We start from the raw sequence: 288,358 nt of genomic DNA, 5'->3' as shown, positions 1-288,358 counted from the left end.
TGTAAATTGTTCCAGTATAAGTTTGCACTGATTTGGCTACAAAATGTTTTACATTTTGAGATTTATACATTGTATTTGAAAACTATAAAACAGTTTGTGTTTTCCTTAAAGAACATTCATAAGAGCATCATGTATTTTATTTAATAATTCATTTATTAGATTAAGAGTAATTTGAAAAGTACATTTTAAATAAAGAAAAGTCTTTTCTTGAGAAAGCTAAAGTGGACAGTTATTTTAACATACCCTCAAATTGCAAGACAATGAAGAAAATTAATCAAAACATTTACTTCCAATATGAGATTTAGTTACTCTGAATGTGACTTGATAGATAAATTCACAACTTTAAGACCTTAGGAAGACTATATGAGCTGTAAAATATCTGAAGGAATATGTACTAAAAATAATAATATAAAACTTATTATTTCCTATTAAAAGGTTTAATACTTATTTCACTTGTTTATATGTTAATAAATATTGGATTTTCTAATCATGAATAATCATTTTCTTTTGCTTCATTCATTCACCCAAAGACTTGATCATTTTGTATTTCTGTGAAACTCTGCAGGACATCCCAGTCACCAGGCGTTGTTGTTGTTGTTGCTTTTAACCGTATTGAGCAATTTGTCACTTGAGAAAGTTCTATATGATTTGTTGTGAAGAATCATTTCCCAGATGTACAGTTTTATAGAAGGGAGAAGCATTTGTTTTGTGACCATTTGTCTCAAGAGATAATTATGCAACTATTGTTCAGAGAGTCCATCTTGGATATTAGTCACTGCTTCCAGAGATAAAATGAGCACTTTGCCGAATGTTTTCAGCAGTTATTTATGGTTCTGTCTCACAAATTTCACTGAGCTGTGAGGTTATGTTAGAAGCCAAATTACAATGATAATTGAGAATTTTTCTTTATGTTAAAGTGGGTTGAATGGAGTTCTTGGAGGCCTTTTCAGTCACTGGACAGATGGGCGTTCAATAACCTGATAAATAGGTAATCTAGATGCTTTGATTGTTCATTTTTGAAGCAATCTCTCTAATAAGAAGGGAAAATGAGGGATTCATGGATTTAAATCTACCTTCTGTTTGAGAGTAGATCCTGAATGACTCAATTGTACTCTTTAATCAAGTTTTAAAATGGAGCAAATATTAAATTTGCCCCATTTTAAGAATCTGTATCAGGAGCAAATCCATTCTGTCATATGAACTAGAGTTAAAGCAAAGGCTGTGTTAGAAATAGCTGTGGCCATACATTGAACATTTTATTTGTGACTTTGCTGCAGAGCTGCTGCGATTTTAGCAACACTTGCAGTCTTTTTTTTTTTGCATAATTTTCAGATCATAATTTCATGTCTTGAAGATTCTTCAAGTCTCCTTTTATTTGTTTTACTGATTTGAGAATAAATTGTTACTATGACCAGGTTCCACAAGCATTTCCATCATGGAAACTATGAATTATGAGAACAGTTTACTGTGTGGTGTTTTGTGGTATTAATATTCTATAGTGTTTCATTTTATGCATTTACAAATTTAATATATCTTCAGATTTCATCAGAGCATGACATCAAGAAAGTACTTTGTTCAAATGGTAATAAATGATGTGAAACACATTAAAAAGATTGCATGTCATAGTATGATGTAATGTTCTTATGACTTCATAGTATTTATCCTTAATAAGACTGCTGTAAAGTGGCCATGACAGCAGAAAAACCACACTTCTCTGTATGTCTTTGAAGAACCCTGCCACAGTGGTTACTGAACAAATCCTCAGGAACCCTTAAATTAATAGATGTGTGGGGATCCGGCCTATTAGTATTGGAACTAACCTGCCAACTTTAACTCACTGCCCACGCATGCAGAAAAATCTCACAAAAACTTAAAATTTCTCTTTTTTCTATCCCTCAAATTGCTACTGAGCTCTAAATATTTGCTTGGTTTAGCAAAAAGTATGCCGTTCAGCAGTTCGTACTGAAGTTTATTTGACAAAAGTTGTTCTTTTTGTGGTTATATTGGAAAACTACAGACTGATTGCTGAATTGTTGAACTAAGCAATATTTTGACAAGGAGGGCCATTGGTTTGCATTTTGCAGGTGTTTTTTAGCAACATGCTTTCTTGTTTTTTCACCAGTTTTGACTGCAGTGGTTATCCAGCAGTTTGTATTCATCCAAGCGAGAGCAGAGTGTTACAGGAAATGAAACAGTTGTACATAAATTCATTCCCTGCATTCGGAATTGGAGCCCATCTGCACCTGACAGCTGGACCCAAAGGTTAAGAAGGCCTGGTTGGGTGGGCAGTAATTAGAGAGCCAGAGCATCATGGTTAAACAAGTCAATTTGTCTCTAGAGGCAGAGCCAAGAAAATGATAGTTTCATTTTAAAGTTGATTTTAAATGATTCAAATAATGTCTCGCTTGTCCCCTGGTTCGCTGCTTTGAATTTAGTTATTCTCAGATTTCAGATGTATGATTCAAATAGTTCAAATTGACTTGAATTGCTTTTTTTCTTTATTTATTTTGTGGAGTTGTGAGCAGTTTGCTGTTAACATCACATTGGTGTCTGCAATGTGATGAGTTTAGATTTTATTCAAGTAACGAGACAAGAAGAGAAAAATGGGGGAGGTAACACTAACTCAGGGTGACTGGTGTCATTTTGTGAGTTCCAGTGAAACCTCTGCTGACAGATATGTGATCTGGAGTGAGCAGAAACCAAACTATTCAATTTCTAACAGTTTTTATTGTTTTTTTCTGGAAGTCAACTGGTTTGTGATCAGCTACAAATCCTCTCAGTTTTGTTCATGGCAAAAACTGGATCTTTGATCATTCCTAATTGCAGTGTTTGAATCTGGTGTGACTAGCTGTGCTCCGGTCTGGCTTGCCACAGATCAAACTGTAATTTTCTCCAAATATCCAGCTGTCCAGCTTACAGATGTGACTACAAAGCAGCCTGGAGCTGCCATCCACAGCTGTGAGCAGAAGTTTAAAAAAGATGTGGTTCATCTGTCAACACATGGTTTCCAGCCAGAAGGGGAGCTCAGGACGGTCCCCTGGAGTCTGGATTTCACAGCCTCAAATTTTTTTCTTCTTTCTTTTTGCTTTTGTTGTACGTTGTTATTACAATATTACTTAATTTGATGTTTGATTTGGGGCATTCTGCATTCGTTTTATTTTGTTTCTGTGCTATGGTTTACTTGTCAATATGGTATTCTAAAGCCTTGATTGTATTATTGATTTCCCTCTTTTATTATAAGATATTTTAATGCATGCTTTTTGTCACTTCACAAAGTAATATAAGTATTACCATTTTACCAACCTGAAACTGTGTGTTCTTCGTTTAATGATCTAAAAGAAATAGATTGTTTGAGCTGATATTGTGTCTGAAAGCAGGCTTAGAGGTCCAGACACTGAATTTCTGAGAGCCAACACAAATAGATGGCTGCGCTTAAAAGAGTGACACTCAATCTTGCATTTCCCAAATGCCAAACACAACTGTGGGCACTAATTAGAGGCTAAGAAGAATCATGGAGGGGTGGGAAGGCATTGTAATATGAGGAGAGGTGCTGGGTGATGATGAGTTTTAGTCGCTGTGCTAAATGGGCCCAAAGCCTGAGGGGGTTAAGGGTCTTCAGTTCAGTTTTGGTGTGTCTGCCTTTCACACTTCCATGCATTTGCTTTCATTAACAGCCTGCAGCTGGCTTCGGAAAATCTTATCACAATTTGTAATCACTTCTCGGATAACGCTTTGAGGATATGTTTCATAGTCATTATGGAAGTTAGACCCATCACTGACTCAAGGACTTACAGCAGTTTTACTTAACTGTTAGTAAACATAGTTTATTTTTGAATAAGAATTTACTGAACGCTGCTTTGGATTTTGATTGATATCCAGCAGCTGTAGTCTTAGATTGATTACTCATAAATATGAACTTAATCTGTTTTTTTTTTTATCTCAGATGGATTATAAACTCATGTCAGTGTAATACTCTGAGGTTTACACAGATCTTCTTTTTATTTAATCTTTTTTATAGTGTGTTATTTTAGAACATTAACATGTGTTTTAAGCTTATCAGAAATAACTTCATTTATTCAGATTTTTTTACACAATGACTAATAAATAAAATAATTTAAATATTCTTTTGCATGTCATATCTTTTTATTCCCATAAAATGCACGTTGCACATAAAATACAATTGCTCATATGTTCAAGCTTGTGAAAAGTGTGTGTGGTGTGCATGATGACATATACACAGTCTTGCATCTGCAGACACACACTCAGCATCCAGGGGTATCAGGTTGGGCCATCTGATCTGATCTGCAGATGTTTTCTTTTGCCTCTGCAGCAGGTGCGAACAGATGTCTCCCCTTCTCTTGGCCGGTTTTGACCCCATAACTGCCCCCCACTCAGATGACCTTTCTGTGCAGTAGCTCTGCTGGAAATGATCCATCCTGCAAAACTGTTTCAGGACAGATTATGAACCCCTCTCCCGCCCACTTCTTATTACTCCTCAGGAGTTACTGGTCTGGTCTCTGTTAAAGAACATCATGCAAACAGCAGAATTACAGTTGTACATTGCAGAGGATTAATAAAATATTGTTTTTTGTTGGCACAGCAAAAACTATGGGATTTAGTCCTTACAAATTTGGTATTTATACATTTGCATATAACACTCCCACACGCACACAGATACACACACACTACTTCTTTCACGGGTCATAATTGCTCATCTCTGGATGACATAGCTTGAGATTTAGGAAGTTTAAAAAAAAAGTGACAGAAACAGGAGACTGTTAAACCCCCAAACTATTAGGATAAGGTTTTGGAAATCTGTACTTAATGGATACTCACGAGTCTCAGTAAATCATTGTTACTCGATTTATCTTCCACAGTCTGAGTAACACACTGTTCTCCCCTTCAATAAACCAGAGTTTCTCATTTTTATGTGATTCTTTTATTTAACTCATATCTGCTTAAATGTCTGAAATATTAAGTTAGGAAAAATAATCAAACAACTTTTTTTGTTACATAGAATGTTTTTGTTTTTTGATAGTACTTTGTATTTTAGTGACTTTTTTCTGGTTTAATATGACCACTAATTATTAATATCCTTGCATATTAGTGAACTGATTCATATAGTTTTTTTAGTTATTTATTATTGTCAGACTGTCTATCAAACAAAATACATTTTTATATGCAGAACATCAAATAAAACAAACATACTACAATATATATGGACACAATGTGCTGTCATTCACTGAGCACATTTTTGGTCATTTGATTATTTTTGATTATTATATTTATTTGACAACATTTGCAGACATTTTGAGAGTCAAGCATGTTACACTCTTCCTTCAGTTAAATACTCAGGGCCCTATGCCAGACAGATAAATTAGCTACAGGAAGGGTCCCATGCAGCCAAATTATTTTTTAATGGTATAAGATTCCCATGGTGTGTTTCAGTCTCCCTTTCACTTGACCCACTGTAAACCCCAAAGCAATAAATACCCCAAGCATGGTTTGGAATTTACAGCACCTGCAGTATCCACTGCGTGGCCTTAATAAGCTGCAGATGCTGGATTGATTACATCAAGGCTGAAATAAACACTCGTAAAAGAAGAAAATTCTTTGTTCACCATCTGACCAAAGGGGCTTTCAGCAGCAGGTCCGCTCATGGCCTTCCCTTCATTTTCATCAAAGAGTAGCAGCGCTAAAATTAAAAGCAATTTGGATTTGGTGTCACACTGACATGGCTGTCAATTACCACACAGGAAATAGCTGTCTTTAGCAGTTAGTTACGATCCGCGTAGCTGCAGGATGAAAACACTGCACAGAGATGGACAAATCTTTAGCTCGTCATGTGTGAAAATAATACTTGAACTAACTTACCACTAATATAAACCTCAAGACCAATATAAACTGATTTGGGAAGTTTTTCACTTATTAGTGTAACCTCATACTTTAAGAATGTGGAATCACATTTTACTGCTTTTTCAGGTTGAGGAAAGCAAAAGTTATGTTTGCTTTATTGTTCTATTCAATATGCCACATAATTAAAGCCTGCTGTGGAAGGCAAAGCGGCGATAGTATTTTTGCTAGTATGTGTGTATTTGCTTATCTGCAGCTTTAGAAAAATAGAACATAAATAGAACATTATCATCGGAGGTGCTTCTACAACACACACACAAATACTGTTCTTTTTTACTAGTAATTCTCATTTTTTTAATGTTTGTACATAAATAATGTCTTGCAAGATACTTAAATTACTTCCTTTGCATTGAAAGGGACTGCATATGGTTTGGTTGTATTTTTGGTGTAATGACAGCAATGGTTCTTATTCTGATTGGGTTATGCATTAACGTCATTCACAAGGTTTGACCAAAACCTATTTCTTATTAGCATTGGAAGATTTTATGCCAGCGTTTTAAACTAAAAGGTGTCTAGCAGTAACTCTAAAGCTTTGCATCAACACAGTAACGCATCACCATTATTAAGTATTTGAATATAGTATCATGGAATATGAATTTTATTTGCCTAATTTAAGTCATGTTTGATCTTTTTCATTGTCCTGTTGACTTGTTTATAAACAGTCTGGGCAAAGAGCTTGTTATCAGTTAATCTTTGCTTCAAGCTAGTATCTAAAGCTTAAATGTTTCATTTAACAAAGCATGCAAGCATGTCATTGTGTTTTGGTGCATACTGTTTGTGTGTATCCACAGCCTTTATAATTGTTGGGCAATAAACATGTTTGTCGCCACTAATATTAGCAGTGATTCAGGGTGCACTAATGCAACAGTGTGCACATATCTGTGGTTCTCAGCGTGCACATTCCAGTTTTGTTTTGGCAGGGGAAAGGTTAATGTTTAACAGCACGGTTGGTTCAGCCACTAACGTGTGAACAAAGCACAATGACTGCACTGTATAGGCTCGTATTTATTCAGAGTCACTTCCTCCCTTAATAGTTGGCTCTACTTTCCTCACACGGGGAAAAAAGTAGGTCAAGGAAAAGTCATGTTTGAGGTAATTCACTCGAGGGGACTGCGCCTCTGATCATTAGATGACACTGGTTAACCCTAAGAGTGAGGTCATATTCAAGTTACACCCAGAATCTAGCCTGAGTGCTCGCGTGTCTGAGCATTTTACAGTGGACTGAGGATAAATCAAAGGCTGGGGGTGGGGGGGCTATCAGTGTGAAGCTTGAGAAGAAAGAAGCGCGAAAGGCAGAAACATAAAATCAAAAGTCTTCCCTTTAATCAGTGTTGGTTTTTTGCAGATCTGAAGGAGGTCACTCCTAAGGACTTTCTGCTCTGATGCAACTGAACAAAAGATCCTCAGTCAAGAATGTCTTGAGTAGCACATTCTTGAGCTTCATGCACAGTGAGCTGAACCAAAGATGAATGAAAACATATCGTTCCCAGAGCTTCTGCAGTTAAGATGACTGTCAGGATTATGCATCATATTAGCAGACTATAGATTTAGTATGGAGGAGTCCATAAAGATATCTAAAATACTTTTGATCCAAACTTAATGCTTTACGTCAAGGGTAGGCAACCCTGGTCCTTGAGAGCCACCATCCTGCATATTTTACTTGTTTCTCTGCTCCAACACACCTGATTTGAATCAGTGTGTCATTAACAGGCTTCTGCAGAACATGAAGAGGTAATTTAACCCCTGAATCAGGTGTGTTGGAGCAGGAAACAAGGAAAACATGCAGGACTTTGACTTTGTCACTTTGTCACAAATTTAGAATATTAAGCAACATACGTTTTACGCAATACAACAAAAATGACATTCTGATGAAAAAGTACATTTCTGACAACTTTTGTAATACCATTCTGCAACATGCATTAAAACCTCAGATATACATTCTCACATTATTCAGGGTACACTTTATGAGTGTTTTTTTAGCGTCAGCAGTAATGGGGATATAATTAAAAACATGTCATTGTGATGGAGTGCCAAGTTTTAATTATATGAAAGCTATGGGCTTGTTTCCTCCTCAACCAAGCAAAGAATATAAAGGCAGTCAATCAAATCAACTATGTTGTAACTTCTTGCACTGNGGGGGGGACATATCAAAAAGATATTGACAGCAAAATTAAAACAAAATAAGTTGATTACTTTGTATAGTATCATGCTTTTATTAAACCTTTTGTAGAAACAATTTGTTTAATGCAAAGTTCAGTTTTTGTATTTTTGTTTTCCGGCCTAAAGGAGAGCATAATTTATTCTGCAAAGACAGTAGCCTGCTTTTTGGTGAGGTTGTTTTCACTTGAGGCCAAACTCTTTGCATGGTTATGAAAGAGTCTTTTCATCAAGGAGTCATGCCTGGGCTTTGTTTTTCTTTGCATCTGGCTTACCGTCATTCAGTCTGTTCCCACCTGGCTCGACACCAAGCCAAAATGAAAACATCAAAGTATAAATCTAATGAGAAGAAATTATTCTTTTTTTGCCATGTCTTTTTTTTTAATTAAACTTTTTTTTTCTTTTTTTACCAAAAAAAGTAGAAATTTGTAACATTTTAGTAAAATCCAGTTTGTTAGTTAATCACTTTTCTAATAATAAAAACTAAACTAAAATAAAGTAAACTTACAGATTATATATAAGAAATACCTGACAATGTAAAATAGGAAATGCAAAGTAAAGTTTGCCTTATATTTGACTGTAATTACCCCTATTGATTCCTTCACTTAACACTGATTGTTCTTCAGCAACTATAACAAGCTGCAGCAGGCCCTCCAGGCTTTAGATTTACTGAGCATGAATTAAGGTTTTGAGAGTTGCATGAATTGCAGTCTTATAAACATTAGTAAATGTTTATCTTTTTTCACAATTCAGATGTGCTTGGACAAGTACGTAATGAATGTGTATAAAAAATGTTAGTGCACTTATGAATGTGACTCGTTTTAACCTTTCAACAGGTAGCAACATCTGCTCCAATTAGTCCACAAGCAAGCTAATCAAACTGGTCAGCATATGTTGACATTTAAATGTAATTTTAGAAGTGATATTACATTCGTGGTTGTCCACAACGACATGAACTGTTCTTCCTGATGACAAAATATTCTCTAGTTGTCTTTGGAGCAATTTTGTTCTTTTATCTTGTTAAAAGTAAGGCCTTCTCTTTCTTGGGTTTTTCTTCCTTAACTGTTTCTCCTCCTCTTATTGCTTTTGCTCACTGCTTAAACAAATTAAATGTGTTTTACCAGACAGCCAATTAGAGAGCAGCAAAACCGGGGCCTTATCGCAGGTTTCTTTTTTTAAACAAAAAGTTCAGACTGAGTCTCAAAAGACCGAGTCAGAGGTTGCTCTTCGTTATGCCAACTGAATTTCTCTACATTGTGTTCCTTTCTTGCCCAAGACAAAGATTAGGGAGACAACTGGATTTTACAGGAGCAAGGAAACCTATATGTAACGTTTTTAAAAGACTTTTATCTGCAGCCATCATTTAAAAATCTCACATTCCCAGGTGTAGCACACATTCTGACTGAATAAATGAAGCCAAAGATTTCCCAGGTTTCTAATCATTCAAACCTTCTGTCACTTACTCATATCTTATTCACATCCTTCCTGGTGGTAGCTAAGATGTAAGAGAAAGAAGTGAAAGAAATGAAGGGACTTGTTAGTGAAAATAATTTAGGAAGCAGTGCCTGAGCAGAAAATACAAAACCTTTTTTAGGAGGTTCCAAACAGACATATAAGTGAACAGAAAGCCATTTGATGATGAGATGTGTTAGAGCTCAGACTGTGTTGAGGATGGCTCTCAGCTACTACCGCAGAAAGTTTTAGCTCAGTATCTGTAAATTTGACCAATTTCTGTGTAGGCTAAAGTTGATTTGAAGTGGCAGCTGTAGCAGCCATCTTGAATTTGACTTTTATTGACTTCAAAGGTAAATCAGTTGTACATGGACATCCAGTAATTACTTTCTGCAAGTTTCATTAAAATCACAACAAATAAACACACACATGCAAATATATTATTGCCCTTTTGCCCTAATTACAACTACAATCAGACAGCAGCTAAAAATGTTTTAAAAGATATATTTTAAGTAAACAGAACAGAAAGAACAACTTGTACAAATTGAAGAACATCAGCATGTCCAATTTTGTCAAACTTTGTCTCTGAGATAGTGAACATTGTTTCAAAAGTTTTTTTTAAATTTGTGAATGACATTGATAATCACATATGAGCTGTTTGTGAATGAAAAGCTTGAGGAGAAAGCCAGTAAAGTGTAGCAACTTTGTGAATGTAGGAAAGAACAAGCAGAAGTTGGTTTTATTTACCTTTCTGTTGCTCTTGGAACCATCGAAGTGCTGTTTTTTGACATTGCACAGAGTGAGCACATGGCACAAATCTAACCCGCCTGTGTTTTTCTTTCTGTTGCAAGTGGCAACCTTAAATCAAATTCATGTCAAAATAAAAATAAAGCAGACTTCTAATTTGTTCAAGGCATAAATTTGTATATTTTTGCTCTGCGGAAAGTGTTACACATCCATTTAAAATATTCTGAAACGTCTAAGAGCACAGTCCCTGGATCTGTGCTCATTAAACCCCTTCTGGCTCCTCATTCAGGTAAATGCACTGGATTGATTCATTCAACAAAAGTATTCTCATAAAAGGTACAAAAATAGATGCAGCTTATCTGAATTGTAAACAGTGCAGGAATGTAACAAATGCATCACATGAACTCTTAAAAATCAAAACTTCAAGTTGTTGAGGTTCAACAAGCTTTTTATGCAAAGTTATACACTGGGGACTATTTTGTGTACAGTTTGTAAAATATAAAGCAAAATCCTTTAGTATTGGTGTTTAAAAGCATCTAATTCAGCGCAAGAACAGGCTTTGTTTTTGACAAATCACTGAAGTTGTTTCAACTAACTACCAAAAACTAGTTGGCTTGTGTAAACAATAATAAAAAAAAACTGTTTTTCACCAATATAATAAATAAAAGCGAACAGGTTAATGACATTTACTACATACCTTTTTAGTGCTTTTCATCAATTATTCAAACTCACTCCTATGTAAAGGGTTACAGGGTGACACTGGCTGTGAAGCAGGGGTCGCTGTGGACTTGTTGTCAATCTATCAGCAGGACTAAGGCAGAAGAGACAGACAACCATACTCAATTGAGTTCACAACTAATTTGGAATTGCTAATTAATCTACCATGCATGCCCTTTGGACAGTGGGAGGCTTTAGGAGAGGTGTGTGTGTGTGTCTGTAATGGATGAAATGATCATATTATTTTTACCAGTTGTCTTCCACTCATTGCTTCAGGTTGTTATCAATGTTAAGGCTCAGGTGGGAGAATTCTGGCAATTGTTTATCTGAAGGTTACAAGGTCTCCTGAAGCCCTGCAGGAGATGAGTGACAAGCTTCTTCTCCGTGATTAAAACCCCACAGCTACTGGTCCGAGTGACGGCTTTGATAGGTTTATGAGAGATGCTTGGTGAAACCCAAAAGAGTGTAATGTCATTAATCTGCTTGGCAGCTAATGTTTTTTGATTTACAGAGAAACCGTCACAACACACTTTCAAAGACAAAACCACATGGAAGCCAAGAGGAAGAGAATAATGCCATTTTTTATTTCATATGTGTGTTTTGTGTTAAGATTTAATGTACTTCCTGTTCAGTCTGTTACTTCTGTTGGACCATCCATCCCACCAGTCTGTATTGCTATATATCCAGACCTTTTACTCAGTTGAATCAAGGTTTGATGGTATAAATAAACACTTTGGTTAGCCATCTGAGTGGGAGTCAAATGTTCTTTCTTAAATTAAACTGTGTAATGAAATAAAAAGATAAGATAGTTAAGGCATGCCTGCTAATATTGGACTCCTGGTCAACATTTTATACAAATACTTGCCCAACTATGATTAATATACTCTTCCCCAAATGACGGCCCTAACTTCTTTTCTAATTCAAGCTCTCATCAATCAAGTACGATGGATAGCAGAGGTTTATTTTAAATCATTGATAAAACTATCATTCAACACAAAATAAATAAAACTTTTTTTGTCTGTTTCAGGAGTGCAAGATTCCACTCAGGAAAAAGTCTTAACAGTGTCTGGAGACGGGATGCTCCACAGTCCAGACTTCCCACACACTTATCCAAGGAATATTGTGTTAGTCTGGAGGCTTGTGGCAACCAGTAACATGAGGATCCAGCTGAGGTTTGATGAGAGGTTTGGTCTTGAGGACTCTGAAGACGGGATATGCAAGTAAGTCAACACATAAAACTGTGTTCTTTGATTTGACATGCAAGTGACAGATTTTGTTTCATATCTGTACATATATCTACACACTTTGATATGTAAAAATATCTTAACACATTTTTGTTTACTTACCTTAATTTCTGAAATGTCCCGAAATAATTTTCTTAGACCTAACCTAAGAGAAAACTTTGTTTTTGTAAATTAGCAGTATGTAAGTCATTCCTAACTATTTCCTTCTACTTGCTTGGCCAGTTTCCATCAGATAGGGACTTTCCTATCAGCATGACATATACATGTTGGTCTGAGGTAAAATTATGTCCTCTCTGGACACAGTCCTTTCAAGATGTAAAGTCACAGAGTGGCCATTTGTGAAATTGCCTTTGGCCTGGCACCTCATGAATATTGAAAACCTAACTGCAGAATGATTTGTTTCACCCAGGACTCCTCAGTGGCGTTGTTCAGTCCAGCATATTTTACAAGATGTAGTCTATATTTTAGCTGATAACTGGACGGTCTAAAGGACGCACCACACCCTGTAAATGGCTGAACATAAACCCTAACACACACCTAAGTGCAGTATATCATCATCTTCATTGGGAAGCCCACTGTCTGTTACTGATGGGCTTTGCCTTTTTTGTCATGCAATTTAAACCAAGATCCCAATTCCCCAACCATCGATTTACTCTGTGTGCATTATGCTCAGTACTTTGATGTCAATATATCACAACTGAATGGTTGGCATATTGGAGGCCAGTGAGGGGAAGGTGGAGAAGACTACGGGGAGGGCAACCTCACTTCTAATTCCTAGAGAGCCCCCTAATGGAGAACAAACTGAATTGCTCTTTTCCTGAGAGCTCACAATTGATGTTCAACATGTCAGCAGCAGATTAACTTTTATCTTGCAATTGAACATATTAGGAGGCAGAAACAAAATGTGGCTTTGAATAAGTATGACCTGCATACACTGATGATTATTGGAAACTGAATGAGGTGTTTCTGATTCTGGTTCTGGTCTGGATCCAGAATCTTGTTAAAGATGTGCTGCTACTATAATTGTCTAAAGTGCTGTAATGTCCTGCTGTCCCGGGTTCGTGCCTGCAATCCGTATTTTTCATTGTTTGCTCTGTGTTTATTGTAAGACGAAAAACAGTTTGTGAGGACAGGTAATGTGAGACCCCACCTCCCCATCCTCCCACCCCCCCAAGCACACCTGTCGAGTGTCGGGTGCTTTCTGACGAATGAGGTGAGCGCTGCTGTCAAAATCTTGTGAGGGAAAGTTGCACTGTGGGGCATGGTGCAGATAGACAACTTTTGTGCTGTTCCGTCTTTACAAGACTCCACTTGTCAGAGACCTGAAAGAGAGGAGTGTATGAGACAATAACAACATCCTTTTACAGGGTCAAAAAAGTCAGAACACATTTACCGCTCCAACCCCTGACTAAAGCCCAACAGATTTTGGTCAGATCCCAAGATCCAAACTCTTGGCAGGATTGGCAGACAGATGAATGCAACATGCAATCACAAGACCGTCTTTGTGCCTCTTTTTTTCCTATCTTAAACACTCTCCATTTCTAACCCAGACACACAGACTCACATACTTAAGCCCCTGGCCAGTTCTGCTACTTCATCTTTTATGTGCGTTTAAAAATTTATTCACAATTTTTTTTCCCCTCAGACTTCTATTTTACTAGTGTCAATACATAAAAAAAGAAAAAACAAAAATGTAAACCAGTGCTGTTGATACCCTGCTTTTACCTACATGTCTCTTCACGACTCAAATAAACAAGACTGTGATGTCCAATCTGCTGATCCGCAGCAATGACAGGGGCTCAAACAAACAACAGAGGGAGATGTGTTCAGGTCTGGTTGCAACCCCGGAGCAAGAAGTCTCTGCTAAGATGAGAGAGAAGCTGTATAGTCGAGATGCTCATCTGCTATTCTGTTTGTCTGTGGCAAGATGAAAAGCATTCTTACCAAATCCACTGGAGGAGAGGCATATTGAAGAGGGATTGCTCTTGCTGCTGGTTGGCATGGCAGCAGAGTCGTGCTTGGCAGCTCCCCGACACGACTGTTTTCAAAAGGCATTTATGCCCTCTGTCTTCAGTCTGAAAAGCAATGGCTAAAAAAATTGTTTGTTCTGCTAATCTGCATCGTCTCCGTGGCAGACATTGGATCTATTAATAATGCACAAGGTGAAAACTATGCAGGAGAAAATTTCTGTGGATATTAAACACAGTTTATTTTGTAGTGTGAGCTTAAAGCGCTTTTCTCAGGCAGCCCTATGATATTAAAGATCCCTCTGCTGTTCAGATGAGAACAGCAGAGGTTTACTGTATCTGTTCATGAAGTTTTGTATGTGTTTCAGAGCATTAGTTAATTTGAGAATCCACTGTTTAATATGGTGATTCTGAGCACATGGTGATCTGTAATGATCAGGGCATTCTGCATTATTGATAAGCCATCTGTCAATGCTCTGGAGTTGTCTGAGTGAGAAGTTTTAGAGAAAAGCTTGTCTTTTATAGTCTTATTTTGTTTGTGTTATGTAAATTTCCAAATCTATGAAAAAAAGTGAATACATTTATTGACTCTCGCCTACCCTGAGTTTATTTAACTTCAAAGAAAATCAATTTTTAGCTTGCTTATGTCCCTCCATGTTGTTTTATAGAAACCAACTTGAATTGAATCTGTCAAGCTTGTGAAAAGATGTAAACAATGTCCTTGAAATACAAATATCCGAATTGGCAGCAGTGAATGAAAGGTTAGCATGCCTGTTGACGCAAATTGCAAAGTGATTAATACCAGACTGTGAAGAGTTGGTGAAACAAGGCTGTACTGAATGAAGTGCAGTCTAGGCAGGTATAAATAATAAAGGCTGAACTCCTGCACTGATCGTCTTAAATGCTGAGGTTGGTCAGTGTTAGCACTGGCACACCAAAGTAGTGTGGAGCGTGACCTCCACTCTTCATAATATTTAATGGTTTTAAGTTTTGGCAGGTTGGCCTGGAAAAAGAAAATGCTGTGTGATTACAGGGCTACAAAGTTAAGAATGTAACAAATGAAATGACGATTCTAGTTATAGTTTCTTTGAACTTGGAACTATTTTAACTCAATCTTGCTTATCTGAGTTATTTAAAAATGCATAGAGAAGCATAGCTGCCAGTTCAAATGTGAAAAAACAACAATTCTTACAAAAATAAAAGTAGATACTACTGCACAAGTCCTTTGAAAACAACCTATTATAGCTTAGTAAAAGTGTTTTTTCAAATTTAAAAAAATCAAACAAAAAAAAGAACTAGCATTAGTAAATCAACTCAATGAAAGTCTATAATTAATGGCCATAAACTGCTTATGCTGCACTGTCCATTAAATGTTTATCCTTAATATTCTGACATTCTCCAATTTGTTTTATGAATTTCACATAATTATAATTATTGTATTTTACTATCTAACAAAGCACAGCAACTTAAAAGGAAATATTGAATATGTTCTATTAGTAATTCTGTCATGAGAAAGTCAGGGATGACTTAAAACTGGTTTTCATAAACTGCAATTATAAAAGTTTAAATATACTATATTACAAAGTAATCCAAGCCTTTTTGTTTTTAGCAACAACACAATAATTTAATGAAATTTAATTACCTAACAGGATAAATGTCTACTTCTCTGTCTTGATTGCACCAGGTATGACTTTGTGGAAATAGAAGATCCGACTGAGAAGACGCTCCTGGGTCGCTGGTGTGGGTCACAGTCAGCGCCAGCAAATCACAAATCTGAAGGCAGTCAGATCATCATTCGCTTCATTTCCGATGAGTATTTCCCCTCAGAGCCGGGATTCTGCATCCACTACTCCCTTCTGCCTGTGGTACGTAATAGTTAGAAGCAGAAAGATGTGCATTGTCATTTTTTAACACTTAAATGTCACAACAGTTCTTCATTTTTATATCCAGTCAGAATGACAATAGGCAGAGCTACTCTTTATTCTGAAAATAATTTATGTGTGTCTTAATTTGCATTAATCTCCTTTTAAGTATTCCAGATGTGACATCTGGCACTTATGCCATATTTTTTTTACAGTTGTAAAGAGTTTTAAACTAAGTTAATCGTATGCTGAGTAAGGATGGCATTATGCAGTTTTGGTAAAACTTTAAAAAACATTATGAGTAATCTCATGAAATGTGTAGCACACACAGTATGTGTTGAGTATGATGCTCAGCTACTATTACACAAACCTTTAGCTGCAATCTACAAAACGACCGAGTTATAGTCATTTATGTATTGGCTGTGGTGGCCATCTTGAATTGAGTTGACTCCAAATGTTAATTATTTTGATGTATGGCCAATGACTACTTTTCAAGAGTTTTACTAAAATCTGTCCAGTGGTTCATGAGATATTTTGCTAACAAATAGACAATGTTGACTCATTTTGAGCCAAAGTTTTAGGCTAAGATGTGGTACAATGTGTAGTGCTCAAAGTGTGTGTTGGGGATGAATGTCAGCCATTTTCACTCTAAATTTTTGCTCAATGTCTGTAACATAGACTAAATTATAGCCATGCTTGTGTTGGCTAATTTTGCTTAGCTGTGGTGGCCATCTTGAATTGGGTTGACTCCAAAAGTTAATCTGATGTAGATGTTCATCCTCTAATTACTTTCTAAGAGTTTTATTGCACTCCGTCGAAGGGTTTATGAGCTATTTTACTAATGCTATAGATAAATTAACACACACATACACACACACACACACACAGGAAAAAATACTATTGCCCTTTCACTATTGTTAGTAGGCAATAAAAAAAGAAAACTCTGTTTTGCCAAGCTTTAAGTGACAATCATTCCATTTAAGTTCTAGCTGCCAAACTTTAAAAGCAACTCAGTGAGATTTTCCTTCCAAAATGAGCACCATTCTTTTGATTTTAAAATAATTATACAACTTTTTCTAAGTAAGGAACATCGTTCAAATGTTCTGTTTTGATTGTGAAACACCTTCAGTTTACAGGACACCCTTACTAATGACAGATGAGGTTACATGGATTACACATTCTATTCTTGAGGTTCTGTTTAAAAGTAAGTATTTTTCTTCCTTGTTTTTGTTAGACTGATATAAATTCATAGCACACAACAGAACAAAAGATGTTCATTTTAGATGCTTTTATCTTCTGTGCTGTTCTTTTTTTATGAGTAGAGTATGTTTTTATTCTTCAATCTTGAACAATCAGACTTAGATTTTCGATGTAATGGATTATTTGACCTCTGAAGCTCAGCTGCAGCTCTACATCCTGTCAGATTACACCGACACCCGAGGTGTTGCAATGGCACTGATTGTTGCTTGAGGCTGAAGTAAAGAAAATCAGTAATTCCACATTCCCAGAGTGAACTTTTGACCTTGGGGGAAGTTTTTTTTTTTTTTCTGAGCCCTGAACTGAAAGCACTGTCATACCTACCCATGTTATTTTACCCCATTTACGACCAAAAAAAGCAGAAGTCTTTTGAACAAGAGACTATAGGCAATAACCCTTCATACAAAAATTTAAACACCTTCAAATGGCAAAGAAATAAAAGAATAGAACATTTACAAACAGCAAGGAAAAGGGTGTTGCAGCACTAAGTATAGATCTGTTTAATAAAGAAAAATAAATAGTTCAGTTTTAATTGTTTATTATGTTATATTTTAATGTTAATACACAATTCAAAATATTTGCTTTACAAAGATGTAGTAAAGTATTGACAATCTTAAGGGTTAACACACTTATTATGATATACTTTTGCAATTAATGTGTAAGAGGTAAAAACACATGAACCATGTTGTTACATTTAGAAGAAGGCAAAAACTGTAGATTCAAAATCAAAATTACAACAATAAACATTTGATACAGGTTAATGAACAGCAATTTTTAGAAGAAAATTGTGTAAATAGATAAAAAAAATCTACAATAATCTTTTTGTTTTTTGTTTTTGTGGTTATCATACACTGCTGAAAGGTGAAGGCAGACAATAATATTTTTGTTTGTGGCTGTGCATATGTGCGTGTGTGTCTCTAAACCACTCAAAAAGTGATGTCCTCTAAGGAGGGGGTGTGGACATGAGTATTTGTGTGTGTGTGTTACCAAAATATCTCATGAACCATGGGACAAACTATAATGAAACTTACAGAAAGTAAACATTGGATGTACATCGAGAGATTCCCTTTTTTTTAATCTGGTTTCTTTCTATCGAACTATAGAGGTTTTTTTGTTTGTTTGTTCTTTTTTTTTCAACAGCACAAAAGCAATGTTTATCTCTTTCTGATCTTCATCTTCAGATTTGGTTCCACCTATTATATATTGTGAACAGTCTAATTTAGAAAAAAAAGTAAGAACAATTTAATGGACTTGATTGCCCTGTTGGTCTTGTCTTTGTTTGCTTTATTTGCATTCAACATCTTCTTTCACTTTCTTGCTTTTTCTTCTTTTCTTGATTTGTGGACCACACACACTGATACATGCACCATCTTTTTGTCCCTGCTTTTACACCAACAAAAGCCCAGAGATAAACTAAAGAGACAACGGACATGTTTTAACCTGTCATGTCTTAATTCTGTTAACTTGCTTTAAGTACACGACTCATTAATACTCATGAATCCCCATTTCCTGCAGTGACTTTCAGCATTTGAGGTTGCTGATAGTCCATTCTATTCATTCTGCAAAGATTTTTGTGTTTCAAAAGGTTTGTGTTCCTTTTAGGCTTGTTAACAACGCATTCTTCTACAACTTTAAAAACCCAGAACAAGATTAATGTTTCAAAAAAACTGATAAAGAGTTCATGGACAATATCAAACGTCATGATGTGTATCAATGCTGCCTTATACAGAAAATACAAGTCCTTATAACTTTTATATAAATTGCTTATTCTCACAGCCAATAATAGTCAGTGAATGCAAAAAACTGCATGTCCCACCTGCCAAACACAAGCACACTTTTTTGTTGAGAATTTGAAGATAGTTTTGTGATCTAATCTGTGGCTTGTATCTCATCAGATTTTTTTAAATCTATTTTGTTTGTTTGTTTTCTGTTTTATCGGGACTAAAGTAAATGGCAGCCCATTGAGATATTGACTTAAATTACATTGTCACACACTGATGATCTCTTCTCTTGGTTTTATATTGTTATTGTAAGCATAATAACATGAAAAAATAATATTTTTACATTTCTTTTATTTTTTTTTCTGTTTACTCTATTTACAAACATGAAATGCAAATTCATCCCCAACCGTATAGATAAGTAATTTGGGAAAACGAAAGATTACATTTTTCTTGAACATTTAACCCCGACTAGGTGCAGAAACCATCAGGGGAAAAGCTGAGGGCTTTGCACGTTCACTTTGTTTTCCCTTTGAACCTCCCTCTGACAGAGAAGGAGCTCTGAACAGCAGTACTCTGTTTCCTCTGCGGTCAACCAGCAGCTACTGGAACCTCATGCCATGCAGGGGCCAGCACTTTAGTTTATATTTAAACAAGCAATGATTCCTTCTTTACCACTTCCATGGAATGAAAGAGGAGAAAAAATAAGAGACAGTCTGTAATTCACAGGAAGAGATTTTAGGGGGAAAAAGTGAAATGGCCGAAGCAAAGAGGTTGTTAAAACACAGAAGAGAAGGAGCCTGTTGAATAGGGCATGATGGGTGTTGAGTGGTGGGCGTTTTGGCTTAAAGGAGCAAACAAAACATACATCATTGTCTCTGTGTGATCCTTTGGCCTCAAAGCTCACTCTGCTAGCTTGTTTATTTTAATAGATTGAAGTGATTTTACACAGTGGGAATAAAACTCACGAGTATTCGTCTAAGAAGCATCACAAACAGAACGAATCTACTTGACTGTGACAAAGAGACTTGAAAATGTAATTTAAACAAATGCAACAATTGTTGGAATCATTAAAAAAGTCTGCTTTTTGTGGCCTCAATTACAGTTAATTATGTAGAGTGAGGGAAAAAACACGCAACCCAAACCTTGTTGCTTACTCAAAGTCCTCTTGTGCAAGGAAGTGGTTTGAAACTGCAAGCAAAAGAGTCAGATATATTGTTTTCCAGAGCTCTCCCAGGATGCTATTTCAGAATTGTCATCTCAACAGAGTTAGCTGAACCTGTCATTTCAGTTACCAGGAATAAGACTCTGTGGTTGTGCGTGACAAGAACAAAAACAGCATGAAAACAAGCAAGTTCTTGATGGCCAGGGATTGAAGACAGTTGTGACACCGCATTGTTGTTTTGTTTTATCTTTATAATGAAATACGATCAACTTTTTACAAATCAAAGCCTGATCTCAAATCATACAAAAGTTTTCTAAAGGAAAGAAATGTAACTACATCACTTAATTTATATTACCCATTACAGTTAATCAAACTGGCATCAGTTAAGTTAAATCCTAAGTTAAAGATTGAGCATCACTTTTTAAGTTGCATAAAAACATTTTAAGCTAATAAATCACTAGGTTGACACTGTTGGAGACTAGTTGACGACTCAAAAATGTGAGTTGCCAACTTCACCCACATCAAACCCACCTCAGGCTTGGCTGCCAACCTCCACATTTGTGATTTATTCTGATGGAGTACTCTTTTAAAATGAAAATAGGCAGATTTAGACCAGTTTTTCAAATAACTATTATTTATCATCATCATAAGAAGTAGTTTATAGTTTTAGTTTTATTTTCCCCTCATTTTTAAGATGCAAGAGATTTCTGTAGTTTGAATCTCAGCAGGATACTTTCTGTATGAGGATGCTTGCTGTGCTTGCATGGTGTTTTTCTAAGTAATATATTTTACTTCCATGGTCCAAAAAATGTTTGATTAAAAAGGGATTGACTTTATAGGTGAGTATGGGGATAGATAGGTGTTCATCTTGGTTCCGTCTCTATTGGCTGTGTAATTTCCCTCCCTGCGTCCCAAAACTTAAACACTAGAATTAGATAAATTACACTTAAAATTTAATTTTGATGTGTACTTTAAAACAAAAAATGATCATTTTAAATTGTAAAGATATTTATTCCAGTTCTGCAGCAATGTGTCGTTTGTCAAAACTGTCACAACTTTCGATTATCTTGTCAGAGTCATAATTTTGTAAATATGAACAGATACTTTTGCTAACTATTCTGTAATTTCCTTGCTTTTGTGCTGTCAGATATGTAGAAATAAAACCCTACATCTTTAACAACCTAGACTGACCCGGTGGCTCATTGGATCCACCTACATCTGTTATCAACACATTAAATCAAATCAGCATAATGTTTTTGACTTTGCTCCAAGCCATTGTTGAATGTCAGTCTATTCCCCCACTTTCATTCTAGCTGTTTCTTTGGAACTCCTGTGGACTTTTTTTTGTTTTAGTTAACCTTTCCATTGTTCACATGTAACCCCCAATCAGTGCTTTGTTTCCCTTGTTGAATTTATGGCGGTTAATTTATGTTCTGTCTTTCCAGAATTCTCAAATGAGTTTTCTCAATTTCTTAAATCTGTAGAATCCCTAAGTATCTCCATATGAAGCTGAGCAAGCAAAGTGCTGGTAATAGGAGCTGTGTGTGTGTGGGAGGGGTGTGTGTGTGTTCACATTCACAAGCTGTTAATAGATTTTAGTCCACACTGTTACCAACTGTTAACAATGACCCAATAAGAATGAAACCAGCTTCTGAAAGTGTTTTCTGTGGTGCCACATGACAAGTTATTTCATTAATAACATTCCTTTTCAGACTTTTAGACATTATCACAGTCAGTGCCAAAAGCCCCAAAAGTATTTTAAGTAGTTATAAAAGCAATATAAGTCAAATGTGTAGCATGTTTTCTTCTATGTCACTTTAGAAGAATATCATGCAAAAAAGTTAGTTTTGAGTATTTTAGTATCTTATTAATGTTTTCTGTCTTATATATTTCCTACATTATCTGATAAACTTACCTTTGTGCCAAGCCTCGCTTAAAGAGTATCAGTTTTAACATCTGCTTCCCAAACTGATGGTAAGCAATTTAAACCAATAACAGAAATCTACAATATTTCTTTGAATTCCTTCATAATTCACTTATAAACCATCAAAGGAAAAAAAAAAAACACAGGTTCTTGGATTCAATTTCAAACTTTCTCCTTTTCCTAAAGCTCAAAAACCCATCTGCTTGCAACCTGTTTTGAATCCTTCACAAGCTTTTTTTCTTCCTTTCTGTGTCACATTGTTGCCTTCTACCTGCCAGTCACAAAAGATTAGAGAAGCCGGCAAGTTGACATGTTGGACAAACGCAACATCACAAGAATGAAAGGTTTAACAGATTCGCCTCTTCTGTTATGGAGGACCAACAACCCAGTTATCAATCTTCTGTGTGACTGCATGCTGTCGCCTGGAGGGAAGAGAGCTCAAAAACAAATAATAATGTCACCAAGCAGACTTCCAGAACCTTTTCGGATGCAAAGTGGGCTGAGGAGGTGACAGAGATGTAATGACATTCGACAACTCAATAAAATTCAGTCATTAATTCCCACTGACCTCCGAGCTTTAGAGCACAGAGAATTTTAAATATTTTCAGCACTCTGTGCAGTCCATGCACTGTGACTGCTAGGTTTTTTTTTCTGAATATCCCAATTAGATGCAAAGTTCATCATTATATCAAAATTTCCTCAGCATTTACCATAAATATTAGACTAAAGTATGCCCATGTTTGGTCTTCTACTAAGTCAATATAAGGAAGCTAATGTAGAAAATATGTGTGATCCTCAGAGGCTGTGGTTTATGTTTATACACACGTTAAAGTTTCTGTTTAAGTCAGATCAGGCCCAACCAAGTTTTGCATTTAATGGGCCGAACCCAATTTGAGCACAGTATTTTATCATGGCATGACACAAGAATGAGAATCTCCCATTTTTTAAACTCTATCTATTACTCACAATGAAAAATAAGACTGTCACTGCTGACAAATTTTGCTACTTTTGTGCAAGGAGCAGAAGGAGCTAAAGTATGTTTGCAGACCCTTAACTACATCAAAAAGTGGCAGAAAATAAAGTATCTCAAAGGAGTTGATCCAATTAGAGGTTATTAATGTGGAAAATACTAATCAGTTTGGCTATAACAGACTTATTGATGGTATATAACAGGATTTAAATGATCCATTACCTATAAACATTTTTGGAGGGGTTGTAAATTCAGCAAGATTGGACACCTTTAAAAACACAACTTGACATGGAAATAGATTTTTCTGCTGTAATTTGATCATTTATTATATAAAAGTTTCAGTTTAATCGCTTCTCTCTTCTGATTTTTTATTTCCCCCTGCAGAGTAAATCAGAGCCAGAAGTCCCTGCAGTTCTCCCATCATCCCTGCAGGGTATTGAGGAGTTGTCAGAAGCTGTGGCAGATCTGAGCACGGTGGAGGAGGTCATGAAGTACCTGGAACCAGAGCGATGGCAACTGGATATGGAGGAGTTGTACAAACCCACATGGCATGCGCTTGGGAAATCATTCATCCACAATAAGAAAGCAAGAGGTGAGAGGCTTCTAAACTCTACATTAAACCTAAGCAAAACGATCATTTATGATCTAACATAAGAGTCAGGTTGTGTTACGTTATACTGTATATATAATAGTTATATTTATGCCTTGAAACTGGGAGACAAAAATATATTTAAAGTGATTTTTATGAATTAGTTTTTTTTTGTTGTTGTTGTTGTTTTTGTCTTTGAGTAGGTGCTGATCTCAATCTGCTGAGGGAAGACACTCGACTGTACAGCTGCACACCACGCAACTACTCTGTTTCCTTACGAGAAGAGCTGAAAAGGACAGATGTCATCTTCTGGCCCAGCTGCCTCCTTGTGAAGCGTTGCGGTGGGAACTGTGCCTGCTGTTCTCACCGCTGCTACGACTGCCAGTGTATTCCTGCCAGGGTTACAAAGAAATACCACGAGGTATTCATTAATTTTGTTACAAAGTTTGCACATTGACAACTGCTATGTTAAAGGGGTTTTATTATTTAAACAAATATCCACATTCATTGTGTGCTTGAGCATGCATTTGGCCATCAGAAATTATTGTGAATTCAAATGCTATTAAATAAATGGCACTTAAACAGGGCTCCTTTCAATTTGAAATAATCTCATTTAGAAAGCTCTTCAGATTTGCAGAGGAAGTCACATCTCCAGAATCCAGCCATCTAACGTCATTCAAATTATCACTTGAACATGGACAGTCACCACTGGCATATATTATAACTATATATTATATTATAACTGCATTTTTTAATTTGCATGTGAATCTAGCTTTCACAACAGAGCATCTTAAACAGTTTAAAGCTTGGAACTCCACACTCTCAGGTTTTGAATTGAAAAAAAGCTCCCAGGATTAGAAGCAAAATGTCTTCAGCTACAGAACAGGAGCCCAGTTGTTTTGTTTTTAAAAATTTGAATGTGCCATGTCTTGGAGGACTGAGAATCTGCTCCTTCTTAACAGGTTCTACTGTTGAAACATCGGAGTGGTGGGCGAGGCCTGCTAAAGTCCATGACTGACGTGCCCTTGGAGCACCATGAAGAGTGTTCGTGTGTGTGTAAAGATGACCGGGACTGACCTCAGACAAGCCTAATAGCTGCCAATGAAAACAGGACTTTGGAAATGAACCCATGCTGCTGTTCTGTATCTCATCCACTTCCTCTGGGAGCTAACAAGATTTTCCTTTATACTGTTGTCCTTTCACTAATTGGATGAAGCAGAACAGACTGGAATCTAATAAATCTTCTGAATGGATGTGGTCACTGTGGAATACCAATAGTGTGTTCTGAGTGCATTTTCAAGTGACAAAAAAATCACTGGAGCAGATGTAGACTATTACCTTTGAGCTCTATATTTTCCAGCTTCTCCAAGATAACATATAGGCGTTTTTTTGCCTCCTCTGCCTGAAGATGGTTTTAAAGTTCAGTTGGTGTGGGCTGATATTGTCAAATAAAATGGGAGCTTCTTTTTTCAAGTAGTTTTTTTTATGTCTAAAAGTGAGCTGGCTCCAGCTCCTTCACTTCCTCAGCTTCTCTATTATTACCATCAAGGCAAAGAAAGGTGCTGTTTATTAGCAGTTTTCCTTTGCTTTCTTCTTCTTTTGCTAAGGATGTAATCAGTGGCAAAATGCAGCTGCGTTAGGCTGCATTCTGTGTAAATATTTCATTTTCACTTCTCTTTTATACTGTTGTGCCTTTTTTTAAAAAGAAAAACAAAGATTCTCAAGGAGAAGAAGTTGTACATGATGAATCAGTTGGATAATTCTTTTGCAAAAAGTCTCCATCTTAGCAATATCCAATCTGTTTGTTTCAGGAATGCCTGGTGTCGAGCTATTTTTTTTTAGAATGATTGTTCATAATAAATATTTATTTGTTTTACCAAAGGGAACTTCGATCCGATGTACTTTGTTTGCTACACATTTGTCGCTGTACAATGGTCTTGCATTTTTCTTTGTTTGCTAATTTTACATTGATATTTCATCATGGATGTTTTTGATTTTTTTTGTACACCATAGTTATTTATCTCTACTTTTGGAACAACTGTTTGTGTATTTTGTAGTATTGAATGCCAAAATTAAAAAATTTCATTTTCTACCTTCGTGCATCCATAACCTTTGTGTTTTGTTTATTCTACGGTAGCAAAATGAATAGGTCTCTGCAAATAGATGGTTTTGCTCAGCGGACATTTTGTGCACTGTTGAAATTTGATTATACAACAGAGTGTGCAACTGACATTATGTAGACACCGATAAATTTGCTGTTTCCCTTACAGCGTAGTGAAACAATGCCTTATTTCTCTTGAAAGGGGATTTGTAACTAACTAATGAATAACATCATGCCTTTAGTTTGTGATAAACAAAAGAAATTGCGAAAATATTTTTTGCTGTTTTTTTATTTTACAAACAAATGATAAATTTTTTCGTACCCTTAAAGAGACTATTCAGCCTTGCATTATAATCATGTGTCAAATGCATTTGATTGTAGATAATAATGAAAGCCATTTAAAGCACATAAGTGGTCATTTTTGCTACTATATCATTATGACTGTTAAAGTGACTTTATAAGCATCCCCTAAACACCTCGCATCAATCACTACTCCTTTAAAATTTATCATTTCTCCCCATTCCACACTGAGCAGAGTTATTTTTTCTCCCTTTGGCCATCAGGTCGCTCAGGAGGAGGCTCTCATTTGTCCATCTCACACTGCTGTTCTGGCCAATTATTTTGATCTAATGTCCGTCCTGGCAGGCATCTGAGGTGAGGCCAGATGCTACTGCATAAGCCCACCGGCTCCCAAGGTGGTTTTTATAACATTAAACAGGCTGCCTCCCTTGGCAGGTGCAGTGTTACTTTGCAAAGAAAACCTGAATGAATTGGCACAAGATGTGACATATCCTGGGCAGTTGGTTTGGCTTTTGACATGTTTTTGGACCTGCGTGAGTGTGTGTGTGGGGGGGATGTTTACAACCACAATCCAACACTTCCAGCTTTTATGCACATGCTCCTCCTCTTATTGTCTTTTCTGTGGAGCCAAATCAGCCTCAGGATACGTTGCAGATTCATATCACGCTCTGCTAAACCTGCTCGCCAAAACAAAAATAAAAAAAATACCAAGAACTTTAATGTCACAATGCACACAAAATAGATACTAAATCAGCTCTTAATAGAGCTATGAAAAGCTTAATGTGAGAAGTCTCAGAGAAGCCCTTGGACTTGTGCTGACAAAATGCTGCGGCACATTCTTTCTGCCTCCTCCACAAATGAGTCATTTTAAAACACAGCGCACTCAACTCCAGCATCGCTGCTCTCAAATACCTCATTGCTTCTCCCTCTTTAACCACAAACACGAAAAAGAAACGAGTCCTCTGATTCCTACATCCTTTAGGTTAATTGTTAATATCCTTAATTATTAGCCTTAGTGTTGTTTTGAAAACTACACTGCTGCCTTGCACATCCTAAATGTGATGTTTGATATTTTCTCAACAACTCAAGAAAACTCCTCAGGTTTTCCACATTGAAGTAAATATATTCAGACATTTATTTATTTAAATATATATTTTTGATACACAAAATTAATTATTTTTGTAACGATATAAACAGATCAATAATGTTACTAATTGGTTTTTACACTAAGTGATCGAGATAGAGTTTACTTCCTTATTAAACTGCTGTTTGTTTGCATTTAATCATTCAGATTCTGCCTTGAAATAAGAAGAATTGTGTAATTCTTGTGGTTTTGCAGCAACAGGAACAATGTAAAATAATTTTATCTGTCTGTTCTGCAGAGTTTATAAACTCCAAGCCCTGTCTCAAATCTCAACCATCAGCTGATTGTAGCAATGACAGCTGCCTTGCAGTTCTAACTAATGTCTGTCATTTTTCATCTCTGCTGGCAGAGTTATGAATTACCCTGTCACAAAGTTTAATTTAACTCACCAAATTCATAAAGGTTTATTAAATTTTTCTTTCATATATTCCTTGAAATATTTTTTTTGGCTGAACTCTCAAAATGTCATCAAGTCAAGAACAATAAAACAGAAACATTAAAACATTTCTTAAAAAATATTCTATAATATTTCCTCTTTAGTTCCATTACTGTGATCACAAAAAATGTTGAAAAAGCTCTTGGGTTTGTGACCATTTATTTCCTGCAACTCTATTTGACTTTAAGATGCAGCCTGGGAGTCTGATGTCATTTATAACTAAGCTGGATGTTTGAGGAGCAACTGATGAGAAAAATAAGGCAGCCCCATCCTTAATAGGTTCAGGGTATAGGCTACAAACGGAAAGTCCAAATTGACGGGTGTGCTTTACATTTTGATAATTATAGGCTTTATTAGTAGCGGTTTTCAGAGCGCTGACTGTTTCTGGAAACGTGAGGTCTTTAATGTTAGTGTAGAATTAATCACAGGTTGGGAAGTCATTTATAAAGCTGCAAAACAGAAACAAACTATGTGTTAAATATACTGTAGTCAAGCCGTTTGACAGATGTCTTCGTTTTAGGCTTTGATCTCTCTCATTACACCCAACATTTAACCATTCTACCGTACCACACTAAGATGAAAAGTTTAGACGTATATCATGAACTTTATCATACACTATGCTGAGATCAGAAACAAAAGCTTAAAACCACATATGTAAACATGAAAACACTAAAATAAGTTTTCTAAACGCTAAAAGTCCCCAGGTTTTACAGTCTATGACTCAGCCAAAAGGTTACTTGCTCTTCCTTCCTTGTAAACTGTTTAGCATCTACTAAATGCGTCACTTTAACCTGAACCAACCCTGGGTCAGTGTGTGAGGCTCATGTCGCCTCACATCGCCTGCAATTCACACAAACGGCATGGCGACCACATTTGATACACTAGGACTGATGAGATATGACAAGCATCTCTGATTCTATTACTCATAAACACTCAACTCAGTTAACAGCAATCAGTGAATGTTATTCACTATCTGTGTGTTTTGCTAACCCCAAAGGTGAACTGTGAAGGTCTCTAAAGGCAGCTTTTCAAATGTATTTATTTGTTTGACTTTGATGCGTTACTCTAATATTCAGAAAAGTAAAAAAAAAATAAAAGAATAGCTATTTTTATGACAATGTTTTGTCATTATAGTGTTCTGTAGCCCCTATGGAACCAAAATATTGTTGTTTGTTTGTTTTTAGTCCTTTTTTATATACATTAGAGTGGACATATTTTGGCTAGTGAGTGATTTCACCCCTATAGGTGACAGATGTGTGCTTCATTTTGTCTAGAAAAGGGGAGAAGAAAAAAAAACACAATAATGTCATTGACATCTGTGGGTACTTACGTTCTGGCCCCCAGGAGACTTATTTGTTTGTTATTGTTTTTGATTTTTTGATTGTAAGAACTTAGTGTGCCTGTGCACTGTTCTGTGAAATTAGCCAAACAAATGTGTCAAAATCAAGTAATTGATGGCAATTATGTATTAGATGATAATATGTTACCACAATAGTGCTAATGGATGGACCTTTCAGGGACTGTGAGAGAAATTCAGTGTTAGGTTGACATCCCTGAACTTTCTTTGTTTTTGTTTTGTTTCTTTTGTTTTTCAACACCTAATTATTTTAAGTGAAATACCAAAATTCTTAACTTGCAATTTTCCCCCCAAAATCAGATGTCAATGATCAAATTTGTCCTATCCGTTCAGGAAAATTAACATGACAAGCTTTGACATTATTGTCTAGTTACAAAATACATCAGTTTTAGTTTTACTGCCTCAAACAGATAGAGTGAGACTTCAGTGCACCTGTTTCAGGTTTGAAATTCACACTGGGGCTGAAAGTTTATTCAGAATGTTCTTGTTCACTGCATAAATGAAAGGAAACATTCAAGTCTTATGAGTAAATATCCAAGCCTATGGCTGGAAACATCTATTAAATGCTGCCATATTCTTACCTTTCCAACAAAGGATTGTATAAAATGTAAAAAGCCAGTGAATGAAAGTGGGAGAGATGGGGAAAACAAATCCAGATTTCCATGATTAAAGTTCTGCCACTTTTTTGACATTTATTTTTGTTCAAATGAGAATTTTAAGTTGATGTTAAACGTTGTACTCTGTACATCACAGCTCCCATGCCAACGGACACCTTGTGCACGACTTAGAGATTACTCACACTGAAAAATAAGCAGTTTGGGTTGCCTGAGGGAATGAGATGGACTTGGCATGAGATAGTTGCAACTGCTCCCTAGAAAAACACTGCTGTCTGTCTCCTGAAGATCACACTGACAAGACAGAAAGTTACTGAGATTTGTGCACATGCATGTGTCCGTCTGAAGAAGATAAATTACAGCTCCTTTATATAGTTTTTAAAAGAAGTTTGATGCTTCTAATACGGTATTCAATTGCTTTTTTTGCCCTTTTCTGAAACGTTGAGACAGTAAGGTCTGGTATATAAGTCATCAACAAATACTATAACTGGACATTTTGAACATCATTCGGTAAAATCTTTGACAAAAGAGTCAGTTGTGAAGCTTAATGCCAACCTGTGACCCATAAAGAGTATTCCCAAAGAAAGGTTAAAAAGCAGAGATTAAAGTTTACATTTTGGAATAGCCAATTCCAAGTCCTGATCTGTCTCCAATCTAAATGTTGTGGAAGAACCTGAGTCTTTCTTCTGTGAGTAAACAACCACAGCGCTTATCTTTCACAAGTGTTTTGCTTTCAGAACAATGAAGATGATGGCAGAGATATGAAAAAAACATAACAGGTCCATAAACTTTTAAAGAACATTTTATTAAAAGGAATCCTGGAACAGACCTACAGTGTGTTTTTAAAAAGTTCACAGTTTAAAGTTTGCTTTGCAGCTTTGACCACCACTGATTTTTGTTTTTTCTTCATCTTTTCAGAAGTCTGCTGGACTCGCTCCAACACCTCACTTTGAGTCACATGTACAAACGGGCTGACTCCAAAGATTCAGGCATCCTGTTTTCTCTTTTTCAACACAGTTTGACCACATGTGAGGCACAACACAGGGCCCAGTCAGGAGGCCACTAAATGTCTCATTCATGTCGAGGCGCTGCCGAGACGGTTCTTAAAAATCTGCTCGACTGATGTAGCCACTAGGAAAAAAAAATACAACGACCAGGTTCAGTTTACTCACGGGTAACGAAGGTTGACAAATTTAGGAAAGCAGCCTCCGCTGATGGCATGGGGCCATTTCTTTCCAGTCACTCAGCTTCTGGAAAACCTCAATGCAACATCACTCAAAATTAATGCAAGTTTCATTACAGGAGAACCAACAACATCAATATATAAAGCAAAGCTTTGCTAAAAATCACTCAAGCACACAACTTCAGCTTTTACAGACAGCTGTTAAAGACCATGGTTGCTACAATAAAGCATTCAGTCACAGAATTTTGAATCAATCATTCATTCTCAGTTTTCCTCTTTTTCTTTAAAGTACATATATTTCAAACAAGTCCTGAATGAAGCTAAAAGAAACATTCCCCTCACATAACTTTACAAACATGGAATATCAAGTCATCCTAAAAATATTTCAAAGCGTTTGTGTTTGGCAACACGAAGGTAAGTTGTTGTCTCTGCTGCCCATTTAAGTCTTCTTTGTTTTGGATCTCCTCTGAGTCATTCTTCTTGATTGCTCATCTTTTGTTGGCAATATTTTATTAGACCAATGCTCAGGTTGGCTGTCAGAGGAAATACACGACCCATCAGAGCATTTTTTGGACAAAGCAGTTCTTGGAAATTACATGTTGTAAAATACATTTTTTAGAAGTTTGCAAAAAGTGTGGCTTATAAGGTAACTAACCTTGCATTGTTCTTTCATTGTGTCATAACATGGTTTATCTCCAAGACTTTGAGATAATTTTACAGGCAAATTTGTTAAGGAATTATTTAACCTCATTTACACCACAACAATGCTGGGAATCTATGACACAATATAGTGAAATTTGATGAACAAACAAAAATGTTTCATAAAGATTTTGAGCAAATTTATCCCTGAAATAGGATCAGATAAGAAAATACTGTTAACTTGTTCATTATTTTCATGAAATGCAATGATTTAGGTAACTGCTATCTGTAACCACCCTCTGATATAAGATGTTGAACATCTAATCTTATCTATGGCCAACTTATTGAACAGTTATCTGGCTAATTTACTTTGAAAGGAAGACCCTATGCCATTAAATGAAGTTAAACAAGAGTTATATGTTTTAGCATTTTGTAAAGATGTCTAAATCTGTTTCTCCAGAAGCTATTATAAACTATGAAATTAAACTAAAACTAAAATGGAAAATTTTATTTCTCAATTAATGCAGCATTTTTTTTGTAAAAACTGCATCATGTTTTTGTGTCAATATTGCTGCAAAGCTGATGTAGTTATTTTTCAGAAGTCTAATTTTGTGGAAAAAGCTAACACTATATTTGAGCATTATTTATGTTGTAAATTTAATGCAGGTCAGTCTCTTGTGTCTCCTGAAAACATTTGTCATTACCTGTTTTGTTAGTATTTTATCTCAGAGTAATAAAACACCCAATTATCTAAAAATGGTTTTGGTTTTCCAACTCCTTTTACTCACCGGGCATTTAGTGCTTCACATGCTTTACTTTTTTTTATACACTGTATCGACTTTTTAAATAAAACTGCCTTTGAAGTCTGTCTTAGATAAGATCAAACAGTATCAAATTGTTACAGAATATTTAAACAGAAAATGTATTTAAAAAAATCATCTACTCTTCTGTCTGAAAAGGCATCAAAGCCTTGTGACTCCCCCAAGTATTGGCTCAAACTGCTCTAAACTGTTCAGCAGGACCCTTGTTGTAAGACAGAAGGTTCTGTGTCTCCTACAGGTAGAGTGTTTGAAAACATGACTTCTCACTGGTATTAAAGTATTTCTATGCCTATTTAGCCACATTAGTGTTTGATAGTTATGTCAATTGCAAAACAGACATCAGGTAAAATGTCTGAGGAAAGCAAAGTGGAGGAAGCTGCATCTGATCATCTGCAGCAGAAACAGGTAAGGATGACAGTCAGTGAAAAGGACAAAACACACACACACACAAGCAAGTAAAACAGCTTTTATAACAGCTCACAACAATGACAGTTTATATCTGTATTTTGCAAGATAAATTGCATTTTTTCTGTTTCACGTAAATGAGCTGTTCGTCAGAATGATGCTGAGATGGAAAAGGTGTCATTTGTTAAGGCTGTGTTTAGGCCTGCAGAATTGTATCATTTAAAAAGCTGGTACTAACTTGTTAGCACATTTACAAGTCTTTGTTCAACCGGCAGACTGTACTTTGCACAAAAGCACATAGAGTTGACGGGGCATACAGACTATTTTCATTTGAAAGCACTCTGTGCCAAGAAACAGCAGCTTAAATGAGGCTGTTTTTATTGGCTCCTTAGTGTTTGGCTCATGCTGACTTTGACTCAAGCAGGCATAGCCTGTGGTGTTAAATAGCACGTGAGGTCTGGACTTTTAACGTTAGTGGTTAATGAGTTGGTTTGTAATTATTTTAGCCACAATACAATTATTTACTCTATGGTATACTCTGTCTAACTGATAAAAGCTTCACCCCAGATGTGTTAGATCTTTACAACATCTAATGATGCTGTACTTCTCACAGATGAACCCTAGTAACGAATGCCCTCAATACAATTGTGGCAAATGTAGTTTAGGTTTTCATTCAAGAATGACTTATCAAACAAATTTAGTCTTTCTAAGTGTCTGCATTTATTGAAGAACTTACTTTTGAATGCTACAAGTCAAGTCCTTCTCTGTGTGTTAAAAATCTAAAAAAAAATGTGAAGTTGCTAGAAGATATTAAACCTTTGCTTAGAAATTATAAGTATTGTCACAGACTGTAGTAACATCAATGTTTATCAGTGAGTGGATGCTGCCATTGTGCATACAGAGCACTCTCAGGCTGTCTGATTGTGTAAAACAAACTTTTTTGTTATTGTTTTACATGTCTCATCCACATAAAATTTTATTTTGGTGGGAAAAACACTATTTTCCAATCATTACAAAATTAAAATTTTGAAAACTCCATTTTTAGTGTGTTCTTGTTGACAAACAGAAATTTGGAAGAAATAACCACCCCGACTTGTCAGGATTTGGGTTTTGTTTAAGTTATTCTTTAAGTTTCTTTTGTATTGGGTTTATTGTTTATTTTGTTTTTTGTGTTGTTTAGTCTTGTCTTTAGTTTTTGCTCCTTGTGTTTTTTGTATTCCTGTCATGATTCACTTCTCCTCAGTTTATCACTTGTTTACCTGCCACGCCCATCTTCACCTGAGCCAAGTTTGTAATCACTCACCTGTGCCCACTTCCCCTAATTACCCTCTGTCTTTAAAACCCGGTCATCTCCTCCACTTACTCTCTGGTCTGTTGTCGCTTCATGCGCTGTCTGGTTTCTCCTCATGTGTTGCCTCTAGTATTTGCTACAGTTTGGGTTTTGTTATGTTTTGTCTTTGCTGCCACGTCAGCTTTTGTTTTTGGTTTTCTTTTATTTATAATAAATTAGTTTTTCCTGAAGCTCAGTCGTGAGTTTGCCTCACTTTCTACCCCACCTGACAGGACTATGCACATGTCCACTATTCCCTGCTAGAAACCACAAAATAAATAAATAAATGGACAGGAAAACAAGAGTGTGGATGCTGAATAACCACTTATACAATAAAATGGCTGAAGCAACATGTTTAAAACTTCTAGGACTCAGTCCAGACATTTTCCATTTATCGCTCCACAGTGATGGAGCTACTAATTGCTGTCATCAATTTCAGAACTTCAAGAACCTTAAAAACTTGTCTCTTTAAAAAAAAAAAAGAACAAGAAACCACAAACATGTTAAACTCTTATTGGTCTAACCTGTCCTCACTTTCTATTCCATGCAATCTGAAATTGAAATAAACTTAGCCTTCATATTATTGCCAGAATAATCTGACTGTAAACAATCTTAGATTGTGGTGAAACATTACAAGGATGTTAGGCTCGTGAGTTAAAGTTTAAATTAACTCTGTGGGAAGAAGCAGGCAGATGACGGTGGTCTGTCGTTGTTGGCACAGGCTAAATGTTTCCACTGGTGATACCAACTGGTCACAGGTTGTGCCAGGACGGAGATGGATCAAGGAGTTGGGCTGTGGTGTTCCCACATGTCTGATCACAGAAGGTGGACTCTGCAGGGAAATCTGGGAAAATCCAGAAGTGGGAAAGAAGTTTGATTTGCAGAACTTTGACTCACCAGAAATGCAAACCTCTGCGGTACGTTTTCACTCAGATCAAAGGGCCAAGCCCCTGATCCAAGCATGCAAACACAGTGAAACATCTGCAGCACAATCCTTGATATTTCCCTGGAGGATTTTCCAAATGGACATATTAAAACAAACTCTTTCCTGCTGATGGTCACACCCCTGACCACTGGAGCTTTGACCACTTTGTGTCCACATCTGTGCTAGTATGAAAAGAAAATAACTAAAACAGAAAAAAGAAAAAGAAAATTCTATTTAGGTTTTTCTGGAAAACATTATTTCTGATTTTACTTTGTAATGGCACAATGTCTTCCTTTTCCAGTCATCATTTTAAACTCTTGATGATATTCTTTAGATGTTTTTATGTTTTTTGTTGTAGTCTTAAACATAAAAGCAGATTCTAAAAATATTGGGAAGATGCATATGCAAGTGTCAGATTTTATTATATAATAATATGATTGTTTTGTGCTTTGAACATCTCACTTAGTCATACTCACAAAGAAAAGTGCTATAAAACTTCTAACTTTTAAATAAAACAAACCCTTAAAAAAGCCCATTGTGCACAATGAGCACAGTAACCCAGACACATATGATGATCATGAGTCTTGTCTAAATGCATTGCTATCAAAAATAAGGGCTGTTTTGTCATTGATAAGGCATTTCTGCAAATTACTGGAGGGATTGGTGCATCAGCCTGCTTGTTTGTTCAAAGCACCACTCTGGCTTTGTGGGAGATTGTGTTGCTATGGTAATAAGCATCCTGGCAAGTACACAAGGGAGACAGCCTCTAAAAGCAGAGTCACTGTATGTGAAGATCACCCACAGGCAGAGCATAAATGAGACAGAAAAGCCGCCTGTGGGTGTAGTGGTTGAAAAGGGATCATACTGCCATCATATATTGCAGGATTTACTGGAGAATTTATGGTACTCTATCTGAGATGAGGGAAAAAAAAAATCTCTCACTCACACATAAAAATGTGAGAGAGCTACCAGTTCATGATTGGTTTGTGAAGTCTTCTGCTTTACAGAACTTTAGGGTAAAACGAGAATTAAAAACCCTTCTGAAAATAAATAAATTATTAAATGCAATTTAAAAAACAACATGTTGTGTCACAGTTAGTGTTATATATGTAAAGCTCTTTAATGAGCAACACAACATGAGAGTGGTCATTGAAAAATGACAAATCTAACCAGCAAATGATGCATTTTTATACAGTTTCAAGAGATTTCAGGAGGCATGAATTAATCTACAGGAAGGGAAGATGGGTAAGGTGCCAAATAAGTGTGAAATAACCATGAATTACTTTGAATAAAAGCACATTTCTGTGACAGATGTCAGCTCTACATTTGCATGATTTTGCATTCATTTCGTATCTAAACAGTAATGCAAATCTTAAATGTGAGAATCCTGCATCTTTCAAGCTTCCTTAAAAGCTTTGTGGAAGAAAATGAAATGAAATTCCACAGCTACAGTGACATTTGAGTGCGAGTTTAGCAGAGAAAAATTAAAGAAGAGTGGGTTTATATTTTTGAGCTTGCAGCTCCAGAGACTTTATAAACGGTTACCAGGCAACTGCACTGAGAGGTGCTGGCACTGAAATCTCCTCAACAAAAACTTCCTGCACAGCAGGTTTCAACATCCAAACACAAACGGGCATTTTGTTTAAACTGCTGAGCACATGGTGTTAGTTAGACAATTAGAAAACATACAAACAAAAAATGTTGTCCTATGGGTCAAAGGTAGGTGCAACATATATTCTAGAGTGGTTTTAATAGAAGTATGTCACAAAATGTGACATTTACATTCAGTGTTTTTTTTAAATAATGTGTCAAAGCAGTGCTTCAGTGGAAAATGAACATGACTCAAAGGAATGAACGCTTGAAATAAAACCTATTGGTATTGTGTGATGTGGTTGGCAAGCCTTGAGGACATCCATACTCTGGTCAACAGTCACATCGAAAACTACACAGGAAGACCGGGCAGTGAGAAACTCTGACTCTGGGGTAGCAAACAACTACCCATTATTTCATTTGCAACAGCATGATGCAGTGACATTAAAGAAAACTATTGTTGTATATATTTGTATAGGCTGTATCAAATCACTGAACAATTTAATGTATCTATTTTTTACCACAACAAACAACATACTGACTTTAAATGAATCATATATCAAACTAAGGGATGAATATTGTCACCATCTCCTACAGTCTGATGCTGTGTGTTCAAAAACACAAAACACCTGCAGTTCTTTATTCTGGTTTAGAAATGCCATCCCAAACATAATTTCTCTCTAATACAGTGAAATGCCATTCTTGCAGTTTTGAGGCGTGACTCTAAACCATTGGGACCCAGAGCTCAATTATTTTCGATTTTTCTTGTTTTCTCAGTACTTTCTCTGCCTGCTGTGTGTTTGTACAAGAGTGACATACTGCATGTGTCAGTACAACTGCAATTTAATGCAAAATGAGCACAAAATACCCATATACAGACACAGATACACTTGTTGGTCCCCTTCTCACACGTCGGTAGAAACATAACTATAATGCATATATATATATATATATATATATATATAAATACCAATGAGGCAGAAAAGCAGACATTCAAGATGACAAACATGGTTTCCATCAAAATGCAAATATTAGTAAAAGGATATTCAGCAAAGATAAAAAATTAAAAATAATAAAAAATAAATTAATTAAAAAATTTAAATAACTGGTAACTAAATAACTTTACCCACTACAAGTTCTGGGAAATGCCTTTTCTTTGTCATGTTGTCATGTTGCACGTCTGCTTTGAATATCGATTTCTTAGGTCACAGAATGTTATCCGTGTCAAAGTTTGTATGACAGTTTATCGCAAATTAATTTTGTCCTTGTGTCTGACTTCTAGTTTGTTTTCATAATTTATCAAGGTGCTTTTGATATGAGGCCATAAATCAGATATAATAACCCTATGCTTCAGTTTTATTTCCCCTGCATTAGGCTCTGACATTATGCTCTGTTATGCCTGAGGGTGATTGTTGAGACCTGAAAAATCTGCCCATTAAAATGCCTGAATATGTTTCAGACCTTGTTAAAGTCTGGTCAGGAGATAAATTTCACCCACCCCAACTTTCTGTCTGTTTGCTCTTTTGCTCTTTTATTACAATGCTTAGCAAGAGGTTTCAGTGTGAAAGGGGTTGGCTAGTTTAAAGGTGCAGAAGATACTACTTTGAGATACTTCCTCTGAGTGTAAACCTGTCCTGTTCTATTTGTTTCTATCACTCCAGTCCATTTTCCCGCTTTTTCTGTCCTTTCTCTTTCAAATAACCAAGTCAACAAGTTGTCTAAAAACTAGATCAAAGTCTGACCTAATACATTTTCCTGTCTTTTACTTGTGGAGTTTCACCTTTTAGCAAATTAATTTGATTTTATTTTTTTGCAAAAAGTAAAATAGATTGGATCTATATGCTTCACTGTATGTCTTTGTCCCTGCATACCAAGGTCACTGTGTGTCCAAATTTCAGCTCAACACTATAAATAGTCGTCATCATGATGTAACAGTCTGGAGTGTTGCTTTTCTTTTAGTCAAGGTGAAAAAAGCAACAATGCAATTAAGAGAACAAAGCTGCCATTAAAGGCTTTATTACTCATCACACACCAATTTGTAAAATGGATATTTTAGGATCATTACTCCTTGTGGAGTAATTTACTGTCCTGTCATAATTGAGTTGTTGGAAAACAAGCCCAGAGAAGTTGTTTATGCAGTTTAAGGAAGCTAAATTAAGACTTTAGGACACTTGTAAGTTTAAGTAACACACTGGCAGATTTTATTATTAGTATGCACATTTGTGATTTCTCACTTTTAAAGACTGTACAAACACAACAATTCTAGATTTAGTAAAATCATGGAAGGGGAGGTACAATATGGCTAAATTTAAGGTACAATGGGGGCAAAGAAGCAAATGGCTATTGAAGGAAGACTAAGATGAAGTTCCTACAGTCATGCTGGGAGAGCACCTGTGTTAAATGGAGGCCATTACAGAGTTGTTACAAGGATAGTTCCACAGATTGGAGACCACGAGTGGCCAATTACACAATTAGAGCAACTTTTTTTCTCTCCGTATTGTCCCTCTGCCACTCCTTAGTACAGAATTCTCAAGCCTGAGAAAGTAAAATGGCTCTGCTGTAGACCCAACTGAAAACAGAGGCAAAACCATACGGGTTAAAGGATAAAGAGTTTGTCATTTGTCTTTGTCAGCACACCACAGGACTTGTTTACACTCCAAGCCCAAGTCATTACGGCAGGCTCGGGAGAATAATTAGGCCTGGATGCATCTGGACTACAGCATAAATTTAAGACTGGTCATTTTTCTATTTTGTGCTGGTTTTTAATAGGACTAAATCTTTAACTTGTGTTGCAATGTGCTTACAGTATTTTTACATACGAGGATGGAAACTGTGTGACCAAAATAGGAGTCTAAGGACTGGATACACAGAGTGTGACTTCAGCAATTGAAACAAGTCCATGCAAGTCACTGAAGTAAAACAATGAACAATACCTTCATTAAACATACCTTGAAATTTTACAATTTATCTGTGGTTCTGCATTGATGCCTCCAGCAATCGATGAGGGAAAGTAGTCCATTCGCTTTCTGGAAGAAAGGTGCATGTTTTTTTTTCATAGGAGGAAAATGTTATTTTGAAAGAAGTCCCCAAGGCTCAGTTTTAGGTCCTGATTTATTCTTCATTTTTATTATTAACATTGGGTTATATTTGTCTATAGCTAAAGTGCACCTTTGTGTAGAGTCAGCGCTACTGTTGAGGAGCTTCAATCTGCCTTTCAGCAGCTGCAGGCTTTTAAAGAGCATTTTGAGCATTTAGTAAACAAGTTGAAGGCTAGATTGGGCTTTTATTATTGAAAATGAGGTTGTTTTAATTTATCAACTTAGGTTTCATAACAAATTCATTTGTCAATACAGATCATTTTGTACTTTATAGTCTGGTTTCCTGGCCCTCTTTGAGCCTAGGGAGACAACAGCATTGGTATACTTTTTATGTACAAAGCTATGGAGAGTAAGCTTCTCTCTTATTTGTGTATATATTTCTTTATTACTTCCAAAGACTCAAGTTAGCGCCTTTTTAGAGTTCCCAGGATTTTTTCCGAACTTGATAGTACAGCCTTCTCTTATTTTGCACCTTTGTCACAAAATAATCTTCATACCAAACTTCATCACAGGTAATGCCTTAACCTAAGCAACCAATCCGTTGTGGAATCAACAAGCTTTTCAGAAGTAGAAAAGCAGGTCATGTCTTATTGCATGCTCAATGCTGGACTGCTGTTGACTGACTGATTATAATCAGAATACCCTGCATGACAACACAAGATACAGAACGAAGCTTACAAACAAATGACGACAACAATTTGATGATTACATTTTAGTCAAAGTCAAGCATTTGGGAATTGTAGACTATAAACTCCCACTCCAGTCTAAAAGAAAGCAAATCCAACCCACTGACACTTCTTTCTCTGCATTCTGAAGGAGGTGCATCAAAGAACAATAGTAGATGAACCTTGTTTTCTCTGTCTTCCCTTCAGGGCTTTGCCATATTCAGCGATAAATAATAGAAATGAAGCGTAGCCCGAGGCTGCTAAGAACTCAGCAGTTCCCCAAAAGTCAAGCTTTCAGATCAAAGGACTGGCTGTGGAGATCTATGCAACAAGCAAAATAAGGATCATGCACTATGAATAGGTGCATGAGTGGGTGTGTGATTCTCTCAGAGCTGTATAAATGAGAAATACATGAAATCATATTCTAATGACATATGATATGTGTACCTGTTGCACTAACTGGGTCCTGACTGAATATATTGTGTTGTTGTATTTATTCTGTAATCATATTTCAACTAAATGAGAAAACAGGCTGGTAATGAGTCCAGTTGTGTGTGTGTGTGTGTGTGTGTGTGTGTGTGTGTGTGTGTGTGTGTGTATCAAAGAGTGTGGGTATGTGTTTGTTATAGAATTAGCATATCTACAATCAACTCTTGTCATCATTTACTTTTATAAATGCAAGTAAATTATGTTAAGAACTAAGTGTAAGGATGAATTTCATAACTACAATGACTAACCATGAACTTAACACAAATATTTAATTAATAATTGCAACTTTGTTGTTTGCATGGAGAATATTGCTAGGGAGAGGGATGACTGGGTCTCCTTCCTGAATCTGCAGAAGGATGGATGGATGGATGGATGGATGGATGGGTGAGTTCTTGCACAAACAAAAGACAAAAGATGACAGAATAACCTTCTCCTTCCATTTCTCATATATTTAGTGAGTTGGTTCTCTTTCAGGTTTTTTTGCAGGTTTTAATATTTATTAAGTCTATTATTGTTAAAATGTCTTGGCAGCATGTGGAGCTGAAGGATGGACACTGAGAAACAACTGACATGCCAAGTTAGATTTACAGTTTAATACAATGTTTTTCAAAGGATAATTTTCTTTTTTTGTTGTTAAAATTGTTCCGATGCTGATTCAAATATGAAATTAAGTCAAGGAAACTCAAATAACAGTATTTCTAAACTTAGTGTTTTATTACTTTCTGCTGTCTTGATGATAAACTGATATAACCTGTGTGACTTACATAAGTAACATGTAATGTTGGAAAACATCTCTTAATAAATACAATCGCCCTCAGAATGTTGTTGAATTTTTTTATTAAATTTGTTTTGTTGCCGTTTTGTGGATCAGAAATCCTTACAGAACCGAACCCTACATTATGTCTTGCCTAAGGACACTTCAGCAGAGAAACATTTTTTTTTGCTTTGAACTCTGATCAAAGGCTAATCTTATAAACTCACAGATCAACTTGCTCACTGAAAGCATTTTGCTTCTGTTACTGCAAGCACCATCATTTACATCTAATTAAACTTGCTGTTATTGAATTAGTTTTAACAGTCAGCCATGGATTACATAGAGCAAACAGAGATTACAATAATTATTTCAGCTAACTGTGACAGCAGCAGTGTTGGTTGATATCACAGAGCCGGACATCTTGATTTATACTAATACATTTCTGTTCTACCAGCTCCCCAGTGACTAATGCTGCCAAATTCCAGTGGTGGGGATGAGGGGTGTGCTTTTGTCCATTCACTACCCTATGAGAGCTTTACTGATTAAAAAGGAAATACTGCCACCTGGAGGAAACCTTTGTCACCAACAACTTTCAGTTTTATTTTTTTTTTAGTAATATTTTTTTTTTTCTTTCCTTGCAGCCATTTTGTTCTGAATGAAAGAAAGTATTATTAAATTGCCATCAGGGAGCCCATTTCTCAGCTTTTTATCTGCTCTTAACAATCTTCAGGGTGTTCATACGTCCTCTGCTATCTTTTTGCACTTTGACACTCAGACGTGCAGATTAGTCTTTTTGTTTTCCAGTGTTTACAGTGACTCACTTCTCACTAATCCATTTAGCTTCATAGGACAAAAAGACCCCTCTAAAACTGAAGCAATTTGTCCAACATTTTGTTTTCAACCTCTAAACAAACTTGAAACACATTACAAGCAAAAATGTTCAAAAGATTTGTTTCATTTATTAAGGTTTGTGTGCGTGTGCACTCAGACTGAACTGGTGGAGCAGAAAGTACTAAATTACTGACTTTGCTCTGAAACTGATTATTATTCTTCAGAAATCTGTTTGTACATAATCAGGGTTTAAAAGTAAACACAGACAAGTGTGAAATGAGAACGTTAAAAAGCAGCAGGATTAGTTTTTCCATGTTTCATGTTTGTTCTGTTATTGCCCGCTGCCAAGGCGAGAGGAAATGTTGTTTTTGCCTGTGTGTGTTTGTGTGTGTATGTGTTGGCCTGTTCTGTTACCAGATTTGAATAAAACACTCAGAAAGTAATAAATGGATGTACATCTATAACTGATTAACCCCATACAGGATGGCTGCCACAGCTAAGCAACCTTAGCAAACACAAAAGTGACCATAACTAGATAATTTCACAGATATTAAGCTAAAATATGTTATGGTAGTAGCTCAGAGTCCTCCACAACACATAACTTGAGCCCTACATATTGACATCTTTTTGCTTAAAAGTTGAGCATTAACTTTTGGCATCAACTCTGACTGACTTTTAGTAAAACATTTCCTGAACCACTGGATAGATTTGAATGAATTTCAGAAAGTAATCATTGGGTGTACTTTTACAACTCATTAATGTTTAGAGCCAACCCAATTCAAGATAAATGTCACAGCTAATCAACATTAGTCAACACAAAAATACTATAACTCTGTCATTTTTAGACGTTTTGACCAAATTTTTGTGTGGTTGTAGCAGAGAGTTGGTCTTTACACATTTTCTGAGCATGACATCTAATGATATTGACTACAACTCTTCTCAGTATAAGACGATCTTAGTCTAAAAGTCTGGCATGAAAGACAGTATGCATTTCTTCAAGGAATGTTATGCGTTTAATTTTGTTTTTCAGTCTGCTGACTCAATACTTTACATCCTCCAGTCATCAGGTTTGTCTCCAGCTTCCACATCTGGTTTGTGCTGAAACCTGAAATGACAGTCTGAGAAAACAGTTTATTCCCAAAAGTGTCACTCTTAACTATTTGTTTCTACAGAATAAAAATTATAGAACAATAGATCAATTTAGGACAAATGGCAGAGATAATATTATCTGGGTCAATTTTGTAAGTATTACAAAATAGTAGTTATTCATTGTCTCTGGTATCTTTTTTTAATCCTAATTTTTGTTGTTTAAGGGACAAACACACACTCATAAAACTTGAAAATCGAACTTGGATGAATAAATGCTCACAACGAACAAAGCTTCAGGCAGTGTGAAGCTCTGTGTTTATTTCATGTGATACAAGATTAAGGATGTTCAAAGCCACAAACTGGAACAAGAAGGACTTTCTTTCAGAGATGCCACAAATCTGTAAGTGTGCGCCCTCATAATGGTCCATTTGATGAGAAAGTCTTTTCATGTGTTTACTGTCTGCAGCCTTTCATTCACAGCCAGTGCAAATAGTGATGTAACAATGATAAAGATTCTCTGAGGATGACGACACAATGGAATCATTATATCACAGGCACTAACTTTGTAGGTCAAACATGTACTAGATAAGTTTCGTGATGAATGGAATATTTTAAGTATAACTGTATTTATATTGTTGTTTAACTTTCTATCTCTGTTACTTTCTGTGCATTAAACATGTTTCTATATTCTTTGATATGCACAGAGTCAACATTTGATCTACAAAGATTTATCAAGAAATACTCAGATTACTGGTTAAGTGATGTGTGACTGAGAGGTGTCAGATATATTAAGAAGTCAAAAAGTTATCATTCATGGGGGAAAAGAAAACACTCACAAACAGTCAATAATGATGCTTCATTTTATAAACCTACAGTATTCACATTTTAGGGGCTGCAAAGGAAATGCTTTGAAACTGAATTTTTAGCAGTCATCACATCCTGCCGAGCTGGTGAAGACAGACAGTCGAATGTGACCCTGGTGATGAAATCCCAGTTGCATAGCAACACATCTCCATCTGCAGTTAAGCTTCTCTCCTCTGCAGAAACAACTGTCATTTCTGCTTCACATGCAGTTTGTTGTAATTAAAAATTTCCATAGAAAGGCAGTAACACCTTTGAAGAATATGGATCTTTTTTTCTCTGCATACCTAAAAGACTGTCATCGTTATATAGATCTGTACAGTAAGTGGCTTTGACACATAAAAGTATAGATTTTTAAATTTTGTTATGTTTTTATGGAAAATAAAAACATGTCTGTGGCAGCCACATATGTGCAAAGTAATATTTACTTCTTTCACTGCTAACTTTGGTCAACCAAATATGCCATATAAAAAGATAATTACATTTTTCTACCAAAATCTTTTGGTTTGTAAGTACAGAAAATACATTAGCGTCAGTGCTAAACTAATTATTTATGCACTGTGGATCAATACATCAAGTCTCATTAAATGTTCTCTAAATTTTCCTTCAGAATTTTAGAACAAATACCCTTTAATGGGTTAAAGCTGTTGGGTCATAGGTTGGGTTGGTTTGACCAAATACTGGTCACCCAGTGGTTTGGTCAGACATGAGCCGTGTCAGTTGTTCACAGTTCAGCTGTAAAATGTTAAACCTGGTTAAATTTGTTAACAACTAAAACAGCATTAGGTAATGCTAACTAGCTGACACTAATAATTCCATCTAGCTGGCACCAGCCCAAGTTATCTAATAAGGCAGATTTTGGGTTGTTCCCTTTAAATAAACTTGGATATGACTCCAAATCCTACAGAGAGACACTAACTGCAAGTCTACAGTTTTATTCAACAGTTCAAGGACTCATTAGCACAATTAGAAAACTATTAGCAGAATGAGAAGATTTTTGCAAGTCTCAAGACACTTTACAACAAACCATTAAAAGTCTTACATGGTTTAATTAAATGTGTGGATTTGAGTTTCGGATCTATAGATGCACACATAAAGGAGCACACCTGTGTTTACATCAACAATCCTCTGCAAAAAACACAAAGAAATGAAAGCCAAACTTGTGTCTTGTGACTTGAGTCTCAAAGCATCCACATTAGGCCTGTAAGACAATTACCCACACTTTCATTAGAGTTAATTAAGTTACTTAATTCAGCTTGTGAAAGAGTTATAAAGTTCAGCTATTTGCTGCAATAAATTTATTACTTTCAGGTTTTGAAACAACTAAGACTCAAGATTTATTCGGATATGATAACAACAACAAAAATAATTAATCTGGTGAATAATTGTTTTCATAATCAAGTCACATTGGCTTCACTAGTTAGTTTCAAATATAATTTTAGAGACTAACTAAAAAATGAACAAATCTAATCATTTAAATGACATTAAATACATGTCAAAAAATAACATCAAGGACTCTGCTCATTGTGTTGTGACACAAAGAAAAACATGTGAATCTCAATTATTTATTGTAAGAAATAATGCCAGCTTTTGAATCCTTAAACAAGCGTTTCAGTAAGTAAGCACACTGAATTAAGCTAATAATGACTATCCAAGGTAAAACGTATTGGACAAAATTAAATCAACATTTTGATAGTTTATTGTAATGCCCAAATAGGCTTGTGCATATAAACATTATTAAAACATAAGTTTTGTTAGAGACTTAAAATTGGATGCAGAGATTATCTATGTATTTATGTTATGTTTGTACAAAACAAAACAAAAAACAATGTTGCTCCAGATGGTCATAAGTTTATTGGCCTGCCTGAATGATCATCCAGTGTGTTTTATTGTACTTCTGTAGCTGCAGGCTCTCTCTTGTTTGCTCTCTGAGTCTGTCTCTCAGTTTCATCGAGAGCTCTCCCTCTGCGGATGTTCAAGGCTGGAGTTTAATATTTCTAGAACTTAGTCAAAGCAGATGTTACTGTCATGATCTTACAGAAAAAAAAGAATACCATTGCAAAGTGAATATTTACAAAAGGTTAATACACAAAGCAAACCCAGTGTGGCAGGGGAGGGGATGACTTATATTGCAAAATAGGGTAAATATAACATGAAAAAATGTTTTCTTTCACTGTTCATGACTGTCTGTATAACAGAGGTAACACAATACATATCCAATATGAAAGAAGTAAAACTTGGGTTGTTGTGTTGCACTCAGACAATTTATATTAAGTAAAGGAGATAATAGAGAGGGATACTGTGAAATAAATAATATTTGTACTGCAGAGTTAACAGCAGTCTGTGTTTAATTTAGGTTTTTGACATGCAGCAGAAAAATATCTATCTATCTATCTATCTATCTATCTATCTATCTATCTATCTATCTATCTATCTATCTATCTATCTATCTATCTATCTATCTATCTATCTATCTATCTATCTATCTATCTATCTATCTATCTATCTATCTATCTATCTATCTATCTATCTATCTATCTATCGTACATGATGGGTTTCAGCTTCTTCAACAGTACAATAGCGCCCTCAAGTGAAAACTAAATGGAATCACTATTTCATTATGCATGATTTTAGCACACAGCAAGCAGACAAAATTGGCACACTGCTGCCTTAACAAAAAGCAGAACAAAGCAGGAGTTTGTATGAAAGAAATAGATTTTTTTTGTTGTTTTTTTCTGAGACAACTAACATTTAAATTGTGCTCAAAGAATGGCTCAAGCAGCATTTCATTAGGCTGTGGAGAATAAAATGGTATAAAATTAAAAAATATATATATTTGTTTATTTTTCTTACAAATTTTAAAATAAAGCTAACTAATTATGTGTAAAAATACCGATAACCACTGATAATATTCTGTGTATGATTTGATCTCTTTTAACTCGAATAAATAGGTTACTGTACCTTTAAGAAACCGCATCAGGATGGCGCCTTCAAACCATACCGCGCATGCGCGGACGTTAAATCATTTTATGGCGGGCAGTGAAGTTGTCAGAAGAAACCGTTTTAGGAACAGCACCGATCTAAACTCTGATTTCCAACATGGTCGAAGGTCCAGGCTGTACTTTGAACGGAGAGAAAATCCGCTCGAAAGTCAAGACGGGACAGAAAGTGAGAGAGGTCAGGGGTAGTTTAACTGTAAGTAAACTGAAATAAAAAAAAAATGAGTAGGTCAGTAGTAGTAAACTGATACTCAGTCACAGATTTGTTTTATTTACCCCACAAAGACTAATATAGCTTGTGTTTCTTCGTAGAGAAACAGCTCCGAGGCAAACAATGTCTTTGTCAGTTTTCTCGGTTGTCAGTACTCTGGTGTCGAAACTCTTGGCAAGGAGCTCTTCGTGTACTTCGGTTCAAGGGCTTTGAGGTAAACTGCACTCTGAAATACTTTTATGAGAACTCACTACGTTTTTATACCTTTTTATTTGTCCGTGTAAGTTTGTTTATGTAATTTCTGTCGACTGTGAAGTTCTAATCACTGTAAAATCAAACATAAGAAGGTAATACTGTATCAAATGGTGCTGTTTGGAAGAATTTACTCCAGTAGTTTTCCAGATATGTTGATATGCAGTTCTGAAATGCAGGTACGCACTCAATGTAAACAAAGCCATTTATCCTAGGGTAGGTTCTGGAGATTGATAAAACACCTGGGATGAGAAGCAAAACGTCTTCAACTACAGAATAAAAGTCCAGTTGTTTTTATTTTTAACATTTATTTGGAAAGTCTGCATACTTTATTCAACGAATCTGATCGTAAATACACACCGACACATCAAAATTGTCAGATTTCTTGATCCCAGATGGCTTTTTTTTTTTAACATCACAACTGTTGACCTATTTTCAGACCCTTCAGCTGTTTTTTAGATGGAGCCATACTTTTAATTTCCTTCTGTGCATCTCTGATGCTGTGCTGAATGACACTAAAGAGAATCTGAATATACAACAAATTTGAATCATTTCTTTTGATTAAGATAATTAATTGCATGACGAAGTTACATTTTGACCCAATATTGACAATTTAGATGTTTGTGCTTGGAAGGCGGAATTGATTACACATAAGATCAGCAGCTGTGCTCCTAGTCGAGCGAACTAAAAGTACAATTTGTGGGAATTACATTTTTTATTCTCTTACATTATATGCTCGAAGAGTAAGAAAAACTTATTTTAAAGTTCGCAGCACCTCCAGCTGCAACCTCCTCTGGCCTTTTCATGTTGTTATTTTGTTGTTGCTCATTGTGAGACTCGAGGATTCATGTATTTTCCTTTAAGCTTCCCCTGTATATCGTTATTGGAAAAAAGATCTTTTCAGGTCACTCCACTGCATTCACTAAGGTCAAGATTCTGACATGGCAAGTTCAATATATATGTTTTTGTTATTTTTATTTATTTAATCACTTTGTTTAACCTGTGTTGTCTTGGTCATTATCTTTTTGCAAATACTAAGTCACTCACTCTTGCTGTGATATACTCCTTTAACCAAAAAAAAAAAAGATTGCAAGATTTGAAAACCCCGGGGAAGCAAGGCAGCCCAAACCACAACGCTTCTTCCTTATGCTTCACATTTGTGATGAGGTTTGTTTGTGCAACGCCCTTTGTTTTCATTCCAGCACTTTGTAGATCCTGCCCCCCTCTCCCCCAAGGAACAAAAAAAAAGGTTATCTGATTATTTTGATTCTGTTGTTTTCTAATAAAAGGCTCATGTACAACAATTTTAGCAAAAAATACAGACTTCTGCAGGTTTTGTGCTGTTCCCTTTGGGTACATTATACACATCTTCCAGGATTTTTTTGCAGTACTGTTGATCTTTGCCATAAATCCACTCTCAGAGAGTAGCAATAGTCCTGAATTTCCTTCATTTAAAAATAGCCCCCCCACCACCTCATACAGCGATGACAGCTGATGTCTTCAGGGAAGCTGTTGTAGCATCTTCTAGCATCAAACGTCTCTAAAAAACTTTCTCTAAGGTCCAGTGAAAGTTGTTATGATTCATATAAACCAATCTTTCTTCTGAAGAGCGGTTTTTGTGCAGTTTTATTTTTAGAGAGGGAGCACCACTGCAACCAATTTTTCCAATCTTATTTCTTTATCCTGAAAACCTAACTTTAAATTGCATATGGAGAAGTCATAAGCTCAAGGGTTGATGCTTTTTCAGCTTGTGCTGTCAGTTAGTTACTCGGTGTGTTCGAGGGGAACATTGTGTTTGTTTGTATGTGTTACCGGTAAAATATCAGACCACTTTTAATATGTAATCTCTGCAGAAATTCTGGTGATTTTAAAGCTTTCGCAAACTTTTCCTCACAACTTCACTCTTGACGGTTTCTGCATTCATTCTTAGTCATTAAATGCGGCGACCTTGTAAAAATACTTTGAGAGCTGAAGTTATTAGGAGCAGCTTTTATGAAAGTGAAGTATGGTAAAAATGTTTGCCATGGCTGTGACTTTAAAAACATGTTTTCTGAAACCGTTTAATTAAAAAATAATTGTAGATTTGTTTGTCTGTGGGCTGAGTATTTGTTATCTTATGCTTTCAGAGTGTTATTAATTCGACGATTCAGTTTTATTTAAATGTTTTTTGTTCTTGATGATTCTTAGAAGCTGTGATATTGATGAAATTACTTACTGGAATTCTGTATCAGTCATTGTGGATTGTTTTATTTATTTATTTTTGTTCACTTGCTTGTGAAAAATGAGTGTATTGTCGATTCTAATGCACAAATGCAGCATGAGGCTACAAAAGCAAGAAGTGTTGCCATCCATCCATCCATCCATCCATCCATCCATCCATCCATCCATCCATCCATCCATCCATCCATTCTTTTTTTATTTCTAAACCTTTCCTTATATAGGACTAAAGAAGTTAAAGGTACTCACTGCAGTGTCATGAAGACCTGTCAAAACAAATTCATAAAGTAAGAAATAAAATCTGCACATTTTTTTTTCTCATATCAATGGTGAATGTGTCCTTAAATAAATAAAAATTAAGCAGGATTTGTGAACAGCTGCAACTACCACGTGTTAGTTTACCTACAGAAAAGGCTGAAGTGACTGAAAAAAGGTCAACAATGGTGACGTCCATGGGAGAGCCATTTGGGACAGAGAAATCTGACAGTTTTGATGTATTGGTACATATTTACGTTGCAGATAAAATGGCTCGTAGAGTGTGGACCCACATTTCAGATTTGCAAATCAGTATATTTGAAATAACTACTGGAGCAAACTCTTCCAAACTGCACCATTTGATGTAGTTCAGCAGAACCTTTTTTGGTTTGATTTCACAGTTTTCAATGAGAACCTTTTAAAGTGATTTAGGGGCTGCGATAGATCGGTGGCCTGTGCCTAGGTCCTGCACTCTTGAGACCGCAGGTTCGAGCCCAGGTTGCATCAGTAATGACATCCGGTGTAAAACAGTTGCCAAATCTTTTATGCGAGTTCGCTCACTGTGGCAACCCCTGCAGAAGACACCAGCCAAAAGAAAAACAACAACCTCTGAAGGAATCTAAATGAATGTTTTTTTTGCAAACCTTTCAAGTATTAAATAAATGTAGAAATACTGTTTTTAAATGGAAATGATGCCTTTTTTTCTGTCTTTTTCACACACAACTTTCAGAGTCCACTTCGGTATGAATGGATCGATGCGGATAAATCCCACTCAGAGGAAGGTTAAAACGGGCTCTGCAGCAGCACTAGAAATACACCTTACCAACGACATTGTGGCCTTCTTTGACAGCACTGTAGAAATAAGGTAATGGGGACAACAGCATAGGCAAGATAGATTGAGGTGACAGGAGTTCACCTTGGGGTATGAGTCTGATTCAGTGAGTGTGTCCTATATTAGGCTTTGTCTGAAGACAGTGGCCATTGTTGCATGAAAAATGCTGTCTTTTTTTGCTCAACATTTGTTCTGATCATGGGCTGTTGTGTCCTGGCGTAACGCTTGGTAGCCAGACAAACATTTATTTCTGCTGTCTAAAATCTTCACCTATGTTGTCCCATGCCATGATAAAGAAACTGAAACAATTTTGAAATTTATAAGCTCAGCAGAGCTCCATTTGACCTGGTGCAAATATCAGTGGTCTTGTTGTTTTTGAAATTCTCCCAGTATTAGAAGGCTGTATTCTTGCAGGTTGACAGAGGACTGCGAGCAGAAGGTCAGGGCCGCAGAGAGTCTGGATATGTGCTCTTCCAGGTTCAGCCTTTCCCGCTCTGAGGACGCAGTGAGGAGCCAGAGTAGCAGGATGCTCTGTGACGTTCTCCTAGACCAAGTCGTCATGCCGGGAGTCGGCAACATCATTAAAAACGAAGCCCTGTTTGACTCGGGCCTCCACCCAGCCGTGAAGGTATAGAAAAGATGATGGATTGTGCTCAGCAGAGGAATAAAAAATGAGGGTAAAAATGCAAGACAACACTCACAGGAAAAAAAAAAAGTTGAAGCTTGCTGAGCGACGCATTGAAATGAGGAAGGTGAAAAAGAAATAAGACAAACAAGTGCATTGCGGCACATATTTCCCTTCCCTTATGTGCAGTTTGAAAATGAGAACGATCTCATGAATGCATATCGGTCTTAATGGAGACTCAAAGAGCTTTCCATCCGATTTGTAGGTCATATTTACCTTTTTATCCATTAAATGTAAAACATCCAAAAATTAACAAAGCTCCAAGGGAATATGTCTCTATATAAAACTATTAATTTAGCCCTAACTTAAAGATACGTTCGCAGAGTGAATACTTCTATTATTCAACTATTACTTGAGGCTTTATTCTGCCAGGCTGTCTGGCCTCTTAAAGTGTATTAGCACACTGAAGCAAAACATTAATCTAGGACTTTTGGCTTTTTCTTCTTTTGGGACACTGAATGTTTATGAGCTTCCCCTCCATTTGCAGGCTTCTATGTGTCACGAAATAGCAGAAAATTCACTTTTTTTACACCGACTGATCCAGAATAAACTCTTTGTTGCCTTAGCTGTGAGTCCTGGGAATATACAGTATGTGATATTTATTCTTTCCATCTTTTTAAGCCCAGCGTCTTCAATCATGTCTGCCGTTTTTCAAGTGTATATGCGTGTGGTATTGATTTGCAGATTCTGAATTGATTTTCGTCTGTTATTCAAAATGAGAGGCCATACTGAAAAGGGGTTTATTTACTGTCTGGCTTTTAAAGAATAACTAAATGCAGCTTAATTTCCAGGTGCAGCAGCTGACAGAGGAGCATATTCGCCATTTGGTGAAGATGACTAGAGATTTCACTCTCCTGTTTTATAAGGTTAGTCGTCTTTATTTTAATAAAAAATCTAAAATTGGTTCAAAAGGGCTCAAGGTGGAGTTATTACATTTAAAAAAAAAAAGAAAAAGCTGTACCATAAATGGAGCTCAAACGTTAAAACACTAACAGAGTTCATAAATACCACATTCCTCTCCATACAGAGCAGTGAAGTAAGGAAGAGTGGTTCTGTTTTTCTTTTGTTCTGTTTTCTTTATCTTCTTCGTTGTTCCTCCATTCTCATTTCCAATAGTGTCGCAAAACTGGCTCTCCTCTTTACAAACATTACAAAGTCTACAAGCGTCCCCAGTGTGGCCAGTGCTCTCGTGTCATCACCGTCTGTCGTCTTGGAGACAACGGCAGGATGACTTACTTCTGTGAGCGCTGTCAAAACGGAGATCCCTCCAGAGTTGACATCAGGTAGAAACCCTTGTAGACCGTTGGCACTTTGATGGAAAAAAGGATTGTTTTGCATTCCTGTAAAAGCTGCTTCCTTGAGGTTTTGGTGTATTGTTCTAAAATCTGATACATAACGTGATTTAAGATTTTTTAACTTTGATTAGTTATATCTTGCTTTTTCTCACCAATGTAAACACACGTAGGCAAATTAAATTTACTGCTGTGATATTTAAGGTAATATTCAGCTTTAATATTTGTTTTATTGTGTAAAATGTTTCAAAATAAAATAAAAGCCCAAATCTTCTTGTAATAATACAATTTGGAAGTTATTTTAATTTTTTATTAAAACATGGTTGCAGCTAAAGTCTTTTTTTTTTAATCTGTCAAAATGTTCCAGCAAAATGTAAAAACCCACATCTTTTAGTAATTCTCCTCTACGATAAATAAATAAAATGCCCCCCCCCAAAAAACCCTATATGCTGAAGCTAGGTTTCATGCCTTTTCTGCAGAAGTTGTTCAGATCTTCTGATGATATGCTGAAATTCACAGAGGCCATCTTTGCAGGCAGATGGGCTTGGCAGGGAGTGGGAAGTGTTATGGGGTGAGAATTAATGCGCATATATGGCTGTGTTTGCCAGTTAGGGTGCAGGCTCATCGCCTCCTGGGCTGTGTTTGAGCAAAGCTTTGTGAGGGGTTAGAATCTAAAGCCCTTACAATGCGTTACACAGCTGATAAGGCAATCTGTGAGAAGGTTCCCGAAAGCCGCTGCTTCTTCCCTTCTCTGTAACTGTTGGCACTGCAGATTTGCCTTTTTGTCAAACATACCCCAGCCTCATGTCAGAGCACTAACATTTATGCTTGGAGCTATTATATTAAGCATTTTTTTCCTTCCGTAATTCTAACCATTGTTTAAACTGCAAAGCGTTTGTCTATTTTAATGTCGTCTGGGTTTGTGTTGTGGATATCTGTCAATAATAGTTACTGAATCCCTTTTATATATATATCTACTCACAAGATATTTCTGTCATTTGTTCTAAAAATAAATATACATTTAGTTATTGCTATGTTTTTAAATGCACAGTAATTTAAGTTTTTTATTGAAGCTAAACAACAAAAATTGGGCAACTACTGTAAACCTTTTTGCAGTAAACAATAATGTCACATGTTACGTATGTATAGATAATATATATATATATATATATATATATATATTGGATACAGTATTCATCCAAATGCTTGTCATAGAAAAGCAATTGCAGGAAAATGGCTTCACAAGTTCTTTTCATCATCATTATTACCATTCCCACCCACTCATTACAAATACAAGTTTCCCTTTATGACTTCCTACTATTTACTCAAAAAGCTGCTGTTTTATTGAACCCATTATAGCCATATGCTCATTTTCTCTAATCATTAAACAAAAGGAAAATACTCCCAGTATGTTAGACAATAATAAGCAAAGTCTCATTTTTAATTTGATCTCCTAAATCAAACACTAACCAAAGCTGGTTTTTATTTTCTTCCAAAGCAGCATGCCTGTGGCCCATTTCAGTACAACTTATTCTAAGTTACACGAAACTTTTAAAAAATATATATATACAAAATCCTTTCAAAAACAATGGTCAGTTATTTTACAGCATCAGCAGAATATTAACCTTAAAAACACAAAGTTTACAGCAGCTTATGTCTCATGTGTTGTAGTTTAAAGTTGCTGTTTATCAGGTGTTAAATTCTGTCCAACGATAGTGATACGGTCTTCTTCCTAGGAAGGGGTCTTTCTTTTAGTCTTTTAAAGTCACAAACAAATGAACAGCCACTGTCCTCAGACAGACCTAGAAAACCCTTCAGAAAGCCTGAGGACCAACTGCTGAGGACCACTGATGTGAATAACAATAAAGTCTGCCATCAAATTCTCGAGTAATGAGGCGAGTTTCTGGTGTTTTCACAGCACTGTTGTCTATTGGTAATCAATTGACATGGTAATGAAAGTAAAAGCTATCAGCTGTTGAAATACCCATATTTGTTGACTACAGTTAACTAATTGGTCCAGCTTCTCTGTGTAAAACTAATGCTGTGTGATGGAACAATACTGCTCTTAATTAACTCACTTCTATTAGTCGGGTTTTTGTAAATGTTGGTTTTAATTATTGACTGTCTTGGATTTTTTGTGTTTGAATGCAATTAGGTGGACATTATTAATTAATTAATGAACGTTTACACAAAAACGTTTCAATGAATAATTCATCAAAAAGCGTCAAACAAGTCAAACCCAAACTATTTGAATAAACAGTAACTTTCTGCTAAATGTCATTTATTTCAAAAGTTTCTGTTGAGCTGTTTCTGTCATCCCAAGTTTCAGGCTCACTTTTTTCCCCTGTTGTTTCTTGTGTTCAGTAAGCTGCCACTTAGAAACAGTTTGATCGGTTGGACCTATAATGAGAGAAGCAGCGATGATGTGGCTAAGAAGGAGGAAGAGGACTGGGCTTGTCAACTCTGCACGCTCATCAACCAGCCAGCGGCGAAATGCTGCGATGCCTGCCTCACGCCAAAACCTGAAGGTGAGTGACAATCTCTGTCTCTTCTAGTCGCTAGTTTTAATAGGGTGACAGAACATCTATGTTAACAAGAAATCAAATAATAGTAGCCGTTCTTTTGCCATATCGCCGAATAATAGCATGTGCAATTTGACATTAATGCTTCAGTGCTTTCGAGCAGCGCAGCAAACATCAAATGACACTGGAGTCAGCTGGGTGGACATCTCTGTGATGAGAGTGTTCGTATGTTGCAGAACAAGTAATGACCATGTCTGTCAGCTGGTCATTTTTCTCTGACTGTCTTGAGACACTTTGCAGCAGCAGCAAACTTTTCTTTGGAAAACGTGCCCTGCAGCGAGCAAACCACAGCTGAATGCCTCAACTCATATTGACACATTTCACTGCTGCTCTTCAGGAAGAACTGAACAAGCGTCAGTCCAGATATTTTATAGTTCTTGCCTTTTTTTTTTTTACTTTTTAAACTTTGAAATAAAGTCATTTTTATTCAGTCCCATCACAAGTCCTGTTTGGTCCAGTCTTCCAACACAATAAACTAATGTTAGGAGAGGACGCAGACTTTACTTGTGATCTTTAAGGGTTTGCTCTCAGCTGATAAAATAATAGGAAACCTGAGTAACAAGTACAATACTCATACTGAAATCCCTTCATTTGAACAAAGATGAGTAAAAACTGGTAATGATACTAGATTCATTTTATAGATTCCTCTAAAATAAATAACACACTTAACGCCCCACATAAAGCTGACTGAGCACCGTCTTGCATCCTCATACAGCCCTGATTTACATATATGCTGTTTTATATTTCATATTCTCCCACTGTGCATCTCCACAGAAACAGCTGGGGGTGAGGGCCTTTCTCAAGGGCATATGTGTGAAGGTTTTTGAGGAACTGGAGTGCTAGTTATCCTCAGCTTCTTGTTTATGACTCTGAACTCGGTCTATTTACTAAAAAGACATACTTAAATATGTGTTGTGTTCATTTCTGCACCTTCAGCATTAAAGGTTGTCTGGCATTTTATGTGAGCACAGAGCACAACAGCATGCTGCTTTCTGGTAAATTTTATGACAAAGCTAACCACTTAAAGCTAACAACAACCTGCATTTTGTGAGAGCAGCCAGTGCATCAGAATGAGCTGCAGCTGCTGAACATAAATTGAGTTTCTCACTCTGGCTCCATCTCCACAGCCCACAAAGACGACATTAGCAATGAAGCATCACCCTTCACTGCTGATTTAATTAAATATCCCTGTAATGCCTTCAAGAAACCACAAGAGGAGCTCAAAGTCAACTGGAGGTCTGCATTTGGGACTTCCACCCTTGTTTTCTCTGACATGAGTAAGAAGCCAAAGCCTGTAAACTCTCCACTCTCCCAAGCCGGCAGTCATTTGAATTCCTTGGCGGCAGAACGAGGTTTATATAAAAACAGCTTCTGCCAAGGGACAACAAGCCCCAATTACGCCTCTGGTGGCTGGCAGAGGCAAAGTGCCGAGCTCTCCAAAAGGGAATCGCTGGCCTCCTACAGTCACCCATCTAAGAAAATGAGAATTGATCACAGCCCCTTTCCCAGTAACAAAGCTCAAAATGGAGCCCCCAACTCAGGGTGAGTGAATCTCTTAGTTGGCTATTCATGAACAAGTTTATAATAAGAAAAGTTTTTTGCAAGTTCAGGGAGAAGTGTGTGGGTTTAAAAAAAAAGAAAAGTCTGACTGTGGAATTTTAATGCAACATTGTTAAGAAAGTTCTGATAAACAGCCACAGAAGGACATGTTACATACAATTATTACCAACAAACATCATTACACATGCCTGAAAGGAGGTCACTTGTTTCCTAATGACAGCTATTCTTGTTATACTTACAGCAGTGACGGTTTCTCCTCTTCTGTCAGTATGTGCACAAAGCAGACGCCATGTGCTGCAGCCTCCGTCTCCTCCAGTCCCACTGCCCCTTGTTGTGCATCCCATTGTCGTCCAGCTGTCCTCAGAGTGGTCCACAAGGAGGGGGAGAACAAGGGCCGGCTATTCTACACCTGCTCTCTACCCAGAGAGACCAAGTGTAACTTCTTTGAGGTGACAGTGAAAACTAACTTATTTTTGTGGAACTGGGTTTATATTTTTAGTTTGAACTTATTCACAATATAAAAAAAACAACTAAAATTGAGTTGATATTTTTTCTCTCCCTCTCTCTGGTTGCAGTGGGCTGATTTGCGTTTCCCTTTTTGTCACCACGGTAAACGCTGTTTAATGAGGACGGTTCTGAAGCTGGGTCCAAACAATGGACGGACTTTCTACACCTGCAGCCTTCAGAAGGGTAAACAGTGTGACTTCTTCCAGTGGGCAGAGAGCAGATCAGGGGTCTCCATCCTTCCAGGGTGTTAATGCACATCAGCCGTACGTTACATCTAAATCACATCCCATTTTCCACTTCTTTTTTTCCTTTTAAATATACTATACAAGAGTTGGATCAGTCAAAGTGAATATATGTATTTGTACAAATTAGATTTTTAAATCATGGTCTACCACTGGTTTTTAATAAAGGTTTATTGTCTCAAATCAGCAGAAATCAGTGACCAATTTTTAAAATTGTTTCATTGACTCAATCACCAGAATTAAAGTGCATTACAGAAAATTTTAATTCATAAACAACAAAAGATGGTTTAAAAAAAAAATCAAACAGTTTAAAAGCAACCTACAGATTTGAGGACTGGTGTGTCTGATTCAGAGTTTGACACCATGAAGTGAAACTCTGTGAGGCCGGGGGCTTTGTTACACGCTGCACCTGGGAGAAGCAAACAAACAGGATCATTATTAAACAAATCCATGTATGCTTTATGTTCTGTTTTTATGCATTATATAAAATGAATGCATCTGTGGTTTATCCTAATTAGGTCATTATTACATTTTAATCTTGCTGTTTTATTTACATTCTAATCTTTTTTTTTTCTTGGAGCAGAGTAGGTGGTTATATATGCATCAAAAATAATGTTTATAAGGTAAATGTAGATATCAGAGAAAGTGCATGTTAGTATCTGAAGGTGAAACAAGCTAAGAGCTGAGTAAAAGGGAAGAGCCAAAGGGTGTGCCTCTTTATCTGCCAGAAGGATTACAAAATTTATCACTGTTGCCATGAGAACAAAATTTCTAGGCTGAAACAGATTTTGTTTGAGCTCTTCTGTGGAAAAAATGGATGAAAAACTCCAAAACAGAAGACAGTTTGATGCATCTTAGGAAAGGCTGAGGTCTAGTAACCTTTAGACAAAACACAAATCAATGTAATTAATGCCTGGCCTTTGTTTAAAAAAAGGTCAGGCATTAATTATATTAACACTAAGTTTCAAAGAAAAGAGAATTCTGAAGGGAAATTCATACACTCATCAGCCATAACATTATGTACATGAAGATGTTCTGTGGGATGCCTGCATTGTGACCATCACAAAGATGTAAAACATCAAATTAAATTCTAATATAATACACACACACACCTTTTTGTGCACACATTGTATCCGTTTAGGCTTCATTTACACAGAATTGTCTTCTTTTCAGAAGCCCACTAACACCTGAACATTATTAGGTGAATATTAATTCTTTTTTTTTTCTCCCCCGTTTTCTTTTTTCTGAATCCCAGTGGATTTGCATAATTACCTTTGGAAAGAAGACAATGGCAGTCTGTATTTGTGAACCCACACACTCACCATAATGGCCTGTTATGTTAGCACAGATTATGGCTCCAAAGAAGTCGGAGTAATGCCTCTTGATTCTGGAAATAGCCGACTTGCAGGCTGCTGAGGGATCAGCCCCGGCCCTCATCAGCTCCACGGCCAAGTAACTGTTGGCAAGATGACACGGAGGAGACGTAAGGCAAACTAACAAGGGCTGTCAAGGCCACCAACCAGGATCATGATAATGATGCTTTTAGAATAATAATGATGAAAAAATATAGCGGAATAGACTGGGAGGGTGGGGGGTGGGGGGGGGAATTGCTATAATTTTACCAATGCTTTCAAATGAGTTGCATCACCAGCAACATTACCCCCATTAGCCTGGGGTCAACTGCAGAAACAGTAAATGATGCATTTCAAATCTACGACTAAATAAGATCACTAAATGTTTAGATTTCATTTGGAAAATGTACAGGAATCTTAAAACAAATAGCCTCTTGTCCAGTTTTGTTTTTTATTTAATTTTTTTGTGATTTGCCGTCTCTGGGATGCAGCGTACATGAATCTAGTTCCCCTGTGAATACTTTGGAACCAAAATTAACCCCGTTGCACGCCGATTGCCAGCAAGTCGTCAGTTTTTGTAACATTCTCCGTTTGGCAGAGTGCCTTTTATATAATATTTTAATAAAGTTGAAAACGAGAGAGAAAATGCTTTTTTAAAAAATGTGGATGCTGGTTTGCAGTAAGCTTTCTAACCACACCAATAAAAACCTTCTGACTTGTGGGAGAAATGTGGGCACGAATAAACACAATTCAGTCCACTAATAGCAAGGTCCTTTTGAATACAAGCTGCAGCAGTTCCAGGAAACGAGTTAAAAAACTATAACTGAAATAGACAGCCCTCAGATGTGGTTGGTGTGTGTGCTTTCTAAACTAGCCTAGATAAATAAAGCTTTCAGATGAGCAAAAACATTTTCATGGCCTTAAAAAAAAAAAACAAGCACTGCTTAAATGATATTTTGCTTCTTTGGTGCAATGTGCAGATGACAGTTTTAGGGCAATGTAGCCATGTCTCCTTTTTTTTCTAATACTATTTATGCACATGGAGCTCAATGCTGACATTAGAAGTTAGCTGTTTAAAATCTACACATGTCACAAATGTCAATTTATTCTCAACATTTTTATTATCAAAAAACAAAACAAAACACAGCAGTCTTTTTTTTTTTCACAAGATAGTTGGTAAATAGCATCAGGTTAGAGAATGTGGAGGAGTTTGGATTTTGTCAACCTGTGAAATTGGTTCAGTTGGGTGTATATTTGACTGGCAGGAACTGATTTTGTTATACAGAAAAACTTCAACTTTTAAAAGAAACAAACAAAAGTTTGTGTGGATAGAATGTGGATGTACTCTAAGAAATAAAGTGTTTATTGCAGTGAGAGTTGTTTTTAAGTGAATTCTTATTTCGCTTCTTTGTGAACGATTTTTTACCTTTACTTAATGCATACTGTTCCATGTTTTTATGCAACCCTCCAGTGACACAGAAAGGAAATTTAAAATTCATTAGGAAATACGGTCAAAGCACCTTGGTAGGAAGCGCATCATGATGTCTCCATCTCCAGTCGCTGCAGCAGCACCAGCTGAGCTGTCTGCATAGGCCCCTGCACCGATAATAGGAGAGTCCCCGACACGGCTGCAGATGGAAACACACCAAATACAGTACAGAACATTTAAAGACACGATCATCTTTATAAGAACTCACTACTTCTGTGTCTAAACTGTAATTACCAGAACAACATTTCTTTAGTTTGTGTTTTTAGTTCAACAAAGAAGCAGAAAATTGAAATGTAAAAGAAAAATATCATAATTATTCCTAAGTTGCAGCACAAAGAAACTCTTGCAATCCCGCTTAGCACCCCAATTTATCATGTCTGCAGATTTTCACAGCCTGAAGGCGAAGGCAGAGCGGGAATGGTTTTGCCTGTGCCTGTGTGCGTTCATTTGTCTGTACCGTTAGCAAAATATTTCACGAGCCACTGAATAGATTTTAATAAAGAAAAAAAGTGTCAGAACATCTACAACCCATTGAATTTTGTAGCCGACTAGATTCAAAATGGCCACAACAGCAAAGCAACTTTAGCAAACAATAAAAGTTGAAGGTCTAACCCTTTCCTCAAACGCTTTTCATTTGATGTTTCTAACGGCTGAGAGGAAAAAAACAAACTATTGTAGATTTTTTTTGAGTTTTGATTAACGACCTCCAGTTTTAGATGTTTTTTTCTACATGATGCTTAAAGTTGTGACAAGTTTCATTAGTCCGTGTAATAATATTTAACCTTTAGGGCAATCTGTTGATATAAATTAAATATAATTACCATCAATGTCTTCATTAGTGTACAAAAAGGTGGAAATTATCTTTAACTGAGCAATTTCTTTCCAGAGAGCCTTTTATGTTACCATCCTCACATCTACCACTCCTTTCATGTCGCTACAGCAGAGCAGATGGACAAGTTAAACGTTGGCTTCAGAAGGAGGTCTGGATTTTTTTATTTCTTTTTTGTTTCGTAGAGAGTTTGAAAGAAATGGTGCAAGGTTTCGTGATATTGTCACGTTTTTAGTTCGTGCAGTCAGACATGGCTGCGTTCTATAAATCGGGCCTTTAACTGGTAAATGATAAAAAGAAAACATTTACATAAATTGCATATCTAATAAATGAAAACATGGAGCCTGCAGCTTTCATAAATCATTCAAAATGATGTAATCATGCAAAGTGTTTGCATCTTTAGTTCACCATGAACAGATGTAGAAAACTGCAGACTGGAACATGACATTAAACCTTTGGGGGATGATGTTTGCAGCTGAAATGCTCAGATTACTTGCATTATCACCACTGTAGCCTCGTCTCTGGCACAATGACCTTTTCAGTGCCCTGAACCTTGAGATGTTTTTAAGTCACTGAAATGTACTGCTGATGAGTAACCTTGAACATCTCTCCTTTTTCTGATGTTGTGTTCACTTTTTTTTTTTTTTTTTGGTTTTATTCGATGAAATGTTTTAGTTAGACAGGATAACCTACATGATCGTTTTATTATAATAATATATATACTGGAACATGACATCACTTTCTTGAGTTAATGGTTGTTGATTTTTCCCTTTCTTTGTTGCTATGACTAGTTTTTACCTTTGATCAGAACACACTACATCGTACTTATTGAGCACATTTGGAAGACGTTTAAAGAAAACCAATTTCTTATTTAAACTAAGATTTTTTTTTATTTTATTTATTTTTACCTCCACCAAGGAGGACATGTTTTCAGTAGTGTCCGTTTGTTTGTTTATTAGCATAATTAGTTAAAACTAATAAAAAGATTTTGATGCAATTTGCAGGAAATGTTAGGGTTGTCAAAAAAGAAGAAGAAATAAAAAAAGTGATTAAAATTTGGCGCTGATTCGGCTTACGATCCAGAACCTACAACTTTTTAATGACCCTCTGGTCTTGATGGAGGTTTGTGTTCTCCGAGCGCTTCTGGTTTTTCTTTTTAACTTTTTTTCTGTTAAAATTTGAATGTCCTGAAGAAGACTTTTTGAATCGCTGTGTCTTAATCAGTCAGTGAAACGTGTTCACACACAGATACAAAGACTGGCTGGAACACTATCCATTTTAAATTAATGTCACAAGAAAATTTCAGGTTTGGAGAAAATGGAGGAAATGCAAAGACTGCTGCTTGGCTCTGCTCTGTTCTTAAAACTCATCTCTTCACTTTGACATTCAACACTGTGGTTGAAATGTAGATATTAGTTTATTTCAAACGTTTTTATGCATTATTGCAGTACTTTCATTAGTCATGTTCTATGTTTTTGATCCATCTTTTATTTTATATCATCCGACTTCTGTTACTGCTTTTATTTGGTATGTTTGTTATTCTTGTACTGCACAGCACTTGGGTCTGTGGTTGTTTTAAAGTGCTTTATAAATAAAGCTGGACGGGACTGAAAGGGTAAAGAAAATAGATGGATGGATGGATAATCTACTCACCCTGGAACTTTGTGATTTAGTCCATTGGTTGATGTACCAGCAGCAACATGACCGTTTTGATCAAGAGCAATCATCCCTGGTAGGAAGGGGAAAAAATTAAAATATAAAAACAGCTAATTAAGGACTTTTCAGGGTCTCGGATATTTTAATTAAAACTTTGGTTAGAAACCAAAATAAGTATCATTCTCAGATATTTTGAGATGACACAAGATGCTTAAATGAAGCAAGCTGACTGGACCTACCTATGGTGTCATGGGAGTGGATATTAACGTGCCGTGGCCCCTCGTTCTGCTCTTGTTCTGCCTCTGGCCTGTAGGGTCCACAGGATTTTGAAGAATCTGGACTGACGTTCTGTTGACAGGTGATAAGGGGGCATCACTGTTTGCATTAAGTTGTCATCTTGGGACTTAATTAACTTAATAAAACACAAGCAAACATTCTGATCTGTAAGCAGTTTTATTCCAGGGATTTAATGAAATTGAAGCCTCAGCGCTTTTGTCAGCACATGTTTTGGTAGCTAATATAAAAAGATGGATGTCTTCTTTAGCTGTCAAAGAACATATAGTGTTGCACAGGTAACTCCGCATCTCTACATCCATTCTAAGTGGTTTTGAGCCGTGTGTCAGACAGCACAAGATGTGATACTCAGTGAGTTTGCACACCGGCTTGGCCTGCAGAGGAATGGGAGAAGTTTATTCGACCAATTCAATGTGAAATTCTGCTGAAAAGACTCATTTTTTCATTAAATGGATTGGTGCAACATGTGAGTTGTGGAATGTTCCCTTTTATCAAGACAAAATTGTTGCAGCATTCTTTTTAGTAACGAGTAATACCCATACAAATCTTCAGTAACCTTTAAAAACTAAATAAGTATTATTTTTTTAAAACACAACTTGCCTACCATGAAATAAAAGTGTAATAATGACATCACTGTTACACATTGTGATTTTTTTTACTTTATCATACCTAAATATGTCTCAGACTTGTTTCTGATATTTTAATTGGATACACAGATCACAGTTTACAACAACGCTTGATGTTAACAGTGTTTAGTGGAAATAAAGGGAGGATGGGGGGGATTTGGTCCCCGATTCTTAAGGGAGAGATTTTTCCACTCAGTTTTTAAGTTTTGTTTATCTGCAGATCGTACAACCTTGTCAGCTGACTACATTTGTGCTGCACTGACAATAGCAGATGTCAGTGTATCAGAACAGTCACCCAGGTTGAGTTTTTAAATAAACAGCTACTGGAACACAGTATCCCGGAGGCTTTAGTAACCAAGAAAGAAAATTAAATTAAATTCTTCGGCATGCAAGCATATTTAGCTTTAAAACTTTCTGATTCTAATTAACAGTATTCTACATGCACATCCAGACACTTCGGTATCATGTTCCAATAAGGGTACCTTTATACATTACCAATAAAACTTAATGCAGTTCTTAATTAGGCTTATTACACCATTAAGGACAAAACTGACTTGCTTTTTGAGCCAGCATTTGTCTGTCCCCTCTATTCCCTGTTTCCCTGTAGTCATCATAATTTAGATTTTAAATAAACTTTTGTCAGTAAATTATCTACATCTAAGCACTGGGCATTTATAGATAAAGTTTATTTTAGCAGTTAAAGTTAAAAAAGTAACATTTACCAGAATGAATTGAAATACAGCACTTGATCTTGCCAAATAGTGACCCTGCTTCAATGTACAGTGTTTTTTAACTTATATTAATGATTTACAAACTCATTTATAAAGCATTATTAAATCTTTTATAAAAAGGTACCTTTATTGTGAAGTTGTACCAAAGTTCTCTGCAGTGGAGGCAGTTCTAATAATAGTTTAAGAAACTTTACAGTGATAAGTTTGAATGGTGGAAATCTGATCAATGGAACACCATCGAATCTATGGATATATAACAATTCACTTATTCCGGAGATGTTGTGACATTGTTTTGGAAGCGAAGAGGAAGCTTTTGAAGAAAGCAACAGCTCAGTGCTGTAGGGCATCACCTTTATAACAAAAGCTGACTTATTTTTTTGAAGTACTTTCGTATTCCCGTCAATTTTCCCTTTTGAAATCAGTCTTTTAGAAGCAGTACGCCTGTGGCAGACACAAGTGAGGAAAAACAGCGTCTGATATGCGCACACATGCACTTACCTTCCGATAATTAGGTTGGCAGTTGCCCTTCAGCCACTGTGAGAAAATATTCAAAGATTTGTCGGTAGTCAGGTCTTCTGCTACAAAGCCCATGTTTTCAGCAAACAGAGAGGCTATGAACAGAGAAGCAACACTTTCAGGTCAAGTTGCACATTCTAGACCACTTTGACCTTGGTTTTAAGACAAAAAGGGTCACAAACAAAGGAAGAGACTGGAGGCAATTTAATTGTATTTAGGCTGTTAGGCTTCGGTTGTAAAATAGCTGCTGCTCTGAGGGGTTCTCATCATTCCGCTACCTGAAGAACAACACACATGTTGTTCTTGGAATTTCTCAACAAATGAACCAAATCAAGAAATTTCCAAGATTTCTTGGAAATTTCCTATTTTCAAAACCTGGAGGAATTCAGTGCTTCAGTTCTGGCCTTCAGTTTCTGTTCTTTCTTTTCTTTTGAAATGAAGCTCTGGTAATTGTTTTGTTTTTGTCCATTTTTTTTATATTTTTTTTAGGAGAGCACTTGAGTAGTATGCAATCTTTCTCTTAATGCTCTGGGGATGATCTGACCAGTGCGTCTTTCTCCAACCGCTAATGTTTGTCATTTCGGGATTAAAGTTAATGCTGTTTCTAAAAGGTTTTGGCCGAGATGCAATAAGTGCCTGATTAAGATCATTAATGCAAATTCAAGTATCCCTCAGACACATTTTTAGCCTTTTCTTTTAAACTATACAATCAAACTAAAAAAAAAAAAAAAGAGTTGGATTTATGAATTTAATTTGTGTGTACCGTTCAGTTACCACACCATCTCGATTTTATTCTTAGTCTTAAGAGGACAACATTCCACACATACCTGACTCTCCCACAAGCATTGTGTGCTCAGTGTGCTCCATCACGGCTCTGGCAACTCCGATAGCATTTTTGATTCTTCTCAAGTCAGCGACTGCGCCCACCTCCATCGTATTACTACACAGAGAAGAAACAAATAGTGTCCTGCGAGTAATCCGACTCCACTAGAAAGCAGCTTTTGGGAGGACTTCAAATCACACCAACATGTGTGAAGTTGTTGCGATGAACTAGAATATACAGAATGTTTACCAGGAAGAGCTTTTGTTTCAAGGGTTTGTGCAGAGTTAAATTAGCTTCTTTTGGATAAAATAACAAAAAATAAACATTTTTTACAGAGCTATTTATCGCCTGCCACTGAAAGCCAGAACCATATGATAATGTTTTTGCCTGTGTTTGTGTGTTCATGTGACTTACCAGAATATTTCATGAACCACTGGATGAATTTTAATGAAACTTGCAGAAAGTAATCATTGGCTGCACATCTACATCTGATTACCTTTTGGGGTCAAGACAATTCAAGATGGCTGCCACAGACTTAAAAAATAAATAAATAACACTCACAAAAATAGCTATTGCTTAGACAATATTACAGATATTGAACTGGAGTGTGGTCGTCAGCTCACCTTAAAATCTGGCTATAATTCAGTCAGTTATATGAGATTTACTGTTGTGACTGAAAGGTGGTCAAAACACAAACTTTACTTTTAGTGCTATTTATTGTGTAGCATTTTTCCTGCAAACTTTAGAAGTAATTGTTGTAGTCAATCCTGTTTGTCTGTTAGTAAAATATCTTATGAACAGCTGGACAGATTTGAGTAATCATTGCTTGTGCATCTACAACTAATTCCCTTTGGAGTAAATCCAATTCATGATGAATACTGCAGCTGATCAAAATTATCTAATACGAACATGGCTATAACTCTGTAAACCTCACAGATATTGACCTGAAATTGAAGCGGTAGTAATTGAGAGCCACTCACAACACGTACTCTGAGTGAGACGTCTCATGATATGACGAGATTGTGAACAGTTGTTTTCACAGTTCGACCAAAACAGCTGCAACTCTGTCATTTCTCAACATAAGATGATGTTAGTGTAAAACACTGGCATGACAGGCGGCAGGCAATATGCATTCCTTTAAATATTATTGCTTTACTGCTCTACTAAATCATTGTACAGATACAGTATGTTTGGATTTCCAGAGTAGAATCTTCAGTGATAATGAACTGGGGATGTATAACTCTCCCTTTCCTTCGATGTATCATCACTCAAAAAAAAAGGGACAATTTTCAAGCTAAATGAAAGGAGCATTCCATTAAAAAAGTAAACAGCTTTTTGCTTTTCTTTTGTTGTGAGCTGACATTTACTTCCCATTATAACTTCTGAGACTGTAAATGTTAGTATTTAAGGACCTAATAATTGGAAAGCTTTCAGATCATAATGAGACTCTTAATTAGCACTTCCCTGCAGAAGGCTTGAAGGAAAGGTCAGCCAGTTAAGTGTGTAAATGTTAAAGATACATGGATAGAAGCAGCACAAATTGTAGTTTAAAAAAAAAAAAGGAAAAAGTGTAACGATATGTTGACAGCTGCAGGTAAATAATTAGCATTTAAATCATCAATCAAATGTAGGTTCTAATTTTTAACGATCTTCACAGCATCTCCTCTGTTCATTTAAAGATATCACATGCTCAGATCAAATCGTGCTAAAGCATAACATCTGAAAAATAAAACAGCGCTGGGCTTCAGCTGTCTTTCACTGGTGCTTATGATGCTACATAAAAACAAAGCTATTAAATTCCAATAATGTAAAATAATTATCCATGATGTTTATTGCTCAATTAGATTGGATTACAAATATCTTTAGCATGTCATTTTCTTTCATTTTAGACCAACAGCACAGTGCAGGACCATGATTTACCCGTTCATGATCATGGCATCCAGTGTGGTCTCTCCAGACTCATCAGGGCTGCCGCCAAAACCGACAGTGCCATCACACTGTTCCTCTTCGCAGCGGGCACAGCCTTTCTCCACTGCGTCCAACACTGAGCCCCCGGAACGAAGAACACTCCATGCTACACAGAAAATGAGCCTTTTAGCATGTAGGGGCACTCTGTTTCAGCAAATCTTTATTTGACTAAAAACTGTTGGAACTGATGAAGACAGTTTGACTCGAGATGCCTCAGAAACATAAGAGATAATTACATTTAAATCTAAACTTAGAGATGGGGATTGTAATATTTGTTTAATATTTAAGGGAAAATAACTGAATTAATAAAATCTGTTTGCTGCATTTACAAATACAGGTTAATATGTTATTTTTTCATTTGACGTGCAAAGATGACCAGTGCAATGGTGTCCTAATAAACAAGGGGCTGACAAGCATTTGGTCACTAATCCTTCATGTACCCATGAGGGATCAAAATACCCACTGATGGCTGAGCCACTGGCTTCCCACTAAATGCTCAGACTATTCCACAGTGTTCAGTGTTATTTTCCTTTCTATTAAACTCGGCATTCAATATTTTTTTCCATTTATAATATTCAGCAGAATGGAAGCAGAGATTAGCCAGCTGCTTCTATAAACCCCTAATGGAAAAGATTTACATGGGTAGATCAACAGTCGAGGCTCAGACTCCAACTTTAAATATCTCCCAACAAAACATATCTCAGTACTTCTTTTATTTCTATGGCAGGAAAAAAAATGAAAAGATTTGACAGACATCTGTTAAATAAAAGGCATCCATCTACCCAAGAGGGAGATTCTTAGGTGAACTTTAATCACCTACACGTCTGAGTTGATGCTTAAGATGTTTTGAATACCGCTTCTATCATTTTTCGTGTTGAGCTGTGCACCCGCTGGAAATCGACTTGACGGATAAGTCACAAGTGACGCTGAAATATTTTCAGTTTCAATTTGAACATGTCCAATGTATCACCCTGAAGGAAATCAAACAGAGTGAGGGCAGACCTGCCAGTGGCAGCTATGAAGCCGAGTGGGTTCAGCCCATTTCATATCCCCATCTGAAACTCTGATGGTCTTTCAGACGGATAAGCTCTAGTTGAGTCACAAGTATACTAGAAAAATAAAAATGAAAATAAATACAAGATTTAATGGACTGAGAAGAGAAACCTGAAAATGTTGGGGCTTGAACTTTACCACCAAACAACCTGATACACACTCGAAAATTGGTCAAAGAGATTAGTTTTTATTAGGTTAATTAGCAACAGGTCAGTAAGAGGACTCAGAAGTAAAGCTTGGCAAAGGTTTACTACTCAGCAAAAAACTGACTAAAAATACTTTAACAGTTTTAGAATAATGTTTCTCGACGAAAAATTGAAAAACGAAAAAAGAAAAAAAAAACGAAAAAAAGAACGAATATTCCATTCTTTCCATTTTATAATATCATCAAAAGATTTTAAGAATCTGGAGAAATCTCTGACAGAAAAAAAGACAGACGACTGCTGAACAGCTAAAATCTTGCATTAAAATGAGACAACATTCCAGCAACTGGTGTCCTCAGGTCCTGGTTGTTGTGAAAAAAGATGGGAGGCTTCACAGTGGTAAAACTGGCACTGCCCATCTTTTTTAAGATGTGCTCAAACTAACTTATATTTTCAGAAAAAAATTTACAATTTCCTAATTTAAACATTTGATATGTTTGCAATGCTCCCTGGGTTTATGAGATCAGCAGATCATTGCATTGTGTTTTTTGTTGTGGTTGGTGGTGTTTCTTTGTTGGTTTGTTTTTTTACATATTACTCAACATACCAACATTTTAGGGATTGTGGTTGGTCAAAATGAATATCATATTTTAACTCACTTGATCTACAGGACGTGAGAAAAATAACATAAAATTTGAAGTATTACTTTTTAGGATGATGACTAGTAGTAAACAAATAACACAATAATGTCCAACAGAATAAGATAAAATGCTAACTTCTGCTGGTTGCAGAATCAATTTTTGTTAAACAATTTAATTATTTTACTACATTATTGCTTAGATGATTTTTAGGCATAATTCTTGTCAAAAACGTAGATGCTATTCAAAATCTGTTTTTGTTTCTCTTCTGATTTTACGTGAATGCTTCAATGCTTCAATCACCAGAGCAGTATCTGACTGCTAAATAATTCTTTTTAAACCGTAAGAGGCAGTCTGCAGAACTTCCTGGAGCACACAGACAAGAAAACATCTTGTTTTTGGTGCTCAGAACAATCAAAACAAACAGAAACGTTCCTGTTGCGGAAGTGAGTATGAACGACTGAGGGTCATGTGACTACCGGTCACGTGACTGAGAACAGAACCGACCGAGTATTTTTATAAATAGTAAAATATAAATAAATACAAGTTAAAACAAAGGCCTACCTGCGGCGGCTGCACCTTTAAACGGCCAGGTATTCACAACAACAGGTAATGGTGCTTGTCTAAGTAAACACGACGGTAAAGACACGATTATTAAGAGCGATAAAAACATTTTGTTCTGTGGATTAAAGGACGCTATTTCATATTAATTAGTGCGGACGGCAAAAAACAAAAGGTTTGTTCAGAGAAGTCGCTTTAAAGCTGAATTACTCTTGAGTTTACCGAGTTATTGCATCTTAACTTCCTCGCTAGGTCCCGTGCTGGGTGGGTGGGTCCGGTATTAAAGGGACAGTTCGTGAAAAATACAGAAAGCTGTAGCGATTGTATCTAATTAGTCACCAACTTAATTAAGTTAGCTAACAGATAGCATATGACAAAAAAAATAAAAAGATTTTGTTAATGTTTCTAAAAAAAGGGGAATTTGTTGCAAATTATTTTTTTCAACGTCACTTACCATGTTAAAACTAAGCTGGCATAGCATGTAAAAAAATCCTGCTTTTCTTTTCTTAAGAATATAATCTAAAGAGAAGCACTTAGGGAGTGCAAACCACCTCCAAGGCCATACTGTTATTAAGTAATAGTGCGATCTGGATCACCATTAAAAAATTATTTATTTATTTGAGATCCTCCACATTTCCTGAAAATGTCCCCCAAATCTGTTCATTAGTTTTTATTTAATCTTGCTAACAGACAAACAAACACAAACAAAAACAACTTCCTTGGCGGTAGTAACAAATGGGTCATCTGTTGGAACATATACAAGGTTTTAACAAAGGAGTCACCTGTGATCTTGCCCTTTGACCCGGTGACTTTAAAATCAATAGGTATCATCCTGGATCCACAAGGTGTCCAGCTGTGCAGTTTGACCATCCTCCGTTACATGGTTGCAGAGTTAGAGCACAGGATCACCTGTGACCTTGACCTTTGACCGGATCACCACTGAAATTTAATCATTTCTTCCTTGCACCATGTTTGATATTTCCTGATAGGTCAAAATTTTAGTTAACTTTCCTGTTTTTTTTATCACCCATTCTGCAGTTGCCTGGAGTCAGAATGACTTACATTTTCTGAAACAAATCATCCGTATTTTATCCCATATTATGCATTTTGTTATTATTTATCAGATATCATTAGCTTACTATAATTAGGCCCACAAATCGAAATTCACTTTGTAATTTATTTGTGGTCATCAGTGTATATGTTTTGAATAAATAATGTGACTATTATAGTTCCAGTCACAGTTATTGTAGTTCTATAGGGACACACTGACGTTAAGCATGCAGATCTGATTATCCTTTAGGTAGAACAATTTACTTATTTTTCTCTCAGCCTGGCTCAGTGTTTGTGACACTAATTAAGGACAAGGCTTGGTCAAGACTAGCTTTCATTTCTTTTCCAGGATTACTGACTTCTACTTTAGTGAAATAACACCCTGGTCTATGTCACTGTGGGGAATTTTAAACCTTCTAAAATAGAAATATTTAACAAGCCAACATGTCTAATGCTACTATTTGTAGCATTTAGCTGCAGTCAGGCTTGTGCCTGCTATTATACTAACTTATTAGACTAAGGAGATCCAGTTTTTCATACAGGTATGCATATAGGGTGGATTTGTGAAAAGCTTTAGTGGTTGGACTCATTATTTACAGCAGGATGCTCAAACCTGACCACTTAAAGTGAGGAAGCAGAAACCTGCCTGTGCTTCTGGCCGCTTGGGATCTTGGTGACTCCTCTCAAGAGTGTAATTTGCTTTGGAGACGGCAGGAAACCAAAGTAAGTATTTGCTGCATGTGCTTTTGTAGATGTTGGATGGACTGTTTGTTCTTGGCAAATGTCAAGTAGCTGACTAAGCTGCCCTTGTTGTTTGCTGCTGCACAGACCATTTTAGGCTTTTTCTGCTGTTTGTTGCTTTAATCTCCTTTGGTTTGTTAGTGTTATGAATGTGTTGCATTCTTCATGGCTTTTTAATATATCTGTTTATAGCATGTATAGTGTCCGTTGTCTTTTGTCACCTGTGTTAAGCTGCTGTATCGATCAACCAGGGCATACTCATTTTAAAGCATTTAAAAATATTCTGTTAGTTCTTTTAACTGTTTTTTGTCAGATAGGCTACTTTCATTATGACCTAATGCATTATATAAGAACAAAAGAAAATATACAAGTGTAAAATAATATTCACACATTCTGATAATTCCTTGATATTTTGTTATTGCTTGTTTAGGCACTTTGTCATAAATGAAAAAAAAACATACAGATGTTATACAAAGCAAGTCAGAGTATTAGTTTTATGTGCTTTAATGTTTCAAATGGGATGTAAACAAATGGGATGTAAACAGCTTGCCCCTTATTTTGTTTATTTTATTGATACTTAAAGTTAGGGTTATTGCTTTTATTGCTCCTTTGAAATCGTCTGCAAGTGAGATTCTACAGGCAGAGCCTTTGTTGCAGGAGAGTAAGATAGCTCTTTTTTTATTTAAAGTCAACAAAGTCTCATTGTTGCATACTTTGTTTTTCAAAGTTTACAACATAAAATTATTTTGCAGGCTGCTCTTTAGATGTATGTGTTGTAACAGAACAGATTCAGAACAGACCACAACACTGGCATGTCAGTAGTTACACGTATTTATAATACCCTCAGCTGTATCACAAGCAAATGGTACGATCTTTGTGAATTTTGTCTGAATTGTCCTGCAGTGAGCCATAACACTACATTAATAAAAATAGTTACGCAGCTGCTTGATGTGTCTGATTTCAGTAGCATTTTGCAGGTTGCATTGCAAATTAAATTACAACATACTAACATCCACCTCCCTCCTCATCATTTGACTTTGACAAGCATGTATAGGGGGAAAACTGCAATAAAAATAGTGGTGCATCATGCTGCTGACAAGATACGGTATGAACAGTTTATTTTCTAAAGAAACATTTTCATTTTCAAGCATTAGATCACGTAACTGCTACAAACTAAAAAGTAGAGAGCAACTCAGTGAAAAAAAGCTAAAACCTAAACATAGTGTTTGGATTGTTTGACATCTTGCTTACTTCCTATTGTGACAGAGATTGAATTTCATATCTGTTGAATTGAGTGATGTGAGAACCACCTGGAAGGAAGACCATCTCAGCAGCACTTCATCGGTTGGACATTAATGGTTGAGTGACCAAATGGAAGGTTCTCAGTGGGCATATGTCAACTGTGGAATTGCCAAACTATCTGTAAAAGCCAGAAAAAAGGGCTGAAAAATACTCGCTCTATGCTTGCTGTTTGTCTTCTGTGGAGCACAAAGACTGAAGTCTTAAGTAATGCAAAAGTAATGTGGTCTGAGGTCAAAATTGATCCGGCTCCAAAATGACAGTCACATAAGAGTAACCTGGGCTTGTAGGGTCAGTGTTTATAGTTGCTTCGGTCAGGTAAGCATCCTGCAACATTATGTGCCTAAAATCAGATCATCTTACAGCCTGAATGTTCTAAATAACAAGCTTTTTTATTTAGCCAGAGAGTGTGCATTTAACTCTCTTCTTTCATGAATCCTCTCCTCTCTAAAAAATAAAAAAAAATTCTTGCAACACTGTGAAGGTAATTTAGTTTTTTTTTTTCATCTTCTTTTTTTTTTCTGTCCATTAGTTTTAATACAGAGACGTCTGTGCCATCTGAGAAGCTCCATAAAATACAGGTGGTTGGCTCCACAACTCCCTGGATTATTGAGTACCTGACAGACAGATCACAGTTTGTAGGACTGAAGAATTGTGGGTTTGAACAGGTGGTCAGAGCAGCTGCAGACCAGGGCATCGAAATTTTACCATTTCTTTTTTTTTTTTTTCCTTTAAACCTACGACTTTCAGTATAACTTAGAGTCGTTTCATCAGCAGAAATTTTAAGGTTATGCTACTCTGGAGGCTGAGAACTGGGAACTGGTGGAATACTGGTGTTATGGTGCAGTCGCCTCATTTTAAATGTGAACAGGACTTAAGAGATGTTTTTTTTTCAAGGTGTAAAACATAAACTTCACATTTTGCATTTTGAATGTGTAGAAATAAGCCAAATGCTGTTTTTAGTCTGGAAGAAGGTGACCTGAATAACATAAAGTTCTACAAATGCATTAGTAAGTCTGTTTATAATATAAGGGCTTGGCAGGCTCAAAAAGGAAGCTTAGGTTTTTCAGTGCTTGCAGCATGATGTTGCATATCTTCTCCCAATCTGTGTTAAAGAGTGCAATTTTCTTTCCAACAATTTGTTGGAGCAGCAACATCACAGCCTGTGACTCAGTGAAACTGAAATGTGTTAAGGACTGCTATTGAATCCTTTGAGCTGATTGTGGAAAGAAGAAATGTTCACAAGCTTCTAAACATAATAGATGAGACTAGATGGCGTCTACACAACATGCTGATTAAACAATGAGTCTGTGGTCTGAGGCTCCCTCAGTTTCACTACAATAGGGGCTGATGCAAAAGGTCAATCCTCTCTGCAGGAACATTTTACCATGGCTCTCAATCTGCTTCTTTAAGAAGTAATGCAGAAACTTTCTACCATTTATTTGCTTCAAGTACTTGTTTGTTTGTTTTTTCACTTTTTCTTTGGGAATATACAATAATTTTACATTTCAAATAAATCATTTTCCTATGAGATCAATAAAGAATTATTCAATGCTGACTGTGTTCTTGGTAAAAAAGTTTGCCATTACCTCAAAAATAGTTTAGATATGCTGAACTGCACTTGTAGGTGCTGCATTACTTTCAACAAAATCCTTGCCTAAATTTGTATTTACAGTAGAACTAAGAGTAGTGGTTAAGTCTGATTAGGCCACTTGAGATGACCAATTAAAGCACAATCTCACTGAGCTTATTAGGAAAGGAAAAGATTTTTAATTTTTGTTTTAGCAGGGAAATGTTAATTGAACATAAGTACTGCACATATTTCTCTGCAATCTCTAACTTTATTTGGTAACTATAACTTTCAGTGGTGTTTGTCATGCTTTTTTCTGTTGTATTGGCCAAAATGCTGGCAGGTGAGCTTCACAGAGGTGTAGTAGTTGTCTCAGTTGTCTTTGCATAGTTTAGCTCTCTCCCACAGCACCTAATCATGCATGTTAGGATAATTTGTGATTCCACATTGTTAGTACATGTGTGAGTGTGTGAATGCATGGGTATTTATCTTGGCTCTGTGCTGAACTGACAGCCTGTCCCAGGGTGTACCCCGCCTCTTGCCTGTTAACTCCTGGGGAAGCTTTCAGTCCCCCAACATGTCACCCCCTTGCCCCTGTGACCCTGAACATGACAGAGTGGCTACAGAAAATGGATGGATGGATGCTGGCTTGCATATATGGCAACAACAAAGTAGCATATAAAACGTGAACTAGTATTTAGTTAGGAATGTTTAAGTTGTTCCTCTGTTTAGTCTACATAGTGCCTAAATGAAATGAGTCAATTTAGTATTTCTATGAAGGAGTGCAAGAAAAAAAAGGTGACACATTTTGTGAAATTGTTGTTTTTCTTCTGTTTTTAATACCATGTATAAAATAGATTTCATGATGTTCAGTGATATCTGGTGCCAACTGCAAGATCCCTAGCCTAACAAAGAATGCAGATTGGTAATACTCTAGGTTTTTCAGTCAGTCACTGAACAATAATTTCTTTTGATAACAATTTTGACATGAAATTACTAGATGTGCTATCTTGAATCACTTGGGCACATAAGTCTGTCCCAAGCTTCCATCAGCTCTTTCCTCGTCTGTTTACAACCTAGTAGGAGGCAACTGATTGTGACAAAGTAAAGAAAATGGACTGAGGTGAATAATTTGGCATACTCTCCAAATGATACCATATGGTTCTACCTTGACATTACATACCCCATGCTGGGATTTTCTTTCAAGTTCCAAGAATAACATATCCTGGCAGAGAAGGCAAAGTGTCCCTCAAATCAAAAAAAAAAAAAAAACTGAGAGAATTGGATCCTCTGATTTTGTACCAACAGGAACAAAGTATGAGCCATGGCAAGGAAACTAACAATATAGTCTAACCTTGAGACGTGGATGCCAACAGCATGCCCCCTCTTACATTATTCATATAAAAAAATACAATTTTTTTAACTAATATTTTATTCATTGGTTTTCTTTTAACAATGAAAAGCCTCAGTGTGATTTGACAAGTATCTGATGGAGAAAAAATGGATGAGAGAAAAAGAGAGTATTATTACTTTCACCTGTGTTATTGATCCAAATTAAAGAACAGCACATAAAAGAACCTCTGGTTAATAATAACTTCATCAATCACAATGTCCTTTCAAGTTGTTTCCTGAAATCATTCATAACAGTCTCAAAGGGCAGAATCATTGTTATTGTAGGTGACTGCAGTGGTATCTGAAAAAATGCAAGCGTATAGTCAGACCATGTGTAATCCCTGACGGACAGTATCTGCTGTCTAACTGACAACTCCTGACAAATGTTGATGTATTATACACTATGTTTTCAATTTAAGAAAACAGATATTTTGGTATTAGAAGCTAACATTCTTTTTTTTTTACATTATTATGCAGCATAAATATTGTTTAATTTAGAGAAAAAAAATCCCAACGTGTTGTGCAAAATTATTACCTCATAATTGAAAAAATAATCTTGTGTCTCTATTCTGGTGGACAAAACAAGGAGACACTCTAAACCCCCAAATTAAACCTTTGAAATTGCTTTACCGCATTTTTGTGGAGCAGTGGGACTATATCTCTTTAGGCCTTCCTTAAGTCCACAGTAAATTTGTGGACCTAGAGACAACATTTTATAAATGTACTTATTTAGGAACAACATCTATTTTCTCAGTTAAATCATAAATGTTGAAAATTATTTCATCCTTTTTAGAGACAAAACCAAATTAAAAAACGTCAAATATACGGATCTAATATCATCTTAAAAGCACATCAGTTCAATTGCTATTTTTTTTAAAGTTCTTTGGTTTCCAAAGCAGATGGTTCGAAGGTTCGTCCAGAGACCTGCCTTTGTAACCCTGGTGCCAATGAAGAAGTTCTGATGGTATTGATAGGTCTATTAAAAAACATCTTGGCTTTCAAATACAATTAATGGGGTAAAATGCCAGCTAGCTAAGCTGCGATACCAGCTGTCGAACCCGAGAACAAGTGAAAAATCACATGGTTGGCATAGGAACGACTATTCCTTGGAACAGATCTGTCTTCAGAGAAAACACAACTTAAGTGTGTCAACCAACATCAATGGATGGAGTACTCCCACCTGAAAAGTTTTGCTCCGTTTTTCATGAAGTTACAAAAGAAGGCAACTAATCGTTCCAACGTTGCCTTTTTCAAGTTTATCCAAGAAATCCCAATTTCCTAGCAAAATACTATTTTTTTCCCTTATCAAGCTTATTCACCAAGTACATCATTCACTCGTCATGCGTTGAATGTTTTTGTATTTTTTTATTATCAGCTTTGTAATGTTTGCAAATGATAAAACCTTATCCAGATGAAACAAATTAACTTTGTCTCGTAACAGTTTTAATTATGGTTGATAAAAGATAAAAGAAAAACCCTCTCCCTTGCCCTCTACGGTGATGTCTCTGTTTTGTTATAGAGGGCATAAATGCTCAAATCCTGTAGGTCAGCTTATCCTTTTAGAGGTAAAAGTTACTGCAAATCAATACTTATTTGCTCTGAGTGATTTCCTTTATCTCTGATGAAACATTTCTGCCCTAATGGGAGTAATCTGTTCCAAGATGACAACTGTATGCTATAGCCGACACAGTTACAAGACCACACCTGGATTAAACTCTTGTGAGACATTTTAGACCAACGAGTGAGACAATGCTCTCCACCATTATCCTCAAAGAACCTCTTAGAAGAATGATCTTTTTTTTTCAGCAGAGCTCTAAAAACTTGTTGAATTGAACTTGCATAAAATTGGTTGTGGGGTCAGCATGTGACCCAATAACTAGTAGAGTTTTGGAAACTCACTAGCAGATTGAAAATGCAACCACTGTTAAAATTCCATAAAACAAATCTGCTCCTTGATGCTGGTTATTCCTTTTAATTTTCTCCATCTTTATATGGACTTCTAAGCACTCCATAGATCTAATTCTGATATTTTCAGTTTGGTCTAATGCTCAAACCTTTATTAAAAGACAGCAAATAATAAATTACATAAAGGAAAATGAACTGCCAGTGTTTTTATATGCTCATTATAAGTCAGAAACTCCTCACAAATGTTGACAGGAAAGGAAAAAAAATGGCCCATTGCTCTTGTTAAACTCAGCAGCCAAGCCTGGCTTTTTTATTATTCACATGTTGTCAGGAAGCTTTAAGATGAATCACACAAACGCCTGCATTGCATTTTATTAAATGTGTATTCTCTCCTGTCAATGCACTACCCTATGGAGAAATTAACATACTGTGCACATATGTTAAGAGAAGCCAATGTCATTCAATAACAACAGCTCATTTTCACCAGTCAATTGCATAAACCCTTTTTTTTTTACCTTCTAGTCATGTCAGCTCTTGAGATCATGTTACCAAATCTGCATAGTCAGTCAGGCATCTACAGAGGCTTCGGAGGCTTAGATACAGCTGTATTATTTGTGATTGAATATGTGGGTCTCCTGCAACTTGGATTTGAGCCCATTTGGTGTTAGCTGTTTCATTTAGTTGAAATTTGCTGAACAGACTGTCAGACATGCAGGATTTGAGATAAATCCATGCATGCACTTCTAACAACACAGACTTTTAAGTAGCGGGAGAATGGTGGCCAGCTAGATGTCATGTATACTGCGCTGCTCCCCCTTAGGGAGGACAAAGGCAAGTTTTATGCCACACAGTGTGGGTCGTGTAATGGTTTGCTGTCATGAGTTGTGGGTGGATGAATGCTTGGAAAAAAACTTACATTACCACCGCGCGGCTCATTTCGTCCTGTAGGTTTACGTCAGGAAACAAGAAGTAGTTTATGCAGTAAGGTGAGGCATAAATAACTGCTTTCAAAAAGGTTTTAAGATAATTATATGTTAAAATACTTGAATAAATTATTAACATAACTGTTGTTTTTGTTAGCTTCATGTCTTCCAACTGCAAGTCATCTTTTATATCTCACACCTATTTAAAAACAAATTTCCATCTTCCTAATATTGTTAACATTTCTCTCATAACTTATGAAAAAACTCCAGTCTCATCCTTAGACAGTATATTTGTTTTAACAGTCTACTCTCCTGTATATCTAATACATTAAAATGTTCTCTCTTTTGTATGCTGTACAGTAGTTTTATGATTAATGGTTCTGCAAGTTGTTGCATCCTGGCTATAACAAGAAGAGAGCAGTAAAAAAAAAACAGTGATATTTTTATTTATTTTCTGTTTTCCTTAACTGAGATTTACGCATTAGGAGTCATTTTCAATAGAGTTAATTAAAGACACACACCAGTGGAAAAACAATTGAGCTTAGGACTAAAAAGAAAAAAAAAGTGCCTCTCAAAGTATGGTAACAGACTCCTTAATTCTATTACACAGACTTTTGTGCAGTTCTTTCGGCTTATTGAAATCACACTTCACTTCTCTTTTTGCTGTCACAAGTGATAAATTTAAACATGCAGGTAAAGGTTTTAGATGCACTTCACATACTGCGGGTCCATTAAGGTCACTCAGCTGAGAGGGGAAAATGCTGTTTAGACAAAGGGAAGCAATGGAGCAGTCTTCAAAAGTATCTTTAGTGAGCCAGCTAAGTCAATCACAATGTAATTGTGCCTGTGTTCCAGAGGATGGGGCTGAAGCATTAACCACACAGCGCCATTGTTCAATTCATGTTTATGACAGACTAATAAAACCGCAGGCTTGCACTCGCATGGCAAGGCTAAAGATAACTTGAAATCAGATTTCCAAGTAAGTAAGGCCTTCTTGACAGCCTGCTGAGGTGCCTGAGTTGTCTGAACGACAGGAAATAAGCTATAAAAACATCTAAAAAAGACAATGGTTGTGGGGCTATTCCCCTGAAAGTGAAGTGTTGTCACATAGAAAACTCTGGGATTTTTCGAGTGCACTGGATACAACTACTGCATAAACTTGATCCCTGAACATCTTCAAAAGATGTTTTACGGGGGGGATGGAAATGTATTTAGTTGAAAAATGTTTTGGTAGATATATCACTAAACCACAGGTATTACTCAGGAGATTGAAATTCGTCTTCACGCATAAAAGAGCAAGAAGAGACACTTTTTCCAGCACTGGCAGGGCCACGTCTGACTTTTCTTCTCCTCTATTCCCAGCTGCCTGAAATGTTCTGATAAGACGCACAAGTGTCTGAGAAGGAGTAACCTTAGCATGCTGAGGGATTCAAATTGTTTGATGGAGTTACTGATTACCTGTTTTTTTTAACTCCCTGGTGTGGCGTTGCTATGGGACAACTAGCTCTTGAAGAGGGGATAGTGGTGCTGTTAGACAATTTCTGTCAATCCACCGTGTAAAGGGAAGAAGTCCAACAGACCATTAGGAGCAGCCAGAGCTGTGCTGACAGCTTAAACCAAGCCATTTATAACAGCCAGAATCCAGAGAGCACGCTTAAACATTTTTTATTAGGGTAAATTTACAGATTTTTACAGATTTTAGATTTTTATTCATAAATTGGCAGCTAAAAATGTGACCAATAATCCACATCGGTTATACAACATTGCATTTAAAAAAAAAAATTTAAAAAATTATAGTGTATTAAAACCATGGGATGGCATACATTTTCCCAACCTACCAACATGTTGTGTAGTTGGATTTGACCTGAAATTCATTTTTATTCCACCTTCAATTTTTAAACAGATCAAGACAAACAAACAAATGACAATAAAAAGGAAAAACTGAAACATTAAAATATTATATTGACGAGTGTTGTGACTTCAGGGTGACACCAACTGCACTGTTCTCTATTTGCTCAGAATATTAGACAGAAAGTGAGAAACATTTTCGCAGGAGATGGAAACGTAAGACTTTCAGTGTGTAATCTTCTGGAGTTGAAGTGAAATGTGCTTGTACATCCACCAGACAGATAATGGTGTTATTTTCCATTATGATATTCTGACAGCTAACTGTTAGATGTTTGTAGTCTTTTACGTGATCCATTTCTTTTGGTGGAGAAACTCAATCTGAGCTTAATATCCATTATTTGCTTTTTGTTGGACAACTTTAGGGTCAGGGGCCTTTTTCAGTGAATTTTATCGATGTTGTTCTACACTTAAGAGGAAACACTTGGAGGCCCCCGTGTCACTGGATCACACAGGGAATACAGTCTCCCGTCACCTTATTAATTAGCCTTTGCAGCTTAAGGCCAGCCTGCTAACCCATTTAATGAGTAAATAATTGCTTTTTAGGTCTTATGTCATGCAGCCTTTTAGAAATGTGCGAAGCTACAGTATCTCAAAATTACTCTCGTACCCTCAGAGTGTGAAAACAAATTTGGAGCAGGGAAGAATTTGTCCTAAAGATCCTTCTTTGGGCTTCAAATCTTTTAGGATTTGTTCCAAAATAAGATAAATTCTACTTTGATTCCTTAAGGATTTTAAGAAATGTCTTAAGACTTTTTGACAAGGGATTGTTATCAAATAATTGGAAAAGTATATCCCATGTGAAAATCTTTGTGTAACATGTACAAATAGATAAATTACAGTACTCTCAAAGTTGCTGACTTTTGTTTTTACCTTTTTTGCAAACTATAATGTCTATCCTTTATTGCTTTGTCTTACCTTAGACCACTTCTCTGTGTCCTCTGTTGTGTTTTGTTGAGACATTCTTCTTTTAGATCCAAATCAATACCTTGTCTTGGCCTCTTAGGCAGTTGTTGACTTGTGACGAGTACGCAACAAATCAATGAAGATTTTGTATGAAATTGAAAGCTTTGTTCATATTTGTGACAATATTTATTTTGTTTGTGTTGCTGTAGTTAATTAAGTCATGAAATGACCAAATAAAAACACAACCGTGTTCTTAAAACAGACAGAATTGATCACTGAGCTCCTATTAGGAGCCGTTGGAGTGGCGTTATTTTAGTTTTAGAGGCAGACTGTTCCTTTGAGAGGTACATTTTATTTTCCTTTTGTTTAAAACGCATAAATGAACAGCTATTTCATTTTTATATTATTCAGAATACGCAATTATAAGGCTGATAAAATTTTCTTAGCTACTCAACAGTACAGTGCAGTAATGCATATCAACAACCTTTTAAGTTGTTCACAATTATCAAGTGTAAAATGCACCAGCCATTCAGCAGAAAAAAAAGTTTATCTAATTTACTGATTTGCCTAAGTTTCTGCTCCTCAGTTCACTTTACATTACTTCGTTTCTGTTAAATGGACGAAAAAACTTGGCATCAATCTGTTTGAGTCACCTTTTCCCTGAATACACTGACAGTGTGTGGGCTTGTAAACAACCTACTTAGAGAAAATTATACTAGAAAATGTGTTAATTAGCCAGGACAGTGCTTGCATGGGAAGTGTAAAACTATCTAATCTTTGTCCTCTATGCCTTAATGCTTGTCTCTGATACTTTAGGGTTCATTTTCTGAGGTTTAAGGAATCATTACTTTGCCATTCTTGCCTGACTACTGATGCTTGTGCGCAGACTGCATGGCCCTTTAGGTAAATGGATTCAGGAATTCAAAAACGATGCAAACAGTAAGATGATTAAAGTTCATGTGCACATCACAAAGAAATGTGCAACCATTTCAGCAGCAGTTTTAGTTTCTGTGTATAATTTTGAGGGGACTTGAAATGTATAAAATTAGAAACCAAGTTCTGGAGAAAAATCTATTTTTAGTGATGCTATACAAGCACACCGTTTATAGACGTACATGCGTCATAATTATTTAGATCATAAAAAAGGTGTAAACAAAACATTTTTATATGATGTCTTACAAGATAATTGTAGTTACTTTGACCCTTGTGAAACTTATATACAACTGTATTAATTGCTTAATAAGTAACTGTTTTCACAGTATGTATGTGGACAGTCATGAACAATTGAAAATGTTTTTTTTTTCTCTTTTTCCTGTTGATGCTTAACAGAAATGACAACAGCTTCTTTTGAACTGGCTGGTTATGAAGCAATTTGTCAAAACTGTTGACAACTTTGACCAGAAAATCCGCAACAGAGAATTGCAAGTGTCAATCCAGCCTTTGTAATGTAGACAGGCAGCAATAAGAAAAGAAGTGGTGCTAAAGGCTGTATTTCTGACCTCTCCTGAAGGACTAGTAACATAGTGGATGAGAAATTGTTTTGTTGTAAGTTAAAATAAATGTATTTTTTGTGAAGTAGTCTTGAAAAAAAGTCTGTTCACCTTTTATTTGATAAACAAAAGCAATCTAGTAAATCTAAAATGATTTAGATGTTTGTCTAAACAAGGTTTTTACATTATAACATTGCTGTCTGATTTTACTAAGTTATGTGCTTCAAGTTTATTTATTATTTATTAGAAAATTTTACATCTAGGCTTTAAATGGTTGTTGTTGCTTTGGCCAGAGTCAAGTGAGGATAGTTTGAATTTGTGTAAATGTGTTTGTATTGTCAGTAATTCGTGATTGACTGACAGCAATACAAAACAACCAGAAATCTCAAACTAGGAGTCAAGCAATACATGTAGCAAAACTTTTTGTTTTACTCTGTATTTTTTACTTTATGTTTGTTTTAAATCATATAACACAATATCATTTCTGGGATTGTATTTCATATTTTTTATCTGCACTGTTAATTTATTTGTTTGTTTGTTTTAGAATAATATTTGGGATGGTTAGCTTCAGAGGTGAGTAGATGAGTCCAAATGGTATTCTGTTATATTGTGCATGTAGGAATTTATTATTTTTTTCTAACTGGTTTGCACTGTCTAATTCAGAATAAAGATACAGTGACTAACTCAATATTGGTAAACTGTAGTAAAGTTTTACGAAATTATTTCAAGAGTTTATAGATGATCAGATAGATAATCTTCTTTGGTCAGAGCCAAAGAGTAAATCTTTAGTATCAGAACTGAGCAGAGAATCAGGTTTTTTTTTGTGTTTTTGACCTGTTTTGTGGCTACCAGGAACAAGCTGTGAGTGTTGATAATTTTCAGGCTTGTGGAATTAAGTAAATGTTTTTTTTTTTTTTTTTGCAACCCTTCTTTAAATTGTGTTGCTCCTCTGTTTCTCATTTCAACATTGTAGATTGTTGAAATGAGCTATTTTTTTAAAAATACAATTTAGGATTTCTCCTGTGGAAGTGGACGCTTCCATTTACCAGTTAGAGTTTGTGGCACAATGTATAAAATTCTGCAAAGTTGCTGATCTCAACCATAATTAGTACTTGTTTCATGTGGAATTAGTCATCTGCTTCCAACTGTTGGCAAGAAAACAAATAGACTTTATTTACCAAATTGAAGAAAATGAAACTACCTTATGCTAGGATGGTTTTGTAAAGAGTCCCTATAGGAAAACCTAAGCTTTTCTTAAGTACTGGACCAATTACCATACATATATATTTTTTCAGAACTGCAGTAAACCAGACATAGTCTCAAAAAAACAATAGATCTTCATAGGCAATAAACACAAAACACTTACCAGAGCTGCCAACCAGGAATGAGGTTTAATCAAACATCATTAAACTACACTCACTGGTTACTTTATTAGGTACACTTGTTTATTTGCTTGTTAATACAAATAACTAATTGGCCAATCACAGGCGCCAACTCAGTGCCTTTGGGTATGTAGACATGGTGACGACAACTTGCTTGAAGTTCAAACCGGGCATCAGAAAGGGGAAGAAAGAGGATTTAAGTGACTTTGAATGTGAGGTGGTTGTTGGTACCAGATGGGCTGGTCTGAGTATTTCAGAAACTGCTGATCTACTGGGATTTTCATGCACAACCATCCCTAAGGTTTAAAGAGAACGTTCCAAAAAAAAGAAAAAATATCCCCAGTGAGTGGCAGTTGGGTGGATAAAAAAGCCTTGTTAAGGTCAGAGGAGAATGAACAGACTGGTTTGAGATGACAGAGAAACAACAGTAGCTCAAAAAAACACATGTTACAAACAAAGGTATGCAAAATACAATCTCTGAACACACAACATGTCCAACCTTGAAGCAAATGGGCTTCAGCAGCAGAAGACCACATCGGGTGTCACTCCGGTCAGCTAAGACCAGGAAACTGAGGTGACAGTTCACACGTACTGACCTAAATTGGACAATAAGAGATTATAAAAACATTGCCTGCTCTGATGAGTCACCGAAAGTCATTTTGTTTATTCTGCAGAGATAATGAAGTGGCTCAATAGTCTAGAAGTCATTTTGTACTTGTGGAGTGTTTAAATACATTTGGGACATAAAATTAAAAAGAATTTAGAGTAAAGAAATTTAATCAGTCTCAAAATATTTTCAGCAGTGACCATTATTGCTGCTGCTTCCTGGGAAACAACCACTTCAGTTGTTTTTAATTGGAACAAATGTAGAAGGGATTATTTTGATGATTGAGACAAATAACCAGCCTGAGCAAGACAATTGAATTGTTTTTCTGGCAATAGGGTTTTCAGTCAGGGTTGGACAGCGTATGCTCATTTGCTTAGTAAAGATTTGTTTTAGCCATGCTGATTTCCAAATTCAATTTCTTGCCAAGCCAAAGAAAAAAGGTCCTCCGGAGGGCTGAGAGTATTGTACTCCCCGTTTTAATCACTGTTTTCTTTCAGGTTGCAGCGAGAGTTATCGATTTGGATTCAAATGAAGCTGTTGTGACTGTGAGAGGTCCATTTGTGGAAACTTGCTGGTGTGTGTCTCTCCAGTTAATGAGGAAGCATAATAAAGGATGTTAACTTACATCATTCCCTTCTCATCAAAATCATCACCAGCAGCACTTTGATTGGCACCCATCACCAAATCAATGGCATTGACTTACATTTATGCCTCGCCATCTGTTTTATCGTCATGCATTATGAATGATTTGGAAGAAGCCATGGTAACGATAAAGCTGTGACAGTTTCACAGCATGTTTCTCAACGGAGGCTGTGTCATTTCCAGTTCTCCACACTGAGGAAATAATGCACGATGTCATGTGGAGGAGAAAAGTTGAAAACCTCACGGATGTTTATGCCTCCCTGTATGTTTACCTCCCACACAAAGCAGAAGTGCTCTTTCATCAGCCTGACAAACAGAATCTCTCTGGTCAAATCAAATTGAACTCAGTTACACAAATTAACTACAAATTAACTATTAGGTAGGTGGTATGTCTATAGGTATAAGACAAGGTGTGATGTACAAATCAGGGTGATATGGTATACTAATGAAACAGCTGAGATAGTCCCATTAGGGGCTAGCCCTTAGATCTTTAATTAGGGCAAGAGAAGACAGGAACATGTAATCAATCTTCTCACCTCTGGGTTTTTTGCAGTGGGAATAGGCAATAATGTATATTCCCAAGTGGCAGCATTTTTCTGAATCAATATTCTGTTTGACAGAGCAGTGTTTGAAGGAAACATGCTGAAACTTACAGTGAATAATTTTGAGAACTGGTGTTAGATGTTGATCAGATTTGCTTCTATTGCACACGTTTTGAAAACACACTGAAGTTGATACAAAACCTATTGCTTCTAAGGCCATACAGCAAAGGTTTTGGTATATAGTTGCAATTAATGAGTGCAAAGGTTTGAAGCTTCAATTTATGCCATGAGACATTTGGGATAACTTTAATTTATGGCATACAGAGAGCGCTGGTGCTCTGACACGAGCAGCAGGGGGTCTTTGAAAGCAGGCGGCATTTTGCTGTGGAAGAGCTTTGAACATCTTTCCCTAAAGCAGGACAGGAATCAAAAGCATTGAGTAATGTGCACAACAGTGTTCCATATTCCAAATTGTCTAAGACGCTTTAATATTCAAAGCACATCCCTGCTGCTTATATGTGCTTGTCTTACATAGCAACAAGCATCGTGCTTATGGTGTTCCTAACTGTACAATGCAAGCTCACTTTTAGGTAATTTCAAACACGTGCCTCTATAATTGTAATCGCTTAGTTTTGCATGAATTTGGCGTTGAAGCTAAAGTTTGCTGGTAAACTGAAGTGAGTTGCTGTTTCTAGCTCAGTGCTATGTGACCCTCCTCTACCCCCTGCAGAGCAACAAACATGTTGTTCTCGTCAGATGCTTGCAGCAGCTAATTAGAGTAAGACTGGAGAGCTATTATCATTGCTACAGGTAGTTTAACGGGGACAAAAAAGTTGTCTGCTTTCAGTCAACATCCTGGCAATATGTCTACTTCTGAAGAGTTTTACAAATATTCTGTAAATCAGGGATGTGCGAGTCAAAGTGTCTGTGACAGAGCAGGCTTATGAGTGCATCGTAAACTGAAAAAGATCAAGCATGTGATGCAGAGCTTCAGCTATCGGTGTCTGTGCTAATGAGAACTCCCATGGTAAGAGCAACTTCTCAGAGGAAGAGCATTTGGTTTCCACATGTAAACACTTGCCTGACTCAAGAACCACAGACTATATCTACAGTAATTGTATGGAAACAAGATGTCAGATAGCAGTGTACATACACCCACACTGCTAGAGAGCAAAATAGACAATTCTGACACCACAAGGATTTCAGTGGCTGGTATTGATGGAGGCAAGTGCTGATCGAAGGGCTAGACACCATTCATTCAGATGGTAATTACATAAACTTGACACTGAACTTGTGTTACATTATCTCATGATCTATTGTAACGATGGACAAAATGATTTCAGATGGTGTCAGCTACAATTATCTTCCTGGTTGTAAATAGGGAGAAACAAATTGAATAGCTGTGTAAATGAAACGGGTAGCAAACCCTATGGTCTGTGAAATTCCAAATGTCCCCTTGTGTGATGCAGCTGGTAACTGTTTTTATCTCGATGAGCCTGAGGAGTTAAATGAATTTCATTAGGACTTTTTCACTTCTGCAAGAGCTGAATACGACTGAACGTTATGTCCTTTACACATTCCCCAGTCATAAAATCAGTGCATCTGAAGCCAAAAACAAACACACACAAAAAGACGCTATATTAAAGTCTCTCTCACCCTTTGGCTCATTTTAGTTCTGTATGGATGGCTTGCAAATATGTTAGGATAAAATGAGGACAGAACAACACCTCAAATTTCTTGGGCTTGGCACTGTGCCTGGCAGCAACAGTCTTTAGTGGTTTTTTGGCTTTTCTTTTGATCTGTATTGTTTAGAAAACACATTTATCATCTGGCGCCTAACATGATGAAGCTAATTGTCTACAAATAAACTTAAGTGTTACTATTTCTGATACTGTTGTAGCCTTAAATACTGTTTGGCAAATGTCCAAGCTGCTCTCATAATGACTTTTGCAGTGTCAAGCCGATTAAAAACAGACTCAAAAATATGTACAAAATACAGACATCCCTGTTATACACTATGAACTAAACAATAAATCCTAATGTTGTTCCCAAAAACAGCAAAGGTGCTAATTGTAAATGAGGGAAAGTCTTCATTATTCTAACTGATAAAAATTGAAAGTTCAATGTAAAAATTATAGTTGTAGTCCATCTTTTGAAAAAAAGAAAAAACGTTTGCCTAAAAGAATGTCATACATTTTCTTTTTAAACAGTCTAAGCCTGGTAGCACATAGAACAAGGTGTAATGGCTTCGCTGAGGAATGCAACTTTTCTTTTATTCCATTTTTATTTTATTTAATTGTATTTATTTATTTTTTATCTGCTGTCACAGAAGGAGATATGAAGTCAGGGATCCTTGAGGAAACAAAGAAACTTTAAAGCAACTTAATGCGCTGGCATCCACCTCTTGGCTAAAGTTTTTTGTATTGACAGAAATAAGCAAAACTTTTCTTGACTTTACAAGGAAGTTGTATTCCTAAATGAAGCAGTTGTTCCTCTTTGAAAAGAAAGAAAAAAAAATCTATCATTATCTAAGTTTGACATTAAAACATATCGGATATACATCGCAACCCCTTAAGGATCTATGGGGGTTTAAGTATTTTTATCTGAATGCAGTTCTCCTGGGGAAAAAGGCTGCTGAACACCCACACAGCCTCTCTGACAGCCTTTAAAGTAAGCAACAGTGCAAAAGCCAGGATGTGCTGCTTGCGTTTGTTATTGTAACTTATCTACTATGATGGTCTTACAGCAAATGGATATTCCTTGCACAAACACGGTCCATAACGTCAAGTGCTGATGGTGCTAATGCAAACAAAAACTGCTGAAAAGTGACCCTGCCTGTACCCTTGTCACTAACTCTGGGTAACAAGTGAATGAAAATTGGTTTTACCTGAGTCAGGTAATCATTACTAAATGAATTTACTCTTGGACCAAGGGTATAAGTGGGATAAATATATATGTCTGAGATGAATACAAATCTCACTTATGTAATGAAAGGCACACTAGTTATTGATTTTGGAGGTAGCACTCAGCATGTCTTTCAACGCGGTCCTGTTGTACATTAGAATGATGAGTTTTCCTTATGGCAGGTGTTTACATGAGACTGCCAACAGTTATAGCTACAGTGAGTTTTATGTTTTGTTATTTTTCTTCAAGCCTGCAGGTCCCTCCGTCCAGTGCTACAATGTAAATTGTTTCTGCTTCATGCATGCATAATGAGCACGAATGTGAACGTTCCGGCCATATTGATTTTTTTTTTTTTTTTCCAATCCGTGTTCTTGTGCGCTGTCATTATTGTAGTAGACACGCATCACCTTTATCTTCACCATCATTTCCATTTCTATCGTCTGCATTCTAATCATCATTATAATCGTAAATAACATAATTATTACTGTTGTGACTGCATGGACGCTGCATTCATTACCATTGTGATACACCAATAAAGTGGCAGTGATTCATTTCTCCATGGCTATGTCTGCGTTCATTACGCTTCAATAACAGATGGACCCTGTTAGCTGCACACGTCTGACAACTGCTGAAGTGTCGGCTTTAGCACACAGAGCAGCTGGGAGGACATGGCCCGTGTTTCAGAGCCGGTCCATGCTCTTCAATAATTCAACCCGTCCAGCTGTCTCCTATCAGGCCCAAAGCTCCACGGCCTCTAAGCTCACATCAGAGCTATACAACAACGCCAGCTATAAGTGGGGCCTTGCATCAGTTTGTTTACCTAAAAAGCAAAGCTACACAAACTCTCAGTCAGAGAATAACCTTGGTTATTTATTTAAGCAAAACTTTTCCTACCAGTTATTTTAATTTTTTTGAAGAACTGAAGATATTAGAAATTTTTCATGCATTTTTACTCAAGGCTGGCTTTTTTTTTTCTCTTTTTTTGTTAAAAAAATAGCATAACAATATCTTTAATTATTGACTGGTGCCCTGAGGGTAAGCAGTTAAAGACCCTTAAATTTATTTTTTCTCCTATAGGCTTCCTAGAAAAGGAGAATGGATCTATGGTTGCGGCATCCTGGTGAGATGAAAGTCTAATTATCTCTCAAGAAAACGAGTGGAAAAGCTTTTTAATTAGGGCCCAACCAAATCTGTGCACCGAGAATTTGTACATTGTGATGGATGGTGTGTGTATCTCCTTAGTGACTGCAGATGGAATAATAATCTGACGAAGGCAAGTGGACTGTGTAAAACAGGGTGGCCACTGAATCAGAAACCCCAAGGAGAAGAGTGTTCAATGGAGGAGGTGGCATTGCTCCAGAGTATAAAGGTAAAAGAGTTATGTGAGGCCCAATCACATGATTTATGAGTCAGATAACAGTGGAGAAGTAGGGGTAAGAGCTGGAAAGAAAGAAGCTTTTTTAAAAGAGATAAGTAACTAAGACGGAGATGTAAGAAAAAAGGGGGGAATTAGACAAAAATAGGGAGCAGCAGAGCCCTGAGCATCAGTCATGATTGGTCCCGTTCCCAGAGCAGATCCGATTGGTTAGCCTTCTCCACACTCCCCTCTCCTTGGCTCTTACCTTCCCTCTCATCTCAGCAGGGGGTCCCACAGTCGCCAAGCCCCTTAATGCTCCCCTCCACTCTTCTGCTGCGTGGCTGGCATGCAGAATGCATAATCACTATATAATCATAATCAATGTCTGTGCATGTGTGGGAGGAGTACAATAGCAGAACAGTTTTTGTTTTGTTTTGCACCCCTTTTTTTCAGTTCAAAAGGAAACAAGTGGCATACTGTATATAAAATGTACCTTTGCAACAACAGCCTTGCATGTAAATTTACCAGGAAAAAGAAAGCACACAATAACGTGATTACGTCTCTGCTAACTCGATTATTGCCTTGAAAGAGTGGATGTGAGCTGCAGCTACATTAGGTTTTCCTGAGAGTCTGAATGCTTTAGGAGCAAAATCCCCCTTTTATGTATTTTAGGTTGCATCTCAAAAGGAGGCATTATTCAGCCTTTGAAAAGTAAACATGCAGGTTTGGTGTTGAATCAAGCTTCCTATTGATTTGATGCCACTCGTCTGTGAGGCTCAAATATTCTTTTAATTTTCTCATTCATGTCACTCATTTCTGTATGGCTGTCTGTTTGCAAAATTTGTCATGAATCACTGGATAAATTTTAATAAAACTCGCAGAAACTAATAATTGGGTGTACATCTAAAACTGACTCACTTCTGTAGTGAACTCAGTTTAAGGTGGCTGCCACAGCCAACTGACCTGTAAAAACACTAAAATAAATACAACTCACTCAATTTTACTAATATTGACCTACAATTTGGTGTGATATGAGCTGAGACTGATCCCCAAAATATGTTCTGACTGCTAACAGATTTCACAAGGTCTTTGCTTAAAAAAATGTCTTTAACTATTTGGAGACAACCCTGTCTATCTGTTAGCAAAATATCTCATGAATCACTGGACAAATTTGAATAAAACTTTCAAAAAGTAATCATTAAATGTATCTCTGCAACTGATAATCCTTTGGAGCCAATCTAAATCAAGATGATGGATATTACCATTTTAGTGTTGCACCTGATGGCCTGGTTTGGTCATTAAACTGTTTAAATGAGGTTTTTTTAAGAAATGCTCCAGTCAGGAAAACAAGTATGTAATGACAGAGAGCTGACAGAATGCAATCCTACCTATTGAAATTATTATTTCATGATAACAGGTTTTACTTTCTCCAATTTTTTGCTAATTTCTTTCATTTCTATCTAATAAACAATGTGTAGCCCTTATGTTTCTCTAAAAAATGATCCAAAAGACTTTGTGTTTCTAAGGATGTCAGGAATCTATGAAGAAACAGTTCTGTAAATTTAATCACTATCAACCTAAAACAAACAAAAGAGAAAAACTGACTTTGAAGGAAACCTTCAGTAACTACAGGAAGCTGTTTCTTCCATAGGCTTTTCTATATTCTAAGCACAACGCATTCATTCTGCTCTTTAATTCCCGGGTGAGGACACAGTGACCCACAAAGGCTGTAAAACTCCTCTGAACTCTTGTGAAGATGGATTAGTGGGATTCAGTCTGTCACGATTTCTTTTGATGAGGAGTAACCAACAGTCTCAGGTTCTGTTGACTAGAAAAGAGACTCTCTTATTCTGGCTCAAATTGTTGTCAGTACAACATGGCAATGATATAGTGGTTACTTTACTTTGTGGGCTTCCAAGACTAACAAACAATAATGTTTGTCTTTTCAAGCATTTCTTATCTTAGATGTCCTCAGTGTGTCCCAGAACAAAAGGCGTTTGACCTCTGCTTGAATGTGTTTTACTTCAGAAGTGGCGCAGTAGCTTGGACACTTTGATCATTTTTAGCTTCTGAACCTCAGATAAGTACCAAACATGTCTATGGATAATTGCAATTTTGATGATAGTCCATTGTATCATACATAGTGTTCAGACAATCTTCCAGTGTTGCTGTTCTCCCAGTTTTTAATGCAAACTGCACAAATATACTAGATTTAAGATTTTTGCCATCTGCAGTTAAATCCCTGGTATTTTGGATAAACTTTTAGGACTGTACATAAGTATTTCTATTTACAGCAACATTTTTTAATGCTGTGAAACTTTCAGGGTTTTTTATTGTAGATTTTCCTAAGTTGCATATTTGCTGAGCATGCACAACACACTGTGTGATAACCTTAGGCTGTATGACTGGGAGTGAGCCCTTTACCTTAAATGATTGTGATTGTGATCATTAGCTGGGAAGAATGCACAATTATGACACACTGGCTGACCAATCACATGGTTCACTGCTGTTCAACAATGAAATTCTGTTAACAGTGTGGTCAGGAAGTTTTTTTTATTCATCTACCCCTAAGAACTTGGAGACTGGTGTCTGTTATCTGGCCAAGACATTCCTCTCAGATGCCTCTCCATATTTGGACAGCAGTTTGGATTAAGCCTTTGTCCCAGGCTTGTGCTCATGGGTGGAAAGAGAGATATAGTGGTCTGGTCTGGCGATTGCTTCCAACACCTGCACAATCAGGGGAGCAGGGTTGCATTAGTGGGAGGGCAGCTTGTACAAGACGGTGGCAACCCAACGTCTGGGGCTAAGGCCAGTCATCGCTAATGGACGTTCGTCAGAAAACCTGCACTTCAGTAATTTTCAAAGCCTTTCTCTTTTCAAGATGAGTAGTTGAGCACTCATCCATCACTGTGAAGAATACTCCATGACACTGCTGACCTTCATGGATTGTGAATTGCCTCTTGATTTTCCGTTTAGTGGCTGCTTTCTGTTTTCCAACAACCTGGATGGAAGTGAAATAGTTTTTTTCTTATTGTTTTGGTTTAGAAAACACAACAGCTATGGCAATAAAATAATTTTTTTAAAAGTTTAAGTTTGACTGAGCACACGTGTGGCACAAAAATGAGAGTTGCTAGTAATAGTGACAGCTCATTGGATATGAGAAGCACTACATAGAACGGTATATATCTTGAACTTCTGGTTGCCTGGCAACTAAATAAGAGAAAGGTTGTTGTAAATAAAAATAGGCAAGCGAAAATATAGGTCTTTACCTCAACCAGCAAGGGAGGAGCTGATTAAAAGGACTGTAAATATTACTCAGAAAATAACTTTGCACCTCAGGAGTTTTATCCCTGCAGATCATTTTATCACCGCCCAGGTGAAGACAAATACATTGACAGAAAGATCAGCTAATTAAAACTTGAAGTAATAAGCTTAATTAATGACATCATTGGCATAACAGGTCATGTTCAGCCCCATTACCATAACTGCTCATGGTTAATGTATCATGGTGATTATTTCACTGCTTAATGAAGCTCATGTGCATTTTGCTTCCACTGGACTGTCGGATCCAAAGTCACCACTGATGGGAAAATAAACTCTAACTGGTTGTCTAAAAATTATGCAGAGAATATTTTATTTTTTGAAGTGAAGAGACATGCAGCCTCATTTTAAAATAGAATACACAAGAATACACACCCTCAAACAAGCATCACTTTTCCCAAACATTTGACTACGGTTGTTTATCTTGTCAAATTAACTACCTTTCAGCTAAAATACATGTGTCACTTTTTACTGTTGAGAAATATTAATAAAACATCTAAAATAAACATTAACACTGAAGCCAACTGTCTTATATGTTGCACATTATGCATTCAAAGCAGCTCTAACCTGTGGGGGCACGGTGCCTGTGGCATTTGGCATAGTTGCTTTGGCATTTGCTTCTTTGGGTCCTGTGGGATGTTGGATTGGGTTTGTTTCAGGCAACCTGTGGACGCTCAATTTACGTGGGATGTGGGAAATTTGCAGGTTGTTCTAATGCCAGGGCCTCTTTGTCATGTTTCTCAAGCTATTGTTGAGTGGCAGGGTGCATAGTCCTGCTGAGGGGAAGCCGCTGCAGTTAGTGGGGTACAATTGACATGAATGCCAGGATTTCAGGTCTCCCAGCAGAAAAGTGTTCCTGGTCAATTCTAATTAGAGTGAATGCTTTCATGCAATATTTAATTTTTCAGCTACTCAAATTATTTTTTAAATCCAAAATCGACTGCAAAGGGATTATACTTTTGAGGGTTCCACTTTCAATTTGTCAAATTAAATACAAATCCATTGTTATTCCTGACCCATGTTTCTTTGTAGTGTAATGATTTTGTACATGCACTATAAACTGCAAATTTTAGATTTCTCCTATAGAAGACATAAACATGTTTTTCCTCATAAATATGCTAGTTATAGCCAGCTCAGGCTGCTGCCAGGTTGTAAAGCTAAAGAAGTATTTCTCATGAGGTATTATTATTTACATAGAATTTTAAATCTGTATTTTCAATGTTTTCGCTGGAGAACTGAAGTATCTGTAACACAGAATAATAAAATATTTTATTTACCTTTTTTTTTTCAAATGACGAAGCATAAAATCATAATAAGCTAAATATACCTTACATCAAACCCTAGAAAACAGAAAACCTTTTTGAGATTATGGTAATTTATATTCAAACTTTGCCTAAAACAGATTATAACAGTATCATAGTGGTGAGTTTAAGAATATTTTCTTCATAAATTAATTGAGAAAATTAATTTTCCTCTTATCAACCTCTTCCTTGCTTACACAAATACATACACAAATAATAATAAAAAACCTAAGTAAAACCAGACCAGAAAATCTACAGTAAGTTTAGTTGCAAAAGTGCTACATGAAGTCAAACAGTTCAGTGTTTCACTACCAAGCGCGCCTCGTCTTTGGTATTAGGCTTGTTGGCCCCAAAAAGTCAGCCATTTCGCGACCTACTTCTCTCTCCCATAAAGGAAGGGTGACATTCTGCTCCGTCATTGCGCCACCACTCATAGCTCAGCAGGCCTCCTGACAAATTAACCCACGCCCCGAGAGTCACTCAGCCTTGTCACTGCCATGAATTTATCATGAGAAATGTCAGTCAGTTGAACAACAAACTCAGCAGCATAGTTGATGTGTTTCTTTTCTTTGCTTTCTTTTTTTTTTAATTTGCCCTAGTAGAATAAAAGCCTTTTATTGCTAATGTCATTGCAAACAACCTCAAATCATCTCTGCATGATCACAAGTCTGAGCACAGAAAAAACAACTACAGCACAGAAAAATGGACCATTAGTTTCCATTTAAAATAAACCTAATCAACTAGTTTTTGTTTAAAATTAACATAATCAGTGAAATATCTAAAGGATCTACATCAACTGAAGAGTTGTGTTTAGATATAGTACTGCAACAATGGGAATTTGGTTCAAATCTGAATATTTTGTTCTGTTTTATTCTAGAAGCTAGCTATATTTGCCATTTGTTCCATGGTATTTTCTTGTTGAAACAAAACACTAAAGCCAAAAACACATCAGGAACTTTATATTAGAGGTCTTTAGATAACTGAAGGCATTTTAAATGATTCTGAAAATCACAATAATGAGCATTAGCTTTAATAACCTGCTGTTTCAGCTAAGGTCTCAATGCATTATGGCTTATTTCCATCAGTGTAGTGTACAGCTGCTGTACAAAACTTTTACTGAACCACTTGATGAGTTTCTACAGCACTATCTATTGGATGAAAAATTAACATTAACATTTTGAACATCAGCACAAAATGGCTGACAATACGGGGCACTATGTAGTGAATGAGTGGACATTTTGAACACAGCCTTTGTTGAGAGTAAATCGTTTTTTTTCTGGTTATAAAACTCAAACAAAGAAATAAAATCAGCTAAATGCTTCAAACGTATGAAAAGTTCAGTTGATTTACAAGTGCCCTGGCACAGTTTGAGTACATTAATTACCCAGCACTTTTCATCCAACTTTTAAACTTTTACCTTGAAAACTTTGACCTTTAAGTAAAGTTATCCAAAATTAATAATGGACAGTGTAAAAGTCCTGATTATGGTGGCTTAACATACGAAGTAAGAGGACTTAGTGTAATAATGAATACATTTTGCAAGACCCTCCCTCTCTGCTGTGCTTGAACTGTCTCTACTTCCTGCAAATGAGGCTGCCAAGCAAGCTGATTGTCTGCCTCGGGTATTACTCTGGGCATTAAGACTGCTTCAGCAAAAATGAGAAAAAAAAATATTCAAGTTGTCAAGATGGGCTGTAAAGAAAACAATAAGGAACTTTATCTTTTTTTTCATATGATGTGTGTTAAGAGCAGTGGAGCATTACTGTTACTCAGATTCTTAAAAAAAAAGCATATACTAATTAATGTACAGACTACAAATATGAAGAAAGAAAAAAGAAATTTAAATATGTACCATACCTATTCATTTTAAAAATAAATTATAATAGTAAAATGTTGAGTGCAAAATATTTTGTTTTTTACCATTGACTGTATTGTAAATGGAAAACAATAGTTAAATTAACATTAGTACACATTTTTATAACAAGTTAAAACTGAAAACAGTAAAGCCCTTCCCGTACTTGGTTACCGGTCTTCCGTCCCCTCTACTGTATTAGCAGCAGATAGTGATGCTGACTTGAGATTAATTTGCATGCGAACAAGGCAAATTTGTTTATCCTGACAAGGAGAATTCTCCCAGGACTGATCAGACTGAGCTCGATCTGCAACGGTCCCAGTAGGATTAGATTGTTGCTGCAAACACACAACTGTGGAATGATTGACATTTTTTCGCCTGGCCACGTTTCCTCTTATTTGGCCACCTCTAATCTGATCAATTCCTGTTTTCCTTTATAGTTCAGTCAGTCACACGGTTCTGTAGATCTGAGAAAGGTCTCATTTTGAGGTATTTTTAAAAGGGTTTGACCAAAACAATTGTTTGTACCTAATTTTGGAGCAGAAGTTGGGACAGAAATCCGTGTTGTTTTTCAGTGCAAATTCATGACAATCAGTTTACATTGTTAAGTTAATTGAATGAGCTTCTAGGTGTTTGATTATCACCCAATATTAAACGCAATAGAGTGATAATGTTTTTACCCGTGTGTGTGTGTGTGTGTGTGTATGTTTATTTGTTAGAAAAATATCGAATGAATCGTTGAGTGGACTTTAGTGAAACTCTCAGAAAGTAATCAATGGATGCACATCTACAACTCATTGTCCTTTGGAGTCACCATATTTCAAGATGGCCGCCACAGCCAATTATCCTTAGCCAAAAGAAAAATGGCTTCAATACAGTCAAGTTTACAGATCTTGAGTTAAAAATAGGTGTGGTAGTAGCTGAGCATCTTTCCCAACTTTTATTCTGAGTGCTACATAATGCAGGACATCTTTGCTTAAAACTTTGTCATTAATGACTGAAGTCAACTCTATCTGTCTGTTAGCAAAATATCTCAAAAACCACTTCTTAGATTTGACCAAAACTCTCAGGAAGTAATTATTGGATTCAAGATGGTTGCCACAGCTAATCAGCCAACACAAAAGTGGCTGCAACCCAGTAAATCTACAGATAATTAACAAAAGTCTGATGTGGTAGTAGCTGAGAGTCATCCTTAACACATACTGCGAGGGTTAAAACATCTCAGAAGATCTTGCAATATTGCATCAGGTAAGATGCAATATTTTACAAGGTCTGACCAAAACAGCTAAAACTTCTCATCACAAGATGATCAAACTCAAGCGGGCGATATGCATTCCTTCAAGGAATGCTAGGCCTTTAATTTGTTCCTTAAATGGACCTAACTAAGTGTTAACCTGTCTACAGAATCTGCTTACCAATGTATTATGATGGAGTTGCAGCTACCTCTATATTTGAACGCATTGTTTTTATGTTATTTTGAAGACATCTTATTATCATATTGTCATCAGAGTTCAGCCCAAATGCACTAAGCATGACAAACTAATTATAACAATGTGACATGCTCCAAAGGAGATGATATTAATCCTTTGAACCCAGATTAAGAACATTATTGCAGCAATGAGGGCAATGTATATGTCACTTTATTAGTCACCATCATGACACAATGAAAATAGCTTAGGAATTTGGAATTCGATCAGGTTTTAGTTGTTCTGGATACTGTTCTGTCAAAATCCTTTTACTGTTGATGAATAACGACTCAATGCAGAATACTGAAAGGCTGCTGATTTATTGGTGACGCTCACATTTTCTGGCTGGAACTATGTTTACAATAGCTTTGATTAAAAAAGAACAAAACAGAAGAAGATCAGGACCCTTATTTAGACGGCTCACCTCCTCTGTTCAAAACCTCCATATCTTTGGAGGCACCTGCAGACCCCCTGCTTTGCTCAACTTTCTGCTCCCCCACGTGTCCATATTGATTCATAAGAGACGCTTGAGAAATTGATGGTTCTATTCAAACACCGGCTTGGGCCAGAAAATATAACAACATGTTTGATTTTCCACTGCATATAAGAACATTAGATTTGCTTCAGGGTAACAGAAGGGAGGAAGGATCAGCATTATAAGCACGAATGTCTGCACACGTGTGTCTAAAATTGCAAACATTCATTTGTGGACTGTAATGAGGTAAATGTAGAAGAAATCAAAGAGTTCAGTCTGTAAATGTGTACAGAATTGTTGTTGACATAACTACATCAGTTAATATTCACAGCGGTTAGGTCTGCTGTGGGTCTTGTTATCTTGTTATCCCTTAAGGCATGAATTATGTCTTCTATCAAATATTTGATCGTAGGCAACCTTAAAGATGGTTCTTTTTTTAACCTGTTTTCAGGAGGAGAAATGAGGGAGAGATGATCGTCCAATCACCGCAGCGCCTGAGATTGAACAAAGTATCATTGCCATGGGAGATCAATTTCAGCTCAATTATATCCACTCCCTGCTGCTTTTGCCCTCTGTAGTGCTCAGCCAAGCTGCTGGGAAAGTTCTTCTCATCTTGGAAAGATGTTGAGATAATTATTATTTTTTTGCGTAAAAGTGAACTTAAGTTCCCATTTCTCGATTATTTTTATTGGGAATGTTGATTCGTCAGCTGAACTAAAGTGGCTCCTGGGATGACCACTTTTTTTTTTTTTTTCCTTTCAGACTTGTCAATTACTTAGATTTGATCTCGAGACATTTGTATTGGCAGTTCAGCTCAGGTTTTGCAGATACAAATCAATAGCATGCATCTTATGTGTTGAAGTGAGTGCTTCAGCCTTCGGAAAACATGTTACGTATACACAGCAGCCCCTCATGCCTCCAGATAAAATATTGGGATAATGTAGCAAAACGGTAGGCTTTTACAGCAGTTAGAATGTTATTTTCAGGCGTTTTACAAATTTACACCTCTAAGGCGTAAATTCAGATAAAAAGCCTAACATTTGTTGAAGTAATGCATATCACCTGCTAGGTTTCATGCCAAAGTTTTAAACTAAAATCATCTTAAATTGAGAAATGAGGGTGTTGTAGTGGTTTTGGTCAAACCTTAAAATTCAATTTAATTAACACTGCAAGCAATAAAACGAGATGTCATGCATAAATAAGTCATAACCATTTTATGAAAAAAGCATTCTGCACAATCTTGTCTGGTATGGCAGTATCTTACATTATCTCACAGGATCTGCTTGTGCTTGGGTATTTTTTATGAATGCCTGTGAGCTACTACCACACCAAGTTTTAGCTCAATATTTGTAGAATTCACTTTTGTGTAGGCTGAGGTTGATTAGCTGTGGCAGCAATCTTAAGTTGGTTTGACTCCAGATGGTAATAAGGTATAGATGCAGAGCCAGTAATTACTTTCTGAGGTTCTCATTGAAGCCCGTCGAGTGGTTTTTGAGATATTTTGCTAACAGAAAAACAGGGTCCAATAATTAATGCTTAGGTTGATGTTATGCAATGTAGCCATTGTTATGTTTGCTGAGGTTGCTTTGCAGTGGCTGCCATCTTGAATTGGGTAACTCCAAATATTAATCAGCTGTAGGTGTACATTCAGTAATAACTTTCTGCAAGATTCATTATAATCCATCCAGTGATTCACAAGATTTTGTTAACTCTAAGAACAAACAAACACACACACACACACACTGTCAATACGATTATCACTTCACCTTTGCATTCATCAGGAGGTGATCACAACAAAGATAATGATAAATCTTTGAAAATAAAAAATAAAAACATATAGTGAAAACTTGTAGACTCTATGGATTTGAGGAGTTGAAGGGAAACGCCCTGCAAGCTCTGAAGCTTCTCTCTGCAAAGACGAGTCCTTGTTCGATTCTGCAGCCTAATGAGACATTCCACTTGAACTCCACTGCAAGAACAAAACAGATGCGCTAAAAGAAAAGGTTTTTTTTGGATCACTGTGAGCAGGCAAAGGTTGTTGGAGCTGACAACTTAGCTCCTGCATTCTGAGGACCGGCATGACATCTGTAAATGAGTGGTGTGAATTTTCTGCACATAATGCGGCGCAAACCACTCAGCAACTTTTTTCACAAGAAAAACAACAAGTCTTTTTGCCTGGCAAACCTGCCAAACATCCCTTATTGCAGCAGCTCTCTTGCCAGGGATGTTATTTTCTCCCTGTCTTGTGTAAAAGTGAATAAAATCAACAATAAATTTTCAATTTAAAGTTGTTCAAAGGGCAATTAAATACAACACCTCACTTTTTCTAGAATCTGCAGAGTTGCATCATATTTAGTCATCTTACCATAATGTATTAAGACATTATCAGGGTATGGTTAAAGGCAAGTTCAACACAGCTGTGCCTTTTATGTTTGCTGGCTCAACAAAACCTTAAACTTGTCATAGATAACAGCTTTTATGACAGTGGCTATGATCTGTTCTTATTAAAGGTACTTATTACAATGTTATGAAGACGAGTAAAAAACAAAATCCACATAGTTTCCTTTTTCTCATATAGATGGTTAATGTGTCCTTAAATAAAAATTTGTAAGCAAAATCTGTGATTGGCTGCCAACTACAACGGGCATTTGTTTACCTACAGAAACAGCTAAAGTGACTGAAAACAAGACAAAAATGGTGATGTCCAAGGAAGACACATTTGGGGTGGAGAAGTCTAACAATTTTAAAGTGCTGGTGCATATTTTCTCTCAGATTTGTCAAGTAAAATATGTAGATATCCTTCCAGCATCTTCAGCCTGGTGCCAGATTTCAGAATTCCCTATAAATATATCTGGAGAACAACTCTTTCAAATTGCATCATCGGATGGAGTTCAGGATAATCTTTTTATGTTTGATTTTGCAGTGAGTACCTTTAACCCTCCTGAAGCCCTCAAAACAGAGAGCGAGACGAAGAGAGGGAGAGAGAAAACATTTCTTTTCAGGCTCTGTGGTACATTAGAAGTAGTATTTTACCAACATTTGATACCTTTTGCACTTAAAAACTGATCTCCCTACTTGATTTTTAAGAGTCCTATTTCAAATAAATAGAGATGTTTGAGAAACATAAACAATATTACAGGAAAAGCATAATTGCCACAGATTGCTGCTGGAAATTGGGCAAACAATAACATTTATAGATGCCTCCGGTTTATGTCTTGGCAGAAAGTTCTTCAACTCCCAGCTCTGTATTTAAGATTACTTTGTTCAGACACTTGTCTATAAGAACGTGCAAATTACTTCAACAACCAAATTAACTTCAAGTTTTATTCTTAAGTTTAAATATTCTGATTAAAAGAAAAAACTAAATATTTAAATCACTGTTAAGTCCAGTTTGACCAGTTTTATGGACTCCACACAAAATGTAGACAAGTTATAAAAACAGATCACCTAATCTTCAGAATCACCTGAGTTCATAGCTCCTATGGTAACATGACCCACAACCCAGAGATGTTTATTCTTACTGTCAAGCTTTTTGGTTGGTGCAAAGTAGCGAATATGTTCACAAGCCTAGTTCATGAGCATATTAAGTTTTATCAGTGTATTTATCATATACAGTACATTCTGCAGTAGCCAGGTGACAGTATAAATGATTAGCAGCATAGTGTTTCCAACTCCCATCAAAAATAATCATAGAGGTTTGTGCGAACGCTGTTTTATAAACTTTTACACCATCATCAGTTTTGCACAATTCTAAGATTATTTGGAAGCACAAATAGCAGCAGCAGCTAGCTGAGGTAATGCCCCTGTAGGAATATCATGATAATATTTCTGCAGCAGCTTAAAGATTTTTAAAAGCGTTTGAATGAACCACTACGAGGCTGCAGTTGTTTTAGGACAGTGGCATCCATTTTGGTCTTACCTGCAGGTGGTTTTGTCTTGTAGTTGTGATTCATTTGAAATGTGACAGAGGCTCTAAATAAACACTCTCCCTTTTTGATGTTGAATTGGGAAAAAGACTTTGGAACAACTGTCTGTCTCGACAATGTGGCGAATTCGCCCACAGGTGAGCTCACACTGCAGAAATGTCAAATTATTAACAATTTTACAATAAATTATGTGCGTTCCATTATAAAATGCAGTAACACATTACAAGACAAGCCATTAAATCAAAAAAACTATTGGCTCTACTTTGTAGAAACCAGGGTTAATTCTAACTGGACTGACAAAAAAACAGTAAGAGGTGCGACAAGACTAAAGTGGATTACTGCTGATTTAAAACATTTCCAATATCAAAAATATGATAGTGGCTCATGAAAATGCAATTTTATAAACCTTTACAGGATAATTATTCTGGCAGAAGTAGGATATGATATGTTGCTACAAAGTGTGGGGTACAAACATAAATGAATTATTTCTTCTTTCAGTCATACTGCCTGCAGCCATTTATATCTTAGTTCTTTGTTTGTCAAAAATAAGTGGAAATAAAGATAATAATGTTTTTGTTTAAAACACAAATACTGAAATACAAACCAAAAACTTTTTTTTTTTCATTGGGGCATTTTAGAAATTCATATAAACCGCAGCAGTGCTCACTGTAGGTTTCACTACCTATCGTAGTCAAATTTAGGTGGGAAAATGTGAAAGTGTGAAAACCGTCCGTGGCAAACACATTCTCCATTTAAAATACATTTTTTGGTTATCTTTGGCAATTAAAATGCCAGCATTTAAAAAAATGTCTGAATCGTGTTCACTGTTTTTAACAGTTACATTTTTTTGATTTTGTCAGTTATTTGATAATCTGGTGCTTATTTAATAATAATCAGACTTTTAAATTAGTTCCAACAAGAGACACAGATTTTACTTCTGCCTGACAACTTATAAATGTAGAAGCCAAAGGGTTTGTAGGTGCTGCTTAAACCTAGTATGAGTCTCACATACAGTAGGTGCTCTTTTAATGTTTCAGGTACACACACCTTTCTTATTTCCAACAGGATTTCCTGCTTTAAGTTAAAAAAAAAGGCTATATGATTGTAAAAACACAAACAATAAAATCAAAGGCACAAAAAAATCTGAAAGCCTTTATTTTACCTGGCAAAAATGTTAAAATATTTGTCCAAACTGGTTGCAACCAAACCCGGTTTTTTGTCATATAAATGCTGTTTTAGTCTGAATTTTTCTAACTGAGATATTTTTTTTCTCTGCACTTTATAGAGACAATTTATTCTGACACTCTAAACATAAACTGCTCCGGAGCAGGTTATGAGTTCACCAAATGTTACCATGGTGATCCTGCAGGGTTCAAACAGAGCCACCCTTGTGACACTGAAAAAAAAAACTCTTTCAGCTCAACATAGCAGACTAATACATTAATCTCACTTCACAGTGCACCCCTCAGCACTGAAATATTACCCTATTTAGTGCTGAACCTGTTTATACGTAGAGATCTTCTTCACTTGTTGTGTCTTACCCAGAAATACAAATGTCAGCTATGGAATAAATATGATAAAGATGCAGCTACTCTCTTCTTCTTGTCATCACAATGTGCCCATATAATTATGCACAAGCCATGAGGAAACAGTTAAATGAGGAAGTTGTTCATATCTCTCAGTTAGCTCAATTAATCTCAGATTAAGTCAAGCATTTCAGTAACCACATTATTCTGCTACATTTACATGAAATATTTATTACTGCTATTTTATTTTTAAACACTGCAGTCTGTAAAGACAAAAAAAGAGCCACGCGTTAGTGGTGCTCAGTTTCTCTAACGGCCTGCCTCTCGCTGCCCTGGAAATGCGTTTGGATGAAAGCACAACCCCACTGTTATGGACAGACTGACATACTGCCTGCTTCGAAGAGGTGGTGAGAAGTAGCAAAGGTCTGAACAGACTAGACATTACATTTTGAAAGATTCTTAGACCTTGGTTACCCCTTCCGTGAATGGAGCTGTTATTTTTGTCAAGGTGTGCTTACGCATGTCTGCAGTAGCGTGCTGCTCACACGGGGAGGAGAGGAAATTAATCTTGAATGGCTGCGTCTGTAATTGAATCGCAGCGCTCGCTCACACTGCTATTGTTCACCAATAATGACATATAATTGTCAAAGAGGAACTACGTCACTAATGAATGGAGGGGGGAAAAAGGAGACGAGAGATGCGATAATGATGAATCTTGATGTGAGCCAGGAAACCGAAAGTTCTCTTTTCCCCCTCTGGTTCAGAAATGGTGCCAGGGCTGAACTGTAATGGCCTCCTGTTTGCCTGTCACCGGCAGCGAGGAAGGGGGGGAGCTGAATGAGTGGATTTAGATTGCATTTCCCATCTCCTTCATTGTTATTTTTGGTCAAATAACACATTGCTCTTCCACTCACAAGCAGGAGCAGAAAGCAGTTGGTTTGTAATCAATCCTTTCGGAAGGGGGGCTGAGGAGGAGGGGATGCTCGTTTTGTGCCTGCCGCTGTGCACAAAATGGAATAAATGTGACATTAGGGGCGCGGGTATCATTACCTTGATGAATTACGGAAGGTATAACGATTATGGAAATTGTCATCGACTGATCATTCATCTCAATTTATTGCAGCTCAGTGCCGGTGTGGCCCAGCAGACAGAAATGTTATCATGTCAATAGTTCTAAGAGCTGTTATCAATGCTTGCTTTGCTCTCAATGGCCGAACACTGTCGGTCTGTTGTACACCATCCATCGCAATCCAGAGCTTAACAGAGGACCCCTTTGATAATTCGTAAGGTGAAAAGAGAAGCTAATTGAAAAATTGACCCGTCACATTCCTGGAGTGGTCATGGACCTGGAAGAAGACATGAAGCTTAATGGAGGGGCTCGGGTTGGTTTCAACTTGCAAAGGAGTTCAATTTTACAATCCCTCTTCCCCTCTCATGCTTTCATTGCTGAATTCAAGCTTCTCTAATATCTCACAGAGGAAATGTAATTATGTCTAAAACTAATTTGTGAAGTAATAAAACTATCAGCATAAAAGAGCCCAGTGCTTTTTTACAACGAAAGCGGGATTTCAGATTACAGCTTCATGTTTTGCAGCCAACAATATAAACTGTTCAACCTACAGCGTGTGAAAAAAAAAAAAAAAAAAATCTATCACTAAATTACAATGTCAGTATCAAACTACAAATTATGCACACAACATTAACAGCACAGTTATTTTGATTATGTCTTTGATGACAAAGTAGTTGTAACCACTGTGCCAGAGAACACTGAATCGTGTCCCGAAGAGAACTGCAGAAAGATATTGCTCTGTGCTCAGCGTCAACAATATCGGCCCACCTCAGGGAGGTTGTTAGTGCTCTGCATGTTTGCATGCATTATCATAACACACCTACAATAAAAGGAGAGAGGCATTTAAAGTCTTTTACTCACATGACACATCACATCCCCCTTATTGAGAATATGTATGAATATGATTAAACCCTTGACATTCATAATTTGCAGTGCAGTGGTGAAATTGGTAAGCCTCTGAGACAATAAATCCTAGTTATGTCAAATGTGCTCATTAGACTTCAATTTATGAAAATTGTGCAGGATATGAAGATTTGCAAAGGTCCAGACTCAATGAAAGCTTGTGATGGAGCCCCTCTGGAGACTTTTCTAATCGCTGCAGCAGGAATATCACCACGTAATGGAGGACATATCTCTTCATTAGCCCGGTGTCGGAGTACAGTAACATTCACTCAGGCTTTGATATACGCTGTGCTGTTTTCGAGCAGTGGCACTTTTAGCACACAAAAGTTGCCTATATTTTAACCAGGTCCTCTCGGAGAAAATGTTATTGCTTACTGCATGAATGAAATAACTGGTTTCGGAGAACATAATGGTACTCTTAGCTAACATTAGAGCAGAATCAATCTTACTTGGGCAGCAAATGGAATCTTGAACTGCAGTTTGTGTTCAGGTGAAACAGGATTTTATAACAGCCTGTGCCTCGGATTTGAATACAAAATGCCTAAACAGTGACTTGTGTCCGCTGATGAGACGCAAACGGTTCCAAAGCTTTCCAGGTGGTTACCGTGTAAGGCAGAGTCAAGATGTCTGCAACTGATTATTAGCCCATGACTGAAAGAATTCAGCAGAGAAGCTGTTTAATCTGACCTAGTTAAAATTATGTTTTTCTCCTTTTTTTCTTTCAACATGGATGCTGATAGCTTATAACTATTATAGTTATTTCCATCTTTTAGCAAAATGTCTCATCAACTGGATGGGTTTGATGAAACTTGCTATGCAACTCTACAACTGAATATGTTTTACCCTGATTCAAGATGGCTGCCACAACTAATTGACCGTAAAAAACAAACAAACTCAGACAATTTTACAGTTATTCTGCAGTATTTGGTGTGGTAGTAGCTGAGACTGATTCCCAGCACATGTTCTGAGGACTAACAGATTGCACTACAGCTTTGTTTAAAATTTTGCCAAAAACTATTTTCAGTCAATCAGTAAAACTCTTAAATATTTATTTATTTTCCACATCTTATACCTGCGGTGGCAGTGATAATGTCTGTCAGTGTTTTGGCTAAAAACTATGCATCTGCTTTTTAGCAACCATCTGTCCTTTTTTTTTATATCTGACACAGTGATGGACTTCCAAAGCAAAAAGAAATATTTTTTTTTTTTCCTTCACAGCAGTGATCACAGGCTGCTAACAAACTCTCACAGCACTAAGTAGATCATATGCAAGGCTTAGGATGTAAAGTTATGAAAAAAAGAGAGAAAGTAAGAAAAAGTTATGACGTTAAAGTAATAAACTGGTTGAAACTTGGTGTCTTATGTAAGAAAAAGAACCCAAGTTATATGAGCAGCTTTCATATTTTTACTATTTATATTTTTACCTTTTTAAAATCAAAGGTTACGTTAGTAATTTTTTTTTCACAAATTAAATAGCTGCTCAACTAAAAGTTTAACAAACTGTAATAAAATTTTTATCTTTATATAAGATGTTCTCCCTAAAGGTTTTTAAGTTGTCAGGTCACATGATTTCACCAGAAGTTATTGAAGATAGTAAATCAGAACTGGATTGTGTTAAAAAAAAAAAAAAAGTAATTTGTAAAGCTGGTGCAGAATTCATTTTTAACAGACAGATGAAAATCCAGAAAGCAATCATGAGAAGAGACCTTGAGCTGAAAAACCGAACCTCAGTTTTCACCTCCTCCTCTTTAAGCCACTTGTTTTCACACAGTCCTTAACGTAAGATGACAGAACGCAAAGACAACGTAAACACCTCAATGAAATCCCAGTTTTCAGCCAATTACCATCACAAACCTTACACACTCTTTTCTTTTCTTTTTTTAGTCAGATGGGAAACAAACCAGATGTGTTTTTTGTGGTTCTATGCTTTCATACTTACCACCAATTAAAAAGTGATCCCTGGTTCCACAAGATTTTGTTCCTAACGTGTTCTGGGAAGGAAGATGTTCTACAGTTCTCCATACGAGACCTGAGACCGAGGTGCAGTTCTATGCAGCAGGTACTTAGAGAGCAGCTGTGAGGGATTTTTGTGTTTAAAAGCAAGGGTGTGGATAACTCTTTGAATTGGTTGCATTAGGCGCAGACTCTGGGGAGAAGCAAACACTTTAAAGAACCTAAAAGCAGCATTACTCAAGGAGTACACTTCAAGTTAGTTTTTTTTTTTTTTTTTTTTAATGGTGGTCGAGACATTAGTGCAGAATCCAATCATGAGAATCTGATTAAAAAAGAAAGAAAAAAATCTGTTGAGAATGGGCTTGAAAGAAATTATTGAAGACAGAGACTCAGACTTACCATAATGATCTTTAATATAATTAAAGAGAATTTAAAAGGAGCTAATGGTTTCTTTTTTTCCACTGTATACACAGATGTGACAATTTATAGAGGAATAAATTTGTGGAGTCTTTTAAATTATCGAAAAGATTAACTGCAATAGTTGTAATTTAGAACACAGAAAATTAGTTTACTAAAAGAGCAAAAGCACAACCTTCAATAGATGTACTTTTTAACTGTGGTATAATATTTTTTTGTAGTAAATGTATTTTTTCTTGTTCACAACTAATTTATCACTGATAAGTCCAAAAATTCGACTGTTTTTCTAAAATTTATGTGCTAAATATGTTTTTTTATTATTTAAAAACCCCCCACAAAAGTTAGTTTAACAGTGCGCAAAAAATGAATCCTGATATTTTTTGTATTTTTTAATTTAAGAAGTACAACACATTCAAGCATTTAGATTACTTCTCCTTCTTCAGCTTTCCTGACAATCAATGTATTTGTTTACAGTCTTGTTACCGACTTGGACTCAACCACAATAAATTGGACTTGTTGACACAGTTTTATGTGGAAAGGGAGAGTGAAGTACTTACCTGCAGTTAAGGAACATGTAGCACAGTGGATCCACTAAAACCACTGACAGGTTGACATTGTTTTTATTGAAAGTGAAGTAGCACATGTGGCAAGCAAAATCCAGCGTGTGATTACTACTACATCCCCACTGTGGAACGTGTAGAGGCTTTACAGGCATTAAACTGGGTTGGTTCTATTTGGATAGTTGTTCAGGGTTTATGCTGCAAATATGTGCTGAAATTTGAAAACTGTGTGTTTAAAAAAACAAACGACAACAACAAATAATTGTGAACGTTATGAATTAAATAATCTTTTAAAATTAAATGAATAAATAGCTGGCAGAGTGTCTTCTGACAGCGCAGGATTTTTGTTTGTTTCTTTCTTTCTTTCTTTCTTTGTGTGAAAGAAAATAAAAAGAACTTAGAAAGTGGAAAGGTTTATGTTTTCTATAAATCAGTTCTCAGTATTCAGCTGTAGCTGTTCGCTGTTGAAACATACCAGTCCACATATTTTATTTTATTAATACCTACACTCAGCCTGTAGGATTTGTTTCTGACTGTACATGAAACCCGCAGTTCATCAACATTTCATGTCTGCATGTAAACATTTGTGCGATACTGAGTCTGACACAACTTGTTTTTTTACGTCTACGATCAGACAGAACAGGAGTGTGAGCCACGTCAGTCCTGCTTTCAGTAATTTCCTTCAAGGCTTTCTGCTTCTTTCCTTTTTTTCTCTGTTATTCTACTTTGTTAAGATTTCTTCTTCAGTACAGTGTCGTGGCCAGATGCACAAACGTTGGAATTTTGTAAAAACATGGATTTACTTTTAAGTAATTTGGGTGTAATTCTTTCTTAGCTGCATCTCAATAATAACTCACAAATAATAGGTTATAACACAGATATAATAACAACAACAATAATAATAATAATAATAATAATAATAATAATAATAATAATAATTCACCAAGAATAATATTAATAAGAATGTTGGATTATATGTGATTTACCCATTTTCGAATGTCTTCTGGAACGACTGCATGCTGCTGATGAGTAACCTGTGTTTTCAACATGCCCTTTTCATCCTAATTCCACAGACATGACATTCTACCTTGGAAAAATGATCGAAATAAACAAACCTTCTTTGCTATTTTCTGCCTTCTGTAATCCTTCAGAAAAAGATGGAAAAAAAAAGTTTTTTCTCTTTTTTCTAATTAATTTATTTTTTTCTCTCTTTCTTTTTTGCTTAAGCTTTTCAGATGAAGTGAATGTGGTTCACGGTGTTCACTGCTCGCTCTGATTCGCTGCAGGTTTCCCCTCCTTTCATGCTGTCTATCCATCTTTAAAATTTGGAATGACACTGAGCCCGTTCAGTATTTCAAAGGCTGTTTCACTTTACTGTAAGCAGATTTTGTTTTTAAACTAATTATTTCTTCTTTTTTTCAAACTCCAGTTCTGTCAGCTTTAAAATGAAGATGTAAATTTTCTTTTAACACCTATTCTAAAAAAAACAAGACACCGGTTCACTTTTTAAAATAGATTTTTAATGTACAAACACTTATTTATTTATTTTGGTTATACAGGATTCTGAGACCTTCATATTTGCCGCAGTGTGCACTACAAATACACATTTGCTTGAGGGAATTCCTAGAAATTAGAAACCAAAAGCCCAAATCTGTCTTTTTATATTTTGCCATTATTTTTTATTTACCTTTAAATTGTTTTTTTGATTGCTTTCCCGGGCTTTGTGCCTCCCTTTTTTGACTTTGTGGTGTTGCAGCAACCAACTCCAATCAATAGACAGGTTCAGAAAACAACCTGAGAATAAAATCAAGGCACCTCAGCTTGTTTCAAAATGTCCTCTGAGATTTGAAACCTTGGCAGTGAGGCATCTGCCTCTGTCCTTCTTTACTGTCCTCTTAAAAAATCCAGGCAAAAGGCAACAATTCTGTTTTTATTGAAGTATTAGCATGTTTTTAAATGTTTATATTGCCTGACATAGATTTGTTTTGGTGCATAAAATATTTTATTTTTGTTCTTGTTTCCCCCAAAGTACACAAGAATAAAAAAAAAAAGTTCTTCCCTAAAATCCTCACTGTATAACCAAGGGTGAAAGCTGTTTTGTCCTTTTGGAAAGGATTCATTTCCACATGAAAAGAGAAGTTCTCTTCAATCCCTTTAAACATGTCCGTTTAGTTCGCTGAACACAATACGACACTAACAAAAGGTAATAGCCTTTACGGTGCAAATATAATGCTCCGCACACATATAGAGAGCACATCTATTGTTACTTTTGCTTTTTTACCAGACTTTGGACAAGACGAGGCACAGTTTTGAACACATCAGACTCGCTGTCTGACCCCTCTGGGACAAATTCCTGCATACACAAGACAAGTAACAGAGTGTGTGCATAATTTGTCAATGTTGCTTTTTTGTAATGTCCACAGGTCTCTCTGTCCCCACGGTGTGGCCCATCTGTTTTCTCTGCTGATTCCGTACATATGTAAAACATATGGAGCCGAGGAGAGATATACGGGTTTATTCTTTAATATATGCTATGCTCCTGGGCTTCAGTGTTGAAGTTTCTGGTTCATGTTTTGTGTATTCAGGCTCACACCCTGAGAGTTTCAAGTAACCTGGGAAGCAAATAATAGGGTCCTATGTTCCTAGAATGTTCTGACATTTAATTTTAGTGGTGAATGCTGACTTTAATCTATAAGTCTACCAGAGGCACCGTACTCCAGGACGCATTAATCGAGCACTGTGTGTTCATACTGATAAACCTGCATTCTGTTTGGAAGCAATCAATCTTTAACATGTCTGTGGGTCATTTTGTTTGGTGTAAAGCACTTGTTTTTTTATTGCATCTCATTTAACTTGTTCTAAAGTCTTGCAATGCTCCTTTCATGTTTAAAGCATACTGTGTTTAAGTCTTTGAGTTTGGATGTTAGAAGAGTCTAGCTTCCAATAGAGGGCACAGTTGACTGCACGGACATGCACCGCATGTGACTGGGAGAATCTAAAGCTTCGCTGAAGGTCTCACAGGGGATAAAAGGGAACACTATATGAAGAATAGGAATCAAACTGATGTAAAATAACATTTTTGCGAAGCAGAATGACCTCTTCAGCTTGGTACAACACAATGAAGCCTTGTTAATGTATCATTAAGGCTCTGGTGTGCTGAATGTAAAAGAAACTTCTTGTAGATGAAATGTGGAAATATGTTGCTTAGTAACTAACTCACTAAGTCTCTTTAAGAGATTTTCAAGACATACCCCTAAAAGATTACTAAGAAGGGAAGTAGTTTGTCTTGAAGTAAAGAAAAAATGAGGGACTGGTGTCTGCAGCCGCACTCTTATGAGAAATCCTCTCCTTTTAATGTTCTTTCTTTCCTCTCTTTCATTGCATGCCCTTGACTGAAGACTGAATGGCAGTGTTGGAGATGGATTGTTGGGGCAGTTGGCTTTTATGCAGATATTGCCATTTGATGGAGGCAAGTTTTTTTGATGTGCTCCGGGTGTAACAGAGGAATCAAGCATCGAAGGGTAGGGCTGATTTTGCTTGGAGAGAAGCTGTCCTCAGTGATAACTTCATCTCTGCATGTGGCCAAACGTGGGGTAAATTCAGGAAGGGGATTTAAAGAAAAAAATGCTCAGTCAGAGCTGCAGTAGTTGGCCCCCTATCGAGCCGTGGTGCCTGCAAACCATAGTTTGAAGGTCTGTGATCTGCCAATGTATTGTTAGTTTTTTTCTCTCTTCTCTGTCCCTCAGAACCAAAACGACTCAGCCTCAAAAATGCCTTTCTAGTGGGATTAGCAGATTGTTGCTTTTGTAATTAATGGAAACTCTGCTTTCTGTGGTATATCCTCTAAATGCTATCATTTGAAGCCTATCAGATAGAGTCTCATATGTTTCCGTAAAAGCCAATTCAAAGCCTAAATGTGGCTCTGCTATAAGGCCAGGGCAGAGAATGGCTGGGAGGCACGTGTACTTATCTCTGTAGACTGGAGCTCATCAAGATGAAATTTTCACACTTACAAAGTTCAGAAAAACTTCAAGTCTGTCTATGTTATCATCAACCAAAGCCCTATTAAGGCATGCCCAAAGCATGCATATTCTATTGAATGTCAATGGGAGAGAACGTGGGACAAAATGTTCAGATGAGAATAACAATTTTTTGGCACTTTTGGTTGATGGAGCTCAAATTGCTCTTTTTTTTTTCTTTATTTGGCATATCCCCTCTCCAGCTGATCAATGCAGCTACAGATGGTGGATGGACTGAAACAATATGAATCAAGCTTTACTCAAAAGCAACATTTCAATTTGAACAGTGAGGCGCTCAAGCTTTCTTGTTTATCTAACAGTTTAATTAACAGCTTGAGTAACCTTTAGCTGCCAGTCTTTGCTGCTGAGAAATAACACATTTATTTACATCAATCTGCCTTCCCCCTTTGTCAGGCTGAAGGAAAGAAACTGGAGGTTTGTGAGTTAGCCAATTAAATGGCAGAATGTCCACAGGTAAGCTTAATGAACTGATTTTCTCAACAAAGGAGGAGAGAGGAGGAGGAGGGCTGAAGGAAAACAAGACGGGTGGCCTGAGAGGAAGCTGGTCTACATCTGCTGCTTCATATTTTATTTACCAAAGTTTTCTACCTTTAAAGGTACTCATTGCAAAGTCATGAGGAACAGACAAAAAAATCATAAAGTAATAAATTTAATCCAATATCCAATCTAATATTATATTATTTTATATTTTCTGTTCAAGGTTCTGTGTCTATACTTGGCCAGTTTTGAGCTGCAACTGTTGGGAGAGAAGTTGGTTAGAAAAATCCCTCAAAACTGCTGGAAAATTGAGAGAAAATTTGTGAATTTTTTGTTGCAGTCTTACTGAGCTCTGAGGGTTTGCAACCAAGTGACCATCGATCTGTGTGGCCTCATTTTGAGCTGCCAGTTTTTGAAAATCAAGGCTGATTTTTGTTTGCACAGCTTGGGAAACTGTATTCTTGATAGTGCAAATTATTTCATTGTCCTGCTCCACCCACAATGGCTCTCTTGTTTTCATTTTGGCAGCTGCCACCACATTTATCAGGCTGCTGTAGCTCTGTGGTCAGTGCAGTGGTCTTGTAATCCTGAGGCTGCAGGTTTGAGCCCAGGTTGCGTCGGGAAGGACGTCCGGCGTAAAACAATTGCCAAATCTTTGATGCGAGTTTGCTCGCTGTGGCGACTCCTGAAGAAGGGAGCAGCCAAAAGAAAAACAACAACAGCTGCCGCCACATTTATAAATGAATCTACTGGAGTAAACTTTTTAAATGAAAACAGACAGATTTAGACCAGTTTCTCAATAATTATTATTTCTCATCAGTGTGGTTTTTAGAGCTGTATGTTTGCCTCAGATGTTTCCTGTCAGAGAAGAGCTCCCATGCAGGTGTCAAAATACAGCTCTAGGACTCTTGAGATGAGCTGAAGATGCCAAATTTAGATGGGTTCAAGACGGGTTGAAGACATACAAGGACTTTGTGACTATTTTGAGAGAAAAGTTGCAACACATATTTTTGAAGATGTTAAAAAGACACAGCGGCAGACTCACACAAGGAAGTTAAGAAAGTTCTAAGTGTCAGGAACGGTGGAGATGACGGAGGCGAACCCAGAATGCAGACTCATTTTAAAGAAAGAAAAACTAATTTATTAAACTAAGAAAACGAACAAAAACAAAAAGCTGACGTGACAGCAAACAGATAAGAACTAAATAAAAATACATGAATGGAACAGAACTCAGAAAACCAGGAACACGGAGGGAAGCAAACAAGAGAGACAAACATCAAACAAACCTTAGACAATGGACCAGCGAGGTATGGGAAGAGTGACCGGGTTTTTAAGACTGCGGATAACGAGGTGATTGGGAACAGGTGGAATGATTACTTATTCGGGACAGGTGAAGATGGGCGTGGCTAACAGACAAATGAATGACTGGGGAAGAGTGGAAATGAGAACACAAACACAAGGAGGACAGAACCAAGAAGAAAACAAAAACCAGATAACTACAAATAGAAAACAAAACCAAAACCAGAGAACTAAAATAAAAACAACCCAGAAAAAGCCAAATCACCACACTAAGACATTCAGAAGACTCCCTCGTGAATACTGAGGGAGCCCAGTGAGATACCAGCTTAATGTAGGTCAGTGGTGTGACTCAGGCTTCCACTTGATTTTCTGCAGATTCAGTTTTTGTTTACATTAAGTGTAGACCCGCATTTCATAACTGGATATTAATATATCTGGAAAACTACCGGAGTAAACTCTTTAAAACTGCATCGTTTGATGTGGTTCAGGATAACCTTTTTCATGTTTAGTTTCATATTTTGCAAAGAGTACCTTTAACTCCGAACTGGAACGCTTCTAATTGGCGGCATCAAACGGATGTTGTAAATTCCTGCAGGTCCTTTGAGTTTTCCCATTAATGAGTTGTTTACAGGTGCCGCTGTTTGCGCGTTGCTTACAGGCTGGAGGTCAAAGTTGGGCCTCGTCTGTGTTCACGGCCTACAGCGGTGCTGATAGGCAGAGAGAGGAGGCTGAGGACGGGATGCGCAGCGCACCAGCTGACAGGCGCATATCGGACAAAAGCGCAGCGGAGCGGGGAGCGAGCAGCCGCATCCTAAACCGAGGGAGGATTTTCTTTTTCTCCTGGCTTTCTCTTTTTTTCCACCCCGTTTTTGTTCTGAACATCCTGCACAGCTGCTTGGCGACAGGAAACACATAGCCTATCTGTGTTATCTCCTGAGGGGGGGGAACAGATGCATTGTTGGAAGTATACTGGCTGAGCTGATTCGCCGGGAGGACTGGGAAGATTTCGGAGCAGAGACACGTTTTCTCACGGAGCTGGCAGCTGAAGCTGTGTCTGCTGCTGCTGCTGCTGCTGAACGCAACCTCCAAGAAGAGCGAGTCGCTCCGAGACGTGCAGATCCGGTCCCAGCGTCCAGCCAGACCGAGAGGGCTTCCTGAAAGCAACACAAGAAAGAGAGAAGGTGTCCGAGAAGAATTAAGTCGTTGCCAGATTCTACACGCGCTGATTGTGAGCGGCAGCGTTCGGCGCGCGCGCAGCTGCCGGAGAGTTGGAGCAAAGCGCACCGCTGGAAGTTTAGGAGCCTCGGACAGACTCGCTCCTCACAGGTCAGTGAGCCCGAAGGTTTAGTTTTTTTTATTTGTCTTGTTCCAACCATGGAAGTGAAAGAAATATACGCAGAACAAATAATCCGCTGACCTCTGTTCAGTGTCTGATTTGCTCTTCAGCAAATTTTCCGAATCCGGAGACGCAACCTGCTGGGCTCCCTGCCCCAGTTTTCCATCTCTGCTTTCATAATCACGAAATGAATACTTTAATTCATACCTTGTTGATTTTTAATAGCAGTGGAATACTACCGTTTTAATGAGCACAAGATATTTCCGATCAGTCTTTTTGGGGAACCGCGTCGCAACATAAAGTTTAATTATAGAAGACACCGAGTTTGTAAAAGTGTCCAGAAGCTGCTTTACATTCATGAGTTTAAAGATTTAGCATCACGATTACAAGAAGGGGAAAAATAACAGGCAAGAAAAATGCATTACAGGCTATTTTTGCTTCTGCTTTCGAGCTATATTAAACTAATAATTTCTCAGTAAGGATAGCAATAACACCAACCTTCTCCCCAGCCTGTACCACCCCCCCTCTTTGTTTTCTAACCAGGGGCTGACACAGCTGAATGCTCCAAAAAGTGAACTTATCTGCGCATAAAATGCTATTAGAAAACCTAAAAGCCTTTCGTTTAGTGTAAATTAGCAGAATAAATAAGCTGCTCGGTCTAATAATTCAGCTGTTGATGAAGTTGCAGATGCACTAAGCTGGACTTGGTTTCTGCTTAAAGAAGTGCTGGGGAGCTTCTATTGACTTTGGGAAAGACCACTTCACTAGAGCATCTTCTGACATGTGGAAGAATGACATATAACACTTCAGATTCTCTGCAACAAAGAGTCACAGCTGCTGTTTTATTTAAAACGGAGTTTAAATCAAACAAAACCCTTCAGACACCAGTTGGGTTCGTTTTTCCCTCTCGCGGCTCTAAAGAGTGTATGGTGACTTGTCATGAGCTGGAGAGAAATGTTGATCTGATTTCACAGTGACACGGATCAGGCTAAACGTAGTCTGCGAAACACATGCATCCGAGTCCACACGATAGCCCAGGAGGACAAGTAGATCTGTTCAGCTAAATTGATTTATGGCTTTTGTCCCCAGTGCGATTGAGGAACTGCAGCAGTTGAGGCCATTTTCTGTTTTATGTTCCATGTCTGACAAGGACTGGAACAGTAAAGTAATGCAGATCGTCACCACTTCAGGCCTCTGTGATGAGTTATGACCGCTGAAAGGCTCATTGTGCCCCCGACCTGCCTGTAAATCACAGCACGTACCTCTGTTCGAATGAAAAAATAAGTTTATAAAGAAGTGGCAATGAAGAGAAACAACAAGAGACAACAGTCTGTATATATATATATATATATATATATATATATATATATATATATAATTTTTTTTGTGGCAGCTTGTAAATCTATAACGGTCACATTTTCTTTTTGAAGGCGCTCATCATATTTGAAATAGGCTTTACTGTAAAAGACATAACAATATATTTGACTCATTTCTCCCAGCGTCCTGATAAATGATGTGTTGTGGTGACACTTTTTTCAGAAACACACCTGGATTCAGAACGATGCTGGTGACTATTAGGCTGTCGACATATTTAGCACAGCTGCACAGAGAAAACTCGCTGTGGTTGACTATTAATAGACTGTGCCATAGTGTGGCAGGTGGTTATACATCTAGCACTGAGACATTTAGGCTTTCTGCTGTGACCCCTTGTTGAGGCTTTAATCTAATGCCTCAGCTTTTAACGCCGCCTCTCTTTTAGTCAACTCATCGAAGCAGGTGACTGCATTCTCCAGTGCAGAGTTTAGGAAGTTCTCCGCGTGATTTTTTTTTCCTTCAAACCATGCTTGGAGCTTAAAACTATCTAATTAATTCAGAAATATCAGACGAACTGTGTACACAACACCGCTGCTCCATTTTCATATCCTTAAGTAATTTTCCTTTTCATTATTCCTGTGGAGAATTTAATATTCTGTGTGATGAGAACTGCCTCCTTTAGGGATAACTTGAATCCTGCCCTAAACACTTTTATAGATTGTAAAACGGCAATCAAATGCCTCCCTTCCTGAGATCTGAATGGTGCGGAGGATGAGTCGATGCATGCGCCAGTAAAATCTCACCTTTGTGCTTCTTTATGCTGACAGTGGCCCCAGAGATGACCTGGGGGATTAAAACATTTGATATGCCAAGCAGCGTGGCCGAGTCGCCTGTTTCAACACATCCAGGCAAACATGTGAAGGTTAATGCAGCCTGACAAACTACCAACAGTTCCCTGGGCTTGACGGATCGGTTCCATGTCATATTTACTTTACATAATTGCTGCCCTCTAATCTGTTACTATTAACACACAGCCTGCCTTAGCTATTGTCTGCTGTACTCTCTTTCACCTGTTTTCTCTCTCGGTGCAGTTTTCCCTTTCCTCCCACGAGAGTAGCGCAACATCATGATAAATTGTGGACGTGGAAGTAAAGCATGCCGTGGTGCCGTCTTTTAGGTCTATTGAAATTTAAAATAACCAAGTTTTGCAACTTCAGTGAACTGACAGACTCATATTTTTTGCTTTTATGACGTCGAGTCTGAGAATTACTTGTGTTTTGCACGCTGATGGCTCACCTGCAGCAGTCTGTCCCGTTAAAAGAAAAAGATGAAAAAAAAAAAGAAAACAGAAAACAAAAGTTGAGTTTGGGATTTGTGCAAGTTGCCAAATTATTGCTGAAAGTCACCCTCGGATTTGGAAGGGAGAAGATTGCATGCTCTTGAAATGTGCTTAGAGAAGGGATATTTAGTGACAGCACTTGATGCATTACCATGGTCCTTAACTACATTGTATGCTGCACGGGCAGAGAAAAATACAGCATAAAAAACATGGCATATGCTTTATGCAGAAGTCCCTTATATATATATATAGCAGATTTGTTTCTTACCCGATTCATAAATATGTTGATAAATTCAGTATATAAGAGCTGGAGGCAGCTAAGAATATAAATGGAGATTTTGGTTAACATAGAGATGAATTTTCCATCTTGACAATCTAAAGTATGATATTATACACAAGAAACTAAAATTTGATTGGAAAGAAGAGACAAGTGTTCTCAAGGAAATGGCCAATGTACCTGTCGTATGGCAGTTAAGGACTGACTGCATGATCTATTGCATTGTGCATAACATGATCTAATTCTGCATCTCATTGTGCACATATGAGCAAATGTGCTGGTGATGATGCTGTGCGTAGGTGTCAACAGACAAAACAACCAAGGTGGTAATTGTTTGTGATGATCTGGGAGCCGTTCTATCGCTGTGCCTGAATTACTTAAAATCAAGAAAAGCAGATATCCAACTGGACAGTTTTTTTTTTTTTTTTGCTTTTTTTGTGTGTGTGATTTTGAGCTCTCAGGCTAAAGCAGGCTGAGATGAAAGCCACCTGCGATTAGCCACAGGATTCGGTCCTGCTGGTCCAACTTTGGATGCAGCACCACCTCACAACGTTGTAACCTACAGATTACCATTTATGGCTCAGCGAGCTCCAGTGGACTTTCTGGGTCAAGACCAAGTAGCAAGATTGGGCAGTGGGTTTGATTTTTGCAACAGTAAAACTCTCCCTGCATGTTCCAGGCTGAGCCTAGTGAGGAGAGCCAAAAAGAAATGTGCTTAGTTGTGTCATAGGGAGAATAAAATAGAAATGCATTGTGCTCTCAGCTTGTGAAAATTGCCCCGAGCGGTGTGTAGGTTCAGCTTTTGTGAAAATCCGGCAGGAATTATATATGATTTGAGGAACTGTTGCATATTTAAAAGATGTCAGAGGTCGTTGTTTTCTGGCTAATGCTGAAATCTTTACACTTTTTTATAGTTTTAATTTAAATTATCTTTCTGCTCTTCACAGTTATTCAGAATATTTAACCCATATTTTGCAGTGTTTTTTTTTTTTACATTTTCACAAAGCAATATCAATCTCAAAGGAGGATTCTCAGAAAAGCTTCAACCTTCTGAGGGCCTCAGATTTGGTCTTTTGTGGCCCCTAGACAGCCCAGTGGGAAGCTGGGTTGTAGCTATGCTTGTCAATGAAGCCGCTTGATGGCCTCAATAATTCAAACGACACGGCCTCTGTGATGCCGAAAGCCTCCGGTCTGAAGGGTGACGAAGAGCGATGATGAGGACGACACAGAGGCGCTAGTTTATGTGTGAAAGCCAGTCAGCAACAGATTCTCTGCTGATTTCTTGTCAGGAGGGCAAAGAGAAAGAAAATATGGAATATCAGACTACTGAAGAGTGTAAAACTGGTGCCTCGCAGTCAGTGTAATAGTATACAGGTCAGCAATCTTTGACTTCCAGTGACTCTTGGTGTGTATTCGGGAGTCTGTCTCCAGCCAATCACTGCATACCAGATTCTCCAAGTTTCACCCCTGGAAGCGGAAAATGCATTGTGATGTGATGAATTTTCAGATTGATGTTTCTTTTATAAGGCTTGCAGTGTTTCAATATTCTGATAGTGTACCATCATGACCTACATACTCCTTAAAATGCTGACAACTAAGGAATAAAACCATCTAGATTCTGTTTGCTATTGTTTATGCGGCACAATTGCCTATAGAGAAAATTCCCTCACTATCATAGTTGTTGTTCTGTGTGTGTATAATGTGTACTACTTCTAATTTAATGCCAGTCAAGAGAGTATAATGATTTATTTTTTCACATTTATGTAAATATGTATTTTTAACAATACACAAGCATCTTTGTTTGGTCAGATGTGTTAGTTTCCTCTAGTTGCAGCAGTGCTGGAGGATTGCATTCTCATTGCAGTATTCACCACTAAAGCTTGCCATCTTGGTCTGTTGTCTGCGGCTATTATGATTACTGTGTATATTCCATCTGCCCCTGCACATTCTAAAAGAAGGAGGGTTAGTTTGTGGTACAATCATGCGAGATGCATTTGAATGACACCCAGTGTCAGCACTTTAGAATACCTCTCCCCATTTGAGTTTTTATCTGCTCGCAGGGTTTGTATGCCCCCAGCATTTCAAATGTAGCTCGAGTCATGATTTTCAACTAGTGTGAGTGCTTAATAGGATCCTGCAGCAGATGTCCAGATTAGACTAAAGCTCGACTGATATTTGATAGAGAATTTTGCAATTAAAAATGCACTGTTTATCTGAATAAATAATATTCTTTGAATGATTCATTTTTTCCCGTCTTCAAATCATTCCAACCTATTTTCCTTTGTTTACCAGATATATTGTGTACTGAAATTGTTTCATTCTTGCGTTCTCCCTCTGTGGCGCTGAGATTGCTCTTTCCCTTCATTACAATGAAGCTGCCGTACTCCTACAATTTAATTTATTCCCCTTAACAATGGGTCGATCATCGGTTTGTCTGTAAATTGCCACAGGTCTGTGCAGCTGAATTTGTTTTACACAGGATGGAGTCATTTTGTTCTGAGTAAGCATTACATGACAATTTGTTGACGTTGTCTTGCAAGATTCTCAATAAAGTCAATGCACGTGAACTGCATTACTTCCTCAGATCCCCCATGTAAAACAACATTGCAGTTTCAGAGAATCAAACTGTGCCCCACTGAATTAAGACTGTCTGGTGTAACTGGTTGTGTGATATGGAAGAGAGCCCCCCTTCTTGATAAAAGCTGGGTTCAATACCTGTAGCCTTGGATACAGATAAATGCTGTCACCTGTTTTTATGAATTCACTGAATAACCTGCTATTACCATTTCAGATTCAGGCAGATACTGCAGAAGAAACATTAAAAATGCCCGTTTTTTTCAGATTCCACTTGTCCACACATAGCAATTTCATTTCAAAAACTGAATTTGGCTGTGCTTGCAATTTTTTCCTCCCACTAAAAGATTCAATGAATGCACAACTCACATCAGTCACTGGTGAAGAGTTATTTGGGGGATTTGTAAACATCCCTGCTCAGCTTATTGTGCTGTTTATTATGCTATCTCGGGACTGGCACATGCCATTTTTTTATTATTTAATTCATACACACACAAAAAAACAACAACAGAGACATAAAGTGGTTAGGATTTGATGTTGACCGCTATGATTTAGCAGAGAGAAACAGCAAAATGAGGAAAACAAAACACTTCGAGTTCAGCTCAGCTTTGTTGATTTGTTTTTCAGAATCACTGTGGTTTTGTTTCTTTCAAATGTGCAGCAGCTATGAGGGATGAAGCTTCAAGCCCCATAGGCATAGAATAATCTGAAGTGACTGTATCAGAGATTTGCATCACTTTACTCCAGTTGTGAATATTCTGCATCTTACACCAAGATAAGAGATCCAGCACAGGGCAGAATTTCATCACTTTTCACGAGTGGAGTTAGAACATCCCTCTCAAAATCTGCAAAAAGATTTTTATTTCATGACTTTTTAGTTTGCTCTTTCTCATTTAATATCTTACATTCTGCATGGGATATTCAAGTGGTCATGACTATACCAGCGACATGTGCAGTAGCTTTATGAAGAGTTAGGACTATTTGATCAGACTGATTCAAATTCATTTTGGGGGTCTCAGTTTGGAGACAATACTTGCACAATACTTCCACACTTCCAGTTGCAGCACTGAAGCTGAATAAAGACTGAAAACAATGTGGTTCAGATGGCATCCAGGATTCACAGTGTCTGGGAATCATCCTGCAGACAAACACTTCTCTGTCTCCAGAATCACGGGTGTCAGGGGGAAACAGGCAGCATCTGATGGAACACTGCCTTGGTTCTCCCTCTTTCCTTCTCCAAGCGCCGAGAGGCACAAAAAAAGGGGGACTGAAGATAAACTGAAAGAGAAGCGAGAAAGTGAGAGAGAGAGAGAGAGAGAGAGAGAGGAGCGTCAAGGAGGAAAGGGAGAGAGACTCGACAAGATGAATTATGCAAAGCTGTCAGAGGCGGCTATTGTTGGAGGTGCTGGCTGTGTTAAAGCGAGCCGGCCCTGATCTCCGCAAGCTCCATCAACCACTCTCACCACTCCCCGTGGCTGAGAGCTGTCTGATCTGTGCTCCGGCAAATAGCCAACAACACGATGTGGGGGGTGGGGGGCACTGGCCAGGGCCACTCGGTGACAGGTGAATTGTCTTGGAGGGACACGCTGGTACCAACAAGTACGCTCTTTATTACCGTTATTTACAGAGGTCACCTGCAGGAAGATCTGAGCTGATATGTAAAGCTGCCCTGTGGAAATACAATTACCGAGCAAAAACCGGGTGAATACTTGCAATTTCAGCAGTCTGGTCAGCAGTGGCTACTCTGGTTTTGCAAAATGCTTTGTATGCTAAAGTAAGAACTGTGTGCCTGCTCAATTTCTGTATGTATATTTTTTTCTTAACTTACTGTTGCATAGAATTTATCAGCCACAATGCGTCATCTTTATAGAGATTGTATTTTCTTATTCTATTATTAAATCCTCAAGCACACTGTGTTCCTGTCCTCCAACAGGCATATGTTTATTCAATAAGAGCCCTAAAAACGATTTTCCAATCTGCAGTTTATATATATATATAATTTTCTGAGCAGCTTTTTTATTTTCCAGTTCTTTTTTCACATTTTTGTCAGTAGTTTGAAGTGGACAGAGCTTACTTGGAAAAATTAATGACTCTTTCTATGCACTAATCAGAATTCAAATACTGTGTGTAAAAATTAAGCCAGTAGTGGGTTTGATTGGAAAAAAAAAAAATAAATAAATAGACAGACACTAAAATATCCACTGAAATCACTGTTGGACCAAACGACAGTTAAAATGTGGTAAGAAATGAATAAAGAAAGAAACAACTTCTGTATAAGGTTTATTGTTGTGATGCTTCAGGCACAGCACCGCCCTTCTTCAGACTACTAAACTGGCTACTTTTTTGTTTGATACCATCAATCAAACTGGATCAAACCACATGACACAGTCCCGATAGAACGGGAAAAAAAATAAACCTCTACTTACATTGTATGGTTAGATATATCTTCTTTATTTGACTGTTGCCTTTGTGGTCTTGGAAGCATTTCCACAAGGATGTAGACTGTACAGTTTTGTCAAGATTGAACAATTAAATAAAACTTATAAATGCAGTAATTGCTGACACTGAACAAGCTAGAACTAGAGAATGAGTAGGATTTGTCCATAAGGAATCCCAAACACCCTACACTTCCTAATTTTCTGTCAATTCACTAATTGCTTAATTAATTGTTTCAGCACTAATGAGCTGACTAATGGATTTAGTGCTGCTTACAAAGTTGCCCTGTGTTTTCAACATCCTTGCTTATATCATCAAAAAAAACACATCTTTGAGGTGCATAATATACAGATGTCATGTGCTATTTTAGTTTATTTTGTATAAACTAACACACTGGCTCCAAGAAAACATAAAATGGATGCTCTCTTTTGGTCAGCCTTTCCAAATCCTGGGCTGGAAGCATAAAAAATACTTTGATGAATAAGATACTGACTGTCAGACATGAAACAAGTAAATCTTAGACCCTTGAAACCTCTCCAACTGCCACGAAGAGCCAAACGACTTGGAAACATTTCTTCACACCATATCATACAGATGGTTTATGGTTTATGCTTCAAAGAAGTGCAGAGGTTTCGGACAGCGCTGGGCATCAGGGGGACAGTACTCAACCGGCATGGGAGTTGTTGAGACATGTGTGAAGCCGCATTGCATAGGTCATGAATCGTCTTCTTCCCTGCCTCACTGGCTCAGAAGAGGACCGCTGGGTGACACTAATTTTGGATTGTCGGCTGCAATGCTGAGTGGTCACGGGTGACCGATTGTCCTGATTCGGCTGCATGATCAAAAGAAAAAGAAAATCTAGAAGTGAGCAGAAACAGAAAAGGGCTCACCAAATCTCATGGTTAATTCCAGCAATTTTGTTCAGAACTAAGCAGGCACATCTTTACTTGCTTTTGCCCCTTTTGACAGATTGGTGTACTCGTTGTAGATTTTGCATAATGAAGGAATTTCAGGCTGGCCTTTACTCTGCTGAGTGTAGTCTAGCTTATGTCTTACTGTAGATTAAACCCCTGAAAGATAAAGCCTGCAGAAGAGCCTTTGCAACTTTTTGTACATAATTTAGACCGCAATGAATGTTTCTCATGTATCTTGCAGTACAGTGCCTATGTAAGCAAGACACTTGGATGAACTGAGAAAAGATGGCATCCTCAGAGTTCTACAAGGATGTTTATACAGGGACATGCTTGGTCACTCAAGGGCTTATAGCTGATTAGGACGCAAATCTAAATCCTGCTATAGTGCAGACTGCAGCTTAGTGGGTGAGACTTGTAGCATTATGCGTTTCTCAGACGGTGAATCTCTTTACAAGTCTATAAAGAAGAGGAGGATCGTAATCAGGGATGCTTCTGGGCGTGTCCGTTTGCACTCATCCTCTGCATTAATCTGCCAGTCTGGACGGGTGTGTACAATTTTCTAAAAGTGATGAGATGTGATTGAGATGGCTTGTGGCATCGAAAAACAAGCCTGTGTGGGGTGCAGTGCTGAGAGTTGAGAGTCAGGGTTACAAGAGAGTGTGTCACTGATTGCATCTAAGCCCTTCAGGGAAACAGAATCATATCAAGCAACTTTGAGAGGTGGGGGGGTAAGTTTAATAGGTGTGGAAGAGCTTACAATTTTCATTATCCCTGCATCCTGTACTGCACCGGTGACTGCTTCAGGTTCTGGAGTCTCTGGGGTTGGTGCTATCTTGCAGTGTGACGGTACACTATCCCGGCTTCATTGAAATGTTTTGATGCTTGATGTGAAACAAAGTAGATCTCATTTGGGAAAAAGAAGGAGTCTGATACTCCAGTCTTACAGCTCAGCCAAGAGAGAAATGAAATTTTGGTGCGTTGTGTGTGAGTGTGTGTCAGGAGGCAGTGGAAAATGGTTGGTAATAAACACTTCTGACACACCACGGCTCCCCTCCACATTTCACTCTAGATTTTTTTTTTTTTTTTGGAGGGAAGAATTGGTCACATTCTTATCCTCCTGGTCCCCATCTTACAGTGCAATGAGAAAGTCAGCTTTGAATTTTTAACAGATAGTGCTTTTAAACACTGATACATCTGATGCTTGTGTGCATGCAGTCGAAAAATGATTATGCCTAAGGCCAGGGTGATCACGCAGAAACAAATTCTTGATCTCAACGTGTGTTTCACCAGTCAAATAAAGGCCTTATTAAATTTTTGAAACAAATGTAAATGCATTAGCACATTCAACTATTTCCCCCTGAATTTCTGTATAAGATGCAGTACAAGGTTAACTTGTTACTATTGTACAGAGTTCATAAAAAACATCACTGACCATTAGCAGTAAATATTCATTTATAGTTAACTAAGCTATATTTTCTGATGTTATTGATTTAAAAAAATATTACTAATAATGATATACATTTTACTGTAGCAATATACAAATTAACTTCCCATTACTGCTTTTGTGTTGAATTTTGAAAAAAAAAATACAGTTTAAGTTGCTGCTCACTTTTCAGTTTGTCTGAGTTCACAAGGAATAATTTCCATTGCAACCGCATAAACAGTTCCTGTAGAAACTGCCTCTCCCCACTCCTGTGGATTATTACGTGTAACAGAGGCAGTTTTCTAGAAACACATTTATGTTATGACTTTTCAGTGTCTTGACTACCTCAAAACTTCTATTTACCTCCATTATGACGGTGCGGAGGCAGAAATCTCAGACAGATAACCGAAAACCACAACGGTGTGCATATATATTTAACACTATAAGTAAAAAGATTTAATAATTTAGAAAAACCACCTCTATATTTTTTTCACTTAACTGTCACAGCCTGGAAAACCGAAAGTGTATATATAGTGGCCTATTAATTTTTAATAGGTGTTTGTCGTCACCCTTGTTGACATTTCTCCTGTGTATTTAAACTGACTCCACTCAAATATCCTTAAAATGGTTATAATGAAAGTATTTCTCATGTGATTTAATATGTGAATGTTAATTTTGAACAATCATCTCTTGAAAATTGATCAGCTGAAGCACTTTTGTTATAAAAAATGTCTTTGATGTAAAAAAATGTAGTTCTTTGAAAGATGGCTTTTAAAATTAACATAGTTTAAAGATTAAAACAGGCACCGTGGGGAAGTCAAGTCTCTTCTGTAAGACTTCACGGGTGAAGTTCCAGAGGTGTTCTGGGGCAATGAGAGGAAGATAAGTGTGTGCTTTTGAAGATGGAGCTGATGGATTAGTGTTATCTGAGCTCCTTGCTTCCTTTCCTTGTCTCTTTTTTTTTTCCAGGTGGAGTGGTTGAACGGCTGAATGGACTGAAGAAGTGACCGATCGAGGTTCAGAAGTGGGGGAGGAGGGATTTGGAGAGGAAATCAGTCACAGGACGAGAATCACAGCCCAGAGAGGAGGAAGGGGGGCTGGAAAAGAGTGAAATAATCCAGTGGTGAGCACCTCAGTAGAGTGTCGGTGGTGAAGGGGAGGGAGTTGGATACCCAGCATGCAGGCAGCATGGAAAGGGTGAGGGAGCAGCGGCCTTTCTGCTCGCTGTCCAAGAGCCAGAGAGAGCGGGAGCGAGACTGTGAGAGAGACCAGGATCGGGAGCGCCGTTACACCGCCTCCTCTACTGACCGGGACGAGGGAGCCTGCCGAGTCCCCACTCAAAAATCGTACAGTTCCAGTGAGACCCTGCAGGCCTTCGACCATGACCCCTCCCGGATGTTGTTCGGAGGCAGAGTCAAGGAGATGGTGCACAAGGAGGCAGCAGAGTACACCAGGCCAGGTTAGCAGCACATTATTCCTGTGAAACTTTCTAACATTTTTACATGCATCTGCAAAATCTGTGAAAAATATTCTCCTGCCAATGATTAAAAAACGTTTCAGTTTGAGTTTATTGAAGGTGATGGTGGCCACAAAAACTATCCTGTATGTAGTCTTAGTTCCCTCAGTCTGAACAGGAAACGGTGGCAATAAATTCAGGATTTTTGTCTTTTAGACTTTAGAAAATACCACTAATAACAAAATCCTCATATTTAAGTTTATTGCTGTTCCTTACCAGTGTGAGGCTTAATTAGTAGCATGAATATGGGATGCAGGGATTTTGTTGTTTGTGTACAAAAAAACGAACCTTCTCACAATTTTATTCGCTTTATCTGTGTATGCTTGATGAAAAAAACAAAAAGACAAAAAAAAAAAAAAGAAACACACCACCAGTATGCAAGGCAGTGGTAAACACAATTATAGAATGTCACAAAGGCACAATCAAGTGTTATTATTTTCCTAAACTTTTAAAGAAAAGTAATTTAGGGTGTGATACAGTGGGCTATTTTGACCCAATAAAATATTTCTATCCTGCTGGAATAAGTTAAAAACTAAAAAAGAAATGCTCAATAAGTAACTCTCTTCTTTAATTGGCTGTTAGAAGCTGCTTTAAATTCCGTAATTAAAAAGTTTGAGCAGTTTACTCTATTTTATGGCGCTCCTTGGGCTCATAAGATTGCAATCAGAAAATCCATCCATTACTCTCGAACATTTTCTCACTGCTAATTGGTGTCCATTTTAAAATTAATGGGATCATGATGAAGTTGTGGGATGAAAGCTGGTTTTCTCAATTTCTTGTTTTAAAATGCAGACATTTAGTGTTAACGAGTGTTTCCTGCATCATCATGGTAAATGTCAGATTTAATGCTGCTGGTGGGAAAAGGCCATTTGTGTGTCACCTAAATACGTTATTTGCTCTGTGTACACGTGTTTATAATTGTGTGTGTGTGTGTGTGTGTGTGTGAAGGAAATTTCTACAGCTATTTTTTATACTTTATATTAATGCAATATAAGTAATAAATTGTTACAAAATCAGAAGAATTATAATTTTACATTTAAACATTTCAAAAGTTGCTCAAATTAATAATAATTAAATAAATATTTTGTGTATTCAGTCTTGTTTTGGTGTGTGTGTGATCAGAATGTCCATAAACCTTCAGATCTTCATTTTGGCTTTCTTAATTAGTAGATATGGAGAAATTGTAAAATTAACCTCATCATCTGTCATGATTGTGCCAGAACTAGAAATAATAATAATAATTAGAACAAATAGATTTTCAATTAAATATACAGGAATGAAAAAGTACACTCTCATTAATTCAGTGTGATGTGTTTTTATTTACTGACATTATGTCCTGTGGAAGAAAGAAAAAAAAAACATACAGTGTTTTTGAAGGTATGACAGGTTATTATTTCATTTTGGTGAAAAGTTAAAACCCAAATAACTGAATGAAGAACAAAACAATGTATCCTAGAGTTAAATTGTTTTCTGAAATGTTCACACCTGAAATAATTATTAGGAAAAATAATTGCAGATAAATATTACATTTTTGTTATTATAAGATTTTTAAAAATCTTTCTTTTTTTTAACAAAATGTCTAGATATGAGGTAAAAAAAATGCTGTTGAGCAGACTGGTAAGTAATTATCTTGGGAGGATGCTGATTTATAAATTGTACCCTCCCTTGTTCCTTCTCTCCTTGATTTGATTTTGAAGTGGTCGTGCTCTTGGTTATTAACCACGTTGTTGCTTGGTTTGTTAACTTTACAACTTGCTGTCATTTACAGGACAGACATTTTCATTGAGGCAACTGGGGATTTGTGAGCCACCGGCTCGCAGAGGCTTGGCTCTCTGCCCTGAGACTGGCCTGTCCCACCCCCTCAGCAGCTACTCCAGGGGGCCGACCGTCACAGAAAACCATGAACCTGTATCACCGGAACGTACCATGGCTCTTTGGGGAACGGGGGCAAAATCTGGTCAGAATTCATGCCTCTCCAGTCGCTCTAACTCAGCGCTCACACTCACTGACACAGAAATGGACAATAAATCGGACACTGAGATGGGTGAGTAGGGCACACTTTTCCCATTTTTATTTCTAAATCCTTATTTGTTTGCAGCTCATGCCCCCTTTTGCTTTTCAAAAAGGGGAGAAATCACTAGGTAGAGAAAGCAGCGGTAGGCTGGATTATGGTTGGTGCTGAAGACGCGGCCCTGATTGGTGGAAGAAAGTGGAAGTGGTGGGGCTGCTATCTGGAGAGACATTTGCAGCTGTCTTTGTTTGGATCAAAGGCGTGATTCTGTGCCGCATTCAGAAAAGAATTTGGCCTTCAGATTGAGTAGTTGCTAGTCACCTGGTCCTTCTCCACGGGAAGCCGAGGAGTTTGATAAAGTTTCCCCATGGGCTATTGTATAATCAAAGATAGCTTTGTGTGCCTCAGCCTGAGATTTTGCTTTGAAATTCTGCAGTGGTTGACTGGACATACATAATGGCTGATTAAATGGGCACAATGGTTTGAAGTGCAAATTTGATCATGTTGAAAACCTGAGATGGAGGATTGGGGCTCCTCTGTTTGAGAGGACAAATCTTTAGTGCATTAAATAGTGGCAGTGTTGATAGATTGACTAAACGGGTACCTGTTTTGCACATTTTGATGTTGTCATGCTATGTTTTTAATTGTTACTTCCAGCATTTTGACACTTTTTAGTTTGGAAAGACCTTTTTTTTCCCTGTCTCTCCCTTGCTCAAAGTTGGTGTGTCATTGCATATTATGGTGTAAAGCTTTGAAATTAGTTTTTGGGAGCTGGTGCTTCTAAAAGCGCTCGTGACTTCATACAGCATTTGTCATTATTATAACGTGAGCCATCACCATTACAACACATGCAATGTAAAGCTCTAATTATTTTAAAAAATCAATGGTATCAAAGAATGGCAGGCAGTTTAAATAATTAGAGTTGATTACACTTCGCTGGCAAGAACATTAAAGAGAGGGTAAAAAGGAAAATGTCTTGTACCCTTGCTATCAATTTTTACACCGAAAACATTGGCTACAGTCTGACATTTGAGACAAGTCATTTTCTTAATAGCAGCATTCATCATGGTGAACTTGTCTCCTGGGGGGCGAGCTGAGTTACTCTTGTACCTTTTCAAAATGCCATCAGAATTCAAATTTATGTATTTTTTCCTTTATCTGGCCTTTACTTTGCTCCAAATACACGCTGTACATATGAGTGACTAAAGGCTCAGCCCTCAGACCCGTGTTAACATCCCCATCACCTCCTTAGTGCGTGACTCAAGTCATATTTGTTGTTTTATATGCCAAGAATTAAACTACATCACCAGACGTTGCTCTATTCTGCAGGAAAACACAGTTTTACTTCAATAGATTTTCTCCTGAGCTTTGATTTCTTCTGCCCTGCACCACTTACTCTGTGTGACCCCTCACACACTCATACACACACCACAGTGTGCCTCCAAGGCATTTTGTTTCTTTAAGAAACGCCTCAAAAAGCTGCTGCTGATTGGCTCCAGTTTGTACAGCCTCCTACTGAGACTTAAGCTCACTCACAAGGCAAAATAGAATTTAGGTTTTAGTTAATTAAAGAAAAAAAATCAGCTGCCTTTTCTCATGCTTTTTCTCATTTTTTTTGTAAAAACTCAACTTCTTTTGGTGTATTGAATTCGCTTCTCTGTAGTTTTAACTGCATCTAACATTTCATTTAGGATTTTAATTTTTTGTAAATCTATTTTTGGGGCTAAAATTTAATTTTTAATTATCTAAATTATGAACCAGAGTAAAGAAAAAAAAACAGTGCCTCTGTTCCACCTCTATAGATCTTAGTATTTCTTTTTTTTTTCCTTTGGCAGGAGGTATTGCACTTTTGACTTTCACTATTTAATGAAGCAGCTAAGAGAAATGACCCATCCAAAGGTTTCTATCAACTCAATATGCATGCGGAAGCTCCGACAAGGGGCCGTTCAGCCCCACTTATTCATAAATGAACTCAATATTTCATTCTAATTTGCTCTGTTCTACAGAGTGTACGACACAGACAAGTACCAAAGCCTGAGCACATTCAGAGAGCGCGGCGTGCGCAGATGTTCACCTCTGAGAGATGGCTCCGCCCTTTTAAAGGTGAACACACGGTGGTCAGGAGGGGTCATTTCGACAGTGTGAGGAGCTAAACGACCCATTTGGGACTGAACGTGAAGGGACTTCTGTTGTGAAAAGATGCCCATGCATTTTTTTGTATTTGTTTTTATTTTTTTATTTTTTTGCAGATGCAAGAGGCATTAAATGAAATATTTAATTAAATGAATTAAATTAAATTAAATTAAATTAAATTAAATTTTATTTTATTTTTGCAGAAATAACTACCAGTTAAATAGCTGTGAGTTGAGATTCTACCGTTCTGGTGAGATAATGAGCGATTTTAGAGAAAATATTGTTTTTTTAATAAGGCCAGTTCACAGATTTTTTTTTATTTTTTTAAAATACATTAAAATACTAATTTTGTGTTTAATTAGGTTTTCTTTTTTTGTCTTGAGTTATTGCTTCATTAAAAATATACATCACAGCAAATGACTTTAAATTCCTAAAAAAAACCAATTTCAATTTATTAAACTCAATGATATGTTTTTTATGTGGTTTACAACACCTAAATTAATCTCAAAATAGGAATTTATACTGAAGGTGGACTGATATGAGTTTTTTAATGGCCGATGCTGATTTTTATAAAAGACAGCAGCTGATGGCTGATGTACAATGTCAGTTTTTTTTTTTTTTTTGCTTAATTTGTATTTTTCATTTAACAGAAAATAACAATAATTGCTCAACTCCAGTGGATGTCTAATCATATTTTTTTGTTTTTATGGATTCTTGTGTTTGGTTTTATCTTTTTATTACTATTTATGGTTTTGTGTGAAGCACTTTAGCCAACAGCAGTTGCTTTTGGATGTGCTATATAAATAAATTTGATTTGATTTGGTTGAAGCAAGATCCTGCTGCATCTTCATTTTCCTATTTTGTAACTGATTAAGTATGCACAGACATGACCGATTGTTGATTTTTAAGAAGTGGCCAATATCGGCCAATAAAATTAGTCATCTGAATATTCAGTTTAGCTCTACTTTATATCACTTTATAGTTTATTTGTTCATTGTAGAACAACAAAATAAACAGTTTATTTATTGTAAATTAGTGGCTCATCAATCTATCTATCTATCTATCTATCTATCTATCTATCTATCTATCTATCTATCTATCTATCTATCTATCTATCTATCTATCTATCTATCTATCTATCTATCTATCTATCTATCTATCTATCTATCTATCTATCTATCTATCTATCTATCTATCTATCTATCTATCTGTTGTAGGATGAAAAGGGAAACTACTAGTTAAGATTTGTTTTGTTTGTTCTGCTGCCCATGCAGGATCTTTAATCATTATAGGCATATAATTAAAATCAATATTTTGTTATTTTGTTCAGTCTTTTTAGTGTTTACATGCTTAAAGTGATGTACTCCCACGCAAACTAGATTTTTTTTGTCACTCACTCTTCTAATATAGAAAACTTTTCTTATATAAGGTTGTGTTTGAATTTGTAGAAAAAAAAAACAACTTTTTTCTCTGAACTGTAATAAATGCCCGTTGACTGTTAGAAGCAGGAAAATTTATCATCTAAAGCCTCATTTTCACAGCAAAAGTGTTATATAAAAAGCATAAATTATATAAAAACAACATAACTGACTTATGTAACATAACAGATATTCACTTGAAGTCACACCAATTACGGGGATCATTATTGCTTTAAATTGAAGTATTCTTTAAAGCTGCTGTTTGAACACTAATTACTGTGGGATATACCTTCACTGAGTTGGGTTCAATGGGTGACCATGATATTTACTAAAGTATTATTTGTGACTGATTTTAAATGGTACAGTATTATGAACCAGGTGTATTTTAATGAATTGGATTATGAGTCACTTGGTGTCCTTCAGTTTTTTAGATCTGCACATGCATTTGGTTTTCACTCAGATGTGTGGAATTTGCAGAAATATCATGAAAGATTGAAAACACATCATTAAACGAACCATGCATTTTTATTGTTTCTCTCTGAATGTAATTTTCTACTAAGAATGAAAACATGGAATGCTTTTCTTTAAAGCCATTATGAGTGAAACTGATTAAATTCAAGATTTAATACCTCCGAATGTGTGTGCACTAATCTTTAGTGCTCAAAGCGGTGCTCTGTTGCCAGTTCTACTAACACGTCCTGAGGAAAATAAATTTTGAATAAGGACAGATATGTCCTGATTTCAAAAGTTGAACAAATTGCTTTTTGACAAAACAAAAAGCCTTTCCTCTCTCACGGTAAGGACACTAACTGCTAAAGTGCATCTTTTATGTTCAAAATGGAATCTTTGTCAATCTTGCTTTAATATAAATATTTATGTTTGTTGGTGTTGGCTCAAAGTATTGCCTCAGAATAAAAGTCAACACAACCAAGGAGACTGATTTATTTTTTTCACTCCGGTGTTGACCGTGCTGGATTCAGAATCAATATTATACCCTTCATAAAACATGAATGACTTCATGCAGCAAAAACATAGCATGGCCCAGTTGAGTTGTATTCCTAATAGAGCGTGAAAAAGCTCGCCGTTACTTGTTAGGAAGTGCAGGTACAGAGCTGCAGCATCTTATGACAGCTCTCCTAGTCTTTATAAAACGTTTCATGTGAGGTTTATTGTTCAGTGGGAGGGGTCTGTCGCCTGCTGATTCCCAGTTTGATAAAGGGGGGGCTTCCGCTGCGACGCCTCCCGACCTCAGTTTAAAGAGGCGTTATCTGCTCTGGCCTGCACGTTCCATCCAAAGTCATTGAGGAGAATATTGTGTCACACTGATGATTTTATGGAGAATGACCAGTGATGATGTGACCGTGCCATTGTGCGTCTTTTTCCATGTTCTTTTCAAGGACTGTTTATGAGGGGATGTAGCAGAAAAGAATTTCAATTTGTTCAAGTCACAGGTCTGTGCTGTGGTCATACACATTTTACATTGTGTACAGCAGATTTATTGTGTGCAAAGTGCCGGTAAAAGGTTAATTAAATCAGTAGAAGAGTCACGGCAAAGTGTGCTGTAGCACAGCAAGCACCAAAGATTTTTTCGTGCGACTTTAAAAGCATACGAGACACCCCTGTAACATGCTTCTCTGTGTTTGTGCATGTATTAATGCTCACTCACGATGCGCCTCTCCCCCTCCGTCTCATGCACTCACATGTGTGAACACACACCTGCATATTTCACTTTGTTTTTTTCACATTATGTCTCTCTAAGATTAGAAAATCAACCAGTCGTGCGGACACATGCATGCCGTAGGGGGGAAGTCACACTGACGGAGGTGACACACCATCTGTCAAACTCCTGTCTCAGATCTGCGCCTTGTATTGTGACAGTGGAATCAGCCTATTGATCGAAGCATGAAGAAATCCTTCCTCACCGCTTTCATAATTCAACACGACACAAGCGGAACTCAAAAGAATAAATAATTCTTGCTGGTCCGAACTGTTTTGTGATTTGTTGATTGGAGTGATGAGGGTGTGTCTGAGCTTCATCTTGCCTCGTGAAAAGTGAAGGCACACTTTGATTCTTGTCACTTACTGTCATCACTTCTCTTCTCGTTGGTGTTGTCAACACTTCATGTGCTCAGGGCAACGGGGCATGGGTTTCGGCGATGAGTTATCATAGCAGTTGTTGAAGGCTTCTAATTTAGAAAGACTTGAGGGAGTCACTGCCCTCTTTCTCCTCAGAGCAAATCTCCATGACATTCAAACTTTTTTTGAAGCAAATAACAAGTTGACGGCTAATTGTAGAATTTGTTCTACATCTGGTGTTAACGCTTTGATACATCCTATATGTCATTCTTGACTTGGTGTATTTATTTGTGCATAGACACGTTCTTGCTATCACATTAATCCAACAGCAGCACAGGATGGAAAAACTTCTCCACACACCACAGCTACCCCCTACAGAGTAGATGATCTGATTAGACTTTGGAGTGTCTGGCTGTATAAATTTGCATATTAATAAGGAAAAGCTGATTTTCTTGAAGCTACTACGTCCCTTTACTACTTCAAAGATAGATTTTCAAATAGCATCCATGTGAAAGCAGATTTTTTTTTATTTTTTATCATTATTAGAAGTAATTGCTAATTAATGTATTATTCATTTGCTTGTAATACCCAGTTCCTATTATGTGAAACTGATAATAGTTCAACAGTAAGGAGCGGCAGATTTAGAATATTGATATCAGCATGGTAAATAAAATGCATATGTAGCTCAGTGAAATATCACAAATGGTATTTTTTTAGAATAATTTTGATTATCGGATTAATAGCACTTTTCAGCAACAAGGCACTTCAAAGTGCTCAGCAGTAGTATACATGTGTCATTTCTAAAATATATAATAACAACAGAAAAAAGAAGCAAAAAATATGCCCAAGATTATGCTTTTGAATGTTTTTTTGTCCAAACAACAGCTTTAAACACAGATTTTGGATCAGAATTTTATAAAATTGCAGCAAAAATGAGATTCACTGATAAGAAACTGGTGTGCCCTCTGAGTTTTCCTCATTACGTGTATCAGAATTGTCATGTATAATGCATATCTGCTCACAGTTTGATGCAGGTCATTCTGTGTTGCTCTTAAACTGATATGGCCCTCCAGTTATGACAAAACTGGTGGTCTTACGCTTTCTTGCTGATAAGCTTGTTTAAAAGACATTTTCCCACAATCTTAAGGCAAACAGGTTCTGTCGCTTGGACCTGTCTCATCTCTGGGATGTTCTGCTTGACATTTCTTTTGTAATAAAGTGTTAAAAATTAACAAGCTGGCTCTTCCTCCCTCTTTCTTATCTTTTTTTGCCATGACTGTTTGGTGGCAGCGGTAGGATTCCTTGTGTGGTCCTTGCACCTGAGCTGAGGTAAAAGTTTAGGGCCACAGCAGACAAAAGATTCCCTTACAAAAAAGGGTTGAGAGGGTTTCAGCAGAGAGAGGAGTGGAGCCACAGCTGGAATCCTAAACTTTAAAGGAAAAGAGCTGTAAGGTGAGATGCTTGGGTTTGTGTTTTGTCAAGCAGTTGTTGGCCTACATATTTCCTGGCACATGCGGGTTAGACGGACACGTCAGGATGTGGTCCACCTTGGTTTTGGAACTGGGACTGAAGTGATTTTTTTAATTGGTTCAACTGTTTCCCACTTCGTACCTGGCATATCTTTGGAGTATGACCAAGACTTTGGATTAATTTCTGGTTGTTTGACTGTCTCCTGGTCTACAGCTGTTGCACACAGAAGGATTTGTGGGTTAAAGAGTGCTGTAGAAGGTAGCAAGAGTTTTGAACAGGCAAAAAATAGTTATTAACAAGTTATTTAATAAGTTATTGAAGTTGCTGCTAAACGTTATGTACACCCAGCAACTGTTACTGATGGGTGTAACAGTTTTCTTTTTTTAATAACAAAAATCCCCACTAACAATATTTCATTTTCAGTTTTGTTGCTTAAAATTTTCTGTGGAGTGTGTGAAAAATATCTGTTTTTCCTTTCGCAAATGCATTGTCACGGAAGGCAAAGCTGTTTTTACAACCTAAAACGATATTCACTCTGACTAGAGTCTGGTTTCTGCCACTCCGTTGTTGAGTAACAACGTTTGCCCCATCTTAAGTTTTGTGGAGCATCACATACGATGCCGTCTCACCCCATAGGTGTCTCAGATTAATCACATGCTGGTGGGAGTCTGCAGCACTTGTTATTACGATTAGGAATTACTCAACACTTGTCAATTATGAGACCACTATTTACCGTCCTCAAGAGAAAACGACTCATTTCATTTCATCACGCAACCTAATTGAGTGATTGTATTACAATGCAACACGGAAACAGACAATAAGTCGTTTTTATAGTCTATGAATATTAATGTATGAAACAGGAATAATCATGTTGATCCATTAGTTTTTTTTTTTTATAATTACATGGAAATCTGATGTCTTTTTGACAAGCTTTTTTTCTCAAAACCAGCAATGCACCTTAGTTTCTCTAAGAAAAGTCTCTCACTGAGAAACATGTGTCGCTGAGTGATTGCACTGTGATTAATTGAGAGAGGATAGTTTCATTTTTCCATTTATTGCAGGTAATGTAAAACCTGAGCGTAAAGAGATAGGAGACTGATAACCTTGAAAAAAGAGACAAACGTTGAGGTTGGTGAAGATATACTATCTAAGGCTGTTTCATATGGGCTAAAATAGTTTTTCCATCCTCTCTGGATCGACAATGGGTCTTCAGATATTGTCTTCAAACTAGACCATCCTATCAGATTTATTTGGTTTCATGGCTTTCTTTTTTTCCATTTTAATTCTCTCTTGGGACTCATGGATATTTGTTACATCTCTTGGCTTGGATTTGACCCCTGTGTTCAGCAGTTTTGAATGTTAGCAATAAAAAAATTAATAATTGAGATGATACTTTTGCTGCTGTAGCACCCAAATGTGAAATGCCTCTGCTTTGCAAGACACTGAGGCTAATTGCATAGTATCATCAGTCATGGAGCAGTATTTTTAATAGTTATAGATTGCAGTATTAAACAAAATTCTCGAGATCATTAAAAAGGAAAGTGAAACGTCCTTCATTTAAAATAGTTTAAGTAACCAAGTATAATACCGATAAGATATGTGTAAAAATGTTTTGTGTAACTGTATTATGCTGCTCTAATTTCCTTTTTGTCATATGTAATTAAAGACACATCTTTATTGCAATTATAACTACGTACTTTCATCTGTAGAGTCTTTTATACACATGAATGAAAGTTTCATTTAGGGGTTTCACTTTAATCAGGATTTCAGGGAGTTTACGTCATCTGAGTATTTCATCTTCACAAATACCACAAAGAAAGGGGCTTTAAATCTCACTTTACTGTTTTATGCTACTGTATTAAAAGGTTTAATAATGTTTGCCTTATTTGATCATGTTTAAATGGACTCTTTTACACAGTGTGTGGTCTGTGTTTTTCCCTGTACAAAAAAGAATGTTGAATATAAAGTATCAAGGGATTTTCACTGGGTAAATGGGAAGTATATTCTCCGATTTTCCTGTTTCAGGTGAGTTCACAAAGACTTGCCTTAATTTGCTGCAGTGTATCCACAAACAGTTCGTAGCCCGGTTTTATCCTTTGTACAAAATCTTTGAAGCCTCAAAGAAAGACCTGTACACACTAATAATAAGACAAAGAAATATCTCAAGGACAGGATCACAGGTGTCTTTGTGTAATAAAACTTTTACACACTTACTTTTCATAAAACACTGTTTTTGTGCATATACAAATGTTTTAGGTACAAAATAAAAGAAAATACTAACAAAGGGAACAATTTTCAAAACAATCAAATAAGTGATAAATAAAAAATAAATGAAATTGTGTAAATTCCTTGAGATAAAAACTCCAAAATTATTAATACAACGAAGGTTTAAAATGAACTGTAAACAGAAAAAAACACTAATAATCAGTTTTAAAAAGTAAGACTGTAAAAAAAAAATACATACACATAATTTGGGGCGAAATTATACAACAGCACACAGTGTTACAGAATATGATGCCGCATTTTTTTCTTTGCTTGTGTTAAAGCTGTTCAGACTAAATTATGTCACAAACTAAAGCAGGTGAGTCCTTAAATGTAAGTCAGCAAGTAAAGTTTTAAAAAACAAAAGTATTTTATTTTATTTTATTGTTAATTTTATTGTCATATATCAGATTAAAATCTGAATAGTTCTCCTTTTTCCTCATTTTCATGTTGTGTTTTATTTTTCTTGAATTCTTTTTTATATGCATCCTATTCAACTCAAACAATGTTTGGTTTGTATGATCCTGTCAAGAATAATCCCTTTAAAGTATTAGATAAGAAAACAACATAAAAAGGAAAAATGCAAATATCACTGTATATGTTTTGAAGCCTTTTCTTTAAAAAAGTTAACTTGAGTTACTGAACAACGTTTTACTACAGGGAGCACTGCGTCAGTTTGATTTTTATGTTGTTTTAAAAACCTTAGACAGTGTGTGCTTCTGTGGTGTAGACAGATAGATAGAGAGGCATAAAAAAGGCTATAAAATCTGGTCTAGACCTTTTATTGCTGATAAGGGACATCTGTGGCTTAAGCATATTAAGATGTGTTTGATTGGAACTGTGTCTTTTTCTTATTTAAGCTTGAGCCTTTATTTAAGTAATCTTTTTGGTACGTTGCCCATCCAGAGATAGAAACAGAACCACTCAAAGTATTAGGAGGCTATCAGTGAAACCGTCCTGTTGACTGATCTGGGATATAAGCTGGAGGAGAGGGGGGATCACTTGTTGATGTTCACAGCTCCCTCTGCACATGATTCATTTTTTTGTCACTCCTTTTAAGCTCTCCAAGATGACAAAATCAGCCTAAAATAATCTCAGTCATTGATATTTGCATGAAATCTTGGCAGGTCTGCTTACTGGAGTAAAAGCATCAGATTACTTCTTAGCTATTCATGTGATAGCTTCAGAATGCATATGATCCTGATGTCATCCCTTCCTAAATTTCTAAGTGTGTCATCTGTGCTTAAAATAGCTTGTACGGCAGAATAAAACAGATCTGTATTCCCTCAGTAGGGCATTTTGATTGAGCAGGACTTCTCCTCCAAAGGACATTCTAATGGCAATATGGAAAGACTTCAAGGGCTTATTGGAAATAAGGTGATGGAGCAATTGAGAGGAACACACACATTCTAACACCTACACACTCTTACTTTCCTTAAGGGAGAAAGGTCAGCATCTAGAGGAGGAAATGGTGAGCTATTGTTATGATTGATCACACGGCAAGGTCCAGGGAGGACGCAGTGTCACTTTCATTGTCAGACTCATTATACCACAGAAGAAGATTCCCTACCCCTGCTGCCATGTCCTTTTTTCATGGCAGCAATGTGAAGAAACCCTTCCAGGTTGTGCAGACATAAGATGAGCACGTCAAAGTAGAAAGTCAGGTAAAATATGCTGAATCTACACAATACTTTCACTCTATACTTTAGTGTGGAAAAAATGCATGATTCTGCAATGAGAAAACTAAAACAGCAAATGCATCTGGAATGAGCAGTGCAGACAATCTCACTTGGAATATTAGCAATAGTAACTGTCAATTTACACCATCGACAATGTGGAAAACTGCCAAATCAATTAAAAGAAAGGCAAATTGAAGTGTGGTAGCCAAAGGCAGCTTGCAATAGGTTTGGAAGGATATGCTGGTCCTGATTAAAAATGAATGGTATCAGAATGCATAAAGCTTTCTGGCCAAGCGCCCAGAGCCAAGCATCCTGAATCTGTGGTCACTTCAGTGGCAGAGGAAAGGCATTAGGTATCCAAGATATGAGGGGATGCTCAAGTAACAGACTGTTCTCAGTTCAATTCATCTAATCACCAATGCAAACCTAAGCACTTTGCAGATATGGATTTGAGGCCAACGATTGATATTGTATACCATGTAAACTGATTCATGCTCAAAGACAGAAAACATATTCTCTTGTAGATGTGTCTTTTCCCCATATTATGCCTCGACTATTCAAGCCAGGCCTTTTATCTCAGCAGAACTGAATTTAACCCAACATCAACATGCAGAACATGAAACAGAATCCTTAATTCAGTCAACAAATCTTTTTTTTTCCCCCTCTCAATAGGCTCCTCTCATTGTTACAGTCTTGATCCTTAAATAGGTATGACTTTTATTTGCATAGTAAAATTACAGATTAAGCTGATTTTTTTTCTTTTTTTTGTGCTTTGCTTATCTTGATTTACATTTGCTGTGTGATTTGGATTTACCAGCCCAGCTGCATTGTAGACTTGTTTCCTCCTTCCTTAGATACAATACAAAGTCCTTGTTGTTGGGGTTTTATTTGGTTTTATTTGCTTTCATTATCTAGAGGAATAACAAAACACTCATTTGGGAAATTTAATACATATTTCAGGGTCATAAGAAGGGGATCAGCAGTTGTATCCTAACTTCTAGATGCTCCTTCTTTTGGACTGTTTTGCCTCTGGGGTATTGATCATGCCTAAAGGCTTCCAAGAGAGGTGAAGCCGTCTCTGCCAAGAGTAGAGGTCACTCAGATAAATTGGCCAGGTTGGCTTTTAGCAGCTCCAGGGTCAAAGCCCATTCATCTTATTAGACCGACGTATCCTTTTAGAGGTCTCAGAAGAAGGATTAGACAAAAGAACAGCAACCGGGCATTAGATGACAGACCATTTGGCAAATAGGTTAGAGCAGTTTCCACCTATTGTCTTTTTCTGCATTACCCAAAGGAGCTGTCTACTGCAGAGTTTTGCATGGCAGCTCTAAAGGTTAGAAAGAGACTTTCAGTATAGATGGGAACAGTCAATTTGAAGAATGCTTTTACAAAGGGAATATAACAAAAAATATTGCAACATATGTCAATCCTGACTGGTTTTTATTGTGCTTTCATTCCCTCGTGTCTTTTTTTAAACTCGAGAAGCACATCTTTTTCAAGCGAAGTCAACCTTGTTAGACTGCTTCTTTTTATAATTTTCTCTGCATTTGTCACTTTTAAACTTCACATTTATTGCCCTCAAGGCAAAATCTGTCACACTTATAAACATAAAATAACACATAATAGGTATTTAAACAATGTTACTAAATATAACACCATGATAGGTTAATATCTGCAAGCAAGCAAACAAGATATAGTTTACATCAGTGACAACATAGGAAATTAAAAGCCAAGGATTCTTAAAGGAATTCATATCGCCCACTGCCATTCATATCAGAGTTTTAGCCTAAAATCATCTCATGCTGGGAACAGACAGATTTTTGACCATTTTGGTCAAACCTTGTGAAAGATATTATGCATAATATCAGGATGAATGTCAGCTACCACTACACCAAATTTAGCCCAGTATCTGTAAAACTGACTGAGTTATAGCCATTTTTGTGTTGGCTAAGATCAGATTAGCTGTGGTAGCCTCTTGAATTGTGTTGACTCCAAAAGTTGATTAGTTTTAGATGTACAGCTAATGATTATTTTCTGAGAATTTCACTAAAATTTGTCCAGTGATTTATGAGGTAAATCGCTTAGAGACTGACAGCATTGGCTCTAACAGGTTTTAAGCAAATATGTTGTTTAATGTGTAGAGCTCAGAGTATGTGTTGTGAATGACTCTCGGCTACTATCTGACCAAATTTTAACTCAATATTTGTAAAGTTGAGTGAGATGCACCCATTTTTGTGTTGGCTAATTTTGATTAGCTGTAGAGGCCATCTTGAGTTGGCATGACTCCTAAAGTTATTCAGTCATCCAGTCATTACTTTCTGAGAATTTGATTAAAACAGATGGACCTACTGGGCAAACTTGAGCTTGTTGTCTACAGCTTACTTGTATTTCTGTATCTGGGTGCTAAATCTAGCATTTGTTACAACTCAGAAGTGCCAATTCGCCAAGTTGCTCATCCAGATTTATTGCAAATTAGTCTGCTAAATAAGTTAATTTATTTTTACTTTTTGAGGTCGAGCCTTTAAATACTTGTGATTAATTGGACGAAGAATGTTCTATCATCATTATCTATTCAATAAAAAATATCTCATCACATGCAGTAACTTTGGATTATGCCAGAAGTGTCACTCATTAATTTTAAACGGGACAAAGTTGTCAAAACAAACATATTGACACCACACTGAGTTGTTTATGTGACACTGTACATTGATCCACCACCAATATGGTCTTCTAAAACACTCTCATCTCAGTCGTTTCAATCCTCGGTGCAACATAGCCACAACTGAACATCTAGTATATTTTAAACATTGTTGAAGAAACTCAAATGTGGTGTCAAGATGACACACACACAGCACTCCAATAATTGGATGTCCACCCCACCCCCCTCTTCCCTCTCTGCTCCACACCATTGTTGAGGGAAAATGTGTTGGTTCTAATTTAAACCCAGCTTGTGACTCTCTTCTCTACACCTACCAAAACTACTAAATTACAGTGACATTTTTTACTATAATGGTGTTTCTCTGCTATTTGCTTTTCTCTTAGCCTTTTTGTGAAGATCTCACAGTGAAGGGTAATTTCAAATGAATCGTGAAGTGGTGATGATTAAAGTAATTTTTAGCATCAGATTGGACAACACATTCTGAATCTTAGAGTGCCATGGCTTCAGAGTCTGATCAAGAGTCCTGAAAAGTTGCACTTTAATGATCCAAGCCACCTGGTTACAGCCCACATCTGACTCTCTTTTTTTATTGAACAGCTTTTTATTTGTCTTTTAGGCAGCCTTTCTTTCTAGGGCTGCTTGTTTTCACATCACTTGAAGATGCACTGAGGGACAGTCAGACTTCAAGATGGGTGCCTTGGAGTCTGCTCTTGAAAGAAGTATGGGGTTGACATTTGGGACTTCATTAAAAAAGCTTGAGAGGGAATTTTTCTTCCACCCTCTACCGCATGACACAATATATTTACCATGGCAAAATAATATTACTCACAAATAATCCACTGCTCCAGTCTCCCTCATGCAGAAGCCATTTTGCATCTTGGATAAAGTGGGGGCTGTGTGAATGATGACTCGCATGGTAACATATTAAATCATCATGCCATTCTGTTCGGGTCTATCACATTTCCACGGAACACGACATACACTGTCATTTAGGTTTTAAGTGCTGTTGTGTGGTTAGATTACATGGAAAGCTGCTTTGATAATTGCTTTGAGGATCGGGGCATCTGTGGTAGGGATTGAATAAAATAATATGCTCCAGCTCATACAGGACATATTTTGTTTTCTATATTAATTATTCTTAAAGAATGGTTTATTTTACTTGGTATACGCCAGTTTTACAGCATATGCACAATGCACTAGACGTGTTGCATTATTCCCATTTGCTGATCAAAAGAAATATTTTTGTCCAAACCATTGAAAAGTGATAGTAGTGCATCTGTTTGTGCTTTTTTACAGCAGCATTGACTCAGCTCTTGTGCTTTGTTTGGCCCATCCTCACAGCCTCAGAGCCAAAACCAAATGAAAGCACAATATTAGCTAGAAAATTGAACATTATGCTAATATGTCCTGGGCGACATCTTCAGTTGTGTGTGTGGGTGAAGAGCTTTTAGATAATCTAACAGTACTTTACTCTCCATGAACAACATTCATTTCACCACTGGCTGAATACCAGGGTGGGCTATATTCTCTCCATCATTTAGTTTGTAGATGTTAGTGTTACATGAACGAGGTGCAGGCTGACAACTAAATGAATAATGTGTCTGGTAGAGGGGAAACTCAGTCAGGGGAAGCCCATTCCCAGGACTCTCCATTAATATCACAGTCCAGTCTTTCAGGGGATACTGCTGACATTTTGCTCCCTGTGTAATAGAGACCTAACCTTTAAGCACTGTATGGAAGAAGTCATTTTTTATAATCCACTGTCCATTGTTGAGAATTACCCAACTACTGCCTTTTATGCATCTGTCCTCATTTCCATCTGATTAGTTTATATTTTATGTCCTTTTTTTGGAGCAGGCCACAGTTGTCATTTGTTCTCAAGATTACAAATGAATGGAATTTCTACTGAAACTGCAGTTTTGTTACGCTTTTGTTGAAACACACACGCACAAAGAAGCGGGAGCTAAATTTAATCTAATTCAGACTGACTTAGAGTGTGAGCTGGGCCATAGATGATGACTTAGATGGATGATCAGAAGGCTGATTCTGTTGTGTCCAAGTCTGTCTTAATTCCCTAAATCCAACACAAGTGGTAACCCAACAAGAAAAATGTGCAAGTCCCTTGTGTCCTTCTTAAAGCTGAGCGAGCTAAAAGAAAGTCATTGTTTCAGCAGCCGGTAATGATGATTAGCCACAATCTGGGGGATCGACTGCACATCGGTCAAATGTGTCGACATCCTCAAACGGAGCGATGGCCCACTGTCCAAGTCGTGCATACTGAGTAGATTGATTGTGTTTCCTGCAGAGATTGAGGTAAAGCTTTGATGTGTGCGTTGAAATAATGTGGAACACCTCTAAGATGTGGAGCTGGAGCTGTTGAACATCATCTGAAAACAATCGAAGTGCAATTTTCCTTTTTTTTTTGTATAAATTTTCTGGACAATATTCAGGACTTTAAAACTCTGTTTCATCTTTGATGACGGGTCTTTTTTATATCACATAATTCATTTAGGGGTTGTTGGCCCATTTCACTCTGAGAAAAGAGCACATTTCCATAACAACTCAATCTTTGTCTCATTCTTACCTACATAAAACAAAATAAAGGCAAATCATGGGTACGCATAGGACCAGTCACTGATTTAAAATAATAAACAAAAATGTAGCAATTTTTATCCTTAAAGTTGAAACTTAATACTGGTTAGCAGCTGGTGGGGATATTTTGTCAGGGCATTTTTTACAGGGGGCTACATGTGATCATAATGTGGTAATTGGATAGCTCATTTATTTCACTTAGTTCTAACTGGAGGTCTCCATGCTGACAGTAATTCTGCATTGAAAGCTACCTTTGACATGACAAATGATTCTAAGAAGGGTTTCAGGTTTTGCCCTTTATTTAAGTGTGTGTAAATACCCCATTATTTCATAAAAAAACTTTCATTTTAGTAATGGAATAATCCTGTGCATAATTTGTGTAATTAAAGCCATAGCTAAGAGATTCCAATAAGCTGCAGCACCCACTGGCACCATGCTTGGAAATATTCTCCTCATTTGTTCTGACTTTACTGGAAATGGCCTTTATTATAGAAACAATGATAGAATCCAGTAAATCAGGGAAAAGTATAGGGTGTAGTGTTGCCATCAATAATTGATTGGAAACAAGTCGGCACTGATGGAACCTGAGGCCTTTCCTTTGTGGAGGTCTTAGTGCCGTAGCGATGCATGTGAATAATGCATGGCCCCAGATAGACTCCAGCTCCCTCTCTTGCCTTTTTCCACTCACTGGCTTCCTAGCTTGCAGGCTGGTGCGGCACTTTTCCCCAGCAGTGATTGGCTGTGCCTTGAGGGCAGTGGAGGAGATGGGAAATCACCTGCCCCATTTAGCCATGCTGTGCTAGCAGCCTTAGCACCCTACGGTTCAGACCTTTGTGTCTGCTGTTGGCACTCAACATTAGCACCTCTGGTTAACTTTAGTTGGGGGTGCAGCGGCACGGAGCTGTCATTTGGATACCTATTATTGTCCCTGGCTTTTTTTAAAGGTAAATCTACTGCACAGTGACACTCCCAAGGTTCTTTTTCCTATTTTTTTCTTTTCTTTTTTCTGCGACAGAGCAGGCATTGTGATTGGCAGTAATGCAGTGTCGGAGTTCTTCCACACTCACAGTTGTTGCCTCTGCTTCTTCTTCAATGTCCCTCAACCCAATCCCCCAGCCAACCTACTCACCATCCCCCTTTTCACTGTCTTTTTACATTTTTTTTCCCCTTCATGCTAGTCTCTTTCACACACTGGCGTATGGTGCTGGTGTGGGAAGCATCCGCCACGTTCACAATGATTCAGCCTTGAGAACTGAGAAGGTTCTCAGCGTCCTCTCACCCAGGGGTCTCGGTGGGGAGCCTGCTGAAGCTGGGCACCCAGTCCAGCCCCCTATGGAGTGAGAGAGCAGCCACAGCACCACATAATCCATATTCTAAAGGCCAGCTGGCCTTAAACTATGGTGCATAAGCTGCAAAGACACCTTCCACCCCCGCCCACTGCCCACTCCCCAGTAACTCAGTATCTCAGACAGCTTTGACTTGTCAAAATTGAAACTAGAGTGAATAGCCGCCATTTAGTAACAGCTCTTTAGCAGAAATAGGAATCTATTTTTCCTTTAGCCTCAGGTTTAAGCATATTATGTGAAGAAAATCCTGTCCTGTTTCCCATATTGTTTACTCGGGTGAAACTCACCGCAGCATCTTTGCCAATGTGGACAGCATTTTTTCTCTTTTTTTTCTGACCCCTTTGTTTGCACATGCTGCTTTATTGAAAACGTGCTACTTGACTGTAGGTGCTTTAATATCAAGAGGGGAATTGTGGGGTAAACTCACTTTGACAGATTTTGGCTAAAGGCAAACATGACTATCAAAATGCAGGTATTTCAAAAGGTTGATATTCACTTGTTGAACAAACTAAACTCAAATTCGTCATCCCTGCAGTTACCTCAGTTACTGTTTTCCACATCAAGCTGTTTGCCTGGATGCATTCTGCACATCATACTCCCATTGTGTCTTGTTGTAAAAAAAAAACATAACATGACAAAATATGCACAAATACCATATTGTATTTAAGTTTCATTGCAATTTATCATTGAAAATGCAGTGTTAAAACATGATTAATGAACATTTGTCCTGCAATAGAAAACTGTGAATAAGGTATTAACTTTCCCACTTGACTGTGCCTAGTTTTAGTCTACCACTACACTGAGGCACACCCTGTGGGATTATAAAGAGGCCGTTCGTTTTTCCCAGAGGAGTGGAAATTGACATTATCTCCAGGGTGTTCTAAAGTGACTAATGTAGAAGTGGCTTCATCTTAAAATAGCCTGTCCTACACACAGTCTCAATACTTTATCTTCAGGATATAAGATGATATAATAATTTGGATCATTCCCTCTGAATTTCACTCAAACGACACAGAACTGGGGCAGTCCTTTACTGCAAGTGTGGCAGTCCAAACTCCAAACACTTTTTCCAACTTGAGCCTACAAGCGTGACCAAGCTCTTTGAGTCAACATGTGACTGCAGCTGGAAAATGTCAAAGATGCTTCCTCTTGTTTTCAACCCCAGAGGCATCACGTTTGATGTCCACCTTCAAAGAAGTCTTATCAGTCTTTTGCTGTTGTATTTGTTGGCCATTAACAAAGGGAGATTATTACACACTGCTGTGTCCATGCAATAATTTATCAAACTGAAATGCTCAATTGATCTTTCTATAGGATTTGATGCATTGCTCCACTGCATAACTTTTTAAACTCCTATCAAAGGAAGCAGTTTACCGAGTGGAGAAATTTGGTGAAGTCAACATTTGTTTATAGAAACAGATAATGTGATAATATATTAAACAGTTGGAGTGGGTCCTTCAGTACCAAAATTCATGGCTCAGTACTTTTTGGGCTTTCATTTAGGTTCAACTTTTCATTTTTTTTGCTTTCTTGAAATATCCAAATGTATTTTATCATTTCTTTATTGTACACAAGTGCTGTCTCATTGGCCATTATTCACCCATGCACATGAATCAAAGCAGAACAAATCAAAACAAAACAAACAAACAAAGAAAAACAATCATTTGGTCAGACTGACCAAAAGCATTCTCATTCTGACAGTAATTCTGCACTTTGATCTTTTGCTAAAGCTATTTTATGTTAAATGATTAAATTCATAAAACAATGATAAACATTTCTGTAGCAGCAGTTATTACTTCAGCATAGTTTGAATCTTAAGGGAGAGGCTGCACAAATACAACTGGAAGAAAAAGATGCCACAGATCTGTTTGTACAGCTTAGCACTAATCAATAAATTCAGTTAATGATTTCTATGAATACATTTTTACTCATTGAAAGACAACTGAATGAGGTGTTTGAAACGTTAAAAGTATTGAGTTACTTTTTTTAAGGAATTATTTTGTAGTTTCTCTGGCATTAAAGCGTAATAAGTAGGGTTCTTGGCCGCTCTAATTTCCATTCAGCAACATTGTCTTTTGGAGTTGCTCTGGCAGATGGGAGCCTATGCGTTCATAAATTGGACACAGTATGCAGAACACGGATTTTCATTTTTCTTCTGGGTGTGATGTAGTATGCATTTACTTGTAAGGATTTTTTTGTAGCCTTAAATATCTATTCACATCTGCGAGAACAATGGCCGAAGCTTTGGGTGAGTCGTTGACAACTGTGGCTTGTATCTTGTCATAAAAAAACTGGCTAAAATGGCAGCAAGATTAAACTTAGAAACACCATTTTATTAACACAATTTTATTCAACATCTGTGTTATCAAGAATGGAGTATGATAACATGTTGGCTATTTTGTTATTTATTTCACATTCTCCATGTCTGAATTTTTTATCCAGGGACTGCTTGAATATCATAAGGCGTTGGGCTTGCACTCTAGTTTTTTTGGTCCCTTATACCACAATAACAAAGGTGACGCTTTTTTGAATAAGTGTTGAAGGTTTACAATGAACTGGCCATGCACAACTGTTGATAGTTACGTGCACCTACCTTGTAGTGGCAAAGCTTCCCCATTTACATTTTTCAATTTGTGTAAGGGAAACTTAGAGTTAAGTTTGGTTCTGCAGTCAAAAGGTCTGCGTTGTATAAATGTATTAATATTAAATAAATTCCCTGCTGAGGGGCATAAAGGTTGATTATGTTCTATTATTATTATTATTATTGCATAGTTTTGTATAAAGACAGAAAGAAGACATTACAGTACATCGATGCTCTCTTGTTTTAATTAAGGATCGTCGCAGGTTAAGCCCATAGATTTTCACTCAGTGGAGGCAAAGTAATGGCTTCACTCTTAACCAATTCATTGTGTCTCAGCTGAGCACCAAAAAAACTGTGAATGTCTCATTTGGCTGTATTACACTCCTATTAGCTGGACAGGAAGGTTTTATAAAATGTAAGTTCCATATTACAGATATTAAAAAGTAATCTCTTATATATGAATGCATTAAAATAAAGGGGAAAAAACCACATCAAGCTTAGTCTGCTGCATGCGTTATAATTTTATGTCATATCAAAGAAAATCTCATTATCACTTAATTCTTATAGGACATCAGATGATGTACATTAATTAACTATGTACTTGCAGTGGGTGTCTTTTTAGTCCTACAAATTACCACTGGTCTTAGAGGTCATATTGCTTTATGTTTCAGTGGAGGTAACAAGACATTCCTTGCTAGCATATCTGCAGACCCAATCAACGTAGATGTTCAACCAATTATTGATCCAAATGTACTGTAATTACACAGCCAATTCTGTGGACTTTAAACATGAACGTCTTGTCACATTGATCATTTTGAACGCTGCTTTATCTGTGACTCTGGCAGGGCTTTTCAGTCTTTTAAGAAATAACCTTGATGATGGCACGAAGGCTGTTTTATTGTTGCCGTGAGACCAAACATGGCCTTTTAAAATTGGCATTGAGAAGAAAAATGGGGTCTAATGAAAGACATTTTCTAGCTGCAATATGGGAAACACAAAAATATGAAGCTTTACATGCCCAGAATCTACAAATTTCTTATTAATGCAATCTAGCTTTGGGAAAGTGTAGAAAACGTGTTGTTATCTTGATGAAGCTGGGCCATATAAAGTTGCTCTGTTGTTTTTATTTCTCTCCTTACTCATATTTAAAATGGATTTGTAGGTTAAATTTTTGTCATAGTAGAAAAACAACTATTCCAGCTTTAACTTGTCTTTGTTAGTGTATAAAAGCAAACAACTGAGAAACATTCTGGTTCGTAGCTCTTTTTGGGACCTTCAGATAAAAAATCAGCACAGTTGTCTTTAATCATTTATAGAGGCCATGCAATATTGTTTGCAGTGTGCAGCGCTTGAAGAGAGTTGAAGGCAGTACAGGAAAAGTAAAATAAAAAATTTCTAATAGAGAAGTTCATCTTGCACATTTTCTCTTATACATCAAAAACGGCAATCTGTGATTGCAAAAGGAAGTCTGTCTGGAGGACTGAGTAAATACAACTTCATTTTGGATCAATCATTGCTTTGTCCATTGTCTATAGACAGAAGATTACAGGCATTCCAGATGTACCTGGGTGATATTATTGAATTTAAAAATGTGATTTTTTTTTTAAATTGTGGAATAAAATAAAATAAAATTCTTTCAAAGCACTTTTTTGGGTTTCAAGGGTTTTTGGTTCATCTGATAGACAGACAAAAGGCAAAACAAAACTGCTACACCATCTTTTAAACTAAAACTGTAAGCTTCTCAATAATCAGCACAACCTGGTCCTTGAATATGATGTTTTTCTCCACAGCTGAAAACAAGAAAATTAAAAATAAAAAGATAAAATTCCTTAAAAGAAAAAGGTGGAAAAGTTGGTCTGTCACTAAAAGGTAACTGTAGCTAATGTTTATTGGAGCAGGTTCAATTTAAATGGTGCACTGTGTCTGTCACCAGGCTTTTCATCATGTTAATATATTCTGGGTTTGTTTTCTTTTGCTTGCAGTTTGACTGGTGCAGGGTTTGTTACATCATTATTTTGTTTTTCTTTTCTCCACTTTTTAAGAATCAGGGTTTTTTTCTTGCTTATTCCACTTAACCAACCCTTCATAATTGTATAGTAAGTGGAATAATTTATTTTTCAGCTCTAACTTGTTTAAAAAGTGTTGCACATTTTAACAGAAACCCTGGGATTTTTGACAAAATGCCAATCTACCCCCATGTTGCAAATTTGTAGCAATCTGTCCCTTGATGCCCAGCAACAATCTCAACAAATCACACAACAAATCAAGATACAAAAAAGGTATTTAACAAAGCTATATCACTTCATTTATAGTTTAAAGAAAGCTATTTTCTATTTTTCAATCTGGAGCTTCAGTTTGTCAGAGTCCTTTCTATCAAAACTTTTAAGATCAAAAGTAAACAAGTCAGCCAATAAGAATGGGTCAAAACTAGAATGGAATCACTTCAACTCTTTCCCTCCTGTTGAGAAACTGTGGCAGTAATGAATTATTTTTGGTGACCTCATTTTTCTGTCATACAAACTCATCTCTGCTTAGATCATAGCATAATAACAATTTTGACTGATGTGTTTGCTTCACATATGTTTGTAGCAGTATTTTTACAACTATGCATGTTTTTGTATGCCTAAGAGATTATTTAAATATCACAAAATAAGCCAGACAAAGCATGTTTTCTACATGTCTGCAAAACAAGGATGGATAAATGGTGTCAAAGTGAAGAGCCATAAAAAAGTGTCACTTTAAGGTCTGCATGTAGCTATGTGCACACTCCCTCATGAATGTACATCAGCACTTCATGTCAGAACCCTTCACTTAGCCCCATAATAGTTTCTTTGGATGCTTTCCCACATTTTGTGTTTTACAGGAGGCATCCCACCTCTCCCTCCCATTCTGTTCTTCTCTCCGTCGCTGCTGCTTTTTTTTTTTCTTCTTTTTTCGAGGGGTAAACACACGCAAACCTCCTCAGCCTATCATCTGTGACCGCCGCTACAGCCAGACAGCGTAACATGATCCATGATAGAGTGGTGCAAATCGCCCGGCGCTCTTGTCTACCATCTAACAGAAGGAGGGGGAGAAGCCCATGAGATAGGTTGAGTTTGAAAAAAAAAAAAGGAAAGAAGAAAGAGAAGGAGGAGGTGGTAGAGAGCTGAGGGAGAGTGCGGCAGCGGTGGCTGGCAACTAGAACGATGCTGGTGTGACTTTCCGGTCCACTAGGTTTTAACCCTTTTGACATCGCTTGAGTGCCGTCCATGTGTCAGAGTGATAGTGTTCTCGTGCAGCGTGCAGCGTGCAGCTCGTGCAGCAGCAGTAGAAAGAGGAGGAGACCCAGAGCATCTCTAAAGGCAATGCAAAGCAGCACCGTAGCCTGAGAAGTGGATGCAGAAAAGCTTCAGTGGGGAACAGCTACAGACATTTTTTAAGGTAACACATCAAGTTCTTTCAAAAACCTTTTATGATACATGTTAAATGAATGTATCCAGATTCTTATGTAGTTTACTGTTTAGTATATATTACCTCCAAGTTCATCTTTTGGACATCTGTGCTGATAAAGCTGGAGTTGAAGATGAACCGCATGTGTCAAAAACTTGGATGTGGGGAAAAAAAAAATGTTTAATGCATTACCAAGCTGTGCAACAGCAGCTCCTCTCTTAGCCTGGGCCTTATTGTTACAGCAAGAATCTACTGTCTATTGTATACCCCTCAATACCCTTGTGAATCCTCTTTTGAGGGGGCGGTGTGTTGTGTTCAGGAAGGCACTGCAGCCTAACACGTGTAAGGCAGTAATACGGCACCATGCACATGGCTTGAAATCTTGTGGACAAACTAAGATATAGCATGATGGGATAGGTGAGGGCAGATTTTGGATTTAAACAAGTTACTTTATTGTCACTTAGAATAGTATTTTCTTTTTTCCATTTTTTTTCAGGATTTTTTTTTTGGTGGGGGGTGAATTTCCCAACTTTTTCACAAAAATGCATGCACAAACTAAACCTTTCTTGGTATTTATTTATGAAAAAATATATTTGAATATAATATTACATGTTGTATAACATTAGTATAAGCTTTTCTAAGTACTTAAAATGTTATCTTTACACTTCATTTCTGCTTATTATCTAAAATGAAACAGCTACTTAATTTAGAATTCCCCTCACATGCAATATTAAAAAATATTGAAGAAGTATTATGGGTAATGTATGCTAACAGTCCACCTTAGGTGTTGCCTTTCTGATGTTGACTTGTCTTTGAGTAATCATTTCGGGTTGACGTCATGGCCTGGGAGACAGAGATGAATTGAAGTGCTTAGCAGACCAATAGCTACACAGACAAAGAGTAATTGGGGTGTACTGAGTGGTGGCCAACGTAAGCAGAGCAGATGCATCAACAAAGGAATAAGTCTGGCCGCTCCAAAGGGTCATACAGTTGCAGTCCCACATACATTCACTGGCAAGTGGAAAATCCTTGCAGGTAAATGCGGCGAGGCTTTTCTCTACAGGCAATGCATCTTAGAGGAGGTAATGCAACAACTTAATCTACAGCTATGAGGTGAGTTGGGGAGCAAAGCTTTTTTTAACACATTTTAACATCTATTGATTTTATGTAAAGTAAAGACTTGATGTCTGTTTTCCATTTTCTCCTTTTTTGATTGTTAATATACTTCAGTTGTCGTTCAGTTAGGTTGTTTTTAATGTGTTGGGAGTAGATGAATGGGTGGGGATGGTGCTGAGAAAGTGGGCATATTGTGATTCAGCCATCTTCATATATGTCAGTGGTAATTACATTGAAAAAGTAGCTTTCTGTCCCAGGAGAGGGAGGCAAGTCCGTGCATGCTGCATCGTGTATACACTAGAGGAAAAGTAAAGCTTTAATGGCATCGTTCGACACATGTGCAATCAGAATATGAATGATAACTTTAGTATCATAAATCACAGCTGGCTTGTGGACCATCAATACTTTGCTCAGGCTTGCTTTTGATTCATGAGTTTTCTCAGAGCATGACAGCCGCTGGAGTCTTCCATTAATATTGAGGCTTGTGTATTTTTTATTTTAATTTTCTTATCTAATTGTTTCACCAGGCAGCTCCGCCGGTCTCATTTTGCTCTTAGTCTTATTGGCAGATACACGTTAGGACCTCAGGGCAAGTGAGAGCCTTGGTCAACAAAAGCTTTTGTACATTAAGGCGCAGTTTCTGGATAACCCGTTCCATAATTTATGTAATGACGGGATGAACTGTTGTTTAATTTATGCAATATCTGGACGAGGACAGTGCTCTCTGGCAGAGTTCAGTCTCTCCGTGTGGACCTCTGACTTTCTGTTTGGCTCAGCTGAAGTCTGCTGAAGAATCACATCAGCAGTTTTGAATCCTAAAGGAAGGCTAAGAAAAATATTCAGAAATACTCAGCATTCATCTTCAATACCTCAAATTCACTTCTTTTTTACCATTAAATAGTGATGATGTTATTTAAAATTAAATGTGACAGAAATAATGCAAAAAATATGATTAAAAACATACTAAAATATTATTCACTGTGTTTGCTTTGTAAACCCTGTCGCTAAAAAAGAAATTAATATAAAAGTAGAATATGGCATACAGGATGCACGCTATCCTGTCTAAATATATACATTTTGATTAAGCTACCAGACACACAATTACATGATAGATTGAATTTCAGAAATATGCTTTCACCTGATTTCTCTGGAGGTAAAGCTGACATTACTTTTTGCCTAAATTATCTTCACATCCAACTCCAAAGTAATCTCACAGAGGTTTTTGAAAAGCTAAGGAGTGTGAAATTTGTCCAGAGTGATCTGGGAGAGAAAGTGATCCCTTGTTTTCAATTAGAACGCTGTCAAGTGATGTGGGTCAAAAGTCAGCATCCTGAAAGCCTCTTACTGTGTCTAATTAAAAAAAGTTCATTACAAACTCAAAAAATAAAAAAAATTACAGTGAGAAACTTATTGATTTTTACAATTAGTTTTTAAATTACGGCAAAAAAACTTCAGACTTGAACTTGTTCACTTTTTTAACAATGGATTTTTTTTTTACAAGTTATGAAGTATTTTTATAAAACAATGGTGAAATGTAGTACAATCTTAAAAGTTGGGTTTTCTAAACATTTTTCTGTTCCAGCTAAAATTGTAAGTTAATTTCAGAAATAGTTATAGTAAATAAATCAAAAGTCATGACAATATCCCACTACTTTTGTAGTACGCATTTAGTGGTCATTATAATGTATAGAGCAGAAATAGAGAATACCTGATTCCATACCTTAACTTAAATTTAAATTATAAGATTTAAAAACATATATATTTTATATTTGTTATACCAGGTACAGCTCATCTACTACAAATAATAGTTTACACTACACTGATTATTTTCTAAATTTGTAATGTTTACCTTTTAGTCAGTGTAACAATCCATAAAAAATATACTGTTTATATTTTTAGGATTATTGTTTACAAATGCCGAATGACTAAAATGTAACCAGGTTAAATTTAAACTCCATTCCCCTGTGATTGTTTAAAAAAAAACATTGTCGGCAGCTTCTTTCCAGAAAATGATGCGTGAATACTTGAATAAGTAAGTGCTTACCTAAGGAATTACAAACTTTGAGGAAAAAAAACCCCAAAACAACAAAATTAATTCATAAATTAAGTATACATAACAGAAACTGCCGTGATATTAGAATGATAAAAAATACTTTCATTAATTCTCATTTTTCTGAAAGTGTAAGTATACATCACAACTCTAACTATAAACCTTCAGAAAAATCTCATATGTGAATTTAACAGATATGTGAATTTAATAAATATTTTATGTAAAAGGAACAAGAGCTTCTGCATTTGAATCTTTATATTATCGTTGTTGGTTTTAGCGCTTTACGTTGTAGGATTTGACACTTAAATTTAGTATATTCACTATATTTTGTAATAAATGTTTGCTCCGGTTTCATATACACAGTGGGAGGGCAACATTATATGAAAAAATAGACTTCTTTTTAAAGCACAGAATAATTCATGTTTGAGATGTGGAGCTGAATTTCTGACCAACTATGTCTGTGCTTATGAATTGTTAACGACTCATAGAGGCGTATGTGGACGTCTTGTTGTAGTGACCAGAATTCGTAAGATAATGACCATCCTTACCCCATGTAATGTCAATAGAAAAAGAAAAAAAAAAAAGACTGGAGGCCTTGTTTCTCAGTTGTGTACTGCAGACATTTACAGGCATCATTATCCAAACGGTGATGCCAGTGGGTGGTTATAAGAGCTTGAGGTGAAATAAGCCATTTAGCTGCTTTATGATAGCCTCCCCAGACCTCGCTGTTTTCACATCCAGGGTCAGAGCTTAGCCGCCGTCTAATCTCCCTTAGTCTCACAGCTGTCATTAGTTTCCCTCCTGATCAAGCAAAGCTGCTGCAATTGGCAAAGTTTGATGTATTTTAGAAGACAGTAAATAACCATAATGCCTGTTTAGATTACTGAGTGTTTGCAAATTTCCTTTATGTCGGATTTTATTGACTTTTTACTGTAATATCTGATAAGCATGATGCAGAGTTGACATTATTGTGATGTAATTGTGAAGGTTTAGAAAACAAAACAAAACAAAAAAATTCAAGACATAAAAACAAAGATTTTATTGAGCTACTGCCTGACGAATAGGGCTTGAGAAGGATATAAAAGCTCAAAGCATTGTGGGACTTTATTACTGTAGTGTTGGAGTTGGACCCTGCTCTTCTGTTTATACTTCAGTTTGCTGTGTTATTAACTGCTGTGACCGTTTTTATGACCGCCATTGAAATCATATACACAGTGAAATATTTTTTATGCTTTCAAATATGAAAGCAGGATAATGGAATTAAGGTGGCTGAATTACAAAATAAATAAAAAATAAAAAGTGTTATGTAGCATGAAGATTTGCTCTACAGCAAGGGATTACTTTGCCAATATTCAACATAGGGGTTTCAATGTGCCAAAAATATCACATAACACTGTTTTTTACAGTGAAATCACAATTTTTACATTTATTTTTACTATTGATTTTTTATTATTTTGCAAGTTAAAAACCAGTGCAACCAAACTATTTTCTATATAAAAACGTAGGAAACATAGATGTAATTAGAACATGTATGTGATCAGCTTCTTCTATTTATAAGAGTTTCATTTATGTTGATATTTAAGATGAAGACTGAAAATTTAGTTTAATCACAAGCACTGAGAATAATTTTTAAATTTAGCCATTATGCCCTCTAATTTGGAGAAACCCCAAACAAGTTCTATATAATGGTGATGGAGTTATATTTTAGAGACAAACTCCTCTGTTTAAAAATCAAAATCCTTTGTTTTGGTTTCCTTTTCCAGTTTAGATAAGAAATCCTCTGCACTGACTGTAGTTTGTTATGATTGATTGGTCGCCATTTCTCAAGGGCGGGCGTTAAGCAAACTAACTAATAGTTTGATTTGGCTGAGGAAAACACTGCATCACCACAAAGCATAGAGCAACAATAGACAGAATGTGTCAGATCCTACGGTCTTTCTGCTTTGGCCAATCGTCAACACATTCTAATCCTTCACCATCTAATATCATCTACTCACCCTCCTCAAATTCAACAACACATCACTGTGTGTAGCACAATTCCTTAGATAAATTGCAAATAGCAGCTAACAGCATCAAAAACAGTTTGTTTGACTGAAAACGTAATCAAAGAAAGCTATTTTGCAAGAAAATAACCAAAGCAAAATACAGATTTTGCACCAAACTAATGATGGACTAAAATGGCCAGCAAGCAATTTCAACAGTTTTAGCCGCTCTGATATGTAAGTATTCACACCAGATATGAGACAAAAATGGAAAGTTACGTTCAGCAGCTTGTCAAAATCATTTGACCGTTTTATTCTAACATAAATGAACATCATTTCCCTCCTGGACTTTTGTCAAGGTAGCACTAATTTGCTTCTTTTTGTTGCTTCTTTTGATATGAAATCTTCTAATTGATCTTCACCTGCTACATTTGTGTTATTTTTTCCTGTTTTTCTGATAATGTTAAGTCCTTTTCCTGCTCCCTGTGGCCAAATTGGCTGTAGATGTGTTTGTTTTGTTTGTGTGCTCGACAAGCATATCATACGGTATGTCAGCCTCTACCCACAATGCAGTGCATTCTGACATTGTTTCCTATTCTGTAAAGTGTGTTTCCCGTAAGATTAAGCAAATTGTAAAATAGTGAGAACGCTGTTTACAACATGGTAGTGCTGATTTGTATTGTCTGTTGCATTGATTTTTAAGGAAGCCTCAAGTTACAGTAGATGCATTAAACAAGAGCAATCCTTTTTTAGAATAATAAAATACGTACAATACATTTGTGCATTTCCCTTAAAAGTGGGTCTCAGGCAGGCATTTGGCACATGAAGCCAGTTAACTGCACGTTTTTGTGACATCTGTGTGCAGAAGGACTTGTCAGAATCCCCGAGCCCCTCCTTTTACCCACCTTCACTTGTTCCATAATCAGTGGCAGTGGATGGGGAAAAAAGGCAGTCGCTTTATACTCCTAAATAAAAGGCCACTTAGGCAGATAATTCTCCTGAGACTTATCAGCTCTGTTTTTTTTTCTTTCTGCTTCCAGATGAAGAAATTTGTAGAACAGGGCAAACATTCCTTTTAATTAATGAAACCTTTCATATATCTCACCTCTTCCCCGCCTCTTGTTACTCTTTTTACCCATTTCTTCTGCCCCCTTTTTTTCTCCTTTCAGTGTTTTCTGTTTCTTATCATCCATCATAGAGAGCCCATAGGTGCCCTTCACATTACTGTACCTTTTAGGTTAGCTCTTGATGCCTTTTGAAATTGCTGGCTTATCCACACTTTGATGTTGCCTTCAAATGGATACTAAGCAAAACTTTGAAGTCGCGACCTAGAAGTGGCCAAGAATGTTGAATACCTGAAAAAACTCAGCACTTAACCAATTTTTTTTTGTTTGCAAACAGTCCGTGCTACACATTCATTTATGTGCAGTATAATTTGAGCAGCATCTGGAAGGGGAATCAGGATTATTTGTTTTTAAAAGTGAGGGGAAGAGATCGAGCGCTCTGTCTGTCTTTGTTCTATTTCTGGGAATGGCTGCAAGAGGATTACTGCAAGTGGCAGAGTATTCATTATTTAGATGGAAGTAGCGGAGTTGGGGAAGGGCTGGTTTCATAAACCACTTGACGATGACATGTGTGCTGCTATACTAGGAGCAAAAAAAAAGTTTCACCTCCAAAATTTATCCCACCAGCAAAGGCACTTGTAGCAACTCTGTGGCAGAGACTGCTGAGACACCAAACACTAACTTAAACTGATGGAGCAAACTCAGATTGATGGAGTTAATGGATGAAATCGTTATGAGTTCTCCCGCATTGCTCTCTATATAGGCTTTGAAAGTCATGAAGTCATCTTGCTGTTTCATGGTGCATGAAAGATGTGGTATTATAGTTTTTAAATACAGCATCTTTCAAGCTTGTTATTACACTGAAAATGACTGACTTGGATATCTGCATTGAGAAATCTTTGTTAAGCCTGGCTGATTGTGAAATAATGGCAGTTTTGTCTCTATGCCTGGCTTGATATACCTTCAAAAAAATGACGAAAAATATCAGCAGCGACATTTTAAAATAGCCTAAGAAAAAAAAAAGTGAATTTAAAATGAGAAAGCTGTGACAGATAATGTTTTTCAAAGCAAAAGCTGCCAGTGTTGGTGGTGGGTCACCAGTGAGACATTTTCTCCTGGCTTAAATAGTCGCATGTTTATCCTGACAGTTTTGATACTGGTCACAGAGAGGGTCCCACCACTGTGATTAATGCACTGTCATACCACCATGGTGGAGGATGTCTCTCGGCAGTCTCCATCTCTTTTTCCTGTACTCCTCCCTGATATTTCACTAATGTGACTCGACAATAAAGAGATTGATAGTGATCATTATGCTGCTCTCAAAGAGTAATGTCACTTCCCAGCATGATCCAGCCAGCTTCTAATTCAATGACTGCTGTGGGGGTCGCATTTGAGCAGTGGTGGTGCATATTGTTACTGTACATACAAGTGGCTACTTCTGCTAACGGGAAGTCAGGACCAGGGACATTTTTAAATCACCTTCCCCTGTTATTAAAAAACTCTTGAAGCCCTGTATGTATCCTGTGCTAAATAAAACCCCTAAGATGGCTCTTCCTGAGTAACTTGACACTGCAAGTCTTCTCACTCTAAACAAGTAAACTCAGACTCTTACCGTAACACTTTGCAGGCTTTATCACCAATTTCCCTGTTCTCCATCTACAAATGAAACTGGGAGGGTCATTCATTTGCTTTCCTTACCCTCAGTCTTTACAGTGAGGTTGATTTGTTTATCTGCATGTGTTTTTGCCCCTGGCCCCAATCTCCTACACAAGAAAAAAAAAAGGTTTAGCATTTAAATTGGTTGATCCGCTGCACATTTGCTAAACCTGTTTTTAAAGCATTACATTGATGAAAAGCAGACGGTAATCCCAGAGGGTGTGCGGCCTTATCTGACTAAACACCTGACAATGAGATTCTATTGTCACTCTTGGAACAAAAAGACTCTCCATGAGCATGTTTTGTATTTATTGACCACTGCAGTTTAGTTCAACTGTAGTCGCAGGTCGGCTTGCTGCAGGTATGAATCAGAGCATGACGCTGTGAGAACACAAAGTCTGTTGTTTATGACTGTTGGCATTGGTGCTGAAAGAAACACCAAAGTCTGTCTAATGCCATGCTGCTCTGGAAGTTGTCTTTCCTACCAAATGTGTTTTACTGTAACTCCTGGGTGTCAGTGTCCATACCTGAGTGAGGAGACTTTGTTAGCTTTCGAGCTTTCAGAGGTAATCCCAGAATCTCTTGTATGCATTTCTGCTCTGCTTATATTCACACTATCTGATCCTCCAGTGCCGCACTTCCCATTTTATATTTAGCCAGACAAGACATTTAGTCAATATTGTTGCCTATGAATATGTAGAAGGGAGGTGGCCTTCACCTGAATGTGGCAGATGTGATTTCTAACTAAATCATAGGGATTACATTATTGACAGTGCCTTGAATAAACATCAGGACCAGGTCAAAATCTATTGTCTTCCATTATTTGCACAGAATCTGCAGCATGTTGAGAAATATAAAAAAGGAGAGCTTATGTTACATGTATGAACAACATATTCTGATATTAATTATTATGAATCAGTGTTATACGTTTGACTAGAAAAAAAATCTACCACCAGAAAAAAAATATTGTCTTATACTTTAAAAAATATATTCTAATCATTTAAAAAGTAATGAGAATATGAAAAACATTTTTTGAAAACATTTTTTTTTATTTTAAAGATGTCAGGTCCACCACAGTTCACACCAGAATACCATTCATGTGGACCTTGAGATATTTATTCCTCTATTGCACTAAATGCAGGCAATAAGGTTTTGTGAGATAAATCATGTAAGTAACCTATTTGTATGAGATGAGATTGAATATGGTTACATTACTTTAGGAAATGATGTGAAATGTTCCTAATAGATTCATACAAAATATATCAACAACAATTCAAGACACAAATTCCCTGATAAAAAAATATGTTGCACTAACTTCTTTCCTTTCTGTAAAAAGTTATTGCAATGATGGACATCATTTTCTTTGATAAAAAGAGGACTTTCTTTAAACCTTGGCCCTACAATTTTGGTAACATTTAAAAATCTTATATATATATATATATATATATATATATATATATATATATATATATATATATATATATATATACATGTAGAGAGAGAGAGAGAGAGGACAGAAGGAGTTAGCTAGATAGACCAGGTTACAAAGGTCCACTACAGAGGACAAAGTTGAACTAAGGGTAGTTAGGAGGATAAGAGATAATGGAGAAAAATGGGTTGTGTCCACATTATCAGACTGGCTGTGTTTACTTGCTGAATAATTTTATTGTCTCTGCATCTTAGCACTAACAAACTACCGCATTCCTCTTCAACACCTAGATATTATTTAGACAGATTGTGTTTGAGTAAGTGTTTCCTCCCATTATCCAGCTCTAGATTTTGCTACAGAATTTTCTCAGAGCACGAAGAATAAAAAGAAAATATAAGAAGACATTCAAATAATGGCAGCTGATTGTGCTTTGTGGCTAAAATGAGATAGTGGGACTGCACACATTTATGTCCACCCTGGGTATTCTGCTATATTAATTCACCTTTGTTCAGTTCAGTCTGGTCAATAATAATCCCAAGCAGGAAACTTAACCAGCTGCTGCCTTTTATAAACTGACAGTTTACGGTTTTGCAAAGCCATATGCTGCTGCTGCTGCCTTTTCTCTCAGATATCACTTCTCAGTTTCCATTGTCAGTCTCGTCTTGGCTTTTATGATCCTAATTCTGATGGATGTATTCCAGTGTGAAATGACTCATCCGGCTGTGAACGCGGAGCATCCTTTGCCTCCAACTGATGCCATTTGGTGAGAAGGAGGGAAAGCATGGAGGCCATCAGAGGAGACAGGAGAAAGCTTGAGTGTTGACGACGCACCTCCCTTATCTAATTGGTGCAAAGCAAACATGATTAAGCCCAATCTGAAGGACGATCAGTGTCTTCCACCACAGAGACATGTCACGTTCTGCTGCATGCACAGCTGAAAGGCCGATCGGCACGGTCTTATGACAGCATCAAGCTGCTGTCTCAACAACAAAAAAAAACACATTCTAGAAACAAAATAGCTTTTCTTTTTCATTAAGACTTTTTCCAAAAAGGTCTCAGACTTAACTGCTAAATAGGTTGTTTGACTTTAAGCTGTCATATTAGGGATTCTTGGTGGTTTTCTACTAACATTTGTACAATCTTTTAACTGGCAGAAATATCAGTAAATGTCAAGTCAATCTACACTGACTACAATTATTTTAAATGTTAACTTTATTCACAGTGTCATGTTTTTTTATTAATTAAAAATAAAACAAAAGAATGATAATTATATCTAAAGATTTGTGTTTACACATTTTCCCAATTTCTAGCAATGAATTCATCGTGTAGGTTTGAGACAACCTTCAGTTCTTAAAAGGATTGTTGTTTTGCTTTGTTTTTCCTTGTGTTGCTTATTAATTTGCAGCCCACACATTATCCCCATGTGTTGTCACATCAACATACCTAAATGTGTTAGAAAGGGCACCAAGTGAATTCCATGACAACTGTAGCTGGTTTTAAACCATCAATTTTTATTTTATTTTTTATTTTTTTCCATTTTCACTTGTGGCTAAAAATACCCCCCAAAACAACAAAAAAACCAAAACAAACATCAAACAAAAAAACTTTCTCTTTTTTCACTCATTATTATAGCACTTGTTTGTGCATTTTGTTTACCTACATGTTACATACACATATGTATGTATGTATATACAGTATATTGCATATAGTCATTGCAAAAGTTTTAAAACTTAAAAATCTTGTTTTTCTTGGTTCTTTATAATATGTTAATCTTTTATTGTGAAAGACTTTTACAATAGACAGCATCTCAGAGACAATTAATTTATATAGTGCTACAAAAAACTGTTAATTTATGGCTTTGCTTGTGTTGTTTTATTAAAAGAATCCAGGTGCATCCAAAACAAAATACCCTTTTTATTCCTTTTCCACGATGAAGTATCATTTTACAGATAATCCTGCAAAACTGATGAATACCATTTCATCAAGCACAATGTCTGATATTCAGTCTTGATTTAAAAGCTCGAGGTGAGCAATAATTAAGCTCTCCCGCATTGAACATTTCCTCCCTTTCAGTTGAGTCATGACAAATTCACAAAATGTTCCAAGCAGCACGGAACCAAATTTGATGCGGTTCAGATGTAGAGGCGTGAGAGAGGTGCTAATTGATGCCTGCTGTGGCACGAAAAGCAAATTGTATAGTTTACAAGTACAACCACCAAACTGAAGACATGCACAACCCTGTGGAGTCATATGAAGAGTGTGAATGAAGAATGTGCTCAGAGAATCTTAATGGATGCTGTCAACACATCTCTGCTACCTGCTCCACGCAATTTTATTCCCCTCGCCATGTTAACAATATTTGTGCCCACTCAGGCTCATACACGAACACCGTCTCACTTGTGTGGACTTCTCTAAATATACCTGACATGTCACATTTAACTCTAAGAAAATATTTTAAGACTTTATGTGCCAATTCAGTTCTTTTTTTAGATTAAGTTTCCTTTTCAAGTTGGAAAGTTCATTAAATAAAATTGATTGCATTTCCAGCCATTAACTCAAATGGCATTTTTTGTTGCCTATGCTTTAGCTTCAGCACAAGTGCGCTTTGCATATTAAAGAGATTTTGTTTATATTTTTGTCTGAATGTACAATATATGAGCATATTATAATTCTGTGACATGCAGAGTGGAAAGATTTAGCTGCCGCAAAAACTGAACTTTTGACCGTTTTGAAAAGGATTTCTAATATATAAGGCAGTGAACTGTTGGAAAGAGTTATCTGTCTGCCGCGTGTTTGAAGGATGAAGCTTCTCTCTCTGGTCTGTTTCATTTTCATAAATTTTCAGGATATTTATCACATGCTTTTAAAAACAGAGCAGTTTTATGATGCTTGCTCTCAGCAAGATGTAAATAGGCTGAGAGATGAACAGCCAAACCTCACACGTGTCTGTTGTTCTCTTTCTATGCAGCCGTTTTGGGCAAAGACATATTTTTCTGCGACACAATAATATGAAAATGGATGTGAAACTGGACCTTGAGAGAGAAGAAGGAAAGGTTGTTCACAGAATGTAACTGGCATAACACTAAAACAAATTTCAAGGTACTGACTTAGCGTGCCGCTTGTAGCTTTGTATAAGTTGTCTTCCTCCCGTGTTAGGGGCAGCAGTTTCACTCAGTGACCAACTAGTATAATGAATGTGTCTGGTCTCATTTCACATCATGACAGTTCTGGACTGAAAAGTCACCCCTGGTACAGTCAAAATGTGTTGCTTTATTTTCTGCCTGTAATTAGTTTCATGTTGCAGTCACAACTAGGATGTCCAAATGCCAACTAAACTAAGACAAAGTTTGTTCTTATGTGTGTTAACATAAAATACGTTATCAATACTTTAAATAAAAATACTGTTTAACTGAACATGCACAGTTTTTTTTAATATGCAGGCTACAGATTAGGCCTTAAGCTTTGTATAAATTTAGAAAATATATTTTGTTAGAGTACAACTTTTCCTACATCTACCAGAAGTCTGGTTGTGCTCCTTTTTCTCCCCCATTATTTGAGTCTGTAAAATATATATTCTAGGTTAATGCCACATTGTGCAGCAAAGTGTGGTAAAGGCTTATTATTTATTACAGCTGCTGCTACCCTAACTGTCTGTCATTTATGAATTCAGCAGTAATGCACTGGTTATAGCTTTTTTATTTTTTTAGTGGTAATTTTTATGAGTTTCACTAATATATACAATTGGGATGTTTTTGGTTACCTCAGATTTGTCTCATTAAGCATATCAGAAAAGACAATGAACTGATCTTCAAATACACAGGTGACTTTAAACTCAGGCGCCCATCATGTGAACTTTCTTTGCGAGCGCTAGATATTCCTCATATCTTCAAAAAGTATTTGTCCTGTATTGTAGATTTGCGAAAAATAGAGACACTCAAAATGAGAGACATCTTAAATTGTAGGACAAAGAACAAAGGATAAAAATGCTATTCAGTCCCTCACAAAGGAACAACTGATCACCACTGTCCAAGCAGAGACTACATGTAACCAACAATTATCATTTGATATGATTTGGTTACACTTTCAGAACTGAAGCTGTAGATCATCATCAAGGTACTTTTCATAAGTGGTCTAGCCAACCAGGTGTTATAGCTGAATAATGGTCATTCAGTCACTTAACTGTTTTTTTATTTTTTGTCAGGATCAGTTGAATGAATTGACCGACATCAAGGAAACTGGGCCAAAACTTTTTATTAATAAAGCCAAATGCATGTTAGCAAAACATCTCAAGAACACATAAATCATGAAAAACAGTCCTAGACCTCGTGAAAATTGCCGTTAAAACCAGTTTAGTTAAGTTCTCAAAAATGTATTAACCCCTTCATCACTAGCGACCCCTGTACCGGGGGCAGAAGCACTTCTGCCAACAACCTAGGGACTAAGGGATTAATTTGAATAAATGAATAAAACATGCATCATTGTCCTTTTAGTTGAGAGTTATTACAAGTTCTTGAACACCCGAGGTGACTATCATCAGCAAATCAACTTTTTAAAATAGTTTTGCTGTTTATACTATTATCAGACCATGACATGATGTTACCTTCAAGGCCTTCTCATAGATCATCTTTATCATTTTTCCTTGGTGCCAAATAATTTTTAAACAAGATATACTGTTGCTCTTTAAAGCCAGCTATTTGTTATAGCATTGTGACACTTAATGAATATAAAGTGGCGCTAAACTAGGCTGCAAATATGTATGTTGAGTGTAGAAGGATGGGTGGAGGCTGTGGTTAGACGGCAGTTGATAAATTGTTGTTATCTGACTTGCTGTTATGGAAAACACAGCAAACATATGGAAGGAGGATTGGGTAAATCCGTTAGTGACCACATGTTTGATGTCTGGTGTGTCTGAGGATTTTTTTGGCTGAGAGTGTTGGCATGAAAAACAATGAGAAACCTCAGTAGAGCTCCACTTACGCAGCAGAACGTTCTTTGATGCACATCAGCAATCAGCTTACATATTTATGTATTTATGTGCTTTTACATTGTATGGTGAACAAAAATGAGCTCCAGGAAATGTGTTCTTTGAATAACCCCAGATTATAGTCAACTATAATCTAGTTTGTACATTTCTTGCCATCTAGTTCTTCAACAAACTTGGACATAATTTAGGCCACCTTCAAATGCAATCATTTTTATAGACTTTAATTTTTTGAATGTGTTCCTGCAAAAGCAGTCTCTGGAGAAAAAGCACAGGAGGTATATATGAGTTGGATGCCTCCTTGACAACACCTTGGAGGTAAAAATCAATGTCTGCCAAACAAAGTGAAATGTTAGGCTGCAGCCAATACATGACAGATGATGCTTAGGGTGGTATTTTCTAAGGAGAATGAAGACTGGAACGCAGGCAGCCTTGTCTGTTCCTGTCAAGTAAAGCAGCATTTTGAAGGACAGTACATCTGACTTCACTGACCACTTTTATTGTTGATTAGCTGGATGTAAGAGTGTTTGAGAGCCACTCTGAAATGAAGGGGTGACAAGGTTAAAAATTAAGAACAATTGCATGGCAGATTAAACTTTAAAGACCAGTTTTACTAATGAATTGTGATGCCAGGGCACTCAAGAGACTTCACTTACAACTGTACTTGGACAAAAGCACAGTCATCTTCATTAAAGTGGATTGGTTGTCATATCAGAACAGTGCCTCTGTTTCATGGAAGAAGTAAAATTCTGTGATAAGTCACAAATTTCACAGCTCAACTGCTTAGGATTTTATTGGCCATGTCTAAAAAAATTTTTGCACTTTCCATCTCAGTGACCATACAGTTTTAGTCAGATTCCAATTTCCTCAGGGTGGAGCTCGGGCTATGCTGCTAAATAGTAACAGTGGAAGCAGCATAACTGTAGCACATTAGTCAGAAAGCACTGTGTTGCCACCTCATGCATGATCAGTCTTCAAGGCTCCAGCAGTGACCTCACCACACAGCCGTGGGCCATATCATGTTGCTGATTGAGCATGCACCAAGCCTCGGAGGGTACGCAGGTTACATCTTCATCTCGCCAAGAGGAGCAGAGGGTGTTCTGTCGGAAAACTCCAAAACATCACTAGTGCTCGAAGGCTTTTCTCAGTGGGTTTTAGAGTGTGTCTGAATGTGCGAGAGTACTAAGTGTAACATGTACTTGCACACATAAAGTTCATCTCTCATCCCCATTGAGGATATTGACATCTTCAGCACGACCCTCCCCACCACTCTAATGCACAAGTTGGTAAGCAGTATGAGGAAAAAACCAATGATTTGTCCCATTATTATTCTTGTCCTGTGTTCTGCTCTGTGGCCAAGAGTAATGCAACAGTGGGATATCAATTCATAGCCTTGGCCCCAGGAAAGCTCTTTGGAAAGCAGAGGGATTTTCAGCCTGTGTGCAATAGCTCAAGCTCTGGAGGTAGACACTGCAAGAAATGTTGATTTAAAGAATTATAGCTGAAAATGTTGGAAGGAGTCAGATATGAAGAGAGATTCAAAGGCTCAGCTTGTATTGTTTGTCCATTGAACTTTATTATATAAAGACTTGGATGAAAGCACATTGATATTTAAAACTTGGACTAAAGGATTAATGGGTACAGCAGAAACAAGCACCAGATATCATTACTTTTATCAACGTTTGTTTTTCCGATTTTACTTTTTTTTTTTTTTTTTTTTTTTTTTTGGGGGGGGGGTACTATTTATTTGACCACATATGACATTTTTGTATTGCATGGTGTTTAAAATCAAGATAATACTGCTCAATGATTTTTTTCCTATTTTACAATTACAATAAAAATAACTTTATAATTATCTGGAAAAATATACACAAATTTGTAATTATAGTTTGTTATGAAAGGCTACCCCATAAATTAAAAAATTAGTCCATAATTTCTGATATTAGACTGCTGATTGTTGATCTCTAATTTGCAAAAAAAAAAAAATGTCCAAATGAATGATACCATTTTCTTTATTCCAGATAAAACAGATTCAACATAACTTCAACTTAAAACTGATATTTTGCATTTTCTGTTTCTCCTTTCAAAAAAATAGTGTCAATAATATATATCTATATATAATAGATACTAGCATTAATAAATCATTTATAATGCTGGTTTAAGTTATAACTCAATAAAACCTCATCAGTTTCTAGAGAATTTTACATTCTGTTTGGTTCATTGAATGTTTTGTGAAAGATAAATGCAGTGTAAAGCATCTGTTCCTCAAATTTTCCCACAATGGAGATGAAAATTAGTCCTTTCTGCAACTGGAGTGAATGCAATTGAAAACAATATGCCAACAATTAATCAGGAAAAGATATGCGTTACCATTTTTAGATGGATAGAGCTTTCTTTGTCTGGTACCCTACAAACTGAGCGATTTACACAGGAAATGCAATTACAGCAACCACTGGAAAAGACTGCCACTACAACCACAAGTGTCTTTTTTCTTTCTTGAAACCATTCTCTCAAGTGATTGGGGAAGCGAGCTGTAAATGAATGGGGTGGCACATGAATAGTTCTCAGAATACTCGTCACATTTCTGTGACCCCCCTCTCCCTCCAGATGATGTAGAGAGCATGTTTTTTTTGTGCAATTACTGATGCAGGTATGTATTTGCTGTGGTCACAGAAGTGACTCCGATTTGTACGGAAACTAGAAGGTTGTTGTTTTTGACCTTCTGAGGTGCAGTGCAGTTGAAAATAAATTGCAAAGCCTTTAAATGTTTAAAAGCTTCTCTGCGGTGGCCAGGACCACCGTAACTAAGGTTTCATGTTGGCTCCATAAACCATTCACTATCACTCCTACTGAAGCAGGTCAAGCATCCCGAGTCATTCAGATTGGGAGTGAATGGGTACTTCCAGTTAAAACATGCTACAGATTCTCAGCAAAGTACTGAGAAGAGACACATTTGTATGATTGTATGTCTCAGTCTCTGTTTTTTTTTTTTTTTTTGTTTGATGCATTGCAGCTCACTCTCATCTTAATCTTGCTCCAAGATCAAAAAGGATGATGCAGAAGAATATTGATTTTCATTGTGAGAGGAAGTGGCAAGTTGCTGCTGATGTGGTTATTAAAACAGCATATTAAATAAGTAAACAAACTGCCAGGCTAAGAATTTGTTGCCTATGTGACTAATGCAATGGGGACTGCAAGGTGGGATTGCTAATTTATGTGATATATTTGAGACTATAATGATAGGTTCATCAGTTTCTTAATGCACTGAGAAATAGCAATGATGCTAATGTTATATGCCCTCAAAGCTGGTTTAATCTGTATTTTTATTTTAACAAGTCGAATAACTTCTGTGAATATGTTTACTTGTGGTAATACAAAAAGGAAAAACTCACAAAGAATTCACAAAGAAGTAATTATGTCTAAGTATTTTCATTTGTGTGTAACTCATTGACATCCGTCATTTTCGCTGCCAGCTCCCTGATTTACCAGGTTTAATTAAATTGTGCCTTTGTGTGCATTTTAATTATGATGTTATGTTGTCATCAAAATTTTAAAAAAGGAGTCATGGTTACTCAGTCATTATTACATAAAATAAAAATAAATGTTTGTCATTGGGATGCATTTTCATCATTTTTTCTTTTCCTGAACTCTTGTAAAAAGTGAATAATATACTTGTGCTGTGGCTCATAAATACAGGTTTGTCAGGAATTATGTATATACTTTTATTTGTCAAGAAAACATTGTTTCTCATATTGTACACTGATGCAACAACTCTCTTTCCATGGATAATTTATGTGAGCAAGCACATAAGCCTATCAGCACCTCTTGTAGTAACATAATTAGAGTTCAACAGTGATGGCTGCAGGTTGCAGGGCTGCTGCTGGGAGGGTGTGTAAGAATTGATGTTTTAACATAAAAAACAGAATTGCAAAATGAAACCTAGATTTTGTTTGGAAGTCAGGAGCATTACATCTATTGAGAATATATATATATTTAATTCAGTTCAGTTTATTTATATAGAGCCAATTTAGAACAAAAGTGATCTCAGGACACTACACAAAAACAAACAAACAAATAAAAAACAAATCCAAATCATAATTCCAATTCAGATCCAGATTCAAATACAGTTACAGTCAATTCAATTCCTATTATGATAGAATTTATTACATTATGGAATGTCAGTTAGTAAAGGTTATCTATCTAAGGAAGCCTGCAAATTGCATCAAATCTATACTTTGTCCCAATCTCCCATCCTGAGCAGCATATATAGGCGACAGTGGAAAGGAACAACTCATTTTTACCAGGAAGAAACTCAAGCTCATCATGTTTCAACCAGCTGAGATTTGAGAGGACAAGGAAGAGACACAGACAAACACAGAAGGATTGGCCCAGGTGTAATTTCTATGGGAAGGCAAACAAAAGCACAGTTTAACCCCTACATCACTAGCGGCCCCTGGTGCAGGGGCCGCTAGTGATGTTGCCAACAAGATCAATCCAGGGACTAAGGGGTTAATGGCAGCATTGCACATATAAACATGGAGAGTAGAGAGAGTAAAGACAGCAGCAGAGTGAGGAAATACGGTCAGTTTGTTCTCAAGCAGTCCAAGTCTATAGCATAGCAGCTCAACAAAGGGATAGCTCAAGAAACCTAAGCCAACCCTAACCATAGGATTTATCAAGAAGAAAAATCTTAAGCCTTTTGTTAAAATCTTACTGTATCAGCCTCACAGACAAAATCTGAAAGCTGGTTCCATAACAGAGGAACCTAAAAACTGTAAGATCTGTCTCCCATTCTAATTTTAAAAACACTAGGAACCACAACTATACTTGCAGTTTGAGATTGAAAATATGGAACAACAAGACCTTTAATATAAGATGAAGCTTGGTTGTTGAGAGTTTTGTATGCTAGAAGCAATTTTAGAAAGCAAAAAGTGGCACGCTACCGTGTTCTGTTTTTTCTATAAAAAAAATAAAAATAATATGTTTATTTTAGCGCTTTAATCTGCCTGTGCCAAAGTTAGAAACAGTAGCATTTTATCAAGGTGCGAGCAGGATCTCTTGATAAACAAAGAAGCCAAATCTGTCCACATATGAATAAATAGAACTAAGTGTTTTGTCAGCAGACTAATTGTCAACGCAGCTTTTGAGAAGGAGTGTAATTGCTATGTAATCTTAGAGCTGACAGAAAGAACTGCTAAGCAGTCATCATCTGTATGTTGATCTGCCATCTGTAGCAATGTCTAGGGGGAGAAGACAGTGGGGGGGTGGACAAATAGTGATGGAAAGCTGCTTATATTTACAGTGCATCTTCAAATGGTTCAGCTATCCAGATTTACTTACAAACCATGCATTTTTAATTCATAGCACCCTGCATTTTATGCCAGTGAAACCCTATATGACTCAGAAGGACCCGAAAAATCCCTGGGTAAAAGGAACGTCTTTTTCATACATTCTTATATAATGCAATAATTATGTAATATTTGAAATATATGTTACATCCTAGTTCCCCTTCTCTGAAATGGCTTAAAAGAAGTGTCTGTCTTTGATCAGATCGAAAGTCAGAAGAAGAGTGGGCAGGGCTGTGAGAGCAGTGAGGATTTTTCTCTATAAGCAGAAAGTATCATCAAATTCAAACAGTTTCTTCTTTTTCTTTTTTTTTTCCTCAACACCCCAGGTCCCTGAAAGTTCTTACTCTCCTTCCTGAATGAAATCACCAAACTCACCTAGGGCAAGGTTTTTTTGATGGCCCCAAATTCCACTGGGTGCAGCCTCCCTCCAGCTCCGGGGCTTCTCAGTGTGAAGCTGCTGTCTCTTTCTACTAAATATTACAGTTAGTGCCTTCAACAAGGCACCACGTCTGGGCAGAGGTGAAATTAAATCGTGTCATTTTTAAGAATGAACTTAATTTTTTGACATATATAATTATCCTAACTGTTCCAAGTGTCATGTTTTATCATGATGTTCATCCACTATTCTTTTCTAATTAAATCTAACAAGGATTTTATAAGAGGTCCCATGTTGTGAACACAATATTTTCTAAAATTTGTGCTCATTAGAGTGAAGGTGCTGAATGATTTTTAGGATTTTTTTAAGGTGTCATTCTCCATATTGTAAATACCATGATCTGTAATTGAAAAGCTGTGGCATCTCTAAGTTCTGTGATCTGTTTTGATTGAATTCTTGTGATGCACACACACGGCAATTTTCCTATTGGTGAAGGGCGAGCCAGTCAAAGCAAATGCCCTTTCAATTCCATTAGCAGTTGCATCAGTCTCTTAATGGAGAGAAAATGGCACAAGACCTTTTGCAGTACTTACACAATGAATATGAAAAGACTTTCACTGAGCTTGCCAAGCTTTAGTGAGTGCAAAACGGCTTTTAATTGTGTCCTGACTCCGTGTTGGAACATTCTGCGCAGTATTCAAGGCTTGTCAATTTCGTAATCGAAAAAAGATATTTTTCAAAGGAATGAACATCACAGAAACCTAATTTTCCATGAATATACTTATAAAAAATGGTACCAAATGTTTAGTCAGCTTGCAGACAGTTATAACCTGTTAAACAGTGACTCAGATTGCACTAAATTTAATGAATGAACAAACTTTTTTATTGAATACATCAGGAAAAAAAATATCAAATTTTGCTTTTTTTGGTTGATTTTTCTTGACAATCAATTAACAACTGAAACTAAGTGATTGTTTTTCTTATAAACACTGTGTAATGAATCAGTCTTTAGATCTCAAACATCTGAAATCAGAGTATTAAAACAAATTAAAACAGAAGATCATTTCTGGGAGCTGTTTTGACAGATTTGATAGGTTGTGTAAGCATCATTAAGATGGGAATGAGTCTGTCATTCCAGCGCTGGCATGCAGTATTAATCACAAAGGTCCTTTTTAAAGCATGTTGTTGATGGAGATGATGACAAGCTGACGTTGAGGAATTATGCAGAGGAGGCATCCGTCTTGATCTGATTTCAAAGCAAAGCTCGATAAACCACACAGCTGTTTCATCTGCCTTCCAAGTTTGCACATTAAAGGCCAGCTTAATTCTCTCTGTCTTGATGGAAGACAATGCCAGAATTTCTTAAAGCCTCATTTTTTCTCTTCCTTTTAAAAAAGGACAGACAAACATAATGTATGCTTGTAAATCAAAATGGCAAAAAGCCCATATTTATCATGGTTTGCCTCCGTGGCTTTCAGGCGTGCAGCTCTTGCAGTGGAGTACACAGAGAATGAGCACTGCTAGTGCCACATTTTCCCTTTGAGTTACCTGGAATCACATTGAGATTCTCACTTATAGGTTTTCATCATAGTGAGACCCTGTGCTGAGTATAAAACTGTTTGTCAGAAATTGGATTCAAACCTACACCTCAAATTGGAGACCAGCAACCATGGCGCTTGACATCACTCAGACATGCTGACACCTACAGTGTGCAGGGAAATTGAGTACATGAAAGAAATACTCTGTGTTACGACCTATACTTAAAAAAAAAAGTGTCCACCATACATTCGGAGCTTTAGGAAAAGGTCTGAATTGAAAATATGAGGAATGCAAGCATAGAACAGAAATGCAATTAAAATATTGTCTGTGATATTAAAATGCAAACTTGTGGTGTATCCTTTGAAAAGAAGCATTAAACCACTTGATCTTAACCAAACAAATATTAGGTGAATAATAAGGACTTTAGTCAGAAAAAAAGACATGTTTTGCATAGTAATTCATTCAAAGTCTATGAAAAGTTTTTCATATTTAAATATTTAAAAGTTTAGAACTAGGTGCTTAGTTATACTTAAAAAGGATTAAGTGCTAATATACATAAAGAGGCTGTTGTTTTTTTAGCAAAACTTGTACTTTTTATCTTAGTTCTTTAAGCTTTTTCACTCAATGTGGTAAATTTAGATTAGTCTGTGTGTTTGTATTGGGTTTAAACTAAATCAATTCCCAGGTTTTCACATTTGCAAATGTCAGACAGTTGGTTTTTCAGTTGGATCATTCTAGGTTACAGACACATCAATGAAGAGCAGCATAGCAGCCAGTTTGTGAAGCTGTGCGTAGAGCAGGTTTAATTCACTTCATAAGTTTATTTTGCCTTACTTTCTCGTGCGATTATGCACTCAAATTTACTGCATGTCAAATCCCGCTCTTTTGAAGATTTTGCATTATTGTGTGTTCAGAATATTCTACTAAGCCTCTGTCCTCACCAACAAAACAGCTCACTCCTTGTCGCAGTTCAAGAAATTTAACATTTTAGTCCATCAGAATCTTTCATTCACACTCTATTCCCATCAAACATAATGCACCTGCAACACAAACGCCATCTTTTTATGGCTCTGAAGTCAGCCTATGCTGCATTTTCAAAGCTCTCAGGGCAGCAGCAAACTAAACGAGGGCAATCAAGATGTTGAGATCAATATGTAAACGCTAAGATGAATGGATACAGTTTTGTTCAATATCTGTCATGTATCTTTATTTGTAATGCCTTACTGGAAGGTGAGATGCTTTCAGGGACTTCTTTATTTGGTAGTGAGAATATAACAAAGAAGAAAACTAAACAGCAAATTTATTCATTTTGTAAGAGAAGAACTAAAACAGTTTCAATAAGAGACAGCACTTATTTTATTCAAAACTAAAACTCTTTCTGTCTGCCAACATTCACTTACTTTTCTTTACAACCCCAATTATGAAAAACTTGAGATGCTGTGTAAAATGTAAATAAAAACAGTGCCATGGTTTTATATGGGTTCAGGCAAATATGAGTTTTCTTTGTTTTTACAATGAAACAAAAAAAAATCAAATGTTTAAACCAAGACATTGTACCAATTTCTTAAAAAAAATAAAGGTAATGTTGAATTTTAGGGCAGCAACAAATCTTAAAAAAGCGGGAAAAGGGGAAACAAAAGTGGTACAAATAGGAAATAGCTGAAAGAGCATTTCACATGAAATATGTTAATTAGCATCAGATCAGTAAAATGCAAAGAGGAAACCATATGCGAACACCATCCAGAAATATGACAGTCTTCTCAGGGCCAAAGCTCATTTAGGCAAAGTGAAAAAACTGGTCTTTGGTCAGACAAATGAAAATATAATTATTTTTTTGGAAACCATGGATTCCATGTCCTCTCTATTAAAAAAGGAGAGGAACCACTCAGCCTGTCATCTACACACAGTTCAAAAGCCTGCTTCTCTTATAGTACGGGGGTTCATTAGTGTATTAGTACCATCAATGCAAAGCAGTATATACAGGTTTTAGAACAACATTTGCTCCCATCTAACAAAAATCCAGCAAAGAAGACCCAAGAGTGTTGAACAGCTCCTAGACATTTACAGACTTTAAAAGAAGAAGTACTGCTTCACAGTGGTAAACATGGAACTGTCCCAGTTGTTTTTAGATGTGTTGCTGGCATAACATTTAAAACAACCTTATTTTGTCCAAAACACATTTTTTACATGTTTACTATGTTCCATTGTAAATAAAATATGGGTTTAGGAGATTTCTAACTCATTGGCATCTATTTGTATTTACATTTTACACAGCATCTCAACTTTCTCGGAATTGGGGTTGTATTTCTTGACAAATCTGACTCTTTACTTCTCTTTTCCTTTCAGTGACATCTTGCGTTTAAACGAGTGCAGGGTAATTATGTGAAAAATGTTAGAGTTGGAAAGTGAAGCTAACCCCATGGGAGCTGCAGGCTCATACAGTGACATGAGGCCTGGAGGTGAAGTAAAACCAGCCAATGTTGGGAGATAACTCACATTTCCATCAGCCTACTAAGCACATTCCTAATAGGGCTCACAGTCTCGCTCAGGAGATGAGTGGATGTCTTGTATTCGTTATCACAAAGTCACGGCACTCTTATATTTTTTAAATGCCAGCACTGCAACTGATCTCTGGTAATTCATGCTTAATTTAGATATCAGAACCAGCTTTGAAAATGGTGGTGTGGGGTGCTGTAGGGATCATGTTTGATTGGGTTTGATAAAACTCTAATCACAGTCTGCGAAAAAAGGGAGGAAAAATAACAACCTTCATTTGCTTCTGATGATTTTGCTTTTATGGACTTTATGGCCACATGCTGTTGCTGTGTAATTGCAGTCAGGAAGTAATTAATCCTTGATTGGCCTGCTGCACAAAAGTGCTGCAGATTCTAATTACTCCTGATTCTTTCTATTAACAATTTACCTGTCCATCCGTCTGTGTACAAAAGAAAGAAGTCTGCTAAAAATTATATAAAAAGTATTCCATAAGCAGCTTCATTAAAAAGGTCAGTTCCCCTGTAAATTACTTATACACAGCAGCTTTATTCTTACTAATTATTCTCATTACAGTAGTCAATATAGTATATTTTTGATGTATTCTTATAGTGAACACAATAAGGAAGTCCTCAGTTGCACTAATAGGCTGCATGTACAGTAGCCTGAAGGTTTTCCCCGCAAAGCAGTGGAAATGATTGCCTTGCTCTAAATAGCATTTATGTTTCCTTCTAGCTGTGTGGAACCAAACGGTTCATTTGCCTGCATTGAACAGCTCGTTTTATGCACAGAAGGGCATGCTGAAAAGTGGAAGCACGCACACACACAAGGACACGAACTGCATGGTCATTAAAGGACCCCCTCTTCAAAACAATGGCTTGTGTCCTTTCAGGGAGTTGTTCTGTAGCAAAGAGCAGAATTTGATCTTCTCATGCACGCTTGCAAAAGCAAAGGGTAAATCATGCACTGACCTCCAGAGTAGATATGTACAATAAATCTAAACTCCTTTAGGCTTTTTTTAAAATTCATGCTGTCAATGCAAAAACAACAGAAGCTCCTAAAAGACACAGCTCCTGGCTTTCTCAATATTCTCTGAGCCTCTATAAGGCGAGAAAGATGATACCCATTTGGAGCTTATTGGAGCAAATCAGAATTGTCAGCACTGTGGGTTTTTACCTTTTAAACAGGGAAGATGGATAGATAATCACCACATGCCATTCTGGGGGCCAATTACACAGCTTTGTGTGAAATTGGAAAACCTGTTCTTTCAGAGCCCTAATGGATGTTCTGGTCATTAGTTATTTGAGAGTCTTCTCTGGCTGTAATCAAACGTGAAACATTGCGTTAAGCGCCCATAAAGGAACAGCTGCCTCTCTAAGTGACCTTCTGTCTATGAGAACCCAACTGTCAGCCGTGTGGTGTTTTGTGACAATTATTATGTGTAACTTCATAAAAAACAGCTCTTTTCGCAGTGGTTGCATCTCATTTTTATGTCTTGCTCTTGCTTGTATTTACTTTTCTTGGTCGGTTAAGTGGCTGTAAGCCTTTCATAACTTGCATACAAGGCAGATGAATATCTTTACCATCTGCTGATTCTTCAAAGTCATGTTTCTCAACTTCTTGTAAAATTTTAGCCAATTCCAATAAAACATTGTTTTACTTTAAATTTGGCCACCAATGAGAGTACAATACCAATCTGTTGTCTGACTCTCCTTTTCTTTTCTTTTTTTTGTGTTTTTGCTTCAGGTGACCATCTGTCTAGTCAACAGGCCCCACCTCCCCTCCCACCAGCCCCGCCCCCACACAAGCAGCACCCGTCCATCACCTCGCTGAGCCGCAGCTCGCTGGCCAATCAAAGGAGCCCGAGTCCACCCCCCACAGCCGGCCTGGCGGCTGACTTGCAGAGTACGGCGGAATGCGTCCAGCTGCAGGACAGCTGGGTGCTGGGCAGCAATGTGGCCCTGGAGAGCAGGTGAGCGACCCATGTAGACCTACAGCAGAGCAGGAAAGTCTGAGTCCAGGTGTCATAATCACTGACTCAGAAAGCAAAATAAAATCAAATAAATGCAATTAGGCAAGTTTCACTGTATTATTGCTTGCCACCGAAGACAAAAGGCAATAATGTTTTTGCCAGTTTCTGTCATATGTGCATGTAGGTGTTCATTTGTTTGTACTGTTAGCAAAATATCTCTACAAACAATTGATGGATTTTAATGGAACTCTCAGGAGGTAATCATTGCATAAACATGTACAGCTGATTTACTTTTGGAGTCAGACCCATCCAAGATGGCTGCCACAGTTAAGCAACCTTTGTAAGCACAAAAATGGTTAAAATTCAGCCAGTTTCACAGATTTTGAGCTAAAATTTGCTGTGTTTGTAGTTAAGAAGGATTGCTAACATATACTCTGAGCAATAACTAATTGAACACAATATGCTTTTAAAATGTTGCCAATAATTCTTTAAGTAAACCATGTCTGTCTGTTAGCAAAATATCTCATAAACCACTGGAAAGTTCTTCGTGAAACTCTCAGAAAGTAATCATTGGATGTACATCTACAACTGATTAACATTTGGAGTCAACCCCATAAATCATTTTTTTTTATAAAGTTTAACCAAAACAGCTAGGATTTTGTCCATTCTCAGCATAAGATTATTCTAGTTTAAAAGTTTGGCATAAAAGACAGCTGGCAACGTGCATTTTTTTTCAAGGAAATTCTAGACCTTTAATTTTTTTATTTTAGTTGTCTCAGTTAATGCTCCAAACCCTTCCCTTTCATGCCTTATACGTTTTTAATTAAAACCTTTGGGAAAAAGTAATATGTATAACTTTGTTTTACCACTTAACTTTGATTTTACTTTTTGCTTTATGTTATATGGCTTAAATCCGGTTCTCTGTTTCATCAATCCACTGGCGTGGTTCACGTGTTCGTTAGAAATGAAATAATAGCCCAAATTCCGAAAACTCACAGCCATGATTCATGAGCGAGCTGGAATTTGCTTTTGTGAGCACAAAAACAAACTAAAAAAGACCCACTAATTATCTCTGGCTGGTGATGTTATTAGTCTTTTCGTGTTACTCTTCTGAACATGAGTGGGTAATAAAAAGGATAATTAACTCAAGGATTTAGAATATTTAAGGATTATTTTAGACCAGTTTTAACCTCCTTTCACCCATCAAGTAACCTGTGACACACTCAACCTACTTCCGAATGTAATACCACTCAGCTGAAGAGGTAAACTATTGGCAACTGTGATCATGTTTCATGGAACCAAGCTTGCCTCCCACTGTGCGATTTCTGGTTGTCGTAAACGACCGGCACATGTCACACTGTGCGAGCTTGAGATTGGAAAATCTTGATAGTAGCCTGTGTCACACTGCATGAAGCAAGATTTGATCGTTGCTGGACTACATGACTTTTTGCTGACAGAGAATCGAGTGCAAAGTACAAAGATCCAACAGAGATAACATTTCAATACATATCATAACATTAAAAAGAAATGAAGTGTTGGCGCCGATGCTCTAATTATTATATTCAGGCACTAAATAGTGAGGAGGATGAGAAAACAGACAGCTGACGATGCTTTTCATGCCTCGGAAAAAGACACTGGTTGCAGCAGCAGTGATGCTGCAGGACTTTCTCAGAAAATTTCTGACACTGATTGGTATTTGTCATTTGGTCATAAAACTGCTGAATCAGCTGTCAGTGAACCCATCGCACGTATTGACCACAGACCACCAATTCAATCTCACAAACAAAGAGTTTCTTATGATTTTTCTCACAACAAAAATTTTGTCTAAGATGGCCGATATTTGCACAGTGTGACACCAGCTTTAGATCAGGCTGATTCTTCTTTAGTCAACTATAAATTTAAATTTATGCAAAGAAAGAACACCCAACTTTGCTTTAATGTTAATAACATAAACTCAGAAATTCAAAATAATTTAAAAAAAGCCTTATTGTCAGGATTTGGTCATCTTTGGTTTGGTTTCTTGTATTACGGGTTTTGTTTCTTCTGTTCCCTGTGTTTAGTTTATTCCCCGGTGTTAATGGTTTGTTTTGTCGTTCTGCTCCCTGTGTTCCTTGTGCATCACTCACTCTCCCTCAGTAGTTCTATCAGTCTGCTTCAACCACCCACACCTGTTCTGTGTTTCTAATCAGTCACCTGTTTCCACGCCCTCGTTATCCTCAGCCTTTAACACCTGGCCATTCTCCTCATTTACTCGCTGGTTCGTTGTCACGTCCACGTGCTGTCTGGGTTTCCTCGTGTCTCACCCTCGTGTTTTTGCAATCCTTGTTTTTGTAAGTTTTTGTTATTTAGTTTTAGTTGCTGCCACATCAGCCTTTTGTTTTGTTTCTTTTTGTAAATAAATTAGTTTTTCGTTGGGTTTCTCCTTGTCTGCCTGCATTTTGGGTTCAACCAACTCTCCCTAATGTGACGCTTGTAGTAAATAGTGTATTACTCAGATATAAAGACATTGTAGTAGAACTCAATAAGTTTATACTTACCCGATCTTAATTTCGAACATAACGTTGGATTGTTCTATTGTAAATAGTGTGTATTTACACTTTTTTTTTTTGTTTGTTTTGGGGTTTTTTTTGTTTCTACCTTGTTCAAACTAAACTAAAATTTTAAGTCAGAAATATTTTATGTGATGTCCGTCACTGACAACCTAATATTTCAGCTGAAAACTTCTTTCAACATCAAATTGATTTTCTAGCCTTTTTTCCTGCAGTGTAGTTCAGTAAGCCTGTTTTAAAAATCTGTCTATACTGTAGTTTTCTTAGTTTTTATCTTTATAAGATTTATTCACAATGGAACATCATAAGCACATCAAATGTTGAAACTTCAAAAATTGTTCTATTTTTGGGGAAAAGAATAAGATATATTTTAATTTGATGGCAGCAACACATCTTAAAAAGGTTGGGACAGAGGCAACAAAAGGCTGTAAAAGTAAGTAGTAACAATAAGAACAGCAACTGGAAAAGGCTTGATCAAGTGCATTTCACACATCTGGAAATGCAGAACAGTATATATGGGTTTTAGAACAACATATTTTACATCCAGCAAAAAACTGATTCAAATTCATGATTGTAGAACTAGATTCCTCCATCAGGCAAAGGGAAGCTGTTTGCGTACTCCATGAGAAGTCACAAAATCGACTCTCAGTCAGTCACATTGTTGAATGACAAAATTTGAGTTATTTTGTTCTCACAGCAGCTTTGTTTGCTTCTCAACAAACGCCTGGACGAACTGTCCAGCACTTTGCGGTAAGTATTATGTGATTGGTTAGAAGTTGCTGTGGGCGTGTTTATGCTTTAATGAAGTCATTTTGGCTACTGCTTTGCTGAGAAACAGCTGGCTGAGGCTGTTAGAAAATACAGCTGTCTTTACAACTGTTTTAGCAAAACGTATAAACCTATGAACTTAAAAAGTCACAGACGGCTCTTTGTGGCTGTGACTGTCTCAGTCGGTTTAATAAACACGTCTGATCAGGGGAAGGGAAGCAGAATTCTGTATAAAGACGGGAGAGTTGAAAATCCGATGGGAAGAAACCAGTTTTAACGCTGTAGTTTTAATGTGTAACGTTTTAATGCCATTGCACCATCAATGGGTCTCCTCAACTCCCAGAGGAGGCTTCATAGTGGTAAACATGGCTGTCACCCTCCACGGGCGGCACTACATTCAAAGGAGGTGAGGCAACCAACAGGATTTGGTGAAGTATTCTTTATTGGGGCTGCAGTTCACCAACTCACCGACACCCATCTCCTACTGCCAAGCACAGCAGCTGGCTTTAGCTCCTGGCCTCCTCCACCCACACCAGGTGAAGGGGTGACAAAACAACAACAAATTATTTACAACTCAACACAAAATAAAGGGTACAAATAAATATTTACATACATGCAACCTAAAACAACTAATCCTAAATTCAATCAAGAACTTAAATCAAACTTAACATAAATCAAACTTAACATAACTTTAGAGCATTATCCTTCCTGCTCAAATGGTATGCTCCACCCTTCCCCAGGAGACACACCAGGAAGGTAAACCCCAATTAACACAACTCAAACTGAAATAAAGAAATGAAACAAAAAATATCTATTCTATAAATTAATGGGGATGGAGCCCCTGGTCTCCATCACATTTCCTCCCCCCTTCACCCAGGACAACAGTTGTTCAATCCTCATACATTCTAGACAGACAGTCAGCAACAAGGTTAGACTTCCCTGACCGATATTGCACTGTAAAATCAAAAGGCTGCAATGACAGATACCATCTTGCGATACGCATATTAGAGTCTTTCATTTGGTGCAACCATTTCAGCGCCCTATGATCTGTTTCAAGGGTAAAATGGCGCCCCAACAAATAGTACCGTAGTGATTCCACAGCCCACTTAACTGCGAGGCATTCTTTTTCAACTGTGGAATACCTGGTCTCTCTGTCCTGAAGTTTCCTGCTGAGAAAAACAATAGGATGTCTCTCACCATCAATGTCCTGCATCAACACTCCACCAAGGCCTACTCCAGAGGCATCAGTTTGCAGTATAAACGGGACATCAAAGTCTGGACTGTAGAGAACAGAGTCACTGGAGATTGCAGACTTCAGGTCCTTAAAAGCTTTATCACATTTCTCAGTCCACTTGACTTTATTTGACGCAGAGACTTTTGTTAAATCTGTAAGAACAGCAGCCCTCTCTGCAAAATGGGGAATGAACTTACTGTACCACCCCACTAAGCCAACAAAAGCACGGACCTTCCTTTTAGTTGTAGGAACTGGGTACGTGTGAATAGCTTCTACTTTCCCTACTTGAGGTCTAACTTGTCCATGTCCCACTACATAACCTAGGTACTCTACCTGCCTCTGAGCCAACTTACACTTGTGAGGGTTAATTGTGAGCCCCGCAGAACTGATGAGCTGTAAAACATGCTGCAGATGATTAACATGCTCCTCCCACGTCTGGCTGAAAATCACCACATCATCCAGGTATGCTGCAGCAAAGTCAGATGCCTCCATCAGCACCTGGTCCATGAGGCGCTGAAACGTCGCTGGTGCCCCCTGTAGGCCAAAGGGCATCACCTTGAACTGGAAAACCCCAAAAGGTGTTTTAAAAGCAGTCAACTCTTTCGCCTCTGATGCCAGGGCCAGTTGCCAGTAGCCCTTGCTGAGGTCAAGTGTGGTAATAAAATTACACCTCCCCACTCTCTCCAAAAGTTCATCAATGCGAGGCATTGGATAGGGGTCAAACTTAGAGACACTATTGAGGTATCTAAAATCAATACAAAATCTTAAAGTGCCATCCTTTTTTGGTACTAGCACTACTGGACTGCACCATTCACTCACAGAGGGCTCAATGATCCCCAGCTCCAACATGAACTGCATCTCATTCTTGAGTTGTGGGACAAGACGTTCTGGAACCCTGTAGAACTTCCTGCGAGGCGCAGCGTCATCTCTGAGGTGAACCTTGTGCTGTATCAGGCTTGTGAACCCAGGTTTTTCCTGAAACAGCTCTGGATCCAAAAGGGGCTTTATGTCCTGCTGCTGGGAATGCTGGAGATGAGAGAGAGAAATTGAAACCGGTACAGAGCTACAGGCTGGAAAAAATAGCTCATCTTCCTCTTCATCATCCACCACACGCACAAAGAGGTGGGGCAAAACAGTCTCTGCATGCTCCTCACTCTGCAATGGATCCTGTTGAGATGACTGCGAAGCAGATGACATAGCAAACTGTGGTGGTGACCTGTGGTATTGTTTCAGAAGATTAACATGGAAGGTTTGATGTTTCTTCTTCCTTTCAGGCATATACAGTTCATAACTAAGCTTCCCGACACGTCGTGTGACCTCATACGGGCCCTGCCATTTAGCAAGAAGCTTATTGTCACTAGTGGGGAGCAACAACAACACTTGCTGTCCAGGATGTAAGCTCCTCTCCCTGGCATTTTTATCATACCAGGTTTTCTGTTTAGTTTGAGCTGCCTTCATGTGTTGATGTGCCAACACAGCCATTTGCTCCAGTTTCTCTCTCATTTTTATCACATAGGACACCACATGCTCACCCGATGGACTTTGGCTCTCCCATTGTTCTTTAAGAAGATCCAACGGTCCCCTCACCTGTCGCCCATACAGCAACTCGAATGGAGAGAATCCAGTTGATGCTTGTGGAACCTCTCTATATGCAAAAAGCATATAGGGCAGCCACTTGTCCCAGTCTGTGCCAGTCTCTGAAACAAACTTCCGCAGCATGTTCTTCAGCGTTTGGTTAAAACGTTCAACCAGTCCATCTGACTGGGGGTGGTATGGGGTGGTGTTTATACCCTTTATACCTAACAACTGATAAACCTGCTTTAAGAGTTTTGACCGAAAATTAGTCCCACAGTCTGTAAGGATTTCTTTAGGGATGCCTACACGTGAAAACAGATGCAGCAAACAGTTAGCCACTTGTTTAGCTTTCACTGATCTTAAAGGAAAAGCCTCGGGGTATCTAGTAGCGTAATCACAGATAACCAGAATGTAACGGTTACCGGAGGAGCTTTTCTCCAGAGGACCCACAACATCCATTCCTATCCTTTCAAATGGTGTCTCTATGATAGGTAATGGCTGTAGATGAGCTCTAGATACACCTCTGTTGGTCGTCAACTGACATGTGTGACAGGAAGAGCAAAATTGTTGCACTTGTGTGTACATGCCTGGCCACACAAACCGACTGGCTATTCTATGAAGGGATTTCTGGAACCCAAGGTGCCCAGCCCAAGGAACTGAATGACCGAGTTCCATCACTTTTCCCCTCAGCTGCTGTGGCAAAGCAATGGCTTCTGATTCACCTTTGACCTGATAAAGGACACCATTCCGCACCACATAAGTTGCATCTTCCAAGACACTTACTTTTCCCTGCTTCTTTCCCTCAACTTCAGTAACCTTATCAAACCATGGTTTTAATGTTGGGTCTGACCTCTGATAGGCAGAAATATCTGAAGGAATATCAAAGTCAAATAAATGGCAGGGTTTCATCTTTTCATCCACCTCCATTCTGACTGTACCTAAAAACTTGTCCTTTCTCCTTTCAGCTCTGGATTTAGATGGTTTTACTGGGCCCACCTCCAGTTCCACATCATAGAATGGTAATTCTTGAAGTGGGTTCTGTGCTTTCTGAGCTCTAGTAGTGACCAAGCTCCAGATTGGAGAAGAAAGTTCTACTTCTGTGCTTGACACTAAATCAGTTAATGTGGGAACATCCAAGCCTAAAACGACAGCATAGGGTAGCCTTGGTGCTAATGCTACAGGTAATAAAAATGTTTGTCCTCCTATAGTTAAATAAATCTCAGCTACAGGATACTCCATTTCGTCACCATGGATGCAACTTATTTTTGTCTTAGTATCACTCCACTGCTCTCTTGGCACCAAGCTAGAAAGAACTACAGATTTGAAACTTCCTGTGTCTAATAAAGCTGTTTCACGTTGACCATTTACTAGCACAGGGACTGTGTGAGCCAGTTCTTGGGCGGGGGAGGGGGAAGGTGGTCTGGGAACTGAACATAGAAGAGAGGGCTTACTCCGTGTAGTGGCAGGACATGTGTACTGTGTATGACCTATCCTGTTACACTGAAAACACCTTACATCTTGCTTTGAGGAGGAGTAATTCTTAGCAGGATTGGGTTTAGCCACAGAATATGACTTAGTAGCTGAAAAACTCCTAGTCTGACCTATAGCACCACCCCTTTCACCCCCATCAGACTTACTTCTTCCTGCAGGAAAGTTGTCACGCCCAAAGTTGGTTCTTCTGGCTCCCGTCCTTGCTGACAAAAAGACTTCTGCCAAACTTGCAGCCTCATCTGCAGACTTTGGGGCTCGTTCTCTAATCCACACCTCCAAGTCCGGATTCACCATCCTGAGGAACTGCTCCATGATCATCAGTTCTGAAATGTCCTTCACTGTTGACTTCTCTGGTTTGACCCACTTATAGAACATGTCCTTGAGTCGAACATAAAGTTCTTTTGGTGTCTCACCCTGATGAATGTCCAGGGATCGAAACCTCCTTCTGTAGGTGTCGGCAGTTATCTCATATTTGGTCAATATGGCATCTTTCACCTTGTCATAAATGTGAGAATGTGCAATGTCCATCAGCACATAAGCACTACGTGCTTTCCCAGTAAGTAGTGGAACCAGTCGGACCGCCCACTCTTCTTTAGGCCACTGACATACCTTAGCCATCCTTTCAAAAGTTGTTAAGAAGTGCTCCACATCATCATCAGAAGTCAGTGGAAGCAGCTTTGGCTCCCTCTGTACAGCTGGTAGTTGGTAGGACATCTGACTTTGTTCATCATCATCTCCTTGATCATCATAAGTCTGAGGATCTTCCTCCATGTTGTCACCATCATGCTGTCGTTCCTCTTTCAGTTCCTCCACATGAGCCTGGAGTTGTCGAAACTGATGTTGTAAATTCTTCCATCTCACTTCTTGGCGTGCTGATTCCTTCTCAATCTGCTGGTCTCTGGCAGTTTGAGATTGCCTCAATGATTGGACAAGGCTTGCCAGCTGATCCAATTTGTCATCAGTGCTAGCACCAGAAGCAGCCTCAGCTCCACTCATAGTTGTAGTACTGTCTTGAGTCTCAGCCTCATTATTTCTTTTTCCACCTCTGGTCATCATTGCCTCATTGTTCCTCCAAAATCCCACTTCTGACACCACTTGTCACCCTCCACGGGCGGCACTGCATTCAAAGGAGGTGAGGCAACCAACAGGATTTGGTGAAGTATTCTTTATTGGGGCTGCAGTTCACCAACTCACCGACACCCATCTCTTACTGCCAAGCACAGCAGCTGGCTTTAGCTCCTGGCCTCCTCCACCCACACCAGGTGAAGGGGTGACAAAACAACAACAAATTATTTACAACTCAACACAAAATAAAGGGTACAAATAAATATTTACATACATGCAACCTAAAACAACTAATCCTAAATTCAATCAAGAACTTAAATCAAACTTAACATAAATCAAACTTAACATAACTTTAGAGCATTATCCTTCCTGCTCAAATGGTATGCTCCACCCTTCCCCAGGAGACACACCAGGAAGGTAAACCCCAATTAACACAACTCAAACTGAAATAAAGAAATGAAACAAAAAATATCTATTCTATAAATTAATGGGGATGGAGCCCCTGGTCTCCATCACAATGGCCCTGTCCCAACTTTTTGGAGATATGTTGCTTTCATAAAATTCAAAATTAAAATTTTTTGTCCAAAACAATTTTACAATTTCTCACTTTCAACGTCTTACATGTGTACTATGCTCAATTGTGGTACAAATGCAGGTTTTTCAAATCATTGCTTCCTGTTTTTATTTACTTTTTACACAACATCCTAACATTTTTGGAATTGGGGTTGTACTTATAGTTATTTTGTTTTCAATTAATACAAATTTCATTAAAATTATGTAAACTTCTGGCAGCTGGTTTTTGGAAAACCTGGGGAGTTCAACAAAAGCAACACCAATTCTTTAAAGCTGATGATTTTATTCATGTTTTAGTGTCACTCCTCCAAATAGGAGGGGGCAATAGAATTATAGTTTACTATGAGATTTTAAAAAATTTCGGACGGCTTATTTTTAAGCCAGTTTTAAGTACCAGCTCTCACCAAGTTAAACTATTAGACCACAAATTGGGCATGACATGTTATAGTTCCTGCTGAGTTTGATTAATGGGTGCGGCGTTCACTGATTTTTCTGCTTTTTGTAATCACCTACACTTAAGGACTGATTACCAGACATAAGACCAGCTCACAGTGAGAAGGAGAGTTCATGATTAGAGTGAAGTATGGGGATACCGGTGAGCTTGCCAGCTAAAATCAAAGAGGCTATAGCTTAACAAGAAACTAGGTAAGCGGATTTTGTGTTGTATCAAAATTTGCTGTGCAAGGTTCTACTTAAGAAAATCTGCTGTTGTTTCTCCTGAAACCTTGGTTTTTATCTTTCTTAATCAGCAAGCTGAAAATATCTTGGCTAATGAAGTGCGGTACATTGCACTCTGACTCAGAAATGTCCTCAGGTAGATGTCTGTATTCTAGCCTGATATTTCCCTGGCAAGGTGTACCCTCTCCGAGGCTTAGATGATTACAAACTTTGAATTTAGTCTCTTAACAGCATGGAGTAGCAACCTCTTATGATCTGACGAAATCAGCTGGGATCTGTGGTGACAGTTTCACCATCCCAGGAAGATGCTGTGATTGAATACTAACCGTGCAATGACCTTGAGCTGTCTTGGCTATATCGACAAAACAATATGTACACACCTATCATCAACCGAGGCATAAATCACTGTCACCACAGTGGACTCTAAATCAAGTGCTTGTCAGTGGGTGGGAACCGAGGGCTGCTGAGAACCAATGGGGCCAAAAGGGAAGACCCAATTCAAAACATAATTACAGATGTCAAGAAAACCACCGGGTTGGGAAATGTAAACAGAAGCTCAAGAATGTACTCATTAGGCTGCCCTCAGGGGGGTTTGGGGGCAGCAAAGTCCCAGCACAGCATATATATGTGGGTTGTAGATAGCTTCAGCTACCGTAGGGATGTGAATCTCATTTGGGTCCTCGAGAGTGGCATGGACTTTATTTCTCATGCAGCCTCGTAGATGTGGTCATGTGTGCTCATAGTAAATTATTCCGTACATGAAGTTTGATTAAAAAATGTGTCAAGAATCAATCACAATGTTATGATCTTGCCTAATATATTTCCTCTGATATGACGACCCCTTTGAAAATAAAACACTCATCTGACAGCTTAAACTACTTTAACAGCAATTAGCAGTAATGAAATATGTGTGTATAACCTCCTGGAGAAGTGTTGGTCTTCAAAGCACAAGTGTGCTAATTTAACTCAAACCAGCTAGCTTTCAGTGTTCTTTTGAATGAGTGAAGTGCTGCACTCGGAAACTACTGATGATTATTTTATAGTGATTGAGTAACGTCACTAATCCATCTGTGATCATGCTGTCAAAGCTGTTTCAAAGCAGAGTTTGATTTTGGCTCATTTTCACCAGCACTTTCTGAAGGCAACATTAGATGGATAAAGTTGCTTCCTCAAGGCTCTGAATAAGTCAAATGAAACCAGCATCAGTTGCAGATTTTTCTCATTTTTAATGTGGACTTCACATTATCCCATGAAATTATTCTACTAAAGTTTTGGTTCTGCTCTATGTAGGATGAGGTCAATTGGCTGGCAACAGAACTGTGATTCCGCTTGCCAACCGTTGGGATTCTCAAGTCTCTAGGAGAGATTCAGATGTGGGAAGTCTGGAGCACTTTTAATAAACCCTGCAGGTCTCTACTACTAACCACTTGGCTTTACTGAAATAGTTTCTTAGAGATATTTTCAATTAGATGTATTCCATTGAATTTCATTGTATAATGAAGTGCCTTGTTCCTTTCTCAAGAGACCAATGCACATATGGGGCAATTATTCTTGAGCAGTATTTAATCCTTTGTTTAAAAATATATTATACCAGTGAAATTTAAATTTGTATTTTCCATGCCTTCTTGGCTTGTAAAGCTTTAAGCTCTGAAGTGTGCGGGCTTCTGTGAATAAAGTTAGGTGTGTATCTCGTTTCACATTTGAATGTCCTTTGGAGCCCACTTCAAAATGTTCTCCTCTTATATTCAATGAGAGTGGAATACAGCAGTCGTTATGATATTTCAGAATCAGTTTTTGAAGGCCTTCCTTCCTGCATATTGCTGTGTTATAAATGTACTGTCAATCCTCGTTGGATTCGTGTGTCAAGGGAGTCCTTCGGTGAAATGAAATTATGTCTCAGCTCAAAAATCATCACGCGCCACAGTGTCCCACAGACAGTTCATTTTCCTGATGGAAAATGTGCTAGAATTGTTCTCGAGGGTGAGAAAGAATGGGAGCGGTAATTCAAGTACATGGGATTTGCTCTGTGTCTGTGCGTATGTGTGGACACATTTGTGTGGCGCGCACATGTAAATCATGAGTCAGTCACGCTCCACATCAGAGGGGGGGAAATTGAACTTATTTTTTCTTTTTTCGAGCTTGGCCATCCACTGTGTCATGATTGCACCAGGACTGATTAGTCATGTGTGAGATACCAGCCAGTAGGCCCTTTGGAACTGAGAGGAGCTTGCACTGTTTGCTGGTTACCGGCCAAAGTGGATGGAAGTGTAGACAAAGTAGTAAGCCTCAAGATGTATTTTTTTTTCCTGTTTTTTCTTTTTTTGTTTGCCTTTTTATTTACTTTGCAAACATCTCTAGTGCCAAGCAAACATTTCAGAGTTCTGTGATTTTTTGCTTTTATTTTAGTCAACTTAATAAACTGTTACGGCTGCTGGCAACACAGTGCACGTCATTTCCAGACATTTTTAACAGCAAATGGAAAAGGTCATACTGAATATTTAAAAGCCAGTGAATGGTAATTTCAGTAGTTATTTATCTAAAACAGTCATTATGAATCATAGATTTACCCACATTATGGTAGGACACAGTCATATTACACTGATAGTCCAAGTGTCCCTGCCTTGTCTCTTTGTTGGAAATTGAAGCCAGCAGGAGCTGTTTTATTGAAACTGCCATGTTGTATTTTGGGAACCAGCATCTGTGCACAATGGAAGTCCTGTCTATTCCTCTGCACACAATCATGGTGATACATGAGCTTTCTTTTAAGCATGAAATACTTAATTACAGCTAAATGTGTTACTTAACTTGAACATAAAGCAGCAAGTTATAAATTACAGGAATCAACAAGAGTTAATTCTTGAAAAACATCTGAGGTGTGTGTGTGTGTTTTTTAACATGGGTAATGTCCTGTTAGTTTACGAGAGGGTGGGACTTGTACTAAAATCAGCTGTGTTCTGGTCAATGGTCTACCTATTTATAGTTTTGGTAGAACCCCACACTTGTCAAAAATAGTGGTCAACCAATATGGACTTGTTTCTATGTCCAATGACAAGCTTTTGTAATCAGGGCAGCCACGGGTCAATATACAACACCGTTTTGTTTTAATTATTTTTATTCAGTATTTATATTCCATTACAAAAAATGTAACAATAACTGCTTAACTTGAATAAAATTATATTTAACAAAAAGAACTTTAGAAAAACTTGTACTCTTAAATAAATAAATAAAGTTAGCTGGTTGTAGCTGCTGCTGCATTTTCATTTTCATTTTTTTTGGTAATATTTATGTACAGGCATGGCTGATTGTGATTTTTTTCAAATATCAGCCAATATCAGCCAGTTAAACTCAGTCAGCCAATTAATTGGTCTTTCTCTAGTGTCAGACACCTAAGACATTTTGTAATATGTGCATAAAAGCTAAGCTCATGTTCTCTCAACCATAATCAAACTTGTTAAATATGATAAACCCCATGTGCAAATAATGTGAACACTCTGCTGAAGCGGCTCGAGATGGCACCATGCTGATTTCCTCAGGCTGGATGACACTGAAATACATTAAGGCAGTGCAGATTTAGCTGCACAATGATAGCACCTGCTAGCAGACCCCCTGTCAGCAGGGCAGGTGGTGCTTTGATGGGGAGACCTCAACAACAGCGAGTGTGAAAACAAGTCACTGCAATGTCAAATCACATCTGTGGTCATTTTTTTTTTTTTTTTGGGCCATGGTCAAAGCAGCCTGATTATTTCTGCTCTCACCTTGAATAGCTAAAGCTAACACAGAATGGTGGCTAACAGGCAGATTACAAATTTTCAGGCTTTCCATTCACATTGTTTCTTGTGTGCTCCCTCTCACCCTTACAGCTGGAGCTTAGCCATGGACACATCCACCCACTCACTGTTTAGTCTTTTGTCCTCTTTGAGCATGTTTTTAAATGTCATCATGATGACAAGCAATGTTGTGAGAGCAGAGGAGACCGGGCTTGCTGCTGCCTTTGTGTTACACGCTCCTCAATGGGACAGACAGGCGTGCACACCAACACGCTGCGATTTCACCGACAAACAGCCATTCATTCTCAGTCTCACACTCTCCTGATTGTCTCTTTTCCTGCTCCCCCTCTCTCTCTCCCTGCACTCACAACACACCACTGGCTGGATTAGCATAGTAATGTGCCTTGTTGCATCACACTGACTGGAATCAATTACAGCCGGTCATCCAGTGTCTACAGCAGAAGACGTTTACACCGGTCTGCTGTTTGTTAATCATGTCCAACAGCAGTTTATCTTCATGCCCCTTCAGTCTGCTTTTCAGATGAAGAAGAAAAATTAAGTGAGTTACATAAAAAAACACCAAAATCTTTTAAGCCCAGTACATGTCTGATGTGGAAATTCATCTCAGATGCTGGTACATAAAGATTAAGACACATTTTGATTTCAATCTTTTTTCTTACACAAAAAAAGAATTGTTTTGAGTTTTATAGCCCTCTGCTGAAAGTCAAAGGACAGTGCTTTTGCTTGTGTTTGTGTCTGTCTGTTAGCAAAATATCTCATGAACCACAAGATAAAAAAAAATGGCTACACATCTACTTCTGATTACCTTTTGGAACCAATCCAACTCAAGATGGTCGCCACAACTAACACGACAAACAATATCACAAAAATGGCTGTAATTCAGGCAATTTTAAAGATAATGTCATAAAATTTCATGTGGTAGTAGCTGGGAGTTATTTAAAACACATACTCTAAGCATGACATCTTGCAGTTTTGTGTAAAATTAACGTGGGCAATATGCATTCCTTGATGGAGGCCTTTCATTTTAATTCTATTTTTATTTCCCTTAATTTGCTCAACAGTGTAATACCCACTCCACTACCAGAGTTGTATGTGTAACACCACTGTATTGCAATACACACTTGCTTGTAGTGCTTTAGGTTTAGATGCCTTTGAATTGAAGGCCATGAGAAAATAATATATTCATAGCATTGCTTAAAAAAAGAGTCCACACAGATTTTACTGCATTTATTTACAGGCAACAGTGTTTCCAGATAATCTCCCCAGCCTGCAGTAGGTATTCACCTCCCTCAGATAGAGTACAGAACTCTTCTAGCAAACACAAGCACAGGCGTCCACATCCCTTTCTGTCTATCTCATCAGATTGCATCTACTTACACTTAACTCCCCAGACAGCAGGGTCTGTTTGCCTGTGTGTCTGACTACACGTCTGCCGCCTCCAACATCGAGCAAGTTTTGACCTCAATTCATAACCAACTTCACTTTACTGAGCCTGCTGGTACAAGCTACAGTACAGATTGTTCTAGACTGAGTAATCTGAACTTTTCCAGGTTACAGATGCCTGGTGCATTGTCATTCCAGCAGTGTGGCATCGTAACCTTTAAACGGAATCCCTGTCTGATCGTGACGGCACGTGTCAGTCGGGGCATCGAGGAGCTAGACGATCCAAATCTGACATTTGTTCTTTTAGTCGAGGATTGATCAGAGCAGGTTGTGCCTCAGAGATATCCTCACCGGAGACCAAGAGCCCCTGAAATATCAGCAGAAGCACAAAAATGTGAGCAATGTCTTGTGTGTCACATCCATAAAAAAACTATAAACAAATCTTTTCAGTCAGATAGCAAACACATTTCAAGACAAAAGAACATAAAGTGTGGTGATGATGAAAACAGAACACTTTGTGTGTTCACAGCTTCCAGAAATTCCCACCTCTAATTATTAAAAATTAGTGCATAGATTTTACAGTCCTTATAACTTCTTTGCTTTGTATTTTCTGCTCAGTTTGCCAGTTTTTAAGCTCTTTAGTGAAGAAACACAGTCTTTACAAACCTTACATAGCTACTTCACAGATGCTGCACAAATAATTGATGAACAAACACTGGTTTATCAGTTTATCGGTGTATTTGAATTAGTGGTTACCGTGGCAACTTCTCCTTTAGGGATCCACAGAACGCTTCAAGAACAACAAAAAATAAATAAATAAATAAAAAATAAAGCACCACAGCCCTTTACTCACTATAGTGGAGCAAAACATTATGTGGAAATTTTAAAAATACAGAAAGTACAAGATGGAAGTGCAGTGAAGAAAGTCTGGGAAATGAACTCTTCCTCGATCTCATGTTTCATAAAAAAGGTGCTGATGTAAATGAAGTTTAAGTTTTTGCGCCTGGATTTTATAAATTATATATGTTTGTTTTGATGTTTTTCATGTTTTTTTAAACACATTGACCTTTTGCACAGTGTGAAGGACACTTTTAAGTCACTTAGTCCAAAATGTTCCAGCTGAATGGACATGACTGTGGTAGAGCAGAGCCAAGCACCCTTAGGTGTAATGCTGTGTGCAGGGGTGCATGTGAAGTATTCATGTGGAGCAGCATCCCCTGAATAATAAAACAACTCCATACAATTAATTCCATTTTATTTGACTTTTAGCTTTAAAAAATCTAGCTATTTTATCTGTTTTTGGTTTATTGTCTTTATGAAATGTGTAGATTGTGTTTTACACTCATAAACTCACTTAAGCATTTGGTTAACTGCCTTAGCCACCTGTGTGATGAATTTAGGCGTTTTGTTTGAAGTTATTGGTTTTGAAATTTAAAAACAAATACTTAAAATGGTCTGTGAAATCATAAATGTTTGCGTTCATTTTTAAATATAATCAAATTTTTAGTAAAATTTCCCAAAGTGATGACATAATACATGTGTGGACTGGAGTACATTCTACAGTCCATGGTCAATCTGTTCAATTTGCCTGGCTGTCCCTATAAGCCGGGAGGCATATGGGTATTAATCTCTAAGTAGTGGCAAGTGTGGCAACAAGACTTAATTCATTTACTTAAGAGCTTTGCACGAGGGGTTTAAAAGTTAATAAGACGATCACTCCGTAGTGCATTTGATTAAGCCCTGTTAATTACCCCAGGTATAATGGACTATTAGCAAAGGCCCAGTTGTAAAAGGGCAAAAGTGAGATGATTGTTTTTACGAGGTACTTTTTGTTAACCTTTTCCAATGTCAGGATAATACTGGAAATTGGAATATAACTGAGTTCCTCCTACAGTGTGCTGCATGTGGGAGTTGTACTGGTGTGATATGTGTTTAATTTTAGAGAGATTTTTTTAGGATTTCAAAATTAATCTTGAATGATTTAGGCTATTAGGGACTGCTTGGGGACATTGACAGCAAAATGACTACTGTGCTTTTAAATAAGCTGTGTAAAAGCAAAAAATGTAGGACTTCTAACTTTGGACTAAAGAATATAGTCAGTGCAATGTGCAATAGCCTGACACCTCCCTTTGTTTTGTTTGTTTTTCTACAGGCACTTTCTTTTTAAAACTGGAACAGGAACAACCCCTTTCTTTGGCGCTGCAGCTCCCGGTTACACCATGGCAACAGGGACCGTTTACTCCACACCTGCACGCCCTTTGCCCAGAAACAGCCTGTCCAGGGGGGCTTTCAAGTTCAAAAAGTCACCCAAGCATTGTTCCTGGAAATGCACCGCCCTGATTGCTGTGGCCATAGCAGTGGTGCTCTCCATCATTCTCTGCTACTGCATAGGTAAGGCTCAAAGCAGATTATAGCAGTTTAAACATCTGGCAGATTTTTGAAGTCTTATTGGACTGCATGCATGGGGAAGTTTCTCGATAATTACTTGTATTCAAGTGTCAAACAGCTATTGAAACAGCTTTAAAAGGAGAAGATGTGAAGCTTAACCTATATCACCCAAAACTGCACAGATCTTTCTTTCAGCCTCAGTCATGGATACACATCAGTGCTCTTTTTCTTTATCCATCATCTCAGTTTCATTGCATTTTAGTTTCCACACCTCTCCATTTGTAAGGTTGTCTCATCAATTCATACACACTCTTTCTAACAGTTTTTCACTGTCAGATGGCAACTTTATGGTCTCACTGAGCTGCAACTGTTGGGAGACTAGCGGGTAAAAAAAATCCCTTAAAGTTATATATATAAATATATATATATATAAAAACAACAAAAATAAACAAAAAAAAAACAGGAAAATAGTAACACAAGTATTTTGCCACACACTGAATGGTGAGCCTTTAATCTTTGGTATTTGATGATAAGGTGGTGCATGTTCACCTGTCACCTGACTTTATAAAAGTAGTAGTTTTTGCTACAAACTTGCTTTCAAATTTAAGGCGAAAATATTATCTGCTTCGACATTGGACAGTTTTTTCCCGTCGAACGGAACAAATGATTGACAAGCTGCTGGGTGTGAATAGAAATGGCGTTTCCACATTCGCTGCCTGTTCCTTTCTGCAGCGATTGCAGATGTCCTGATATAATTCAGTAGTAGAGTCTATCTGACCAAGCCTTCAGTCAGATATGCAGACAAGGCGTCAGTACAGTTTCCAGAGAAGACATCGTCATCTCTTTCCCTTTGACAGGAAGCTGTGCATCATCCCCACTCTCGTGATCCCCAGTTCACAGAACGACGGCTCATTTATGTCTACTTGGGGTTTTGTTAAAAATACAGACTCAGAAGTTCAAATGGCAGTGTAAGAGTTGAACAAGCTTGGGAGTTGAGTTTTTTTTTTTTTTTTAAGGAGCAGTTTCAAGGACTTCAAATGTAAAGAAGACTTTGGTCCACTCACTCTTTGTTGTGCAGGAACTAAAACTTATTCTGTGAAACAGGAACTGCTTTTATCTCGGTCAGTGGGATAAGAAACTCACCCTCCACTCCTCATCCATTGGGCATTATTTCATACAAGAAGGCTTTGAATGTTTTTTTTCTTTTTTCTGTTTTTATAGCATATGTCAAAGCTGACTTCTTGCTAACCTTTGGAATCTTGACCACAGCAATAAACCTGTTACAGATTTATCTTTCTTCATGCCCTCCCCTGTCAGCCGAGCCCTTAATCCTTACACTGTGCCTTTCTGCCTGAGCGGATATATGAGTATTCACCCAGCTTGGAGGCAGAGGAAATGTGACACAGTTGTATAAAGAGAAATATGGCAATGTTGGGGAGATCCTATAACCAGTGTTTTATTGCTGGACAGAGAGAGAAGTGCTCTCTTGGAGAAGAGGTCATAAATGTGCTACATCAGTATCAATATTCATAATCCCTTCATTGACTTAACTGTTTGGTTACTTGTTGTGGTTCAGGATTTTATGTCGTAAATTAATAGGAGTGTAAACATATATAGGTTACCTTTGCTCTTCTGTCTGGAAGAATCAGTTGCTGTTTTTGTTTGTTTTCTACAATCTTATAACCGATGGGCTCAGTTTACTTGAGAAAAAAAAAAGTCATGTATTATTCTGTTTTAACAAACACCATTTACCAGATTGGATTGATTCAAAACTTTTTTTTGTCTCATCAATCATAAAGTTATTTTATTTTAGACCTGTTATTTTGTTTTGGGTTTTGTATTTATGGGCTAGCTCCAGACAGTAATGATGGAGCTTCTGCTTATTTGGAGAATTTTGTGTGTGTATGTGTGTGTGTGTGTGTGTGTGTGTGTTTGTTCAAGTGTGTTAAATAGATGCAGCCCTCTGACACTTGCCTCAGGTGACTGAGATGGTTTCCACAACTTCTCCTCTCTTTTATCCACTGCCAACTCTCCTGCCAGGTGCCATAACTTATATAGTGACAATGTGCACTCATAATTTAATACTCTTCCACTGTCAACTCACAGTCCCATTAGTAGAAAGATAAGCTTAAAGGCAAATATATGCACTACTGTGGCTGTTATTTGATACAATTAAAATTATTAGGGTTAGCAGCAAGTTTCCATTTTATTAATTTGACCAAAAAAAAAGTCTTTGGTAGGAGAGCAGTCACAAATTTAGAGTCTGGCTAATTGACCTCAACAGCTCCTGCAGTTTCAATGAGCCACATCTGCTGATGTTGGTCTTACCTGTTCCAGCTCTGCAAACTGAACCAACTGGAAAAAATTCAAAGATAGTTTTCAGTCCAGCTTTTTTCTTCAAACTATCGAGCGTTATTATACCGAAAGACAGTACCAGAAGCCAGAAATTGAAGCCACAAAGAACACCCCTTCATGTAAATTAATGGGACATTTTCCTGATTAAAAATTAAAAAATGCACTCCAGATATTTTTTTTGTGTAAATCTTACCTATTTGCTGGATCAAATATGGATTTTTTTCAAAACATTTAGTTTCACTTAGTTATTTGAATCTTTAAATAAGTGTCACATTAGACTGTGATGGCAGTGTGACAGCCTGTGAATATGTTGGGAGTGTGTGTAGGCAGGACTTTTGTATCAATGGTAACACATGGCGCACCAAAAAAAGATGGACATTTTGTCTTCAATTCAGAACTTTAGGAAATGGTGGGGCCACTTTGTCCATTTTATTAATGTAAAAGCTTTAGACTGAGAGTAAAACCATGTTGTTAATGTGTTTTTTTTTTTGTTTGTTTGTTTTGTTTTTTTGGAAAATCTCAAAATTCAGCTGCATATGTAAACTTATTTACAGTAAATGCTAGAAAAAATTGTGTAAAAGATAAAATTTAATAAATCTGTTTATTTAAAACATTTTTCTTTGGATGTCAAGCAAATCTTTGGAGCATAATAATATCTCTAACAGGTTTTTTTTTTCATCTCTTGCTTTGTAAAAGTACATTTTAAACACTAATATTTTTTAGTTATGTCATTGAAATGATGCCTCATATGGTGATATTAACATAGTTCAAGCTTCCTTTCTGAACCATAGTATAACCAGAGCAGAATGGATAGTGCAGGTGTGTCCACTTGTGAGGGGAGCTGAATTAGCCAAGTGACTGCTTTGTATACTAATTGAATACCAGATACACCCAGAGACTAACACAAAGCGACACAGAGCTTGCTTCACTGGCCTCACGGCTATAAAACAAACCCTTTGTTGGTCAGTCTTGTGGTGGGGATGTTTATCCGTGTTAGATTGATGGAAACTTTGTCCTACAGAGAGGGAGCATCTCCACTCAGAGCTACACAGTTTATTTCTGGGAATTCCCTAGAGGCATTTGTGGGCAGCTAGTTTCCAATGTAAAACAATATTTATCCCAGTAATTTTAGGACTGTTGATGTCTCAGTTGCTGTTGACAGTCTTTTGCTCTAGATGGAACACTTTGTTTTCCCTTAAATAGGCTTGTTATTATTAATATGTTTTTTCCTCATGAGTACGTATTAGAAATACTAATGCTTTACACCACTTTAGGAATTTTTTTTATCATATATAAAAGAGGGGAGTGAGAGAGAGAGAGAGAGAAACTTTCATCTGTGACACACTCAGCACAGTGTTTCTCTTGTGGCAACGCAACCAGTAAACATGTGGCCAAGAGATGGAAAACTTGCTGAGAGCAGCCTGGAGGATTTTCTTGGGGCCATGTTGCATTTTATGGTGCAAAAGTGTTTGTGCTTCTGTACACAAGAGACTGTGTGCATGTCAGAGCTCAAATAGGCATGTAGTGAACTCACAAATTCAGTGTTGATGTTCCACGGGGCAACTTTTGACATCAGTGATTAGAGACCTGCTTTTCCAGCCATCCTACTCAGGAAGGAAAATTGCTCCTGGCCCATAAATATTAATTGAACTGGTCTAGGCTGTAGAAATAACTTATGTAAATTTATAAATTGAGGGCTATTCACCTCAAAGCAATTTGTTGATGAGGTAAGTGGGGAATCAGACTCTGGTGCACTGAGAGCAGTGAAGAGGGGACGGCTCTCTGTGGTTTTGTGGTGCTTCTGATACACAAGAGACCACACAGTTTCCTCTCAGGTGGAAGGCTGGCGATACAAGAAGACAGATGTGTAGACACAGAAAGCCTCTGCACTTATTATGTTCAATTGATTTAAGGGCTACAATTGGAAATCAACTCAGAAAAGAGCTTTTAGACAAGGAGACTTGTACCAAGCTTTATTTACTGTTTTGCCTTTCTGAAAGTTAAATGTTGACAAGTCTATTTTTAGCCATGCTGGCTGACTGACCTCAGAGATAGCCGTGTCAAGCTGGCTGTACAATGGCGGGTGCCTGTTTTAACACATACAGCCAAATTTCAATTCACCTAAAGGTTAAGCAAGGTTGTTAAATGTAATTAGTATTTGAGACAAGATTCAGCTGCAAGGCAACAACTCTTTGTGAGTGCACTCTGTGTCGTTCATCATCTCCCTTGATAGAGCAAAGAGATTTTATGCTGGCATCAAACAGGCTCAACTTCCCAAATGCATTTTTTCTTCCTTCTTGTTATTTGCTCGAAAAAAAGATTGTGCTACATTTTCTTCTTTAAGAAACACCATAACCTGATTTTATTTAGTGCTGTCAATCATTTTTTACAAGAGTAGGTGTATTTTTTCTTCTTTCCAGGTAGAGGTTTTTACTTTGAGTAAATGCTTCATGTCCTCACTTGAGCCTTGTCATTTCAGATCCAGCTCAATGGTCTTGCCTTAGCAAAAACATTTCTATTCAAGAACTGAAAATGGGAAAAATTGTGTATTTGTGTTTGTGTATTTGGTCACGAGATTCTTTGTCAATTGTTTTAAACTGAAGATCTTATCTGTTAGGGTATTATGTCACCGGACTGCAGCCATTGGAGACTCATATAAATCACAGAGGTTTGCAAACCTTGATTTTTGAACATATTCAAAACATTTGTGTGACAAAATCTTTCTCAAAATAGTCACAGAGTTGTCACAGGTTTAGTTCGGCACCTGCATGAGGACTCTCTTATGACAGAAAACATTTGAAGCTGCAGCCCTGAATGTCCAGGTCTAAAGTCCACTCCTGAGATGAATTATAAATATATATATATGTAAAAAAAAAGGTCCAAATCTGCCCATCTTCAAAATTGTACTTCACTAGATTAAATCATAAGTGTGGGGGCAGCTGCCAAGGTGGGTACAAAGCAAGCTGAGGTGGGTCTGATGTGGGCAAGAAAATAATATGCACAGATACAGTTTTGCAAGCCATGCACACAAAAAATAGGCGGTGACTGACAAAAACTGGCCACCCAAAACAAAGATACATGGCTTACTGGTTGCTTGGTTGCAAACAGCTGGAATTCCTTGAGACTGCATCAGAATATTTGCTTATCTTCTCACAAAGTCCCCAGCTAGTGACCAACAGTCTCAGGCTAGTAAGATCCAATCCTAGTCCTGGAGGGCCACTCTCCTGGATGATTTAGATGTTTCTTTGCTTCGATACACCTGATTTGAATGACTGAGTGACTAACAGGCTTTTGCAGAACTTGAAGACCTGCTGAAGAGCAGGGAAACAGCTAAAACATGCAGGACAGAGGCCCTCCAGGAACAGGATAGGACACCACTGCCTTAGGGTTTCCACTACTGACAAGTCTTTGGATTGGATTTAATATAAGGAAGAAGACTCAGGAAATGATACATGATGGTTCAAAAGTTAAAAACCTGTTTTTCACTCAATTTTTTTTTTTTTTTAGTCTTTGTACCTGATCATGGCAATGTGTTGTGCGGTGGGCTTTAAATAACATGGAATGTTGACAAGTGGAAGAAAACTTTGCCTAAAAATATAATTACATCAAATTAACAGCATTTAATTGTTCTTTTTTTATATTTTTATGTTTATTTATTTTTTTTAAGAATAAAAAAAAAATGATCTACCTAAGACTTCACAGGACAACATGAGCTTCAGTTGATCATCACGTCACATTTTTAGCTACTATCACCTTCTTAGTGCTAAAAACCTATTTAACAGCTGGCAGACTGTTGTCTTTGTTTTTTCCACTGATTTAAGTAAATAAATGGAAACAAATTGTGCCTTTGTGAAGAGCTGTTTGTAAAAATGTGCCCTAAGATCCAATTTAAAATTGCTTCTTTGCTAAGTTGCTTTGTTAAGACACAATTCTGGTTCATCCCTTGAGTTTTGAAGCCTGTTTTATGTCTGAATAATTCATAAGTCTGAGATAAGTGGCTTAACAAACAAAAATCATTCCACTGAAAAAGAGTCAGGTACAAGAACTAAAAATGACTAGTAAAAAAGCTGCCAAAAACAAACCAAAAAACTGAAAGAATATATGGAATATTAAAAAAAAATTGATTGAAAGAAACTTTGTATTTTTTGAAAGCAAAATATAAGGAAATGAGGGATGGCTCCAGACTATTGTTCAGTATTGTAAATAGCAATATGAACTCTGTTTAGGCTGACAAAGAAAGAAAGGTCTGGATATCACCAGCTGTGAAGAGCTATAATTACTCTAGGCATCACTGTATCATTAAAAGAAAAAAAAATCTGTATTCATGGGTTGGATTACAATCAACTTTATGACTGGATCCTTCATAGTTCTGATGATTTTTGTCCTCAGAGACACATACATATACACAAAGACAATCACACAATGTTACACCCTGTAATGAATGTGGTCAATCTGATGTTTTTCTTTTCAGTCTTGTTTAAACTATTGATGAAACGACCAGAAATCGTTTCTTCTGGCTCGTTTGCTTATTTAGCAGCAAAAGTGGATTCTGAAACCGAGCAGGATTTTGACTGAGCAGGCCGGATACCACAATATTTCCACTCATATGTTAAATCTGGATTATCTGACTGAAATCCAAAGCTTTGCCACACCTGTTCATTTGATCTACGAAGGACGAGTGTTGTGAGGATCCTTACTCAACCGATGCCAAGTATTTCCATCAGGAGGCTTTTTACAAAGCAGACACGCTCCCTGTTTCTTAACAAAGTATCATTGACACACTGTTCATACGAGTTTCCCATCTCTCTTTTGGTCTCCTACACACTTGATATTCTCTCTGGCCCCACATCCACCTCTCAAGTTATTTGCTGCAGTCGATATCCATCTTCCCAGCGAGCGATGGGTGTTGGAGAAAAGTTCCTCCCGCAGATCAAATGGTCGGAAATCAAGATGCTTCCTCAGCATGTTCCCTGGCTGGTGACTTTGAAGGAGATAAGCCCTCTCGCTGCGCTCACAGAAACGCCTCAGTTTCTCAAAACAACAAGAGCACAGTTTGATTGCATCCAATTCTGTAACAATAAAGCAGGTTGTCTGAATGAAAGCCAGACACGTTTTAGTTATGTAAGAGAACTAGAGGAGTTTTCAGCACCTAACCTTCTCACTTCCACCTCCTGCTGTGAGTGCCTTTCTCAATACACTGCCTTCCACTTTCTTAAAAGTCTCTTACTTTATATCTCCTTTCCTATCTCACTCTTTAACGTACACGTAACACTATGTCTTATGTATTAGACTCGTGGAGTTTAAGACTTTTCCAGTGTATCTCGTCTTTTTGTCTGAAGTGGAAGCTTTGTGTCAAAATAGAAACTCAGCCTGCTGCTCTCTTTGATGCAGTAGCTGACACTTTGGAACCTTAATGAACAGCACTCCCCGAGGAAACATGCCACAGTATTGATTGAAATGACTTTGTCTGGCCTGTGTTGCTGCAAAGTTCACACAAAAGCCACCCATGGCACCACAGCCACTAAAAACAAAATAAAGAGGAAAGTGTTCAGAGTTAAACAGTTGTTGCTGCTCACGCTGGATCCATCCGCTGTGCACTCCCACAGGTCCTTTGTGCTTAAGTGGCTTGATTGTTCTTTTAAAACTATTTGCTTGTTTGTTTATCATTTTTCCACAAACCCACACAGTTCTTTTTTTGTGTGTGTGCGTGTGTGTGTGTGTTTTTCAGCAATGCACCTTTTCGGCCTCAATTGGCAGCTCCAAGAACTGGAAAACCAGCCGACTTTTGAAAATGGAGGAGTTGGGAGAACGGGGCCAACTCAGACGAGCATAGTGACAGCTCTGGCTGCTGATGGTGAGAAAAAAAGATTGACATCTAATGAACAATTATTACTGTTAATGAAATTATTATATTTTTGTCTCTTTGTTGTTGTTGGCTTGCCAAAATAGTCTTGCACGTTATGGATGTATTTCTTGTTTTATAGGTTTATAGGTATTTGAGAAATAAAAGTATTGGCTCACTCTCTTGATGCACTTGTATAAGAACAAGAATATGTAGTATTTTGTGAGACAGATTGCTGGGATCAGTTCTTATATTACTCCCCTACCTGTGACCTCAGCCCCCACCTTTTTTTCATTCTGTCATTTTTGATCACTTTGAGCTTATTTCTTTTATTCTATTTTAGACAAAGTGGCATTATGCACCACCTGTCCAGTGTGTGCCCCACTGGACATAACCACCTTCTTATCTTTTAAAAGAGGTGTTTGATACTGGTAGACCTTGTGTCTTATCTATCATTAACACCTGTCTTTGGACTGGGACTTTTCAGGCTTATTTAGACGTGACACAGAGTAGCCTAACATAAAAAAAGAAAAGGAAAAGAAAAACTTTGATTGTACTGTTCAAATTTTGGGCTGAGTTTTATCCTGTTTTCTTTCTTCAGATTTTTATACAAAGTAGTTTTTACTGTCTAGGACATGAAATATGTTACTGACATATTTCATTCTGGTTTAAAAGTTCATCACAGGAAGATATCAGCACTTGTGAATGTGATTATTAGTTCTTATAATTTACAGACTCTTAATTCTCCAGTTTTAATGCTTTTAGATAGCTATACCACATTAATTATGGTGCAGTATGGCTCTTTGGTCTCCTGAATAGTGGTCATTAAAGAAACTGCTCTTGAATATTTTAAGTCATATTTTACAGAAAGAAACGCATCTGTCTGTCTGTCTGGGTGGTTTTTCAACTCCCTCATCAGTATTAGAAACTCCCTTCTTGTGTTGAGTCCCCCAGGGATTTACTCTTGGTCTGGTTCTTTAAAAAAAAAAAACATTTCTGCTTTATCTCAGTTTCGTTAGTATCAAACTACATTTTTAATTTCACTCCCATAATTCTCAGATGTATCTCCTTTTTCAGAAGAAATTCACAACAACATTAAAGGCTTTGCAAGACTTTTTTTGAGATGATTTAAAATTGTGAATTGCTTTTTTTGTTCAACTTTGCACACTCCCATGAAGCTTGAAATGGTATTTTAAAGACAACCCAACCTTAATTTTTGCCTTAATGATGATCTATGCCCTTTGCTTTTGGACACACTTTTAAACCTGATGAACAGATAAATGCTGTTTCCAGCATCAGGTTCTTCCAGCCCAGAACTTTTTTAAAGGTTAAGCCCTTTGTCTTTTTCTCTGACATCCAGAAAGTAATTCTTGTCCTTATTTTATCCAGGCCTGACTGTTATAGTTGGGTATCAGCCAGTTACAGCCAGCCTACAAACTGTCCAGAATAATCACAAAGTGGGTTATCACATCGTCCACAAAATCAGCCTCGTTTCACTGCCTGACAATACAAAAATGTAAAAAAGAGCATTTTGGAGGGTAATTCTGCCCTATCTAATAGACAGTTTACAGTATCAGATATTAATGAAAAGCAAAGTCATAAATATGCTGGACCAGGGCCGTGTAGAGATCTTCAAAAGGGCAGATGCTATAAATTTTTAAAAGGCTATATAGGGTAACGTTATAAAACATGATACACCAATATAATTACCAACATGACCAGTTGAATTTAAACAACCTATATGTTTAAACTGACTGTAAACATCCATTTTCCACACTTGTTTTTATGTCTCCTGTGACTGATGACTTCCCATATTCTCTGCCTGAAGTTTGCTATCCTTAAGTTGATCCAATCAACAATAATTAACATCTGTACCTTTACAATAAGACTATAAAAAACAATGATATTATAAAAAAAACACACCTTGTGTTTATTATGATTGTGCCTTTTAAATGAATACGTCTGCAATCTGAACAACTGGTCCGTGTGTTATTCTGACTCATTGCCTTGTTCACCCATCTGTTGCCTTCTGCAGCCATGTGGAGCTCCATTTGTTTTAGCTTGACTTTCCTCCCTTTGTGGGCATTTTTGCTCTGCCGCATAAAAAATCCTTCAGCATCAGATAGTCTTTTCATTAGAAACATAATTACATGAATAGTCAATCCAGAGAGTGTATACATGTTTACAGGCTGAAGTTCTTTACATAAAACAAAATCAAATAGAATTTTTTTATAAAGAACATTTGAAATGAACTTCTATTGCACAAAGTGATTTACAAAAAGTAAGACATAAAACAGTAGCGATATAAAAGTAATAAATATGAAGAAAAAGGCCAGCAAATGGCCCAGTCAAGTGGAGTTAAACAAATGATTTCCAACTAAACTTTCACTATTCGAAAATACATTTTATAAACTGCAAGCAAAGTTGTTTATAACAAAAGAAAGTTACAAAGAAATACAGAAATGAGGCAAATGTAAAAAAAAAAAACTGCTTTTATCCTACTTTTTGTTTTTAGCAGCACAGGTGTGATCAAATGCTGACAGATAAGAGCTGCTTCAGAAGTGCAAATGAACAAAAACACAAATGAGAATACTTTATCTTGCAAAGAACATCAAACTAAACACAAAGAATGTATCTGAAATCTCCACTCACAAAGTTTTTTAAGTCAAACAAAGGATGGTATTGTTGTTACAGATTTTCAGTTTGTTTACAAAATCTAACTTATCACAAACAAGAAAAAACTCCTAACTTTTTTTTTCTCTTTAAAAATGCAAATCGTAATTTTTAATCTAATGCAATGAGTTTTTCTACATATTTCGGACAATGACAACACATTTAAGGGAACACAGATAATTGTTGTATGCAGTCTAAAAAGAACATGTTCAGATCTAAAAGAAACATAAACACATAAATTGAAACCTGCCTTAATGGGTTTGGGGATTTTTAAAGCACCAAGGTGCAAATGAATTTAATCAAGGAAAGTTTCAAATGACAATTAGGAGGAACAAATTGCAACAGCAAACCATTTGGCCTCCACATTCAGCTCATTGCTGAGCAATGAGAATTTATTGAGATCTCTCACCTTTTGGAAATCAATTGACTGACTTCAAACAGCTTTGTTGTCCCTAATAATAATTTTGGTCCATTGTGTATTAATCAACAAGCAAGCAGGCCATCTCAGCTCACCTTTACAGCAAAAGCCACCAAATCAACATCTAAGCACAGTGCAGTATTTAAAATGCACGACCACGAAAGCATTAATTGAGTTGAATAGGCCAGGCAAAAGCTCAATTGTTTAAACTCGGCTAGATTTAAATCCTCATAAGTACTGCTAATTAAGATAGCACGAGGCAGGTTTTGGACTGTTTAAAGGCAATCAATAGCCAGCTATTATTCTCCCCAGAGGTAAACTTGGCTTCCAAGCCTCACTTTGACTGAAGCGGAAGTGACAGGCAATGGCCTCATTACACACCCAACACTAAGGCATGCAAATAAAGGAGGTCTGGCACAAACAGATATACTCACAGCTACAGTACATGTGTCTGCACTCTGCAATGCTTCTTTAGAGGAGGGAGCAAAGCAAACCACGAGTTATTAGTTTTGCTCAGTATCTTCTATATGCATTCCTTCCTCAGCCGAGGACTTTGTAGATTTTTCTTTTTAACAATAATTTTTTTTTTTCAAGTAATGGCGCATTGAACAACGCAATTGTTCATGTGACCACGAACTATATAACTCCCGAGAAAATCATGGGACTATAAGGACACGGTTGAAGGACATCATTCAGCAAATTGTTTTGATTTGCAGTTATTGCTCTGGCAAAGTAGCTGTAAGTGTCTGACAGATTCCATTTGCACCTTATCTGATATAAAGCCTCACTCTATGAGTCACAAGGACCAGAAAGAAGATGGAAGATTTGGCCTGTTAGAGTCTATTCAAAACACAATTATATTTCTTGTCATTTTTATTTATTTTTTTTATTTATTTATTTTTTTTCCGGGTAAGCAGGACATAGAAAAACTGCTTTTAATCTCATGCTTGGTCACAGCTCATTTGGAAAAGATATGATACTTTAATGTTAATGTCCCACCCTAATTAAGAGATTACTGTGTAGGGCAACAGAAACAATGTGGCATTTATAGATAGCCTAAAATAATAATAATAATAATAATAATAAAGATATAATAACAATAACTGTGCATGAACAAGGTTTAACTGATGTACTGGATCTCATCATGTCCGCCGAACTCTGATGTTATTTTTATGCTGTAATTCCTCTCTCATAAATGGTCCGTGTGTGTTTCTGTTTTCTAGGGAAAACTGGAATCTTTCAACATGAGAACAACTCTGTTGATACCGGGCAGGTCGACATCGGGAAGAGGGTGGCTCAGAGTGTCCCACCGGGGGTGTTCTGGCGTTCTCAGCTGAACATGGACCAACCACACTTTCTTAAGTTCAACATCTCAGTACAGAGAAGTGCACTGATAGGAGTCTACGGACGAAAGGGTCTCGCACCTTCTCACACCCAGGTAATCAAAAGCATGTTTTTGGTGTGTGTGTGTGTGTGTGTGTGTGTGTGTATATATATATATATATATATATATATATATATATATATATAAAGAAACAAAATCTACACAACTTTTTTTTTCTCATATTGATGGGTATTGTGTTCTTAAAATAAAAATTTGTAAGCAAAATGTGTGACTGGTTGCCAACTACCGTGTTATTTAACTATGGTAACAGCTGAAGTGTCAAATTAAAACAAATCAACAATCGTGATATTAAGTCGTTTGGGATTAAGGAATCTGACAATCCCGATGTATTGATCTATATTTATGCTCAGAATTGTTGAGTAAAGTTGTTGTTTTCTTTCACCCGGTGACTTTTGCGGGGGTTGCCACACCCAGCACAAAAGATTTTGCAATAGCTGTACGCCAGTTGCCCTTCCTGACATAATCTGAGCTCAAACCTGCAGCCTCAGGATTAAGAGACCATGGTAAAGAACACCAAGCTACTGCAGTCCCCACAATTTTTTTAGGTATGCAGATAAAATTGCTTTGTTTACATTGAGTGTGTACCTGCATTTCTGAATTGCATATCATTATATCTGGAAAACTACTGGAGTAAACTCTTAAACTGCACCATTGGATATAATTCAGGAGAACCTTTTTATGTTTAATCTCATAGTTTGCAATGATTATCTTTAATATCAACACATTTAAAATAACGCTTAGAAGTAAAAGAGATTTTTTAACATTTTTTATTTTGTTGTTATATTATTTTATAATAAACAATGTCATTCATTCACCTTATTGGAAAAAAATCTATAATTATCTATATTTTAATTTGATATTCTGATCTAATGAATTTATTTACTGTTTCTGGGATGTTGATCAGCTTTCAATCTGTGAATTAGAACTTATCTTAGAGTTGTTCTCCATTTTGAGTTGGCAAGTGAGTAGACAGGTTTCACTTCCACTAAAATATCTGTTATTTGTAAACTGAAGTGTTTCCAAAATGTCCGACATATCCTTTGAATGACATTTTTGAGCATCTAAATGTCTGATGTGTGCCGATGGTGATGAAAGCACTCAGACAATAGTTATTTTCCACCACACTTGACGGAAAAGCTCTTAGCTTCACCCTTTCGACAATCTCCCTCAAGTGTAGACTGTGAGGGTGACATGACACTCAAATGGAGGAAGGTCCAATTTAATAGTAGGTGAACTGGTTTGCACTTCCAAGGTAAATAAAGAAATAAATTCAGCAACGCTTAAAAATGGTAACCCAACAAAATCAAAGACCAAAGCGTACTAATTACCAAGACACTACTTATATGTCTCAACCCATTGCTATTCAGGCACTCATGCTTGTCAATGCTGGACATTGTGTCCATTGTGCCAACTTCTAAATTACATTCTGCTCAGGTACTGGGGGAACAAATCAATGCATTTACTTAACTGAGCATGAAAGACCCCAATGAGAGATATTGACTGTTCATCGTATTCACTGCTTGGAAGACAAGACAGCATTTAAGTGCAACAACCTTTCCACTTTTGTCAAATATAGACTTCCTCCATTTTCTATTGAGTGTCTGTCTGTGATGATACAAACCAGACAAGTTCGAAGAAACAAACTTTTTTCTTCTTCTTCTTCTTTAGAGTTTGTACTCAGTTGAACAACTTAAGTTCTTTCAATTCAAATGCTAAGAAATTTGCAGTTTTTTTTGTTTTCCTTCTTGATCCACGGGGCATTTTTCCACGCTTGGTCTCTTGACTGTTATTCACCTGCATTGTTGGATTGAGATGAGTTGAGGGGCTTTCACAGCACCTAATCAAGATGTATGCACTTGGCCAGGGGGGTTAGAGCTTGTGGGATGAACTGTTTATTACTTCCCCCTCAAGTCAACAATACAAAGAAGTCTACTTCCACCAGGTTAATATCTCTACCCAACCCCCACTGCTCTACACAAAGAGTTTAAATCAGAATGTTGACTTCTCCTGCCTCTCGATTATTGTTCCTTCCTGTTGTTTGCAAGTGAACTGAACAGTTGCTTGATCACATTCCCATTTGTTAGAAATTCTGTTTTTATATTTGTCTTTCAGTCATTTTAAAGAACATTGTGTATTCATTAGGTTTGATACTGCACATATTTACGAAACAACAACACCAGTTACTTCACATTATTGATTTGTTTTAAAGATTTTTACATGTATTTTCATTTTCGATGAAATATTTGATTGCCTATGATTTTAAAAAAATTAAATTCAATCAGTATTTTATTGATGCTACAGTAGCAGCAATCCTGCCTGAGAAAAAGAGTTTAAGGTTTATGCAAATTGATCAAACTAATTTGTAAATGTATTTCTTTTTATCTCCTTTCCTCTAGTATCTAAGTGTTATGCAGCCCTTGTATAGAAATGTGTCAGAAATGGTTGTTACTCAAAACCAATGGCTCATCAAAGCTCTACATAAACAGTCCCATAGCTGGATTTGAATTGCAGCTCTTTTAAAAACCAGCTACAGAGCCGATCTGTATGCATCACACTCCGAAGCAGCCCACAGACTCGTTTTTCCAGCCCCCGGTCTTCACTACAGCCTCAGTTCATCTGTGTAGCTAACAACTGCTTTAGCCTGGGGATCTGCTGTCTTCATCTGCTGTGCTACTTTGCAGCCTGCAGCCTGTTTTGGGATTGTTTGTACTGTATGCATTGCACTGTTTTCTGCTGCGCTTCTGAGCTCCAGTCAAAATGGGGTTCAGGTGCTGGGCAGGTGCAATGAAAGTAGATGCACCTCTTTACTCATTGGTAGGAATAACTCGTTCCTCCTTGTTTACCCTGTAAATCAATGTTTGTTTGAAAATACAAAAATAGAGATACTATCAAGCTGAATCCCCAATATAACAGGGAAAAAAAAATCCCCCAAAAAAGCATTTATTGGTATTTTATTACGTGTTTTGTGCTGCATTGGTCAATATGTCTCTTTAGAATTCTGCATATGATGAAAAAGAATTAGGTGAAAACTTGCAGCATATTAAACACGAGAGTTTTCTGACAGGCTGCCACTCAAATGTGCAGCGAAACACTAATTTGCTCTGATAAAATGAAATGAAATGCTGCAGAAATGTTTATGTTGTGTAGATGACCCAGCAGTGAACCAATCCGAATTTCGAGCCATCTACACACTACATTATCAAAGTTAATTTAACAGACTGTAATAAACACTTTATGGATTGCAAAGTCCCATCAGAGTTCACAGTGTAGCTTTTGCATTTGCCTCAGAGCCATATCAGTTCTATCAGTACACAAACACCTCTCCAGACAACATCTATCAACTCTGAATGCCTGACATAGAAAAATCAACGTTTATAATATTTGAATATTTGCTATGTATACACAATCCACTTCTGTTTGTGTCTTGCATTAAAACTTTGCGTTGTTCCTCTCAGACTGGAACTCAGAAGCTGCATACAAAGTATGCAACAAAAACAAAAGTACTCTTTCAGCCCCCCTGCTTGTTTACTGTTTGAATTGACTAAACTGACATTAAAAAAAACACAACCACTTGCATCTGTTGAAATCTCATCTCTGTGTCTTTTTGCAGTATGACTTTGTTGAGCTACTGGATGGCAGCCGGCTTATTGCCAAGGAGCACTGGGCCCTGAGTGAGTCAGACACAAGAACCCGGCTAGATCACCCGGTCACCGTCCACCAAGCAGGATTCATCCAGTACCTGGACTCAGGGGTGTGGCACTTTGCATTTTATAATGACGGGCGAAGCGTGGAAGTTGTCTCCTACAACACCATCATCCAGGGTATGAGGACACACATCTGCTGGGCTGGCTAATGAGTGTGATTGGAAGGGTGTGTAATGACATGTTTGGAAGACTTTAATTTCCTGAAACAGCTGTGCCAGCATGAACATTGAGAGTGTTTGAAAATTTGTCTGCCACACAAACAAGCAGAGTTTTTCCAAACTTTGAGCAAGGCAGAAGGTAGCCCAATGTTTACGTTTCAGTGTAGTGGATTATTGTGCTTAGTACTATAACGCAAGACCATACACACCATTGATTCTTTCCTCCTAACAACCTCTTCAGTGTTCTGAAGTCTGTGAAATTTCCTTGCGGGTTTTGAGCTAGGAAAAACACTAAGGTTGAGTTAACGTTTTTCTTTTTCTATACATTGGGGAGTTCCATTGATCCAGGCCGACAAATATGAAGGTATCGATGTGTGAGGTCAAAATTGCTTGGGTCTGACAGTGGCTCAATGAACATCCAATACAAGCTAAAGTAATAACATAAAAGTTGGCCCTCTTAACGCCGATCAAAATGAGGGCCCCGGTCTTTTGGGGGTGCGATTTATGAGCGTTGGTCTGTTGAAAGAACACAAGATCTGTCTGTAGGATATGTCAGATTAACTTCCACTCAGAGAGGATTTCAGCTGTAAACACTCAGGAGATTGCATGGCTTGTGTGGGCATGATCAGTCATTCAAGAGGTTGGGGTGGTGTTGAAGCAGCGGAGGAGACAGGAGGGAAGGGAAATGTCTCAAAAACATGGAATTATTTGGTCTAATTTAAAATGCCTTTTGTGGCTTTTACTTAACAGGGCTTAGATGGGAACAGTCAGCATGCAGTACACTGTTATGGAGGCTTAGACCTTAGTGGAACATGGACAAACAGCTGTAAATGTATGCTACGCCTCAAACATGCACTGCAGATAAGAAGCACACGTTCTGAATCTGTGGTGCAGAAATAAAAGTTGGCTTCATTGTTTTGCTCTTTTTTTTTACTGTTCAGTTCTTTAATGTTACTAGGAAATCTCAGATTTTTTTAACCTGACAGTTCATGGAATTATTAATAGATGCAAACCTTTGCACTCACAGAGTCTGTGACAGAATGTACACTCAACTGCTACGGGAATGGAGAGTGCGTGGCAGGATCGTGCCACTGTTTCCCTGGATTCATAGGACCTTACTGCTCCAGAGGTAATTATTCGGCTTTAATAATTATCTTAAAAGCTCAGTTTAGTCCTTGTAAGGCTTATCAGTTCAGTATGCCATTAACAGAAAATTGACATGATAAGTGCTATATGGATTTTTTTTTTTTTTTCATTATTCATCCTTCAGAATACATGAAAATTTTCAATGTCATGTCATTAATAAATTTTGAGATGACAGAAAAATAATGAATTAAACATTTTTGTAAATCTAAAGCTTTTGGACTAAAATGCCTTTTCTTTTCTGGGTTTGTGAGGTCAGGGATTTTGCCGGCTGATTCAGACCGAGGATGATTGCTTCAAAAAGATAACCAAAATGACTCAAATTACCTCATTGTTAAACCATGTAGTGACATCTAAATATTTTGCAGTTTACATTTGATATACCAAGTTAGTTTTGCTGCATCCGTAGATACACGGTTTGACCAAGCTCACTTCGCTACAAACTTGCCATCACTGGAAAAGAAAAAGAAGAAGAAAAAAGGAAAGGGAAAAAAAAATGTGAGGGATTCACATCACATGTTAGATTTTTTTTCCCTTAATGTGTGGCCCTTGGATTGCTTTAACTTTAAGTCAGCATGGCTCTCTGAAAACAAAATGATGCCCACCCCTGGCTTACACAGTATGTAACCTTGTTAGTAGCAAGAATTCTGAGCCGAAAGAGCAGAGTTTTCTTTGAGACAATCTATAAACAGTCTCACTGTTATATATCTTTTAGCTTCAGGGCATGAGGCTTTCCTGGTTGCCACAGGGCAAAAGGCAGAGTACACACTGGACAGAATGCCAGTCCATCACAGAGCAATAAAGGAAATTTAGATGCTAGAAAATGTATTAGGATTTTGTAAAATTCTTCTCCCTTTAGGCAGAAATAGGCTGGCTGTTTCCAACGTCATGATAATCAGAGCTAACAAGATGCTTGCCTGTTTGACATTTAAAGTACTGATAAAAGCGTGGTTTGTCATTTCCTCTAACTGCAGATGTGATTTTTTTAAACACTATTTTAGTGAATAAATTGTATCGTCTATAATATAAAACTGTTAGTGTGATATAACGTCTTCTAAATTTTGAAATAAGCATTTTTTATTTTTCCCCTTTTGCTAAAAGGTTGTGTAGTTGGGCAGTGTTCTCAAACCTTTTGAGCATTATGGACTGGTTTCATACAACTTTCTGATGGACTAGTGGGAAAAAAAGGTTCTCCAGTGAAGTTTTTTTGTAATTGTATTTTTACTCAAACTGTAGGTTTGTTAGTATGTGGGGAAAAAAAGCAAAACAAAACTGCAACAGGACAGGACAGTGCAGGAAAAAAATGTAATTTTCATAATAAAACACCCTGCAGACCAGTGTCTATAAAAAATAATTGTATCGATTATCAAAGCAAGGGTTTTTTCTATTTCTGTGCTATCCGTAGACTGGTAGTAGGACTTGAGGACCTTTGTAGTTGAGTGTTTACAGATTAACTGCAGAGTTACACCTTAAACAGTGTATAAGCAGCAACTTTGCCACTTTTGATCAATTAATTGGCCTGTCAAAGCAGAGTTGGGTCTCTTAAAAGATAGGAGATAAAATTAATTTTTTGTCAACAAATGGAAAACAATAATTTAACTAAGCACAGCGTGAGAACACACTAAAAAAAAGCACTAAATTGAGCAGAGTTAAACCTGTGAACATGTATAGGAGCATAATTTGGGTTGTTCGTACCTGTTTTTTCTCTGCAGCTGCCTGTCCCGTGCTGTGCAGTGGTAACGGCCAGTACACCAGGGGGCGCTGCCAGTGCTTTAGCGGCTGGAAGGGCACCGAGTGTGATGTTCCTGCCTCGCAGTGCATCGATCCTCAATGTGGGGGACACGGACTCTGTGTGGCGGGAAATTGTGTGTGCAACACCGGCCACAAAGGAGTCAACTGTGATCAAGGTAATCCAGAAAGAAAAACTCTTCCCCCTGGATTCAAAGCAGATTCATGCAACAAATTTCTCTGCAATGCTCTGGGGAAATCGACTCATTCTCTTAGTGAAACAATTGGTGTTTTCGACTCCACCGAGCGGATAATGCTTTGGATGCTGTTATTGATATTGTGTGTATAAATTAACTCCCTCTTAGTGTTTAGACTACATGAGGGTACAAGCCCGAACAGATTGTGCATTGCCCATCGATGCATTCACCTACTGGAGGGCTCCGCAGATGACGACACCTGTAAAAATCAATCAGTCCATGGCATCTGTTCCCCCGTTCGCTAAGAAAGGGCAGCTTCCTCTCACTTGTCAACCTCCCCTCCCACCTCCACCCACTTCACTCCATTGCATTTAACTTTATCGATCCCCACGCAGATAAAAGGCAATTATCAGCTCAGATTTACATGTGGGAGTTGTTGACCTTACATGCAAAAGCTGTTGGGTTCACTTAATGAATATGTTGTGGTTTTCTTTGGAGGGAAGAAACATGGAAAAGAAACATATAAAGGTGACGTTGCATTTGTATTTTTTAGCATGCATGAAAGCACTCTTGTTTGATTTAAATTGTTATGATTAAAAAATTATCTGTGACAAGCAAATTTAGAAATGCACACAAAAAAAATCAACCCTATTAAAGTGAGAAAATGTTGTATATTCTCACTTGTTTGTGGAGGGTTGATTATATACTACATAATTGCCAATTATTAACCCAGATCAACAAGTTGATCTGCAAATTGTTAATAGTAATTGATCATATCAGTCTAGACACTAATTGTGCTTTGTTTCACAGTGCCTATAATAGAGCCTAATTATGCTGTCTCTATGTTGAACATACCCTATAATATAACATAAAGGAGCTTTTTGAACATAGGGTGGAAAATTACTATTGGCAACCACCAAACCCTGCAAAAAAATTTCAGCTGTGGCTCCCCAGCTATCATCCGGCACTCAAGCGTTTCCACTCTTAAAAATGACTTTTTGGCTGGTAGGAAATTCAAAGTGGCCAGGGTAAATAAGTAGGTTTGAATCTAGAAGTGGTAAAGTGACACAGCTGTCATCCTGGTTTTGTGTCTTCAGTGGACTGTGTGGACCCGACGTGCTCCGGTCACGGAGCCTGTCATCATGGTGAGTGCCACTGTAACCCGGGCTGGGGAGGGATCAGCTGTGAGATTCTGAAGAGCACTTGTCCAGAGCAATGCTCCAGTCACGGCACATTCAACACCGATACGGGAACCTGCATCTGCGAGGCCAAGTGGACAGGGGCCGACTGCTCTATAGGTCAGAAAGCACTTCCTTTCTTCTCTATCTATCACTTAAAGTTAATATATGTAATATATGTGTTGGCACATGACTAAAGGTTGCACCAAATAGTTTTTTTTTATCTTGATTAATCTGCAATTACTTTTTAAAGTTTTCTAGGTGAAATACACAAAGTGAAATGCTTTCTTGAAATTCAAGCTGAGATCTTTAAAATAACTTATTTCATGTTTCAATACAAAATAATAAGTTAATTTAAAGAAATTGCAATTGAAAAACTTAAGAACTCCAGCTGATAATGTTTGACCTTCTAATTTGAAAAAATGATAAATTTTTGATTCCAAATGAGTTGCTAAGTACTTTTTATGGTGAGTGACTCAATTGTTCATCAAGGATTTTAGCTGTAAAAAAGAATTAAGAGTTTTAATTAAATTTGACATTTCTGGTGTTTTACTGTTTTTGATGTAATCACTGGATCACAGTGTGTTTCAGATTTTACACACAACAGAATTAAAAGAAACATTAGGCTTCACAGTCTTTTTTTAATGATAGATCTATGATGTTTGTGCTGCACCAACACATTTTCTGCAATCAGTACAGTTAGAACTACAGTAAAATCTTTTTTTAAACTGTTTTTTGTGGGTTACGTTTCAGTCCCACTAACAAGTAATTGGCACCACATTTCTCCGTATTTATTCCAAATAAACTCCCCCCTTGCTGCGCCAGACTCCAGGTCTCCAAAACAGCAGATGTATACGCCTTTCCTAACAGGCTGTAAGTTTCAGTAACACATCTCTGTTGCAGCACATTACGTCTACACGTGGGTGTCTTATTAAAAAAGTTCAGAAATAATTCTTGGGAACCTAAGTTTTTTGTAAAATTATGACAGAAATAAAAGCAATATGTGTATTTTTATATGTTTACCAAAACGTGAAAAAAACAAAAAGAAAATCCTACTTTTACTTATCCATCATCGCCAGCATTAATATATAATTTAGCATAGTGAACAGTTTATTTTCTGAAATTAATGTGTGAAAATTTAGAAAGAAACCTCTGCATCAATCAACTTCTTCTCATAAGTAAGCAACAAAATTATTCATTTGCGATGTCCCAATAATTTATAGTCTGAGTCTCCTCTCGAGATGATGAATGAGAGCCTAAACTGAAGTTTTACAGAGTTGCATTACTGTCATGGCTGTATTTTGTGAGCGTAACTGTAGTTTTTCCTCTCTTTTTTTTCATATCGCATTGAGAGAGGTTTTACTTATTTATTCCCAATAAAAGATAAACAACACTACATGATGACAAATTTACAGGAGTGAGGATTTGTTTTACAACGCATTTGGAACAATGCAATAAGAGCTTTTTATTCAGACAAGAGCAACACTATTAAATGTCTCCTAACGCACAGAAATGCCTCAGTGTGTTACGTGTTCCACAAATAGAAGTAAGAAAGTCATCTGAGCCGGCCACAGAAAACAAATCCACTACAAAAGGCTTTCTTGGGTTTGAGGAGACAAATGTAGACATCTGATAGCCACAAGTCACTCGTGCTTGGAGAGTTTGTAGAACAAACAGAAGGACTTGACTTGACTTGACTCTTGGGTCTTGACTGCAAGTCATTTTGTGTCTTTATGTTCTTCACCACAGCACGATTGCATGAAAATTTAAATCACTTTACGTAAAGTCACTCATTGTAAAGTCATGAAGGCTAGACAAGAAAAAGTCATGAAATGAGAAACAAAATCAACACAATATTTTTCTCATATTGATGGTTAATGTGTCTTTAAATTAAAAATGTGTCATCAGAATTGGTGAACAGATGCCAGCTACCATTTGTTCACTTACAGACACAGATTACGTGACTGAAAATAGGTAAAATGTCAAACCTTCCCCATATTTCTTTACCTACACAAACCACAATCAGCCAATGTAGGTCAATCACGTGACTCAAGTTTTTTGCTGGATTCAGCTGAGTCCTTTATGTCCATCAAGTGTGAGTTGCACTCATTATATCTGGAAAACTATTAGAGTAAACCTTTTTTTTTTTTCAAACTGCACCAATTGATAATTTAGGATAATAGTTTTTTATGTTTCATTTCATAGTTTGAAATGAGTACCTTTAAATTCGCTCACACTATTAAGCAACACCTTAACTTTTGTGACATCTGCTAAATTTAAAGGTTTTCTTTTAGTTGGAACCTAAATGAAAAAGCAGAATTACAAACGATTTAATATGTTTTGAACTAATTAAATCATACTGTGCGTGTGATCACACTCTCAAAGTTGAGTAATCAACACTCACATCACGTGCTCATTTTAATCCCAACATATGCTGACAACAAAGCTTTGACTGTGGTGTGTTTTTTTAATAACTTAGCATATGTTCTTTTTGTGTGTCTGAACTTATAGATAGATTTGTTTAAAAATATTTTCTGAAAGTGCCAGTGTATTATATAGCAGCTTCACGTTTTGTAGAGGGGGAGAAAAAAAAGACAATTTTGTTGCTCCCATCTGCTCGCTGCAGAGCCTCTTCATTTGTTACCATCTTTGTATTCGATGGGTTTGTCTTTCGACACAGGTAGGTGTCTTGTTAGTTCAAAGGCTGGCCCCTCCCAGCTGCTATCTGTGTCTGAGATTCAGGTGATTTATGTGCTGTTCCCCCTCTCAGAGTTGACTTCCTCTCTGCGTGTTGTCCCCCTAAGAGGAAATCATACTGAGTCAAACAATTAAAACCCGAAGTTTCAGAATTTTTTTTTATCTCTCAGCATAAAAGACTCTCAAAGATATTTTCTTTGCGGAACTTCATCTGAAAATCAAAGTGTAATTGCGTCTGGATGGTACGTTTGAGATGATAGGTGCCTTTGCAGACCTTTTGAAGCAGCATGTCGCCAGTTTGGTTGGTGCCCAAGAAACAAAGAATAATTGTGTTAGTGAGCAGTGTTTTTATCTGCTTTGTGTCTCACTTCACTTCTGTTTTTTAAAAGAAGTAATTTGCTATTCTTTTATAGCTTTCAGATTTTCAGCCATCCTCTTACTCGGCAGGACGTCTCAGGATTTGTCAATAGCTGAACTGACAAGCCCGGCCTTGGTGCGGTCCAAAAGTTAGTGAGTTTACCCATCTGGATGGGTGGAGGATTCCTCCGTAATTAATGCTGTGGTTCTTCTTCAATTAAATAAACTTTAATTAACAAGCTGTAGCATGGATCGACCGCCCACAACCCCCTATCCAGCTTGAGTCAGGGGCATGTTAAAGGCAGATAAACACTTTTGCACTAATGAAAAATTGATTGCATAGATTCTATGAGAAGGAGGTATTCCTTTGGAATTAAATGACTCCCCTCCAGAGGCACGCTTAATATTCTACAGTGTCTGCTCAGCTTAATCAGAACCATCCAAGGTCCCTCAATCGAAGAAAAACTCCATTCAGAGAGCTGGAACAGACAGACAGTCAAAAGAGCCTCAGTAAAGGGGATGAGTGAGGGCAAAGCAGTAGGGGTAGATTGGCTTAAAAAAAGAGAAAAATTTAAAAACAAAATGAGTGGATATTTTATTCATGACTTGTTGCATTTTGAGCTGAAAAACGATGCATGTTAATTTGTGGAGACGCTCCGGCTGATGTTTGCAAGACTGATTCAGATTTAAAATTTTTTGCAAAGGTCTGACCTGTCCATCAGGATTTCAGACAAGTACAGTTTTTCTGTAAGAAGTTATTGAAAACATAATTAATCTTTTGCTAACTTCAGGCTGAATAAAAACATGGCTATGGGTTTATGATAGATTTTTTAAATAATATTATTATTATTACATTTTTTTCCAAAACAACACCAGGTTGCCAGGCTCTTTGTCAGTGGAAAAATAAACATAAAAAAGTTTGAAAATACTTGACAAAGATAATTTAAAAAAAAAATTAAATAAATGAAATTCAATTCAGTTTATTTGAATTGACGTCAACTCAAAGGAACTATATTACATTACATCTGTTTAAACCACTTTATAGTTATTTAATTGTGCCGTCCTTCTCTATAAGCCCTCGATTTCAAATAAATTGCATCATCATTTTTAGTAAACAAAATTACTTACTGTTTCATTTCATGGAATACATTTTTTCTATTGTAGCTATTTGCTTGGCAAAATACAGCTTGATTTTAGTAACTATTAAAATAATAAATCTTTTTTCATATTTTCCCTCATTCCTGCATATTATAGGTCTCATAAAGTTAGCTGGATTTTTTTTATGTCACCTGTTTAAGTTGTAGTAGGTGCAATAAAGTAAAACTATAGTCTTTACTGAGCATTAAGTGAGCAGCATATATCTCTGTAGAAAATTTGTTTCTTTGCTTCTTATTCCTCTTGGAGAACATGCTACAGATATTATAAATAGCTAAGTTTAATCCTTCCTGATCAAAAATCTACACACCGAAAACAATCTTTTGCTACGGTGACTTAGCTGTTTAATGAGGTCTGTCTGAGCTACGACTGTTGGGATAAGTTGATGAAAAAAATCCCTCAAAACTGCGAAGGATTGTGTGAATTTTCAGCTGCCGTCTTTCTGAACTCTGAGTGTTTATGACCAAGTATCTAGTGAGCTGTGTGGCTGTGTTTTGCACTACACAACTTATTTTTGTGTTTGTGGTTTGCAAAGCTGTATTCAAGGCCGTGCATGTTATTTTGTTGCCCACTTCCGTCCACTTTGGTTCACTTTGATCCCACCTCGGCAGCTGCCGCCGAACTGCTGGAGTAGAATACACTTTTGAAATAAAGATAGGCAGATTTGGACTAGTTTTTCAATAATTATTATTTATCATGAGTGTGGCTTTTAGACCAGGACATTTGCCTCGGATGTTTTCTGTCAAAACGGAGCTACTGTGCAGTTGTCAAATTACAGCTCTAGCGTTCTTGAGATGAGTTGCATACATCTGTGACAAAATTTAGATGGTTCGGAAGTGCCTGCAACGGTTTTATAACTATTACAAAAAAAATGTTTTTGCAAAAATTTTTATGTTCGAAACTCAAGCGACAGCGCTGCATACCTCTGCTACTCACAGTGAATTTGAGAAATCCACAAAAGTCATATGACATTCTGGAGACATTGGGGAGACTCCCTCATGAATGCTGTTCATCAACTGAGCCCACTGGTACCACCTTAGCTATGGTGCATTCATGGCCTGGAAAAGAAAAAAAAATCTAAATTTTCAGTGTGGCATCTGCTGGTCATCGGTTAAACTAAAAACTGTCAGATTCTGCTCACCTGCTGAGCAGCCTGTGCATCCCGAAATATCTCCTTCCCCTAAAGACAATAGCAAGTTTTCTAAAAGTTACAAACTTCTTCTGCAGCATGGGTACATATTGATATTTTCTACACCATTTTAAATTTTGAGGCCATTTTTAAACTACTTTTCTCTACAAGGAGTCTGTCACAACAAAAAAGCCCTGTTGAAAAGATTTGATGATAGCTCGTTTCCTGCAAATCAACATTCCTTTGTCTCCCACAAGAGCAGAAGCAGCTTGTTGAGCATTATCTTTAACATGAGAGAGAATGAGTGCTCACCAATTTTGGATTCAATTATTTGAATTTTCTTAAGAGAGCGCAGATCCACAACAGCTGCTCTTCTGTTTGCAGTGCTCCGTAGTTTAAGAAAACATGTTCATCCTGCATCTCTGAGTCGAGACAAAAGAACCTGCTTAAATCCGCAACCCTCGCCTCAGTCTGTTAAGACACTCGGGCAAATGGGGTTCCATAATACATTTGAGTGGTTCTTTTGGAAGCTTTTAGACATACAGTAATTGCAGTGTTTTATTCTTACAAGCTTTTTGAGTGATGACAAGTGTTGTTTCATTTTTACGCTACTGCATAAATAAATATCTGAATCTATAAAATGATAACACTGATTGCAGCACAAACACAAAGACAATAAAGAGTAGTTGTTTGGGGACGCGTTGGTAGTTTTTTACTTTATTTTACTCTAGACAAATCCTTAATTTATGTTGTAAACACTGTTGTTATTTCAGATGGAAGGTGGGCGTTGCAGGAATTGAAGCAGCTTGCTGATGAAATAATTTAGGCTCTCTAAAATTTGTTGTTAAATAAATTTTACTTTCAATTCATGTGATCCGAGTCAGAACACATCCCTCTTCCATTATGAAAACATTGTAAGTTTCTTTTTAATGTTATGTTTGACATTTTATCCAATTTCATTTAATTCTAGATGCTTTTCAGTTGTTTTCAATTTGCTTGATGCCCTTTTTGTTGCTGAAGTGAACAAAACAATTTACAAATTAAAATGTCAAACCCTGAAAATTAGAAGGACTTTAGTTTTGTCTGAACCATTAAAGTTAATGACATTTATAGTCATTAGAGGAATAATTACGCCCTTTTTTCTGCATCTAAATACCTATTGTGTAAATTGATTGGACATTGCATCTGATTCAGGTTTTAATACAGTAATATGACATGAGTAAGCTATGTTTTGCACTCCAGGCTTATTTAGAAAAAAAAAAAAAAGAAAAGAAAATGAAACAAGTTCATCGGATCCTAACTGCATAAAGAAGCAGTAAAAATCTGACATTTCCTGTGTAAAATATTACATCATTTGCTTAACTTTAACACATAGCTGTGATTTTGAGTCGTTTTAAATTCTACCAGACTGCTGTTGTTGCAATACAAAGTCAGAGTTTCTTATCGGGCATTTGATAGGAATAGGGTTGAAAACAAGTTTTGTTTACCGTTAAACTTATTGACCCACTTTAACAGCGGGAGCAAACACTTCTCAGCAAACATCAGAGCATTTTTTTTTCTAGCAGATGCATCTATACAGAATGCAAAAATACATCAGTGCCAAAGGGGAGAGTTTTTTTTTTTTTCCTTTCACACAACAGAAGCTACATGTCTCAACGGCTCTCTGTTTTGCAACAGAGGTGTGTGTGGTGGACTGCGGTCCCCATGGCTCCTGTATCGGCGGTGTGTGTCACTGCGAGGAAGGCTGGACGGGACCAGAATGTGAGCAGAGGGACTGTCACCCACGCTGCATCGACCACGGAGTCTGCCGGGAGGGCAAGTGTGACTGCCACCAGGGCTGGACGGGTGAACACTGCACCATTGGTGAGCCACGGTGACACATGCAGCTCTCCACACCCACACATGTTTTCCAGAGAAACCCAAACCACAGAGGAAATTCAATTATTGGCAAGGAAAAAAGGGCAATGTTGGAGTGTGAATGTCAGTATTCTCTGAAAGGTTTTCAGTCATTAGATCATGTTATACTTCTGTTGCTGCCTACACTCTTTTAACAACTTTGGCAAACTAGTCATGAGTAGCTGTTAGTGATATTTTTAGTCCGCAGAGCAAAACTTCTGTTTCTTGCAATCCAGTTTCCACTGAACCGAACTGTGCGGCCAGGATGTGGACAGCCACGCTCGCTGACTGAAAATAAATGACAACATTCACTCAAGTAATTGGGCTAAACTTATTTTAAACTCAAATTAGGGGTGGCTGATCGGACGATACTAGATGGTGAAGGATTAGAATATGTTGACGGTCTGCCAAAGCAGAGAGGTAGAAGGGATCATGTGATCGTTTAGTTGGGCACATTCTATCTAAGAGAGCTGAGGGGAAAATCAGTAGTAAAAATCAATGTGAAACTTTAATTGTGTCTTCAAAAAGTTGCGATGTATTTTTGCCATAATTTATTATTTTCATTTTTTACAGACAGTGCCAAATACTTTATATTTTGTTCCACTTTGATTGCTGTTTACTGCTAAACATTATGTGATCAGTTTATGAAGTTTGTTGCTGTGTAGGATTATCCTACACAATGTTATCATTCCAAATTAGCATGAAACAACACCTGCTATTCTTGTTTTTTTATGTTTACCTTACAAAGACTTCTACTTCAGGTGGTTTGAGTGCATTCTACTCTTCTGCCTAACACATGCTGATTTTTATTAAATTCATATTAGCTTTCAGGTTCTTTAATTTCTAAAGGCAAACAGTTGTTGTTCCTTGTGGAAATATAATCTTCTGTTCTATTTGTCCTCTACCTGCACCGTGTAACTGAATGAAAGAAATGGATCCGAATTTAAAGTAGTTTTGAATTTTATTGGGATAAAAGGAGAAAAAAAAACTATTTATGTCAATAAGTTGTAGATCTTATTTCTTTACCTTTCTATAAGTGAAAACAAAGAAGAAATGTATCATTTTGTTAGTCATCGGTTGGCCTTTTTTTTTGTAAACATGATTCTTTCAAAAGGCCGCACATGAACTTAGTAATTTAAATAAATCATAAATATATTTCACCTTTTACACTACTCAGGTGAGACTTCTTGTATTCGGGAGTCAAGGGCAGGTACTGAGGGAGCCAAAAAGCCACCAGTTGGCCTCTTTGGATTATCATTTTTTTCTGAAATAGCAGTGCTTCACCTGGCATTAATGAGGATAATGAGTTCTGAGATGCCACTTCTTATTGACCTTTAACTCAAACTTCCTCTGCATCTTCCCCTCTGTCAAAGTTCCCGTAGTTAAACCTTGACACTCCGCGTCAAACACCATTCCCGCAAGTGTCATTTCCTGCCTCTCGACGAAGACACATTCATTCCCGGTGAAACAAAGATCCGACCCTCCAAACTCTTGAACCCCAATTATGTATTTACAAGTTCTCTCATAAGCAATCCCCTGTCTGCAGCACATCTCTGAGGTAAGGGGAGTTTGCAGTGAGGCAGTTGTGGAGGAGGTCACATTCCTGATCTTATTAATCTCTCCCTCCTCGGGGGCCGCCTGCGCGTCATCCATTTTCTCTTTCTTTTCTCCTGTTCAAGGCTCCCGTCAGGAAAGTAACTCCATGCTTTAGACGCAGAGGCTATGAATAGGTGGTGCGTTACCTTTTCTTTAAGGAACTGGGAGCTTATTTTGTCTTTCAAACCCTGAATAACTGCCATTTGCACAAAGCGCCTTTTAATCACATTACATGGTCAGCGCCTGAATGGAGCACTTTCTTGGTCATTCTTTTCCACGAGCATCTAGATCCTGTTTTATATGCAAGGCTTACCCTATTGTCACTGCTTTCTCAGCACTGCAGTCTGCTGCTAAGGTGTTTTTGATTTGTCTTAGCATAAAATCGCTGAAGTAGAGATGATGAAAAAAAAAAAAAATGAATGAATGAAATATACAAAAGCACAGTATTTTGATTCATATTAGAAGCTGAGCCTGTACACATGCTGACAAGCAGACAGTGGAATGTTTTGATGCATACCCAGATGAAACTGACTCACAGGGTCCAAAAACAAAGAGTGTTACAAATCTCAAATATGAAAAAAAAAAAAAAAAAACCCAGTGTGGTCTTTTTTTTTTATCTCCTGTGCATCGGCTTCTCTTGTTTTTGGCAAAACAAAGGCAGATGGAGAGTGTTAACAATGAATATTTTACCAAGCACAAGTTGCTGAATTGATTTATGTTGCTTCTATAGACAGAAACATGTTCACCATCCAAGGCCGTTTAACAGAAGAAAAATGTGATCTTAACCATGAAGACATCTATATTCCTGATTAATGACTCACTGTGTTAATTAAAATTAAACTCTAAGGTTTTCTAATACTGTCTTTTTCCTTTTGCTGCAGTGAAACTGTAAAGAAGCTCCTTTGCCATCTTCTCTCAAATAGATTTTCAGCTTATTTCTTTCTATAAACATTTCTTTGCCTAACTCCTTCTTATATCCATTCTCCTCTTTATTCTATGTCTGCATGCCTGTCTGCCTACCTCTCTGTTTCTTTCCGACTTCCTCTTGGCTTACATGTGTAGCCTTGGATTCCAGAGTATCAGGTAAAAAGACACTTTTCACTTTGCATGAAAGTTGTATTCTTCATGAAAATGTTGTTGTTGTTGTTTTTTAATTCCACTTAACACCTCAATTTTTTTTATTAAAAATGTGGACCCATTAAAAAAAAAAAGTTAAACGTCCCAATTTTTCAATATATATTAGTCATATGTTTTCACTCAAGCTTAGTATTAACTCTTCAGCTCAATCATCGTAAATACTGTGATTTTCACACACAGTCGAGAGGTTGAAATTAAAGACAAAGCTGACACGTGGTGATTGCAAAAGTGATATTCAAGAAAATAACCTGCAGAGCTTCTTCTCTAAATATTTCATCCACGTTTGCAGGCAGCTGCGTGCCTGACATCGTTTCCACTTTTTGCAAGTGACTCTAAGTAAATGTGTTTGCCAGTCTTAGCACACTGCCACCACAGAGATAAGTAATTTTCTTTTCCAAATGTTTCCCTTTCCTCGGTTGTGTAATAGGAGCAGTCAAGATAGGATATAAAGGTAAATTGAACCACTACCCCCACAAGGGAGATTGTCATGAACAATCCCTCCCTGCTCTCTGTTTCTCCTAGCACGGCGTATATACACCTGTTTTATGTCCGAGTCGATCATAATGTTTCTGCTGTGATCCTGCTCCCCCCTCCCCCCCAATATGTCCCCTCCATCTCCTGTCCGTCTGAACAAGTCTCACGCCAGACTCCACGGTCCCTTCTCCACCCCCTCCCCCCACTGTCCCTGTGTTTGCCAGATTAAACGCCCAGAACTGGTGTGGTTTAGTCATGTTTCGGCTCCCTGTCTTCACCCTCCATTATAGAAGGAATGCGATCTGGCAGCAAGTGCACTGTTTTCTGTAAATGTGGAGACTCTTGACCCCCTCTTCTTCTTCTCCAACTTCCTCCTATTTACATATACACTTCCTTTTCTCCTTTGATGTTGCAGTTACTTCACATGAGTGTTTCCAACATCTGCAATGGGCAGTTCCTGCACTAATTATTTGCAGGCGAAAGTAGTGAACCTCCCACTGAAGGATGTTCGGCCTCTCAAATGTGATTTGTGTGACTTTGAACAAAAGAAAACTCTTAAATTTCTAACTTAAGTACAGAATTATAATGTGAATTTGTTTCCAATTACAATCTTTCTCTAGATTCATGCAAAAACCTCCATTGAAGTTTTAATTTTAACCCTAAAAAGCACAAAATATAACTGCATTTGCATTATCTTTGAGTGTTTTAATAACAAGTCAGCACACATGCATTTCATTTTTCATAATAGTTGCACCAAGAACTCATGTGAAACGACTGTAACCCCTCACAGTCTCCCCCCATCCCCAGGTGTATCATACTGTATGTTCACTCACTCTTGTCTTCTATCATATTTACCCCTCCTCTGCCTTTTTTCACTCTATTTGCCTCTTTTGCTCCTGTCTTCTCTCCTTCCTTCTCCTTCTGATCTCCTCGCTGTTGTTCGCTCGGTTGTTTTTGACCCGTGTGTGGTGTTTTGACAGACGGCTGCCCCGGGCTTTGCAACAACAATGGAAGGTGCGTCCTGGATCAGAATGTCTGGCACTGCATCTGCCAGTCAGGATGGAGAGGGCTCGGTTGCGACGTCGCGACCGAAACACTCTGCTCTGACGGCAAGGATAACGAGGGAGGTAGGAAGGAGTAAACGCCTTGTACAAATTGTCTTTTAGCCTCAGAAAAAAAAAAATAAAAAAAGCTTGTCTGGAACTCCTATTGCACCAGACAGGAAATTGCTTTTGATGTGGCCCCTTGGTGACACTGCAAACAAACAAAACAAATCAATCATACATAAAACATCAGTGGAAGAAATATGCAAATGTAGCAGCAGAGCAGATTGTTAAGCACCATGCTTTGAAATATACAGTAGTAGATCAATTAGAAAGACAGGCTGGGATCTAATGGACTGCTCTTATGCCTTATCAAACCAGAACTTTTAAAGTTCATGAGAGGTACTTTGAAAGATTTACATTGCATTGCTCTTTTTTAATGCACTTAAGTTCATGTAAGAAGTCATCTGTGTCTAACCAAGCTCAACGCAGGTTGGAGGTGCTTAGTTTTTCTTTGTGAAACCCTACGTATCTAGGTCAGCCAAACTTTCCCTACCTGTCTTGACTGTCTCCTCACTGTTTTCCAGATGGGCTCACTGACTGCATGGACCCAGACTGCTGCTCTCAAATCTCCTGCCAGGGTCAGACCTACTGTCGTGGCTCAGCTGACCCCGCTTCAGTTGCCAGCCAAAGCCAGAGTGCAGCTGCCCAGCCCTCATCCAAGAGTTTTTATGACCGGGTCAGCTTTTTGATCGGTCCCAGTGGCAGTCATGTGATACCCGGGGATAACCCTTTCAACAGCAGGTAAGCAACTGAATACATTACTGACAGCTCCTTAATTATCTGGATCATGTTAGCTGTTTGCTGTCTAATTACCAGTTGAAGCAGGCACCTGTATTTGTGCAGCTGAATTGTCATGAGTGTCACATGTATTTGTCTTTGGACTCAAGACGACAAGTTTGTTTACAGCTGCCAAAACATTTCTTTACAGTGACAAGTCTATCAAGTGACAGAGTTTGGTCAGTGTTAAAACCTACCCACGAGCATATACAGTACAGTGGTTACACCAAGTTTACAAGAATAAAATTATTATAAAATTATTCATTGCACCTGTATATATATATATATATATATATATATTTATGTACATGGGTGTGTGTGTGTGTGTGTGTGGGGGGGGGGGGTGTATATATAGCATTTGTACATCTAAGAGTTGGAACACTTCAAAAGAAATATCTTATATTACTGAGAACGACTTATACTTACTTCAAACTATTCTTTTAACGAAAAAACATCAAACAGGACTGACTTTATTTTCTGGGTTATCTTTACATAAATAATGTATTAAGAGTTTGTGTGGTTATTATGAGATATAGACACAGCTTTCATTTTGAAACAAAGTTTTTTGTTTTGTTCAAAACTCACAAATTCATTGTTTTATTTATTTTTATTTTAAGTTTTAATAACTTGTTTGAATTTTTTTGTTGCTTTATTTTGTGTGTTTTATTTTTATGTGTTTTGGGGTTTCTTTATTGAATCGTTTTAAATTTAAAACAACCGCTGGATGGTTTGCCACGAATGTGTTCCCCTCAAGATGGATTGTAACGTTGTTCCTGTTGCCTGAACAAATGTTAAAAGTTAACAACATTCCTGTCACCTCTTCTTTTGTTCTTTTTAACCCATACTTTGCAAATGATGCATGTTTTTCTAGTTACATTAACCACATTAGTTGCCAGTGAAGTTTCAAATGTTCTTGGTGCATTTTCATGAAGACCAAACAAACCAACAAACAAAATCTGCACAATATTTTTTCTCATCTTGATGGTTAGTGTCCTTAAATCAAAAATGTGTTAGCAAAATTTCCTTACTACTATGTGTGTTTGTTCACCTCCAAAAACAACCAAAGTGATTGAAAATTGTTCAACTTACCAATCATTATTGTTTACCTACACAGAGTATGGTCAACCTAATGCAGGTCAGTCACAATCGGCACCATTTTGATTTAGTTCTGAATAACCTTTTTATTAATGTCATACTTTGCCTTGAGAACTTCAAAAGTGTTTGAAATGCATTGTGAATGTTTTTACATCTGAATTTATATCAACTAAATCTTTATTGTTATTAAAAGATAAACAAAACTGAAAACAGAGCACCTTTGTTTGTAAGTACAGATTTTTATTGTTGTGGCAAATATTTAGTGTTTAATTGACATTGACATACCCGAGGCAAAGAAATTGATTTAGAAAGGAAAAAAAAAAAAGTTGTGGACAATGAATAGACGACTGAGTCACATCGATGTGCAAATAAAAGAAACGGTTAACGTTTTTCAATTAAAAAAGAAGAAGAAAAAACCTTAGTGTACCATCACATTTGTTCAGAAGTTTTTTGGGAGGATTGATGGAGAGAAAATGATTACCAACTGTGTGCAGAAGTCTTTGGGATTATTTCATCCAACAGTTTAAAGTAATCCTTATGTAAATACTGTGCTTTACTGGAAATATAGAAAGAGACAATTCCCCTTAGCCGGGTTCTGGGTAATCCTCATCCTCATTGTCTTCAGCTTACTGTCGATTTCATGTCTGGCTGTGGCATTAGCTCCATTGCTCAAAAATTTCATTCGCTTTTTTATCTTCTTTGAAAGTTAGTTTGTTTTAGTCAAAAAACAGAATTTTAGTTGCTCTTCTTACATATATGCCACTAACTTTGGCAAAATTAATTACCTTTTTTCTGTTTTTTTTTTTATCTGAACAGCACAAATACTTTCTGCATGCATGAATACTTTTGTTAAAAGACTCACCCTAAAAAGTAGCAGTGGTGGAGTTTGTTTGAAGGCTCATTTTTTAACATTCATTTTTGGTTACAGGGTAAATAATTTATTGGCAGCTTTTGCAAAATATACTTTATAAAGAATTCTATGAATCACTGCAGCAATGCCGATAAAGAAGACTTTTTCACAGCAGTGGTGACTGTTATACCTCGTCGCAGAGTGCCTGATGTGAAACAGAACAGAAATTGGAAATACTTAGAGGTCATTCCTCTCTTTCTTTCTTTCTTTCTTTTTTTTTTTCAAGAAGCCATTGTGTGAGCCAAGAGAAAGAGAGCGGGTTTCAGTGTGCGGTCTGGTTTCAGAACTCGGCGGTAAACTTGTCTCTTGCATAGCACAGAGAATAAAACATGTGTTGTGGTGTAGTGCCACCCCCCTTCCTCTCCCAGCCTGCTCCTCCACAATAGCTCCCCAGCCGTATCACATGTCCCCACACAAGTCTCCCACTGGGTTTTCAGATGGTGTTTTTCTACAGCCAGTGCGGGACAATGACAGATAAGAACGCATGTATTATATGATTCATTTCTGGAGTTTCAGCAGGTGGTGTTAGTTTGCGTTTGTTTTTGGGCTTCAGTTCTTGTATCATCCGTCTGCCTCTCAAAAGATTAATAGAGACACAGGGAATAAAGAGTGAGCCTCTGCTGGAGCTCTTAAGTGGCCTTGTTTTTTGAGCCAGTAAATAAACGATGGGAGACGGTTGTGCAAGGCACGGAGCGGCAGAGAAATAAAAGAGCAGCTCAAGCTGTTGATCATCCCTGTCTTATATATGTAATGACCTGGAGATAAAGTGGCAAAATGAGCACTTTTTGCCCACCAATGATAAATGCTGTGGGAACGCCTTTAAAATTCCACCCCGTGGTTCTGAAGTGGCGAATTAGTAAATGTTGATGGAGAAATATGGTATTATCTGCCTCCCTCTTACCTTCAAACACGGGACTGACTTAACAAATGACTTCCCACCAATGAATTTAGGAATGAGAATTGGTGTTAGACAAGTTCTACCTGAAGGCCCTGCAGTCACATTGAATAATGGTTGAGGATATCAGGGTCTTAAATCATGCATGAATCTTCTGCGTCTGTGATTTATAAAGCCAAAGTGCCGACAAAAGCATTGTTTTTTCAGGTGAAAGAAGGGAAGGGGAAGCTGAAGCTAGAGAGCCTTTCGACCAGAAGCAAATCCATTTACCAGCAGGAAAAATATGAGTGGGCATTCTGAATGAATAATGCTCTCCCATACGCAAGACTAACTACCACAGTGGTGTCCCAAAGTGAAGTATTTAACCCCCCCTATCTGCTCAAGTGGTATTAATGTTTGGCCAGCAGTAGGGGGTGAGTTATACAATGCAGCCACAGGGTGTGGATGTTTGCAAAAATCGAAATAGTCAAAAAAGAGAATATGCTTTTAAAAAAATATTTCTACTTCTTTTTTTATTAATAAGGAGCTATTTTCATCAAACCTTCCTAATTTAATATTCCACAGTTTATCATTTTGTACTTTCTGATTGTAAAATCTATTTTTTTCTTCCCATCTATACTTCTCACAACTTCACCTTGCTAAACCTTCTCAATGATTCTTTTTTTGTGTGTGCTGTAGTATTGCCTTTCCTCTTACAAACCCTTGTCTTTTTTTTGCAACAGTTTGCCTCCAGCATTGCATTTTGTTGTTCTGAATTGCTATAAAGTGTCTCTTGACACACCAGCCGCCAAGCATTTCAACTTCTTACATCAAGAGGACATGTGTAACAAAGCTGAAGAGTTGTTCTAACACTATTCTTGTCAATATCTTTCATTACAAGTATTACCATTGATATTTATCAGGCTTCCTAGCCTAAAACTTTGGTATGACACTGACAAAAGGCTCTCTTAGGGAGCAAAAATTCTTCCCTGTATTATCACACATGGATTGTGCCTCCTTGAGATACAATTCAAGTAGGAATAAATAATTCAACAGGGTGAAAGTGATAACAACACTTTGACAATCTCACACTTATTTGTCTTATTTAATAGCCTTTTATGCTAGGTGTGTTCTTCACATTTCAATGGCCAGTTTGTCTTTCCGTAGCAGGCTGAAATTTTATCTTTTAATCTTACAATTTGTACATTAAAGTTGATGTTGTGTTTAACCTTTCAAAATGCAGTGTGCTCTTTGGAATTCACTCTTACTTAGTACATTGTAAAAAAAATGACAGAAAGGAATAAAAAAAAAACTTGTTTCCTGAGCGCACGCAGTTCTAAGCCACTCGTAACTCTTTGTTTTTGGTGTGGTCTTTGTTTTGTTTACTTAATGACATCACCACAAAACATATTTCATTTGTTTCTTTGTCTCACCTTAAATAAATAATTAGAAACTGTTTTGCATACTTAATAAAACTGTCACCTAAGATGTTAAATCAAAGCACATGAAGCTTTTATTAAAAGAAACTTATGCTCTTATACAGGTGCATCTTGTCAAAATAAACTTTTTCTTTTTTTTCTAAAGGGCATATATGTAAAGAAATATATGCCTGTGTTTTCTTGGATTATAAATACTGCAAAAGACGAGCAAGATGCTGCAAAATGTTAACTGAAGCCCTCCTCCGGGTGAATTATGGGTTTTTAAAAGCAGTAAACAGACTCAGAGAGAGGCTTTGTGAGGTGGCATTTTCATGAGCAACGACTGACATGTGTGTGTGTTCCTGATGGTCAGTAAATCATCCCCACTTCCTCGTGCCGCTGGCAAAGACATGACAGTTGTTAGTAGTGCTGATGCAGTCGCTGTTGTTGACGCTGACTGGCACTGTTTGTTTACTCAGCCCTTACTCTTGTTTGTTTGTCCTACACAGCCTGGCATCAGTCATTCGGGGTCAGGTCCTAACGGGAGACGGGACGCCGCTGATTGGAGTCAACGTGTCTTTCCTCCACTACCCGCAGTACGGCTACACCATCACTCGGCAAGATGGCATGTAAGGGCTCCCCGTGCACATGTTTATCAGTAGGTGCAATATTTGAGAAAACACAGTCTCTCAGTGTCCTGAGGTTTGACCTGTGGCCAATTTAAACAGTGTCTTTGTGACATGTGGACATTTTGAGGGGGAAAAAAAATGTCCAGCACTGTAAGAATTGTCCTGGCAGTTGTCCAAAATCTACTCAAAACAAATTGAAACAGCAGCACATTGTGCCCTAAAACAATTCTTCATGCAAATGCCACAGTGGAGGGGGCCATTTTGAGACCAAGCTGTTTAAAATGCATTGAATCAGCAAGGGCAGAATCAATCTGCCCGCGGAGTAGTAAAACATGGGATTACTGTCTGACCTTCTCCTGCTATTACCACAGATAGGTCCTTAATAATGGAAGTGCAAACACATACAAGAAAAACGTATGTCACATATCTTACTGGGATGCTCAGGGTGGAGCTTTATTTTCCCGACGGTAGTCAAAATTATGAACCAGGCCTGTGGTTCAAATTCAGCAGATAAAGGTCATGTTTATATGTTGCCGGTGAGGAATAAAAGGCTATTGAGTGGCAGAGAATTGTACAGCTGTTGTTATGAATCACAATCCTTGGGTCCCCATATAGCTGAGGATTAGCTGATTTCTTCAGATATTCCGCCCTGTAACTCTCTGACAAGGAGCGTGATAAATGGTAGGGGATAATCACACTTGGTTAGCCAACAGATCCGCTCAGTGTGTTAAGAAGGGGGGGGGTGCAGCATCAAAGCCTGGCCTCTTGCAGCTGTGAGCTCCCCACTGCCCAAAAGAGGAGAGAGCTTGAGAAGGAAGCTGTTTTAGGTCAGCTGCACAGCTTGGCTGTTGGCGCGCGTGTATGTGTGTCATTCTGGGTGTCGGTGCGTGCACGAGAGACGTGCGTAAGCATCCAAATCTGCGAGTGTGTCTTTGTACACGGGAATGCATGCAATGTCACCACACAGATGTTGCACCCCCTGGGTAGCGAAGCTCACCGAATATATAGAGCAGTACTTCAAAGACTCGCCCTTCATTTCCAAACCAGTAACTTTTCCCTGAGTAATGTCGTGCTAATTAACACCAGTTCACCAGAGGAAACTCCCCAGACTCACGCCTCCAAACCAAATTCAGCCATAAAGTTTCTGCCAGCATCATGCTTGGTTGAACAAAAGTCATAAATTAGATTCGGTGAATGATAATGACACATACTGACTGAATTACTGGCGCTGGTTTGATACGGAAAAGTTTTACCTGCTTTAATGGTCTTGAAAAAATAAACTAAGTAAAAACTGAACATCTAAACATTATTTTCATCAGTAATAAGTTCAGTGAAAGACAAAACTATATTTATTTTTCACTTGTTTTTTTTCCCGTTTAACAGTGCTGCAGGTGTCAACACATCACTTTATATCTTTGCTAGATTTATCTGATACCTTCCAAATACTTTTTTGATCAAAATTTTATGCTGAACAGACTGTAAGGGTCTGTTAAAATGCAGCATTTAGTTAAAGATCAAAGCATTTTTTTTAACTTTTATTTTTACTTTTTTGTTTTAGTTTTTGATATTTTAAACAAAAAGCAGTTTGTAGTCGAGGTCAAATTTTAGGATTTGTTTAAATAAATATTAACCTTTTTTTTCCCCTCTAATATTTGCTCTTTTTATTTACAGTAAATGTTAAAATAGCCCAGTATTTCACCAAAAATTGAATATGAGAAAAACACTCTGACATCTGAAATCAAGCTTGTGTGTCATTTCTTGTTTGTTTGTATGTTTGTTTGTTCTTTTTCTTTCCAAATTGTTATTCCGGAGCTCTTCAGTTGTCTGATGTACAAGAACATAAAACTGATTTTTTTTATGCCTCTTCTTGGCACTTTAAATTAGTAAGGGACCGTTTTTTTCTGTTTTTTTCCACCACTGATAAAATATTGTCAAAAAAGGGATGAAGACATCCTGGAATGGGGCTAAACTAAACAAGAAGGTTTATCTCATCTCTTAATTTTTTTGTTTATGTTTTTCCCTTCTTTTGCAGAAAGCTACAATTTCCTAGTTCTTTATAATGAAATGAAATTTAAAAAAAGGGTTTTTTTTTTGTGGTTTAACAACAAATTTATAAATTAGCTTTTTTACAATGTAATAGTGTTGATTTTCGAGTAAGTTAAGGAACTTTGCCTAAGTTGTAGTCTTAAAAATTTAGTTCTCGAACTTTGACAAATATGTGCAAACATAACACAAAAAATGCTAATAAAATGCTGTAAAAAAAAAAGGGTCATCCTGTAAGCCTCAAAAGCAAAGTTTAAAATGATAAACTGAAAAATGGGCATTTTCTATGGTTTTACAATAAAAGGACTTATAAAATAACTTATACAACAACTGTGTTACATGGTGTAATTTGAGCCAGATGTGGATTTGTCTACACATAGTAATTAACACATAGTTAAATAGTGCAGTAAAACAAAGTTGATCATATTTTATGTATTTCAAACAGTAAAAAAGGTTTTGAGATACTTATTTTTGATACTGAATGGACACTTTATCATTTGTATTATTATTGTGTTAAGGTTTGACCTCTTGGCGAATGGTGGCGCCTCTCTGACGCTGAGTTATGAGCGAGCCCCGTTCCCCACGTTGCACCGCACCGTTTGGCTGCCCTGGAATGTTTTCCATGTGATGGACACAGTGGTGATGAAGCGGGAAGAGAACGACATCCCCAGCTGTTACCTCACCGGTCTGGTCAGGCCCAACCCCCTCATCCTGGCCTCGCCACTCTCCACATTGTACAAAACCTCCCCAGAAGACAGTCCCATCATCCCCGAGACTCAGGTGAGACGATGCGGCAGAGGTGACTCAAAGGCATGATATTAAAGGGTTTTTATAGCCAATTCTGAAATTCACCTCATATCTGATTGTTTGGAATGACTGCTATAAATTGACCCAAGTTTGATCCCAATATTTCAGGCTGTAGTGTTGAAAATAATTATGTTGTTATCTTCATTCCACCATGGCTTGTCTTGCTTATTTTCAACAGAGTCAGATTGGCCTTTCAGCCTGCCTTTGGGCCTTTATTGAATTGAAGCATCTCCCCAAATACAAAGCAATAAATTTTGTCACAGCAGCAGCGATAAATAAATTCTCTGGTTACATGCCTATGGATTTTGATTTGCAGCCAGTTCAGTAAAATCACAGTTGAAAATCACTAACTGCAAAATGTGACTGCAGTCTTTGCTTTTTTAAGTCTAAACAAAATATATCTGTGTTACATTTCAGCTGAGAAAAGCAAATCTGTATGTTTCTGTATAATTGCAGCTTCAGGTGCAAACTGAGACTCCCTTTAAAAAACAGTAAAACTTATCAGTTTTTAGTGGTATGCTATTCAATACTTTTTCTCACTAATAATAAAGAATTCACTGATGCCTGTAGGCTAAGCCAAATGTGCAAACACACCAGTGTAGTTTAGTGTGTTTGCAGATTGCTCAGTAACTTTATATACTGTAATTAGGGTCATTCTCTAAGTTAAATACACACTCATGCTGCTCCTTTTAGCTGTTTTTTATGTCTACACTTCACACTGGGTTTGGCACCAGTCTGACTGCTAATTAAAATCACAGGTACTTCACGAACAAGTGGCCATACCAGGCAGTGACCTCAACCTGGTCTACCTGAGCTCCAGGGCAGCTGGCTACAAGCCCATCCTCAAGGTGCTGCTGACCCAGGATCGTCTCCCCTTTGGCCTGATGAAGGTGCACCTGATGGTGGCCGTCATGGGCCGTCAGTTCCAGAAGTCTTTCCCTGCCTTCCCTGGCCTCTCCTACACCTTCATCTGGGATAAAACAGACGCCTACAATCAGAAGGTCTTTGGCCTGGCAGAAGCTGTGGGTGAGTCCCCCGCTGTGAAGCTGCCCACTAAAGATGTTGTGCAAGCACGGGTTCACTGTCAGACGCCTTCAGGCACTGAACCCTGGTTGAACTTTCAGAGATTGATTTTACTTGTTTTTCAATTGAAGATTATTTAGCTGGGGACTGCTTTTGTTACCATGAGCAATAAAGATGTAGCAGTTGGTGTGAAATCCTGAAATCCCCCAGTGCTGCATTTCTGAAGGCCGTTGCTTTTTTTGCTGACTTGTTTGTTTTGCATGTATGATATTTCAGCAGCTGTGCAAGAATGAAAATATTGCCTATGAGGCAGTGCCTGAAAAAATAAAATAAAGTAAAAAAAAATGCATACAAGGAGTCAAAAGACATTTGTTTTTTTTCTACAAAAGAAAAGTGCATTATTGTTTGACCAAATGATACCTGCCAGAATAATTTGATTTTAATGATAATTAAGGCTTCAGGATACTGCATTGCTGCCTGCTTCATTACAGAAGTACAGGCTGTAACATTTGTATCTTAAAAGCTTGCTGACAAAGTTGTAAAACTCTGAAAAGAACTGGTGGATATTGTTAGGAAGGATAAACACTGAAGCACAATCAAAAAGGATTCATTTGCGGCTCATGGCTTTAACCATATCGCAGCGTTTATAACGTTTACTTTAATGGGCTTCATCTGAGCCTTTATTGTTTACATAATTCACCCTACTTTACACGCAGTTTTGCGTTGTGCTTCATTTGCATTTACACAGGATAAATAAGAGGAGAGCACATAAGCTCCAAACAGTGCAGGTGAGACATAGAAACCCCACAGGTCTTCTAAAATCATCCCAGCCAGGGAGAACAGCAAAGACAAAGAGCCAGCAAAAACCAGCGGATGCATAAAACAACCGCAACATGTGCTGAATGTCTTCCAAGCTACAAGCCTCATTGCTGCTATAAGTGTCAAGTAAAAAGGTTGCAGCCTTGCTCACTGTGGGTATCTGCTGCCATTACTTTCAGTGTCAGTGGGATATGAATACGAGTCCTGCCTTGATGTGGTGCTCTGGGAGAAGAGGACAGCCATGTTACAAGGCTACGAATTGGATGCTTCCAACGTGGGAGGGTGGATGTTAGACAAACATCATATATTGGACATTCAGAATGGTAAGCAATGCTCATCCTTACAGTACGTGTGTGTATGTGTGTGTGTGGCTGTGGGGCAGAGATAGGTGCCTCTTTGAGTTACAGGCAGGTGGTCTTTACCCTGAATCACCGCAGTAAAGGCTTGAATCAGAATGAAATATGGTTCGTCATCCCATCTGGAGATAATAGAGGAGAGTTTTGAAGGGCCGATCACTCACAGTAATGACTGAATAAATCAGTTTGTAAGTCACCGGGGTGCAGGGCTTGCTGCGATTCAACACCACTCAGCTATTTTAGGAAGAAAATGGTCTTTTGCTGCTCATGAAGGCTTATGCTTCTGATGAACAGTCGTCACATTTATTTCTTGCATCAGTTCAATAAACATAATTAAATCCTCGCTCCGTCATCAATCAGATTCTTTGTAATCAGCAAGTACAATAAATGGACATGAGCTGGTCTTTGTCGAGCTGACGCAGGGACATGAGAAAGTGAAACGGACATAATGAAACAATCAGATGCAAATGCAGTCGAGTCACTGCTGGGTTACGGCACCATGAGGTCACACTCGATAATCTGAGGAATTCAGCCAGCACACTGTTTAAGGGTTTCAGTGTGCTGCTGCTGTGGAGGCAGTAATATGACTGCAGTTCTAAGAAGTACGCCTCAGGGCCTCTGGCTGGTGTGCATTGTCAGTTTTCCAGACCGCTGTTTTGACATTAAACCCTCTACGGTGCACAATCGTTGTTCCAGTTGTCCAACACAATTTGTGTCCCTTTCATCTCGAAAATAGTCGAGGTCGGCCCATAGTCAGATTAAAGTATGTGAATAGATTTTTTGGTTTTCATTGACTAGGCTGTGCATGAGTCATGTCTGTTTTGTCTAGTATTTTACATCTCTATTTCTTTTAGTGGGCTCTTGCCAGTCTAGATTCTTGGTAAAATCATTTGTAAACAATAACAAATGCCATTAAAACCGACAGATGAATCACTTTCAGGTGGCTTAAAGTAATAAATGGTAGTCCTTCTGCTTGACTGCCACTCATTTGAATATATTAGCGAACATAAACAAATGCACATAACTTATTATGTAGTTATATACCTTTTTGCTGCATTTTTGCATCTTCTAGTTTAGTTCTGGGTGCACTCTGATGTGTTGTTTCAGTATTTTTGAGACGTTACAGGGTCACAAAAATGTGGTTTAAAAAGTTTTGACCCATTTAAGTTCATAATTTTGATGTATAAATGAATCCTACTCTCAAGTTAGGGCGGAAAATACAAGATGACAAATTATTAAACACTAAAATAAAACCCATAGAGCAAGTTTTTTAGAAAATGTTTAAAGGAACACTTGTCCAAGACAGGGATTTGTTTGTAAAACACAGAAACCCTAAGAAAACGCTGATAGGATCAGATAACATAATGGTAAACAGAACAAAAGTTTAAAATGACATCAGCTCATTGCAAAGTAACTTTATTAAATTATTTTTGATCAATAATATATTTTTGTTTTGTTTAATAAATAATATAGCATGTACTGTTGTATTTTTCTCCACTTCAGGACTTCAGTTCTTTCCTGAAATGTCTTTGTTAATTTCTGAAAAACAAATTTAAAAGAAACTGAACTACACTCTGTCTTTTTTGCTATCAGTTATTGTGATGAACTATTCTCAGTTGGAAGAATTTAGGTATTTGTGCTACGCATCGTTACAAACTTTAACTACATGTGATGGCTTCCACTCTACAGCCCTGTATTGTGCACCGACGCTCACTCTAAGAGGTTACGCTCTTCACCTAACTTGGCGAAGGTCTATCACCTTTTCACAATTTATGCTTCTTTGCAGAACTGGGTCTGAGAAGTAATTAAGTCAGTTAATCAAAGAGAAGCAAGGAAATAGAAATTCTGCTTCATTTCAGGTGTTATTACTCGGTTTGACCTTCAGCAACTATCAAAACTTTGTGTACGAGACTGGTTCAAAAGATGGTTTTATGAATGGATCGCTTTCGAATGTCTGAGGCTCCGTGATCTGTAAAGGGTTGGTTTCTACATGTATTTTGTCACTGTAGATAAATAGTGTAAGTAGTTTAAAAGGATTACCGATTTAACAGCGCACACAAATAAAGTTTAAATAAACAACCAGTCACAGCTCTTTGGGTCTTTGTCAGTTTCCCCGCAGCTCGGGTGCATTTATGAAGAGGTTCACATGGGCTCTGGAGGCTCCTCACAAATCCTCTGCAACCACCTGACACAGAACTATAAATCTTTTTTTTTTCCTTTTTGGCAGCAAAGTTTAGGAAACCACTGAGATTATTTTTGTTAGCGGATATTTCAGCTACCGGAGGAGCTCTGCGAAGAAGGGGAAATGTTTATCTGACTTGAACTTAGTGCTGCCTACACTTCTCAAATAAAGTCTTTTATACCATCTTACATGGATCCATCGCTATTCATCCTGCAATACCCACCTCAAAATCACACATGTATGCTGCATGTAAAACATCTCTGAGAATGCAAAGTAACAGTTGTTTTTTTATCAGATGTGGTTGTAGAAAATGTTATAAAGTTGTTTCTTCACTTTGTTCAAACCTTGATGCTACTTTGTCCTGCGCCTTTGTTAAACATTCAAAAGAACAGACGTAGGAGCTCATTGCCAAACCTAATCTGTCGATCCATTCAACAGCTGAAGTTTATGAAGTGAGCAAAAGAACACTGAAATAAGCCTCCAGCTTGTCGCATGCTGGTGCATTTGTGTTTCATCTCACCTATCTGAAAGTAAAGCACAGCCATCTCCAAAGCCTTCACCGCGGCATCATCACAGTTGGAGTTGTTGTGAGATGCATTTGTGATCAACAGATAGGTGCAGCATGTGTGATATGCTAATGTGTGCTGCATCCTTTATTAGATTGAGCTGTACTCTGTCTGAATTTATCAGAAAACCAAATGTCGGCACACATTAAAAATCATCATGTGCAGGCTTGTTGTTGTACATGGAAACAGCGACTGCAGAAATAAAACAAGGACCAGATGGTGTGGAGCTTTTCCTATGCAGTAAATGCTGCAAACTCCCTAAGGCTTTTTTATTCTCACACTTTTCATATGTCGTGTTACAAAAAATACATTGCAAAGCCTGGCTAAATTTAAAACAAACAAGAATACTTGAGCAAACTTGTCGCTTTCTGTTTCATTTTCTTTTTTTACTTCAGGGGGCCTTAATATTATTTGCAAAGTAGTTTCATGCTACAGTCCTCTAAGAACAACCTAAAAACAGATTTCTTGGTACGATTGAATATTTTTATCTGTGATTTTGGCATGCCAGTTTGTACAGTTCAATAATCTATCTTTAATGCTAGATAGGAATATAAAAAAGAATCACAACATTATTTGTGATAGTATCTATTTTACCCATCACATTAATTTATACCCCACAGTTTGTGAGTATTCATCTTGTTTTCTTCCTTTGCATTTTCTCCATCAATACTGAATCATTCAGTCAGCAGTCAGCCACCTTTTGACATTAGAGATTTATAGCACATGTGAGTTTTTTGGGTGAGGAATTCAGTTCAATATCCTCAGCTGACAAGAAGATGAATCCAAATATCACTGTTTGCCTTCGTTGCTGCTCAAGTATTGATTCTTTAATGCTCTAAACCTTGACTAATGTCCTCACCCGACATGTAAGCAAGCGGTGGTCCTGCAGCTGCACAGCAGTTTATCTCCAAACGTTTGCTATCGCTCTTTGTTGCGAATCCTGCTTCATTTTTTTTGCACCACTTGGAACATCTGAGGACTTTTTCCTCTCATCGTTTGTGGCGTAAGACCCGAGCAAAAGCCCTTCCCCCTCGCTCTGCCTCCACTCCAGAGCCTGTCAAACCAGATAAGGCAAATTGCTGGTGTCTGTTCTGTAGTCGTGTCCTCCTGCCCCTCGATTCTTCGTTACAAGTGGATATGCCTTCCCCTCAATCTGCAGCTTGTCTCTATCTCGGGTAACATAGCTGGTACTTATTGGACACAGCCAAAGTTCAGCAAGGTGGTATCTCTGAGGTGAAGTACTGCGTGGCTGAAACAAATGCAGCATTTTAGATATTGAGAGGTCTTTGGTCTGGTTTTAGCCTCAATCAGGATCAGTGGGACCCTGGTGGTGGCTTCAAAAAAAGATAGCGCAAAGCAGAACAAAGAAGGACAGGGTGCAATTAAGACACTCATTCGTCCCCTACCACTCTCTGCACTCGCCATGTGTCACCAAGGTGACATTGCTCAGGGCGCTCCAGTTTTTTATCACATATGGAGGCTCGGCCTTGCATTGGCACCATTAATCATCTCAGAAGCTGTGATGTCAACATTAAAGAATTATTTTTTTTAATTTCACACCACATGATTCAAATTAGCCTTTTATCAAACAAATTATTACCTCCTGTAATGTCTTCGAGGAAGGAATCAATTCAGTTTGGGGCAGCACAGAAAGGAATTATGATTTCTTTGTACGGCCAGCAGGGATAGTTTGTGGAGATGACATTTTGCCCCTTACTCAATATTTCATGTAATGACTCCTCTCCTGGTTTTCTATTTGCCATATTATTTCTTATATAAGAAAATGGCCTTTAGCCTTCCTCTGCCTCCCATTTTCTATCATTTTTACGGATATTTATATCTTGGGTTGTTTTCAGTTTTTCTCTGTTATATTTTGAGTGATTCCAAGTCACTTCATGTTTAGCTCTGCCTGAGTGTTCAAAAAATTAGATAAATGCTGCGTGACACGCAGCTTATGTAGGATGCAACAGAGACAACAGGTTCTGTCTCTTCTCACTACACTGAGACAGCAGTGATTGTTGCCTTTCACTAACTTCTACCAAGATTTCAAACCCGCCTCCACACGTTCATTTTTCTAATCGATGAGCAGACACGTCCCAAACGACTGATCCACTCAGCTGCCATACTTTGACTTCTCCTCTGCAACAAATCTGTCGGGGGAGTTTGTTGCAGTCTGTGCAGAAAAACAGAACTTTGAGAATAAATTGTTTTCCTGTAGCATTCTTTTGGGAAATCATATCATAGTTTGTGAGTTTCCATTCAGAGTGAGAAGTGCGAAATATTTATGAATACATGCTTGTGGACTCCAAAGCCATTTTTAGTGGTGACACCGTAGGAGTCCCCCTCCACAGCCCCGAGCTCTGGATAGTCAGAAGCCAAATTCCCATCAGTTGAGCTCTCCAGCTGAGACATCACAAGCTTGATCCTTGCAACAATCATCAGCAGTAATGTGTCATGGCCAAGTGTCCTTGAGGGAAGAAAGCTGAACCTTAATCTGCTCACTCTAAGCTGGCGGAAGACATTGTGTGTGTGAGAAAATCAAAGTGAAAGAGTATAGTGTCAATAGTAAGTGTGGGAGTGATGGTGGGGGGTAGCTGTTGATTGATAGCTGTATTTAATCTATTCCATTACACTGTCTAATAGCCTTTGGGAAGACTTGTGTGTACAGTAAACCGTGATGGAAGTGTAAAAGGAAAGGACCATATTGGATTGCTTGAATGACTTCAGCATTCTTTTTTTAAGCTGAATGTCTGCCAAATTGCGACATGGCTGTAGTGCTAAAACTGATCCATGTCCTCCACACTGCATATTGCATCATGCATATAAGAAACATCCTTATCTTTCCAGTGAATGTTGAGAAGTCATTACAGAGACAGACATTAAAATTCAGATCAAATTATGCAGCTTATTAGTCATCTTTGATGTATAACTTTTTTCTCTCTGGGTGCAGCATCAACCTTTCAGCTCACTGAGTGTTTTCATCACACCGGGTGTTTCTTTCAGCGTGCCAACGGATGGATCACAGTTCAATTAAAGTCCCAAGGTCATACGTTTCCACGCGTCACACAGAAAGCCTTGTCCTGGACCTATTTGTCTTGCTTAGAGGCTCATGTATAATGCTGTCGGAAACAAAAGACGGATTGGTCAGATCGCCAAGAGTCTCGGCAGTCTGTGTCTTCATTTGAATTTGTCCTTCAATCAGCTAAAATCAATGAAAGGAACTAATCAGAGAGGGGACAAGCTGCACACTTGATTTCACTTATATTGAGGGTTACAATGGCTTACCGTATGGCTCTATGGGCGAACGGCATGATGTGGCCATTCAGTGGTGTCACAGATCCACTAATTAGGACAGAGGCAAAGTGAATTCACACAAGTTGCTGGATGTGAATAATTAAGTGCTCCGAGCATGCACTTCTTTCCTCTGATGTAATTTTCCCCCCTTTGAAGAAATTCTCACTATACACATGCGCTCCAACCCCCCCAGTTATATTTGCCCCTTGTTAAAATATTAATCTGTTATGACTCACTACATTTAGAGTCCTTCAGTGAAATGTATGGACTGTGATTTAGGGACTGTCCACATCTCCATACTGTATTTATGTTTACTGTCTCTCTGCGACTTGAAGCAAACAGGCTCCCTGTCAAGTTAAGAGAACATCATTTTACATAAAATATACTTCAGCTTTATAGAGGGTTTCCAGTAATCCACTGAGGCAGTGACATAGCTCTACAATACTGGGATCTATCAGTTGAATTGATGGCCAGAGTGTTGCCTGTGTGCCGCCTCTGCTCCCTGCTCTATTTAAAAGACATCACTGTCTGAGCGTTACTTAAAGGAATAGTTTGTTGGGGGGTTTTTTGTTTTTGTTTTGCGGTATTTTTGTCTCTCGTTTCAATGTGGGGTTATGTGGACTACTTATGAGTCATTGCTTTAAAAAACAGTCACTGGAACAATCATAATTTGGAGAATCAGGGAGAATTTTTTATGAGTGAGTCGAACTAACAGCTACCTAAAGCAGGGTGAGTTCAAGATCAAATTTCTGCCATGTAAAACTTAACAGCAAAAATTTTTGAGCAAAAAATATTTTTATTTTTACATATCTTCCAATTTTGCAGACGTCAGTTGTTGTTTGTCCCTATTTGTTCAACAGAACATCCTCCATGTTGTTAAGCGTACTTGTGTGCACAAAGGTATGCTGACTGTATCCTATCGATTGTGATTCTTAGTTCGGATGGTGAAATCCCAAAATAACAGACAGTAAAATTGAGTGATTGCAAAAGTAGAAACAGCATATCTTTTTCTTGGGAGGAATGAGCATATTACTCTGAGCCATATTTTACAAGGAAAAAATAGAGAGATTGAATGACTTTTGCTTATAATTATTTGTACCAGTATAGACACCATTTGGTTGAGAAAAAAAAAGTGATGGCAAATAACTGTTTAAAATAAAAGTATAGTTTTTGGTGTTGGAAATTTGCTCTTGAACGGGTCGTGCTCTGAGAAGCGTTCACCCTGACTCCTCCATGAGAATTCCTCTCTGAGTCAAAATGAAGATGCTCTGAACACAGCCTGCTGCTCCTAACTAATACACACAAACACACTTCACTAACATCTCTTTTGGGTAACATTATGAAAACGTTTTTAAGCAATTAGTGGAAAACTGTATCTACATTTCTAAATGTAAAAAATAGAAAATATTAACTTATAATCTCTTTGTAGAATATCTAAAAAACAGACTGTTTAAAGCTCTTCTCATCGGGTAGCTTGACTTAGTAATAGTATCTGATTTTATTTAAATGCTGTAATGTTTTATAAACCAACTTTTTTCTTAATTAATTGCTCATGCAAATCCTTCCATTCATTTTGTTGTTTCTGTTGAAGACAACGGGTGTAAAGATACCATACAGTCAAATAGATAAATATATATTTTATGTAACAGTTTTAACAATTTAACAATCTTTAGCATAAAAGAAGCTGATATATTTTAAATGCACACCATTAACATGAATTTATATTTTAATAATAATAGAATCGATTTATGTATTTTTTTCTTCTTCCTATCAGATTTGGTTAGATTGCAGCTAAACAATGCGTCCAGTTATTTTGCATCATTGACAGACAACAGTGATGTGTTCACACCTGTAAATAAATACCTGCTGTTTTGTTTCTCAGGCATCCTATACAAAGGAAGCGGGGAGAACCAGTTCATCTCCCTCCAGCCCCCAGTGATTTCCACTGTGATGGGGAATGGACGGCGCAGGAGCATTTCCTGCCCCAGCTGTAATGGGCAGGCCCAGGGCAACAAGCTGTTGGCGCCAGTCGCTCTGGCCTGGGGCATCGATGGAAGCCTCTACGTTGGCGATTTTAATTTCATCCGCCGGATCTACCCATCTGGGAACGTGACGAGTATCATGGAGCTCAGGTAAAGGAAAGTGGGATGTTAATTAAAGTGGTATGTTTTCTGTTTGTTATTATTTAGAAGCTTTTAAACTGATATAATTCTAGCAATGTATGCATCAAGTTCTGAGTTTGTATATAACAACTACTGGATCAATTTTATGAAACTTAATGTGACGTATTTTAAAATTATGCAGATTTTAGATTGCATGTATTGCCAGACAAGAAAACGCAGTACACTTTAAAAATGTAAAGAAAAAAAAATCTTACTTCTCATTGTCACATTGAGTGTTTAGCTTGGAGAGGGGAAACGAAAATGGCACGGTGGGCAGACTTTATTTCACACACATCTTTTCACTCCCCATAGAAATTTGAAATCTTTTCCCTATCCATCTCCATAATTAGGAAAGACATCCTGTCTTCAGCGTGTAATTGGGATGATTTACGCCCTCATGCCAACTTGGCTTCTCCCTGCCATGACTCTGATTTGGCCAGTTGGCTTATTTCAAAGTGGCAGATGTTGATTAAATGTACATTGGGCCACCATCCTCTATGAGACACGTACATGACAAAAACATAAAAAAACAGCCCTAAAATGATAGAGGTCACCACTCTGTTGGCAGGTAGTCAACCATCAAGTAGCTTTTGTAAGATAATATCAGGATTACAAGGGTGAATGTTGAGAGAAACTCTAATTTGGGGGGTGAAACACGCTAATCCACCCTGGAAATCTGCTAATGCACCTGCTGAGGCATCAGCCTCTGCATCACCGATGTTAGAAATTGTGTAGCAGTGTGGATGAAAAGCAGAGTGCTGCTATAAAACATCATCATTCATGTTCAGCAAGTCTTTGCAAGATAAATAAAAGTTTGGGAATTGGTTTATGACCCCAAGCAAGTATTTTAGTCTGTTTAGAATGACAGGAGGCAAAACACAGAACTTGTGTTAGCTTTACTGATTACATTCAGACAGGACACAAGTTTTTTTTCTGTTTTTTCCTTGAAGCTGAATTGAATTTTCTGTAAATAACTAGCATGAAAGAACAACAATGCAGGAAAATATTGTTTCAGAAACAGATTGTTTCGGTGTTTATTGTAAATCTTTCAAACATTCAAGTGATTTTAGTCGTTTCTTTCTCTCCTTCCTGCTCACACAAATGGAATTTTTTTCCGCTGCTGTTAGTGTTAAGCCGATGTTTATATTCTGGCTTCAGTGGTCAATGTAGCAAGTGGCAGAATCAATATTTCAATATGAGTGGTCAAATTGAGAATAGCAGTGGTAATGCAGGATGGCGCCTCCTGAACACAGGAGGACATGTTTTCCTCTCTGTGGGTTAGAACTCCACCTCTACGCTATCTGCCAAACAGACTGTCATTGCGTGTGACCTTCTCTGCCGACTGTGTTGATTCTTCAAGGGAACAACTTTGACTTTGTGAGTTTCTCTACGAGACTCTGTGAGAAAAATAAAGCTTTTAGTTTGATTTTTTTTTTTTTCAGATTTGCTGACTTCTTGCGATTTCAGTAAGGAGAAACATAAATGATAAAGGGTGTTTATCCCGATATCTTTTCAAAAATCTGTCACTCAGGTGACAAAACAAATGGGAAAATAATAGTTTTGAAAATAACAAGTTAACATATCCCCCTCAAGACCTATCAGTTTGATTGTCTCTATTTATTTTTTCTCTCTTTTCCTGCTTTCGCTGTATCCTGTCATAGAAATAAAGACTTTAGACACAGGTAGGTGTTTCTTATGTTAGTGCCTGTTTTCTTTTTTGCCTTCTTTTTGCATGTCATCGTCTTTGTAAACACATGAATAACTCTGCTTTTTACAGTTGTTAAAGCACCAATGATTACCTTTTGTAATTACAGCAAATCAGCGATAGCTTGATTGCATCTAAACAAGAGGGAGCGTGCGTGAACTTTCGGAATTAGTACATCTGCTTTTTGTAAAACAGTGAAATATGCATTGGCAGCCTTTACAGATTTGAAAAATTATGCAAAGAAACGCCTACATGTTATACAGTCAAACAGCAGACTTCTGCAGTAAAGTTCAGTATCATTGCAAAGCTTATAATTACATTTCTAGTGATGGTGTTTGGCAGATGTTCCCATCCGGAGGGGCTTACACAACTGCTTTGTATTCATGAATATGGCAACGACACTGTATCAAGTGAAGATGCATATTGGTGGCAATTAGCTTGTCCCAGTGATTAACATGACAAGTGCAAGAGGTGCTCCAAACAGTAAACTGCAGGAACTTTATTAAGCTGGCTTTGCTATAGTAACTCCACTGCTGGGTTGATCCAATAATGAGAATAGGATAAATGACCTTTGAGTGAAGTTCAAATCAAATTTTTTCTGATTCATGCAGTGATTTCTGATTTTCCTGTCGTTTCAAACTCTTGGCTGAATGAAAAGGGTACAGATTCAACACAGCATTGTATTAATTAGGCACAAAGGACGGTTTAAAAGAGTTTAAGATCTTTAAAAAAATGGCTGAAATTAAATTCTTGAGCTTGTATCCAAATGTTGAACCTTATATGAGCAACAATAGTATGACAGTGAAGTGAGCATGGAGACAGAGTGACATGTAGCAGCTTGATGCTTTCAGAGCTGCTGAATTCTGGATCAGTCGGAAGTTTGTGAATCCCTGCAGGGCATTGCCTGCTCCTAGGACTGCCTGACCAGGAATTGACTGGCACCGGCTTTAACACCTGTGACAGGTGTGGCCAAACTGTTGAGATGTTGTGAAAAAGACAGAGAACTTTATAAAAAATAAAAAAATTAAATAAATAAAAAAATTGAGACTAACAACAAGCTGTCTATAAGTAATATCAAGACCACATAAACTTTCTCTTACATGTGTTTAAACATCAAGACCCATACAATAGTAATATGTATTGCATAAATGTTTCATTGGATTGTAAAACACCAGGACAGGTGTCTCATTTATTATGTCTACCCCCTGCAGGTAGACTGTAAAAGAAGGGGTTACTTATGTTTGACTTACTGAATTTTTTATAGGAGCTTGATAGTAGCCACCTATTTTGAACATTTACTTTGACTCATAATGGCCATCAAGTTTTATGGCTGCATTTTTATCATTTTACAAAGATGTTTCATTGCCACATTTATTTTGCCGTCACATTATTCCCTTCCAGAGCCAATGTAATATTGAGTGAGGAAACATTAAACTTCAGCAGAAACAGAGCAGCAATGTTTATGACTGCACAGTAAAGCAAGTTATTTTTTTATTGTAACTACTTCAGTTTTGAGCTCTTTAATTATCTCTGAGCACCTGGTACGCATTTGTTCTGCCTTAATTCAATTGTTTTACAAATATGTCGAGTTTGTCGGAATCTGGTGTCACACATAATCATAAATTAATAAATAATAAACCTTCAGTTATATGTTGTATTATTTTTAGATTTCTAATTTTGCCTATATTTATACTGCAGTCCTTTATTTGACAGTTAAATAATGCAAATAAGCAGAAAGAGATGCCATTAATTGTCACACTTTGTTAACATAAGCTAGTCATTTCTGTAATTTCCAGAGGCTTCTCCCCACAGGAGTCTGATAACAGATGAAATGATCTGGCACACAAGTTGTCATTTCTGCTTTGCAAACTGGAACCCCGCTGAGGTGGTATCCTGTTAAATTTAGTCTGAATTCTATCTTTCAACCTTCTGTTTTCTGCACTTTTTACCCTCAGAGGCTCTAGCCTTTTCCTTTGTTATGCTCTTTTTCTTTACAACATTAAACATTCAGAAATTACTTCCCTCTTAAGTTTACTGCCCGTGCACATGACATTGTTTTTACTTATTTCAAGCTGATAATAATGTCTGTATTTTAAGCAACAACATTGTACTTAATTAGCAATGTACTGTGTATGTTTTAGAAAATAACATTCTTAATAATAGCTTAAATACTAAAAATGCGTATTCATTTTGGTGACTTCAGGTCCAGTGTACTGTGCGTAAATTAACTTCATAACACTGAAAGGAAAATGCATTCCGCCTTTATTATATTCTTGTTGTTCACTGTCGCTGTCTCTTTTTTGTTGCTGTTTTTGTTTTTGTTATGGTAATGAGCTTCAGTTTATTGCATATAAACTGTAGTTAATGTCCTCTTGAAAACTTAGAAAGTAGTTTGGGTGTCCGTTGTTCCCCAGATTAAGAGAAAAAGCCCATTTGCAGTCAAGTGGCCAACTTTTATTAACTGCGTTAGTTTTGTTTTGACCAGATTTCAGATGTTTCCCACTTGAGCCTGTACTTCAGCACGTTGCCCACACAATCACCTTTTAACAGAAACAGATCTAGAATTTTGCCCGTAAGTGGTGCATGGTTAAAAGACTCAATCCACTGCTACTGTGTGCAGTAGAAAGATAATGTGTTTAATATTTATCTGACAGAAATCGTTCTGTAATATTTTCTGCCCAAGATGTTTTTCAGTTAACTCTAACATTATGCATTTGATACAGGCTTGATTGTCGGCGTATTGAAGAAACACATAAATGCAGATCAGACCTAGATGAACAAAACAACTTTTCATGTAGTTAGTGAAATTTAAATTTCAGAGTGTCTGTTTGAATTTCTTAGGATCCGAGATGGAAATATGAGCATAATCTGTTGTTCAAGCACTTGACCAGAGCAAGATTTGAATCTGTTTGACAACTAGGCTTTTGGAAATTCCACACTTTCAAGTTTATGAGGTGATGCTTACAAGTGTGGATTGTCGCTCTGCCTAAGATTTCTGAATGTGGCCAATCAGAGCACATTGCACTAGTCATGATGAAGAAGATTAAAGAGCCAGCAGATAAAGTCACCCTATAGTGGCAGAATTAAAACTAATATGTATTTATATTCTAATCTCTAAAATAAGACAAAGAGTTGGAGATTAAATCTACCTATTGAAAAATGATTTGTATGTATGTATGTGTGCAAGTACTTTTGTATTTATTCATTTATTGATTAGTAGATTTATTGTTGGAATCTATTTTTATTATGTCTTCTTGAATTTTTTGAAAGCATTCATTAAGGAGAGTTTCCTACAGAGAACCCTTAGTCCCAGATGGTTGAGGCTTAATTTTATCAGAGCTCAGTTTGTGTTCGAATTGAATTTAATTAAAATAGAACTGGAATGAAAAAAATACTTTAATAATCCCAATGGTTAAATAAAATGTTGCAGTACATTGTTAATCACGAGGGAAAAGGGCATAAATAAGATTGAATAATGGCAAGTAAATCATGCATTTTATCTGGAACAAGTGTCCTTTTGGGCATAGAAGAAGTTTAGGGTTTTTACTTTAGACATGAATGACCTGCAGTACTGCTTCTTATTGCAGTGGAGCTGAAGAGGTCTGAGTAACAATACTCTGCTACAAGTAATTTAAATAATTTCACTGAGAATGATGAATGAGATCGCATCTTAGAGATGGATTTGCACCATTAACAACAGTCTAGCTTTACTGTATAAAAAAATGCTTCTAAAGAAGCACACAGTCTGCAATTAGAATTTATAATGAATTATTTTCTTTAACACAGCAACAACCCAGCACACCGGTATTACCTGGCAACCGATCCAGTGACCGGCCAGCTTTATGTGTCAGACACCAACTCCCGGCGAATCTACCGGCCGAAGATACTGAGTGGAACCAAGGACCTGCAGTCGAACGCAGAGGTGGTGGCAGGAACTGGGGAACACTGCCTGCCCTTTGACGAGAACCACTGTGGAGATGGAGGCAAAGCTCCAGAGGCTTCCCTCACTGGACCCAAAGGTATCATTTAAAATTAATGAAGTTGTTATGCTCAATAGAGGGGTGGAACACAGTGATGGATTTCTCATTCAGAAGTGACACCTGCTAGATTTAAATTTATGTGTGCTTTAGGCTCTGGGCCAAATGATGGCTTACTCATTTTAAATTAATTAATTTTGGTTGTGGTTCTCTTGTTAAATTAAAAGTAAACAGGGCTGTTTACTAAGAAAAAACATGGATACTTTGTAAATTAAAGCTATGTAATGCTCTCAATCAAAAAGCTGTTGCCCTCAGAATTTTAAAAGGTATTACATATTTTTCTTCTTGAGTTATTCTTGTCAAAATCTTTTCAAAATGTGAACTTAATTTTTGAGTTTGTTTCTCCTTTGGGCAAAAGCTCTTTTAAAGTCAAGACTTCATGCTTTTAAAGCTCACAGTAAAGTAACCACTGCCCACAAGCCAGTAAGTGCTATGCACAACCTGTTGTCCACATTCAGATAGCACATGTCCATTTATGTCATGATTGCTGCCTTTTCCATAAATTCCTCTGGAATAAAAGGCTCGGATGAATTGTTTTGTGCTCGTTGCTGTCTGCTTTGAGTGCCAACTGCAATAGTTCAGCTTCAGCTAGGTGATAAAGGCTTGAGTGAAAGCAATCTGAGGGAACAACTCTAATGATGGAGTGGGTGGAAGCCGAGACAAGAGAAGAAACAGCAGATGGCTCCATTTTTTTTTTTCCTTTTTCTCTTCGCAGACATTTGCTGAACTCTGCTCAAATGTGACACATTTCATCTGTCTGAGACTCTCAGGCTGTCAGATAGCCAGCTCCCAAGGATTCACCGCGAGCTCCCACAGCTCGTCAATGTTTTAGCAGAAAGCAATCTTGTGCAGCCCTAGCCACAGGTCAAACCAAACCACTAACCTTCCATAGAAGCTTTTAAAGACTTCATTGAAAAATAAATTCTCTGGAGGTAAGAGTAAAGTTATAGCACCTTCCAAACATTTGAATTCCTGTAAAAACTATGGCGCAATCATCCACTGTACTTCCTGATATCAGCAGAGCTCAGTCTCTAAAATTAAAACCCCAAACCGCAGCAAGTTAAAACCAGGGTGGGGGATGAAAAACAGCCTCCCTGCATGTGAGGTATGGCTGAATTCCCATAGGCGCTGATCTCTATTAAGCAGCACGGTGACACGGAGAGGGATGTGAAGGCTGGCATACCCCGTTAATGTATTTTCCCAGTTTGGGACATATGGTTATTGCAACTCCACACAGGTTTGGCTTCAACTTTGAGATTTGAGCTAACACTCAATCACTGAGACAATTTAGTTCTCACTTGTCACCGAGGCAACTGCTTGTCTTTAACCCCTTTCATGAAAAATTGTCAGAAGCTGTCATGTCTATTTTCTTGCTTATTTATTTCTCAAATGATGTGCGGATTGTGATGATTACATGAGTCAAAAAATCTCCTCAAAGCCTCACTCACTGACACCACCACCTCCAGAGGTCAGTTTTAGACAGTGGGGTTACAAGACAAGGCAAGTGCATATATACCGTATGAATACAGCCTTTCCCACTTCTGCCTGAGAAATTATTTAATACCAGAAAAGCAGCCTGTGAATTATTGATGGCTGTGCTTTTTGCAGTGACCTGAATAATGGGAAGGCGAGCCTGACACATGTATCCATCGTGTTCTGTCCACTGAGTCATGCAAGCAAAGATGTGGCATCTCTACCATGTTTTCCTGTTTTCACAAGCTCTTTTTACCCTGTTTTCCCCCTTTTCTCTCATCCCCTCCACCACCACCACCTGCTTTCAACAGGCATTGCCGTGGACAAGAACGGGCTGATTTATTTTGTTGATGGCACCACTATCAGAAAGGTGGACCAGAACGGCATCATCTCCACTTTCCTCGGTTCCAATGACCTGACATCGGCTCGTCCTCTGACCTGTGACAACAGCATGGATATCAATCAGGTGACTTAAACAAAGATGTGCCAGAAAGCTGTTAACTCAGACAGTAAGCTCTTGCAGAGTGTATCACAGTGCCACCTTGTGCCCCCAGCCCTCTAACCTGATTTCAGAACGGTCCTTTGGCAGTGAGATATGGTTACAGCACAGATACAGTGCAACTGCACACACATAAACACATGTAGTTACATGCAGGCTGATTGGTTTTTAAGGGACAGCAACACATGCAGAGGATTATTTTTCCCCACCAGCTATATTAATATTAAGAGTTTCCAATTTAAGAAAAAAAAACTTCTCTTTAGGGAAAATTAAATCGTTGCTATAGAAACTGTTTTTTCCTTCTGCCTGCAAATATTTAATAGCGTAATAGAATCTGGATGTTTTATTGTAATTCATTTAGTTTTCAGCCATTATTAAATCAGTCTTACCTGTTTATGCTAATTGTTTTTGATTACCCCTTGGGGCTCAGTTGATTTTTTTCATAGATTTGTTCACTGAAATGATTTTTACTGGTAATTTTATTCTTGATCTTATAAGCCAATTTGGTTAAATTCTGAGCATCTGAGGTATTTTGTGTTACTTGCTTAATGACGCTTTTACTGTCTATTACAAGAAAGAGACTTTTAAAAGCATATTTGTAATCCTAATGTAAATGTAGAGATTAGGAAAAAAGATAATTTCAAAAACAATATAAAATAAGACATTATATTATTTGGTAAAGAAATGTTAGATGCAAATTGTTCTTTCATTGTTCTTTCTTTTTTCCTTTCTCCTTTTTTTTGTTCTTATGTCAATAGAAGCAGAGCAATTTCGTTGAAGTACAGTAGGACGATAGTCAAGGTGCTAGATTAGATTTAAACTGGAAGTAGTGACCACAAAATGATGAGTTTTCATGTCACAACTGATAATTTGGAGGGAAGAATAATTACTCTGTTTGGGAGGGCATGCTTTCATGTAGCTGGAGCTGAATTAGTGTTTAGTGTTCCACAAGTAATTGTCATCATTGAGGACACTTACACTACACATAATAATGAGGCAGCACTCAGTAGTGCTGCACATAAAAGCTTTTCTTTGGCAGAGCACAACCATGGTCAGCTTTGTCCAAGAAAATATAAAAATTTACCTGAGAGTGGGGTGACATGAAAGTATGGCCAAGGCCGGGTGCAATCGGTGAAAGAATTATTATTCGAAACAAAAAATGGCGAAAAAAAATGCAGGGACAGGTTTCAATACTTCAACTTTAATATCCATTTTCCCTTCTCTCCCTTAGAGTTTAAAATCTGATTTTAGACGAATAATAAAAAAGGCTTTTATCACATTAAAGTGCTTTCACACCATGAACTTTTTACCGCTTCAGGTGTTGAGAAAAAAAAAACAAGTATCAGACCCTCCTACTACTTGCATGTGTGCACAGAACAAAAGTAGCACTGTTTCAATCTAAACAGTATACATTTTACAATGCTAATGTGTTTGTGAAGCACAATGAAGAAAAATGTACAAGGCTACAAAATGAATAATTAATTGGAAAAATACATAAAAAAGCAAATGACCCCCAAGAAAAGAAATCTCTTTAATTGTGTTTTACTGTGAGGTGGCATTAATAGAAATGCAATGAGAAAAATAAAAGCAAAAGCTAAAATTAAAAACTCCTTTGGCAGCAAATAGTAACTTTTCATGTAAACACAAGAAACGAAATCCAAATTAGTAGATGAAAGTGGGTGGTGGACATGAAGGAGCTGAATGTGAGATAACATAAGAACAAATGATTAAGCTTGTCACTTTTGCTTATTAACCAAGTCATTTGGCACGAGCCAGTGAAGACATGGTTTTGGCGAGACTGTGTGATCCTCGGGCATCCGAGCTGAAGAACTGGCTCGGCACGGTTTAACTTGACGAAGCCTTAAAGGCATTGTGTTGTATTATTAATCACCCGGTGGAAAAACACAATTTAAGAGCGTTTTGACAGTTTTAATGACACGGTTTTGTATTTGAGGGCCAAGACTACTCATTTGTGCTGTTAAAAAATAAGCTTTTTATTCACTGAGAGTCAGTATTTCCAGACAAGCAGATTGTAACGGTTGGTCAGGATTATAGCTTTGGCTCACAATATCACTCTATTATACTAAAAAAATGTAATTAATTATCCTTTAACTTTTAGTGTGTGAGACATATTTTTGTCACTTTGATTTAATTTTCAAGGCATCATTGATCACTGCTGGTGGCGTTTGTCCCTCAGGTTACATCATCAGGTCACACGGCACAATTGGAACAAGAAGGTGTTAATTAAGATCTCAATGTTCTATTCAAAGCTATACCTCAAGTTAAGCAGGGTTCACTTAATCTGAGATCTGTCGATGAATGTCATGGCATGGACAGAATTGTCTTTTAAAATATTAAGTCAGTGCTTGCACAAAATTAAAATGTGCAAAGACTGCAAATATCAACCTGAAAGTGCATAGGTATTAGAGCATATATGCTGTGACATATGCGGCTGGATTGTGGGTGTTTTAAAGCTTTTAGCTTGTCAAGTTTTGGTCACAGTTGCTTCAAATAATCTACTGTAGTTGATCAGATAAAATTCAAGTTTAGGACTCTGGCTTCAAAGTTGAGAGGGGCATCTTTTATACAGTCTACTCAGCAAGAAGTTAAAGAGCTCATAAAAGTTAAAGATTCATATATCAATCTTCTTCTCTCTTTAAAATAATTAATTATATCAAGAGGTCAACTAATTTGAGTTTCTCTGTGGCTCATGGCAATCTTTAAAAATCAGGGCAGCTGATGGCTAATAAACACTGAGGGGTTTTTTTTCTTTTCTTTTCTTTTTTTTTTTTTTTTGTCCAGTGTGTATTATTTAACAGACTCTAACAATAATTAAGTTAAATTTAGGAATATTTAATAATCCTTAGAAAACATTTACACTTAAAAAAAATAATAAATAGAAGAGAATTCTCACTAGAAAAAAACCTAACTTGTGGTCTACAGTAAGCTGGTTGTAGCAGCTGCTGTTGTATCTTTTTTTCCTACTCGGTAATCGATTTTGTATGCACAGGCATGGCTGACTGATGATTTTTGAAAAGTGTTCAGTGTCGTCCGATTAAACCATCTATCCCTAAATATATCTTCCATTTTATCAAAGCTAACAATTTAGAAAATAATGCTGTAACTAAAAAACACATTTGAGTTATGTGCTTGTTTTTCTCAGTTTTTCATTCATCAATAGTGAGATTTTACTCATCTTAGAATATATCAGAGCAATCCAATAATTTTATTTCAACTGTTAAGAAAGACCTAAAATGGTGTACTGGCAAAACTCATGTTCTACCAAGACTTTTATCTAAAGTGGATAAAGAAGCTGGGCTTTTCTGAGAATACTAAATATACCTTTCCATGACTGATATGTTTCTTTCTTTCTTTTTTTTTTTGTTAATCTTAATTAAAGAGAGCAGTATATTCTATCAGAGATGGTTTGGAAATGTTCTTTGGTCAACACATTTCCAACAAAGGATTTACAGACTTCAGCATGTTACCACTTCTGTCACTATCTAACACTGACAATCTGCCATTCACAGCAAGCTTTGTGGAGGTTAGAAAAAGGCCAGGGTCTTTAATTCTCTCTGGCTCTTTATCTTTTCTCCAATCTTGACACAACATCTGTCACTTTTAAGATTCAGGCTGTACATATTCATCTTTCTTTCATTTGGTCATGTTTATTGACACACGAGAGAATTGATATGATGTTTCAGTTTCTCCTAACTGTGCTAAAAATGTACTATGATGTGCAGCACTTTTTTCTGTACATTACACTGAAAATAATTATAATTATAATAATAATTATAATTTTAATATCAGTTCAAAAATACATTGTTTTTACTGGCTCTTTATAATTAATTTGATGTACTAATGAAATGGTGTCATGCATTCCAGGTGATTTTGGAGTGGCCGACAGATTTGGCAGTTAGCCCCATGGACAACTCTCTTTTTGTACTAGACAACAATATAGTGCTGCGCATCACAGAGAATGGTCAAGTGAGTATTGCAGTGGGGCGACCCATTCACTGCCCATTGGCTGGACTGGAGCGTGGCATGGCTGGTGGTCAAAGGGCGCACTTGACCCCACTAGAATCTGCTGTTTCCATTGCCATATCTTACCATGGTGCCATTTACATAGCAGAGACAGATGAGAGAAAGATGAGCAGGATCCGGAAGGTTTCTGTGGATGGTGAGATAACACATTTGGCTGGAGCACTCTCCGACTGCGACTGCAAAAATGATGCCAACTGCGACTGTTACCAGACAGGAGATGGCTATGCCAAAGATGCAAGGCTGAATGGTCCGTCTTCATTAGTGGCAGCTCCAGATGGGACTCTCTACGTGGCGGACCTGGGGAATATCCGCATCCGCGCCATCTCTAGAAATGGGCCAACTTTGACTTCCAGTGGCAGTACATATGAAGTGGCCTCCCCTGATGCCCAAGAACTGTACATGTTTGACATCAACGGTACCCATCAACACACTGCAAGCTTGCTCACTGGTGACTTGAAGTACACCTTTAGCTACAGCACAGAGAACGACATCACAGCTGTCACCGACAGCAGTGGCAACACTCTAAGAATCCGAAGAGATGCTAATCGTATGCCTGTGCGCATTGTCGCCCCTGACAACCAGGTGATCTGGCTGACAATGGGGACCAACGGTGGTCTGAAAACTCTCACTGCACAGGGTCAGGAACTTGTGCTGCTCACCTACCATGGTAACAATGGCCTGCTTGCTACAAAGACTTCAGAGATTGGCTGGACAACTTTTTACGAGTAAGTATAAATAACATTGGCAAGATCATTTTGTGGAACTGCTTATATCATTTGCCAAAGTCTGATTGATTTAAGTTTCATATTATTTAGGCCTTCTCATTATGGAAACAGCCCACAGTGCAAATTAAAACACACCTCCCACTTTGTGCATACTAATACAAACTGTGTAAACAGATGTAATTTGTGCTTAGGCAGATACGATTATGTTTAGGAATGAAAAAGTACACCGTTCTCTCTGGAATAAGAAGGCAATATTAGTAATCTTGCTTTTAGTTTTTTTTTTTGTTGTTTTGGCTTATAACCTGTCATTCCTGTTAATACTGCTATAGCAGATACTGCATTCAATTTTTAATTTAAACCTCATGTTATTAGCACAAAGACAAAAAAAAAACATGCTCATGAATTTGTGTCATACATTTGCCTGTACTTGTTCATTATAGTCTTGCCGCAGTACAAGTTTATCCAATTAAGGGTAACAATACATACCTGCAAATTGCTCAAGGGTGCATATTTAATTGAAGTCTAAATATAAAATTTGCCTTAGATCTGTAAAATAGCCTAGTTAGACTTAAATAACCCCATAAAGTATGTTGCATTTGTTGTGTTGGCTATGACCAAACTTAAAGATAAAAAAGTAAAACCAGTGGAAATAATAAACCACACTTTATACATTTAAAAATCTAGATAGACCTCCTATTATATGCCAACTTGTTTTGGAAGTGTAACCTCCTTGTGATTGATTTTCTCACTCTTGTGTCATTCCCTGTCATGTCCCATTATGCCAAGCATGATATTCTCACTACAACAAAAACAACGAAGCAGCCAGTTGCAATTAGAATGACACATCAATCATTAAAAATGAATTCATTACAAGTCTGTTTTGTTTTTTGGGGTGTTTTTCGTAACTAAATAATAGCTGATGTGTCACTCACTCATATTAAATATTTGGATTGTGCCTAAGCCATTTTTACAGACATTCCCCCACTTGTGCTCCAGAAGTGGAAGATATCCAGGAAAGAAAATGTGACATTTTAATTACAAGAAAGTCGGTGGTCTCACTCGAGTATAAAGGAGTTGATAATTGAATGAATTGTAGCATTGGGAGCTCTCATACATATAAATGCTTTGTCGTTTGATTGTTCTTTTTGTCAAACAGCTATGACAGTGAAGGTCGGCTAATGAATGTGACATTCCCCACTGGAATGGTGAATAACCTGTACACAGATATATACAGTGCTTTGATGGTGGACATTGAAAGCTCCTTGACAGAGGAGGAAATCAGCATCACAACGAATACCTCAAGCGTTCGTGCCTTCTACACTCTGGCTCAGGGTAAGGCCTCGTTGCTAATCTCCCGAACAGAGCAGCTGTTATTTGTCATTGTTTCAAGGGTCTGCAGGGCAATGTTGAGTAAGCCAAAGTCGTGTATCATTACAACTCAGAGGGTCCGACAGTGTAAATGATTACTCTGTGGGTGTGTGGGCTGGGATGTCAGAGTCGGGGAGACACATCAACCTTGTTACTAAGTGGTTTCTACTCTGTTCCACAGCCAGATGGTCCAATTATTTCTTCACATCATTCATGTTCCTTTTTTTTTGCTGAAAATTGTCTAATTTCTGATACTAACAGTTTTGCGCTTATTCAAATATAACCAAAAGTGACCCCAAGAAACTATTATAGCCTGAACTCATTGTTTCTAACTATTGTATCTGACTGTTCCAATTTTCACTTTGTGTTTATCATTAATAGACCAGTGTAGAAGTAGCTATCAAGTAGGCTATGACAACTCTCTAAGGATTACCTATGCCAATGGGATGGACACCCACTACCAGACAGAGCCTCACATCCTAACAGGAGCTGCCAACCCGACTGTCGCCAGGCGCAACATGAGCTTGCCAGGAGAGGTTGGGCAAAACTTGGTTGAATGGCGCTTCCGGAAAGAACAAGCCAGAGGGAAAGTTATCGTGTTTGGACGCAAACTGAGGGTATGGCTGGATTTGTTTTAAATCCCCCTTTTTGTGGCAGCTGTAGCACAAATAATCAGTGGCATATGGGTTCTACTTTCCTACTTTCTTTCTAAAAGAAAATTTTGTAAAAACTGCAAACTTTGGATTGCAATTTGTTTAATGCTAATATTTCAATTTTTGGATGCCATCAAACATTTTAAAATAAGACTAAAACTTATGCAACAGTAAAAAAGAAAAGATATGAAAAATATTTTAAAAGTACTTAGTCTACAAAAAATCTGTTAAATTATGGAGTATTAAGAAAACATTCAATCCAGGAAGAACTTAAAGCACATAAAATATTTTTTTCTATTTCTATTTGTCATCTATGATGACATGATTTTTTATTTGTTCTTTGGCGCAGCAAAATATCCCACCAGGACATTTTTCATTTTTTCATTTTGTATCACTGTACAAAACTGCAACTAAGGAGGTCTGTCTTCTTTTGAGCATGTGTACTCTTTATTTCTAAAGCAAACAATAAAATTCAATTTGCTTATCATTACACAACATGTGTTTGTAGAACATGTGACACTAAATTGATTTGAGAAGCAGGGAAACAAAATAATGAACTAAAACTGTTGTGGGAATTCTTAATACACTTGTGGTAATTGGGTAAAAAGGTTCTTAGGTGTGTTTGGTTGAAATACAATAAAATTCTGGCAGTTATTTTGTCATGTGACTGCTGGCTTTTCACTTTTGTAATTACAGCTATTGATCTCCTCTGTTCCCAAACATGTACCTAGTGTTCTAGAAAAAAAAACAAAAAACATGTTGTGCAAGACTGAGGCAAAAGATTCTCCTTTTCAGGCTTTATTTTAATGTGTTGTTGATATAATATTTAAAGTTAGCTACATATGTATAAAATAAATAAATACAATATCTAGATTGATATTATTTTCAGTTACAGATGAGTGGAATAATTTGCAAAGCATTGCATTCTGGTAAGATGCCAAAACAGTAATTGTGGCATCTTGACTTTTTTCAAAAAACAACTTTTAACACACATCATATATATATATATATATATATATATTCCATTTTTTTTCTTTTTCTTTAAATGAACATTCACAACATTTTACCCTGATTTAAAAGGTCATCAGTATTCTACTACTTTACATAAGTCCACCTCCTCTTACTCCTCCTTCCTAGTCTCTGGCTCAGATTTATGATTTATGGTACTTTATGAACATGGGTGGTTACATGTACTCACTGTCATTTTTGCCACCACCAAATTTAGGAGCTTTTGATTTAAGAGCACCTGAGCAATTTACAGAGTGGCTTTGAGTTTAATGAGGCTTATGAGGGGGGCGTTAATCTTTGTGACAACTGTAGTGCAAGTCTTTAGAAATGGAATTTTAACATCAGTCTAGACAAGACAATAATATCAGAATTAAGAATTTTGTTCTTTAAAGTGCAGTTTCATGTAGTGTACATTGATTTTATGCTTTAATAGAACATTTTTGCCATTACAATGTCTTTCCAAGAAGTCAGTGTGATTTGAGGATTTTTTTTAATCTCACCCATTGTTAAATCTTATCAACAGGTGAATGGACGAAACATTCTCTCTGTTGATTATGATCGCACCCTGAAGACAGAGAAGATTTACGATGACCACAGGAAGTTCCTGTTAAAGATTATATATGACACCGCAGGCCACCCGGTCCTGTGGATGCCCAGCAGTAAGCTACTGCCAGTAAATGTGAGCCGCACAAGTAGTGGGCAAATCAGTGCCCTGCAGAGAGGTCCCACCACTGAGAGGCTGGAGTATGATAGCCAAGGTCGCCTGATTTCCAGGGTGTTTGCGGATGGGAAGATATGGAGTTACACCTACCTTGAGCAGGTGAGAAAATAGCACGGACAGCAGAAATAATATCAGGGATATATTGTGCAGCAGGCTAGTTTTAGCTCCACAGAGAAAATGCAAGCCTTCAGTTGCTTCACAGTTTGTGTGACATGGCAGGATGATTAAGTTAATATTGGTTTAATATCTTTAACTTTATAACATTAAACTTATTGAAGTACACACTTGTGCAAATAAAAACCTATTTGATTGGCTCCTCTGCTCCATTATATGTGAAGACTATTCAAAACAAACACCTGGGTGTAATATATATGTTTTGATGTTTTAAACCTGTTTTCTGTTTATGTATAGTATTATTGTGTCATTTTACCCGTTGCTGTAAACCAAATTTACCCTTGAGGGACAATAAAGGTCTCAGCTAAACAAATAAAATGATGATTTAACAGTACATTAGATCACAAAAATTACTACCACTTTTTATGACATTTGGTATTCATGAAAATTTGTGTGAGGTAGCACTCAGTGGCAGCTATGTGCATTGTTCTGATCTGACTGAGAATGAGAGAAAATACAGGCTCTAAATGGTAACAACATGGGCCCACCCTTAAGCATACATCAAATTCAAAATTCATAACATTGCCTTTATGCCACATTAGATACGACAGGAAACACATATATAAAACACAGCTTCTAAAGATAATGTCATGGTCACTCAATAACAGAAAGTCATTTTCCCAAAGACTTTTTAGAATGCCTTTGCAGTCACAGGGGTCACCCCCTGCTGGACACTGAAAAAAATACAGGTTTAAAACACAAAAAGCACATATCTTATATCCATGCACTTGTTTTAAATAGTCTTAACATATATTACAATAGAAGAGCCAATCAAATAGTTTCTCTGTGTGAACATATATGTACTTTAATAGATTTAAATGCTGAAAAGTTAAAGCCAAGTCAAAAGAAAAGGCTGAATATTTGAGATGATGTGTAAAGTGTAGTTATGTGAATAACGTGTAGAATTGTACTTCATACTAGTGACAGAAAAAAAACTGCTGTGTTTATTTTTTTATTTTGGTATGCTGGCTTCTGATTCCTGTGCTTCAGCTCTGTCTCTATCTTTAGTATGGCTGGTTTATATGTAGCAATATATCTAATGTATTAAAAAGTGCATTTTAAAGCACTTTTAAAAACACACAAATAAACCATTTGATCAGATATGCTCCATTCTGTCATTACATGTCAAGGAACCAAACTCTGATGTATATTTCTCATCATTTCTTGGAGTGTGGTTTTTAAGCTTGCACAGGAATGATCAGCAACAAAATCATCCAAAGTTCTTTTTTTTTTCTTGTTTTTTTTTTCTCCATCATCCACTTCTGGCTCCTTCCTGTCATTGCGTGACCTAGAAAGGCCATGTCAACACTGACATAAGTAACACAGGGGACTCGGGGAGCACAGGAAACCTCAGTGTTGCAACGGATGACTGGGCATGACATTTTAACAGAGAGGGTGGTGAACCTTTGTGAGACAGAGCACACTCTTAAATTCATACTCTCTAAATTGATCAAACAGGTCTGGGTACTAAGGGATTGGACAAAGTAGTTAACAGATGCAGTGTATGTATGTTTTTAATTACAGATAAAGATGTTTAAAATAATAAATAGTCTTCTACACTTTTAACACATACAGTATGTCAAAGCTCTATGTGGTGTTTAACATTTATTTTTAATTTCCTTAATTCTGTCTATTTTTTCACATGGACAGTTTTGTTAATGTGCAACATAACTGGTTGCTGAGGTCTCACAAATGTCACTTCTCTCTACCTTCTACATTTTTCATACACACTGTTTTACCTTTTCTCAAAGCAAGAAATTCTGTCTGGGCTCACTCTGCTTTATACATATATTATGTAGAGACATGACTGAAAAAATGCTATGTATTTTGCTCTTTTCCTCCTAGTCCATGGTTCTCCTGCTCCACAGTCAGCGTCAGTACATATTTGAGTTTGACTCACTTGAAAGACTTTCTGCTGTCACCATGCCAAGTGTAGCCCGCTACACCATGCAGACCATCCGTTCAGTGGGTTACTACAGGAATCTTTATCACCCACCAGAGAGCAACGCCTCAGTAGCTGTGGACTACAGTGAAGATGGCCTCCTATTGAGAGTAGCTCACCTTGGAACAGGCCGTAGAGTCCTTTATCGATACCGTCGGCAGAATAAGCTCTCAGAGATCCTGTATGACAGCACAAGGGTCAGTTTCACCTACGATGAGACAGCAGGTGTGCTGAAGACCGTCAACCTGCAAAATGAGGGTTTCATCTGCTCCATTCGGTATCGGCAAGTGGGCCCCCTGGTGGACCGGCAGATTTTCCGCTTCAGCGAGGATGGCATGGTCAATGCACGCTTTGATTACACCTATGACAGCAGCCTGCGTGTCACCAGTGTTCAGGGTGTCATCAATGAAACTCCCTTACCCATTGATCTATACCAGTTTGATGACATCTCAGGAAAAATTGAACAGTTTGGAAAGTTTGGTGTCATTTATTATGATATAAATCAAATTATATCTACTGCAGTTATGACATACACAAAGCACTTTGATGCACATGGACGAATCAAAGAGATCCAGTATGAAATATTTCGCTCACTGATGTACTGGATTACCTTCCAGTATGATGATGTTGGAAGGGTCACCAAGAGGGAGCTCAAGATCGGCCCCTTTGCAAACACCACCAAGTACAGCTATGAGTATGATGTGGACGGCCAACTTCAAACTGTGTACTTAAATGAAAAAGTAATGTGGCGCTATACATATGACCTAAATGGAAATCTACACTTGTTGAATGCGGGAAACAGCGCCAGGCTTCTTCCTCTACGATATGACTTGCGAGACCGCATCACCCGCCTTGGAGATATCCAGTATAGAATGGATGAGGATGGTTTTCTTCGTCAAAGGGGAGCAGAAATCTTTGAGTACAACTCCAAAGGACTCTTGGTGCGGGTCTACAGCAAGAGCAGTGGCTGGACAATTCAGTATCGCTATGATGGACTCGGTCGCAGAGTGTCAACCAAAACCAGCTTGGGCCATCACTTGCAGTACTTCTATGCAGACTTGAGCTACCCGGCAAGGATAACTCATGTATACAATCACTCCAGCTCAGAGATCACCTCATTCTACTATGACCTACAAGGCCATCTGTTTGCTATGGAGATCAGCAGTGGAGAAGAGTTCTACATTGCTTGTGATAACACTGGCACACCTCTGGCTGTTTTTACCAGCAATGGACTTTTGGTCAAACAGCTCCAATACACTGCATATGGCGAGATATATTTTGACTCTAACCCAGACTTCCAGCTAGTGCTTGGGTTTCATGGAGGACTATATGATCCACTGACCAAACTGCTGCACTTTGGAGAGCAGGATTATGATATAATGTCTGGCAGGTGGACTATTCCAGATATCTCAACTTGGAAACACATTGCCAAAGAGCCAGCTCCTTTTAATTTGTACATGTTCAGAAATAATAACCCCATCAGCAAAGTCCATGAACTGAGAGAGTATGTTGCAGGTAAGAAATAGTATTCTTGAAGTCAATGGTACTACTGATTATATTTATTGTTTTTACCAAAAGAATTGCCTATTTTATATAATTCTTAAAAAAATACTACAACTCTAAATGCTTATCCTGTTCTCTGAAATCACAAATTATTACATCATGTTTATTTATTAATTCATTTGTTTTTCAATATAAAAATGCTTAGTGTTCATGAAATTGGGTATAAATAGGCAACTCAGTAGGTGTCATAAATATGTTAAGTGATTTTTATTTGAAGTGTAAAGTTATTTAAGTCATAAATCAGACTTTGTCTAATTTTATGTTTTTAACCTTTTCTATTTTTACAGATGTTAACAGCTGGCTTGTAACATTTGGGTTTCATCTCCACAACACTATTCCTGGGTATCCAGTTCCAAAATTTGATCTAAGCATGCCATCCTATGAATTAGGGAAGAGTCAGCTCTGGGATGATCTGCCGGTGGGTAAAATTAAGTTCTCTTATATTCTATTAAGTAAAAAAAAAAATCTGAAAAACAAGAAAAGAAGAAACTTTGTCCTTTTTTTTCTGTTACCTTGGTATTTTGAAACTGTCGTTTCTTAATAGGACCTGAGTGCTTTTTGTGAACATCAACATTAATTAGTCTATATTTGGATAATTATTATGATAAAAGAAAGAGAGTGTTTTGTCTTGTTTATTTTTCCCTGGCTTTAATTATCAGGTGAAGATGATTTAATGCTTTCAAATTTTATATATAACAATCTGGTGATGCTACTGTTACAACCTTTTGATGCTATTTATGTTATGCATCTTTGGTCATAAACACATACTCGCACACACACACGAACAAATGTCATCAGAGATTCATCTATTTTAGACTTAAGAACACAGCTTGAAAACACTATTATCTTAGATGGGGATGAAAAAACCCAGCAGCAGAGCAGTAGCTGGTTCTAAATGGCCTGGAGAGTCAGGTTCTGCCATGTTCAGGCGTTAACGTTTCACTGCACTTTTCCTACAGTCTATCTCTGGGGTCCAGCAGGAAGTAACCAGACAAGCACATTCTCTCTTGTCGTTTGAGCGGCTGCCAGAGGTCCATCTCAGTCGAGGTCGAAGAGGTGAAAAGTCTTGGCTCTGGTTCTCAGCTGCAAAGTCTCCCATCGGAAGAGCTGTTATGTTTGCCATCTACAAGGGCAGTGTCCACACTCACACACTCAACGTGGCAAGTGAGGATTGCATTAAGGTTGCAACAATCCTCAACAATGCCTTTTATCTGGAAGACCTCCACTTCACCATCGAAGGACGAGACACTCACTACTTTGTCAAGCCGGGCCTTCCAGATTCCGATCTAGCTGCACTGCACCTCACCAGTGGACATAAGACTCTAGAAAATGGTATTAATGTGACAGTTTCTCAGTCCACCACAGTTATGGACAGCCGGACTCGCCGTTTTGCGGACGTAGAGATTCGTGCCGGTGCTCTTGCTTTTCACATCCGTTATGGCTCAACGGTGGATGAAGAGAAAGCACGGGTTGTTGAGCTGGCCCGTCAGCGAGCCCTTGCAGGTGCTTGGGCTCGAGAGCAACAACGAGTGCGAGATGGTGAGGAGGGGGTTCGTCCCTGGACAGAAGGAGAAAAGAGGCAGCTACTGAGTAGTGGAAAGGTTTTGGGTTACGATGGATACTATGTGCTTTCCATCGAGCAGTACCCAGAATTAGCAGATAACTCTAATAACATCCATTTTCTCCGGCAAAGTGAAATTGGGAAAAGGTAACAATTTGAGGTGCATTTTTTGCCAAAGAGACTTTGTTTTGGTAGAGATGTAAAAGTGGACAAAATGAAAAGCGACTGTATGCAGTAGTTGCTGATATGTACATTGGATGTTGCTTTCTTTTGTAAAAAAAAAAAAAAAAAAAGGAAAAGTAAAAATAGATAAAATACAACAAAAAATGAATAAATAAATAACAATGAAAGAAATGAGAAGAATGGGTCAAAAGCAATGCTGTGCATTGTGGCCCAAAGACTTCAGAATAAATGTACAACGACACTAAGCCTTAACATGGCAATTACAGGTGAGTTCCTCTGTAGCACAAGCCTTCTGGACTCCGGACACTGAAGCAGAGGAACAACAGTGTTTTTATCAAGACGCTAAGCTTATGTAGGTGTTTTATGTTTGATTTTTATGTTCTCATTAAAAAAAACAGCTTGGCTTAACGGAGTGTTATGGGAACAGAGGAAATGTTTACATAATGCATATCTGCACTTCTCTAGAAGTACCAGGCTCATGGATTCACAGAGCAAGCAGTGTTCTTGAACAAATATTTGTTTGTTTTTTTTTTAATCAGAGACTTCTGATGTTTGAAATAATCTCACCAAGCAACCACTATGTATACCAGATTTAGCACTGTAAACATCAAAATGTCCTTATTCTCTTTGAGATGCTTTTAAATGGAAAAAAGATGCTTAAATACCCAATAGTAATTGTGGAAAAAAGTGCAGAAAGGTGTGATGGAACTTTTTTGAAGACGTGGAGCAGCACAGGTGTGTCTTGGATATCACAGGGACACCACGTTTTGTAAATTATCCAAGAGTTTTATGCAGTTTTTTTTTGTTGTTTCTTTTTAAGAAACTGAATATATGTCTGTACAAGTCATTAACAGTAATTTATGTTGTGTTTATACATAAATAAAGTCAAGCTGGTTTTAAATCCCTTTTTATATCATGGGATTTTTTTTTTCAGGAATCTACTTTGTGAGGTTTTCAGGGATTACGTTACTGTGATTGCATACATCTGGTTTATGTTGGGCTTTATCACTATTCTCTGAGTAATTGACAAAAAATTGAGCATGTAGTGACAAGTATTTACAAGTGGTAATGTATCCACAACATGCAGTCAACTATTACTTCCACTAAATTTAACATTTATTGGACATAATCTTTTTTGACTTGGCTTCTTGTCCGAGAATGAATATTTTATCACCACAAATATTTAATGAAACCAGCTTACATAAACAAGATTACGAAGACCCAAATATAGATCATAAGTCTGAAAGAAATGATTTTGGGGTTCTTTTGGATGTGCTGTTTTTCAGTAACTAGAAAGTTCTTACAAATTAATTTTTCCGTTTTCAAGCAGATTTCAAAAGGGCAAAACATGTTAAGTGTTGGGTTAATCAGACACTAATTTGAAAATCATCAAAGAAAGTCTCTCAAAGTCATAATGTATGAATAGCAAGAGCATTTAAATAAAAAAATAAACACCACAAATTGCATTAATGATTGAAAAGACTCTTTGAGCTACAAAGCTGAAGAAGACAAATGCAGCTTTGCTTTGAAGTCAGCTGCCTGAAGTGTGTGAATTGAAGCTGAAGAAATTTTGAGTGTAATTTACCTGGAATGTAGACTGTTGACTAAAAAACAGAGTACTCAGTAAAGGATCCTACAAAGAATTTTAGGCTCAGATTCATGTAATCCTTTGATTGCTTAACTTTTTTTTACCAATGACATTTGGTTTGTGATCAGCATTCCCACTGATCATGAAGTGTTATTCATCAAAGCCCAGAAGAGCATCAGTGATGGAATGTATAATTCTGAAAACAACCTCTTCATAATAAAGTTGTCTCTTTTTCATGGTATACTTCAAACAGCAGTTCAAACCAGATGGGAGCTGCATATTCTCTGCTCAAAAGTTGTTTTATGCTGTTGTTTTTGACCTCCTCTCTGCTGTCCACACATCCCGCAGAGCAAGTTATTATATTTTCTTTTATAATGTTATGGCACAAACAGCTCAACAGAGCAAATTCACTGGCTGTCATCATCACTCCAGTTGGATTTACTGCCCACCCTCAAACATACAAACAACTATAATGAAATGTATTATTTAGGCTCCCCTGTGAGCCATTGTCTACTGTTTCTGCACACTAGAATTCCACTTGTTTTGATTTGTCCATACAAAGAGTTTCAAAACCCTTACTGAAAAATCCTCTAATTTAGGCTCAGCTATGCCAAATAAGAAGCCCTCAAATATTTCATGTAGGTCCTCTGATGCTCTCTAGTGGTACAAAGTGCATAGTTCAGAAAGTCACCCAGCTGACTCTTGATCTACACATCACATTGTAGCTCACTTATAACTGCAGCCAATGCTGTTCTGCCAAGAGGTCAGAAAGTGTTGTTGCTTTGAGCTCCAACATCAAACAATCAAGTCAAATTCTTATGATTAGTAAGCCAGATGTTGAGTGCTAAACAATCGCTTCTAGGTACTTCAGGTTAGTTTAAAGAGACATCAAATGGAATGGTTAAGTAAGTAATATTAAAATAAACTGCAGTACTGCTGCAGTGTCTCGCTGTGACCACACGAAGTACTGCCAAGAAACAGTGTGGTATCTCACTATGCACTGCAACTAGACCTACTTCAAAGGCTTATATAAAAGGGAAGGCACTTCTTTGCAAGAACATCAAAGACCCAAATGAATTGTGCAAAAAAACACACATCAGAGCAATAAGAGGGGGAAAAAAAAAATAAAAATCACGCATCTTCCATAGGTCAGTTGAGTTTCTTCTTAAAGATATAGGAAACCCCATAGAAATACATTACTAATTATGAAATGATTTTTGCAAAAATATCCATTTCTGGATTGTATCACACACACATTGTTTTGTGGTAAATAGTTTGGCTGTATTTAGAAGATTAATTTTAAATTCTGAATGGTAAAGTTACTTCATTTAATAAAAGTTAGCAATGTAGCTACACAACAATGAGCGACACCGATAGCTACATATTGAAACTCTAAGCCTGTGGGATGTAAGACACGGATTTTAACAATTTGTCAAACTCATGTCCCATTCAGTGTCCCCCTATGTTTTTTACCACATCAGTTTGATATGTTTTTGTGCATCTAATGTTATTAGATTTTAACAAGCACACAATGTGAGTGAGACTTCATTGTTAATCTTTTACGTACTTTTATGTAACAGCTTGTACATCCATTCTTTGGCATGCAGGGACAAATTTAAATTCAGAGTTGTAAGAGAAACAAAAAATGCCTCTGTTTATTGTAACATTATTTTGTAGAATTTTTAAAATTTATGACTGGGTGTGTTTTCACTTTCCTACTAAAAAAAAATAAAATAAAAATAATTTACCGTGGATTCACTGTAAGAGATACACCCACTACTTTTACTTGCAAATGTTTTTGCACAAAGGTGTCAAAATGCAGAACAAAACTGGTATAAATTTGCCCAAACACAGACACGGTGTGAACAACAGATGTTCAGAAAGACAATCAGACTCTGTTCCCTGTGACCACAGATTCATTATTTTAATTTTTTTCACAAAACAGACTTTTATTAGTCTTTGTTCCCCACATGGCAACTCGATATTTACCTCTAAACATTTGCAAAAAAAAAATAAAGAAAACAACAACTCACTATGACGTTTATGCAACAGTTCCAACAGAGTTTTGTTTAGGGTGTTATTGATTGTCCATTGTCTGCACAATTCAAGTTTTACAGTAAGTTTCACGTTAAGTTTCACAGAGAGAAAAACTCCACGGGCACAGGAGTAACACGAAAAGCCTCGGGCCAAACTCAGAGTATTTTCTTGCTGTGAGGTTGTCAGCATTAACTACCACACTGACATGAAACTTGTATATATATATATATATATATATATATATATATATATATATATATATATATATATATTGATTGAAAAGAGTTTGTTCTTTATATTATTAACTTTTCAAGTTTATATTACTTTTGTTTAATACATGCAGATTAGGTTGGTATATATTAATCTCCTGTGTGATGATTACTGCTAACGTATGAGTTTCAGGAAAAAAAAAAAATCATGCAGGTCACATGCTGAAAAATCATGCAGGTCACATGATATATTTGTTGTTTTGTTTTAATGTCAGATTAATCTTCTTTTAAACACTTCAGCGATAAGAATGGTGACATTTACGATGATGGGATGAGAGCTGGGAATGATTAAAAGTTATATTAAGATCACAAATCATAGCTCATGGCAAAGCAGATGTTGCTTGATAAAAAAGGAAAAAAAAAAAAAAAAAACGAAAAACATCCCTGCAGCAGGAAATTATGACTGCAGAGTTCAAGGAAACGTATAGTAGACAGTCACAGTAGCAGACCTTCATAGCGGGGCGCAGTAAGAAGAAAAACAGAACATGTCCCTGTTTTCTTCTAATCAGAGACTTACTCAGACCTTGATGCTGATTTCTAATGACACCTGTGTCCTCTCCTCTGATGGACAGGTTTGTTAAATATAAAAAAAATAAAAATCTACAGTGATAGTTTCATGTCATCTCAAAGACTTTATCCAAACTAACCTCTTCTCCTCTAGAGCCCTATTTACCCCGGCTAAATGTGAACAAGAACAAAGCATTTTGGGGCTGCTGCTGCTCCTTATGCTCAGCTCATACCTTGTCCCAATTCAGAATTAGATGCTTATTATCATGCCTCTGATCTTCTTAGGACCGCTGCACACACTGATGGGACTCAACTTGATAAGTCCACAAAGAGAAAAACAAAGCTAATGATCTGGGAGATTTAGAGAGTGGACTGTGGCTTCGGAGTTTTTCACTGATGAAACTGGCTGAACTGTGCTTCAAAAGGAATCCTGCTTGTTGTGACTGACAGTGTGTTGTAGTGGCTCAGGTGGTGGGGAGCAACAAGCCTGTCATTATTTTCAACAGAATGTGCCACCTGTGACTGAAAACAAACAAATAGTTCCCATGAACTTTGTATGACAGCTGATATTACAGGTCTAACAAGATTTGACATTTTTCAGCTTTCAACGAGCTGTGGACTGCAACACTCTGAGGGTATGTATGTAATATTAACCCCCTGTTTAGAGAAAAAAGTGTTTTCTTTGAGAACAGTAAGCACTATTCTCAGAACAACATTAGAACTGCTCAGCTTCAATGACGAGCTAAAGCAAATATTAACCAAACAGCAAATATTTACGGATGAATGACCGACAGAATGGCAACAGAGATTTCCAGAGAGCTTCATAAACACATGTTCCTAATTTACCAATGGATGAAAACAATTAAAAGATTAGCTTTTCCATTGAAAAAAGAGTGCAAGATTTGTTACTCTTGCCATAAATAAAAAAATTGTAGAAACACTGTTAATAGTACACGTCAGTGCAGGCAGGCAGGTCACGCCAACAGATGTGACAAGAGTGTCCTTCTCTCCATTATGTAACAAGTTCACGCTGTTACACTCATCAATACCCAGAGTGCAAAGAGTGAAGGTGCCCTATGACCAAGACAGTAACATTAAAAAAAAAGAAAAGTTTCTTGATCGCACTCAGTTTTATTAGCATTAAAGAATGCAGTGATACAGCCTTACCTTTACTCTAATCATGGTTGTTTCATACTTCAGATTATTTGGGAACTTCCTGTAAAGTCATGTATTCAATGTGCTGTATTTTTGGTTTATTTTATTTTTCCTATGAAAAATTAAAATGCAGGCCTTTCTCTAAAGCAGGTAATACAAAGTCCAGAAAGTAGTCCCAGCCTAATGTAAACAGGGATCACATGAAACAAATAGAGGTGGGCCGGATGGCGACAGCACGCTCATGACTGATTGGATAAGTTGAATCTTTAAAAACGTGAATCACATAGAAGACAATTTTAGTAAACTTTAGTCACCTAAGAAGAAGCCGTCTTTGCTGCAACTGATTTGGACACGTCATGAGTGAATGTCCGTACTTTGAGAAGAGGCATTTGTACGTTGAAATCGGTGCTAAATTAGTGCTTTGAAGGATTTTTGTTTTCTTTTTTTTATCCCACATTCATGAAATGGAAACCTGTTCTATTACTAATCCCAGTAAAGAAAAAAAAGCACCAATTAACTATAGGCTTTCTTTTTGTTTTCAAGGTTATTCAAAAATAAGCCACCTTCAGAGGAAGATGAAGATTCCTCACAGGCTGGGGTAAACAACGCCAGCAAAGGAGGAATTATCTATGGAGACTATTTACAGGTAAGAAAAAAAAAAACACCAGACAAACATATTTGCAACTGTCTTTTTAAGGGTATTTTAGTACTTGTGTTTGTTTTGTTTTTTTTTTTACTTTTCCACCCTCAGCTCAGCAAAATAACCACAGCCCAGGTGTTGCAAAGTGAAGTACAGGGCAATAAGATCCACGATGAGCACCTCTTCATTGTCACCCACCAAGGTAAAACCAGATTGTGACTTTAATCTTCAACACAGTGTTTGTTTAGTTAGAATTGGAAATATAAAAAAAATAAATAAATAAAAATCAAGGAATTCTCAAACACATACCTGAATGGAAGTAATTCGATTCAGCCTTCACTTCTTTCTGTGATAACTTTCTAATATAACACTGAAGTATTTATGATGAGCAAACCTTTGATTTTTATTCCAGCCTACGAGCTCTGGTTCAAACAGATTCTTTTTGAGCTGGACTCGGTGCGAGAGATCTTCATCAGCGGACATGTAAGTCACACGGACGAGGACAGTTTGTACTAATGAGTTTAGATCTTCAAGCACCACATCACAGGTGTTTAGGATTGAACGGTGCTCAAAATAACCCCCAATCTTAGTGGTTCTGATTAAAAGGGAAATTTAACAGACATCTGGTTTTGAAGTTCAGTCAGGAAAAAAAAAAACATCCAAATTCTGCTCATGTTCTGGAGTCTAAGTGGAGCTGCAGTTATGTAACCCTATCACCTCTACAAGAGAAGCATACACTATCAGGTTATACAAATGATTATTAAAAAATAAGAACTCATTAAGGAACAACTGTTTTCTTCGTTTCTTAGGCTGTAGTTGAAGGTTCTGCTGTAATTAGTAGTCAATTCATCAACGATTTCTTTCCCTTCAGGTCAGAGACGAGCGCAACATGCTCAAAGTTAACACTCGCATACACAGGATCGTAATGATCTTCAGGCTGTTGGTCGAACAATTTGCAGTTCTGGAAACAATGACAGCCTTGGACTTTTATGACTTTAGGTAAACTCATAAATAACTTCTAGCCTTCTCTACTTCATCACTAAAATTTTTATAAGAGGCCCCTCTTCATGTTGGTTCGCTCTGGGGCCGTGACGTGCATTTAATGCTTATTTGTGTGAACAGAGAATACCTGTCCGCAGCCTCTGGCTTCCAAAGTCTACAGTTTCGGCTCCTGGAGAACAAAATCGGGGTGCCGGACAACCTGAGGGTTCCATACAACAGACGACATTACAGAGACAATTTCAAAGGCCATGAGAGTGAGATGGTTCTCAAAACAGAACAGGAGCCAACACTTCTAAAACTGGTGGAGGTTCGTCTCAAAGCCATTGATTTTTCAGATTTAGGTTAATTAACATAGAGATCCTGTTTCATTGTATCTACCCTGGAGAAGCTAATGTGCTACTGAAGAGGGTATAAATGTCATAAAATCTTTGGGCTGTTCTTTCAGGAGTGGCTGGAGAGAACTCCTGGCTTGGAGCTGGATGGATTCAATTTCTGGGAAAGGCTGAAAATCAATATATTTGATGGGTTGAATGTGGAGAAGGAGAAAATCGAGGTAAGAAATGACTCGAGCTCCCAGAACAAACTTTCCCTGCTTCGCCTGGAGCGCACAAATGATTGACAGAACTTGTATTTTTGTTTGCGGGTATTATTTATTTTTTTAGAAAATGCCAGAATCGGAGGAGAAGGAGGAGCTGATGGCTGAGCTCGTCAAACAAAGGGAGCTCTTCTCGTCTCTGTTTGATGAAAAGCGTCATGACCACCTGGTCAGCAAAGGTAGCTGTTTAATCAGATGTTATAATTGTCAGTGTTTGTTTAGAGCTCACTCAAAATCTCTCCTGTGGACTTTCAACTCAAGCTCAAATATGGACAAATAAAGAAAAGTCTATTTACTTTGAAAATAATATATTTTCACTCCGGTAACAAGGTGAAAGGCGGCTTTCCTACAAGGCTCTCCAAGGTGCTTTGATGATCTACTTCTACAGGTAAGAACAGTTTTTAATGTTTTTTTTTTCACTTGGAATTGTCCAGCAAAATTACACAATTTGCACTGTTTTAATAGATTTTTTTACATTTTTACATCTGAGAAGTGTGGGCACCTCCAGAGACATCTAACATCTTAACTTAAGAACACCTGAGTGTGAGTTTTAGAGGCAGGGGCACTCATTAATTCCTCCTATATAAAATTTCCATATCACAGGCTCTGTTCTGAAGCCCTGTCAGCCATCAAATTCATGTGACACCTCCAGCGGTTGTTAAGAGGTCTTGAGGATGTTTCAACAGTCTAAACATGTAGTTTTGTAAATCATATGTGGTAAAGACAGAATGTCACATGAGGCTAATTAAGGCTTCACCAGAGCAGACAAAGTCATCCAGCAGTTACTGGAAAGTGATAATTAGTGCAAAACTGCAGGGCTGTAAGTGGTGAACAGGTGACAGCTGCTCTTATTTTTAAAGTGAATAAAATTCAGAAAAAAAAAACAGTTAAAGATCAAAAGTTCTCTTACATTTTAAGGGAAGAGCCGAGGTTCCAGGTTCCTTTCCAGCTGCTCACCTCCCTCATGGACATCGACACTCTCATGACAAAATGGAGATGTGAGTATTTCGTATGTCTGTGTGTGAATTGCTGGATAAACTTTCCCAAGACACCAGCAGTTTGTCAAAGTTTGCCTAAAGTTTGAGCCGAGCTAACAATAAAGAGTTCACAAAGTTAAAAAGTGAACATGTAAAGATTCTTAACCTTCTTTACCGGCTGTATTTTTTTAGACAATCATGTTTGCATGGTACACCGAATGATCGGCAGCAAAGCCGGGACAGGGGGCTCATCTGGCTACCACTACCTAAGATCTACTGTCAGGTACTGTTTGATAGAAACTTCAATCTTATTAATCATTCTGCGAACACTTAGGAGTTAATTCAGATCGGGACAAAGTTGTGATAGTGTTCTGCATGACAAAAATGAATTTAATTTAATTTCAAAGTGACGACAGTTTTATAATCCCATCACTTACGATGCACATGGTTTTCTTTCCTTTTAGTGATCGTTACAAAGTGTTTGTGGATCTGTTTAACCTGGCAACATTCCTGGTGCCTCGCCACTGGGTGCCAAAACTGAATCCTAACATTCATACCTTCCTCTACATGGCTGAGTGCTGCGACAGCTCTTACGGCAGCAGCGAAGACTCCGATTAAAGTGCACCTCAGTCTCCTGCCCTGGCTTCTCTTTGCCCTTATAAATGTTGCAGCCTTAAACCATTTGCCCAAAAAGTTAAAGCAACATGTAAAAAAGTAGACAAGCAGAGTGACTGTTGATGTTAAATGCATGATTTACTGCATAACTACAATGTACCTGGGAGAGATATTGTCAAATATGAGAATGTTTTCTCTTAATAGGGCTGGGAATAAATGTCTGCTTAAAAGATTTTTACAATTTATAGTTAAGCAGTAAAAACTAAACATATAAAACTGGATTTTTAAAAATCTGTTGCAGAGCTTGTGAAGTAAAATGCCTGACAACAAATGTTCTACGAAGCCAAATCAGGGTTTTTTTTTTAACTCTAATCTTGACTCTGAGGCACAAAGTACTGCAGATGACTTCTTGATGAAAACTGTTTAGATGTTCTCTAAATAAATTTATGTAAATGAAAATTACCTGACCTGCAGGCAAACGATTCTGTGGGAGGAATGATCAAACCTTGAGTGAAGAGACAATGCTACTGGGATTTTAGATAAATGCAACATACTTCATGTCAATACATCACGGGGGCCATTTCAGACGACTAAGATGCACCTCAGGTGGAAAAGAAAATGTACAGGATGAAATTTCGACCACATAAATGCCATCATATAAAGCAGACTTGTCAGCATAGCCTGAATATGATCAAATGTAAGCCAGAAATTGTGTACATATTAGGGATCTAGCTTCCTCAGACATGTTTTGTATAGTATTATAGATACATACATATATATGTATATATAATATTACATAATTTTGTTATGTATGTATGGACTAATTAATGGGAATTTGTATAGATGAAATCTGAGTCCAAATACAAAGTATCTCTTTATGTATTTAATAAGATGCATGTTTTGTACAGTGAAAATGTTGTTGCAGTTTTGCAGTGGAACGTTCTGTTGCTCTGTTATACATATATACACTTGCAAACATATGAGATGATTTATTTTGTTGTAGTGATGCAAGACGGTTACATTTCAATAAAAGTTTTATTCAAAGTGACACTGCAGATAAACACATGACTTATTTCATCGTGGCACCGGTAAGCACCCACACGCTGTGACTCACACAAACACAAATGATGACTTCAATAACAAACCGTCAAAGAAAAACAGCGGCCACAGAATCTGCAATACCTGGAAACGAAAATTAAAAAAAGTGAAGGATGGTTATTCCACGAGGGTATACTAAACACAGCAAAGTCAATGCACCCAAAAACAAGCATGCAACGACGAGGTGTGATTAACTTACCGCAGACATTACTGCCGATTTTTATATAAACATAACCCTCGTCTCCCCACGTGGTTCCCCAGGAGTTCTGCACAATCCAGTACGGGATTTCCCCTGCAACAGGAAACATGCATTTCATGACTGAAATATTTACAGGATAAAGAAGCACCGGATGTGCTTCTGTTTACACTGTTACATAATCGCTTTCCTTTTGTGCACTTTGAGAACAAGACTGTGTGAAATAATTAATGATAAGAAAAACAGGATTTTGTTGTTGAAATACTAACGTTAAGAAGCTAAAAATGAGACAGCTGGTCAGAAGTTTCAATTATGTCACAAACTTTTAAAACTCAAAGTCTGTATTTAAAAAAAAAGAAAGAATGGGTTTGTGAAGAAACTATCTACAACTACAAATCAGATAAAGTTGGGAAACCCAAATGGTGATATAATATGTTTGGGAAAAGATGATATTTTTCAATTATGTTGTAGGTTTCAAACATTGAAGTAGATGTGGACTGACAAAAATAAAAAATAAAATAAAATAAAGCTTTTATTAAGAATAATACCACAAACCAAAAAAATATTTATCTTGGGGTAATTCTATCTGCAATCAAATCAAAGTAAATGTTAAAATCATTCCCGTATTTTTAGATTAAATTTTTCCGTCCCATTCCATTTATCTGATTTGGAGTTGAAAGTAAAGATGGCTTTAGGCTCACTTTGTGAAACTCAGTTAAACTCTTGTAACTGTTTGCTTAAAAAGGCTGATATGATAAAGTTTTCAAGACCTTACAGTGCACAAAATAATTGAAAGTGTTCCTTAGTCTGTAGTTTTTAGATTACATAAAAGGGAAATTAGTCAAAATAAAACAAAACAAATTATTATATAAAAAAAGCTTATTTTGCAAGCATTTAGTTAACAGGATTTGACTGTGGTTATTTTTTTAGAAATGCAGCATAAATCTTTTTGTGCCATAGAAATAATAATATTTTGCCACTGAAGCAATGTGTTTGTAAACCTTATTAAAGAGACATTTTACTGCATAATTACATGACTTTCACAGTCCAGTGTCTTAAATACATGTGCCTGTTGAAGTGTGATTCCCTCCCATGCATGTGTGATGGCAGCTTGTACCAGTCGTGTCATATCCAACAACCACAACAGCATGGTTGGACCATTGGCTGGAGCAGTGGTGCTGGATAATGCCTCCCAGGTAATCCTGCCAGCTGACAGCATCCACGATAACAACCAGCGGACCGTACTGCACCAGCTGACCCATCATCGCCTCCTCCTGACCACTGAGGAATACAAACACGTTCTTTTGAATCGTTTTGTGCTTAAATTGCTTTTAAAGTTCGCAGTAGAATTAAGTTTGGGAGTTGAGTAAAGTATAAGGAAAGATTTGATGAATATTCAAACATTTTCAGAAATGAACATTTCTTTCACCATCCTCACTGCATTAGAATCCATCTACTATCCATCTTTTTTTTTCCTCATTAGTACATCTGCTTTTGAACACGTATTTCACATATTCTCGTTTCTTCTTACTATGTTGAACATATGCCGGCCCCCCTCTGCTACCCCTTCCTGTCATCCCGCCGGATGATTCCCACTGGGGGTATCTGTGATGCCCTCCGCTGCCAGGCTCATTACACATGATCCACGGAGCCCATTTCTATGTGCCGAACCACACTGAAAAGCCACTTTGACTTTATGATCATGTTTGTCTTTTTGCTGTGCAGCAGTAAAGATCTGACCCCCTGATGAGACTCCTCTTTGCAGAGATGTCCAATTCTGGAAGACAGGGGCAGGTCAAAAGGAACATTTTCATGCTGGATCAGAGGATTGTTGAAAAGGGTAGACCAGTAATTCAAGTGGTAGCATGACATTGACATTTACTCAGTCTGAAAATCATCTTTACTTTTAAGTCGTGTCTAACAAGGCAAGGCTGTATTTGGACGAAACAGAGGAAATTCAGAGATTTATAGTGAACAAAGAAAAGCACTGAAACTTTATTAAAATACAAAAAAGTATTTTTTGTTTTAAATAAAGCAGGAAAAATGAGATGCTGTTCCAGAAACAATACAACATAAAAATTGTGGATATTGTCACTGTGCAAGAAAAAATAAAAATAAAAAATTGTGGAACCCAATAAATCAAAGGAAAATGGCTCAAGTTGTGTTGCATTTGGTTTCACTAAACTGAATTTTAAATAGCCTCAATTTGATGTCTAATTTAAGGTACTAAAGAGCCCTCTTTGCACAGTTAAGAAACAATATTAAAAATGTAATATTAATTATTAACAGCAATTTAAGTGCCCTGACTGTTGTTGTGAATTGGCATTATATAAATAAACTGAACTGACTTCCATTAATTTGTAATTTATAATGTTCAATTTTTGCTTAAAATTATGACATCAGTTTTCCTGCAATGACACCTCTAAATCTTGCTGGTACATTAAGAGAATTTCTCACATTTTAAACTCTTTTTTTGACAGATGATAAATGCTTCTCCTTAATACTTTATTGTGTCATGTTTTGTCTTCTTGCTCTTTTTAAGCCACTTGCTCTGACAGAAAGAGGAGCACATAGGGGATGCGGTAATTTCACAACAAGGGAGATTAAGTATTTCACTCGAAAATCTGAATACCATCAGGTGTTTCTCATGATACAATAAGTAAAAACTGTTAAAAGACTTTGTAGGGCTTGCATAAAGCTGAAAGCTTAAAATGTGCTCAAATAACACGACCAACCTGGATTACAAAGCTAATGGTGCACACCACGACGTGTGTTTGACAGATCAATCAAAACTTAATGCTTTGATTGTTTTTCACAATGCCACTGGTCCCTGTGTGCTCATGATGGTTTTCACAGCTCAGCCTGTAAGCAGAATCATGAAGAATTCTTCTGACATTTCACAGAACACATTTCTTGAAAAGCATGACATTTTGTGCCCATGTCCATCCATTTTCTTCAGCCATAACAGCAAATTTACCATGATTTAGAGTTTGAGGTGCAGTTATTAGTCTTCTTTAAATCCCTTCATTTTGAGAACAAAGATGATCCAGGTCGTCTGATGAAGATCCAGGGACCTGCAGCAGCGGTGCAAATCTGCTCAAGTGAAACACTTGAACGCTGCCTTCTTCCGCTGCCAGTGGCTATGTCCTGCTAAGCAGAGGCTTAGAAGACTCTATGCCTGGATGACAGTGCAGGCCAGCTGGTGGAAACACAAACCACTGGGCACTAGGCCATAGTTATCACTCATCCTCCCATTTCCTTGGCAAGTCATTTATACTTCTTTGCACGTGAGATGATTGCTACTTTCTGATTCATAACTAGTCAAACTGCCTTCCTGATTAATAGTAGCCTTGTTGATGCTAATTCTCTTTCTTAGGAATTCTCTTTTGCAATGAATTGGTAAAAAGACACTAAAGATTTTTGAAGTCTTACTTGCAAAGTTAAGTCAATCTGTATAAGCATGAAGAAACGCGGTTAAAGCTTTCTGGTGTCTGTTTTTCCACAGATTATAGCTGGACTGGATTGAAGATGCTGCATACTGGAGTCATTATTCACAATTTTATGCAAAATAAGATTAACAACCTTGTCAGAAAAAAAAAATGTTCAGCAAATATATTTTGGATTTAAATTATAGTAAATTACAGCTAATGCAAACTGCATTAAAGGAAACATGAGCAAACTGTTAAATTAGATTAGAAAATGTAAAAAACTTAAAAGCTCAACTACATCTGTTGCATTAAAATCAAAACCACGTCAGCTTTGAATTAACCTCTGACCACAGCTAAGTTATCAACATCAGGGAAAAAACAAACAAACAACTTTTGTGAGCGACTTGTGCCACAAAAGTTGACTTAAAGTCAAAAACCTTTGGGCTTCTGAGAGTTCCACCTCTTTGTTGACAGAACAGAATTTAAACTGAACTGTCATTGGACGGCACCGATCACACACCCATGCTTTTCTGAAAACCTGCGTAGAGCCCCATGTGAATAATCTGAAATTTAATGTTAATGTTTTAGCCTGTTGACTTGTAGATAACTTCCTAAAACGAGTGAAAAATCAATTAAAAAAAGAGAAGTTACCTGAAGTTGTGTACTGTATAGTTCTTCAGAGTAATACCATCATGTGCCAGGGGGAAGAAATGACAGATTCCTGTTTCGGCCTTGTACGGATACTCTGACTGAGTCACCAACTTTACTTTGGCCTAGATAAAAATAGAAAATTGTAAGTGTGTCATTGGAAACTAGCATGCCTATCTATTTAAAAAAAAATGTATATATTCCATCCATCCATCCATTTTCTTTAGCCGCTTGTTCCTTTCTGGATCGCGGGGAGCTGGTGCCTATCTCCAGCGCTCATTGTGGAAGAGGCGGGGCACATGTATATATTACTGAATAATATTTTTTAGCTTACTATAAAAATAAAAACAGGTGCTCTACTGACAGAGCTATTCAGAAAAAAATAAAATAAAATCGATATTAAAGATTTGAAGCTCACTTTTGGTTCAGCTTTACAAAAAAATTAAAAAAATTTAGAATTTTAGAAGCATTCCTTTAGACCTGCAAATCTTTTCTGTACACATATCAGCACACCTGTTTCAACCACGACAGAGCCTGAGAGGGAGAGCCTCCATTGCAGCCCTCGTTGTTGTAGGAGCAGTCCACAACCTGCTGCACGCTGAGCTGCTCCAGCTGCGAGCCTACGATAGCGCAGACAGACTGGATGGCACCGACCACACTAAAAGCCCAACAACTCCCACACTGCAAATTACAAAGACGAGACAGACAAAGACAGGAAAAGAAGAGTGATTTTAATGTGTTTCCTGACAAAGAATCAAACCATATCAAATCTCCAAAGACTTGTGAAAATAAATCATGTGGAAATCAGCGTCACATTTTTAAACTTCAATCAGTTTGTGCAAATAAAATTACTCAAAAATTTGATATTTTTCTTGTTAAAATCAAACACTGAAGCCTTCAAATGAAACTCAGCTTAACCTTTTAAAGAAATTTTAATCAAGTAGCCTCAATATTACTGAATATTCTTCTGTACTGCGTGAAAAGGTGAGAAGAGGAATGCTGTAAATGAGCCCTGACCGACTGCTTTCTGCTGCCATCTACTGACAGAAACACTTTAAGAATTAAATCTCGGAGAAAAATTGGATTTCTGCTTGAATTAATGCACTCCACTTACTGTCATCTAACACCCACATGTGGGAAATATACAAAAAAAAACAAAACGATGGGGCTCAAGCTTCTCTGCAAAATTATTTCCAATATTTAGAAAGTGCACTGTAAAATTTATACAGCAGATTTGACAGATAAAGATCTTTTGCCTCCCTGAAACCAGCCCCCTTTTCCCCTATGAAGGGGACATGACAATTTTTATTATGTGAGACTTTTTTCCGTTCAATATTTGCACAGACAAATCTCATTCTCCAAATTAAAGATCACTACATCATGTGCACTTCTTCAGCTTAAAATCTCATAAATGTGATGAACATCTGAGCTCTCTGTATAAAACAGCTTTTTTTTTCTTTCTTTTTTTAATCAAAATGGTTCCATGGCTTAAAATCAATATAGAAACTAAATTCAGTCATGATTGCCTGGACTGGAGATAAGTATGTGCTGAGCATACAAAATATTAAAGCCATCTGCAAGCTTTGAAACGCACTCAAGCTATAAATGAGGAATCAGGAAAAGGAAATTTTAAATCAAAAAAAAATTTATGACTTGTAATTGACTTGATATTTTGTGTCTGCCTGCGTGCTACTGCAGTTTATCTTTTGTCTATCCAAAAAGCTGCTGTGGGAACTCGAAGCAGGAAGGTCCAACAGACAAGCCCGACAATAAGAAATCTGTCTGTGCAGAGCTGAGGTAGGTGAGCGCGGTGACTCTGGTCGTTTACAGATTCTCCCAGGAGCGCTAAACTTTCCCTGTATTCAAGAGAATGAAATATACACCATGTTATCATGCAGCATTCTCCTGTATAGGTTATGTCTCTCCCTTAGGACAAGAGCTTTAAAGTGAAAATATCATCCCCCGCAGCAAATTGACTTACTAAAGAGATAAAGGACAAAAAGAGCAAAAAGTGAACCCTCATAAAGAACATGCAACATCTCCATCTCACTAACCTTCTCCTTTTTAAATCCCAGGTCTATTCTGCTCGCTGAGCTTAAGTCTCAAAGGCTTGGTCTGTCGTCGTTTCATTACTTTCCCTTAATGACTGAACTCCCCCGCCACTCACAAAACTATTTTGTCCATTACCACTTCAGCTGAATGTTTGACCTTCATATGAACACGGAAAGACCAACATTGATTTGCAGAAAGGAAAATCCACTTTGTTCTCATCATAAATCTTGGTTTGGGAGTTATCACAGATGCAATGTTATGTGTGACACCATGAAGCCTTCACTGGGAGTAAACTTTACGGAGAAGTACGAGCTTTCTTGTGTCTAGATGCTAATTAACTGTTTAAATAAGAACTATTCATGCTTTCACACAGACTCTGGACCTGTTCAAACAAGGAAACTTACATCCTTGGTGGGAACAGCTATATGAGGTGTAAATTATTGTTCGAAAAAAGTGAGAGTTTGAATGCCTTAGGGCTTCGG

General features: G+C 37.4%; 6 protein-coding genes across 12 annotated transcripts in view; 4 read left to right on the top strand and 2 right to left on the bottom strand.

Annotated features, from left to right (window-relative positions):
- pdgfc (platelet derived growth factor c) overlaps positions 1-25,774 on the top strand; it is a 39,892-nt gene extending 14,118 nt beyond the window's left edge. The window contains exons 2-6 of the mRNA XM_017417414.3: positions 12,014-12,206; positions 15,882-16,062; positions 23,478-23,685; positions 23,886-24,103; positions 24,645-25,774. Of these exons, the coding sequence (XP_017272903.1) occupies positions 12,014-12,206; positions 15,882-16,062; positions 23,478-23,685; positions 23,886-24,103; positions 24,645-24,758 (914 nt within the window). The 3' untranslated portion in view covers positions 24,759-25,774. The remainder of the gene's footprint in view (positions 1-12,013; positions 12,207-15,881; positions 16,063-23,477; positions 23,686-23,885; positions 24,104-24,644) is intronic.
- A 21,562-nt stretch (positions 25,775-47,336) lies between these two features.
- On the top strand, positions 47,337-68,318 carry neil3 (nei-like DNA glycosylase 3). 3 transcript variants are annotated; one of them, XM_037977414.1, is made up of 11 exons: positions 47,337-47,509; positions 47,626-47,738; positions 50,979-51,113; positions 51,495-51,708; positions 52,557-52,631; positions 52,882-53,048; positions 55,422-55,585; positions 56,767-57,181; positions 57,441-57,648; positions 57,775-57,969; positions 68,154-68,318. In XM_037977414.1, exons 1-10 carry the CDS (start codon positions 47,414-47,416, stop codon positions 57,955-57,957), a joined length of 1,770 nt encoding a protein of 589 aa, XP_037833342.1. In that variant the 5' UTR covers positions 47,337-47,413; the 3' UTR covers positions 57,958-57,969; positions 68,154-68,318. The 3 variants fall into 3 exon arrangements, with proteins under 3 accessions (XP_037833342.1, XP_017273015.1, XP_017273014.1); XM_017417526.3 differs by lacking the exon at positions 68,154-68,318 and having other exon boundaries at positions 57,468-57,648; positions 57,775-60,234; XM_017417525.3 differs by lacking the exon at positions 68,154-68,318 and having other exon boundaries at positions 57,775-60,234.
- aga (aspartylglucosaminidase) lies at positions 58,102-70,907 on the bottom strand. The gene is made up of 9 exons (XM_017417529.3): positions 70,631-70,907; positions 68,185-68,338; positions 66,269-66,381; positions 65,424-65,536; positions 63,514-63,622; positions 63,272-63,347; positions 60,821-60,928; positions 59,271-59,404; positions 58,102-58,357 (listed from the first exon to the last, which is right to left on the bottom strand). Exons 1-9 carry the CDS (start codon positions 70,737-70,739, stop codon positions 58,257-58,259), a joined length of 1,017 nt encoding a protein of 338 aa, XP_017273018.1. The 5' UTR covers positions 70,740-70,907; the 3' UTR covers positions 58,102-58,256.
- A 45,669-nt stretch (positions 70,908-116,576) lies between these two features.
- si:dkey-237h12.3 (teneurin-3) lies at positions 116,577-271,974 on the top strand. 5 transcript variants are annotated; one of them, XM_017417442.2, is made up of 31 exons: positions 116,577-117,153; positions 128,410-128,899; positions 130,725-131,000; positions 180,393-180,618; positions 197,875-198,113; positions 206,194-206,319; positions 210,622-210,836; positions 214,414-214,624; positions 215,693-215,794; positions 217,521-217,715; positions 218,831-219,031; positions 225,927-226,112; positions 228,804-228,824; positions 229,306-229,329; positions 230,333-230,479; positions 230,983-231,199; positions 236,042-236,161; positions 238,723-238,984; positions 239,770-240,037; positions 241,033-241,176; positions 249,134-249,383; positions 251,075-251,095; positions 254,905-255,137; positions 256,940-257,094; positions 261,013-261,896; positions 263,053-263,228; positions 263,646-263,881; positions 265,449-265,745; positions 267,666-269,277; positions 269,613-269,743; positions 270,285-271,974. In XM_017417442.2, the coding sequence occupies exons 2-31, from the start codon at positions 128,629-128,631 to the stop codon at positions 271,035-271,037; spliced, it is 8,199 nt and encodes a 2,732-aa protein (XP_017272931.1). In that variant the 5' UTR covers positions 116,577-117,153; positions 128,410-128,628; the 3' UTR covers positions 271,038-271,974. The 5 variants fall into 5 exon arrangements, with proteins under 5 accessions (XP_017272931.1, XP_017272933.1, XP_017272932.1 ...); XM_017417444.2 differs by lacking the exon at positions 229,306-229,329; XM_017417443.3 differs by lacking the exon at positions 251,075-251,095.
- A 4,917-nt stretch (positions 271,975-276,891) lies between these two features.
- Positions 276,892-281,502, top strand: tdo2a (tryptophan 2,3-dioxygenase a). The gene is made up of 12 exons (XM_017417538.2): positions 276,892-277,016; positions 277,169-277,271; positions 277,377-277,467; positions 277,678-277,748; positions 278,137-278,264; positions 278,388-278,574; positions 278,713-278,820; positions 278,930-279,041; positions 279,193-279,250; positions 279,781-279,860; positions 280,032-280,122; positions 280,304-281,502. Exons 1-12 carry the CDS (start codon positions 276,982-276,984, stop codon positions 280,455-280,457), a joined length of 1,218 nt encoding a protein of 405 aa, XP_017273027.1. The 5' UTR covers positions 276,892-276,981; the 3' UTR covers positions 280,458-281,502.
- ctso (cathepsin O) overlaps positions 280,821-288,358 on the bottom strand; it is a 10,220-nt gene continuing 2,682 nt past the window's right edge. The window contains exons 4-8 of the mRNA XM_017417540.3: positions 286,338-286,505; positions 285,828-285,949; positions 282,866-283,029; positions 281,752-281,844; positions 280,821-281,636 (exon numbers count right to left, since the gene is read on the bottom strand). Of these exons, the coding sequence (XP_017273029.1) occupies positions 281,602-281,636; positions 281,752-281,844; positions 282,866-283,029; positions 285,828-285,949; positions 286,338-286,505 (582 nt within the window). The 3' untranslated portion in view covers positions 280,821-281,601. The remainder of the gene's footprint in view (positions 281,637-281,751; positions 281,845-282,865; positions 283,030-285,827; positions 285,950-286,337; positions 286,506-288,358) is intronic.

Source organism: Kryptolebias marmoratus, linkage group LG9 (genome assembly GCF_001649575.2).
Source record: "Kryptolebias marmoratus isolate JLee-2015 linkage group LG9, ASM164957v2, whole genome shotgun sequence".
Taxonomy (NCBI): Eukaryota; Metazoa; Chordata; class Actinopteri; order Cyprinodontiformes; family Rivulidae; genus Kryptolebias; species Kryptolebias marmoratus.
Note: the sequence above shows the minus strand (reverse complement) of the source record. Positions and strands in the feature narration are given on the sequence as shown.

What these genes read in the sequence shown, in the direction of transcription:
- tdo2a (XM_017417538.2), top strand. Translation starts at nt 276,982, where the DNA reads ATGAGTGAATGTCCGTACTTTGAGAAGAGGCATTT. An exon ending in AGATCTTCATCAGCGGACAT is followed by an intron (nt 277,749 to 278,136) that starts GTAAGTCACACG and finishes CTTTCCCTTCAG; the next exon opens with GTCAGAGACGAGCGCAACAT. An exon ending in TGGAGAAGGAGAAAATCGAG is followed by an intron (nt 278,821 to 278,929) that starts GTAAGAAATGAC and finishes TTATTTTTTTAG; the next exon opens with AAAATGCCAGAATCGGAGGA.
- neil3 (XM_037977414.1), top strand. Translation starts at nt 47,414, where the DNA reads ATGGTCGAAGGTCCAGGCTGTACTTTGAACGGAGAGAAAATCCGCTCG. An exon ending in AGGTCAGGGGTAGTTTAACT is followed by an intron (nt 47,510 to 47,625) that starts GTAAGTAAACTG and finishes GTTTCTTCGTAG; the next exon opens with AGAAACAGCTCCGAGGCAAA. An exon ending in CCTCACGCCAAAACCTGAAG is followed by an intron (nt 55,586 to 56,766) that starts GTGAGTGACAAT and finishes CCATCTCCACAG; the next exon opens with CCCACAAAGACGACATTAGC.
- si:dkey-237h12.3 (XM_017417442.2), top strand. Translation starts at nt 128,629, where the DNA reads ATGGAAAGGGTGAGGGAGCAGCGGCCTTTCTGCTCGCTGTCCAAGAGC. An exon ending in AGCAGAGTACACCAGGCCAG is followed by an intron (nt 128,900 to 130,724) that starts GTTAGCAGCACA and finishes TGTCATTTACAG; the next exon opens with GACAGACATTTTCATTGAGG. An exon ending in TTCCCTCACTGGACCCAAAG is followed by an intron (nt 255,138 to 256,939) that starts GTATCATTTAAA and finishes TGCTTTCAACAG; the next exon opens with GCATTGCCGTGGACAAGAAC.
- aga (XM_017417529.3), bottom strand. Translation starts at nt 70,739, where the DNA reads ATGTTTTTATCGCTCTTAATAATCGTGTCTTTACCGTCGTGTTTACTT. An exon ending in GCCAACCTAATTATCGGAAG is followed by an intron (nt 63,623 to 65,423) that starts GTAAGTGCATGT and finishes ACCTGTCAACAG; the next exon opens with AACGTCAGTCCAGATTCTTC. An exon ending in ATGATGCGCTTCCTACCAAG is followed by an intron (nt 59,405 to 60,820) that starts GTGCTTTGACCG and finishes TCTTGCCAACAG; the next exon opens with TTACTTGGCCGTGGAGCTGA.